Here is a 282,290-nt window from a genome sequence, read left to right as displayed (position 1 = left end):
ACTGTTTTAGTTTTGGAATCTCTATAGTCTACCGTCGTCCACTTCACATCTTCTAACACAAAAGTCATAAAGAATGAACAGTTAGCAGTGGCTATCAAATTCCCTGTAACATTTCAGTTACTGCTCTAGTTACATGAGCCAGCGTACTGTTCTCTTTTTCATTTGTAGTTCTTTGTCACCCTCTAGTGGTGTGTTCTGCTGCAAGTCACCTTCTCATCCAGCAGGGGGCTTTTTTTTTGTTGCTGTTATTGCGTGTCACAACTGAATACCAAAGCAGAATTCTGTCCTGATCATTCCGTTATTTTCAATAAAGACCAACATGTTAAGATTCCAGCAGGGGGTTTCTAAGTAGGTCCAAACACACACACACACACACACACACACACAATTGATGCAAGATCATGACTCACACCTTACACATCAACGTCGCCACCTCTTGCCTGGCTATAAGAAGCTGTATATAAGAACTTGATTGTTAATTAGAATCCTTAAGTTCATTATGGCAGAACAGCAAAACATGAAATCAAACTTTCTATCTTTGCTTTTCTTTTTCTGGTGTACTCTTAATCCCCAGGAAAACCCATTAGACATTGTTGGGACAAAGAAACTTATTTTGTCGTTGTCGGGAGAAGAACAGCTTTATCGATATTCATTACAGATCAAAGTGCTAACAATGCATAAGATTCAAGATTCAAGATTCAAGAACTTTATTCGTCACATGCACATGCTGGCTGTGCAGTGAAATGAAGTGGCAATGCTTACCAGAGACTGTGCAAACAACAAAAAAACAACATTCACAGTAAAGAAAGACCAAGAACAATCTAAAATAACACAGCCAATTTTTAAAACATTAATAAATACATTTCCCTAGGGAAAATAAACAGTTGAATAGCAGTAAATTAAAAGCTGGGTTACTTTCGAGAGCCCAGACGGTGTTTCTCCGGACATGCATCCGCTGCATCTGTAACATCCTGTTGTCTGCTCAGACTTTGTGTTTCCCACACAGGGGGAGGTCACTTGAACTATCACAGGGATAATGGAGAGAGGCATTCATGGGGGTTGGGGTGAGAAAGCGAGCGTGGGCGGGTGGTGCAGCCGGAGCATTCAGCTCAAATATGTCCTCTTCCCATTACATTCATGCATGCTGATCCGACTGCAACCTTTTCTAATGATTGAGACTAAAAGGTCGCTTCTACCTTACATGCCTTGTATCATATGCTGAGTGGTGTCATCAGGTGGTTGTCTCAAAAACATCTCAAAACAAACTTCTACTTGAACAACCGGGAGAAAAGACACAGATAACAGCGGCGGCAAAAGACAAAGCTAAGGAAACGTTGGAGGACCAGGGTTGCACGGTCGAGGTCTCCGACCTGTACAAAGTTTTGTGTTTGTGTTTGTTTTTATATAATTATGTTCATATATTTCAATTCAGTGACAAACTATAATAATAACTATAACCTTAAATGTACTCGACGAGTCCAGAGCTCTAGCTGAGGTATTATTCAGGCTTTAGGACCTTGGGGAAGGGGATTTTTCTCCCGGCCCTGGAAACCATGGGCGGGACAGGACAGGAAATAAGATTCCAGTGCAGGGAAGAACTCCATACGACTCAGATCACTCTGCTATCAACAAGTACAACTCTTCACTTCATAACACGTATTTTTGGCGACTTGCGCTTGAGAACAGCCAGCTGAAGCACCGAACAAGCCTACAAAGAAAGGTAAGGTACTGAGAGGAAAAGAGAAAGGCAGGAGAAAGAGCACCCAGTCCAGTGCTGCACTGGTAGAAAATGCTCTGGTCTTTAAAAAGAGGCCACAGATACAGTTAGCAGCTAGTCAGAGCAATAAATAAGTATTTTGCATTGCAGATAATCTGCAGTGTGGAATTGTGGCATGCATTGTGGCTTTGCATTTTTGACCTTAATGTTTAACTCATATATCTGTCTAACGTTGTCTATCTAACACCAAGTCTTACACTATAGCCAAACAATGTTTGCTTAAAACTTTGCAACATACGTTGACATTTTTCCAATTGGCTGAAATAGTCCACAGTCTGCCCCATTGTACTACTATTATCACTAAATATCCTAGACTAGTTCATAAGAAAATTAATGAAATAGGCTTTTATCGTAACAAACAAATGAGCAAAATAGCATTAGTTTTTACTCCAATAATGAGAGAATGTTATTTATTTAATCTTTATCACACTTAAATAAGCCAATCAGAATCAACAACACATTAGTTCTAGTACCTCTGCAGTAGCTTGCCAGTGATTGTCCTTTATAGTTTACAGCTGCCTACATGACTCTAATGTAAGCCTTTATGAACCGAATCAGATGTCTTTGCATGTCACTGGCTCCCTCTGCTTCTATGATTAAAATCTCTATGCAGGCAACACAAGCTTTAACATTCCATTCTTTTTTTCTCTCTTACTCTGGTGCCAGGAAGACCATTTATGGAGTTAAATGTCTAGAGACTGCATTTTCTCCAATGTTTTAAAATGATCCATTATTTGCCTTGTACAGTGAAGCACCAGGAAAAAAAAATAAATCATAAAAACGCATTTGTCACCAAATACAATAGAAATAAAAAACAAACATCCAAATTGCATTTATTCTCAGTAAAATTGTTAGCTAGCTTAGCTACAAAGCATCCGGCGTATAGAGGCAGACATTTCTGATTCTGCAGGTGGATGGACACAACTTTTGTTCTTTATTTGTTATGTTTGTTTACTATTGTCTGAATGGTGCAACAAATTGTGACTAATTGTGACTTTCAGATTCATTTCATTCTGACTTCAGCAGGATTTTCTTTGACAATGCCTGCATCCCTAAATACATATAAATCCATAATTTTTTTTTTTACTAGATGCTTGTTAAAGTGCAGTTAAGCAGAGCTCTCTAATGAAAGTCAAACACATCAAAACTATTTGGCTGGATTAACAACACAGTTACAGTTGAAGTAGTTTTTCCCCTTAAGGATGATCAGTTGCTATTGGTTAATGAGTTTCTTTTTGTCTTTAACAGGTTTACCATATTACCATAACACCATGTGGTTGGCAGTCCTGGTACCTCTGGTGCTCTTGGTCACCTCAACCTCAGCTGCCAACTTGACTTCAGCTGACAAAGTCCTGAGTAACCATGCAACCATCCTGGCTGACAACAGTGCAAAAATGGCTTTCAGCCTCTATCAGAGAATGGCCAAAGACAAAAGTATTGAGAACATTCTTTTCTCTCCTGTTGTAGTAGCCTCCTCTCTGGGTCTGGTGGCTCTTGGTGGCAAAGCCTCCACTGTTTCTCAAGTAAAAACGCTTCTGAACGCAGAGAAGGTGAAAGATGAGCAGCTGCACTCGGGTCTGGCTGAACTCCTGACGGAGGTCACTGACACAAAGGCTCGCAATGTCACCTGGAAAATTGGCAGTCGTTTGTATGGACCCAGCTCTGTCACCTTTGTGGATGATTTTGTCAAGAACAGCAAAAAGCACTACAACTGTGACCAATCCAAGATCAACTTCAGAGACAAGAAGAGCGCTGTCACCTCCATCAATGAGTGGGCAGCCAAATCCACCGGCGGCAAACTGCCTGAGGTCACGAGGGACGTTGGGAAGACAGATGGAGCAATGATCATTAATGCTATGTTTTTCAAAAGTGAGGATTTATTCAAAATGACCTGTATGCATCATTTCTTTCAATTACATGACTAAAATCTATTTACTGCCTACAGCTCACTGGGATGAACGGTTCCACCAAACGATGGTGGACAACAGAGGATTCATGGTGTCCCGAGGATACACTGTTTCAGTGCAGATGATGCACCGCACAGGTAAATAGAGGCTAAATACAATCAGGTTTGTCCAAACCACCTGCAGACCTTCACTGATAGCCTTCATTAAATTATTTCAGACATCTTGTGACATTCAAGGTTCAAAAAAGGTCTTATGAGAAGCTGAGAACTATGGAAGTCAAGGACTGCCATGTATTTGTGTTATTTGAATTACTTTGTAATCCATGTAACCACAATCATTTGCTTATAACAAGCTATTATTTTGTTATTTCAATTTATCAAAGATAATGCCACATCAGTTCATCCTATATACTGAAATAAATTAATTTGTTGCAGGTGAAAGTGCCTGCATTTAGACAGAGGGTCATGGATTCAATCCTTAGCCAGGTCACACCAATGAAACAGCCTCAAACGGGGCTGCGAGTGTCCTCCTTGTGCTGGCCTCTAAGCCTAGATAAATGCACGGGTTGTATCAGGAAGCCAAGCCATGTCAAAACCTAAGGCAAACTTAAAATGCGAACCACGAAAAGAACAGCAGAAAGGATTTGCTTTGCAATAATTGATTTGTTATGAATACAAAACTGTCTTTGTCACTCGTAAAACATTAACACTGATACAAAATACCAGCAGAGTGGAATATTGATAAATTCTGTTTTGCTTCCCAAGGTCTATTTGAATTCTATGATGACAAAGCCAATAAGCTGACCATCCTGAGCATGCCCCTGGCTCATAAGAAGTCCTCGGTGGTATTCATCTTGCCCTACAATGTGGAAACCCTGGCGACACTGGAGACATCGCTGAGCAAGAAACAACTGGACACGTGGATGGGCAAGCTGCAGACCACAGCAGTCGCTGTGTCTCTGCCCAAAGTCAGCATGGAAGTCAGTCACGAGTTGCAGGTAAACAAGGCAGAAAGAAGGAAAATGACTAAACCATCCTAGTCTGAAACACAGCGGCCAAAGGACCTTCTAAGCATCTTCTTTCTTCTTTAGAAACACCTCAAGGAACTGGGACTGACAGAGGCGGTGGACAAATCCAAAGCTGATCTGTCCAACATCACAGGCAAGAAGGACCTCTACCTGTCCAATGTTTTCCACGCCTCTGCCTTGGAATGGGACACTGATGGGAACGAAATTGACGTCAGCATTTTTGGCACAGACAAACTGAAAAGCCCCAAACTTTTCTATGCTGACCATCCATTTATCTTTCTAGTTAAGGACCAAAAAACCAATTCTCTCTTGTTTATCGGCAGGATGGTCAGGCCAAAGGGGGAAAAGATGAGAGATGAATTGTAACTGTGTGGATTTTCTTCTGAAAATGCTGAGAAATGTTGGGACTAAGATTTAAATATCTGTGATTTTTTTTCTTTTTTTTAAGCAACTGTTTTCTTAACAGAAAAGACTTATCTGATGTTGTGTATAAAAGAACCAACAACATGTCTGACATGCTCTAGTGGTCCCTAACTGAATCAGGCAGTTTTCCTCTTGTCTTGTCTCTCTCAAAGTGTGTTTGAAATCACAATCCACCCCACAGGCAGGTTTGTTGACATTGAGTCTTCAGTGGCATTTGCTTATCTAAATAACAGAAGAATGCACAGAGGGCCTCCAGGACATCTCCAACAAGAAAACAGGTATTCTGATGGTATGCACTACTGCTCGGCAAAATACTTGAGCAATTCTCGGAAGGTTCTCAAACTGCCACAAATGCTGTACACTGAATCACATGAAAATACAGGCAAAGTTTTCACAATAAAAGACTTCAAAATGTGAAGTTTTTTGTTTTGTTTTTAATATACACACACCCACAAAAAACACACATCATCACTCCCTGGCTTTCGGATTGGTTCCCCACTGCTCACTGTCCTGCTGCTGTTCTTTCGCTCAGTAAGATAACTGTACATGCACTAAGTGTAGTTTATCTCAGGCTTAGTGAACTGGAAATGCGGCTCGGCTGCCCTGAGACCAAAACATTAGCTTCAGTAGATAGCCAGACCCCTAAAGTCCCCCTCACAGCCCGAACACTGCAGAATACAGAGTGATTATCTCACCAGTTTATCACATTAGGGAATTTGGTAATTTGATGACGATCATTTCCCCGTTTTACAAATACTATCTAATTTAGCATAAAAGGACCTTAGATTCAGAAAATATTTGAAAAAAAAAACCAGCTTAATAGACTACTGAGCTATTTTGTTGGTTGTATCTGATTGTGTTCTATTGTATTGAAAGAACCACTTATCTCAGTACGTGTCAGCACTAAGGGAAAACCCAATTCCAAGTCTCAACACAGACCACTACACTGTCAGTTGGGCGGGGTGGTTTACTAAATGTTCTTTGCAGCTTGTGAAGCAGATCCTCAAGCAGCCTCAATGAGAAATGCCACTGCCTCAAGGGTACTGTCTGCAACTGAAGCACAAAGGGTGAAGGGCAGAGAGGGTATTTCATCCCCATATAAATTATCCAGTGCTTGGATGTCTACGGTTTTACTATTCAATTTATATAAAGAAATATCTTTTTTTTTGCATATACAGGTACTACCTGAAAAATTGGAATATCAAAAAAAAGTTAAAAGTTGTTCTATTTTGGCAATTTAACATAAAAGATGAAACCAACAAATTTTATTGAGCCATTGCACGCAAGGCTGGTGCCTTGGTCACCACGGTGAATTGTCTGCCTCTATCTCAACCTATCCTCGGCATCCTTTTCCCTTACACCTACAAACTTCCTGTACATTCCTAAATAGCCTCTTTGATCTTCCTCCATACGCCTCCTTGCTGGCACTTCCAACTAAATTTCCCTCTGACGTTCCTGATCCTGCCTGTCCTCCCAAAGAGGCCCTCATCGTGTCTGCTGCCTCCAGCTGTGCCTCCTTTTTATCCTACAGTGCCACTGTCTCCAAACCATCCACACCACCGAATCAAGATCATCAGGAAGTTCAAAATTCAAAAGTTTAAAAATTGGCACCACTTCTCACCTCTCCTGTCACTCTCTTGCACGCTTGAACGAGGGTGTCAAAAATTCTATTGCCACCTCCCACAGACACTTCCATAATTCCACATATGTATCACCAGGATTGACTGTCTTTCCACTCCTCTCCTCACTTTACCCTTCCTCATCCTTGCTACCTTTTGGTGCAGAACGTTGACCTTTTCTGCAGTTTATCTATAGATGAGATAGATATTTTTTATACATATTTCTATCAACATCTATACTATGTGAGCTTTGTAAGTATTTTGTTGTCATTCTGCCCTGTCCACCACCCTGACTAATTCTCTCTCCCTCTCTCTTTCTCTCTCTCTCTCCTTACATTTTTTGTTTTTCCTTTTCATAGCAACCAGTAAAAGCAGATGACAGCTGGCTGGGGTCCAGATCAGCTCTAGGTTTCTTCCTACAGGGGAGTTTTTCCTGGCCAAATATTGTTGACCGTCTGGCCTACATATGGGTGAAGGGATTTATCAGGCAAATTAGGTGTCAACGGGAATTTGCAATAACATTTTACTAAACTGAGGTTGGTGTCTCATAATCTGGGTGCATCTTAAAGCAGCTCTAGGTAACTTTTCGACCATAAAATTATGATTCCAAACTCAGTAAAGCAGTAGATAAACGATTAATAGGATCAATGGTGCCGCCTCGGCAGCGAGAGGGGGGTTGTGCCGGCTGTGACTGCACTGTGTAACTTTCAAGCACGACCCGACACCACTTTCCGGCAACGTCAGTCGTTTATTTAGAGGCGGTCTTACATACTACTATTACAAATACATAAGATTGTAAAATGACGGAATGGAACCCAATAAGTAACCTCGATGAAAGACAAAGTAATAAAAGTGTTGAACGTTTGCTACAACGTTATTGTCAATGTCTGTTATGCATTTCATATTGGTGTTTTTCCTGAACACATACGAGCGCCCCAGCTCAGCGACTATTTGTGTTTTCCCACATCAATAAACTAGCGCTGCAGCGTGTTTACTTCGTCCTTCGCCATTTCCACCGAATCATTGCGACGTTGCGTCTTCTGAACAGTTGTTGTAGGCATTACAGCTACACAAGTTTATAACCTGTTGTAATATTCTAACCATTATACACCACATCATTTCCAAGCAATTTTCATCGACGAGAATGATGCAAACCAAGCACAAAACACTTTTGCACGTTTGTGTAATTGTAGTTGTCTGTCACGTTCAAAAGAGCAATACAACAATATTTCAAACAAACAAAAAAACAAACAAAACATGTAATATATGTTACTTTACCTTGTCGGAGGACATATTTCCAAGCGATTCCAAGCTGTGTCAACAAACCCACGTGAAGGACTGGTATTTTTCCTCTTTAAGACACCGGCAAAGAGTATTTGCAGTTCTCAACCAGTAGGGAGTAGTAATGAGCCCTCAAATGTAATAACAATCCATATTTGGTCATCATTTCATTAGCCTTTTGTTCTGCATTTTTTCCATTCATAGCCAAGGTCATCAAAATTCAACAGCAGAGGCAAAGGCTGCTGGAGATTGACGGGATTGAAGGTTAGATGCATATTTTAAGGGACATTATTAATATGGAAAATGTGAATTTAATCCTTATAAATTTTAGGGAATGTTGTAAATAATATGCTACTGGTCTGTCTTAATTTTGGCAACTGCTCTTATGAAATGTAGTGTAATTTATTTGCAAAAGAAATTACACAACCTCAATACAAGTAATACATTCAAATAGTCTAATTACACATTAATGCACAGCTACACAATTTTTGTCTTGTGTGAAAATGTGTGCCTCAAAGCAGACCATCAGGGAAATCATTGAGTGCCCCTGGAACAGCTGCTGGAGGTAGCTGGGGAAAGAGCAGTCTGAGCTTCCTTGCTAGGGACGCTGCCCCCGCAACGCAGACCCTGATAAGTGGTAGACAACAAGATATGAAGTGTGAAAATAACTTATATAACTTAGGTAACTTAAGAGCGGGTTTTCACCTTAAATATCATATTAAACCAATTAGTAACCAGATTAAACAGACTGCTGCTGGTCTAAAAAAGTGGAGGACACAGAGCGAGCACAATTACCTACCAGCATGTGCTTGCAGAAGGAACCATTTATCTTGTATAGTACTGTACATGTCTTCTTCTTCTTCTTCTTCTTCTACCGCTTATCCGGGGTCGGGTCGCGGGGGCAGCAGCCTTAGCAGAGATGCCCAGACCTCCCTGGCTCCAGTCACCTCCTCCAGCTCATCCGGTGGGACCCCAAGGCGTTCCCAGGCCAGCCGGGAGACATAGTCCCTCCAGCGTGTCCTGGGTCTTCCCCGAGGCCTCCTCCCGGTGGGACATGCCCGGAACACCTGCCCAGGGAGGCGTCCAGGAGGCATCCGGAACAGATGCCCGAGCCACCTCAGCTGGCCCCTCTCGATGCAGAGGAGCTCCTCCCGGGTGGCCGAGCTTCTCACCCTATCCCTCAGGGTACGCCCAGCCACCCTGCGGAGGAAACTCATTTCGGCCGCTTGTATTCGCGATCTCGTTCTTTCGGTCACTACCCAAAGCTCGTGACCATAGGTGAGGGTGGGAACGTAGATTGACCGGTAAATCGAGAGCTTCGCCTTTCGGCTTAGCTCCTTCTTCACCACGACGGACCGGTACAGCGACCGCATCACTGCAGCCGCTGCACCGATCCGCCTGTCGATCTCACGCTCCATCCTCCCCTCACTCGTGAACAAGACCCCGAGATACTTGAACTCCTCCACCTGAGGCAGGATCTCCCCACCGACCCGGAGAGGACAAACCACCTTTTTCCGGTCGAGAACCATGGCCTCGGACTTGGAGGTGCTGATTCTCATCCCAGCCGCTTCACACTCGGCTGCAAACCGCCCCAGCGCACATTGGAGGTCCTGGCTTGATGAAGCCAACATGACCACATCATCTGCAAACAGCAGAGACGCAATCATGTGGTTCCCGAACCAGACTCCCTCCGGCCCCTGGCTGCACCTAGAAATTCTGTCCATAAAAACAATGAACAGAACCGGTGACAAAGGGCAGCCTTGCCGGAGTCCAACACGCACTGGGAACAAGTCTGACTTACTGCCGGCAATGCGAACCAGACTCCTGCTCCGATCATACAGGGACCGCACGGCCCTTAACAGAGGGCCCCGGACCCCATACTCCTGGAGCACCCCCCACAAGATGCCTCGAGGGACATGGTCGAACGCCTTCTCCAAATCCACAAAGCACATGTAGACTGGTTGGGCGAACTCCCATGAACCCTCGGGCACCCGGCGGAGAGTATGGAGCTGATCCAGTACTGTACATGTCCCAACACTCAATGATAACACAGAGCCCATTCCCAGTCTGAGTCTCAACAAGACTCTATGTTTGTCTTTTCTCGAGAAAATGTTGATGTCCTTGCGTTGCACACGACAACAGTTCACAACAACAAAATGTAAAATTAATAAATAGTGTGAGAGGCAACAACCCCGTGTGTCCTTTGATTTGAAAGGATGCTGGAAAATCACTCTTTGATGCTCCAAGAGTCATAAAACATGTTGATACATCCTCTAGAGGGTGATCTATTGTCGGACAGGAGAGACCAGCATGTTATGCAATAAGAACTGAAACATTGGACACTTGGGCATGTTGCATAAACTGCCCTCACGGTTGGGCCTCCAGCCCTATGATGTCCTTTCAATGGAAGCTACATTGTGGGGTCATTTGGCTGCAATTCACACTGTAACATGAGCATCCTTCTAAACCTTAACATACTCAACTATAATGCCCTGATTTGCTCCCACATTCAACAGTCTTCCAATTTCTCCCAATTCATGACAGCATTCAGTGCTGATCTTTATGACAAGCTGTTCCTGGGACTACACATCCTTTGTGTATTCTTCCACCTCAGACGAGAATGGTTACAATACCTTATCACCGTTAAATCAGAGGAATTTCATGACTCTATAGATTCAATGAAAAAAGCATTGTCGTGTCCAGTACTTTCCAAGATGGCCACAGTTGTAAGATGCAATTAGGAGCTTGTGTGCGACTAAAAAAATGTGACCCTTCAAAGATTTACCTGGTGTTTTTGAAAATATACAATCTGATTTTAACCAGATTTATGGAGATTGGTCAGGGAGTCCTCTGAGGTTTCATGTTGGAGCTGGTCTTGTTAAGCATTCATTTTATTAGAAGCATTATTAATTTTAAATATACTCTTTGATTTTCTCAAAGTTCAATAAATATGCCAAGAAGTGTCAGAGCGGTGGGGAAAGCTCTGGGTGACGCTTGGTGGCTTAACCGGAACTAGAAGGAGGCAGCATATTACTCCAATTTTAGCTTCCTTGCATTGGCTGCCTGTCAAATTTAGAATTGAATTTAAAATTCTAGTTTTAACTTACAAAGCTCTTCATTCTCAGGCTCCTTCTTATATTAGGGAACTCATTGAACTTTATCATCCTCCAAGAGCCCTTCGCTCTGAGGATTCAGGTCTTTTAGTTATCCCAAAAATTTCTAGAGTTAGATCAGGAGGTAGGTGTTTCAGTTTCCTGGCACCTCTATTTTGGAACCATCTTCCAGCCTCGGTGAGGGGGGCAGACACAGTTAGTTTATTTAGGAGTAGACTTAAGACTTTCCTTTTTCTTAAAGCTTATAGTTAGACTCCATCCACTGTCAGTTAAGCTGCTGTAGGCTTACGCCGTGGAGGGAGATCTTTCGCTCCCATTACAGGGATCGTTGCTCTGTGTAGGCGGAGCCTCTATCACTCTCCTCACCCAATCAATCTTTTACTCTATCCAATCTTTTACTCTATCCACTCTGTCCAAGCTCTCATTATGCTTTGTACAGTATGCTCGATATGCATGATACTGCCGCAGTCTCTGTGTCCCCGGCAGGTGATGACCACTGCGCCAGGAGCTGGATTGTGCTGTCCTGGGGGTCTTGCTGTCATCGCTTCATCCCACCACCACGCTTAAGACCTGGACTTGTCCTATCGGCAGATTGTCCATCGAGCTAGGCTCTTGCCTTCCAAAGCATGGACACTTACACTCCACATGGACAGCAGCCTTGAATTATTTCCTATTCTTTGTGTTTATATCCGTTTTGCCTGGTTGGTGTATCTGTTTTTCACTCTGCCCTGTCTGCCACCCTGGCTCACTCTGCTCCTTTCTCTCTTTCTCTGTCTCTCCTCTATCTTTCTACTTCACCCCAACTACTCATAGGCAGATGATGGCCCTCTGGAGTCTGGTTCTGCCCTAGGTTTCTTCCCACAGGGGAGTTTTTCCCAGCCACTGTCGCATCTTGCTTGCTCCGGGGGCCCAGTTGGTTCTCTCTGATTGTATAAAGCGCTTTGAGACGCCTTTGGTTGTGATTTAGCGCTGTACAAATAAAAGTTTATTATTATTATTATTATTATTATTATTATTATTATTATAATTATTATTATTATTATTATTATTATTATTATTATTATTATTATTATTATTATTATTATTATTTTCTTTCTGGGGACATTATAATTGACTCTATAGCATCACTCCAGTCATTTGAAATTGGTCCTGAATATATATATATATATACACACACACACACACACACACACACACACACACACACACACACACACACAGAGAGAGAATTGTGAACACACAGTGTTCTAATAAAGTGCAATGTACTGTGTGTGTGTGTGTGTGTGTGTGTGTGTGTGTGTGTGTGTGTGTGTGTGTGTGTGTGTGTGTGTGTGTGGAGGAGGGTAGAGGTGAGCCGGCGGTGATATGATGGGACTACAAAACCGTAAAGCTCCCACACACACTCAGCCTCCTCCTCTTTCATCATGGCTCCCTCGATAGACAGGGAGGGATACTGGGGGCGACCGACCTCAACGCTGGACTGGTGTGAAGAAAATTATGTCGTCTCTTTTTACATTGCGGAATTTTGTAAGTAAGAAAACTCGGCGATCGTGTCCAGCTACGCCAATGTCAACTCGCGAATCGATGTCCATGACTTAGCTAGCACGCCCGTTGCTGTGTGTCCGTGGTCGTACAGTCGCCCGCGACCAAAGTAAACATTTCGCGAAAGCAATTTAGCTAGTGGACACACGTTAGCCCAGTTACGCTGCACTCTCACCCTCTCTCTCACACACACACGCACACACGAAGGGTTATCCCGTGTCGACGCGAAAGCTTGACGGACACTGACTGAGCAGGGAACATAATTCTAACAGCTGGTTGCCACAAACGTAGCTCACCCGTAGCGGTGTGTTCTCTGTGGGCTGCGGGGTGTAAGGTGCACCGAGTGCTCGCTAACGTCATCATTAACAAGCTAGTAATTACACGTCTCTCAAGCGTTAGCATCCGCATTGGTATTTCTCTACGTGACTGCTATTTCATTTCATTCATACATTCCCAGACGGAACTTGTTAGCAGATCAAATCATTCACTTCATGCTTTGTTGATGAAAACGGGTTTCGCCGGAACAGCTCAGTTCCTTATTTTGTTTCTGTCTATGAAACTTTCAGTTGAGCATTAATGAGGCGCTTCTGTTTTTACTTCCATATGGTGACTCAACGGAAAAGCTATTGAGTAAACAAAGACACGTTGGCAGACAAACACACCGTGACACAGTATTATAGTTATTCATTTATTAGCTTTAGACGCCGAGAACTTCAGTTCAATACAATTCTAATTTACATTCTGTAGTTGTACATTAACTTCACACTGTAGGTTTACTCTACTTTAACGTTGGCTTGTTAACAAAAACGTAAAAATTGACTGCAACTTGCAGTTGAAGTGGTGCTCAGAATACGTTTCTGCTGTAACATTATCTTGTAATCAATAATAAATTATGTAAAAGAAAGTGACCATTTATTTTATTTTCTTAACATGTTGTTACACGAAAAATGCTTCAACATGTGCTACGGTTAACAATGCTCTGATAGGGACCTAAAGACTGAGGCAGTTCGTAGATACATATATGTATGTATGCATTATATATTGTATACATTGTGGAATACATACTGAATGGAAGCCCACTGTTTTATTTCAACTCCTTCAATTTGGTTGAGGCTCTTTCTGAACCTGGCTCTCTTTGGAATGCAGAGACTGAAGTGTGCGTACAGCGAGCACAATGACATGCTGGCTTCGCTTTATTGTTGCTGTAGTTGCAGAAGAATTGTTTTGCATTTCAACAGAGGTTCAGGTTTCAGTGACGTGGAACTGTCCACGTGTGAAACGCAAGCTTGATACCAATTTTCTATTGATGTACACCTTTCTTTCATAATGACCAGCACATGGTAACAAGAGAAAACAGGCACGTGGGCCAAGACCAAAACCTTCTGGATGAAAAATCCACTTTTGGAGAAAAAAGAGAAGCTTTCTGACCCTAACCCAAACCCTACGTATAATACACTGTATTAAGACTAAAGTATCATATCATTTGTTAACGATACTGAATTGGTATTAGTGCTTCACAAAGTGGAGAAAGGAGTTTGTTAATTCTTTGATTTTGCAGAGACAACAAGATTGTCTCACATTGTCTCAGTGAATTTCAGAGTTACTGGTTCATCTCAGTTGCCACTGAAATGAACGACACTATTCATGGTATTTGTGCTGTTACTATCAGTTACCAAAGTCCATACATTGATAAAATGTCATTGTAAGACCCATAGTGACGTGTCACCTTTATCAGATAAAGAGAAAATTATTGACTTCCAGCACTGGCAAGCATTGTTTTTTTTTAATTGTTCCGTATATCAGTTTACCTGGCTAAATTGAAGAAAATCCTTTTTTAACAATTTTTTGTAAATCTCGCAGGTTTTGACATTAGTTTGAAATTTGCCTATTTTAATATTTATCTTCTAGTGCACCCTCCTCACAAACATTTGATTTATTTATACATTTTTATTGACAGTAAGACAATTTATTTTGGAAATATTAGAAAACCACGAATAATACCAAACAGTTTGTCTTATGAGTCATGTTAATCTGCTGAACTTTCAAAATAAAACAGTTTGCAGTTTAAACATATTTTTTTGTACTAGCCATTTAACTTTGGGATTCTGTTCAGGTTATCAAGAAAGTTTGTGTTGACATGCATAAAACAGAGCTGAGCTTGTACAACAAAGCAGTAAGATTTTCCAGTGGGATGAACCCACATACTTTCATGTCACTACATTTATACCTCTGGATCTCAGAGATGTTGACATGGTTCATTCATGTTGGTATGGTCTGCTCTTATCAAACAGGGAACACTGTCAGCAACCTGATAATGATCCTTCCTCCTATTTGTGGCGCCATTCAGACTTTTCGCAATGGACTTGAGCGGCGATACGTCTGCTCTTTTCTCGGACTGGCAGGTGGGGTTGATTTAAGTTTTAATTCACTCTATATAGATTAAAGTACTGGACAAAAAAAAATTACATTTGTTGTTTTATGTGTGCTTTGCAGCTGTTGGTGTTGGTTCCTGGTGCTTTCATATGACACTGCTCTACGAGATGCAGGTACGTTAAGTTGTTAAATGGACACTATTGAATTGTGATATGTTTGCGTAATCTGTTTGCAGATGTTTATTTAACAACGTTTAGTAACCATTTAGTCCCTTAAATGTGTGTATTTCAACCACTTTTTTTTCAGCTACTGGACGAGTTACCAATGATTTACAGCACCTGCATCTTTGTCTACTGTTTGTAAGTAGCTCATCCATAAAAACTATGTTCAGAAAAACGTGTCAAGGAAAATGCCTTGGAGAAGTCATTGTGTAGACCTGTATTTGAGTCTGAAATTACACCAGTTATTGTTTACACTGCTGTTTTTCAACTGGGTGGTCGTGAGCCGGAAAATATCTTCCACTGTCGGTGACGATAATTGCTAATTGACAGCTGCAATTGCTCAGCACAGAAAACACTTACTGTGTTTTAAACATGCTAATTGAGAATGGTGATGAAATGTTCTGGTTGTGCCTTGTGATTTATGCTTGAATAAGTGACTGACTAGTTTTAATAGTACTCTAGTACACTATAGCAGTGTTTGTTTTGCATTCAACAAATGTGTACTCGGCTCAGCTTTTTCAAACGGCTTGGGTGTAGTTTCACGTTTGTTCACGAAAGTGCTGTTGAATCTGTGAAAGAGACCGAAGTTACTGAAATGTTATGTGTGTTTAAACAGCCTTACGATCAATGGCTTCTTAAGTGCTATTGATGCAATGTAATTAATACATGGCTGTTCAATATGTATCCTCTGATGCATCGTTATCAAAACTACAGTTACATTTATGGTCTTGAAAGCATGTGTCCTTTAATTGAACTGTTTAGTCATGTTAGCATACTCTACTACCTGAGGTGTAAAACAACACCATCTTGTCATTAAACATATCAATGAGTACATTTATTGTGGTACAGCGAAATAGATACAACATATTATATGTTAACTATGTAACATATATATCATATGTTGTTTCTGAATTGAACACACTTTGTTTTACCAAAATAAAGTGTTCAAGTGAATCAAACCATTGTATGAATAGCTGCAGTTCCTTCTCGAACTGTATTCAGAAGTATTCAGCCGATCCAAATGAGCACCACTGCAGAACACTGTGGTATCTTCAGCAAATGAATTACAATCCGGTACCTTTAAATCAAATTTATATCAATAATTAAAAAAATAAATAGCAATGGGCCGACATCCAAACCCTGGGGCACCACACAGAATTCTGATTACGTCTCATTAACATGGACTCATTGAGACCTGTTTTGGAAGTAGCTGCTTAACCAACTGTACCAATCCCCTGAAGCCAAAACCTCTGTTCAGATGTTGTGATGAGCAAACCTGATTCGCCCCCTCTGAAATATATATTTGAGACATTGGAAAATTGATTTTGAAAAATTGCCTCAATTTTGTCTTTTGGGTCCTGAAGCCTAACAAGCTGAGACCAACTGGTCTGGACCACACATACTGCATGTGTTGCCTTGATGAAATAAATGCAATTTAAGTTGTTGTTTTTCACCATAAGGTCATGACAGACAGTCTCACCAGACAGACAAGAGAAGCTTCCAGTCCTTATCTAGAAAATTATTGATTCAATTAGTGTCAGTGATTTTGTTGCATATTTAGTCATGACAATTAAATGCATTAGTTAAACAAATACAGTATTGAATGAGTTTAATTTGTGAATGAATGCTGTAATTAAAGTCTCCTCATTCTCACTAATACATCAACTGCTTTTGTCAGCAGTTTATTTCGTTTACATTTTTTACATGTCTAAAGTCTTAGGATGTGATGACTTGGTCCGGTGGTTGATGGATTCTCAAATGCTTCTTGTTTTCCTACTTTGTAGGTACGACTCCTTCAAACAAGAGAAAACCATCAGCATATTTCCAATTGTGTTATTGTTGATCTTCAGCGTGTCAGTAACTGTGGTGAGTGTTTCAATCAGAATTTGAATCATAACTGCACAGTAAAGTACCAATCACCCTCCCCCCCAACCCTCTTTGGTTGTTCTTCAGGTATACTTACAGTGGAAGGAGCCAGTCTTTCACCAGGTAAGCGAGTGCTCTGTAATGCTCACCTGTCCTAGATTGCTCATTATTTTCTGTTAGTACTCAGTGGGCCTCCAATCAACTGCAGCTGATCCAAGCATTGCCTTTGCAAACAGTAAGGGATTAATGTTGATAGATTTAGTTATTTATTATATTAGCAATAGTTCATGCCTGTAGTATTCACAAATCCAAGCAGAGACGAAAAACAGCAAAAAAAAAATTGAAAGGTCCCCACTAAGTTCTGCAAGGGGCCACTTAACCCCACCAGATCTCTTTCTGTCATCTTTAGGTCATGTATGGTGCTCTTGTTGCTTGCCTTGTCTTGCGCTCTGTCTTCATTGTTACTTGGTGAGTTTGTAGAGAGAATTGTTGTAAAACACACACACACACACACACACCAAATAAATTGCTTTTCAAAAAAAAAAAAGCAAAAATATTTTTTTTCCCCTTATTTATTGCATTGTATTTTTTTATTCCAGGGTGTATCCGTGGCTCAGACCACTGTGCTACACCTCCCTGGGAGTTTTTCTGTTAGGGTTCCTGCTGTGGAACATCGACAACATATACTGTGGCACACTAAGGTAAGTGTTTGTCTTAAATTTGTATTTACTTTTTTTGGTGATGTGTCTTTCTCTTCTGAAAAACATGCTTTCTGTTTTTGTTACCACAGTGATGATGTGACTATGACTCCATGTAGACATTTTGTGATGTGCATCATGCTTCATTTGCCTTATTATTAATTGAAATGGCCGTCCCCAATTACCCCCCTAGAGCGAGTAGACATACACTTCCCTCCGGTGTGGGCGTATTGACACAGTTTCACGCCTGGTGGCACATCTTCACCGGCCTTGGATCCTACCTGCATATACTTCTGAGGTAAGCTGTGCTGTGCTGCACTGGTATATTAAATGAGCGGTGACAGTGTCTAACGTTCATCCTCTCCTAGCCTGCAGATCAGGTCAACCTACCTCAAGTATCGACCAAAAGTGAAGGTACATTTATTTTCGTTATGCTATTTTTCTTTCAATGTAGTTCATGTAGAATCATGTTGAATCTTTTTTTTTTTTTTTTTTAACGTTATCTCTTTCTGTCCTCCTTTGGTTCAGTTTCTGTGTGGAGTGTGGCCCACATTGCACATTGAACAGCAGAAGATGAGCTGAAATGAAGACGTGGAGAGTAACATTGAAAAGGTGACTGCCATATTCAGACACCATCAGCACAGAGGCCTGCCACTGCCCACTGCTGGGAACTCACACTAAAGCCAGGGGGCAGCAGAGGGCCAAAGAACCACTCCAGAGAGCCTTCTGCTGTGCATCAGTGGGATTCACTGAATACAGTATATCACTGAGTTCATTTTGAAGGGAATGGAAGATTTTTCTTTTTCTTATTTTTAATCAATATTAATTTATTAGACTAGTACTTGTGTAACAACCTCATTGACTTATTTATGTTCAGTCCAATAGATGTTGTAGTCTGCTGTTTCTTCTTTGAAGTAGAGTGAAAGGAAATCATGGGCACAGAGTCATAATTCCAATTATGTAACATACCACGTTTGGTTGATCAAGACACATTCCTTGCGCGCTGTTACACAGTAAAAAGCTGCCACTTGGAACCTCATGCACATGGATGTTAGGAGGTCTAGTCGCACCAAATCTCACCGACACTACACCCAAACCCAGCAGAGTTGTGCAGTACGGGGTCTTGCATAATTAACACACCTGTGTTTGCTTCCATGTCCAAGACATGATTGACAGCCACAGCTATAGGCAGACAGACAGTGGTGTAGCTTATGTAATATGCAGTGCAGTACAAACAAAGAGTTGCCTTCAAAAATATCACACCCGTGTTGATATTCAGTATAACACCACCTACTAGTGTGGTGTTGCTTAATTAGTGCATTACATATATTATGACAATTGTATTTTTTTTTAACCTTTTAATATTGTCCCTTAATTATAAACTAATGAACACTTTATTTATAGCTCAACGTGTAACGATGGGAGCATTAATTATATAACATTTTACCGTCTAATCTATTTCCTCTAGTATACTAGCAAAGGCAATGCCTTTGGCACAAACCCTCAAGCACTTGACTATTTTTGCCGAAAGGGTTTTCCAGTGTAATTACTTCATCAATAGCAGTAAATAGAAATCATTTTTCTCTGTCTTTGAATAAAAAGTTGCCAATATAGGTTTTATCAGTAATGCCAATATATATTAACAATTAAATTGCCAATAATGATAATATAACATTATATGATGTTGGGCACGTTTTCTTTGATATTTCTGTTGGTTTTAAGTTTTGTTTTTAAGACAAAAAACATTTTATCCACAACAAAGGCAGAACTACATTGCCAGGAATTAAGTTAACATTTCTTTTTGACAAAAAATACATTGTATGGTATTACAATGGCATAACTATAAATGCTAAGCGAACAAAGGAAACCTCTGTCAAAGGTGTATTTTCTTTAGTGCAAAGACAAATGAAATTAGTTATAAAAAATAGTTGTTTTGGGAATTTTTCTTTTCTTTTCTTTTTTTTATACTGAATCCACTTAATTAATCTGCCGGAGCGAATTTTCTTCTCTTCTCTAAACAACCAGTTGTACAAGTAGACATTGTTTTGTTTACAAGACACTAAAACCTCAATATATCCTTCGTTATTGCTCCGTTCTACTCATTACATTTTAATTTATTAGTTCTTTGTACTTTCATTTATTTGTGTGTAGACATTACCATTATTGTCCAATTGCACATGTATACTTTACCCTGACATTTAATTGATGTCATTTGTAAAAAGTTTGTGATATGACCTTGAGGGGGCAGCATTTCCCAGCTTGGTCCCTGTTTCCTTGACTGGAACACGGTGTCAAATGAAGGGCTTTTGATTTCTTCTGTAAAGTCTCAGATCTGCACTGGATGTGAAGCAGGCGTTGGAAGTTAATTTGAGCCAGAAGATGCACACTAAAACTGTTGTATTGAAGCACCATAGGTGAGCTCATTTTATGGGCCTGTGTGCCGAATCATCTCTAAACAGTTAGTACGATGTGTTGATGTATATTTAGCGTTGCTTCAAGCTTTGCCATTACCTTTCATGTATTTTGTTAAGTGGCATTATCCCAGCATTAGTCACACTGTATGGAAGATAAGCGCACGTTCGGCTGTGTGTGTGTGTGTGTGTGTGTGTGTGTGTGTGTGTGTGTGTGTGTGTGTGTGTGTGTGTGTGTGTGTGTGTGTGTGTGTGTGGAATGTCAATGTGCTTTATTCCAGTAACAAGAGAGTGCCTTATTGCAGTTCCTGCAGTGTAGTCCAAGATGCCTTTGTGTTCATTGTAAACCTGTTCTCATTGCCTCGTCTGTTGCTTATTGTGTCCATAGGCAGTATACTGAGTGGACACAGTAACACCTTCTAATAGGTACTCTCTCTAATTCTGGGGTCTTCCATTAATTTCACTTGTCGCAATGTTCTGATCAAGTCGTTTCATTTCAATTGTAGCTGTGATTATATGTTGACTGAAGCTGCCGTGCCGAGGCCAGAAAAAGCAGATTGTGTCGACTTGTTTTGTTGTACTTTTGTCATATGAAAGTCTTTAACGATGTTCTGTCTTGTTAAATAAAAGTCAGTCTGTGAGATTTGTCGATTGCAGAGCAACCATCTTGTGTCATAATTTGCTGTTTCAAAGTGGCTTGGCTGTCCTTGCACGTTGCTAACAAACAAAACTAAAGTGAGGGCAGGACCATTTGATACACCACAATATGTTCTACAGCAGTCGTTTAAAGACGCGGTATTGCATCAGGTTAGATTTCCTAATGACTTCCATCCTTATGATGATGAGTCAACATATTTGATCCCATAGAACCTATGATTCTTTGTTTTGTTTTTTAATATATGTGACCGCCTCGGACTTTACCTTTAATTTCAGTTCCATCCATCCATCCATTTCATATGAACACTTTCTCCAGCACTCAGGGAGGCAGGGGGCGCTGGAGCCTCTCCCGGCAGTCTTGGGCTAAAGGGGGGGGGTTACACCCTGGATGAGTCAACGGTTTACCACAGGGCCTCATGAGTAAGACAAACAACCTTTCATGCTCAATTCAACAGTACAGACAATTTAGAGTTCTTAACCTGCCGCACGCGCATGTCTGCATGTCTTTGGAATGTGGGAGGAAGTAAGTACCTGGGCGGAACCCACACAAACACAGGGACAACATACAAACCCTCCACCTTCTCACCTTTTACTTCCTTTTTTTGTGCAATTCAAGATGCCATATAATAGATGTGTTTTTATGCACAAAGCGTTATTCTACAACATTGTTTTAAGGAGCTCATTGCGGTCAGAATGCAGGCCTATGTCTGCTGTGGAGAGTTTCTATAAGTACCAGCTGATTCCACAGGAGGGAAGCTGCCAACCACTTGCTGTGACTGTAGCTACCTGTTTCACCTGCCCCACATTACCGGTGAAATAGTAACACCATCATCTGTTACTGCTAATGACTCCCGGCAGCTGAGTGGCTCAGTGGAAGAGTGTCCAGCCAGACACCAAAGATGATAAAAAGCACTTAATGATTCTCGAGCACCACACCGCATTTTGTGTTGTAATTTTTACTACCAAGTGTTTGTTGTCTTTTTTCATCTTTGGTTGTATTGTTACATTACTATGTTGCTATAATCAACAGTCAATTTTACAAAAAAAAACATTTAAAAAATCTAATACTGGAGTGTCTATCTACAAAGGGATTGGTTCCTTAAAATAGGATTACTGAGCTCAATAATAATACAATAATACACATATTTTTCTGTTTCTTATGGTCGTTTCATATTTTTTTTTTTTTTACCAAAATCAAATATAAAAAGATTTAGATAAAAGAAGATAAATTTGCTACATGATCAAATGTAAGCCTCAACAACAAGTGTTAAAGAATCTCAGTGTTGTTGTGAAACAGATTTAATGAGATGCAACCCTCTCTTCAAATACAATACTCTGACACTAAGTAATGTTTTTATTTATAGTCAAACCAACATCAAAACAACTGTACACACCATTCACGACACAGGACCTGAGTCACGCTGGCTTCCCCCTCAAAGATTTAGTTACTAATTTGCTCCTTTACTCAGCAACACTTACATGACTCACTGGCATGTCACGGGAATATACCCACAGCCTGGGAGAAGATAAGCTGTTTGCGTGGATGCCTGTGTAAGGAGCGTGTCGAGACAGATACAGTTCACTTAGATGTCAAAAAGCACAGCGCTGTATCGCCGCAAGGTGAACAGAATCGCTGCTTGCATTAAAAACAAAGCAGGAAAAAAAAAACCGTTTGACTGTTATTGTATTGTAGTGTCTGTTCCCTTTCCTCTGAATTCTTCTCTGTCTCTGTGGTGTCTTCGTGTGAGGACATGATTACCTTGAGACTTAACTGATGGCCTGTGCGAATAGGGAGGCCCTACCCTGAGATAATTGCAAAGCTCACCCTAAATGACACGTAGTACACGGATCCATTCATTGGGACAGAGGAAACGGATTTGATGAGTTAGTGTAAACAGCACTTGTCTATATGTGAACTTTTGGACCTGTGAATTTGGAGTTGTTCACGTTGGCTTTGAGAACTGCCTCGGGACTAATGCTAGACTTCTTTGCGATAAACTTCCTATGCAATAATCGGCGTCAGTGATCCTCAATGGTCCTTCATCATCAACACATCATTGCTGCACAACAAACCACAACAATAGCAAAACCAGGTTTTGGTGCACGCTGAGCATCCATCTGACTTTTTTCATATTTGGAACAATTTCAACATAATGTGAAAGTTAATACTTAGATTAGTTTAAGTCTTGTCCTGACATCTTGACGGAATCTGGAATCTGTCAGAAATTTTTCAACGGTGTCTTTTCACTGTTACAGAATCCATACCTTTGTCTAAAAAAAGATGTCCCTATGGCGGAACATTACAGGTCAGCAGGGCATAAAACATTTCCAACTTGAAGATCACAGTGCTCACGGTCGTCCTGAGGAACCACAGCGGTGGTGATAGACTCAAGTGTCTGCTCCCAAGAGAGACCTTTTGGAGAAGCACACTCAAGGCCACCTCCCCTCCAGGCCCCAAGGAGGAGATAGACCCTCCAACCCCCTTCCTTATCTTTGCCCCCTCTCCTACTCTCGCCATTTCCCCCCTCTTCTTGTGTGATTCACTTTGGAACCACTAGATGGCAATGCAACTTTTATGGTTCCCATTGGTTGTCTCTACCGTTCACTTGTACTGTTGCTTTTCTCAAGGTTGGCCAACATTTTATAGCCTCATACAAAATATTGATATGATCATGTGCTTTTATACTGTATTGTAAAAGTGGTTTATGATATTTCCTTGTTTTTAGATATTTGCTCATGCATTGGGTCCATTAAAATGCCTGGTATTTCTCATGTGTATGTACAACTGTTTGTGGTCCTTCAAGACAGTGTCATGTGACCACCCCTCACCTTTTAAATAAGCACCTGTGTATTCCATGTTCACACCCCTGATGAAGATATAACAATCAAAACGCGTCAGGTCTCGCAGTTTGAACAAAGGGTTTTAATATTCACACTCCAGAGTGCCTCAGGACCTCCCTTCATGACTGCAGCACATCATTCAGTAAGTAGTAAGACAGTCAGTTTTCTCTTAACTTTTTTTTAACTTCTGGAATTTTTTTTCCCTTGAAGAGCATCTGAGTTTCCCTTTTCAAACATTTCCACGCTGAGCCCTGAAACGCTTACTCTTGTTCTTTTCTACGCTTTTACAGTGAATTTAATTTTGAGATGCTTCACAAGTAATTGCTTAAGTATTCATTATTTCATTTTATTTTAATTTTGTTGGGTGATGTAATGTGGTATAGAATCATGTTATAAATTTACAACGTTTGCCTTTTAAAGCTCGAGAAATCTGTGACAATTTTTTTTCCCCCCTGTTAAATTAAAACGAAAACAGTCACCCTGTGACCCACCACTGAAATCCCCTTTCCTCTTTAAATTCCAGGGACATGAATAACTTTGTGCTTCCTTTTTTTTGGAAATCAATATTTCATTTGTCCTGCGTCAGGAGAAAAAAAAAACCTGATAGTGATTATGTACTAAATCATTTTAACGGCTCACAATGCTTTCTGACACAATTTCAAGCGTGTGTTTTCTTTTCTTTCTTTTTTTTTTTTTTTTTTTTTTTTTTACACATTCCTGCTTTTTTGAATAGGAGGTGGTTCACTTGATGGAGTTTGTTGGGCATGGTCTGTTGACTTAATCTGATTTACCCTCTGATGCCAATGCTTGCTTCCACTCAACTGACTCATGCTGGAAAAACCAAAGTTGCTGAAGAAACTAAAGTTCTACCTCTATGTAAACCCCCCCCCCCCCCCCCCCCACCCCCCACACCACCACCACCACCACCACCACTTTCTATGAAGGTCTAGTCTATAATGCATTATGAGAACACTCATAAGACATTATAAAGCATTTATAAGGCTTTATAAAAGTTGTTATAAACTTTTATAATCATGTATGGCAACTTAAGGACAAGGTCCATAAAGTATTATAAGTGGTCTACATAATGCATTATAAACTTATACTGCCACACCAAAGTGTGTGAAAGAAGAATGTGAAGTCCTGGGTTACATTGCACATTACAACTTCAGCCAGTTATAAAGAGTCAAAGAACTACTCTGACATATAATAAATGCTTAGTTTCTGAAATGGAATAATGCCTTATAAACGTCAGTGATATGCTATAGGATAACTTTAAGAGCTCTAAGTAAAGTGACAACACCATATAAGGTTATTTGCAATGAAACTTTATTTTTTGGAAGTATAAGTTTATAATGCATTATGTAGACCACTTCTAATACTTTATGAACCTTGTTATAAGTTTCCATACATGATTATAAAAGTTTATACCAACTTTTATAAAGTCTTATAAATGCTTTATAATGTCTTATGAGTGTTCTCATAATGCATTATAGACTAGACCTTCATAGAAAGTGTTACCAACATTTCTTTTCTAACAGGATCATGACTTGATCTGCTTGTTCATGAAACTGAACAAGCAGTTATAAGGCCATAGTTGCTGTGCTTGACACAGATGACTTGTTTGGTGTGTCTCTGGGCTATGAGCCATCGTCTTCATCTCAACTTTCAAAATGACAATATCCTGTATTGTACCACTACTTAGATATTTGGACTTGTTGCATCAGGTCTATAGCTGATATAAATGAGTGGTCCCATTTTTAATTTCAGTATATTTTAATGACTCCTTTGCAGAAGCACTGCTGTCACTTCCAAACATCAACAGCTCATTGGGCCAGGTACTCAGAGCATCACCAAGCATAACTATATATTACTAATATGTCCTTAGTGTAGTGTAAAAGAATATCTGAAGCATTGCCTTTTCTACAAGGAAACACCCAGCAATTCCACTTCAAATCACAGAGGCATGTTTGTGATTTAACGTTTGCTTGATGACAAATAACGACGACTCCGTTTTGTGCACGGATAGACACTCTTCTGATTCTTGTTGGGACAGGAGCTTTACCACATAATTATCACTTGGTACTGCAGCTCAACGTACAGACTGTGTATCAGCAGCTGTACATGACACAGTGACAGTCTACTGACTGGCAAACATGGAGATGCTCTTCCTGAGTCTTCTGAGCCTCGTGACAATCGTCAAACCGGTGCCACTTCGACCCCAAGCCTCGCCAACGCAGCAGTCACATATGGACTTTTCTGAAGCGGACTGGGAGTTTGCACAGGTATTTACATGTTTGTTCCTATATGTAAGGGGCTTGAGAGCCTGCTAGATTTATAGTTCTATGTGCAGTGTGCTGATATTGATTTGAAGGGAGTTTTGTTGTGCACATTCTACCCAAGTTGGCTTTTGTTCCAGTGTGGCCTAATTCAGTTAAGTATACCTCTAAAACAATCTTGATTTAACTTATTTTGGTCGCACATTCACTCAGTTATTTATAACCTTTACCAGCTAATCCTGATCATAATTTGCTCCTCCAATCAACAACACTGCGTGAAATGCTTTAGGGAAATTTAGTTCAATTCAAATTGTTTATTGTGATATCCATGAAAATATGTTGTCTTTGATATTTTTTTCAATGAGGCATATACATGTAATTGTTGGTTTGAAAGATTTCCTTGACATTTTAAGATATACATTAAATGTATTACAACACAACCACTTTGCAACCATCTTTTTTGCAAAATGCTGGTAGAACTATATGATCGAAATGTATAAACTTTTCTTTGGCTATCCCTTTTAAGTCTGTTTAGTGCTATACTACAGTTTAATTTACACTGGCCATCCAGAAAAATGGCTATTAAATTTTTTTTTACAGCAATCCCACTAATCATGCCTGCACCTATAGCTTCAGAACATGGCGATGGTTGTCGAAGCCTACAATTACATGAGCGGAGCAACATTGTGCCATACATACTGTTATTATAGGCATAAAGAAACGCTTGGAATGTTTATGGCAAAACTCCAAAGCAAAGCATGTTTATCTATGCTGCACCTCTCAGTTGTGAGGTGATTTATGCCTCCATGGACTGAGCAGTCAGGCTGCATGATAATCTGTGAAACTTGGTGAAAAGGTCAGTCTCCATCCATTCCACTTTTGTTGATGAGATTGCACATACCTCTTTTCTTTCTGTTTCAGGAATACCTCCATAACTTTTACGGCCACAAATCGAAGCCAGTGAGAACAAAGCGGACTGCAGTCTCCGATGCAGGTCCTGACAGGACAACAGCACTTTGCGATAAAATCAGAGACATGCAGCGCTTCTTCGGTCTACCTCCGAGTGGGGAACTCACCCAGGAGACCATGGCAACCATGAGGAGACCACGCTGCAGTCTGTCAGATGCGGAGCCCTTTGGAGAGACAATTCGCTGGAAGAAAAGAAACCTCAGCTACAGGTTAGAAACCATACTGACCCACTGCCTCGCCATACAGCAGCTAGCTTTCAACCAACCAACACCACAACAAGGCTTTCGCTCAAAACCTTGTCCCTTAAAAGATTGTTCTATTCCTGTTTCAATCCTCCTGTTTTTGAACTCCCTCAGGGTCGTGGGCTACGACAACATCATCTCGGCTCCAAAGCTTCACAGAATCTTCAGGGAGGCGTGGAGGCTCTGGTCCAACGTTGCGGCGATTAAATTTCGCAGGCGAAATAGGAAAGAGGCTGACATCGTGATCTCCTTCTATAATGGCGGTAAGGTCTGAGGGGACTGAAGGGCAGCTTGAAGATCCATCCAAAACAATGCTCTCCTCTTCTTTGTAGATCATAGTGACGGATCTCCGTTTGATGGCAAAGGAGGGATCCTGGCCCACGCCTTTCTGCCCGGCTATGGGATCGGTGGAGACGTGCACTTTGATGCTGAGGAAGACTGGAGCTTCAACGCGACTGGTACCTGGTACCCTTACATTAGACGCCAACGAGAGAAAGTGGTCATCATTATGCTGACCTAAAGACACACTCCAACCTTGTGACTCTTGTGGCAACTCACTCTTAAACTGTTGTCATGTCAAAAAGTTCAAAAGGGCATTCTCAACACAGTTTGGTACAGTTTGAAACCATGGAGGAAGGATTTCTTTTGATGATTTGATATCCCAATGTTTAAAGTAGAGGTTTCCAATAAAGAAGCTTTTTCCAACAGTGGATCTGTGACAAAAAAGCACTGCAAAATACATACATTGAAAAATAAATATTTATTTTGGGGGGGGGGGGGTTGAGAAAGAATGAATGTAATGGATAAAAAGCACACCAGAGAGAGGTTTTTCCTGGGAGGAGTCAAACTCAGCTTGTCAAGGTAAAAGGTGAAAATCAGCAAAGACAAAAAAGTAAATATATGTTCCTCAGTTCGCAACCATCCCCAGGTTTGTTAATTTTATATTACTATATTTCAATTTAGAACAGCTTTGTGTTGCATTTTCAGCTTTGCAAATACAATGACAGTAGACATGATGTTGGCTGGTTTGACAGAGGAGTAGCCAGAGGATAAGGGTTAGATGTAGGCAGGTTTCACCGTTCTATAGAATTCTAAAAATATAGAATTAAAATGTTGCGAAGGAATTCTTATTAATGTTTTCCCTGTGTCTGCGTGGGTTCTCTCCAGGTTCTCCAACTTCCTCCCACAGTCCAAAAACATACCTATGAAGCAAATTGGGAACTCTAAATTGATTTTAGGTGTGTATGTGGATGGTTGTTTGTCTTTCTTTGTCTTTTTGTGTGGCCCTGCGATGAACTGGTGACTTATCCAGGATGTCACCATGCCTTCACCCCAAGAGAGCTGGGATAGGCTCCAGCAGACTCCCCGCAACCCTAAACTGGATGGATGGATGGATGGATGGATGGATGAATGAATTCTTATTGAAGAAAAAAATAAAGCAACCACAACTAATACATAGACTGTTTGAACATGCAAAGTGTTGATAACACTTTGTTGATAACAAAGTGCCTCAGGTTTTACGTTGGAGGATATAAAAATGATGTACTGTTTTCCAGGATTCAACCTTTTTGCTGTAACAGTCCATGAATTTGGTCATGCTCTTGGCCTGCACCACTCCTCTGACCCTGGAGCTGTCATGTATCCAGCTTACAACTTTGCCCCTGATTATAACCTTCAGCTTTCCTTCCGTGATGTCAAAGATGTCCAACACCTTTATGGTACGTTAAACTAATTTAAGAGGCTACCGTGTGAAAGGAGTTGTTTTAGTTTTCCCTGAAGCTGACTGCAAGAAACACATTCACAGTTACCACAGACAACATGAAGATAGATAGATAGATGACATAGCACTTAGTAACATAATAACTAGAACAATGTATGATGTGTTTTATAAGACTGTGTATATTACTATTTAATAATAGCAATATTGTATATACCACGAACAATACATACGCACAGTATTCGTAACACTAGTTAGTAACACTCACGCTATCATGATGAATTTAGTGTGCATGTCATCCATTGGCAGCAGCTGCAGCAGCAAAACCACAACATCCTCTTTGTTGTAATGTTTCTTCATGCATACTTGAGAAAACAGTTACCAGCATCACAACTTTGGTCTATGAACACATATTTTGACATCCCCCTACTATGTCCAGAAGAAAATAGTGCATTGGTTATTTCTTCAAATGAATACCTTACACAGTTAGACATTTTGCTTAGAAATATGTAAAACATTTAGTTGACATAGAGATGAAACATGCTGGCAGACAATGTTGGGAAAAAAACAGAATCAATTCATATGACACTTAGCGTGAGAAATAAATACTGTCCATTTATCGTAGAATGACATCATCATAAGTAATCAACATAATAAGTCATAACTTAACATCTGCGTCTGATTTTGTAATATTTGCTCCGATGAATCACTTTAAACAGTCATTTTTACTGGACTTCTTTTCTTTTTTCCTCTTTAAAGGATCACGTTGCATTATGGCATAACTGCTCATTTGTGTCCCTGGCAGGGGTCAGTCCCAATTTTGCCTCCCAATTCTCAAAAAACCCTCCTCCGAGAACGCCTGACAAATGTGATCCGGATTTGTCCTTTGACGCTGTGTCAGAATTACAGCAGGAGCTCCTGTTTTTCAAAGGGAGGTACGGTGGACACCATCAAGCTTGGCAGACCCGATGTCAGCTGGAACATCCTCTGAAAAAAACTGTGGCGATCATACTCTGTCGTTTCAGATTCATGTGGCGCAAGCACCCAAATTTCATTGAAACCGGCATCACCCTGATCAGAAGCCTGTGGCCCAATGGCGTCCCACTGCACTTGGACGCCGTCTATCAAAATGTGGAGAGAAATGTTGTTCTTTTTTTCAAAGGTAAAATAAATGAACCAAAAGTAACAAGTCCTGTATATGTTATTTATTTGAGAGTCATACCAAAGAAAAATGATTGCAAGAAATCCTTTACATCAGATTTACAGATATGTTTTTCTTTTCTTCTCCAGGTCAGCAGTATTGGATGCTGAGGCAGTTAGAAGTTCAAGAGGGTTTCCCAAGAAACATCTCCAACTTGGGCTTCCCTTCCAGGATCACGTCTGTAGATGCAGCGCTCCACTTCAGAAATGACCACACCACTGTGTTCTTCACTGGACATGAGTGTTGGAGGTATTTAAACAGAGATTAATTTTAAGGAGCTGTAGCAGAGGAGATGCATCAAACCCTCATTGGTGATAGGAACATGGCAAAGCAATAAGTTAAGCCATAATGAAGTAAATTCCAGAAACAAAACAATACAGAGCCAAAAGCGAAAGGCTATATCTTCTGATTGATGCAGACAATATATCATAGAATAACCAATATATCTCACTTTGACTTTGTATATAGGTCATATGGACATTGTCATTTGACACTGTCCAAAATAGTGAGGGTCACGTTCTGTCATAAAATATTTATCCTATAATGGTGAACACGCAGAGAGCAGCTTTATTGTGGAGAACATGGAGTTCTGTTGAGTCCCAGCTTCTTTCATGTGCTGCTTATGATGTGCATGCTTTGATTGTCTAGGAAGACAGATGTTCACCATTTCTTTTTTTTGTGAAGGTACGACGAGCAGCAGAACAGGATGGAGGGATCACCAGCGCTCATTGAGCAGCAGTGGCCAGGGATTCCCTCTCCGATAGATGCGGCGGTCTTGTATGAAGGTAGCGCAGCTCTCGGATTTTACTCTCCTGTTGACGGTGCACAATTTCATTTGTCACAACATGCCCCTTGTTCAATTGATGCGCACGCTGCACTTCTCTCCAAACAGGTTTTGTGCATCTGTTCAAGGGAAGCGTTCGCTACCAGTTTGACCTCAGCGCCAGGCAAGTCGTCTCGACTGGCCCCGCTAATGATCTTCTGGAGTGCAAGAGGCATCCCGGCAGTGAAATAAGTTCAGAGAGGATAACAGAGTGACACATCTGATGAAGCTTTTGCAAGGCTCAAGTGGCATGTGTTGAGCAATCGACTCAATGTACATGGGAACTAACAAATAAGCCGGGAACTGGGTAAATGTCAACATCAGTGTTTAGCAAGATGTCATAATGATACAATTCACACGGTGCAACTACATTCTTTTTTACATGTGTCTGTGAAGTGGCAGAATAAGTATGAGTGTGTCTCAAGGATTTTTTTGATATATTTTTATATGTACATAAATGTAGTATTACGTAGATATATATTTTTTTGCATCGTTCCACTGTTGGGTCTGGTGACAACAGTCTTTTTTTTTTTTTTTTTTCCAAGTCCTATATTAAAAGTGGTTGTTGCATTTAGAACCATTTTGTGTATGAGTGTCTGTATTCACTTGTGTTGATCAATATTTCACCAGACATTTCACCATTTTCACCAGATATTACTGTGGTATTACGATGTCCGTCCACAATTATGCAAACACAGACCAAAATGTAGCTTTCCACTTCACATTTCTTGGTGTGGTGACAGGATGAAACCTGCTTTCTGGATGGAAAAGAACTAGACTTGAGTCATATTAGGAGAAAACCAGCCATTCATTCTGGTTGTGTGTGTGTGTCATTAATTTATGACCCTTACATGGCTCTACATGTCAGTGTGGCAAGGCACAGAGGGCCCGGGCAGGCTTCGAATCCCAGACCCCCAGGTAATAGCCACGCGCGCTTAACCATTCGGCCAAAGGGATATCCCCTTGGCCAAGTAGCCAGGGCGCATGATCAATTGAAGGCATAGTGACAGGACCGCCACTGTCACATCAGCAAACGCACAGTATGGACAGGAAATGAAATCAGCACAATAGTGCATGAAAGACCAACCATATAATAGCAATGTAGACACGGTGTATCCACATCCTCTGTGCCAACTGCCTACGTGGGGCTCTTCCAAGGGCACCCAGAGGTGTTCCTAAACCAGCCAAGAGACACTTGAGTCTATGCAGTGTGTCCTGGGTGTGCACCCAGGCCTCCTCGGTACTGAGCTTCTCACTCTACCTCTATGGGGGGAGCCCGGCTACTCTGCCGAGGAAACTCATTGCAGCTGCTTTTATAAGTGACCCCAATTATTTCACTCATGAGGCAGAGTCCATGACCATGGGTGAAGGTCGGAACGTAGGTTGACCGGTCAACTGAAATCTTCGCCTGTCGCCTCAGCTCTCGCTTCACTATGACAGACCCAGACCCAATTTGCCTGTCAGTCTCCCGCACTGTTCTAAATGAGAAAACATTATATGTAACGACAACACAAATAATTAAAGAAACAATGTAATTTCAACCAAAAAACTAAATACATAAGAAGTTGGAATTTAGGGATTAAAAATTCATCTATTCAACCTGATAACTGACTACATTCTGTTATATTGCACATATGTTGTGTGTGAGAGTGTGAGAGCCTTTAATGGTGAACTGTAAAGACACTTTAACAGAAAAACAACCAACTAATAATCCCGGTCCCTTTTAAAAAAAAACAATTATTTCATGCCCTTTTTAAAAATCAGGATTAGCAAAGCAGTTTTGTAATTTATGTGAGAGTTTAAACCGCAGTGTAAGCCTGGAGTCATGAAAAGCTTTTTTTAATTTATTGAATCTACTTCAGGAAACAAATAAGTTGTAATGAGTGGGTTGGGAAACTCCTTCTAGGTTAAGTCACAATGACAGGTTGCACAGTGCAGGTTCCAGCACGCCTGGATTTCTCATACAGCTGTGAGTCAGAAGGAAATGTACATGTGGAGTGAGAAAAACAAGATATTTGCCATTTTGTAGCTTTATATGGTATTAAATCAATTATAATTTGATATTTTTGCATGTTTAGGTGTCACAACTGTCAAAAGTTTTTTTTCTTCCTCTGCCTCCAAAAAAAAAAAAAAAATGCTTGTTTTCTGTTTTTCTACATTATACCCCCACAACCACCAAGATAAATAATGAATAAATACATATAATTATTTTGGATTACACAAAAATAAAGGCTGGTACCAATTCTAATAGCATAATGTCTTTAATTATTATTTTTTTTATGTTGTTATGGGAATCCCAAAGTCCGATGAGTAATACTAACTTCCTCTAATTTCCAAATAAGGAAGAGCAAGTCATTGAGCGGAGGTGTAACACACCCTGTCCACGGCCTATAAAACTGCAGCTCCAACACAGGACAGCAGAAGTTGGTTTCAAACCAAACATGAAGACTTTCACGGCATGCATTCTATTGACCTTGGCAGCTGCAGTCCACTGCATGCCAGTGGCAGACATCACAGAGGTAGATGAAGCCCTTGCAGAGGTATGGACACTTACTTTCTTTGTTTTGTTATGCTTGTATACAAAAAAAACAAAAAAAAACTCTCTCTCTATATATATATATAAATACATATATATGTATATATATATATATATATATATATATATATATATATATATATATATATATATATATATATATATATATGTGTATATATATATATATATATATATATATGTATATATATATATATATATATGTATATATATATATATATATATATATATATATATGTGTCATAATTTATTTCATGTACAAAAGTAAGGTTGATGCATATTTTCATGTCAAACACTTTTTTGTTGCAGAGCTATCTGAGAAGGTTTTTCAACCTGACAGAAGAAAGCGGCCCGTCGGTCAGACGCCGGATCAGCTCATTTAGCCTGAAGCTCGGAGAGATGCAGAGGTTCTTTGGTCTCCAGGTCACCGGGACGTTGGATGAAGACACCGTGGGTTTGATGAAGAAGCCCCGTTGTGGCGTTCCAGACGGCAAATTTGGCCAGTACTCCACGTTTGGAAGTAAATGGCAGAAGAACAACCTGACTTTCAGGTAAACGATCGAAACAAGGGGCCGCTGAGGAGTCTTTTTGATTTCTTGCTTGCAATCCATTGTTTAACGGGTTTTCCCACCCCACATTTTCCAGGATCGTGAATTACACGCCCGACATGCCAGAGTCACAGGTAGAGGATTCCATTGAAAAAGCTCTGCAGGTTTGGGCCAAAGTCACCCCTCTGAGATTCACTAGAATCTACACTGGCACTGCTGACATCATGATCTCCTTTGGTGCCCGATGTGAGTACTAGACATTGTTTCTGAGGTGTTTCTTATGTCAACAGTTTTCACGCCTTTTAGCCAATGTATTGTCTGGAAATTTTTTGCTCGTTTTCATATAAACAAATATTTTTTCCCTTCCTTCAAATCCAGCACATGGTGATTTTTATCCATTTGATGGCCCCGGTAACACTCTGGCTCATGCCTTCGCCCCTTCTCCTGGCATCGGCGGAGACGCTCATTTTGATGAAGATGAAACCTTCACTTTCAGGGCAAATTCCGGTAAGTTACTTAGTTATTTTGAAGAGGTGTTTCATGCCATCAGTTATAATGAAAGTTTTGGTGCGATGAATTGTTTGGTTTTTTGTTGCTCTAGGGTATGTTCTCTTCATGGTGGCTGCCCATGAGTTTGGCCACTCCCTGGGTTTGTCCCACTCTCAGGACCCTGGAGCTCTCATGTACCCGGTGTACTCGTACAGAAACCCTGACACCTTCGTTCTGCCCAGAGATGACGTCAACGGCATCCAGTCTCTGTATGGTGAGTGCCGACTGACTGGATCATTGTATTTGCGAAAGCAATGACAAAGTCCTTGTTAGTGACTCCGAACTATGAAAGGTAATGTGGTCATATTTAAACCTCTAGGTCAAAACCCTGACAAGAATCCTGAGCCCCAGCCTGAGCCGCCAACCACTCCTGATGCATGTGACTTAAACATGGTTCTTGATGCTGTTGCCAGCCTGCGAGGAGAAATGCTCTTCTTCAAGGACAGGTTAGTGTTCAAACTTTAGTACCAATAAGAGTTTTCGGTCTACATAGAGTGTTGAACGGCTTCCTTTTGGTTTGTGCTTTCAGCTTCTTTTGGCGCAGTCACCAGCAGAGCTACTCACCTCAGCAGAGTCTCATTACAAACTTCTGGCCTGATGCACCCACCAACATTGATGCAGCATTTGAAAACAGGGAATCAGACAGTGTCTTGCTCTTCAAAGGTACCGCACTTGCTTTTTCTATGAACCTTTATCTGATGCAATTTGGAGAAAATAAAATCATTTAAATAACCTTTTTCTTTTCTTTTAGGACGTAAAGTCTGGGCTTTCCGTGGTTATGACATCGCTGAAGGCTACCCAAAGTCAATTTCAGCTTTTGGTCTCCCTAAGAAAATGAAGAAAATCAATGCAGCCATTTTTGATGAACAAAATGACAAGATACTGTTCTTTGTAGATGACTACTACTACAGGTGTGTGTTTTTATTCAACATGATTGAAAACAAATTTGAATAGCTGATAAAGATTTAATTTAAAAAAGGTTTAGCATAATAGAGACTAAGTTTATTTTTTTCTTGTTCAGCTATGATGCACTCAAGAAGACTATGGACAAGGGATTCCCAAAGCGGGTGGATGAGACCTTTTCTGGGATGACTGGAAAGGTGACTGCAGGTTTTGTGCTTAGAGGTAAGTGCAAGTTTATCCAAAGCTTCAAAGGGTTTCAAAGACATCTTGCATGATATAGAGAATTAACATGAGTCCTGTGTTCTACAGGTTATGCTTACCTCTACAGTGGACCCAACATGTTTGAGTTCAGCATGGCCTCCAAGAGACTGTACCGTGTGCTTAAGAATGACTACTTCTTGAGATGCACCAACTATTAGACTTCTAGATTTCTTCATGTGGCCACTGGGACACAATCAAGTTCACCACAGTCAAGGTGTTGTTGAAATGTGATTATGCTTCAGGATAGATAACAATGTTGCCATGCACTTAAAGCTGTAGCATGTTTGTATGCACTTGCTAAGCGCAGCACTTTACATTTTCCTATGTGTGTTTATTTGATTAATGCTTCTGTCTAATTGTTGTCTTTACTGAAGTGAACTGTTATTTAAATTTTGAAGTTATAGAATTATCTTAATATAATATATACATTATATTGCACAGCAATGGGCATGATGGTACTGTATGAATGTACACATTTCTGAAAACTGGATTTTAAATGGCATATGAAATAAAATTTGTCAAAACTTATTTTTAAATTGTCTCTCCTTTCACTTTATATCGGAAAAATATTTGCTAGAGGGGTTTTATATTCTAATACATGTTTACATACATACAACAGTTTCAGATTTACTCTTAACTCCACCCGGAAAAAAACAGGTTGCACTTTGGGTTGGTAATCGTTGTTATTGTTGAGATTACACATTCATTTGAGTTCTTGGGATAAATAGCCATTTTCATTCATGTTTTTTTTTTTTTTTTAAGACTGAAAGGACTACCATCAATATATCCATCCACCCATCTTTCCAAGTTACTCCTGCTAGGTTCCGGTGGTTTGCTGGAGCCTATACCAGCTTTCATTGGGCGATGGCAGGGTTCACCCTGGAATTAAATTTAGACCCTGGTTCACACTGTTGGGACACACTCTTGTCCTGAAAAAGGCATTGGTTCCAGAGCATAATTCTGTGGTGGACACTAATGGCAAAGCCGTCGGGGAGGGATGGCATGTTTAACACCAATGAGGCTGAACAGTTCAATATGGTCAGGGACTACGTTTCGAAGGAGCAATTAAAAAAAAGCCAACAAATAGAAATACAATGAAAAGGCACACAGTCTAGTTGGGAAATTGTACTGCCAGCTTATTCAAATAAAGCTATTTACAATTCATATAAAGCTATTTACAACACACATATTGGTAAAATAGCAAAGTTAACCCCAGCCTTAATAACTAACACACATAAATATTTAAAGAAGGTTTTTAAGAAGGTTTCAAATCAAGTTTCACAATATAAAAAGTTGTCCTTAAGTTTTCTGTTTATATTCATTTAAAATCTCTATCAGATGATACCTAGACAAATTTGTTGAACAGATCCAGTCTTGCTCCAGCTCATTTGAGAGGGTCCCTTACATAGTCCTTCCCAGCTTGATAACTTTGTTGATAAAGACTCTGTTGCACCTTCAAAAAGGAACATGGCCAAGCACAGTAATATGGCCCAATGGTATAAACTGCAAACAAGTAGACTGAAGCAGATATGCCACTCAACCAAAAATTAGGAGTCTTTAGTGCTGTGGCAGAATATCTTGAAAACACACAAGAAGTCGCTTCACAATGCTAGAGCAGCTTACTATTGAGCTTAAATAGATGAATATGTCACATGTAAAGAACAAAGGAGAAACTGTAAGGCGAGTAGTGGCGGACACTATGCATACTTAAAGGGCACCTATGATGCTTTTCCACTTTTCTGAGCTTTAAAAACTGTTACAATGTTGAACCCTATCGTCAAACGATCTCGATATCGTCAAATAATGACGTTCATGCGTTTGGACGTGAGCCCTGCAAATTGTTGGGCATGGTTCTGAACGCTCTGTTCACGGAGACTTTTTCAACACTGGGCACGAAATTACGTAATTGTGTGCCGGAGCTCCTTTCATGGCCAAGCTCCGGCACACTCTCGGACTGGTTCCGCCCTCCCCCGCTCTGCCCCGGAAGTGATGTCGCAATGCGCTGCTCTAAGAAAATGTTTTTTTTGGTGTCAGGGAAATTAAAAAATATAAAATAAAAAATACCGAGCGACTACCGAAGCACCAAGGACCACAACCGTCGGAGTGGAACGAACAGAGAAAATGTTGGAGGTTTGTTCAGCCTAATGCGGATGCGATGGAACACCGGACTGCAGCCAGACCCCTCTCGTCCGGTCGGCAACGGGAGTGAGACGGGCTCGACTCGGCCGGTGAACGACGAGAGAATAGTCAGCCACGGCAATATTTGAAAACATGTATGATGACTGTGAGTGTATTGTGACCTCAAGCAACATTAGTTTTAAGACTACTTGCAACGTACAACCGCTGAATGGTGTTGATGAACTGTTAGCCACCACCGCTAACTCCGTGCTCTGCTTTTTATGTGTGTTGTGTTCGCTGGCAGCAAAACTGAAGAGGCAGCGATTTTGACTGGCAAGTTTCACTCCTTATAGCGATGTTCACGCTGCCAGCATGTCACATGGGTTGTATAGAGCTCTTCCTGCTTTGTGCTTGGTGTGGACGTAAGTTGTGCAGATATTCTTGTCTAATAATAAACGACTCTATGACTGAAGTGATCGTTTCAGCTACATATTTTCTCTGCTAGGACAGTGTTTTGATACAAGTCAACAGTATGAAACCAAATCATTCTAAGCCCTATTAAAATGTCTCGCAAAAATACAAAAAAAAACATGGTCAGTACACAAAGTACAATATATTTCCGGGGACACGGAAGGCACAAAAAACGTCCAGGGACCTTCGGTCCGCCTTGCGGCCGTAACTCAGTACGAAGCTGGATTAGCCGCTAAACAGCTGCTAAAGGGTGAAGCCTTCACGACGGTAAGTGTTTAAATTGTGCCTGTTTTGTAAAGTTTGCCGTTTACTCTTCACTCCCGCACCGGCAAACTGAGGAAGTGAGGCTCAGCAGCGACGAAGAGTGTGACCCCGGGCGGGGGCGTGTACCGGCAAGGCTGGGGTGGAGTGAAGTGAAACAGAGCGTTTTCGTGGGACGCAGTAAATACGAGGAAACAAGTCGCGAGATACGCAAATCCAAAAAGCTTTCAGCGCGGAAAATCGTGCGTTGCTGCTCTGGAGGGGCCAGATATCAAATACAAAAGCCCGAAAATTTGTATAATAGGTCCCCTTTAAAAGGTCAATCACGTTAAGGTCCGGCCAATAATGGAATCTTTAGCTCGAGAATTACCTGTCTCAAACCCAGTGAAAAAACAACCACCCCAAAAGAAACGATCATTGAAGAGTATTAAGAGATCATATGCACTTTTTTCACTTTATTGCAGTTCAAGATGGTCATGAAGATAGCCGATGTTTCTGGTTGGAACTAGTAGAGGCCATAAGCTTATGGTGATGTGGCTGAATCGCCGAAAAAGGGCACTTGGCTTCAGTGCAGCAACAGTCGCAATTACAATATTTCAGACCATAAATGGGCGAGGGTGGGGGAGATTGATATGCTGTTGATTCTCCTATAGGATGAAAGTAAGCAGATTCATGACTGTTGGGTGTGTGTTGGAAGAGATAAATTCCACAATTCCTTCTCCTCCTTCAACATGTTCTTTCATTCATGTCAGACGGATTCCAGGTGAGGTTGGCAACAGGAAGGATGAAGGTGTGTACAATACCAAGCACAGTGGTGAAATTGGTGCGGTTGGAACCTAGTGTTCAAACTTATTAATCAGTAATTACCATCACACCCCTCACATACGCACTGGGTGTGTGCTGATTGTATTCCCACTACCGGTACTAATAATTCACTTATTATGTGCAATTAAAACATTGTGAAACATGCATGAACTCCTCTAATATGTTAGTTCTTGCTCTTGATCAAAGTAGACATAGACATAGACATAGACAGACTTTATTGACAGTAGCCGCCTCCCTTCTATCTGTCTTGACATAGGATTTGTCTTGGCTGGTTCACAATGACAAATGGTAAGTAGTAGTAGCAAGTGTTTGCAGTTTCCAGCAATAGTTTCAACCATCTTTCTCATACATTTATTGTGTTGTATTGTATTGTAGGTTTTTTTTGCATGTGTGGCATCCTGAGTTTCATTCAGTGCCTAGATGGATCTGCGGGGAGTGCAAGACAAAGTTGTGACTTGGTAGCCAGGATTAACATGTCCAAGCTAATGTGTTGCCAATGCCAAGTTCTGCATGCCTGCCGTGAATTGCATGCATTGCCCGCTTCGATCTTTATCAAACATAACTAATCTCTGTGCTTTCTCCTTCATGGCCACACAAATGGAGGTACAGGAAAAAGGTCTTATAAATCGGATTAAATCGATTGACTATTCCCGGGGAGCACAGAGCTTGTGCCCTTCATGGGACTGTTTACCTGGGAAACAAACACTGACATCATCTCGCACACTATATAAGACAACTGATACATAGAGACAAACACGCACTCCTCCATTGGCACTGAACGTTAGTCAGGAACACAGGGCCAACTAAATCTTCGAGGCATGGACAGACCATTACAATCAGAAATATAAAGACTATAAAAAATAAATTACAACTACATTACAAGTATCTCTGCAGTGGCTCCTGCAATTCAAACACCCTGGTCAGTGACCATCCCTTGGACAGCCATCTGACCTCTGCGTGCAAGAGGAGGCATTTGTGCTCCGTGTCTATTTCCTCGCAGCGCTACTCAAATTAATAGCTTTAGTTCAGAACCTGTGCTTTTCCAGCCACGTCAGGTACACCATTTAAAAATTATTCATTGAAACTTTAATTGAATTCAACTCCTCATTCTTTTAACTGATACCTACAGAATTTCTTCAACCTTGTAGTTTGTTTGTGAGTAGGGTTGTACTACATGGTGAGTAAACTGTAGAATTCCAAAATACTTCATTGGTCATGACATGATACAGCTTGTCTGTGCGTGCGCAAGTTGCTAGTCAGTGTCTTATTTGGTGCAACAGTGGCCTAAGGGTTTCAGGAGACATTGTCCATGAGGCCAGATGCATATAGGCTGCTTACCTAAAAATGTAAAGAGACAGCGGAAGAAGTACAAAAGCCCAACTGTGCTTAGAAGACAAAACTTTGGATAGGTTGATGATTGTCTGATGATCATTCTTGTATATAGGACTGAGCATTTTTGCTCCTTTCCTGTCAAACCACCTATTCCCATTGTTGATTTAAACCATATATTACAGTTTGCAATGGCGAATCAACAGAAATCAATAATGTGTATAAAGTATGTAAACAATGTTGAACATGAAACATTTTGTGGAACCTGAAATCGTATGCGAGATAAACTTGTTTGGACAAAGAGCCCCTTGTTTTTCTTCTCATTAAAGGCTGTTTGAATATAGAAGGTGAATTAGTTAATGGTAGCACTTGGCTCAAATATTTTAATTAAAATGTACTATTCATTTGAAATAATTGAGACCAAATGGACAATGTTGAGTCTGAAGGTAGATGTTATCTATTCTGTCGTTATAATTAGTTTTTTTTCTGTTGGCCTTCTCTGAACCAACGTCATGATAATTTTGGATTTTTTTCTGTTGGCGTTGCTGAATCAACGTCAGTCCTCACCTGTCGTCCATATATGGACTGTTGTTTGTATCTGACCCAGGTAGCTGTACCGGCCCGCCCCTCGGCACATCCGCTGCGCTGTGTATATAAACTTTCACTTCAACACAGAGACACAACTCGTCCCAAACAAGAAAGCATGAAGTCTGGTTTACTGAGCGTCATACTGAGCTTGGCAGTTACAGCCTACTGTGTGCCATTAGTCCCAACAGTGGCAGAGGTAACTGTGCAGGATGAATATTTTGCAGAGGTGCGTACTGTTTCCTTTATCTTCGCATGCATATTGCCTCAACATTTTTGAAATGCATAATCCTCAAGCAAAGGTTTTCTTCGACATGTTTTGAAAATGATGTCCTCACGCTAATGGACCAAATTTCTAGAAATTTAGCTCCACTGATTTGTCTTTTCATAGAGCTACTTGAAGAGTTTCTTCAACCTAACAGTGGAGAGGGGCAGAGGAACCAGGCGTGGAAGCAGCCTGTTGAGTAAGAAGCTGAGTGAGATGCAGAGATTCTTTGGTCTCCGGATCACTGGGACTCTAGATGACGACACCGTAAAGATGATGAAGAAGCCACGCTGTGGCGTTCCAGATGGGAAAGTTACTCGTTTCTCCACTTTTGGGAGTCACCTTAAGTGGGAAAAGAACAGCCTCAACTACAGGTAAATGATCTAAAGAGTCACAACATGTTAAACAACAAATGTCTCTAAATAATGTTCTTAAATATGTATATGTGTATAATTATCTATACTAAAGGATTGTGAACTACACACCCGACATGCCACAATCTGAGGTAGAGGATTCCATTGAGAAAGCTCTGCAAGTTTGGGCCAAATTCACTCCTCTGAGATTCACTAGAATCTACAGTGGCACTGCAGACATCATGATCTCCTTTGGACGTCAATGTAAGTTCCTTATCACTGAACGCATTACTGATGACTACTGATGACTCATAACTGATCATCACTCACCATACATTCCCATTCTCTCTTGAGCCAATGTCTGTACATGTATAATAAATGCAAAATGAGCATGCTTCTTAAACGAGCAACTTCTTAAAAGCATCATGCCTTAAAGCTTTATTAGATCATAATTTGAAGGGAATACATTACGATTTTGTATATTAAACATTGCTTGATTAATACAGATCTTATGTTAACAGAACAAAGACATGTGCTTCTGCTACCCATGTTATAGTCTTTGTAAAACATAAAAACAAACAGTAAGAAAAGGTAAAAACAAAAAAAAAAAAAAGGAATTGAAAAGTGACAAGCTGAAAAGACATAAAGTTAAGGTAAGCAAATAAAACTGAATCACATCTATAGAAAAAAATCATTAATGCTTGCAGTTATTCTGTAAAAAAACAAAACAAAACATACAGTATCTTACTGCACTAACCAAAGCATTATTGATTAGACTCCAATCAGAAAATAGATTTCTTTAGGTATTTATTTTTTTGGTTCTGTTGACCTCAGAGTTTTGAATCCAGTGCAGGACTTTACATCTCCTGCATGTCTCCCAGTCCAGGAGGTTCACTGATCCTGATCATTGGGTGATTGCAGCAAACCATTTTCCTTAATAGAAAGCAATAATCTGCTGGTTCCCCTTGTCCTTGCCAAGAACATTGCTCCAGATCTTCATTATCTCTTCACTGCCACAAGAAGTACATCTTGTTCCCGTCATCAAATCTGACCAGACAGATTTTGTTTGACTAAAGAAAATACCACAGAGAGCTTGCTGTCACCACTGCTATCGTACATAGCAATATGGTACATTTTTGACTGACGTTCATCCTTTAATGATTGACTTGAAAATACAGTTGTAGTGCAGTTGTCCGTCATCATAACTCAGACAATCCTTCTATTAGTGACCTGTTCTAGCTTGCTCCAGTCTGCAAGACAATCTGCAAGACAAGTTTGTAACCTTTGTTAATGCAGCTGTCAGGGGATCTATGCACAGGACATTACTTTGTTCAAATTTACAGTGTTCATGTAATGGTTCATCCATTCACTCCCACCAGCACATGGCGATTATTACCCATTTGATGGCCCTGGTAACACTCTGGCCCATGCTTTCGCCCCATCTTCTGGCATCGGAGGAGACGCCCATTTTGATGAAGATGAAACCTTCACTTTCCGCTCAAATTCTGGTATTTTACCTCATTCTCAGATTGAATGCCTTTGTTTTGGTATGATGACCAGGTGGAAAGGCTCTGCGAGCCTCTGATTGTCTTTATTGTTTGTTTGTTTTTGCTGTAGGATATGTGCTCTTCATGGTGGCTGCCCATGAGTTTGGCCACTCCCTGGGTTTGTCCCACTCTGATGACCCTGGTGCTCTCATGTACCCAGTGTACACATACAGAAACCCTGACACCTTCGTTTTGCCCAGAGATGACGTCAATGGTATCCAGTCTCTGTATGGTGAGTTCACAGTGACCGGATTGTTCTTGCACTCAGACACAATTTTTGTTACTGCTTTCCTACTAGTTTTGGCTTACTGCATCAAAACATGTTCTTCTAATCACCAGGTCCAAACCCTGATAAAGACCCCTTTGTAGTTGGGCCTGAGCCACCAACTACTCCTGATGCCTGCGATTCAACCATGGTTTTGGATGCGGTCACCACCCTAAGAGGAGAAATGATCTTTTTCAAGGACAGGTATTAAACATTCATGCACTAGTACGCACACAGACTTTGCAGTGTTTCATCGCATGCCGGCAATAATAATGTGTGGAGCCTGCTTATGCACAGTCTGTTTGTCCTCGTGTTCTCAGCTTCTTCTGGCGCAGCTACCCTCAGAGTTACTCACCTCAGCAGAGTCTCATAACAAACTTCTGGCCCACTGCCCCCACAAACATCAATGCTGCTTATGAAAACCCGCGGTCAGACAGAATCTTCTTATTCAAAGGTAGGCGCCCTCCATGTCTTAGTAATGACTTAACATTCCCCCTGTTTGATTAATTGATATCAGCAACAAACATTTTCATTTCATTGCTTGTCGTTTCTGTAGGTCGTAGAGTGTGGGCCTACAATGGTTATAGTCCAGTCCAGGGCTATCCCAAAAAACTCTCCAGTTTTGGTCTACCAAGAGGGGTAAAGAAAGTTGACGCAGCTCTCCATGATGTGAACTCTGGTAAAACTCTCTTCTTTGTGGGCAGATATTATTTCAGGTGAGTTAAATCACATTTTCTGTTTTTTGTTTTGTTTTTGTAATTCGAAGTTTCATATCTTTGGTCCTAACATAGATCCTGACTGATGCATTTTCTTTTGCATTCAGCTATGATGAAACTAGGAACACCATGGACCGGGGGTTCCCCAAGCAGGTGGATGAGACTTTTCCTGGTCTCAGCAAGGTGACTGCGGCTTTCCAGTACAGAAGTGAGTGCAACCAAGAAAATGTAATCTGCAAAAATATACATATGTATGCATAGGAAAGATCTGCCAACAAAAAACAGTAAATATACTTTTACGTTCATATCTGTATTTTCTAAAGATGCTACTTTCTCAAGTCATAGTGTTTTTGTTCAGAATTTAGAGCTGTTCAAAAACAGTTTCACCAGTGCAGATGCAAATCGAAACGTTTTAACAGTAACAGAGTAAAAGTGTAACTACCTGCTTGTGTTTAATGTGTGGTTTTTGGAAAATATTAAGAATCAGAAATTTTTAATTGGAATGATGGGGAAAATATGGGAATTATGGGAATTTATGACAATTAACTGGAAATGTTTGGTCATTTAAACAAACGATAAACTACTATATTCAAAAAATGTTTGCTTTACCTCAAACCTACCTTCTCCACCTAAAATGTGGTGCTACCCGCTAAAGTTAGGTTAAGTAGCACAATGATAAGCTAGCCTTAGTCTAAATAGTCCAGACGGTGCCATTGATCTTGTTTGACACCTAATTTACCAGCTTACTATCTTTCTGTATAAATACATTTACAAATACAAGCTGACCAGTGATGGCATGATAATGTTATTTCATATGACAGGATATGAGCAGGAGAAAATATCAGACCTCGATATAAAATAAATGTATTCTATGCCCTTTGAACATGTCATTGAATTGATAACTTTCACTGTTTGCTGTCACAAGCTTCACTTTTTGAAACCAGATGACAAAAGCAGTGTCACTTTTCATTTATGCTGAGAATTTGTAAAATTATTTTGCTCAAACAGACAATGACACTAATCCCATGTCTGCAGGTTTTACCTACATCTACAGTGGACCCTACATGTATGAGTACAACCTGAGGACCAGCCGATTGTTCCGTGTGCTGAGAAACAGCTACTTCTTGCTCTGCACCAACTATTAGCACCAACTTCAAGCAATGATATCTTGGAAGCCATTGTCTATTGATGCTGCATACTAACAGTGAAATATGTGCATAATTACATACATAAGCCAGTGCTTAGTCATCTGTGTTGAAACATATTTATTGTCAAATATATAAAAAGCTACATTTAAAAAAATGTATACGATGGATTCTGCCGAATGAGTTCCATTTCTAGTTGTACAAAATAAAATGGATATTAAATGTTAAAGGCTTAAGAAATGTCAACAAAAAACCTTAGGTACGCGATTAAAAATATGTCATCTGCTTAAAACTCTATTACCTAAAAGCTAAAAAAAAAAAAAAAAAAAAATTCTTACTCTTGTAAAGAGTCACAGGACTATTTGCAAAAAATTAGCAAACACACAAAATATAGCCACATAACATCTACGATAACAGCATGTGGTCACAGAACACAATGCTGTGATTAAGCAAAAAATAGAATTTCTAAAATAAACATAACATCTAAAGAAAATGAATAATCAAGTAACAGGACTGACGAAATGAATGATCTATTCACTCACCCATTCAAAGAGCTGAAACAGCACATCACAAATATGTGCAAGTGTAAATGACAGAATTTACTTTTTGTCTTCCCATATCCTCAAGACTCAAATAAAGCAACTTCTTTTTTGAAAATGTGACTTAAGGAATGTTTCATTTTCTCCAGTAGGAGTAAGGTCTTGGGGTAACAGCTAAATTGTAATGGACTCTTTCAACAAAATATATGTCACACGATAATGCCAAAAAAAAAAAAAAAAAAAAAAGGTTTCTGAAGGATTTTAATGATTATAATTCACAGTTAAATGTAAAATTAGAGGCTGGGGACATTCTGTTTTTCTTTTCTTTTATATATCATGGTATGGCATTGGCTAGTGCTGTCGCCTCACAGCAAGAAGATGATGGGTTATATTCAGATTTCTGTGTGGAGTTTGCATGTTCTCCCTGTGTCTTCCCGGGTTCTCCTCAGGTTCTCCGGCTTCCTCCCACACTCCAAAAACATGCATGTGAGGAGAATTGGTAACTAAATTGACTGTAGGAGTGTGAGTGTGAATGGTTGTTTGTCTCTATGTGGCCCTGCAATGAACTGGTGACTTGTCCAGGGTGTCACCCTGCCTTGACACCTGGGATAGGTTCCAACAGACCACCTCTCTTCTCATATATATCCATTGCATGCGTATCTGAAGAGCAAGAACAATCATTTCTTGTGCTTCTAGATAATTATAGTATCTTAAAATATTAAAATCTCTCGATGACATGGCTTCACCTCCCTTGAACGGCAGCCCCTCTGTTACTGAAGCTGTGGGGGGGACGAGATAGCCGAAGAGTTCCAGGGAGAACTACGAGTGCTGAAGTCAAAAGAGAACAATATATGTGTTATGTATTATATATCAATAATATGAAAGATCCAAAGCTTGCACAGAACAATATTGTACGGATGTGGAATAATTACAATAAAAACACCACTTTGTCACATGTGTATTTCTATTTGTAAATCAATCCACTGGAAAGATTACTGGAGACACTATTAACATTAGAAATCAATATGAATGCTTACACAAGTCATCACAAGTGACCCCTCCAAAACAACTCAAAAAACATCAGGCCATCAATTATCTACTTGTTTATGAGGCCAATGTGATGATAGCCAATGGTTAATTTTTGTATCAAGTTCATGCAGGCCCAACTCTTTACATAACTTCACTTTGCACCATGTTATTATTGCTCTGATCTCAATTCTAACACGGCCTGTTCAGACACCGGCAGGAGCGTTTTACTGCCCCATCATGCATCTTGATCTTCTTCTCAACTGCAAACTGAACATTCAAACTGACACTCTTGGGGAAGAAGAAGTTGTGGTCTATTTCTCACCATAAGAACACAGATGATAAAGCGTCCGGTGTAATTGCCTCGTAGACACTGCCATTGTGATAGCAGGTCTATTTTTGGGCCTGGTCTTAGAGCTTCACCCAGCCAAGAAGAAAATCCTTTTTTGATTTTGTTAAATATGGTATTTTGCTGGTGTAGTTTTACTAAATGTGTCAGCACTTTTTTGTTAAAACAATGAACCCACCTATTTTTGTTTTGTTTGTTTGAAGAAGAGTTGTTGCATTAAAACCATGATTAACAATACAATGTTGGTAATGCTTTACTGAAATACACACTGTGCAGTAGGTGAATGATTTTCACTCAGATTTTGGCAGAACATTGTTCAATTGTTATTGTTCAAAGAGAAATACTTGGCACGGCAAACGTTTAAACCACCACATAACTTTAACATTTGACATTTTGGAATTCAACATTTGCATGTTTGAAAAGTTTATTACTTGGAACAAGCTAGAAGACTTCTGCCTTTTTGTTGTCTTAACATGTAAATACCACCCAACTGGGGGGGAAGGAATGGTAATTGCAGCTATTGTAAATAACAATGTAGGAGGAAAGACGCCACCTGAGGTCACAGGATAACAATGAATACTTGATGATAACAACATTCCCTGACTGATTCTTATTGATACTTGAATTGGCATCACTGTGGCTTGCATTTAGAGTTGCCACGCGTCCCGTTTTTCCCAGAATTGTTCTCTTTTTTCACCACCTGTCCCGGGAAAAATAAAATCTCTCCCGGTACACAATTTGTCCCGTTTTTTAGGGAAAATTACAAAAACTCATTTGATTTCCGTCTGTGGTCTAGATAGGGTTGCCACCCCTCCCGTATTTTAAGATTGTCCCATATTTGGCAACTAAAAAACCTGTCCCATAATGAACTGATACGGGATGCACTTCACTTTTTTCACTTTTCACATTTGTCCCGTATATTTCGAGGACACCCCCCCCTCGTCGGCAGACTTGAGAGACTACCCCCCCCCCCCCCCCCAACCCCACAAATGTCCCGGATTTCAAACTCTAGGAGGTGGCAGCCCTACTAGCATTTCTTTATGCAGCTCTCTAGATTCCATCAGGGATATTAATGAAACAATGCCCAAGGTGACGAGGAGAAGAGAAACAAGTCCAAACAGAGGAGAAAAGTTCATAAAAATCCCTGAATACAATGCTACATGCATCTCGTTTCTTTCCAGCATGAAGCAGTAGTACGGGATTTTACCAGGACACCATGGGAGACGTAGGGAAATTGCTTAAAATGATAGCTTGGATTGCAGGAAATGTTTTTGATGAAAGATGAACTGAACGTGTTTATTTTGGAGGGAAATAACAGGCACTGAATATCACTGCCAAAAACATTTAAAGAGTGAGATGATGGTGAACCTTATCGTGTGGCGTTAAGCTTTGCTTGTTCCATATTCAGTTTTGAAAAAAACATGGGTCCATATAAAAATGTTCACTGTTGGAGGAGGAGGGTTTTTTTTGTTTGTTTATTTTTTGTTTATTTTTTGTTTTGTTTGTTTTCAAAAACTATCAATGTTGGCCTGCAAGTTTTTTTTACGTCTTAGGTTGGTCCCACTGCATTTTGCGTTTGACGTCCATACGAGAGACGGACTACTCAGTACGGTTGTAGTGAACGACATCCTTTTTGATGTGCGAAGGCCACCGTAGTTTATTGGGAAAGTTGGGAGGGAGGGTGTAAGCCAGGGGTGTCCAAACTTTTTTCACTGAGGGTCACTGTAATGGAAAAGTATTCTTGTGTTATTCTGTATCTTGGTTTATATTGTATGATCACTAGTAGCATGTGTAATCTATTAGAATCATAGTAGTCAGATGGCCATCATGTGGTGGCCACATGTGTATTGATCATATGTAGGGCTCGTGGCGCACAGGCGCTCATGACTATAGTTACCATATAGAAGTCTTCTGCTATCTGCTAACATATACGCATCGTATTCACTTTGTTTTATGGCCTGCCACTCATGTGCTCATCCTCTAGGGCCTTGTCATTCTATGAGGTCCTTTGTCCCCGAATCTCATGATTCCCCTGTACAGGATATGAGCCGTGAAATCGGTCCACTAATCGTATAGTCGTTGTTTTGTTTCTCTCTGTTCTCCTCCTCTTCTTTCTTTATCTTATCCCCTCCCGGTCCACTGTATAAGAGACCTTCTTCCTCCTTCCCTCTTTGCACTTGCACTCGCATTCATTTGAGCTGTTGCACTTGTTGCTTCTGTTCTGTTGGTTGTACTGCGTTTGTGCCTTGGAGCTCCGATCCCTTTTATTTTCTGTTCATTAAATGACTTATTCTCCCAGTATTCCTGCATTGGCATCTTCGCTCTTTTCCACAACAGCCACATACATAAAAACATAGGAGGGGCTGGGCCACTTACTAGAACTTAGGTATATAGCCTTAACTTTAGTGTTTTAAAGTTAGAAAAATCAATTAAAAGTGGTCAAATATGTTATACTGTTGAATATAATTAAAGACAAAACTGCCTTCATCACAGCTTTCCATAAATGGATCTTTATTGATTTATTCAGAAAAAGCTTTGGTAGCTCATTCTCAGAACAGCAGCCTCAGATTTCTTCTTAGACATAAGATTTACAGTACAGAGAAAAAACAATAAAGGGAAAATGGGACGGGTAAATTTCAAGCTTGTTATTTAAGTTATTAGGCTTAGCAACACAGCTATTAACGTTCGTTTGAAACGGTTGTCAACATTAACAGACTGAACTGGACTTAACAACAGGAGCGCTGCATTATTCTGGTGAGTGTCAGCTGCGCTGGGCGTGTAAACCGGGCCATCCAGCTGCGGTGCTGATCCACGCCACTCGGGTCAAAAATCCGGACAAATGTCACTTGATCAAGGAGGAAATCTGCATCAGATGAGATCAGCTGACTTTGCGTGTGCAGTGTGCACTCTGTGTTAACAAGAAAAACGCATCTAAGAAAGTGGTGCGCAAAAGCAGGGTAGTGACAGAATTGATGCGCATTATTGATATTTGTTGCATGCTTATTAACACACGGGTACTGTGGAATATATTTCTTACTCACCTAAAGTGGGAACGGCATTGCACTCAGTGGGAGCAGCTCCCCCTGGTGGTAAAACTAAGAAGTGCAATACACTCAGGCAAAAGTTGTGCGCCATATTCTATTCTATTTATAAAATTCCTTGCGGGCCAATTAAAAATGGACTGCGGGCCGCAGTTTGGCCGTAGTTTGGACACCCCTAGTGTAAGCGAATGCGTGCTGCAGTTCAAACTTTGACCACTTGATGGCACTGTTTACTTGTAAACCATTTTTGAAGAACTATTTCCTAATTAAACATACTGGACCTTTAAACATTCATTCATTCATTTTCTATACCCGCTTCTTCCTCAGATCAGGGTCACGGGGGTCCGCTGGAGCCTATCCCAGCTGTCTTAGGGCGAAGGCAGGGTGACACCCTGGACAAGTCGCCAGTTCATTGCACGGCCACATGGAAACCAACAACCATTTGCACTCACATGCACACCTACGGACAATTTAGAATGTTCAATTGACCTCACATGCATGTTTTTGGAGTGTGGAAGGAAGCCGGAGAACCTGGAGAGAACCCACGCAGACACAGGGAGAACATGCAAAGTCCACACAGAAAGGTCCCAGGCCCGGAATCGAACCCACGACCTTCTTGCCACCGTGTCGCCCGACCTTTAAACATTCTTAATATAAATGTGAAGAAAATTTTAAAAACTAAATGCATAACAACATGGTTGTGAATGTGTGTGTGTTTGTTTTGTTTTTTTAAGCTTATTATATCTATCTATCTATCTATCTATCTATCTGTCTGTCTGTCTGTCTGTCTGTCTGTCTACATCGTAAATAAACCACATTATGAGGTCAGTGCTCATTAGGAGCTTTTAAATATTGGTTCAAACTGTGTCCTCCAAGCACCAAAAAGAATCCTCCTTCGAGCTCAAGCGAAACTACAACAACCACAACCCACGCTGGACGATGACGTCAGACCATACGCCCCTCACAACCATTGGTTAAAAGGCTCCCCCGTCACTTACACGCTGAAGGTGAGGCCAATACCTCAGAGTTGTCGCTGCTTCTAAAATAAAATGTCACCTACCGGAATAATGCACGCCCGAATGTGCCAGCGACTGGTGAGTCACGTCGTGCAAAAAGAAGCCGATGCGTTCAGTTGACGCGTTAAATTAGCAGCCGCGACTACGTGTTGTTGGTACTAACGCAACGCACCGGGGCTAACTGCACCGAGCAGCTAAGCTAAGATTGATGTAAGTGGACTCCCACTGTGTGCAGCGCCCTTGATCTCATCCAGGATTCCATGTCGACATCGCTGACCTGACCTCCCCTTCGCCCCCTTTCATATGCGACGTTTAGCACTAAAATGCCCTGTAGCCAAGACTCGCTTGCCACATATGGCGCCGCTCGAGCGATTCACCAACGCACCGTTGTCACAGTTAACGCGCAGTGTGACACCGACGAATCGAACGTCGTCACATCTTGACCGCTGCTCGATGTTTCCCCCTATGTAGGCTCACAAGTATCTGTCAAGAAGCTACACAACTCGCCCGTCTCTCAATGTAAGTAACTTGCTGGAAATGAAAAAAAGAAAAAGAAAAAGAAACCTCCCGTCAGTATTTTCGTTAGTTTGAAAGTTTGCGCTGTATATTAAAGTTTTCTTCTTTCTTTTTTTCTCCCCCCCCCCCCGCAGGAAGTCGTTATTGTCAGCGCAGTCCGCACGCCATTGGGCTCGTTCAAAGGCAGCCTGGCCGCAGTCCCGGCCACCAAGCTGGGGTCCATTGCCATCAAGGGGGCCATAGAAAAAGCAGGTATGTAAAGAGCCTTTGAATGCGACAACAAATTAAAGCAAAAAAAAAAAAAAAAAAATCGTTTCAGTTTGACATGATGTGCCAAACATTTCTGGTGCTGAAGGAATCAGTCCCGAGGAGGTGAAGGAAGTCTACATGGGCAATGTCCTCCAAGCAGGAGAAGGACAGGCCCCCACAAGACAAGCCTTGCTTGGAGCAGGTATTGCATCCAGTCTCTTATCTCCTCTATCACCTGCGCCGACCTTCAGAAACCAGCGGCACAACCAGAAATAATAATAATAAACATACGCGGATCAAGCGGGACTGGTCCCTCCCCGGCTTAAAGACCCAGTCCAAACTGTTTACAGGGCGCAATCTGCTTTGTGTGAAGGGTTTAAGTGGCAGAAAACGATTCAAAATAGCAAAGTGTGCGTTCTTTTTCAATTATATGCAGGGCCACATGTATGGTAGCAGTTTTACTACAGCTGCACATTGGCTGGGAGTCTAAGCAAAATTAATATCCTTTGTTGTTTTTTTGTTACGTTTATTCCAACGTCACTGTAGTTATATAAAAAAGATATGGGGAATCCATAAAAAGTTTTCCATTGATGTGAACTTGGCAGAGTGACACCTGAGTCATCAGTTTTAAGTAAGGTCATTCTTCCAACATGCCAGATTGTAATTCACTTTTTTAAAGCTAAATGTTTAGGTCAGAGGTTAAACAGTAACAATAATTAATTCGTTCATCTTCTATACCCGCTTATTCCTATTCAGGGTCACGGGGGTCTGCTGGAGCCTCTCCCAGCTGTCTTAGGGTGAAGGCAGGGTGACACCCTGGACAAGTCACCAGTTCATCGTAGGGCCGCATAGAGACAGACAACCATTTGCACTCACATGCACACCTACGGACAATTTAGAATATTCAATTGACCGCACATGCATGTTTTTGGAGTGTGGGAGGAAGCCGGAGAACCCACGGACACAGGGAGAACATGCAAAGTCCACAGCCCAGGCCCGGAATCGAACCCACAACCTTCTTGCTGTGAGGTGGCAGCGCTAACCACTGCGCCACCGTGTCGCCCCAGTAACAACAATAATAATATATTAAAAATATCATTGTGTTTCTGTGATTGTTCCTTCAGGCTTGACTCTTGGCACTCCAGCAACAACCATTAACAAAGTCTGTGCCTCTGGGATGAAGTCCATCATGATGGCAGCTCAGAGTCTCATGTGTGGACATCAGGTAACCCTGGCTCTGAAAAACACTGCAAACCTTCTGCCCACAGTGTCGACTGAAATAGTTTATGCAGGTAACTACTGTAGTCTCAAGACTGACGCTGACGTTCCTGCTTCAGCTATTAGACTTTACAAATATATGAATTCCCTGTAGCAGTCTACCAAGAGAACCTTGTAGCAGTACGGAGATTTGTTTAGGCAGAAATTGAGTGTGGGACAACTAGTGGGTAGTGGATGACATGGCTGCCTGTGTTGTTTGATGTCCAGGATGTGATGGTGGCTGGTGGCATGGAGAGCATGTCCAATGTCCCCTATGTGATGACCAGAGACACCCCAGCGTACGGTGGAGTGAAGATGGAGGATCTCATCGTTAAGGACGGACTCACCGACGTCTACAACAAGTTCCACATGGTAACAATGAAACCTGTTGATCAGGCTATGCTGTTTGTAGGAACTTTCTCAAAACAAGTTTAAGCATTTTAGACACTGGCTTTTAGGTAAACAAAGGTACTGACTTGCATTGTTTATTTATTGATTTAATTTTGTACGTTTGAAGAAAAGTTTTTTGCTTTTTGCCACCATCTGAAGCAACTGTGTCATTTTCTGCCTTTCTGGCTACACTCTGATTTTCCCTTGGTTTTCTGCTCTTGACAGGGAAACTGTGCAGAGAATACAGCCAAGACCTCCAACATCACAAGAGAAGAGCAGGACGCCTACGCCATCGGCTCATACAGCCGCAGCAAAGCGGCGTACGAGTCTGGAGTTTTGGCCAAAGAGATTGTGCCAGTCAGCATACCACAAAGAGGTACAGCAAGGTGCAGTGGGACTGCTGGCAAAAAAAAATCCAAATGTAAAAGAGCCACTTTCTAACGCGAGGGTGTTTTGCCAGGCAAACCTGACCGCGTCGTGTCCGAGGATGAAGAGTGGAGGCGAGTCGACTTTGCCAAAGTTCCCAAACTGAAGGCGGTGTTTCAGAAGGAGAACGGTAATGACACTGGATCTTTAGTCCGACTAAGAGATCATATGTTTTATATTACGAGGTGCTAAAATACCTAACTAGCTTGGCAGTCAGTGCTGGCGTCTCGTTAGCACTGAGCCTGGATTCTTTAGTAGCTCAAAATACTGGATAGCACAGAAAGTCGTGAAACCTATGGAATGTTCTCAATATTTATTTGTTTCTTTCTTTCTTGGCGTGCACAAGGTTTGGGGCTAACCAGCTGGGGACACGGTGTGAAATAAGACCAAGCTATTGTACTTTGTCGAATGACCCGTGTCCTATATCCCCCTCCCTCAGGCACCGTGACAGCAGCCAATGCTAGCACGCTCAACGATGGAGCCGCTGCACTCGTGCTAATGACGGCGGACGCCGCAAAGAGACTCAACGTCACTCCACTGGCCAGAATCGTCTGTAAGCTTCCAAAGACGCCTCAGCGCACTTGTTTCAAAGTGACATGATACATTGCAATTTCTGAATTTTCTATTTTCCTCTATGTTAACTGAAAACACTCTCATGAGGTCGCCGGTAATTCTCCACATTATCTAGTAGTATAATAACTGATATCCTGAATGTTGGTTACATTGTACTGCCGCTTCTTCAGTATGTATTTATTTATTTATGGAAGCCGCTCACCACAAGTTCTGCTTTATGTTAAACGACCTGATTGATATGTTGCGTTTTTCTCACAGCTTTTGCCGATGCTGCTGTGGCACCCATCGATTTCCCCATCGCTCCTGCCTACGCCGTGCCAAAGGTGAGTATGTGCGTGTAAAAAGTTGAGGCGACTAAAGGTTGTTTGTCACTGATCCAGGTGTCTGTAAATGTTTTAGAGAATAGACCAAAATAAAAAATGGTGATAAAAAAGAATGACTACTGTTTGACCCCTGGTAGAAACGTCTCGCTACTGACGTTGAAATGATGATGGCACAGCAGGAGGAGCTAAAAGAGATGAGGAAGAACAAAACATATTAACCCTTTAAGCGCCATCATTTTTTCAAGAAAATATTCTATTTTAATAAAGATTTCAAATGGCTGTGACTTGAAATTGGTTAGAGATAAAGCCGTACTGTAATTGAGAAAAATCTTCAGTCGAGGCGAAGCATGTGCTGCTTGGTGACTGTCGTGGCGCATCGACTCGCTCCTCTCAGGCTCTAACGGGACGACTGAACATCATCGTCAGAGTGCGAATATTCCTCTTCGTTATCAGAGTCAGCCATTACTTGACAAAGTACTTCATCAATGAACAAACCTCTCGGCGATGTATTCTCGGCAAAATTCGCTGTCTATCTCTCTGCTCCCACTACAACCACTTCCTCGTCTCCTCGACTGAGGCGTTCTCTCTCTTTATACTCCGAAATCTGAATATAAACACCCCCACAAATGCTGCTCAGATTGAAGCCACAGGTGTCTGCCATCTCCTGGTGTAAAGTGGAAACTACTTGTAGCACCATATTTGCCGCTATGGCCTGTTTAATTCAACAATGACGTTTGTCGCAGGGGTTAAAAATAGAATGTATGTATGTATGTATGTATGTATGTATGAGATGCAGTTCTGACAGCACAGAGGATTAGCATTTGCATTAGCGTATTTGTTTTTTTTCTTTAAAATATTTAGTATATTAAAATATATAGTTTATTGGCATTGTCATTTATTTTTCAGGAAATGTATTTGCTATGTGTAAACTGAACACAAGATGGCGCTGGGAGGCAACGTACTTTGGAGAGTCAGAAGCTGCAATTATTGTTGGCTACAATTTTACTTTGTTGGAACTTGGAACTGTTTAACTTATTTAAACTGTTGAAACTTCAAAAATGACTATATATTGTCACAGGTTGACAGCTGTAATATACACATACAGTAATGTAAGGAAGCAAAAGTAGGCTGAACACAAACTATCCTTAGACTTGCTTGGATGTACGGACAGTTGCTTAGCGAGTTTAATGGAAATTAAAAAGACTTAGTAGAAGTAGAAGTATTTCAGTTATTTTTATGAAATTTTGTTTTAAAAAATGTATGTACAAAGTGAAACAAATAAATAGTCAATTCCTCTAAATTCCTCCAAAATTAAGTCGGCTCACTAGGCTTTGCTGAAAAGTCAGAAATTAATCAAACACAACATTCAAATACTAAAAAAAAGAAAATGTTCAGGAATTTGACATCTTAATCAAAAGTAATAATGAACTGCTTTACTATATTTTTACCTCTTTTTTGTAAAACAATGTGTGACAATTTATGAACAAACAAATATTTTTCAGCATTTCAAAAATCACTTCAGTTAAGTCCTGCATATCTGTGTATTACAGAAACATAAGAAATTAATTTGTTAATTGATTACATTTCACTTTTGACTTCATTTTGGGCAGCTGTGTCAAACTTTACATTGGATGGTTGCTAAGTTTGTTTGTTTTTTTAATGCACTGTACAAATGGAGACGCAACATTCTGACCACGTTCTCGTGGGGTCAGCATCCCTGTTGGAAAGATGCTTTGTAAACTTAATATGGAACACAGTTTAATGTCCTGAAATTAAAAGGTTTTGTGATCTTCCACCAATTTCATTTATTTATGTAGCTGAATGTAAAAGGCTGCTGAATTTATCAGGATGGCAAAAAAAGACAGAATGTCTTTGGTGTGAGTTGAAGCAATGAAATGTGAAAAGCTTTGTCTTGCTGAAGGAGCAAGCTGCCCAAAGATTTCAATATTTCAATGGGCCATTTAAAGCTCCATTTTCTTCTTTTTGTTTGTTTTGTTTTTTATCCTCTTCTGTGCAGGTGCACTTTAAAGCAAATTCAATTAAACTGCACTCCATAAGTGTACTGCGTTCTGATTGTGAACAGCTCCAGCGTGTACAGTCAGTGTGTGTGTTGTCCTGCCAGGCTCTGGAGGCAGCAGGCCTGAAGAAGGAAGACATCGCCATGTGGGAGATCAACGAGGCCTTCAGCGTGGTTGTGCTGGCCAACATTAAGATGTTGGACATCGACCCCTCAAAAGTCAACGTTAATGGTGGAGCTGTGTCCCTGGGACACCCCATCGGGTGAGATACAGCAACTTCAAAAGATAATAACACTGCTATAACCTCGCTGTTGATTCTCTGAGGGGAAGATAATGTGGCAAAACGTGGCGTGTCAGACCTCGCAGACTTTGTTGTGAGTTGTCCCTTCTCCCCCGTCAGGATGTCTGGGGCCAGAATCGTGGGTCACATGGTGCACAACTTGAAGTCGGGCCAGTACGGACTGGCGGGCATCTGCAACGGAGGCGGTGGAGCTTCGTCTATTGTGATCCAGAAGCTGTAGGAGGTCGTTCCCATGGATCAGAGTCCGCCTGTGGGACGACTCTTGCTCACCCGTCAACTTCCTTTTACCGTAAACGACGCAAGCGTGACAACTTTAATGCCGAGGCCTTCCCCAAACAGCAGGAGTAGGCGTCCACCCACATTGAAACACTCCTCTGTTTATTTAAATGTAGCAAAAGGGTTAATGTTGAACTTTGAAGTCAAATAAATAAAAGGTTTTTATGATGTGATTGTTGTTGTTTTGACTGATACTTGATTGTGCTGCGGCGCTGATGGAGACTAAATTTCAGAGTTAATTATAGCTCACCATCCATGCAGTCGGAGGTGAAGTGTCCGAGTTAAAATCACTGCCTTTCACAAACGTCACAATTTAAAGAATTAAGCTTCAATGAATCTGATCAAGATAATGAATTGGTTTTTAAAATAGAACCACCTAATATATGATGATAATACGCTAACATAAAAGTCTGATTTTTAAAAACTGTGCACAGAACCAGACCAATGAACAGTTGCATTAGAGTGGTAAATCAGGAAGGATCTTGAGGACAGTGTGGCTGCTTTTGTGTTTCTGAAGAAACATAGTTGCCACATAAATCAGGTTATCACGATCTAAGGCAGAAATCCCTCAGCAAGGAAATAAAATCTAAACCTCATAATGCCAACACTAAAACCTAAACTGTATCCTCCATTTCAAAATAAAAATGAATAAAATGAAACGTTTGTTTGATTTGTGCTGACATTTATATTTTTAAAAAAGTACATTTTATTCCAAGTTTTTTTGTTGCCCAACTGGAATCCTTCATCTTTATTTAGCCTTGATTTCAGAAGGACGTGCAAAGGCTGACTTCCTCCTTCCCTTTTCCTTCTAGTTAACAGTGAAACGTGAAGTTAAATATTGACGTCGTCCAAAAGTCCTTTGGCTTGCTGGTATTCTCAGCTGCCTGTTTGCGTAAACGTTACTTATTAAACGAAGCAGAAACTTCCGTCCAAGGGATCATATCCCAAAATGTCTTGTCATACTGATTAAATATTTTTATCCCGCAAGGCCCTGTTTGAAATATTTAACATTTTTGGTTCCGTGTTGGTTTAAGATTTCATTATTTTATATCAGTGATTCAAAAAGGAAAGGTATGCCTTTCAGCATCAGTTGCCGTTGATACTTACACCAAACATACATTTAAATAATGCGCTTTTCAAAAATATATTGCACAACTCTTGAAATAAAGAGGTTTATTAACGAGATGATGTAGGGGATTACATCAAATTCATTCCATCAGTGTTGTGAGTCCCTAAGTTCTCGTTCAAAAACGTGATTGCACATCAAAGTAAACAGAAATCTTTGGTTTGCCACGTGCTCCATGCTCACATCCTCATTTTGTTGGACGTGATGAGCATCAAGCTCCAGCTCTATCAGCTTTTCCTTGATAGTTTGTCTTTGTCAGGTGCTTCGAAGTGGACGCACAGAGGAAGGTGTGGTCATGGCTGTTGATTACATGGAAGAATGGTATGAGTAGAGAGCTGCTCGGGCTGGTGACACACAGCAAGACTGAGTGCTGAAGGACTTGGTGCTATTTTTAATCACCAAAGGGACCACGAGAATAAAACCTGAAGCACAAGTTTACTTCATAAGGTAAGTAATGAGTAATTCACCTAAGTTGTCATCATCCGACCTCGGCACATTTAGGTAATGACATGGAGCTGTATTCATTCATTCATTCATTATTATTTGATCCTTTTTTTCATTTTCATTTGTTCTTATATATGTATATATACATGTATATATGTACATACATATATATACACATGTACATATACTTACACACACACACGTGTGTGTGTGTGTGTGTGTATATATATATACTATATATAACTTGTTCTTCTCTTCAACAGCTTTCTCTAACAGTCAGTGTGATCACTTTCACCATGAATATTGATCAGGTATTGCGTGTTCACTTTCAATATGGAGCTACCTTGACAGTTTCCTATGAGCAAATATACAAAGACACCTCAAAGTAAAGTCTTTAATCCATATCCCTTCACTGTGCTTGAAGTCATATGGTCCTACATATGACAACATCGTATTTCAACATGATGAAGGGAGACCACCTCCACCAGGCCAGAGGACCCTGCATCCCAATCTTCTGCAGGTGCCCCCCACTTATGTTGCTGTGGCTCCCAAGACCATCAACACCCACTTGACCATGCTGCCACCACACCTCTCAGCACCAGTGAAAGGTAACGGGAGCATCTGGTTGAGGATTCCATGAAAATGTCCTGTTAATGATAGAAGAGTAAACAGCAGTTTGCTGCCGTTTCTCAGGGATGTGGCTGCTTCTGTCTGAAATGTCCCTGGTAGATTTTCAAATTCCTGGTAGCAAAAAATATTGTTTTTACTTTGAGCAAACCAAAACTATGCAGGGGAACAGGGTGGTGCAGTGGTTAGCGCTGTCACCTCACAGCTGACAGGTCGTAGGGTTGATCCCGGGGTCTGTGTGGGTTCGCTCTGTATTTTAGTTCTGTTCCACTCCAATGCACGTGAGGCTGATTGGGAACTCTACTTTTTTTTTTATCCCCTTTAAGTAAAACAAATAAAACAAATATTCAATAATACTCACTGACAGTCAGTGAATATTACTGTTGTTGTTTACTGGTCAAGGTTCAATGAGTCTTTATTGTCCCCAATGGCAAATCATTTTACAGCCAGCAGCAATTAAACAAAACAATCCACAACAATCACAAAGTAACAACAAGACAACAACAATAAATATAACAATCAGATTAATCAATCAGTCACTGGTTTAAAAGACCTTTGGCAGCAGGGACAAAAGAATCTTTCAATCTGCACCTTGGCAGGATGTACCTGTGGCAAGACGTAGCCATCAACCAGGGGCTGGTTCTGTTCAGAGAGGATTGAGCGGGCCTGACTTAGGGTTCTGAGCTTGTACACGTCAGGAAGGTCATTAAGGTTATTGCCTGTAAATTTTGCTACCCACCTTCACAATACCCTGCAATCTGTTTCTGTTTTTGAGGGATAAACATTTTTTTACTTTCTTACTATCATTTTTTGTGATAGTAAGAAAGTAGCATAGATAGATAGATAGATAGATAGATAGATAGATAGATAGACAGATAGATAGATAGATAGATAGATAGATAGATAGATAGATAGATAGATAGATAGATAGATAGATAGATAGATAGATACTTTATTGATCTCCAGGAGAAATTAGCAATTAGGCATATTTATAATTTTCTTTTCTTTTCTTTTCTTCATTTTTTTTTAAACTAAATGATTTACTTTTCTAATTTCCTGGGTTTTCATTGACAGACTGACAGACTTGCTTTGTACACATTGGCATAACTTATCAGCTGGATCCACCTTTAATTTGACCACATCCGTGTCTGTTCATGCAAACCTGCCAGGTAAAGGGAAACGTCGGTGGCCTCTCATTCTGTGTGCCTCCCTGAGTGCTCTGCTGACCTTGGCAGCGGCTGGCTTCTTGCTCTGGTATTTCCGTAAGTCGAGTGTTTCTCTCAATTAGGCCTATTAAAGTCATGACCTGTGTTGAATTTTAATAGCACGTCCAGTATTGTGATGTGTCTGTGTGTGCATGTTGCAGTGTTCGCCCAGGGGATATTCTGCAGAACTGGTGGGAAGCGTGTGAGTCTATCTCAGTGGTGCGACAGCGTCAGGGACTGTCCTGACGGCGAGGACGAGGCTCAGTGCAGTAAGAGAGTCAAATCCACACACAAAATTCGTCCATGTGGATTTTTCTTATGATATATGAATAATTTAAACGTTTGTCTCTGTCTTTCTCCCAGTGCGTCTCCACGGGACTGAATCCCTTCTCCAGAGTTACTCTCCGGAAAACCGGATGTGGATGCCGGTGTGCGCTGAAAACTGGACCCACCACCATTCCAGAGTTGCCTGTGAACAACTGGGATACAGGAGGTTTGAGACCCCATTGTTTGCTATTGCCAGATGAAATCACTGTTTGATGGCTGGGCAGATGTGGATTTAGTGGTGTCTTCAGGATGCCATACATTGCCATCTGTGGAGAACCAGCAGATGGCAACGTGCACTTACAAAATGTTGCATGCCTGTAGCTTCACTACAGAGTTTTCTTATTTCTTTTTTTTTATTTTGGACACTGTGGCTTCCATTAATCAAGGTTTTTGAATGAATGAATCATTCAAAAGCCTTTAGAGTCAATGTTTAAATTCATGTGGTTTCTGACCCTGGGGCGCTGCTGCTCATCGTCTTGGCTTCTAATTAGTTGTTATTCAATTTTCTCAAATGGAAATCCTTCACATTTTTAAATTGTTAAATAAGGATTTTTTTTTTTGTCCCTTAAAGACAACTGCCTATCACAAGAGTTAACTCTTAAGGCAAATTGGAGAAAATATAGCCGCTATGTTGCTAAATCTTTCCCAATATTTTTTGGCTGACCCGACTTTAACTTTGTGTAATTCGTTTTGCTGGGCCTTGTGTGCTCCCCAGCCAGGATTATGTGTCCTACACTGAAGCCCGCGCTGGTTCGATGGCGTCCGAGGGATACCTGAGGCTGAACCCTGTCAGTGACTTAGGCTCACACATACATGCTCATCTGTCATACAGGTACTGAACCGTCATCCCTGCAGTGCAGTTTTATCAAATAACAGAGTTCCGCTGAATATGTATGTTTGTCTGCTTTTCTTTTACAGCCGGAACTGCCCAGGCAAAGCTATTCAGCTCCGTTGTATGGGTAAGCAGTTTGCACCGGGGGGCATAAAGCTCTCAAATGACCATTTCATAAAATCTTGGCAGGATGGAAATACTGAAAATCCATCCTGAAAGTTGCATTTAGCAATATAGGAACATGTAAACCAACAGACCATTTGCCAAGAACCCCAGGCTGAGGTCAACCATATGGAGTTTGTATATACTTATCAGTAGGTTTGCTCCTGATCCTCCTGCAACAAAGCTATAGTCAATGAAGTTAAGAGTGTCTTCCAAAGCGCCAACTTGCAGCGGACTGGCTATGGGGTTCTGCTTGACTTCTGTATCAGTTGGTAAACAGTGGGTAAAAGGGAATTCTTTCTTCCTGCATACTTAGAATGTGGAAAGAGTTCCTCAGCTCCCAGCCCTCCCAGTGCTCGCATCGTTGGTGGCACCGTGGCAGAAAATGGAGCCTGGCCGTGGCAGGTCAGCCTGCAGATGCGAGGATACCATGTTTGCGGAGGCTCCATCATTGGCCCGTCCTGGATCCTGTCTGCTGCACACTGCGTCTATGGGTGAGCACCTGTGCCTCATTCATTTGCTGTTTGCATAAAAAGAAATTCAAAAAAAATCACCCTTTTGTTACTTCTGTTTGACTCCTCATAGGTCCTCTGATCCTAAACTGTGGAAAGTGCGGTCTGGCGACGTGAGCTTGTTGAAAATGAGCTCTTCTGCTGGCAACACGGTTCAAAAAGTTATTAGCCACGAAAGTTTCAATACAAATACTTATGAGAACGACGTTGCCCTCCTGAAGCTCAATACACCACTGAAGTTCACTGGTAAGCATGCCCAGAATTTTTATATTCACCTGCTGAACATTGAGGTTTGTCTCAAGTTGACTTGATTATATTTGATTGTGTAGAAAGAGTGAGGCCAGTGTGTCTCCCCAACGCTGGCGTCGACCTCTCCACTCCAGGTCAGGCCTGGATTACGGGATGGGGGACCAAGCGCTCAAATGGTAACTAAATGCAGAAAAATTCAAACGAAACATGTAGTCTGCATTTTGATCAACTTGTCTGTTAATTCAAATTCAAATTCTTTATTTTTAAAAGAGGGACAAATTACATTGATCCAACATTTCCATGGGAAAGTAAATATAGCCTAGTTAGCTTAAAGGCTAATTTCCATCGGTAGTCCCTTTGCCAGATGTTAATAGACTCTTCAATAAGATACACGATAGACATAGACAAGAGGACCTCAGGAAGACTTATTTACAGATACAGTACAAAGATTAAATACAGTAAAAATATTAAATAGGATGATTAAATTTAGATGTTCAAAGGGCCAAGTTAAGTTTTCAGAAACAAAAATTGGAAAGTTTGATTTCACTGCGAGACTGAACGAACTGTAAATCATCATTTTGTTTGACGTTTTCATCAGGCCCATCCCCCGACAAACTCAATCAGGCAAAAGTGACAATTTACAGTCGAGCAAAGTGCAACAGCCGTCAGGTGTTGGATGGGGCCGTCTTTCAGTCCATGTTCTGCGCTGGCAAGCTGCGGGGGGGAGTGGACACGTGTCAGGCTAGTCAAATTCATGCGTACATGCAGCACAGTCAGAAACAAACGCGCGTCCCTGTGTGCTGAGCTGTGATTGGTTGTCCTTGTTTGCGCTACAGGGTGACAGCGGAGGCCCCCTGGTGGTCAAGAGAGGAAATGTGTGGTGGTTGGCGGGGGACACGAGCTGGGGGATTGAATGCGCACTGAAGAACAAACCAGGAGTCTACGGCAACATCAGCCACTTTATCGACTGGGTCCACAAGCAAGTACAGCAGGTACAGTGCTGAAATCTCCTCGTCTTCTACAAACGTGCTCAGTACACCTCGCAAACTAGTTGTTCAAGACATCCGACACGCAGTAAAAATAAAAGTACTCTTGGTAAAGTCCCAAGAATCATATCGTCAGTTTGCTTGTGGCCATCAAACGCGGCCACAGGCAAATCATTTTGGGAGCGATTAGAGCAGGTTACACAAGCGACTGCATTTAAACATGTGTTTAAAGGTATGGTGTGTAAAAGCAAGAGTCTTGCTTGCTCTTTGGGTGGATGGGGGCAGGGGTCGCCATCGCGCACCACCGTGCTTGTATGGCAGCCGTTACAGGCAACTTTGCCTGACAGCATGTTTCAGATTTAGGTATGATGGCCAAATGTCCTGTTTTCAAGTCCTGTCCTGGGGAAACGGCTGTTTTTGTTTAGAAAAAAAAAGTTATGAAAACATCCTTGGTTTTCATCGTTTTCATGAAAGAAGTAATTATCTTTTATTTACATCATTACATTAAAAAGTTTGTGAGCTGTATTTTGTGAAAGCTGGATTTGCCAATATAACAAAGGCATTACTTGGAATATTATTTCATATTGTTCATTTATTTATTTGTCCAGTAAGACTTAAAATGTAGCTATTTTTTCTGGACAGGTTTATTATAGCAGACATTTACTTCATTATTTATTTTCAGAAATTTTAAATGTATTTTTACACCAATGAAATTTGTCGGTGAGATTTCATTTTAGGCATACAAAAATATGTTGAGGAACCCCTGAGAAGCCTATCTGAGTTTGTGTCTCTGGTTATAGATAGTAAATAACAATGCCCAAGTGTTTTTGGTCATAAAAATATGGTTGTCCTAAATTAGGGTTGGATGCTCGCATCGCGCTCAGATAAACCAAATGCTAAGAATAAATGGTTATTCACTGTCACTGAAATTCACTGAAATCTTTTTGTGCATATTGTGCATAAATACTGTACTGACGGAAATTACATAACCCATATTTACAATTCATCTTCACTAAGTCAAGCTCCACATGGTTACTGTTGCTATGCTAGCCACATGCAACCACTGTCATAACACGGTCTGTTTTGTGTGAAGATGACCACAAGCAAACGGTTTATGGTTGATTTAAATGGAAAATAATTTCATTTACCTTCACAGAACGAGTGATGGACTTCTGGGGAACCAATGACACGCCAACTTCATCAGTTAACCATACTTATTTGTGTCACATACTGAGTTGTTGATTTTTCTTTACACACACACACACACACACACACACACACACACACACACACACACACACACACACACACAATTTATATACACACATATTCATACAAACAGGCTTATAGATAGATAGATAGATAGATAGATAGATAGATAGATAGATAGATAGATAGACATATAGATCTTAAGTTTTAGATTGGTTTTATTTGTTGGTTTGTTAAGTTTGTCTCTAGAGAGGCCTTGAGAGGGCAGTAATGAGCAGCCAGGCAGGAGGCACCTGCAGGGAGAGGAAGAAATGTGTGGAGCCAGGTGATCAGGTGGTGTCTTTTGTTTGTGAACCTCATGAGGCAGCTGCTGCAGGGAGAAGAACTTCAGAGCTCAGTGCCCACCGTATGCCACCCTTGTTTGATCAACCTTATTTGACTGATGTTTTGTGTTTGATACCCTAGTGAGAGTTCCCCAGCTGAACTCCTCCGTCTTCCTCAGTTTGTTTAAAGTTAAAAGTTTGAAATAAGGATCACAAAAGCTCATTTTGGCCATTTAAGGATTATGAAATGTTATTGTAAACACCACGTTACTTTTTTGTTACACATTTTAAAACATTAACGTTTGAACATGCATCAATTAACTTGAATACATTAAATGAGCAGTAATATAATAATAGTAAACAGAAAGCCTTATAGATTAGACTAACTTAGAATCAGTTTGCACTATTGTAATATCATTGATTTTCTGTATTATTTTGGACCTGTGTTTTGTTTTTGTTTTTTTAAAGTATTGCAAATAAACATTGTACAGAGTTGAACAACGTCTTCTGCTGTCATCTGACAGAAAGAGAAAATCCACAAACAAAAATATAAAAGATCCCCAAAGCAATCAATTATGTAATAAAATAGTAAAATACAGGACAAAAAAAATAACAAATAGATAGATAGAAATACAATTGTGAATATTTCACACAAACACAATTAACGCTAACGTTTAACTGACTGGTATCCCACAAAGCCCCAAACCAATTAACTGATGATAATTTGCCTCTTGTGTGACAAGACAGAGGGTTGTGGCTGCAGTCTTTGACATGAGTTGGTGAAGACCAGGTGTTTTGTTTTGCTCAGTTTTTTTTTTTAACAACACTTGGACAAAACAAAAGGAATATCAAGGGATGGTGCAACATTCAGTCCAACTTATTGATGGGCTGCACTACAGCGTCAGTGCAACAAACACTGAGGAAAGCTCAATCTTGCTTAAATGTAATTGCTAAACACCAGTTGAAAAAACTGAGTCAGCAGAATAAATGAGTAATTCGGTATCGTCCGTGCCTATGCTCTCCTCTTTTCCGCCTCTACGTTCTTCTCCCCTCTTCTCCCCTCCCAACTCCTCCTCCCCTCCTCTCTCCTCCTCTCCTCTCCCCTCCCCTCCTCTTTGATCTCTCTCCATCAGCTCAGCAGCGTAATCACTGCTCATGGCTTGGCACACTAAATGACAGATGCTCAATGTTAGAGCCTACATCTGCTACCTGTTTGTACCAATTAACAGGCCCGCGATACCGCACCAACACCTCTTCAGTGGGTTAACAGATGCCACAATTAGCTACTCATTTGAATGGCTGCCTGCTTAGCGAGAGGACCCTCAGCTCATCGTCTCCAGCAGCGGGGACTGCCTTTTATACTTGCCGTTTTCCTTGTTGCCTCTCAAATGAGGCGTGGGAAGGAAGGGAACCCCGTTGAGCTTGGCAACCATTCCTTGGAGCAGATCCCTCCATTAGCTCTCCAGCTTGTTGCAGCGCAGGGGCAGCTGCATACCTGCACGGCAAACGCAATATTTAGAGAGGAAGTTGCTCTCTGGTTCTCTCGGACCAACTGGTCCAATTCTGCTCAACTGCTGCTGTGAACGTTATTATTATCATTATTATTATTTTTTAAATGTTTTCAATTTTCCCTGCCACAGATCGTAGTAGGCCAAAGATAGGTTGCCACAGTCATGAAGGTTGTGCGTATGTGTAAAATGATCTGTTTTTATATGAAAGTGTTTTTTTTTTAATGTTTTGCTGATTGGCTGATGACACCGGTTGGACACAACAGCAAACATAAAGTTAGGAACAAATTTAATTGAATGAATAGCCCTTTTTTTATTTTGCACCCTGGAAACAGAAATGAAAAATAAATAAATAAAAACAAGGAAAAAATACATTTACAAACCAAGAAATAGAGCAAATATGTGTAATCGAGGAAAAAAGGGGCAAGAGAAAGTAATAGAAACATAAAGTGACATATCAAATTATTAATGTTAGACATTATTAATGATGTAATGATTATGTAATTGTGATGTAATTATGTAACGATGTTCACGTAGAACAGATTGAATGTGAAAAACATACATTTTCAAAACATGGCAATAGAATAGGACTTTTGCAATTCAAAAGTACATATTTAATCATTTTAATTTAAATTACTTACAACAACGGTATTGAGTAATCCATTTATCATTGGTGGGGAAAAAACTACAAGGTAGCTGCAGTTTTTACATGAACAAAACCCTCTTCTCTAACAACAGCAATAATAATAATAACAATAATAATAATAATAATAATAATAATAATATGAGAAGAATATGAAGAGAAGAATGAGAAGAATAATGAGAAGAAGAAGAAGAAGAAACTTGTATGGTTAAAATGTACATATTGAAAATAAAGGCAACTGAATCATCTTGTTTAAAAAAAAAAATAGAGGATTTATTCTGCCTTGTGTTTTTGCGAAACACTGCCAATAATGAAAGAGGAAGCTGTTGAAAAGAGTGTGAATTCTGTTTGGTAACGTGTTACAACAATATGACAGCGCTGTTACTGGGGGCTAAGTGCTAATCTTGGCTGGGAAAAAAAACAAAACAAAAAAACAATTCTGGATCCTGAGAGGCTTACTGGAGGTCTGCTAGGTGTATATACACACTTGTATATACTGTACGTATGTAGCCTATGTGTATCAATATATATATATATATACATATATACTCACATATATGCTTGTGTGTACAACAGCATGAGAGAGGTGTATTTTTGTGCGAATCTAAGCCCTGGAACGCCACATACTGAGCATGTTCCTGTAATCCATCTTTTGTGAACACGGATGAAACCCGCATGTGTCATTTTAGCACGAAGGCTGTGATCAATGCAACATTCTTGTGCAGCCAATGAGGAGACAGCCCTTGTTACTGGGCAGTTATGTGTTTATTCACCCCCCCCCCCCACCCACCCACCCACCCCCCGCTCTTTCGTGAGGTCGATGTCACGCGTCAAGCCACATAGACTCTCAGATCAGCGTGAGTCTTTACGACACCCCAGAGTCCTGCGGTTGTGATGAACATCAGCACTCTCACTGGTTTTGTAGGTCAACCAGTATTGAGCTACGGGTGCAAAGCCACCTTACAATGCGTGTACTTGTGTGTGCACTTTTATACACGGAGCAAAGGTCGGCTAAAAAAAAAAACAGGATACCAAAGTCTAGAATGAGATGAATTGGGCTGTTGCCATTAAAAGTGAAGAAAAAAAAATATATATACATTAGTGTTGGATGTATTTATTTATTTTACTTTGCTATAAACTTAACAAAAAAAGACAGTTAAATGAACAGCCCTCCCTGCCCTCATCCCCTCCAAAACACCCACAAGAACACTCTAATATGAATGAATATGATGCAGTGATGACGATGACAAGCGAGTGAGACATGTCTTACTGGCAGGCAGAAATTGAAACGGGATGTTGTGCATGTGACTAAACTTTTTAAAGTCCTTTCAATTCGTTGTTGTGACACTGTTATTGTTTTTATTCTTTATTTACTCAGTCATTTTCTTTTACGACCATTAGCCTTTTCTTTTTCTTCTTTTTTTTAAAAAAAAAATAAATAAATAAATAAATAAATAAATAAATAAATATTCCATCCATCATTCACTGCAGCACCTGACCGTTTTGATATTTGAACTTTCCTCACCTTCACCTTCTTAGTTAATTTTAGCTTCTTAATGTTCAAACATTTGAACGCAAACATGGCCACGATCTATTCAAGGGAAGTGGACGTATTTGTAAATAGGATATATGTGTTTAACATACGAGCAGACTGGAAGTTGAGATGCTTAAGAAAACCGATTCCTTCCTGTAGAGGATACAAATAATCAGCAAATTGTCCCGATACTGTTTATTCATGTGTCCCAATTACTGAGTAACGACCCTGACACCCGCCCAGTTAGCAAACACCTGGATCACCGCATTCCTGCTGCCGCCGGATTTAACGGTCGTTTACCCTGCAGTACTCCATCCTGGCGCATGGTGGCGACAGACCGTAAAGGCTTGTCCATGAATCAGGCGCCGCTAATGAGTTGAATGAAGGAAAATCCTCTTTGCTGCAAGGGTTCAACTTTAATCTGAAGAATCTCTTCTCACCATTGGTTTGAAAACACATGACAATAACAATACGACACGCGCATCTGTCCAAAATCCTCTGACATGTCAACAAAAGGGACAACAAAGGGGAATTACCCATCTTAGGTATGATAACTTGATCTCCTTGAAGGAAAGCATGTCCTCCTTGTTTGCTTGTTTGAATGCAGGCCACTTGCTTTGACGTAAACACGCCCTGTTCTATTTCCCTGACATGATGACGAGTTGCAGCTTTGAAATATTAAAGCACGCTCGAGCTGCACCGCACATATTCCCAGTGAAGGTATTTTAAAAGTGATTTTTTTTTTTTTTCCAAAGAGATAAATATTTGCATCCCCAGTGTTCGCTTAAGGTTGGACATTGTAGGATTGCTGTTGACAATTTTGTATTTAGGTCAGTGTGGCCCCCGCAGGGTCTGACAAACCACTTTCTCCCTGAGTCTCCATGATTGACACATTTTCTTATTGTAAATGAAGTCCCGCTCCTCCGCTTTTAAATTCTTGATGAGTAACATGTTATAAAATAGAGCTCTTAAACGTTTCTGTGGGTGCGTGTTTTTCTTCTATTTCCCTAAATACCATTTAGTAGGTTCTCAATTCCACCATTGATGTTGTTAATAATAAAAACTAAAAGTAGGCCTGTCTGTACAGCAACACTGCATTTCTGTCTTTCCTGTGCATCTGTTCACTCTGAATCTTTTCTTTTCTCTCCGTCCCACACTGTGACCTGACAATTTTGACGAGCACGTTTTTTCCATAAACCAGCTGACGCGACCCTGGCAGCAGGGACGGTTACCTGTTGTCGTCCGTGCTGCCACCCATCGTCACCCTTGCTAGACAGCGCGGCAATAATCAGCAGCCTGGAAATAACAGAATTACCAGGACATCCTCTAAGAACATAATGCCTGTCTTAGACACTGTGCATCTGTTGACATGCCCTCTCAATATGCAGAATACTTAGGAGAGAGGGTGAGGAGAGGTGGAGGAGGTGGGGCGAGAGGGAGGGAGCTCAGGCTGGGATTAAGCTGGGGGGATGGGGGGGGTGGCGGTGGTGGAGGGTGTTTGCTAAGGAGTTAAAAAGAAGGAGAAGCAATGACCTGACCACATGCTGCAGCCATAAAGCGCTTTTCTTGTGTGCTGGCCCTCCGCCCTGGACAGTCAGTCCAGGTCAAGCCGGGAGCCCCCCACTGGGCGCCGCCCCACACTGCAGCCGTGCAGTGCGACGATGGTGTGCGCTAGCCGCACTGCGTTATTACTGCGCATTAAGACTAATACAGATGAAAGATGCAAAGTGCGCAGCTTGATTTTCATGGTACTGCATAGCACTGGGATTGTCCACGGTCGACAGCTTAAAGTGCGTCTGGAATTGTTTAACAGGAAGTGCTTCTTGTGTTCACTGGGAAATTAAACACAGAACAAACAAAACAACCTGCCAATGCACTTTTTCCATTTTAAAATGAGTCCAAACCAAACTCCTCACCTTTGATGGATCTCAGGAAGTTCATGAAGAAGTTCACGAAGCAGAAGTTCACCCTCACCGAGCTCCCGACAGAAACCAGTGGGTTTGTGTTCAGTGGTTTCCACGTGTTCATCAAGAGATTTTATTCTCATGCACACAACAGGAACATCAGTGGATCCCAAATAGACGTCACAGCCGCCCACTCCTTCTCCTCTTCCTCCTCCTCCTCTCCCTCCACCTCCTCCTAGCCCTCCATCTCCCTCATCCCCTCCTTCTCCTAGTCCTCCTCGTCCTGCACTTACTCCTTCTCCTCTTCCTCCACCTCCTCCTAGCCCTCCATTTCCCCCACCCACTACTTCTCCTCTTCCTCCTCCTCCACCTCCTGCACCTACTCCTTCTCCTCCTAGCCCTCCATCTCCCCATCCCCTCCTTCTCCTCTTCCTCCTGCTCCACCTCCTGCACTTCCTCCTTCTCCTCTCCCTCCCCCTCCTCCTAGCCCTCCATATCCCTCATCCCCTCCTTCTCCTCTTCCTCCTCCTCCTGCACTTACTCCTTCTCCTCTTCCTCCACCTCCTGCACCTACTCCTTCTCCTCCACCTCCTCCTAGCCCTCCATCTCCCCATCCCCTCCTTCTCCTCTTCCTCCTGCTCCACCTCCTGCACTTACTCCTTCTCCTCTCCCTCCCCCTCCTCCTAACCCTCCATCTCCCCCACCCACTCCTTCTCCTCTTCCTCCTCCTCCACGTCCTGCACTTACTCCTGCTCCTCTCCCTCCCCCTCCTCCTAACCCTCCATCTCCCCCACCCACTCCTTCTCCTCTTCCTCCTCCTCCACGTCCTGCACTTACTCCTGCTCCTCCACCTCCACCTCCTCCTAACCCTCCATCTCCCCCACCCACTCCTTCTCCTCTTCCTCCTCCTCCACGTCCTGCACTTACTCCTTCTCCTCTCCCTCCCCCTGCACCAACACTTTGCACAAGGTGACTTCCAACTTGTGACAGGCTCGCTGTCGAGTAAACGTCGGCGGTGCCCTGGGGCAGAACGATGGCACCGAGGCCAGATGGGAGGCCCAGACACTACCTGCCACCACCCCCGGCACCCCACCCCCACCCCTCCTCCCAGTGCCAGTCCCCTGACACCCTCCCCGCTGCCATCTGTGCTGACCTGCCCCTAGCTGTCAACGGTTCGGGGGCTGGGGGTGGGGGGGTTGTGCTGTTCACGCCTGTGCTGGGGCCTGGCGGACGACGCAGCTGTGCAGATGTTATCGAGGCAGGAAAGATGGCGGCGGTGGCGACAGCGAGGCCAACATCTGCGCTCCCAGTGGGAGCAGCAGAGCAGCACTTTGCAAGAGGGCCGGCCGCTGAGATAGCGTGTCAATGAGCTGACAGGCCACACTGCACCACCACCACCCTAAACCCCTCCCCCGCCCTCCGACCCCCTCCCTCCACAGCTCATCACAGCCTCGGACACCCGACCCAAGCCCAGCCCTCAGTGCGTACAAAGTGACACCCGTACATAATACCAGTGTCAGTTTCATAAATATGTTGAGGGGGATTACGGCCAGATTACAACACTGTGAACTAGACACGTCGCAGTCAACTCCAGCAGTTCGCAGGGATTGCGATGCAGAAAGCGTCCCAGATCTCGTTATGCACGTTAAGCAAATCCAAATGTTGACGTCCCAACTGAGTTCTTCAGTCCTTGAACTGTATTTTTCCTCTGTTCCACAGGTGCGAGACAAAAAAAAATACTTTCATTCAATTTATCCGCTGTTGATTTTTCTCTTCATAGGTTCTCTTTCCCACCTCACACGCCAAATGCCGCTTGACGAAGTCTGTGGCATGTGTCAGGTAAAGCCCTTCATTAGCACCCTGCTGCTCTCTCTGTCTCCTTTTCTATTCTCTCTCTCTCTCTGTCTCTCTCTCTCTCTCACACACACACACACACACACTCAAGAGCAATGCAGGGGATAAGGATGTGTTCAGCTAAAGTGTGTGTCTGTGTGTGTGTGTGTGTGTGTGTGTGTGTGTGTGTGTGTGTGTGTGTGTGTCTGCGCGCGGCACGGGAGAGAAGGAAAAATGGATAAAAGGACTTCATACATTTTTATGACCATACTGATAAGGTCAGTCATGTGCTGTGGTTACTAAGCAACACTGCCACCCCATGTTAGGCAGCTATATATCAGAAAAGTCAGACTTGTATGTGTTTACTGTCGCTCTGTGAATGACAGCCCATGGGTCTAAAAAAAAAAAAAAGTGCAAGCACATGTTTCCGACTTTAACCGTTTGTGTTTTCGCAGTTTTCATCGTGCACAAAATTCTGCTTGCATAGATGTAACTCTATTAAAATCGCTGCCGTATTTTTATGAGTATGAGTTTATAGCTGATAAATATTTACGATGAATTTCTACGGCGACGAGTTGTAAACCACGAGTATGAATTGACCAACAGGTACGAACGCGGATACAAGTCGAAAGCTATCATAGTGCATATAGAAACAAAACGTCAACACTGCAGTGTGTCGTCAAAAAATGTGGTTGGAAACATTTTTAGCACATATATGGAAATTATGTTCCTGGATTTGTTTACGATTACGCTTGCAATTACAGGATTATAACAATGTCCATTCCGAGACCACACAGGCATGGCTAATTTGCCCAAAGCTTTGTGGAGTGAGATGAACATACATCTCCACCACTGATGGTGGCCCACTAGTCATTCACCTTGTCATGTAGTCCTTTCATGGCACGCTTGGCTGAGGCTAAGCACTGTTTGATGTCTCCCCTTTCCTTCATCTTCATGTTTCAACTTCCTTTTGCCTACGACACTTGTCTCACCAAAAGTTGAACGCTGAATGCTGTTTTGCGCTCAGCTTAATCACCATTAGAGGCCTTGAAATAATTAAATACTATTTGTAAAAAAAAAAAAAAGAAAAAGAAAAGAAAAATCTGTAAGAATCCAATCTCATCCAGACATGGAGAGTGTATGGAGCCATGAGATGCAAAGCAGTCAATGAGTGAAATCCATGTATAGATCTGCTAACATGGCCCAAGAGATGCTGTCCTCTTACTTGACTGCAAGAATATAACACGAGGTGATTGAAACCAAATGGTGAGTTATCGGTATCGTTCATTTGGACTTAAGTAGGCATTTAGTCAGTTAGTCACTGAAGATGAAAACGCATGGAAGCTGTTGCCGTTTTTTTTTTTTTTTTTTAATTATGGGTTTGATCACTCGCATGAATCATCCTGTATCGTCACTCGCTGTCCAATCAGTGACCTGCACTCAGTTGACGTAACATTTTCAAATTGACTTGGCTGAGAAGGTACTAAAATAGTACCTGTTACCAGGTGCTACTGCTAAAGTAGTAGTGTGTGCTTGTGGAAAACCCCCACAATTGACACTTCTGGGAGAAGCAAAGGTTTCTGCCAAAACATGTAGACAGAAAGTGCCGGAACATAAGTTGGAGGTAAAAGAAAAGCAAACTACTTACGGACACAATCATTCTCCCACGAGATGTTCCCCCTAAACAAGCAGCTGTTATAACTATATGACTTTGTCTTGGTAGTTTGGTTGACTTTTAAAAGTGCAATGGAAATTTTAAACAAATGAAGGCTCATAAACTTTAGTGCTCAATCGAACCAAAACCTTGGACTATCCATTGTGTTGTATGTGTGACAGAGGAGTTCAAGGGGAAGGTGGGTCTGCATCAAGAATCAGCTCCAAGCCTCTTTTGTTAGTTGTGATTATGGCAGACTTGAATGTCCACAGACTATGATGTCTGCAGATGACACTGTGATCTGTACTGCGAGCAGGGAGCAGGTAGCAGGAAATATAGAGAGTGGAAGAATGAGTGTTATCTGCAGCAAGACAGAATACATGTGTGAATATGGGAGGCCAAAGTTTAAGGGTGGGGCTACAGTGACTTGTGATTAAGAAGGTGGAGGATTTTAGGAACTTTGGTTCATCACTCGAGGAACCCAGTGTGTGGAAAAATGTGCAGAAGACTGTGCACATGTTGGAATGGTTGGGGAAAAGTGTCAGGCGTGATATGTGGTTGATATGCCACTGACTTGAAAACATCTTACCACGATCTTACCAAAGCATTTTGCAAAGATAGTAACGTCTCTCTGCTACCTTACTGCCTGGACTGGAGCTCCTTTACTTGCTCCTGCATTGCCTGCAACCTGGACATTGCTGGACCGTCAAGCCCCTCTATCCTCATTTCTGGTGGTCCTTGAGAGATGTTGACATGCAAGGTGCAGGTGAATACTTGCATCTCAGGTATTCACCAGGGGAACTGCCCATTAGTCTGACAAATTGCACGTTGGTCCGATTAGGGTTACGGTTACGGTTACAGTTAGGGTTAGGGCCAGGGTGTTGTGCCCGGTTAGCGTTGGGGTTAAAGTTAGGGTTAGGGGAGGTCGGACCAATGCGCAGTAAGGTCAGACTAATGTGAGGTCGGACCAATGCCATGCTCCCTTCACCAGTGACAAGACGTCTCACCACGTAGCTGTGGACTTTGTCACTGGATTGTCCCCATCTCAAGGTAATACTGTGTATATATATATATATATTTATACACACTCCCTTTAAATAACCCCATTATTAGGTGCACAGCCATTGTCAAGACTAAATTAAATTCACACTTGGTAGTCAGCTTTCTATAGCCATGGAAGCCGGATGCTAAAGCCTATTGTTTGTCCATCTTCTCTTGAATTGTTCTACAACTTTGTGTCTTTAATAAGATATACAAAACAATACACTGTATATAATGCAGTGAAAGATATTTGGAGATTTGCTTTCACACTATGAACGCTTTCTTAGTGACTCTATGGCAAAGCTCTCTATGAGCCTGCACCTAGAAAGAATAGATGTCTTTATTCCACCTTAGCACCAAGTGAAGGCGTGTGCCACAGAGCTTATTTTCAAACAGATTCAACATTGTCCATCCGTCCATGGCAAGGAATTACTCTCCAAGGGAACACGACTTCTCCATTTCTTTTTCTTTTTTTTTTTCTGCAGACATGTCGGCTCATTAAACATGAATTGTGACTTTGTCTCACATTCCCTTCCAAATTTATGTGCAGAAAGGCAGATTCAAAAATGATCTAATAAAATGAGGGTCTCAGGATATACGTTTGACTGCGGTTCCATTTCTACTTCATAATGTGTGCTGAATTATTCAACAGTCTGACCCATTCAATGAAGCTCTCTTTTTCATGAGTTATAAGATGAACCTCCCGTTACTGGACATCTGAAATACATTATCAGATATATATTTTATTGTTCGAAAATAATCAAAGCACTTTAGTGTTTTGTTAACAATAGCCATGAATGTTGTCCCTGGGGAAAGGGCTATTTTGCAGTTGATTTTAATTATGTTACTATTACCAGCGCGCGCACTTGTGTCACACTGGATATACGTTACACAAATGCCAACCTGAACTCCACTTCCAGCTTAATTGACGATAATGCGTAAAATCTAGAATAAAGGTGCAGTTTGACTGAGGATGTGAATGTAATAAAATACCACATTATTAGCATACACTCCATAACCAATTTCCCCTTTTTATTGCAATGTTGTACAGGTTTTATAGGCCTTGCTTTGTCCCAGTGATGCATATGGAGTACATATTTATTATTTTACTGATTAACTCTCTCCCATTTTTTGAAATACAGTAGCTGCAATACACTTTTTACTTACATGTATATACTATACCTTTTACACACTTTCTTGTATTTTTTATTTTTTTTCTGTCTTGTCTTGTTTGTTTAGCTGAGCAGGTGTTGTCAAAGCCTGAAGCTTTACAAGAGTGACTTTTGATTCATTGCTTTGGAAGACACTCCTACTGGCCTCAGATTACGTGGTAGTGATCATGCAGCTTTTGGTTTAAAAACATAGCGTTTGCTAATGCGCGTGCACAAACACACAGAAATACACAAACACACACACGTCTGTGAAGGTTTACCATAAATAACAGAAGGACATAACGAGGAAGAGGATAATACCATTGATTTAATCATATGCTCACAACATATCATGTACTTAACAAAGGGATTACAGAGCCAGGGATTGAGCTTTTTATGAGCATAGAGCCATTGGCTTTAATCCAGTGTCTGTACTTTAAAGGGGGCCTATGATGCTTTTCCACTTTTCTGAGCTTTAAAAACTGTTACAATGTTGAACCCTATCGTCAAACGATCTCGATATCGTTAAATAATGACGTTCATGCGTTTGGACGTGAGCCCTGCAAGTTGTTGGGCATGGTTCTAAACGCTCTGTTCACAGAGATTTTTTCAACACTGGGCACGGAGTGACGCCACTGTGTGCCGGAGCTCCTTTCATGGCCAAGGTCCGGCACACTCTCGGACTGGTTCCGCCCTCCCCCGCTCTGCCCCGAAAGTGATGTCGCAATGCGCTGCTCCAAGAAAGAAAGTTTTTTTTGGTGTCAGGGAAATTAAAGAATATGAAATAAAAAATACAGAGCGACTACCGAAGCACCAAGGACCACAACCGTCGGAGTGGAACGAACAGAGAAAATGTTGGAGGTTTGTTCAGCCTAATGCGGATGCGATGGAACACCGGACTGCAGCCAGACCCCTCTCGTCCGGTCGGCAACGGGAGTGAGACGGGCTCGACTCGGCCGGTGAACGACGAGAGAATAATCAGCCACGGCAATATTTGAAAACATGTATGATGACTGTGAGTGTATTGTGACCTCAAGCAACATTAGTTTTAAGACTACTTGCAACGTACAACCGCTGAATGGTGTTGATGAACTGTTAGCCACCACCGCTAACTCCGTGCTCTGCTTGTTATGTGTGTTGTGTTCGCTGGCAGCCGATTTTGACTGGCAAGTTTCACTCCTTATAGCGATGTTCACGCTGCCAGCATGGTAACATGGGTTGTATGGAGCTCTTCCTGCTTTGTGCTTGGTGTGGACTTAAGTTGTGCAGATATTCTTGTCTAATAATAAACGACTCTACGACTGAAGTGATCGTTTCAGCTACATATTTTCTCTGCTCGGACAGTGTTTTGATACAAGTCAACAGTATGAAACCAAATCATTCTAAGCCCTATTAAAATGTCTCGCAAAAACACAAAACAAAAACACGGTCAGTACACAAAGTACAATATATTTCCGGGGACATGGAAGGCACAAAAAACGTCCAGGGACCTTCGGTCCACCTTGCGGCCGTAACTCAGCCCTCGCTGGGTCCGTACGAAGCTGGATTAGCCGGTAAACAGCTGCTAAAGGGTGAAGCCTTCACGACGGTAAGTGTTTAAATTGTGCCTGTTTCATAAAGTTTGCCGTTTACTCTTCACTCCCGCACCGGCAAACTGAGGAAGTGAGGCTCAGCAGCGACGAAGAGTGTGACCCCGGGCGGGGGCGTGTACTGGCAAGGCTGGGGTGGAGTGAAGTGAAACAGAGCGTTTTCAGGGACGCAGTAAATACGAGGAAACGAGCAGCGAGATACGCAAATCTAAAAAGCTTTCAGCGCGGAAAATCGTGCGTTGCTGCTCTGGAGGGGCCAGATATCAAATACAAAAGCCCGAAAATGAGTATCATAGGTCCCCTTTAACTGTCCCCTTGGCTCAACACTGAAGGGAATAAGTCACCATATAGATGTATATTTTGATATGGAAGGAAAATCACTGTCGAAACTTGCAGGAGATTTGTAGGTATATAGGTACATTTTAAATGTAGGAATAGTGTAGGTGTTGTGTCTTTAACCAATGACCACTGAAAATGGGTAACATTTGACCACATTGAAGTTTAATTCAGAGAATTTAAACCTGTCTTCCAGTTCTAAGCACTTCTGTGCACCTGTGATTGTAACCACTTACTGTACTGTTTGCTGTCTTCTTCTGTAACCTATTTATTATCATTTTAATGCTGTGAAGCATTTTATCTTTTATCTTGACCTGTTGGGTGCTCTAGAAATAAACCATACTTATTTACGTGACTCTACTTTGCTATTTTCATCATACAGTTGCTCACTTATTGCAAGTTGTACATCTTTGCTGGATGTGCTTCTGTTTTGTGTGATTTTTTTTTTTTTTATTGACTTGTGAAAAACAAATCTGTGACACAATAAAACACTCAACTGTTCTGCAGACCAGGACAACACAGTTGTGAGCCTGGAATGAGAATCACGCATAGAAGAGCAATGAGCAAACAAAACCTCTCGCCACTGGGAACCAGTGAGTACGACAGTCATGGAAGGATATAGCGCGCATCTGTGAATATATATGTATATTGCATAGGTGCAAGAAAAGGTGCACCCTTCACCCCCCTCCCCTGGCTCAGATGGTCACGCTCGATGATAATGATCGGTTTTATTTTGGGGGGAAGCCTGGCTGGAAGCACATGCAGGAGGCAGACAGGCAGTGACAGGTCCTGTATTCGCAGTGCTTAGCATGTTCATGCGCAGGTCTGATGTGGACGCTAAGCATAAAAGACAGACAGTGCGTTTGGGTGCAGGGCAGAAACCCGGCTCTGGCTGCTGCAGCGTTTGAACACAAATGGTCCATGATAAATTTGAACAGTCACATGGCAGTGCATGTCACGGTAATTGCCACCGTGTTGGTGTTTTTTAAAAATCATTTCACAACTCGACGGTTTTGCTCGGATGTGACCGCCTCGTCACAGCAACATACATGGAAAATGCAATAATAAAACACGCGAGGGAAGTTAAAATAAAGGGGGGGGGGAGGCGGCATGTCTTCCCTCTGCCACTTCCCCTCGTGTCTCTTCGCATCGCCAACACAACCCTTTGGAACGAGGTCTGCGTTGACATTTTCAGGTCCATTTGTGTTCTGTTTAAATCAAGGTCGCACCTCGTCATTTCAAATGAGAACCCACTCGCACCGGCGACGCTGAGCTGCAAGTCGCACTGCGAATTTCTTTATCATTCAACACACTAATCCACCTCTTCCTGCTCCTGAACGGAGAAACGTGGCCGTGGACGCCTGACATGGCCGCTGTTTGATGCCCCCTGGTGCATTGGGGGCGGGGGGTGGGGGGACTGCTTATATTTGTCAAGGTCAATTAATGAATGCGGGGACAAGACTGACTGGACCCCCCCCCCACCCAACTCAAAAAACGCCCCTTGGGCTCATAAATTATCCAGAACACATTAAAAGACGAGATCTGAGCTCTGCCAATTAAGATAATACGGCATGTTTTCCTTACAAAATGCCTACATAGTATCCAGTCAGGTGTAGCCTACATCACTCCCCACCCCTCCCTCTGCTTCCTCCTCCTCCCACCTCGCCTCCACGCGGTGGTTGTGGTCTCCAGCCATAAAGGGATGTCCTGCACGGGGCTTATTTTCTCTTGCGTATAAACGCCGTTTGCCTCTGTGAGCGGAGGGGGCAGTGATTTGATTCGTCTGCGCACTCATGAAAAAAGAGAATTTCATTCATTTTTTGACAACCCCTCTCCCGGTTTTGTTTTTTTTTTTGTTTTGCTGTTTTTTGTTTTGCTTTTTAGGGTTTGTCCGCGCGCCCTCCTCGGCCACCTCCATTGCGCCCCCCTGTACCTTTAAGGCAATGGGAAGGGAGAGAAGCGGCTGCGGAGAAGGAGGCGAGGGCTCATTTCACGGCGCTCTGAGGCAAGGCAGGTTTTAAGCGCAAGGGGACTAGTGCGCAATTTGAGTGTGCAAGCTGCGGTGGTGGGAAGATGCGTGTGCTTGTTGCTCACCGGACGGAGAGAGGCGGCGAAGAGAGAATGAGTTTCCAGCGCAGCTAACAATCAACTCCATCCGCTCCTTTAGAACGTCGAAAGAAAACGAGAAAAAAAGAAAACTACTTTGCGCATTTTTTCTCTCTCTCTCTCCATGCATCCCAGATGACAACTTTGGGCTTTTTCCCCCCCGGGAATGATCTGAATTAATTGATTTATTATTAATCAAGTGCTTCCCTTTTTTCTTCAGTCTGATTTTAGATTATTTTTTTCATTCATTTGCTTTTTTCCCCCCCTTTCCCCTCCCTTTCTCTCGAAATTGTCGGATCTTGGAGTTGGGTGCGAGCGCAGACACTTTGTCCTATGTGTCTCCAGCCTCTGACTCAGCAGCGGCAGCACAGCTCAGCTGGACCGGAGCGCGTCAAGCCGACTTCCCTCATGTTCCAGGCAGGACAGCGCTCTGAAGCGGGGGGACGGCTGCTCTGAGGCCCGGTGCGCAGCGGTGTGAGCGGTCCTGGCAGAGGGGAGTCGAACAGTTGTGGATCATACAGTGTTTCTAGCTGCACAAGGAGACAATCAACAGAGGGGAAAGGAGCTCGAGCCTTCCCCCCCTCCCCTATTTTCTTTCCTCTTTACAGCGTGAATGAGAAGGAAAAGGGCAGCGAGAAGGAGAGATCTACAAGCTCCTCTTCCTTCCATCGCAATTGACTTGTTGAAGAAATAAGAGGAAGGAATCAAAGAAGAAAGAGTGCAGGGTGAGAAGAAGAAAAAGCATAAGCCTGGATATTGAACGGAGCGGGGCATGTGGATATTGGCTCTCATCTTTTTCCAGTGCATCTTGAATGGTAAGTCATGCATTTCTGTGCGTAAAACTTCCAGTTTATGTTAATTCTTCTACCTGGGTGGGTAAACACCGAGAGACCTTTTCACGGAGGATTATCTTCAAACTCACTGCTTTATTTTATGGCAAGGTGAACGGAACACGATGCAGCTGCTGCTCAAGGGTCTTATTATACTATTATTACATTTATTTTGCTGTTATACTAGCGTCAGGCTTTAGTAAATGTATATGCAGGATGCACTGCTTCTGCCTCACCATTTAAAATTGGGGAGGAGGGGGTGGGGGGTACTGCGCTGAGTGATAGGTAGAGCCTATTTCCCCTGCAAACAACACGTCTAAATCGTTTTTCTACATACTTTCGTGCAACAAAATGTAATCGTCATTTAGATCTTAAAATATTTGGTGATTTTATTCCATATTCATTTATCTTAGAAGATGATTTGTTTCCTATGCAAATTACACTGGGCCTCAGATAGGGTGCATTTTATATGTAAATATATAGATATTTTTTGAAGACTCACAATTGGTATATTTAGGGATTTCAATCTCACTTTTACTAAAACAATTATGAGCAAAATATGTTGACTAAGTAATTAGGATTAGCTGCATGTGCATGTTTGTTCAAACCTTAAACTTGCCTGGAATAGCATACAAGCTGAAAAAAAAAACCACGCAGTCCGTGGAACCGATAAATTGTTTGCAGGAGAAAAAAAAAATCAAGCAGCAATCCAGTTGTTGTTTTTTCATTGATACATCACATTGAATTTGTCTTTGCTACAATATGTGCAAATGAGATTTTCTCCACCTAAAATCCTAAAAAAAATAAAACTTCTGCAATTGCATGTTTGCTTTCTTTCTACTAAATCTGTGGAGTGTTTGCTTGTAAAAGGAAGAAGATTGGATATGCTTTTTATCTGGCCACACACCCGCCATATTAGATTCACAGACATGGAGTCGTTTTGGACTGGGGGGGGAGAAAAAAACAGACAAGCCCTTCACACCATTGCCCATATGTACTTCATGCAAAACCCATCTGATTCCTTATAGATTTGTATAGAATTCCTCATAGGACAAATTTGGGGATGGTGAGGTCTGTTGGGATGGAAGATATAAGCAGGGTGTGAGAGGAAGGGGGCGGGGGGTGCATTGAGAAGGACAAGGCGCTAAGGGCTAGAAGGTGGGTTGTTCATTTGTTGCTGCGGGGATCAACTTGAAAGAAAATGTGATTATTCTGAGCGCACTTGCGAAGGTTGGCCAAGTGGAAATGGAATAAAAATAATATATATGAAGTGGACACAATGTAAATTGAGAATAGAGGGCGATGCGTCAAGCGCAGATGATAGGAAAACCATTTTGTGGACATCCTGATGGGTTCAATGAAGGCAGCGGTTGTTTACAGGACGGAATGGAACAAAAGCATTGAAGCTAGTTCGCTCTAAAGGCACGTTTGTGCAAAAGAGAGAAGGATATTTGAAGACACAGAGGACCTAATGTCCATTTGGAGGCTCCCCCAGTGCTGTTCCTAATTCTCAGCCTGCCAAGCAGTTATCGTCTGGCTTTTGAATGGCTTTCTTAGTCTCTTTCGCACAGGCAACAGCGTTGCAAAATGGCTGCTGCTGCTGCTGCTACAGACATCTACAAGGAAACTTTGAATGGCAGCACCTGCAATTGTGATGAATGCTGCGTTTGTGGTCGATGCGGCTGCAGTGCGCGTCGACACTGACCTTTTGTGCTGATGCAAAGATTCAGATGTGTTTTGTGGCAGAAATGGGATTAGCTGCACAATTTGATAATCCTGTCTTTTGTGCGTCGTCGCTACTTCCCGTGCACTGTGCTAAATTGACTCGAATTAGAATGTAACGTTTTTGGGAATTATATATATATTTTTTAAATATGGTGCAAATTTGTTTTTCTTAACAAGACAAAGGTCAGTCCCAGGGAGCATTTTCCTTTAAAACGGCATATTGTGTACGTGTTGTGAACTAGGAGAGATTACTCCCTAAAGGCTTTTTGGGCTCTAGAGCCGTACAGGATGCTGAGGTTGTCTCTATGGAGACCTGGATAATGACTGTTGCTGCAGTGTGGGTTTGGGCTTGAGCTCCACTGCACTCTGTTCAGGTGACACAGGCTGTGCTGCCCAATAGATTTTATCCTGTCACTCTCCCATAATAGCAAGTAAGGCGGTCACATCTCATTTCAGCACCTGATTTTGCTGATGCTGCAGCCCTTGACCACAGGACTGGCTTGTCTGTTGTTGTTGTTGTGTTCAATTGCTTTTGTTATAAAATTCCAAATGTAACTGTTCCTGCAGGAGCACATTTTTGATTAGCATGAGGCGCTTTTTTAAAATTTAAATATTGTTTTTAACCTCCTCAAGGACACATTTGCAAACTCGTTTTCCGAAAACGCACACGATATAAACAATTCACCGCTGTTGAAAGTAAAATCTGCAGTGGAGTTCACTTTGGTGGTGCTTGAGCTTCTGAAGGGTGCTTGCTGAAGTGTCTATTAAAAATCTAAATGGAAAGGGAACAACAGATTCCAGTTGTGAAGAGATAAAATTGGGGGAAATGGTGTGATGTTTTTGATTTGCGAGGAAAAGGTTTGTGTTTATCGCACGCCCAATTAGTCACAATTAAGGTGTCTAAATACACAGGAAGGGTTCTCAGATGACTTGTGTTGTTAATGTATTTACACTCAGTTGGATGACAGGGTACCTAATGTACGGTCTACTGTCTAAAACATGTGCATACAGTATATAAATGTCCATGAATTTTATTTTGATAACAGTAGACCAAAGCATAAAAAGTAGTAAATATAAAATTGAAGTTGTGCTCTCAAGGAGATACCAGATCCACAAAATACCTTTGATCTTGGATCCATTCATTATATGGCTTTTCTTCTTCGCCCCTGGCCCACCTTGTGGGAAAAGATGCAGTAGTTTCTTTGTAATCCTGCTGACAGGATTACAAATGAAATCATCAAACTCCTTGAGGAGTTCAACACTGCACATGAGTATACTTCTGTAAATATTTTTCTCTGTCTGGATCAGTAACAGAATTAACATCACAAACCATTGTCATTCCTTACTTTTAGGCACATGTCAGAATGCTTATACACGGAAGATGCCAGCATCATCAGCCTCACTATACGTTTGAATTTAAGCTTTATGGTTCACAGGTTAAAGAGCAAATAATATTCAGTATGCATTCATATTGCATTAAATAAATTGAAATGTAGAAGTGCTAGTAGAATAATATGAAAGGCCTGAGCTAAAATGCATTTCAGTTCAAATATGTGAAGTTTATCAGGAGCAGAAATGTGTTTTTTCTATTATAGCAGCTGTTATGTGCAGAGACATTTAGGGCAAATATATATGTACAGTTTAAAAGATGTTATTTATGATTTGGAAAATCTGATGCAGAGCATTTTATATGCACAACCCTCAAGCAAAGAGAGAAATAGAGGGACTAACATTCAACATTCTATAAAAAAAAAAAAAAAAAAAAAAAAGTAATTCAAACCTCAGTCTGTCTATATGCACACTCAAACACGTTTTGTTTTCTGAACACACAAACCCTAACCATAAATAAATATGGTAATTCATGTACATTCAGAAAAAAACATCCTGGTTATAATTTATCTTTAAATGTATTTAAAAGTGAAAGGTGCAAATATTTAACAGTGGAACGACACCCATTAGCGACAACAACTGAGCTCGGAGAAGGTCCAGAACATCAGTCACATTGGAGTGTAGAAAAAAGGTTCCATTCATTTTTAATTGAGCCATTGAGCTCCTGTGATTAGCAATGCTGTATTGTTTTCATTTATCATTTCAAGAGTTTAGAACCGTGTTCATCTAGTGAGCACATATGTGAGCAGACTATGTTGTGATTACTTTTACATACAGTTACACTCACAACCTTTTCTCTGATACCGCGTGGTGTTGATCGTAATACTTAGATATTCTTTGTAAAATATTATTGTGTAAATTGACTTTAGAGCTATGTTTCTTTGAATATGTTTACATTTTAAACATTTATTCAAACATGTTTTTTGTCAAAGGTTTAATGGTTGATGGTAGAAGTGACATGCGACATGGCACTTTTCTTTTTTAAGAAGTCACAATTTGGCAGTGCCAGGGGCTCATGATATTTTTTGTCTCTGTACTGTGTGTTTGTGCCTCAGCTATGTTGCCCAGATGAGAGTAGACTGAAGCATATGTTAATGGATGCACATTGAACTGTTAAAGGTTTCATTTAACCCAGACCAGAATGCTTAAGGAGATGATAGTGTGTAGTGAGGCAGAACGAGGGAAGTAAAATAGGCAGAAGAGGGACACAGAATAAGCCTTGTGGTATCCAAGGCTCAAAGAATCATGTTAAATCAGCCAAGATGAAATGGAGAAATGGCTATTTTGAGCACTGTAATGTGTCCGCCATTTATGTTTGTCATAGAATAGCCCATATATAATAATCTAAAAAAAACAAATTGAATGACACCTTTAACATGTTTTTGGGATAAAATGTGATAATCATTGATTAAATTCTGAACCTTATCATGAAGTACAGTATCTCATGTGGATATACACATCATCACCTAATACTTGTCGTAATGCTAAAAGACACATTAAGGAATGGAAAAGGCAGTTTTCCGTCACAGCACCCCCTTTTAACTCTGGTACTGAGACACTAATTGTGTTGAAAATTGCAACTATGTGTAGGACAAAGATTTGTGTGGATATGCATAGGGTCTGGGGAGATTCTCCCCAAGCCAAACCTGCCAGGCGGTGGATGGGTGAGACCGTTGTTGAAGTCCTGACCTTCAATTCATGGAGGTGTTGCTCGTAGGTCGGTGTCCAGTCCAAGCGTTGACCAAGGTATCCGAGGGCTTGCTTGTTGCCAACATACACGTCCATTTCCCATGCTTCCCATTTCTTGAGGTGGCTGACACTGCGGCTGGGGGGCCAACAGAGTGGACATATTGGGTCTTTACCATACCATTGTTTGAGGTTCCTGAGAGATGGCAGGACATCGTGCGTTGCTTGCGAGATAAAGCTGTCGTGAGATGCTTCCATACTCTTGACACAATACAACTTCCCTCTCTCATCTCCCTCCTTATCCACTCTTTCAGTTTAGCATTGCCTTTTACTCTTGTTGACATACCTCCGCAATGACCTGACTGCTGAGGTGGAGCTATACATGCCAAAATTTGCCGAAATGGTTTGCTCTCTAGAGTAAAAGCTGTTTGAGTTGGGATTCATGGAGGCCTCAGCACTTGGGTTATAGAATTCTGTTGGTGTCATTTCCAGCCTTACTTTGGATGATTTGAATTCTTCTGTAAGCCGTCTATTGCTAAAGCACCTTTTCTTTTTAAGTTCAGCTTTTGACATGGGGTCGTCACAGATGGCAAGATGCCACATCAACCAGGGAAGAAGAGCAAATTAAAAGCTAGAGTCTTAATCTGCCACTGAGCACAGACTTGTCACTATTCTTAAGGCCAGACATTGTGTCCCGCCTAAGCTGGCCTACTTACCTACCTACTGATCTTTGCCCTTGAAGTTGGCATGGTACCACTGTACTGAACTCTTCACCAGCTTCTTTATCACTGTTGGTCTGGGTTTCTTGTTCACGTAAAAGCTAACCCTTGTCAACTGATATGTATATACCTATACAGATAGTAAATCCTGCCATGATCCCTAATTCCAACTGATGTGGTATACTATTGAGTTGTGAAGATTAGCTGGACATTGAAAGAAGGATTTTACAAGGGTGATGGTTACCTGTTAGATGAAAATATCAAACATGATCCACAAGAGACTGTAAGCAACAGAGCCAAAGATGTTTGTGAGGTAGATGGAGATCTCCTCACTCCTTTTTGCCAACTTGGCTTTGATGCCATTCCTTGCTGGTGTGGTTCCATCATCCAGACAAGTCAGAAATCTCTGCTCTCTCCACTGCTGTGTCAAACTATTTGTTTCTTTCAAGACTTTAACTTAAGGTAGATGCATTCAGTCCAGCGTAGGAAGCTGCTTTTCCTCGAAATACTCTTCCCATTTCACACCACTTGGAAGGACCTATAGTTGGTGTTCTGGGGGGTGTACAGCTAGTATATTGGTGTTTTATTTTGTTTTCCCAATGATTTTAATGGGGCTCCAAGGTGTTTGACTCCACTTCCTCTGAAACAGGGTATTGATGCACTGCAGACTTTATTTTCTACCCTATGCGGAAAGTGGTGGTCAATGCAAGGTCCCTGTCTGGATTCTTGTGTTTTTATTTTTTGGTTGTTTTTTTTATTTTTTTTATTTTTAACCTTCATGTATTCTTTGGCCTGTAGAGGATGTCACATTGGCTCAGCCACAGTTCTAACTCTGGAATTTGACTTCTGGAGTAGATTCCTTGTCATTGTTCATTTAAAATTTTCTTAGCATTAAGCTAGGTTCTAAATCAATGATTATAACCTTTTCCTTCAATATTTAGAGGATAATGGTCATCAAAACATTTAAGACATGCATCCAAACTTTTTATAATAGAAAGGTATTTTTTCGAACGTTAGCGCACATGTAAAATTGCAACTGTTAAGGTCTTAATGTGTACATATATATGCACGCAAACACACACAGACAAACAAACTCAGCTAATATCTGGACTGTGTTCACAAGGCTTTTCCAGAGCTGGTGGATTAGCATTTAAAATCCTTTCTTGTTCCTTCTGTCTAAAATGTGCAACATTTTCAAACATTCTGACAATTGCTCCATTAATGGTGTAGCCAGCCCCCCAGCTCCTCTCCGCTGCAGCCTTCACTCTATCAGGCCTTCTCCAGAAGTGATTATGCTAATTGCTGTTTGATCAGATGATTAAATTATAATTTCATTAATTCCAGGCACTAAACGCTCTGAATACATTGCCAATTTTTTTTTCCTTTTTTTTGGCTGTCAGGCAGTGTTTGCAGGACTCCTTTTCACCAGGCCGACTGTGTGATTCACACAATCCATGCATGGGATGACGAGAAGTATATAGTATGTAAGGCTATCATTCAGCTATCATTGAAGAACCGCAGAAGGCATGAAAAAAAACACCATTTCTGACGTTGTAATCACTGAAAACATGATGATTAATAAAGGATCACATTTGTCAGTGCGCAGATAGAGTGCATCTCTAATGCAGATTGCTGTCATTTTCCCAGCAATTGCACATCTCTGTTACTCTTCACTGACTCTTTAACCATTACGGCGATTTATAATAATTTTCTGTGGGCATGTCCATGTTGAATTCAAAAAGAGCAGACACTGTGGCTCCATTTAAGGATTTGTTGCCATGCCTCGTCACACTATGCCCCTTGAACTGGAGGTTAATTAGAAATTTTAAGAGAGGTTTTTATCAACAAAAGAAAAACCAAAAAAAAAAACATGTAGAGCCTTTACATATGTTAAGGCTCTAACACAGTTTGGCGACTGAAAATGACACACTCAAGGGTCCGAGGCGAATCAAGGGCTTTTGAGAGGACCGGGATGCAAATATGATGGTGTGTTGGTGGGGAGGGGGTTGGGTAATATTTCTGCGGAAGGCAAGAAAATGGCCACAAGCGGAAAAGCCAGCGATGTCTAGTCATCTGACCCACAATCCCATTTAACCCCAGGACTTTGATTTGCCTGTCATCTGCCAGCATATTTCACCTCTTTGTTCCCCCTCTGGAGATTTTTCATCTGTTCTGTTTTTTCTTCTTTTTTTTTGTTTTGTTTTCTGCGGTTCTATTTTCTGATGATAGGGTAACAATTATTATTATTATTATTATTATTATTATTATTATTATTATTATTATACAAGCAATGGCAGGTTTCCCTAATGTAACATTTTGTGTAATGTGCGCATTTTGTAGGTTAGCTAATTCATTCTTTATAATAATAGCTTTAGCTTTCAGTTTTTACTCTCAATATTTGGAGTTGAGTCTCATTTATGGATTTAAGCCTTTTTTTTATTCCAAACTCTCCTCTATTATCTTCTATTACATATAAAAGGAATATATCTAGAAATTGACACTAGATTTAAAATTCCTTTCTATTCTATATTGTATACTTATATATATATATAATATGCTCTATATTGCTGACTATAGGCTCCCCTACTTGCATATCATGTAAAGTTGATCTCGAGCTGTCGGCCTTATTCCCTCAGCTAATCGCCTCATTTATCCCTTCCTGCTGAGTTTAATGTCATTCCTCTCAGCTCACCTGAGATCCTCCTTCTCTTCCCATCTTTCAATCTGCTCAGTCAGAGTTGCACTTGACAGTACAGCAAGTAGAAGTGGAGGGGAATTTGACTAACACAGACACAAAGCCTCTTTGCATGTCTGTAGAGGCATAGGAAATGTATTCTTGTACTACCACTGTATGGTTTGCTTAGCAGTACTTCTGAAAAATATAAATCAAGCACAGTGAAAGTGAATGATTACCCCGTACGGCCTCTCACATAAATTGCAGCCAGTAAAAAAAAAAAAAAAAAAAAAAAAAACTTTTGCATGCCTACATTTCAAAAGGGAGGAAATGCCTCGCAAAAAAAACAAAATTACGCTTTATTATAAGTTTCAAAACATTGGTTGTCAACCTCCAGTGGAAAAGACGGATGTGGTTTCATCTCTGAACAGTTAGCACAAAAAACAAGAATCAAAAGCTTTTGTCAAGTGGACTACAAACATTTATTGACGTGTCACAGATTATAAATTGCCTGTAATTAAACACATTCGCTCTCTAATCTCCTGCTCAGTTATAAAATAGTCACACCTTTTCTAAACAACACTCTTTGCCAAGGTTATGTGCTTTTGTTTGATTTTATATTCATGCACAGTGTCACAATATAGTTCTCTAAATAGCTTTTACTATATTCTATCTACCAATCTATTGAAACAAATGGTAGTGGTAAACTGAGCTACTGGGTACCAATCACATGAGTCCAGGCAGCGAAACAAGAAAACATTTCATTTGACTCACAAATTCTGCTTTCAAATCTTGAACAAATAGAGAATGAGCTGCTGAATACAGAGTGAATGGCTGGGCCTTTTGAAATGCAGATATGTTGATAGAATGTCAGTCTAAAAGAAACTGTTTATTTAATAGGTTAAAAGTTTGGCTGGTGGTGGCCCCAAAGTCATCTCACTCAATGCTTCGGATTGCAAAATGGCACACTTACACCTAAATTAGCCGGAATATTTACAGTAGTCCTGGACGCTTGTTCCCCAAAGCCGTCTGGGTGTTTGTGTCCTCCACACAGTGAAGGGCTGTTTCCTCTTATTTCACTCTTCACACCCAAACACTGAAGCTGTCTTAATGTAAGCGGTTGGCACAGTGAGTGTCATTGCGCTGGTTTCCCAGCTGTTGAAATACAGACTGTCAACACTTGACTGATGAACACTGGAGGTTGAAGGTGGTGCTGAAGACTCTCCAGAACCAGCACCTAATGAATGTAAATGATGGTGTTGCAGTCCATAGATGTTTAGATGTGTCAATTTGGGAAAAAGTGAATGTTTGACTGAAACACAATTATATAATGTGTACTTTCTTAATAGTTAAATTCCCTAAGCCAGCAGTATTCAGATGGCACTGGCCAACTTTTCCGGTAGAATACTGTTTGAAGTTGTTGCATGAGATATATCTCATGTGTCAATGCATTGTCACTTAGAAAGGGTAACTGATTGTCAAGGAATGTTTGTGGCTGTTGCTGTTGCCTCCGTCTGGTTTTTCTCTTGCTGTGACTTTGTAGCGCTAGCTACAAGACCTGTCACTTCATTTTCTAACTAAAATCCCCTGTTTATTGCAACTATGCAATTTGCAGCAGTTACACCCTAGCATAATTCACTCCCTAAGATTAAATATCGTGAAACTGTGGCTTGCATTAGATAGACCAAGAAAGTGGTGTTATTGATCTGAATGAACGGCTGGACTGCTGCTTTTGTCAGACGAAGAAGCATATTGGCGGTGAACAATGTTGACCGACATTTGGACAACTCTCTTTTAAAAACTGTGGATTTTGGTTCATTTTTATTTGATCAGCAGTTGTAAATCAGTCACCCATAAACCAAATGGAGCCACACAAAAACACAAGCGCTAATTTGCTAACGTGGATTTGCTCTATTGTGGATCAAAGCCGTCAAACTATTAGTTTGAAAATGTCTGACAACCCCCCCCACCCCCTGTGTTCACATCGGCGATTTTATTTAATAACTTGTCGTAAATGTTTCCGTGCAGGATCCGCGCAAAGTCCCTCCAGTGATGTTGGCACTGATTAATAAGTATTGGTATGCATCAATTAACCCCCTCTAAGTGGCTCCCATTTCCCCCTCTGGAGAACTGACATCAGCGGAGGAGCATCCGTGTTTAACATAGCGGTTCAATGGCACAGCCCCATCCCCCCCTCCCAGCTCTCCCCACACCCAACCCAACCCCACCCACCCAAGCCTTTAACATTATTCATGAGGACAAAATGGGAGCAGGTGATTTGGGCAAGTTGTGGACAGTGGGAGAGTCAGATCTGCATCTGGGATCAGCGCAGCATTCTCTCTCTCTCTCTCTCTCTCTCTCTCTCTCTCTCTCTCTCTCTCTCTCTCTCTCTCTCTGCATAACCCTGAGGGCAGAGGGTTGGAGGGGGGGGTAAAAGAGGCCTCGGACGCTTACTCAATCTCATCATCGGGCTGTCCTGTCCTCGAACCCCATACTGGCCCCTCCCCCTCCGGCTGCCCTGCCCCCCACTCTTTGGTGTCCCCAGGCGTTCTCTGCAGAGCTCTGCCTTAATTACCTGCATCGGCTGCCACGGCTTGTCAGTGTGGCTCAGCGCTTGTTTGCCCCAGTGGAGTTGCCCTAATGTCTTGTTGCCTGGGTGCATCACTGTAGCACCGCAGAGATCCTTGACCCGCTGAGCCCAGGGGCAGCTGGACTGTAGTATTTAAATGCGTTAGGCCCTCGGCAGAGGAGGGGAAAAAAAACACAAAGCAAAACATTGATATGGTCAAAACTTGATTTTGTGTGATTTTTTTTTTTTGGCGAGGAGAGACGAGCTCGCGCAGTGCAATTGTTTGAAATTGATGAATAGTGTTTGTTTTAGGTAAATAAGACCGAGCAAAAAGCCTTTGACACATCAATGGGCTAATGCACACGCTAATGCATGGAGCTTTTTATGTTGCGTTTTAGCGGGACCCGTATTGATCAGGCGTTTACTTAAATAAATTGCCTGTGTGATTCGGAGGCAAGCGCTGATGGACGTTGCCTGGGTAAAAGCTCCTGGCTGCCCCCGAAGACTCTCCACTAATAATAATAAAAAAAAAAACGACTGTAGGCTTAAGTGTCAAATATTCTGGGGTAGAGATTATGTTGGAAAATAATTTGAAATGCTGTGCATCAACAGATCAAGAATCATTTCCTCCGAGCTCTGTTAAGGCAGCGGCGACACTCTGCTGCGTTTTTATGTTACCCACCAAACCCATATTATCAGACTCACCCCAGCCCCCCCCCCGCCCAAACCCCACCCCCACCCCCCTCCCCTCCCCCACATCCCTCTGACACGCCCGTGTGCACTCTCCTTGACCGCAGCAATGTCTGGTGCCCTTGAGCTCCAGCTAAAGTGGAGGGGGTGTGGGGGGGGTACCTTTAACAATTGGAAGCGTTCAGAGTCACCTGCAGTTAAAGACTGGAGGCCTCAGCGGCGTCTGCCACCAATAGGCGCTGACATCTCCGACCGAGTCGAGCGCTTTCATTTATTTTATTTTTTTTCGCCGCGGCCCAGAGAGAGAAGCTCTCACCTCAGACACCCGTGACGAGCCCTCTTCCTGCCTCCCAGCTTTGCTAAGATGGAAAAAAAAAAAGGGGGGGGGGAAATGTCCACATCTATTATACATGTGCGCGATTCATAATTGAATAGTATCACTTTTTCCTCTTTGTGGCCTCCGTCGTGGAAAGCTCATGTCGATTAGGTCCCAGGTCGGAGAGCGCGCGTGTGTTTGTTTTGCTGGCTTTGGTGCATTAGTCTTCACCATTGTTCTATGAGGGTACATCAGAGAGGAACACGGGCTAACATTTGGATGTTTTGTACATTTGAACACACGGCAGCGTACGCCATTTGTACGGTAAAGATGCTGATGGTTAAACGAAGAGAAAAGACGGTTTGAACTTTGAAACTGAGGTACAGAAAAGCATCAGTATGAACACAAAAATGAGATTTGTTGAGATGAAGACGGAAACATTGCAGTCTCAATCTACCATTCACACTGACTGACAGGACGTCAGTCTTTCAACAAAGGTTTGAAGATTCAACTTAATCTAATTCGGTGTTAATAACTGATTCTCAAACGTGTGTCTATTATTTTGTTGCCCACATACTGCGAAATTTGTCAGCAAAAACATTTTTAAAAACAGCTTGTTGAATATTAAATCACAATTTGACATCTAAGGTTAGTCCCTAATGATTTCTGACTAGCTGGGCTTAACTGGTGTGAGGTGACGACGCTTACTGTTGTTGTCTGGGATGTCGCTCTCCTTCACCACGCATTGTTATTGTAACAGAGTGCAAGATAAAAGAGGAAAGGTCTAAAGGAGGGACAAGAATAAGAATTATTTTAAAAATTTATGCAAACCATCCCTGTGACCATCGCTCCAGTTTCCTGGTATTTGAGTTTCTCTCCAGCGGCCTGAGTGTTACAGTAGGAGTGCTTTCCCCTCCTCTCCTGCCTCCCCACTCAGTCCTCAGCCCAACAGTTTTCTTTGATCCTGCACTAAAAAATGAATGCACTCCAACTGTATGTATCTAAGCTACTGGGATTTGGTCGGGTTTGTGTCCATCAGGCTTTCTCATCTTCAGTAATCAACCTGCCAGAAATGGGTGGTGGGGGTCTTAATTTTTTATGAAGCGGTGCAAAGCGGATCAAGACAGAGGCAGTGACGACTTCTTCTTCTTTGCTGAGGCACACGTGAAGCCGAGGCTGCTCGACGACTTTTTGACTCCAGCGCGCGTCACTTTTTAGCGTGCGGAGACGCGACTTTGCTGCCACGCGACTTTGCTGCCACGCATGCCTACTGAAACGCAGGATGTGTTGTAAAGGTATTCGCTAAAGATTACCGGCCCTATCAACCAGTGCAAACTTGGCACCTTGCAACAGTCTAACGGTTTAAATATTCAGCTGTTGAAAAAACACATTTTATATGCACCAAATAGGAAGACATTCCAGTCATGAGTCGTGACAGTTTCAGCTGTTAAAATCGGCAACTAAGCCTGAAACGAATGTCATGAAGCTCAAACATATAAAGACTTTTTTTGGGGGACTTTCTCCGTCAAATTTTATTTATAAAGTGCAAGATCACATCCAAAAGCCTCTTGAAGCATTTTGCCCAACCAGAGAGGAACCAAGTGATCCCTCCAGAGCAGCATGAAGCCACAGTGGCCAGGAAGGAATTCTGCAGGGCCGCTTGCTTGGATCAGCAAGTTTGATAAAGAAATACAGAAAATGAAGAGACCAGACATAGCGAGAGATTGATAGATAGATATATAGAGAGATAGATTGGTAGAGAGATAGATAGGTAGATAGATAGAGAGAGAGAGAGAGAGAGAGAGAGAGAGTGTCCTTGTCTTTCGATTTTTGAGTGTAATGCAAACCTCGACTGATTGCCATTATTATAAGAACAATTTAACTTGACCAGTTAGCTGTGTAGTTAGTACAGGTTTCTGTTTTTTGGTTGTTTTTTTTTTATAGTTTTTGTATGTGTATTAGTCAGGATACTCACCTGCTGAGTAGTGAAACATCACTGTTTACTCTTCATAATCCAAAGGTGTTTTATCACTTTCCTGTTCAATGAAATCAATAAGACATTAATCTCAATCGATATTTGTCGCGCCTCCTCTGCCCTGTCTTCCCACCCTTGGAGGAAAAAAAAAATCCCTTCCCTCACCGACAAGCCTGCCTGCAGCTGCTGACGGCTACAGCGTTTCTCCCTTTGAACACCTCAAGGCCTTTCCCCTCAGAGCCGCACGTGTTAAGTGTATGCGGCGAGAAACGTGCAAAAACATGTGTCTGCCATAGTGTTTGTTTGTTGTAACAGGTTGATCCACTAGTGAGTTGAAGTGGCCGGTGATTTGAGCATGCTCATTAGGAATTTATGAAGCGCTAAAATGTTGGGTCTCCGGGGAGGGGGGATCGGCAGCTGTCGCACACTCAGGCAGGCTGGCGACACCAGTGGCACAGACACAGAGAAGCGAGGTGGAGGTTGGAGGCTGCCGAGGCTCCAGAGGCCTCGCAGCAGAGATATTCACGACCGATCACGACTCAGTTTAGCTTTGACGGGCAAATTTTGGTTTATTTGCTGCATCAGATGGACGTTTAGTTTCCATTTCATGGATCTTCTTGTGTCCCCCCCCCCTACGGTTAGTAAAATAAATTGACTAAATTTACAAACTAGTCAGTAAGCTGCAATGTTGCTGTTTGTGGAAATGTATTGAAAATGCGCAGTATTACAAAACCAAAAAGAAAGACAGAAGCCTTTTCAGTTTGCTTGTATCTGTTGTTTTGTTTCAGCTATTTGTTTTGTTTTTTATCAATGGATTGTTTTGTTTTTTCTATCAAAAACAAAACAAAGCACCGAGTCACTTGGTTCCAACAGTCACAGTCACTTAAAAAACAGTAAACCCATCACCCAAAACCTTAATGGATTGAAACTACAAGTACAAATTATTCTTTTTTTTTTTTTAAATCATAAAAGAAGTTTGGCTTTACTTGGTCTATACAACACAAACATATTAAGAACAGAATCCAAAAGTGTTGTGATAGGGTTGGCGCTCCAGAGTTGAATGTAGATTTATTGCAGAAAAGATTTGCATTCGCTGTTTTGTTTGTTTGTTTGTTTGTTTTTTCTGGGTTTTTTTTTTCAATTCACTAGCTTACTGCAGAAGCGCTCCAGTACACTACATTTACTTTTTTTTTTCAGTTTTTTAGTTTTTTAGTTCAACACAGTGTACAATAAGAAATAATCCGTGTTCGACAACAGAGTGACAACAGAATTTCTCTCAGAAATAAAAGCCTAATTGTGGGTGATAATAATGTGTTGCGTTTGAGACGAGATTGTTAGAATTGTTTTTTTTTTGTTTTTTTTGGAGGAGGGTGAAAAAGTACATTTGGCCTTCGGAATAAAATTGTAAAATAAAAAAAGGCCTTGGCCTCAGCTTATACATGAAACAGCTTATAATAATTTCATTTAAAAAAAAATAATTGGACTTCTGCAAATTTTATCAAAAAACATTCAATAATTATTTCAATATTTTAGTTTCAGTTTTCTGTGGGTTTTTTTTTTTTTTTTAATTAAAATATTTGTGTCACACTGCCACGAGAACTGTGGCCTTCTCTCACGTCTGCAAAATCACGAGGATCAACCAGCGAGAACAACTTTTGCCCAACGGAGGACCGGTTGTCCGATAAAATTGAAATCCTTTCCCATGTCCAAATGGAACCGGTCGGACTTTGTCAGAATCACACAAAGATGGTTGTCACAATTTCACAGGCTTGGCACAAATTCTCACTGATTGACTCGCTTGTCTTTCTTCTTCTTTTTTCTCCTCCTGCAGTTTTCTGTGAAGATCTACGTTCCAGCTTATATTTTGTCAATGCATCTGTGCAAGAGGTAGTGTTCGCCAGCACCACAGGGACCCTGGTGCCCTGTCCCGCTGCCGGTGTGCCCCCCGTCTCGCTCCGCTGGTACCTTGCGACCGGCGAGGAGATCTACGACGTGCCGGGGATTCGCCATGTGCATCCCAATGGCACCCTGCAGATCTTCCACATTCCGCCTTCCAGCTTCAGCAAGCTCATCCACGACAACACCTACTACTGCACGGCGGAGAACCCCTCAGGGAGAATCAGGAGCCAGGATGTCCACATTAAGGCTGGTCAGTGTCTTGGTGCGCTCGGCGTCGAGACCTTCGCGGGAACGCTGGTTGCCGTGGTTTCACCAATGCTCTTGTTTTTCTCCTCCTCTTCCTCCTCCTATTCTTCCTCTTCCTCCTCCCAGTGCTACGGGAGCCCTACACCGTCCGCGTGGAGGACCAGAAAGCCATGAGGGGCAATGTGGCGGTCTTCAAGTGCATTATCCCCGCTTCAGTGGAGGCCTATATCACTGTTGTGTCCTGGGAGAAAGACACATTGTCAATCAACACAGAAAGTAAGTCATGGCGTCTCTCGTTGCTTCACAGGTGTGGAAGTCTGTCGGAGTTGCTGCCAACTGGGATCGACTGCAACTTCAGTCTACAGCAGTGTTTTTCAGCCTTTATTGAGCCACGGCATCATTTTTTACATTGAAAACAAAATCCCATGGCACACCACCAACTAAAAATATTATAAGATGACACTTTATAGCCTAATAATGACAATATTGTCTCAGTGTGAAACCTGGGCCTGTTTAGAGGCACACAAAGCTGACATCCTGGAAGGAAACTAGGCTCGCCTTCCTTTTAAAGCACAGTCACTCCACAGCGGAATGTTAAAAATTTAATTGAAAATTTTTTTGACAGCACACCTGACATTAACTCATGGTAGACTTGTGTTCACGGGGCTCAGTGGTTGAAAAACACTGGTCCAGAGTGTAATGGGACGCAGAGCCGGGCGGCTTTTGGTGAGGCGCCCACGCGTTTGAATGTGAGTGAATGTTTGGTGGCGGTCGAAGGAAGCCTTGGCTATGCTTGTAGTTTATTTCTTACCGGTGCCAATGTGGTGTGAACCAACCGTAGTTTAGACGTGAGCACTTTTAGCACTTTAGGTGAAAAGCACATTGTTAATCCAAGACGTTATTAATACCATTATTTTCAAAAGCCAAAATTCCTCTTGCATTGTGCAGCAACACACTGTAGAACGTATGTGATGCTGATTGCGACGTTCTCAACGGGTCTTCACTGGTGTCCCAGTGGCCCGTCAGGTGTCGCTCGTCTGCCGAACGGCTCTGCTGGTTGTGCGTCTGTGTGTCCGCCCGACCCGACCCGCCGCCGCCGCCGAGGCCCCTCTCGCTCTGCCAGGTCCCGGCGCAGGAACGCGGGCTGCCAGCCATGTCACTTAGCCTCAGTGTATTGACCCATTTCTCTGGCTGATAGGAGGCACTGCAGCCCTCCGATCATTCAAATCACTTAAATGGAACACTCGCCCGCATGATTGTTTCCCAGCCCTGTGGGGCAAATTCACTTTATCTGGGGCATTTAGCAAACTCAATAGACAAGAGCTAATGTCATTTTGCTTTTGGATCGGGGGCAAAAGCTTGCGAGCCACTGCGCATTTGTGTGTGCGCGCGCGCGCGTTTCACATTTGTTTTCCGAGGTGAAATCGGCCATGTTGAAATCTATTGCAATCTCTTAATTGTCCACGCATGTGTTTGCCGCGAGCGTGTTTTCAAAAATGGGTTCATCCAAAGTTGCTGGAAGATTTAGTCCGTTTTGCACGGCGGCTGTTTCAACCGAATTCATGAGTCTGCGCTACGGCGTTGATAAATAGTTTGAAATTGAAGAGACAGCGGGTCAAAAAGATTTTTTAGGCCAGTAGGACAAATTTATCCGACATCATCGTGTTTTCAGACCTAAATGATTGTGACAGAATTTCACATCGAAAGCTGTGATGTTTTTGGAAGCTGCCGAAGGTATTTAAAAATTTCCAAATTTATTACATTAACACACAATCTAAAAAATAACCACACTTGCCTAAAGACAAATAATTTTGTCTCCAAGGTCATTAAATCTTGACTTAGCTTTAGCTAAAACTCTTCAAGTTACCCCACAATTCTGACTAAATTGGGAAGCTTTTCTGAGAGCTTGTACTGCGAGGAACGAGCTGCACAGTAAGATTTTCCATTCGTGTTTCACTTTTAAAACCGTTTTCAGTTTCTTCTGTTGTCCCTGCATCATTAGGAAGTGTTGGATCTTTTAAAACTAAAAGAGTTTTGAAGAAATGTTCTTTGTTAAACCTTCAGCAACCACACCACGTCTCTGGAAGTCAGTCATGTGCAACGCTGTCAAAACAATCTTTGCGTCTCCAATCTGCACTTCTTAGCGCTAAATAATGGATGGCGGAACCTTATGAATCCACGGGCAAATGGTCTTTATTCATGTCTCAGTGCACACGTCCTACAGACGCACCGTCCATTCTCCTGGCCTTTTTGCTACATGCGTTTTAAGTGCACTTTGTGTCCATGCATATCCATTTCGCCGAGTCAATGTGCACACCGACTGACAGCTCGACGCAGGACGGCTAAACTGCCCGACGTGACGACGGCGGGGTTCCAGCACCGTCAATTTTTGATGAATCAAAATAATAACACTTCAAACTGAAAAGTTTTTTTGAAGTGCAGCTCAGCCGTCTGCGACATGAATAATTGAGTCGGCTTTCAAGTTTGAAGGTGTAGCAAGTGCTCAAGCCATCACACAGACCGTCTTCAAAACGCTGCTGTGGGTTTGTTTTTTTTGTTGTTGTTGAGTTCGTGCAGTGGCGACCAACAAAGAAAGAAGGTGGAGAGAAATGTGATGCAATATGCACCCACTGAAAGAATCAGAATCAGAATCAGAAACACCTTTATTGCCAAGTAGGTTTAGCACTTACAAGGAATTTGTTGTGGTGTGGTTGGTACTTTAGAGGACAGCAGAACAAAAAAAGAGGGCAGTAACTATACTAAAAATATTTAAAAATATACAGAAGGAAGTCAGCTATACAGTATATACACCTTGGATAAGTTACAATTGGGTAATTTACAAAATGAACAATGTACAACAAGTGTGTAGTGCAGGGTAGAGAGCTGACGGAGTGCATATTGTCTCTGGGTGGAGGGATGGGGGGACCCGAGAACTGTTAATCAGAGCAGTTGCGGATGGAAAGAAGCGGTTCTTGTGGCGGGAGGTTCTGGTCCTGATAGACCTCAGCCTTCTGCCGGACCCAAGGGGCACACACAGTCCATGAGCCGGATGGGAGGGATCTGCTATTATCCTGCCTGCGCGTCTACCAGACGCTGGTTTTAGAATGATGTGGGTTTTATAGAGATATAAGAGTATAAATACTCACTGTTACTTTTTCCATGCAGTGCTCATCTAAAGCACTGGTAGCCTGAGCTGATCGTGAGCAGTCCTGTCTAATGTGTTCCAGGCCGTTGTAGACACGCTCCTTCCTACTTGACCAACGCTTTGACCCTGGTCAACAGTAATCTGAAATAGGACAACGCATCAAGAGAAAGCGCAAGACTCGGACTCGGTGTGACAATATATTGTTTAGATGACTGGCTTATAATGAGTTGATCCAAAAAGCACCAATCAGACATTCAAGATGGTTGTGTTATTTTCTCCTGGGAAAGCCGCGCCAAGAGACCTGTTGGAGTCAAGTGTGTGTGTGTGTGTGTGTGTGTGTGTGTGTGTGTGTGTGTGTGTGTGTGTGTGTGTGTGTGTGTGTGTGTGTGCGTGTGCGTCTGAGTTTCACGGGTGAATGAACTAACTAATGCCTGGAAGCTTTGGAGCAGCGCCTGCTATAAGCCAAACTGTGAAGGCCTTGCAGTTGGACTTTAGCAGATTAGCGCTAACGTAGCTTTAAATAGCCTTGTTTTTGTTTTGGTTTCTTTCTGGACATCCTGGACCTGTTTGCCTTCTGTCGCCCGGCTTTATGGGATGGCATGCATGGCGGTGCGCTGTGGCTGTCTGGGGCCCTGCGTGGCTGTGCAGGGCCGCTCCCCAGGCTGCGCTGCAGTCACCCACGAGGCTTGTAGTCGTTTGCCGAGGCCTGACGCTGCTGCTCTGCATGCAGCACAAGTAGGGCTGAGAGGGGACCGGCCCCCCCGAGCTCTGCTGCAGACACCACACACACACACACACACACGCACACACACACACACACATACACACACACACACACAGAGTGTGTGAGCTCAGCTCGGGGCCATCGACTAGCAGACACGTTCTCTTTGCTCCGTGCAGCCCTTTCTGATCCGCCTCTTGTTTCAATCCAGACCTTTTTTGCTTTATTCATTTATTTATCTATTATTATTATTATTATTATTATTATTATTATTATTATTATTATCATTATTATTATTATATTATTTATTATTTTTGTCTGCTTGCTTGCTTTTCGGACTCCACATTTGGCACATATCACAGCATCAAATGGGCCCTGATGACTACATGTAGTCTCCACTGGAGAGACTTTGCAGGCGGTTTGACTTTCACACATTCGGCTCGACCCGCCTGCAAAAGCTGCGTTGTTTGTGGCGTTTCGCTGTTTGTTGACATTTCAGACGTGCGCGTCGGAGTCATTTCCGCAGCCAGCCTCCATCCGGGCAGCCAGGCACTGCCGAGAGGGAGGCCGACCAGCCAGCCAGCCAGCCAGCCAGCCAGCCAGCCAGCCAGCCTGCCAGCCAGCCAGCCAGCCTGCCAGCCAGCCAGCCTGCCAGCCTGCCAGCCAGCCAGTCAGCCGCGGCTTGTTGCTTTAATTGGCTGTACATAATGGGCCTTTGATGTAAATATCAAGAGTTCCTGTCAAAAAGCCGCCGGACCTCGTGCGCCTGTGCTCCGCCCACCCCCTCCCCCACCCTCCTCCCACCTCCTCTGCCTAGCGTCGCTCGCCACACAGCCAGGTGGCTGCTATGGAACCTTGCAAATTCCTGCTGTTTGGGGCAGTCCATGTGAAAGAGCCATTAAAACAACCTGTGTGTGTTTTCAACTGGTCTCTGCCAGGTTCAGAGGACATTTCCAGCCGAAATGTTCTCACACACACACACACACACACACACACACGCACACACACACACGCACACACACACACACGCACACACACAGCAGACTACAGTGGGTGCAGCGACAAACCTTTGTTTGTCTTTGGCCCTTTTTCTTGTTCTTGGAATGTTACGTAGGAAGCGCAGCAGCTATTGGCGCAGCGCAACCTTGAGCTGGGGGGAGTGCTGAGGGTGGGTGGGTGGCTGTTAGCTTTACTAGTCTCTGTGCAATGTGTAGGAAGAGAGGGAGGGGGGAGGAAGGGTGAGCAGAACTTCCTCTCCCCCTCTCTCTCTCTCTCTCCCTCTCTCTCCCTCTCTCTCCCTCGCCCTGCTCTGTCGATAGGCAGGGTTGGGACTCTGACGTTCGATGCTGCGCCTCCATCCAGCATTTGCTGTCCTTTCCGCACGTGATTGGCTGAAGTCTCTTTTTTTTTTTTATTATTCAAATCGGAAAAAATGGGTCAGGTGGCCTGCAGAGAACCAAACTGTTTGCACAGACGGAGGGATGGACGGACGGAGGGGCGGCTCGCAGCAAACATGCCTGCGCACATACCGACAGCAACGCCTCCCACTCAGAGCAGGATTATGCTCTGCAGCCCAGCAGATAAATTACAGATAAATGAAAATAAATCCAGGTTGTGCTGCGAGTGCGTCGCGCTCGCTGGTATCCGCTCGTTCCCCACCCTCCTCACAAGCGAGCCGCGAGCCGCTTCTCCCTGCGTAGCCCGTGGCAGCGGCTTAGCCAGATAAATAAAGGGTTGCAGCGATGGAGAGAGAGAGAGAGAAAAAAACTGAGGAGGGAAATCAATACCTGCGTGTATGGATCTGGTTGGAGCTGCCTCAAAGCATTATGGGAACATGACGGGGGAGATATTATTTGTCCAGACAGCACACACTGTGTGTGTGTGTGTGTGTGTGCAAAGGAAAGAGGAGAAGAGGGAAAAAAAAGTTAATGATGAGTTTTTCATTGCACAAATATGAATTATCGTGAAATGCTAACTGCATTCATCTACATTGAGCTAGTTTTTACTTTTTTTTAATGCATTTTAAAAACCTTTGAAGTACAAGAGCAGTTAAACCTAATTTGGGATATTTTTCAAAATATAAATAAAACCTCAACACAATGTAAATGTCTGCCCATCATATAATCTGTCAGTGCTTAAGTAACAGTACTGCAGCATCAGTGAGATCATTGTGTAATGCTTCAGAAGCTTCCTCTGAGTTATTTGTCTGCGACGTGCAGCTTCCATTCCATTCATTCATGGCCTGATGGGGTCACGTCAGACAGCTGCGGCTGTGTGAGATCATACGTCGGGGGTTTAAATGTTCGGTTTTAATGACGCGCTCGTCAGCGTGCTTACAAACAGAATGTGTCAGGAGCGAGCGTCCGGCGGCGTCGCACAACCTGACCGGTGATTTACACTCGGCGTTCCCACCTCCTCCCCGTCAGCTCGCACAGCCTCTCCCATCTCATCCCGAGACTGACAGAGATATTAATTAAATTGGCTGTTGCCCTTTCTCTGTCTCTCTGTCTCTCTCTCTCTCTCTCTCTCTCTCTCTCTCCGTCTCTCTCTCTCTCTCTCTCTCTCTCTCTCCCGTCACCGCCGTGGTGCAGCAGCGATCACCCTCCCACCTCCGTACCGCGCTGTTTGCTCACCAATAACCGCAATTTGTTCTTTATTAAACTCTCGGGGCTTGGAACAATTAGGCGGGCTCTGAGCTGGCGCTGGGGAGGGGCGGGTGTGTGTGTGTGCGTGTCTATTTGCACGCAGGCAGGAGCGGGAGGAAGGGCGGCAGACGCTAAACACTGCTTAATCTTTGATAAACAGTGAGGTCTTCTTTGTTCGACTGCAGTTTGACACATCTTCCTCCTCTCAGGGCCGCTGGCCGTCTTGCCCGACGGCTGCTGCCTCGGCGGCTCCCAGACCTGGATGGGAGCCAGGTTGGCCCCCGTGGCTCGCCGCCAAGATAGAGATTAGCTAGAAGAGCAACATGAGCTAATCAGGGAAGGAGCCCCCAATTAATTGGCCTTTAGACATTTGTCGAAACGTATGGATTCAGGCTGCGCGTTGCCGGCGGATCAAAGCCACTGATGCCAATGCGCTCATGCGAATGTTTGATCTTGATGTATGGTGCGGTTTCAGCCCTGCGTCGTTGGGAGGTTGGACAACCGGGTTGCGAAAGGTTTGGTTGAAGGAATGAACGGCAGCTCAGATGAAAGGAGGCGCAAATGACTGAATGCTAAGTTTGTGCTATTTTGGATAAAAATGGTGATAATTATGTGCAATTACCACAAAAAAAAAACAAACAGCAAAAGTAGCCAGTAGGCAGAGCAGGGGAGATTGTTGTGCGTCGGTGCTGAAGACGTTCATGTCAGATCCGTGCGGTTGGGCAAATTGTCGGATTAAAAAAAAAAAAAACGCAAATTTTTCTTCCTGCTCAGCGCTACGTGGCCGCTCTGTGTCAACTGTTCAAAAAAAGGATCGTCGAATCCCTTCCGCCGTCTTCTCTTCATCCCTGCTCAACCCTTCCTGCAGGTCACATACTCTTTATATGTATATAATCTGAAGGAAACGCCTTTGACTTGCGGCAAAAGCAGCCTGAAATCAGGGGATCCGTGCACCACGAAACCTGCAGAGAGGCTGCCGTGCATACAAACCTCTGTGTGTGTGTGTGTGTGTGTGTGTGTGTGTGTGTGTGTGTGCAGCAGAGAGGGCGAAAGGGAGGAAGAGAAAAAGAGCGTACTGGTGTGTGTTGGTGTGTAGGAGGGGGGGGGGGGGTCTGGCTGTGAATGGCTGCTCTTATCGCGTGCAGGCAGCTGCTGCAGCGTCTTTGAGAGACAGAGGGGCCGTCCATGCATGCCACTCACTCCGTCTATTCACGGCCTCCTTCCTTCTCCCTCTCCTCTCCCTCTCCTCTCCTCTCCTCTCCTCTTCTCCTCCTCCTCTCCCTTCTTCTCACCTCTGTTCCGGTCCATGCTTCACTTTTATACGTGATGGAAGCAGGGGAAAAGGGAAAAGGAGGATTCATGGCTGGATCCTCGAGGCGGACTCATGATGCTCGGGGCCTCTAGATCGACATCATCATCACCATCATCACCATCATCATCATCATCACCATCACCATCACCATCACCATCACCATCCTCATCGTAGTGACTTTCAGAACAAAAGCCAGATGAGGGATAAAATGTTGCCGGACGTCATCGTCTCGTTTAGTGTCCGGCTTTGCTTCTGCACAACGTTAAGCATTTATTAGAATAATTACAAAATAAAAGGCCTCGGGGGTAACTTGCAATCATAAATACAGCCTGCTTTATTCAGTAGCAAATAACGTGGCTTATGCTCGATGTTAATCAAAATTAGGAATAAGAAAATTCATTTCATTTGGTGGAGAGCCACCGCCAGTGGAAAATACCTCCAGAAAAATCTTTCCCAATAGCTTCCATGGGAGAGAACCTTGACAGATGGATGGATGATAGATGGGTGTCTCAGGCAGCGAGGGGAGTGAGATCCTCACACATCCAGATTGTGTACAGAGGTTAGTCTGGGATTTCTAACCCATCAATACATCAATGCCTCCTCACTCCTCCCTGCACAACGACCCAGTCATGTGTTTGTACACAGGTGCAACAGCAATTTTCCTTTATTTATTTTTTCCAACCCCAACCCTGATATGTAATCTTCTGACTCGAGCACATCCCTGAAAAGGTTGAAAATCACTTGGGCCCAGAAGGTTTTGGAAGGCTGAAGGTGAAGAGGGTCTTGAATACAAATTTTAATTTGATTGAGTCTTTGGTCGTTATAATTATATAAAATGCATGCAAAATTCTTATTGAAATCAAATAAATAGATTTTTTTTTTTTTTTAGATATTCATGTTTACATTTGTAAAGGTTCCATTTATTTTATGACCATTTGAGAAAAAAATCAATCACATAAATATGAATATTAATAAACTTTAAAAAGACAATTTAATTTCTTAAAAAAAAAGAATTCAATTGTTGACATTGTATTTTTTGTTTCGTACAATCATTGATCGCTTTACATATTATTGTAAATAAAGTAATAAAAAAATCTAATTTCTAGAATTTTAATTTGCAATAATTTTCCTGCATTTACAAAAAAAATACATATGATACCCATGAAACAAAATTATGAATGTTTTAATTATAATTTTGAAACAGGTTCTACAATAAAGACCAAATTAATTTAAATGTATTTTTTTTAATGTATTCATTTTGTATTTTTTGTTAGACAGTTATTGCATACCAAACAAATCTACGTTCAAATTTTACAATTAAGCATTTTGTTGAAAATAAATAGATTTATTTCACTGCCTTGTAAAATTCTCATTTTACATGCCATGTCACGTCACATCTGGAAATATTATGAGGGTTTTCTACATGGTGCACATCACTGCGCTCAAGGTGAAAAGCCTCATTTTTGTTTTATTTTTGATTTTATTGTTATTTTGTGGGGAAGGGGAGGGGCGCACTTGTATAATCCTTTAGTTCCACTTGGCAGCTATACAGAGAAGGACAATAGAGATGGAGAGTGTGTAAAAATAATTCAGGGGACAAAGAAATGAAACCGATAGCTGAATGTTTGAAGGTTCTTTTGCATAATCCCAGTTAATCCATAATGCAAATACTGAGCGAATATTCTAAAAATAACTCTGACTGCCTTTCGGAAAGCAAAGGAAACGTGCAATTTCGTAGCTGTTTCTCTCTAAAAAAAAAAAAAAAGAAGAAAGAAAAAAAAAATCCACAATTTTTTTGCACCAATACATTTATTTTTCCCACTTTTGAATCAAGTCAAACAACACAGAATCAACGGTTTGCACGGTTTTAAAATGAAACACATGTACGAATGAAAGAATGAAAAAAATGTTTTTGAAAACTTATAATATAATTTCGCAGTGTGATGCAAAATGCGTGTGACACTTTGCGTTGGATGTGTTGTGCTGCTGGTGAGCAGCAAACGCACTCCCTGCCATACAGTAGGAGTAGGTAGCGGTGTTGTTGCTGAGGGCCCGAGTCGCCGCCGTCAGCGCGGCCTGATTGGCTGCAGCCTGCTCTGACTCTGCACGTGTTCAGCCAATACGCTTTGCTCTGGTTCTGCTCCCATTTTTTTTCTTCTTTTTCTCTCTCTCTCCCTCTCTCTTCCTCTCTCCCTCTTTCCACCCTAAATAAATTGCCTGGAGAAACTGAAGAGAGAAAAAAAATTAGAGAAAGGGAGAGAGAGCCTTTCATCTAATTGAGAAGCTCATATTAGCTGCGGCGGGAAGATAAGCTTCACACTCTCAGCAGCTATTAGGCTCAGTGTGTATAAGCCAGCTACTTCCATCTTCACTTTTTAAATATTTCTTTTTTTTAATGTTTATTTTCAAACTGCGTGGACGCTCGGAGCGGTGCGTGCTGGTTCGACTGGGTTTGGGCGTGCTGGTTCCGTACTGGTTCAGGGCCCTCGCTGCTCTGACCAGTGCCTCCACGGAAAAGGCTTTAAAAAATAAAGGCATGAGCCAGACGCACACATCTCCCTTTCTGTCCTTCCTGTGTGTGCGCTTAGTGTGTGTCTGAGCATATGTTAGCCAGCAGCGTGCAGTAAGTGTGTCATGCACAGGTTTATGTGTCCCGGCATATGTTCTAAATGAAGCGGTGGATAAACAGCGCGGAGGAGAATTATCAGGCGGGCGGCTTCTTCTCGGGGTGCGCGGACCTTCTCTCCCCAGATTATATTGTGTCTTCTGGCGCCTTGATCCCTTTAACCCCCAAACCAGGATTACACTTCCACAACACAATCACGGGGTGAGCTTGCGGGGGGTGGGGGGGGCAGGGAGGGGGAGGGGGGGCACGCCGCAAACCCCCAAATATCTCTGTGTTTGCTGCTGCCGTGTGGAGAGAGGGGGGGTGGGCGGGGCAATCAAGTAGTGTTTTACTGTCAGTTTGCTAATCTGGGTGGAAGAGGGAGGCTGGCTGGCTGGCTGGCTGGCTGGCTGGCTGGCTGCAGCTCTGCTCTGCCATCACTGCCTCTCTCCAGGCAGCCATTTTGAATCAGAGCGAGTGCTGCCGCTGTGCCGCTGGAGGAGCAGCGCTGGGCTGGGGGAGCGCCGCTGGAAACTCCTCACGCGTACATCTCTATCCTCTGCGTGTGTGTGTGTGTGTGTGTGTGTGTGCGAGTGCGTGAAGACAAACAGCATCGCTCGTCTTCTCCTAAAGCGGGAATTCTCTCTGATTGGCTCCTCGCCGCCGTGAATATTCCCGTCTCTCTCTCTCTCACCCGCTCTTCCAGGGACTCACGTGTGTGTTTGTAAATGCATCGGCGGCAGCGGCGGCGGCGTGTCCTTGTAGGGGCTGAGTAAACAGCCTGTTAGCCATCAGTCAGCCTCGTTCAAAGAGGCCCCGTAATGGGCCGTTTCTTCAGGCCTTGTTTGCTTTCCGTTTGGTGACTTTGGAGTCTGGCAGATGGGGCCTGTGGGATTACACCTGCTAATGAAGAGAGGAGGGAGAAGGTGAAGGGGGCGGGGACTGGAGGCCAGCTACGGTGTGGCTGGGCCGCTCATCCACGGACAGTCTTTTGTGAAGCTGATGAGTCTCGACTGCTCTCCTAAAATCGAGGCGACGTGTTTTAATCCACTTTAGGTTTGTTTTTTTTTTTTAACCTGGTTTGAGTTGGAAGATGCTCATGGTGGGTTTGTGTGTTTCTTCCGTCATCTGTTCCCTTCAGCCAATCACATGCCTCCGTCTCAACTCATCCCAATATCTTCTGCTCTCGCACCGACAGCCTTCACATCCACTTTCACGACATCCATACATCTCGCACACAGAGTGCCGATATACTGCACTGCACTTCCTTTTTAACTTCCATTCCCTTTCATTGTTTTATACATTATGTTTAAACCACTGTGCTGGATATGCCACAACAAAAAGGTGCCGTCGTCTTCTCATGATGCCAAAATGTGAACAGCACGATGAAGAGGACTGTTCAAAAACTGTCAGTGAACCATCATTAGCAGATCAGACACTTTAGTTTGGGATTTATGTGGTGAAATTCAGCCAGAGAAAAAAGCATGTTAAGCAATAAAAATAAAAAAGACCTCAAATTTAAACATGCGTTCAAAAAAATGTAGAGGTCAAATTAAGGTCACCTGTGAAAGCTCTAGTGCGTTTTATTTGCATTCTGAAATTTCAAACCAAAAGTCAAAGCTCCTGGACTTTTCATAAGTCGGGTTTTCCCCTTGTCCATGAATTAGTGGCTCTGAGGCTGCGGTGAAGGTCACATGACTCAAACGGGCCACAGATGATTCCAACATGATTAAACAAGTATGTCCAGACAGAATGGCCTAATCCGTGACACCCTCGCCACACACACACACACACACACACACACACACACACACCCACAACATATGGAGTTTGGAGGAATTAGTGCAGTGCGAAAAAATAAATGAGTTAAAGCAGCCAGCAGCTTACATCCCTCTGCATTTGTTCTTGGTTGGCCCATCTGTGGGTTTCTTCGAAGTGCCACACTTGCGGAAAAGGACTCTTCCGTTTTATTGGCACGCATTTAGCATACAACATTTAGCATGCAACAAATTTTCTCAAAATGCTACATGTGTAACACAGGGACTTTGAAGGCAACGCTTCCAAGAACCTGATGTGTGCACTGATCAGGCTGAGGAGGCCTGCTTCCGAAGTTCCGTGGGGTTTTTTTTAGGGAACATTGTCGAGGGCCGAGGACAAAGCCTGACCCAACAGACTCCTCATGTGACCCCGCCAACAGGCCACATCCTAGATTCAATCCAGATCTCGTTAAATAGGATTAGAGAGGCTACATGCCATTCAGTGGCTCAGGCCGCGCCTCTTATCTTCTGTCTTCAGATTGTCGCCAAGAACAACATAACGCACGGCGACCTACATTAACAATGCCACAAACACACACACACAGACACGCACGCAAGCACGCAGCTTTCGCGCTGGGGCCTTTTACCCAGTGGTCAGTGTTGGTACTGTCAGCCCTGTGTGGATCCTGGATCATGCTAAGCAGGTCAGGAAACCATTAGCGCGGCTAATTGGCCTCTAATGACTCACAATTATGCAAAAAAAGACCCAGTAAAGTCAGGCTTGAGTCGTATAGAGCGACTCCGCCAGAGGTCAGTCAAGAAAACCTGCGTCTCATGTCGTCGCCACGCTTGACCCCTCGTCAAAATAGACGCACGCACTCTCAAGTTTTTTAGCAGAAGGGAACTTTGATGGAGAGAGAAAGAGAGAGAGGGAGAGAGAGAGGGGGGGGAGAGAGAGAGAGAGAAAGGGAGAGAGAGAGAGAGAGAGACGGAGAGAGAGAGAGAGAGAGAGAGAGAGAGGGAGAGAGAGAGAGAGAGGAAAAAGATGGGAGCACACGCTCCACAAAGCAGATGTGACGTCGCTGAAGAGCGGCGCCATACTCTTCCTCGAAGCAAGGACACCAATTCAGCAGCATAAGAGGCTTTGTGGCTAAATCCCCCCGTTGATCTTCGCAAAGTTTGTATCTTACAATTAAGTACAGATGGTTTGCAGCTGGTTGTAAGGCTAGTAAATAACTTGGGTCTTCTATTTTCGCAGGGGATTTGGTGGAGTAATCTCTCCCTCTCCCTCTCTCCCTCCCTCCCTCTTCCCCTCTCTCTCTCTCTCCTTCCCTGAGTTTACTAGATTCAGATCAGCCTGAGCCTTGTTTTTTTTCCCTTCTTTTTTCCATCCACTTCATCCTGGCCTTCCTCGTGCAGCCGTTCAGCCAGAGCACAAACATGCGTCGTTCAGTTTTTGGGCCATCTTTTTAAATGGCCGATTTGAAATGAAACCCATCAATCAAACTGTGCTAATTTAAAAAAAAAAAAATACACTTTAAATTCACAAGTTTCCTCCGTATGCACAAAGCTGATGTCACGCGTGTCACTTTGTATAAGACGCCTGTTAACCAGATCTCCCTCTGGAGGTGGCAGCAGGCCCCAGAGGACGACGCACCTTAATGAGGGCGCAGTTAAAGCAATCACACGTTCAGCTTCAGGAAAAACCGTGATCACACGCTGGTATGAGGACACAACAACAAAAAACAAACTCCCTCCCTGAGAAACTGCTTGACCCTGTTGATCTTCGAACCCCCGTCACACCCTGCCCGCTCTGTTCGTCAAATATCTTTCCAAATTTCTATCATTATTTGGCCTGTGGGTGGTGTTGGTATAAGGAGCGACACCTCATCTGCATCAGACGGTGGCCAACCATCGCAACACCCCTGCGGGACATGAACAGATGGGCGTGTTGGGGCATCCACCATCCCCCCTGCCACTCTCACACACACACACCTAGTGTCAATTTAAAGGTCCCAGTGCACCTCACATGCATGTTTTTGTACTGTGGAGAACCCGGAGAGAACCCAGGCAGACGCAGGTAGAGCACACAAAGGCCACCAGGCCCGGAATCAAACCCACAACCTCCTTCCTCACCCTCTACCCTCAAACACACTTACCAAGAATATAAATAAATAAATAATAAATCAGTTGACCTGTCAGCTGTCACCGCACTGACTTCTAACCCAACCATCCCCCTTCATGGTGACATCAAAGCCTCCATTGAAGAACAAGGACGTGTGTTTTCTGCGGTTGGATCCCAAATGCCTCGGCTGAGATCACAGCCGCAGACGCTCGCTTGTCTTGTTAATGAAAAACGCGACGGCGGCGCTTTTACCAAAAAGCTGCGCGCTGAGGCTTCTGAAGGGACGCCGGAAATGTACCAACGATGACGACGATGTTTCTAATGAGATGTGTCACCGAAAGGGTAACAACAGCAACGCGCGCGGCGACGTCTCGTCGCTTGTTTGAAGGGGACTGAATTTAAATGCGGAATCTCGGAATGCGTGCGCCGGGAAGCCCGGCAGCCCCGCCGGCCTCGCCGTCTCTCCTGCGAGCTGCGGCCGCCAGCGTCCGCTGAATTCTGAGCCATTTGCCCTTGCACAGAGGGCAGCTCCCAGCAGGCCTGGTCATTGTGACAGTTTGTGGTTGTTTATAAGGTCATCCACACCATAGGGGGCAGCATATTCATTACACCCACCCCATGGCTCTGTTTGTCTCTGGCAGTCTGTTTCTCTGTGGGCTTCTGCCAGAAGGTCAGAGGCCAATAACTGTCACCCTCCTCTTGTCTTCACAATGTGCCTAAAAAGTCATAACGCCCAGTGCAAAATGCAATGGTGGCTGCTCCGACTGAAACGTGCGTCCAATGTTAAATGGTGTTCATTAAATCGAGGTTGACCGTTGCATAAATGCAAAATTAATCTATGGCCAAAAAAAACCCAAAACATTTTGTTGCCTTTATTCTGACTTTGACTTTAACCGACCAGGTTTTATGTGCTGCAAGTTTGTAGATTCTTGTTGTTGTTGCTGTGTGAATAATTTTTGCAAGATTGTCAATCTTGATCCTCCTGCTGTCTCTGAAACAGCTTCACTGTATCTCAGTTTTCCCTGCCAAAAAGGTTTCTGATGCGGCAACAAGGAGAGTTCACTTTCTGTTATTGTGAATGTGCAGCTCTTGGACAAACACATGAAGGATTCGTGATGAGTGAAATCATTGCGTTGATTCAGCTTGTAATTAGTACACAGCGCTAGGGCTTTAAAGGCAGCTAACATCACAGGGGCAACGCTGGAAACCAGAGGGCAAAAAACCAGGCAGGTTTGAAGATCTTTGTGTAGATCTTGTTATTTATTATTGATGGAATAACATAAAACAAGCCTTTATTTGTCCCACATGGGGAATTTGTTGTGTGCCAAACAAACACCGTGAGTGCACATTAAGCAATTTTGTGGGCAAAAAAAGCAGTTATGTATATATATGTTTTTTCAAATGCATGTCTGTGAAGCTAAACACAACTTGATTATTCCTCATGTCAGCATAGGAGGCCTCTTTTATACAGTCGTTATAGTTTATAGCTTATTTTAGGAAAAGTCAATCAGCATTTTAATATGATGACATCATCTGATCATCTGTTTACCAGCTTTTTCTCAGAAATTTTTATTTCACTTTTATTTTACATCAACAAATTAATTCACACTTAATTAATCACATCAAGAATTCACACAGGAATAAATCCTGTTGTATACATAGAATCATTTTTTTTTGTTTAAAGTAAATTACAGCCATCAAATGTTAATACTCATCATCATTATCTTTCACGTTTCCAACATTTTACAGCCCTCTTAAATTATATTTCCATTTCTGAATTTTAAAAAAATATATAATACTTGACAGAGATTGTGAGTAAAAATCAGTTGGTGTATTTGCAGTATCCGGCTTTATTTACTGTTCAAATGGCTTCTTTCCTTTTACCAATAATGTCTCGCTGGGTTCGTCTCCAGCCTTCCCATGAGCCTGCAAAGACGATCGTGCAGGAGAGAAAACAGTTGCATGTTTCCAACATCCCTTCAAAATGTACACATCCATATCAGACATTCTGCATTTCATACGGAAGGTGTTACGGCGGGAATCCCTCGCGATTGAATGCGCTGTTTGCAAAGCGGCGGCGGCGGGACTGAGGCAGTGCCTGCCTGGGAGTCGACGTGGCTGAGCAGCTAAGTGAGGTTGTTAGCAGGAAGTGCTGACAGTCCAATGCAGCACGAGGGCCATTCAAAAGACAGCTCCTTTTGTTTTCCACTCCCCTTTCTTCTGGCAGAGTAGAAAATGCTGGTGAATTTCTCTGTGCGCAGCAGTAACCCACTGACACCTCCCTCTGATCTGCCTCCAGCGCGCCACCTCGCACGCCCCTCCTCTCCTCCTCTCCTCCTCTCCTCCTCCCCTCCCTCGCCTCCATCCCTCCGACAGGACTCTCCCCTCTCCTCTCCTCCTCTCCCTCCCATGCACTGTCTTTCTCTCCTTTCCCTATATGCCACTACCTAAGAGTCACTCTCCTGGTTGCCATAGTAACACCTACCTCCATCCCATCCCACCCCCCGCCCCTCTTTTCTTTCTCACAATGCACCCAAACAGGAGAATCTGTCAAACGGGAAGCACATTTTCTTTTTCATTTGGTTGCACGATTGATCCTTTTATATTTCTTGTGAATGCAGACAGTAATACAAGCAAGAAATATAGGATAATAACAATAATAATAATAATAACAATAAATAATAATAATAATAATAATAATAATAATAATAATAGACTGTTTTGATATTGAATGAGAGGTGTCTGAATCACAAGGCCAATGCAAGATAAATACTAAGCGCTACTATGCAACACCAGTGGCTATTAACAGGCGTCCTCCACCTGCTCCAGCCGTAATTCCCCTCCCCCAACCCAACCTACCCCACCCCACCCCACCCCCCACGCAATGTCACTCCTCATACATCCTTCATCCCCCTCCTCGCCTTGTTGTGTGCGAGGGACAGCGAGGCGCTGCTGTTTGTACGTAGCCGAAGCTCTCAGTGCGTCTGCCTGCGTCTCAATGTGCCCGTAGCCCCAATTACACTCTTATTACCTCCTAATTATCGCGGACACAGCAGCAACTGGTAGCACAATCACAAAGAGAGCAGAATGTAAATCAGTTACATTTGTTCTGACATTATTTGTGGATTTTTTTTTTCTTCTCTACTGAGTGGTGGCACGTAAAATGTTCCCCTGGTGGTTGTAGTAATTTGGAGCAATATGGTAATTGTGAAGCTGATGGCTACTAATGCTCTCACCAGATGTGTGTGAGGGTTTTTTGTCCGTTCATCAGCTGTTGATGGCTAGATTACAATAAATGCTTTATTGGCTATTTTACATCACATTCATTACTGTTGATGGCTAATAAAAATCAAATCTATGATCGCTGATTATCGCTCTCGGGAACATGAATTAAATCATTATCTCTCATCATGTCTTATATGTAAGATACGAGCAGGAGGTTTCAGTTTGAAATCACTATGAAATCATTATTCTTACAGTATGGTACAGTAGCTGCACATAAATTAATCTGCCTTCATTAATTTTGTGATGCTGGTTATCTAACTGTGGTTTATTGGTAATCTAAATGTGGGTCAAGGAGCAAGAAGGTATTTTATACATTGTTGTTGATACCTTCAAATGTTAAAAAGCACATTTTACTCAATCAGAAGTGTTTATATGCAAGCAAAAAAAAAAAGGAATCTGACAAATGTATTTTCAAAAATAAAAAAAAGTATTTACTCTTGGAGTACAAATAAAAGACAAAACTAGAACTAGACAAAGTGTAGGTCCAACCATAGTGCACAATGCAAGTGAGGCAAGAAAGATTGTTGCATCCAGAACCACACTGACAACACTGTGTTCTACTGGTGGACAGCTGTGTTTTTCCTGCACCAGAAGCACCACATGCACCATACTGGAGCTTTCAAATATAACAAAGTGGAATAGGTCGTACATTTTGTGACATTGCATAATGCTTTAATGCTTTTGCTCCTCCTTTGCTTGCTTGGAGAGAAGCGGTCTGGCTCCTCGGAGAGCGCGTTGACAAGGTTTTTGAAAAGGAAAACAAAAGCTCAGGCTGCTGCGCATCAGTTGCATTGCTCCTTGAGAGAGGCTCAATGTTTGTGTTAGCAGATTACCGGCTGCTACATTATGTTTTGAAGGTTTCCCCTCATCCCTGGAGAACATTTAATAATGTAAAAATGTACATTTATCCGCAGATAGATTCTTCAAAATTTCCGTCTCTAATAATTGAAGTTAAATATTCTCGCTGAAACATAGAGATGGTGCTATATATTTCCCCACATTCCCATTAACTTAGTAATGACACAATTGGATTAAGATCTGCTGATGTTAGAGTTTAGCGCAGTGGCTTGGTTCGGACCAACCGTACTGCTAAAATTGTCGCCCTCTTAAATGCACTTGTACAGATTCAATCCCCCTTCCTTTAGCGACGCTGGCTAGTGCGTGTTTATGGGTTTCCTCTGCAGGCGGGGTTGTTTAACGAGGACATGGGGATATTGTGGCACTAATTGCTGCGTGTGATTTATATCAGGAGAGGAGCAGGCGGGAACAGAGGCAGGCAAAGGCACTCAGTGAACAGCTGCTTTGCCTAATATTTGCTTAACCCTCCGCTGGCAGGCCTGGTATAGGTGCCACTTACGATGGGCCAGTAGGGAGTCATTTCGCCGCTCAGTATTATGTCTGGCAACAGGGACGGGGACATGCCCACAGGTGAACTGGATCCATTAGAGGGAAGCATGCAATTGGTCCCGTGATAATTAGTGCGCGCCGGTTGGGCTAATTGTAAAAAGAAATGTATTTTCAAACGTTTTAAAGATTAGTTGTTGTTGTTTTTTAAGGCCAACAGTGCAGCGTTGTAATTGGTTGGCCTGCACCAAACGCCATGGCTGTGCCTCTTTAAATAAGGTTCCATATTAAGCAGCATGATTGCTACAGTGATCACTCTGCTGTCATGTGTTGGCAGCGATAGCCAATTTCATCCCACGCTTGTCTGCCATTCTTATCTGGAGTGATAGTCTGAGGCAGTGCGGGATTGCACCCACTACTTCATTAATCAGACCTCAAATAAGTACGGCCATGCAGCAGGTCTCCACACCAGTTCGGTCATATGAAGATTATTTCAAACATTTTTCGAGCCAATGGTCTAAAATCTCTAAAATCTAAAATAATCAATGCGGGCTGGTGTTGAGCACGTAAACAGCCACAGTCACGCACGCGCTGGACCGACCGGTGGAAGAAGAAATAAATAAATGAAAGGAGGGAAGTCTGGTTCTGTCTCCACAGCAACATTGATTGATATTCTTCAGGTGGAGCAGCTGTCAAGCGGCCTGACCACTGCGAGCTAATGCTTTGCAGGGAGAGAGAGAGACAGAGAGCGAGAGAGAGAGAGAGAGAGAGACAGAGGGGGGAAGGGGCCAAGAGGGAAAAAGCAAAAGATGAAAAGCGAGGAGGTGGAGGGGCAGGGACAAAGAACAGGAGGGACGGGTTGCTAAAATTGAAAAGCCATGATATAAGGAGAGAGAGAGAGAGAGAGAGAGAGAGAGAGAGAGAGAGAGAGAGATGGTTTATGTCAGAATTCTGAGCCATTATAGAAAAAGGCTGGTGTGTGAATTTTACGACGTGCTTGTCTAGCCGTCCTGTAAACGAGGGGCGTGTCTCCATCCGCTCCTCCGGAGATAAACTGCGTGTGGAGACGGATGATTCCAGGCCGCAGTCACGCTGCTCTGCCTTTTGTTTTTGCCTCACTTATCACCAGACAACACTCAGTGTGTTTGCCACCTTTGAGGCGGTCAGTTTTGACAGAGCAACATTTTTACTTCCTGTTGTTGTTTTTGTGCTGCTAACCAGCACAACGAGTGTCCAGCCAGTGGCGTTGGCGAAAAGAATGATATTGTTTCTCATAATTTAATTGTTGGAATTAAATTCAAAGGTGAATTTAAAGCCATTTTGAGGGAACCTTGAGATTGATAATCCCTTGCTTGTCAATTAATATTTGCTAGTTTAAATAACATCACTGCAGCGTGTGTGTGTGTGTGTGTGTGTGTGTGTGTGTGTGTGTGTGTGTGTGTGTGTGTGTGTGCATTTGAAGAGAAAGCACTGAGAATTTACCAAAATAAAACCTTGCGAAAAGAAAAATCCATCACCAATAGATGACTGTATTTAAAAGTGCACTATTTCAATTTTTTATATAACTCCTATTTATTTGTGTATTTATAAATACAAAAATAATAATTATTTTTTTTTTAGTGTTTTGTAATGTCTTTTTTCATTCCATGATGCCTATTCAGCTGCTGTGGGTGGAAAAGATCGCTGTCAAAGATACTTTCTTGTGAGCAGCAATAACAACAGCGAATCACAGTTAGCAACGTTTGTCTCATTAATGATTCACCGGAAAGGATCATTGAAGGTCATTTAATCATTTCATCCTTCATCCATGAAGTTCACCTGCACAACAGCTCCCCCACAATATCACTCTCCTGACGCCAGTTGTGTAATCGTCAGTTTTGCGATGGTGTTTCTGTCGGTTGCGCAGCATCACGGGTCAGCACCATGGACAGCTCCACCAAGGGAAATTGTGCTTTCTGGCCTCACACCTTCTGTGGTTTTCTTCTCTTTTTGCCACGTTTTGTGTGTCCATGTGTCCAATTAATTCAGGATGTGGTTCATTCCGTCGCCTCACAGCAAGAAAGCTGCGGGTTTGAATCCCAGCCGGCCTGTAATTTGCTCCGACTCTCTTTCTCACACCTCTCTCCCACTTCATGTTCCTTCCGCTGTATCTTTCCCTTCTCCGTGCGGCTCCTGAATATTTAATAATCCTGAATTACCGAGGCCCTCAACCGTAATGATGGGGAAATCAGACAATTAAATCAGAAGGGCTCCAGCTTTAAGTCTCACCTCTCCCAGAGGAGCCAGAGATTATTTAAAGTGGCACGCTGTTTGATTATCTAATCCTCCTCTTGCCCCCTCTGCTTTACTCACAGAGATGCATCGCTTGCTCCACTTGCCACCACAAATTACCATGAAACATCAATGAGCACTGTGTTTAAGACGTCCTCTGTGAGACCGTGCAGTCAAATCGCAAGAGGACGGAGTTATGGGAATAACTCTCTCTCACACTCAGGTTATTATAGTTTATTAAGACCCTGCAGGGCTGCCTCTGGCTCACTCAAAATATAATTAACAAGCGTGTTAACATGTGCACATATCTGCTTCTCGGATATTCATAAAACAATGTAGAATGTGACACACAGAGACATAGAGAACCTAGATACCCCCTGGACCTTTTTTCCTTTCGTGTGTGTGTGTGCGTGTGTGTGTGTGTGTGTGTGTGTGTGTGTGTGTGTGTGTAAACCCACTTCTAATTTGATTCCAAGGAGATGGCCTTAAATGACCAGCGCTTTGAAAACCGTACGGTGGGTTTTTCTTCTTCTTGTCGGTCAAAGAGAACCAGTAGTGTTGAGCTGTGGTGACGTTAGAGTTGTTTTCAGTGTGACTTATTGTCCCAGCAGAGTGATTGATTGGGTTCGAGAGAGATAGTGTTAGTTTCCGTCATGCCTGCCAGTGGGTATCACACACACACACACACACACACACACACACACACACACACACACACACACACACAGAGAAAGGGGTTCTCACACTCCATGGGATGAATATTCATGACTGTACAGCTGAAGCTCAACACTGGCTCATTTAGTGGCGGCCCAGTCATGGCCTTGTAAACACACAGTCATTAGAGATCTAATAGTTTGTGTTAAGAAGTGACGAATTACACGGCACTTGCATCCTCATCAACACAGTGAGGGGGAGATGCACAGGGACGCACTCTTGAACTGTAATGGAGATTTTAATCTTCAGTGTTGACTTCAGACAGCGTTGCTGCCTCAGATTTGTTGTTTGTTAGTTTGTTTTTGGCCGAGCCAGAGCGGCCTTTTAATTAGAATTCTTTCAGGTCTTGACTTTTATTGCGCGGAAAGCAATGGGACAATGATCACTTGGAACGAGCCACTAGTTGTGTTTCCGTTACAGTTTTTCACAAAATAAAAGCGGTATTTCTAAAATTTCGACAAAGCACAATTGCGATTTGCAGGTGTTTCCATTGAATGGTGTGAAGCCCGTAAGCCGTAATTCTTGCCAAATCTCATCCGGCGAGAGCCCACTTTGTGGAGGATGGAGGTACGAAACATTTGGAGCAGAATTCAAAATATTGTTATATTTTTCTCTTGATGACTTGTAAAAAATATTCCATCTACATACCGCACCATTTTCACTTGAAGCGAACTGGTCATGTGACCCCCCGTACGTAACGTCCGGTGACGTGTAAATGGAAAAAAGTGTTTCCATGACACTGTTGCGATATGCCTCTACATGGATATGTCTGGATTAAAAACACCTTGTGAGAGCGTCAAAACCTTTTAGCAATACTTGAGAAGGTTTTCAAGGTTTGCCGTTTCCATTACCAGTTTTTTATTGCCATATTTAGGTTTTCTGCAGTTCTAGGGGTAATGGAAACGCAGCGACTGTGTCTTTGGGCTTAGAGTTTTAAAATATGTTCCTCCGGTCACATGTTTCCCACTCAAGGCCACTACCTGCACGGCTGCACCAGGCTGGATCGCATTCAGGGCGTACTGCAAAGTGAAAATTCACCGTGGTCTATGCAGACTGACAATAAATCTGGTTACGGGGCAGATTTAATGAGATGCTCAGACAGGCATGTTATGGCCATGACATATTGTTTGTACAAGCAGTATACCCTTAGATTGCCATGGAAGATGGCCAATTCCCTGCACATGTATACCTCACGCATCACCCATGATTAATGGAGGGAGAAAAATGTGACAAGATAGAAGAAAACTTTTTCAAGTGAGAAAATATTTATCATGATTTTGATCCTTTCACACCATTTGTTGTCCCCTTCAAAAATGGGAGAGCGCCATTATACGCAATATAATCAAAGTGTCACAACCGTTGCTCTTGCTAAAATACTGCTTTACAAACAAATTTGTCACTTAAGAAAATGTTAAATTATCAACGTTTAAACAATTCTACTCTGAATATGGATCATTGTATCAGTATGTTTTTTCCATTCATATCTTAATCTGGGATGCTCTGCTCCAACATTCTGACTAGACAGACAGTATCTGTAATTGCTACTGTGTGAACACGACAGGAATATGTGGCGGCTGAGGCCAAGCGCCTCGGGGTTTAAACTTCCCCCGTTGCCTCCTGATTTGAATATCATTCAACGTCCATTTACATCTAGTTTTAATAGTGGGTTATTCAGTCAAGCAAAAGATGACATCTTTATCTGTGGTTGACATATGAGGCCGTTAGCCTCGGGCTAGCATGTGTCTAGTTAATGAGCAGAGGGATGCTGTTGCTGATTAGGAGCGGCAATGAAAAAGCTCAGCCGTCTACATTGACTCAACCGCAGCGGTCGGAAGGATAACATGCACGTATTATTTTGTATTAACGTTTTACAAAAGGCTTCGCAAGAGAAGCAAAGACGTATGTTGAACTCTCTCTCTCACTCTCTCTCTCTCTCACTCTCTCTCTCTCCCATGTGCACAGACATGTATATAGGTTAGTATAAGTTTAGCAACAGTCATTTTTGAATATCTATATACTGTATGTTTGGATAGATGGATGGATAGATGGATAGATGGATAGATCAGTGAGTCAAGTGGTAATAGTGCTTGCTAAGCAGTGGAATGGTCTACAGTTGTGTTGCCATGGCAACGTGTGCAGCTGTCAGTGTTTCTCCTGCAGGAATGACAAATGATTTTTATTAGAAAAGCACTAAATTGGGAGGGCAGCCCTCTCCACTGAGGGGCTTATCCCAGCTTGATCAAACTGGAGTCGCTCTCTCAATAACTGTAAGCAGGCGTAATTACAATACGGAGCCTCCCGGGCTCATCATACACTCATTATTGCTCCGAGTCTGCATGGGCGAGTCTGGCACCAGACAGTGTGATCTTCATGCTGAGGGAAACAATGTGTTGTCGCATATGGCGCTGTGATGTCTACTGTTGGGCTTGGTTAGAGATGGTAATTTTATTTATATAAAGACAGATGGCTTGTTGGTAGCAAGAGCAGGTCACAGTTTTTTTTCTTTTTTTTTAATTATTAATTTCCTTTTTTTTTTTCTAAGTCACACGACTTTGGATGGCCAAGGTTATGGTGACATGCGAGGCTCCGGCTGTCTCCAGGGACCACACTCTACTTGCTAATACACTCCAAGACAGTTGCATCGTGGGGATGCTGCCAGCAAAGTGATGAGGAAGCAACTTTGGTCTGCATTGTTTAGCTGACTGCTTGGCTTTCTCAATAAGTGCCGTCCAGACGGCTGTGGCCCACATTTGGAGCATTGGTTCAAGGTCATGTGAGAATACCACCGAGCTGCTTCTTTTTTTTTTTTTTTTAAATGATCAAGGCGCACAGAAAGGTGTCACTCTCGTGCAGTATTTTCCCATTTGAATTTTTATTTTTTTATTTTAAATGTTATGTTAATATATCTGTTCAGAGTAGAAGAGTGCAGGTGCAGTATTATACTCATCACTATTTAGGTCCTAGATGTTGTGTAGTGTTTTTTCCCCCTATAGTATTTCAGCATTGTTTTATGTGGATGACATGATGATTTGCAGCAGCACATTTCATCAGGGCTTCGCTGACAGACAGCGTAACAAAGGGGACTAGTTGGCTCCTGTTGAGGTGTGTCAAACTGACAGTTTTTTTTTTAAACTATAATTGCTCTGCTGAACCACCATTTGAATTAGCATATGAAAGTTGTGTCTCTCCCCGCGCTCTGAGTGCGTATCTGTAAGCTCATTTGTAAGTCATTTCAGATGACAGAGAGTGGTTGTATCCCCGAGGTGCTCTTCCCACTTGTTCCGTTATTTCCTCTGTCTGTGCCTTTTGCTCACTGCCTTTATCTCTTCCCTCCTCTCTCTCTCTCTCTCTCTCTCTCTCTCTCTTTCCTCTCTCTCTTTTTCCATTTCATCTCTCCTCACGTCTCAGTGATAAAATATTGAAATGGCTTCGCCAGGCAGAGGGAATCTTTCGGCTGCCTGTGGCAGATAGCCACCAAGCAAAACGCACCTACTGTGGTCAACTGCACCTTCAGTCAGCCAATACAAACTGCCCATATGATAGTATTGTGATATAATTCAATTGCCAGTACAGCTTACATCACGGCAACAGTTAGAAATTCCGAGCATTTAGAAATCCGAGGTATTTCATGTTGAAAGGGTGTTCCCTGCAGCCTAGCATGCCTAATAGAGTGTAGATGCACAGAAAGGGACGCTTGTCTCTGAAAACTGTGGATGCCAGTGCAGCTGTGCAGGCCGAGGAGAGGAAGAGGAGGTGACAGAAAGCCCTGCGAGCCAGCTGGGGTGGACGGAAGCCAAAGTTTTACAAATATACACCAATACGTACCAGGTGTGGACGCACGCTCACGTGAAAGTAGAGATTGCAGTTCTGAAATAAGCAAAGAATCCCCCACGACTTCTCCTTCCTACGGTTGTCTGCGGCACATTCACACGCGTACACACGAATGAAAGCGGGAGAGTTGGTACACACCGACTCTGAAGTGCAGACGCCTCAGCCACTGGGGTTTGAGGCGAGCGTGATGGGACGAGAACAGAGGGAAAAGTCCTAGACTCTCGAGCACGGGTGCACACAAGCGCGCGGCACCGTCGGCCTGTGGCGCAGCTTGAAGCAATCAGTTCCGTTCACTGCGGGGTTTACTTGTGAGGACGAAGAGATGGAGTCCAAGCAAAAGTCAAGTGTGCATGAATGCAGGCGGACTCTTTAATAGCGCCCTGCCCTTTGTCAACGACTCCCCTTAATGTCTCTCTCTTGAATAAAAAATTATGCCTAGGCCTCAGTTTTTGCTCCGAGAACATTCTCAGGATTTTGCACACTGTCAAAACACTGTTTACAATTAGCAGTTTGAGACATGTCAGATTTATATGGTAAAGGACTGCACTTACTGTATATAGCGCTTTCCAGCACCTTCATGGTACCCCAAAGCACTTTATAATGGCCTCTCATTCACCCACTTATACACCAATGTATAATGCTGCCAGCCCCAATGGGAGCAATTTAGGGTTCAGTGTCTTGCCCAAGGACACTACAGCAGAGCGGGATTTGAACCGCCAACCTTTTGGTCATTGGACAACCCGCTTTGCCTCCTGAGCTACAGTCGCCCAGTTACATACAGTATGGTTGAGATAATAAGAAAAACACACACAATTGGTATGTGCGACTTCTCGAAGCCATGTCTCACATGCTTTTGATGCCCTGACCTGAAAATAATAATAATAATAATAATAATAATAATAATAATAATAACAACAATAATAATAATAATAATAATAATAATAATAATAATAATAATAATAATAATAATAATAATATGGAGGTCCTGCAGATCGAGACTTGTTCAACCTTTTGACTGTGAAATCCGTGTTAATTTGTGTTAAACTGCTTCTTTTTTTTTTTTACCTTGTAATGTCTTTCTCTGCCAATATGGCCCCAATCCTCTGATGTGCAATGCTCCTGTTTGATAACCATCCCCAGTTTCTCTATTACGTGTGACATAAAATAACCCCACCGCACAAACGCGCGTGACTCCTCGCGAGCACTAACTGCCGCTACACTACCTCCACTTTGGCGCGTTCACCTAAATTAACATAACATCAGCATGATATTAGCACATCCAACCTGCACAGCTATGCTCTATCAAAGCGCCCTGTGATCCCCGCCTCCCAGCTCTTTAGTCTGGAGCAGACAGAGAGAGCGGGCGAGCGAGCGAGCGAGCGGCGGAGAGTTTCTCTCCAGAGGCAGAGGAACCAGAGAGATGAGCTACATGATAACGAGCTGTGTTACACCTCCGCAACAACACACAGCCTTGTCACAGACGTCTCAGACGTGCGCTGCGCTAAACGGGCTGCACCAGATGTTTGGTTACCACAATCACACAAAGCTACACACCCCACTTGACTGGCTAATATTTGCCCATATGAATAAAAGCGCGCAGTCTCTGTGCCCTCGTCTCATGGTTGACAATCTGCAGTGATGTATTTGAAGGCAATTGCTTTTTTGTTTGTCCCTTTCATTGATCAGGCAATAGGTTTAGTCATAGCCTGTCTTCAAGTATGGGTGCAATGTTTTTGTCTCTCTAAATGTCTATGATATGGTGTGATATGCATTATTATAACTACATATTTGAAAAAAGTGATGGAGGAAAAAATCACAATGATTTTCAGAATCCCAAACATTATAGGGACTTCACATTTAAACAGAAGTGAGAATAGTGTCCAGAGGACAAAGTATACATTTTTTTTTAATCCCTTTACTATGTACACCAAAGATGTTTTGTCGCCTGACAGATTTTCTTTTATCCATTTCCAGTGTCGAGGTTTCTCATCACTTCCACGGGAGCCCTGTACATCCTGGATGTGCAAATGGAAGACGGGCTTTACAACTACAGGTGCATGACACGCCATCGGTACACAGGAGAGACCCGACAGAGCAATAGCGCCCGCCTGATTGTCTCAGGTAGGTGGAACTCAACAAAAAAAACCATCATGACAGCAATGGATCAACAACAGCGCCGTGGTGTGCACCTTCAGAATAAAATGTATACATTTTATTTTCTTTAAATTAGTATATATTTTTTTAATTTACAATGTTTTCCCTTCTGATTTATGATCAAAGACATTCATCTAATTCAATACTTGAATTTGACATTTTTACTTACAATTTTTAATTGCCTTAAAAATTTTGAATAAATCCCTAACAAAGCCTTTGACAGAAGTGTAAAATTAAAATGATTGTATTTATGCGATCAACTTAGCTATTTTTAAGCCAGAACTAACATTTCAAATACCCAGAATTAAGCTTGATGTTTTTTTTACCAAACCAAATTTTCCTCCTACAGACCCGGCAAACTCCGCCCCTCATATCCTGGACAGTTTTGAGCGTCGTGAGGTAATGGCGTCACATCGAGTGGAGTTGCCCTGCAAGGCGTCCGGCCACCCTTCACCCAAATACCGCTGGCTAAAGGACAACAGGCCACTGGAGCCTGACACACGCTTTCGACAGAGTGTGACAGGCCTGCTGATTGAACGAGCCCAGCCCAGTGACACGGGAACATATGTGTGTGAGGTGTGGAATGGATATGGCACTGCGGAGGTGGTTGGAAGAGTGCTGGTAAAAGGTGAGCCAAGCCCGCCAAGTCTGATTAGTTGGTTCCATCATTGATGGGATTAAACAGAAATGGTTGCTTTGATCTATTCAATATTCCTGCCCCTCGCCACATGACCAAAAACAGCTTAAACAACACGTCAACCAATACAATCAAACAATACAACAACATTCTAACCCCTCCAATCTCTCCAGAGCTGCTGAAGGTCGCGGTGAGCCCAAGGAAGGTGAAGGGCAGCGTGGGAAGCCAAGTTTCACTATCCTGCAGTGTCACCGGCTCCGAGGAGTACCAGCTGTCGTGGTACCGCAATGGGGAACTCATCTACCCTAGTAACAGCGTTCGTATGACAGGACAAAACAGGGAAAACCTGGTCATGGCTGGGATGGCGAAAAGTGATGGCGGAGCCTATCAGTGCTTCGCCAGACATGGCAAGATGTCAGCTCAGGACTTTGTTCAAGTCATACTGGAAGGTGAGGATCCCCTTTGGGGGGTAGCGTGTTGATATGAAGCATAGAGGTTACAGCTTAAGTCCCACTAATTAAAGGTTAATAGGTTAAAGTCCCACTGATTGGCACATCCCGAAGGATACGAAATTTGTCCTCTGCATTTGACCCATCATCCCCTGAGGGAGCGGTGGGCAACAGTGGTTCCGTACCCAGGAATCATTGGGTGATCTAACCCCCCCAAGTCCAACCCCGAGCACTGAGTTCCAAGCAGGGAGGCAATGGGTACCATTTTTACAGTCTTTGGGATGACCCGGACGGGAATCGAACCCATAACCTCCAAACTGGACACTCTACCAGTGGACCACACGGCTGGTTATCTTTGGCCCATTTTCCAATGTATGCTGACTAGTTATTGTCTTCGTTGGGTTGTATCAGTCTGTGGTGAGTCGAATACAGTAGGTGGTAGAATTCACCTCGCCATTTGTGTCTCCTCTTACATCCAGATGGCACTCCCAAGATCCTGGCTTCGTTCAGCGAGAAGGTCTACAACATCAACGAGTTTGTGTCCCTGTCTTGCACGGTGAAGGGCACCCCAGAACCCTGGGTGACATGGACTCTGGACGACGAGCCCGTGGTCCGGGACAGCCGCCACCGCATCTCCTACTACACCAACAATGATGGTCATGTGGTCAGCCACCTCAACATTAGCCAGACCCACGTGCCCGACGGAGGTGTTTACCGCTGCATCTGCAACAACTCAGCCGGGACTGTGTCCTACCAGGCGCGAATAAACGTAAGAGGTGCTTGTCAAATCAACTCCTCCAACACATCATCACATACACACATCAGCATGTCTTGATTTATTCTGACTCCTTTTTTTCTTACTTTTTTAATTGGCAACATTCAAAGCGCTCAAGTGTGAAGATGTTAGAATACGTGTAGAGCTATTAAGAGGATTTTTATGTTTTAGCGTTGTTGCTGTCTCTCACATTAGATGTGTGATTTTATGACCTGCTTCATATCCATCAAGTGTTGATGGCTCCATATTGGGATACTTTTAGGGTGATTTACTCTTAGCTTCAGTAAATGACTGATGCGCTATCTGCCCTCTAAAGGGACATGGTTGACTGGACTGCTGTTGTCATGTAGCCCTATTATAGGAGCACTCAAGCATGCTGCGCTTGGTGCAAGGATATTAGTATTTCTCTGTTGTATGGTTGCATGGTTACTTTCTGCCCACTGATTGCTTTAATTTGATTGTGTTCATTCTTGCATGTTGTGAGGCTAAATAGCGAAATTCTCCGGCCCTTAAGTGACGGTTCACCGGTGCCGAATGCAGTCGAGCAGTGAAAATCAATCTCTACAGGTGCCACAGTGGAGAAAGTGTTGCGACTTTTTCCACATTTGTGGCTCTTTAATCCTGCTTAAGGGTAGCAACCGAGGATATGCTTGTGCTTGTAGGCCAGTCAAACTGCCCAATACGGCATATAAAACCATGACTGATAGCCTGCTTTGGCAATAGAAATTGAGTTATGATCACCCTTTTATTCTTTTGGTTATTCTCAGAATGTGCAGGACCCAGTAGTACCAGTGGTGGTTTCAATGTTAGCTTGAGTGGAGAAAGGAAGCGTTCCGCTTCAATGCTTTCCAGAGGCAACTACAGTTGGCCCTGAGGAGGCGAGAGCAAAAAGTAATGTTCCGTATAGGGTGAAATAAAACTATCAGATTAGATTTATTCCTACAGCATCATATCATAAAGTTATCTCGGGGCACTGACTACATCATTGTGGAGGTCTAGACCGCGATCTTACAGCCAATTGTTCCCACTGAGAGCAAGCACTGTGGTGATGGTGGCAAGGGAAGAAATTGCCTTTTCAAAAGTAGAACCCTTAAGTGCATCCTGACAGTCAAAAAACGACCAATATCTAGGTAACAGAGGAACAATGTGCAGTTTTACTGAGTTGCCTTTCTCTGAATGGTGTTTTGCATCAGAAGTTTAAAAGAAACTTGCGCTTGATGTTGTTTTTTACAATCAGATTGAATCAAGACATGCATACTTTTTTGTGTCTTAAACGCACTCACAACACAGAAATGCTATGTTTTATACAACCCCTACCTTCCTTCCTCAAAATCATTTTAAGAGAGTTGTCTCTCCAATGTGTCCTACAAGGGCCTGCCAGCATCAGACCAATGAAAAACCTCACTGCCATCGCTGGGCGAGACATGTACATTCACTGCCGTGTCATTGGCTACCCGTACTACTCCATTAAGTGGTACAAGGACTCCAATTTGCTGCCGTACAACCACCGACAGCGAGCGTTTGAGAACAACGGCACCCTCAAGCTGTTTGATGTGCAGAAGGATGTGGATGAAGGAGAATACACGTGCAATGTGCTGGTGCAGCCACAACTTTCCACGCACCAGAGTGTCTATGTTACTGTGAAAGGTATGAAGCCTTTTTGTGCCTTCTTATCCTCAACAACATGACTTTAATTTACATCTCAAGTTGTGTCACACCAACAACATATTTTAACACAGTATTCAAAAAATATGTATGCCAATTTTTAATAGACAAGGAAATATAGAAGTACACATACACAGCAGTACTTTACATGTTTATGTTGTATCTTCATGGGTATTTTAGTATTCAGCTATGGCGATACATCACTGTGTGCATATGCTGTCTGAATTCTCATCTGGCATAATCAGATTCAGAATTCCAACACGCATATGTTTGACGTATTTGCATGTCCAAATAGCCAAACCTGAAGGTGTAAAGATGACAAGTGCCACCTTCATCAGCCCAACCAGTCTGTCTGTCAGGCTCCTTTCAGCAACATGGGCCTGAGCGAGATGATGATAACCTTAAATGGCTCCTTTTTCAATGATGCTGCATAATTTGAAATACTCCCACTCCCCCAACCCCCCTGTCTGCTAGGTCCTGACGTGCTAAGGGGTACGCGAGGGGGAAATCACACTTTGTAGACAATGCCACCATTTCGTCTCCGCTAATTTGTCTCTCGGCTGCTTAGCATTTTACCACCACATAGAGGGAATCCCCAGGAGCCTATTATGCCTATTTTGTTGTGAATTAAAATAATCACTGAAGTGCCACTTATACAAGTGCTATATGAAATCGTTAGCTTTCAAAGCATTTGGTCCTCACGAAGGCGACAGTGTCCCGGGAAAGAAGAAGACAGTGAGGCAGATATTTATACGCATGCTGTACGAGAGAGTGCTTAGCTGATCAATGCTAGAAGATGTAGTAAAATATATTCCTCATTCACAATCACAATTCATAGCAACAAAATCAATCTGCATGTAATACCTGTATATCCAGAGGATTGCACAACAGTCAACAACCACTACAAATGTTTCTGCTGAAATAATACTTCATGAATCACTGTGAATCTGCTTCGCCAAAGGTTTGCCAAGGTAGTACAGCATTAGAATGAAGCATTAATGGATGGCCGATGTTAAATTGCAACATTACAAGGTTGGAAAGTCATTTTTTGTGGCTGTTTTGACATTAATAATAAATACTTGACCTGCATATCTGTTCCCCAGTCCCACCTACTATCCATCCATTCGAATTTCCTCGATTTTCCATCGGACAACGAGTCTTCATCCCCTGCGTGGTGATGTCAGGCGACCAGCCTGTCTTCATCACCTGGCAGAAGGACGGTCGGCCCATTCCAGCCAGCCTGGGCGTCACTATAGACAACATTGATTTCACCAGCTCCTTGCGCATCTCAAACCTCACACTGATGCACAATGGCAACTACACCTGTATTGCGCGCAACCAGGCTGCCGCTGTAGAGCACCAGAGCCAGCTCATTGTCAGAGGTGAGGAAAGTGGGGAGAAACATCTGGGCAATTTTTTTTTTTTTTTTTTTCTTGTAGTACTTGCAGACGCCTATTTGTGTGATTTTGAGATCATAAGGTTCAATTTCTTTGTTGTTTTGTGCAGTTCCTCCCAAATTTGTTGTGCAACCCAAAGACCAGGATGGCATCTATGGAAAAGCAGTGATTCTGAACTGCTCTGCTCAAGGGTATCCCGTTCCAACCATCCAGTGGGAGTACTCCAAAGGTAAACTCACTGCAGAACAGAACACGTGATGAACATTAACTTATGCACTTGGTGCCAATAGTATATTAAAAATTTAAATGCATTTTTAATAAATGTTTATGTAATGTTTATCGTCTATGTCTAAGACAAATTGAATGGTCTTTAATAGCTAAAGCAAAGCATTTGGAACTGCTATTTCTCTCTCAGTCTAAACTCAAATGGTAGAAGTCAGTAAAAGGAGCTAACAGGACAGCCAGTAAAACAAATGGACGGTCCGGGTTCTCATGTTGTTGAGGCTGAATGAGAGACAGTTGTACTTGCAGTTTAACATGTAGCAGGGTTGTAGGGAAGGCGTGCAATGATCCTCACTCATACATTCACATGCACACATAAGCAGACAATAGAAGGAGGTTGCGCCATAAAGCAAGTCAAGTCGAGGCAAGTTTTACAATCAACTGTCTGTTCTTTTTCTACCTGTTTTAAATGATTTATCCGAGTTCAAGTCCTTTTTTGAGCCTATGTGACCACTTTTATGCATTAGGCGTGAACCTTTAAGAATAGTAGTTTAATATACTGTAGTTTAATATTCATAAATGCAATGGATGCATGTATGCCAGGAAATTTCAGAAAAATCTTTTCACTTGTTGTGAACCGAACTTAATGCTTGCTGCACTGCAAGTAAAGCCAAAGTCAATCAAGGGAGATTCAAAGTTGGATTGCTAGTTGTCCTCCAGAGAAGGACTCTGGTGTGCAGCAAAGATGGCGTTGACTTTGTTTGCCCACGCCCAACTTGTGTTTGCCTCACTCTCTCTCTGCTGTCAATGATCTTCGTGAAAGCCAGCATAGTTAAAATAATGTCCACAGCTGTAAGGTGAGATATTAATGGTACCTAGCCACTGACATACACACTGTAGTAAACACTGTGTTGTGCTCTTTCACAGGTGCTGGAGTCCCTCAGTTCAAGCCTATTCCGCTCAATTCAGGCTTTCGAATCGAGGTGCTGGTCAACGGATCTCTCTTTATCAAACATGTGTTGGAGGAAGACAGCGGCTTCTACCTGTGTCGAGTCAGCAACGATGTCGGCGCCGATGTCAGCAAGTCCATGTATCTCAACGTTAAAAGTAAGTCCAACTGACAGGCTGAAAATGTAGATCATTTAATGATAATACACTAGGATGCAATTTGGTGTGTGTGCTGTGTATGTATACATACATGCATACGTACATACATATATAGATATATTTAGTCTTTTGCCACAACCAATTTGATCAAATCAATTCTTTTTTCATGTCTGTGCTGGTTGCATGCAGTGCTGCTGAAGAAATTAAAGAACATTTCTAGGTCTAACAGATCAAGTGACTTGTATTGAATTCCTGTTGGCCTGACTGTTTTGTGTCAGAATGCATGTAGCTAATAGAAAGTATAGCCCTACAGGCAAGGACATAAGATGTTATTATACTATCAATAAAGGTATTTCATGTAATATTACAGACAGGAATGTGCGGAATGTGCGGAATGTTAGAGAGCTCTTCAACTATTCATTTGTACCATTCAATTTAATTCATCACGTTTTGGTCTTCCCTGTTGCAAAAAACAAAACAAAATTGTATTGCAAAGTATGCAGTTCTAAATTCTTTTTACACATAAGATTATTAAGTGCTCACGAATGTGTCTGTGTGCCAGTGTATGACCTAAAACCAGGGTGTCCATTTCCATCAGTCCCTGCTGGATGAGTCTTGAGCCTCGTGCTGCTTATCAAACCTGAGCAGAGTGTTCCCTGCTGAGTGACTTACTCCCTGTCACCCACAACTAAATAAGCTCCGTCTACTTCCTGAACCCTCCTGTTTGATTTCATGTCGCCCATCATGCTGTCACTGGGTCAAACACGCAAGTGAAGAGAAACACCAGATTTCCCTAAAGGGATTAATAAAGTATCAGGAATCCGATTCTGATAGTAGAAGAGTGTTTGCTCTTGCTCATTGCATTATTATTTTCCAAAGTAAATAATCTGAAATTATCGGAATCTTTTTGTTTTATTTAAACACTCAAAGGTTCTGACTATACATTGTAACCATACAAGTCCAGTCAGCCACCACCTGGACCCCTCCCTTCGAAAGCCCTGCAATATTTGGTTTTTGTCCTTCAGACTTTACATCTTTCTCATCTTTGCAAACATGGGCGTGCACACCAACGTCTCCCTCGGGTTTAGCCTGGGTCCCTGAAGTGTTGGTCTGTTGTTGTGATAGTTGCTCCGGCCAGATCTGCTCTCGGCGGTAACCTGATCTTCCTGGGCGCCGGGGGAGTTACCTCAGTCTTTTCTGTATGTTTGCGTGTGTGCGTGCAGATAACAAGCTCATTAACCCGCAACCCTTGCGCACGCGTTTAACGGCCCAGTGTGTCGCCTCCTTTGCCTTCAGTCTGTGCCGCTGCTTGACGTCTGCCTATGACATATTCTGCGCCGTTTTCAAGTTGTCTATCTGGGCCTGCGCCACTTGAGTCCTGGCAGCTCCTTAAGAGGCTTAGGAGCCAATTAAGGAGGCACACGAGCTGACGCAAGCTGAAGCACTCACGTGATGGATAGTACGATCTTCACTGTGCGTTATTGACTGTCCGACTGTGGCTTGATGCATCAGTAAACAAACTGGAAATCAATGGACAATCAGAAATAGATGTATCCACAGACGCGCGTGCATGCTGAGAGCGCGATCAGGTCGCGCACATACAGTCTGTGGCACAGATGATCAAACAAGCGCGCACAAAGACTAACCTAAGTACACAAAAAAAAAGAGAGAGCGTACAGACGAGGTAGCGAGGCGCTAGCAGCTATTACACAAGGATAATGAGGCAGGTGGCCAATGCTCCGGTCCAGATGGATCCCACTCTTCCAGAAAAATGAACGGCTGCTTTTGTCGTGTCCAAGCGTGCCACTTCCATTGTTATGGCTGCGTGTGTGTATAAGCTAATGTCTCATCATAATACGCCATGCATCATCTTGTGTGAACAGCGGCCGCAGCCCCAACAGCCGCAAGAAATAGCTCGCCCTCGCGGCGCTAGCATCAGGCTGTGTACGTCCGTGGACGAGTCGGTGTGCATGCTGCCGTGTTCTTTATAGGAGCAGTATTGAGCTTTTGTGCAGGTGGAGGCTGAGGCGAGTCTTTTTTTTTTCACACCACTCCCAGTCAGGTATATTCCACCTACCTCAACAGGATCTGCAATCCCGCCAATTCATTACCAAAGTGCAGTGGATGCTATCAGAGTCAGTCAACAGCCACTCAATGTTTATCAGGGCCAATTAAGACCAATCAGGGCTGTTAGACATCATAACGTCGGTAGACACGGTGATGAGGGCAGAGCACTTAATGAGGCTTCACTGAGGAGAAGTGGTAAATGGTCCCGCGGTCACTAAAGCGCTCTCCCAGAGTGGCCGCCGCACATCCACAAGGAAAGCCTCCTTCCTCCTGAGCTCTCTCGCTGTTACCTTACTTACTCATCTTCTGCATTCAGAAACCCCCACCCGCACCCCCGCCCCTGCGCCCGCCCTTCTCTCCACAGGGTCCCACCCTGTCTGAAGGCATATATTTAGAATCACGCTCAATGTCCAAGGAAATTGTGCAGCTAAGGGAATTATTTCAGAACATTTCAGGGAGCCAGTGAACCAGTTATCTTTCCGCTTCCACAACGGAGCTCCTCCCCTCCCCCTCCTGTCCCCACTGTTTCTCAGACCGGCGCCCACTTAGAGTGTGCCGCAGGGAAAGGCACATCCTTGCTCCTGTTCTCTTGTCTGGCCCTCGTAGCCCCGTCAAGTTTCCCTTTTGGTGCAGAATAGCCGGCCAGCCAGCGACTGCCCCGCCGTGCGGTGGCGATCGGCAGTTTGAATCGCAGGAGACAAAAGAGGCAAAAGAGAATTTAAGCGGGAAGATTCCTGTGTTGCAAATGCGACACTGTGATATATAAGAGTCAGTCGGGCGGGGGGGGGATCAACCTTTTCTTAAATAACAGAAAAAATGGTAGCAGCAAATAACACGCAGCATTCATATACTGTACATACGCAAGGTCATACCATTAAAGTGAAATCGGAAACTGTATTTGACAACTGGACCAATGTGTTATGTATGTATTTACACCTCATTGCAACCCTTTTAATCACATCTCACATCTCTTTTATCTGCTGCAATTTTCCTTTTTACTCCAACGTAAATATTGATCTCACTACTTTATTTCCATAATATTATCATTTCTCTGGCAACATTTGTTTGGCCTGAGACATTAGAAACACGTTTTGTTTCCATGTCCTTTTGGCCCGACATCGACAGTATCCACACCGCCTGCTCACAATGTGCGTAATCATAATCACACTCCTGTGAAAATCAACGGCAGGCCCGTGTTCTATTTGCAGCCACGAGATCGGCCCTTTTTCTAAGAGTAGAGCAGCAGGGGTGGGGTCTGTGGGCTGCGGTGGGGGTGGGGGTGGTGGGGGTGAATTGGGGGTTGTGGGGGAGGAGGGGGGAAGTGAAGGGGAGAGAAGGGGAGGGGTGCTAGGTGGAGAGGATAGGGGGGAAAAAGGAGAGACTGTCCAATGCTGGTTGGCATGGTAACCTGACCAGGTGAAAGGGAGCCTGGGAGATGGGGAAGGAGGGAGGGCGGGGGGGGGGTGGGCTTTGTCTCTTGGGAGTAGCCTATCAGCAGCTGCCCTATTCCCACAATCCGCTTCAGGCTTTTGCGTATCATCACTGCCCTCTGGGTTGCTGCAGAGGAACGGGACTCACCTCACGTTGTACCGAGAGGCGTCTTTCATTCAACGTCCCGCTCTTCACCTCGTCTTTGTGCGTTCATCGGCATTGCGTTGCAAACGGCACCATTTATTTTAACCTATAAAAAAAATAGCTTTATTGTCAATCTTGCAGTATGCTTGAGACACGCAGAAGATTAAAATTGCGTTTGTCAAAGGCCCACGGTGCTGCAGTGAACACTTAGTATAAAAATATAAGCCAAGTCTGTGATTTAAACATGCCTGGGTGTCATTTAGCAGCTGGTGGTCATTGTGCATGAAACAAGGAGAGCATTAAGGGAGGTGAAGTGCTGAGGCTGACTGCTGAAATACCTTTTTTATTATTTCAAAATTGTGAATAAAGCAGAACTCGATGGCGAGCAAAGCTCACGTCCAAGGAGCCGAGGCGCCGTTTGTTTTTGTTTGGGTTTTTTCTTCCTTTTGTTTCTTCACCCCATAGCACAGCTCGGTTAGCAGAATTCTGATATTGCAGAAATACATCAGCACGACAATTAGCCGAGCACAGAGTGTGCCCCAGGGCTGGCTCAGCTGGCCGGCGTGCACACATCTAAACACACATGCATATACTTAGACATGACTTACTGCATAGAAAAAACTGAACAAACTGCATGAGATTCATCTTTTAGGATCCTTCGTGCTTTCACCGTGTGTTGGAGTTTTGGTGTCTTTTTCTATTCCTCCATTTGACGTTTAGCTTTTTTTTTCTGAAAAACCACAGTAATAATCGACCTACAACATTAATAAAAGCATTCTAAATTTGACCCTGATCCCGTCTCTTAGCATCTTGTCTCCGGCTCTGCCAGGACTGTCAATAGCACCGTCGGCGCTTCTAGCGTTACATAGTGACAGTGGCTGTGCACTAAACATCTTAACATTTCAGCAAAGCTGCCAGGTTTTTTTTTTTGCCTTCGCTTTTCCAAAAGCATTGCACAAAAAATTCATACTTTTCATGCAAAATAAATCAGCATTTTTTTTTTCCTCCCTGCAGTCAAGTGCCAAATGGCTGCTTAGTGAATATGAGATGAGGCTTAAATGTTTTCAACCCCTTGCCTGACACTTTGCATCACATCACTGAGGTCACGCTTAGTGTGTTTGTGTAAATGGCTGTGAATGCCTGCGTGTGTGTGTGTGTGTGTGTGTGTGTGTGTGTGTGTGTGTGTGTGTGTGTGTGTGTGTGTGTGTGTGTGTGTGTGTAAGTAATGGAGAGTAGAGGGTTGTTATACAGTCTGCTGTGGGTTTAATGAGGCATGCATGTCGTTAGTGGGAGTTCAGTGTTGTGTCTTCACAGTTTTGTGAGAGCCTCACTGTACCATTTAAGACCCTCAGAGACCAGAAAACCACTGAGGCTGCGTATCGTTGTCATCCACACAACATGAAAAAAAAAAACACAGTACGTTTTCTGATAGAATGTCAACACGCGGTTCAATTTCTATTAATCGAACAAATCTGACATCCCGCATATCAAAATTTGGTACGAATAAATTGTTCAAATGTTGTCTGTGTATTTGTTCTTTTGCTTGGCAAATGTGAATGCCCTCTGTTTCACCAAGCCATGCAGTAAAGCAATGTACAATAGAACAATCTCAGTCCATCCACAGCAACAATTTCATGACACATCACAAAGTGAGCAATAATGATTCTTCTAATAATTTCCACGTTACTGTTTGACATTGATATAGACCTTAATCAGCGACTCTCAGAATGAAGATGAATACAGCCCAACTCGTCAGTCTAATTATGTGCAGCGTAGCTTCATTTAAGATCGCCAGTCCGCAAACATGTAAAAAAACAACAACAAAAAAACTCTTTCTCTCTCCTCCTCCGACTCGTTTCCTCCACAGTTCCGGCCATGATAACGTCCTACCCCAACACCACGCTGGCCACGCAGGGCGAAGAGAAGAAGATGAGCTGCACGGCCCACGGTGAGAAACCCATCATGGTGCGCTGGGAGAAGGAAGAGCGCATCATCAACCCGGAGACCAGCCGCTACGTGGTTTCGGTCAAGGAGGTCGGTGATGAAGTCATCTCCACCCTCCAGGTACAGCCCCTTCTTTTCTCTGCTTACTATCACAGATGTTGTAGTGGTAGTTGGGGTCATGAATTATCAGGAATATTTACTTGAGAACAATTTTTCATATCAGTAATTATAATCATCATCATAATATATAACACTGTTATGCATCTATCAGATCATGCCTACAGTGAGAGAGGACTCGGGCTTCTTTTCCTGCCATGCCATCAACTCTTTCGGTGAAGACAGAGGAATCATTCAGCTCACCGTCCAAGGTACCTACTTGTATTAGGTGTTCTCAAAATTCAAGACAGAATTCAAATGTTCTGACTAACCCTGTGCATCGCAGAGCCCCCCGACCCGCCAGAGGTGGAAATCCGAGAAGTGAAGGACCGAACGATTGCACTGCGTTGGACGATGGGCTTTGATGGCAACAGTCCAATAACGGGCTTTGATATTGAGAGCAAGAACAAGTCAGGTACCAGACAAGACATTTGCATCGAGTAGATCACAGTCGTGGTCTTGTTTGCTCGAGGTGTCCGTGTCCCGCTTGAGGAACGATGTTGCCTGCCTTGACTTTGTGCAGTCCAGTAATCTACAGTAGTGTGTCTTAATGCACTTAGCTCCCTTCGACCTCCCTGCTGACTCTTGCAACCTCGATAAACCTCATCCTCTGCCCTCTGCAGCCTCTTGGGATACCGCTCAGAAAACCAAAGATGTCTCACCTCAGCTCAACCAGGCCACCATCATCGACTTGCACCCCTCCTCCACCTACAACATCCGCATGTTTGCTAAGAACCTGATCGGCAAGAGCGAGGCCAGCAATGAGCTCACCATCACAACTGATGAAGCGGGTAAGAGTCGAAAAATGTTCATCACATGTCCACAAAGGTGTAAACACTGAACCCGACTTGAGTCATAAAGACAGAAAGAAAAGCCACCCTAAGAAATGAGTGTCAGTGGTAACTGGGAAGAAGCAAAAGAGCTGACCAAGTCAATTCATTAGCGACCCATCGTCATCAACTTCACTGACTCTTACATTATTGAACACAAGCTGAACATGCACTTACAAAAATTGTGGTCTCGGTGGCAGTATTTCATACTGTCAATAGTCTCACCCTGCTACTTCCTCTTCAAATGAACCCTCTGCCTTTTAATCTCCCTGTTCTGCCCAGAGTGTGCAAGGCTTTACTTTTTACAACATACTAACATTTTGGACGTGTGTGTAATCTGATTGCAGCTCCTGATGGGCCACCTCAGGAAGTACAGCTTGAAGCCCTCTCCTCGCAGAGCATTCGAGTCACTTGGCGGGTAAATTAAACCACTGCTGAACAAACATATCTATTCATTTTATATGCAAATAATGATAAATGTGTATATATATTATTGCTTGTAAATATAGATAAGGATGGCAGAGTTGTTTTTTGCCTTGCAACACAGGTCTAAATCTGTGTTTGTTTGTTTGTGTTTTGTTTTTTTTGATTAACTGTTTAAGCCACTGCTTATCTAAGCTATGCTGCCCATCCATCAGATTCAGATGCTTAAAATGAAAGCCTCTACCATAGATCTAGGATTGGAAACTTTGGAATTGTAGGCCGACCCCAAGTTAGATGTTATTCAACATCACTGTTGTTTTCAAAAGACTCTTTGTCTCTTTCTCAGGCACCCAAAAAGCACCTCCAGAACGGAGCCATTAGGGGCTATCAGGTGGGGTACAGAGAGTACAGCTCGGGTGGAAACTACCAGTTCAGTGTGATTAGCGTGGAGACCACCGGAGATAACGCAGAGAACCTGGTGCTGGACAACCTGAAGAAGTTCACCCAGTATGGAGTGGTGGTGCAGGCCAGCAACAGCGCGGGCACGGGGCCCTCTTCCACTGAGGTGGCCTCCACCACACTGGAAGATGGTGAGGCGATCATCACTTCACACAATAACGTCTGGAAAATTAGCTCTGAAATGTTTGTAGGTATTATGCACAGATTGTTCTGCAGCAGGAAGTGAATACCAATATTTTGACATAAAAAATTACTTTCTCACAGAAGAAGAGGAGAAAGGTCTTCTGTGCTGAAAGTATAGCATGTTATATTACAATTATATTATATTATAATTACTGGTTCTCTCGGTTGACAACTTTAACTGTACATGAGTGCAAATCTGTCAACGCCACACTGTGACTTTGCATTTTCACAAGTGTATTTCACTTCTGGAGGTATTTTATGAGTATATATCACAACCTAGTGGCCTCTAGGGGTGCTACTACCTGCTTGAGTTAAATTCACTTTTCCTCCTCAGTCCCCAGCCGGCCTCCTGAGAACGTCCAAGCCACTGCCACTTCTCCAGAGGTCATCTCTCTGTCCTGGCTGACCCCACCCAAGGATGCACTGAATGGCAACCTGCTGGGCTTTAGGGTCATCTACTGGGCAAACCTACCTGATGGAGGTACTTAGTTTTTTCTTTTACAAATTAGATGTCCCTCTTAACCTTTTAGCTATCTGGACATTGGGTAGAAGAGGAGTAAGAGCCTTTCCATTTCTGTGAAAAAAGGTTTAATTGTTGCTTATTCTTATCCCATTAAATGTCTTAAACCATGCTGACTATCTTGAATGGACACCATACATTCATCTATTAAAATCAAAGTCTGCTATATTGCCAATGCCCTCAGCATGTACAGGACATACAGAGAGGATTGAAATGTCTAGACCCTCAAAGCCCCGCTACAAACAAGCAGATCACACCAACTAAGTGAAAAAATAATTTAGTGTGAATATTCTTAACTGGGGAAGAAAAAAAGAAAAAAACAGAAAATGTAGTTACATTTTAATGAAATGTCAGGATTGCAATGAAAGCTAAAAAATAGTTTGGTTTCACTTTTACTGAGAAAAGGTCTGGAAATCATTCAAGGTTTTTTTTAAGCCCTCCATATGCTCACACAAATGATGTTCTTTGCACACTGTAGGTGATGTGTATGTGCATCCAAGAGTCTGCAACCCTTTCTCTGTCACATGGTCTGTTTGTGTCAGAGGGATTGGTTGTGACAGCACAATTACCTTTGACCCCTGCACTGTCACATCGCGTTGGCCTGTCGACAGAACATTGGACTTGACAGCCGGGATTAATTTGCATAGTAACAGCCTGTCGCTCCGCCTATAAAGTTAGTTTAGATGTTGTTAGCTGGTGCTAACAATGCTCTGGTTTATATTGTACATAGACACTTAAACATAGTGATTAAATTCATAGGCATAACACCATAATGGTAATAGTTTTATATTATGTGCAAGTAAAAAGTCAATTCAGTTAAATTCTTACAAGAAAACAGAAAAAGTGCTCAAATTCCGTTATGGAATGTAGTTTTCTCTGTGTGTCGCTGTGTGAGGATGCGCATGCATGTGGCTTTACTACGGAATTCAGCTCTTAAAACCTCCCTGAACGTCTCCTCTGTTCTGGCTGTTCATCCACCAGAGCTCGGTGAGATCAGAAATGTGACAACATCCAAGCCGTCTTTTGAGCTGGATGGACTGGAGAAGTACACCAACTACAGCATCCAAGTGTTGGCCTTCACCAGAGCAGGAGATGGTGTTCGCAGTGAACAGATCTACACACGCACCAAGGAAGATGGTATGGAGATTTTGTCTCATTGTGTAACTAGGAGTTGGGTTCATTGTTGAGAAAAAAGTGGTGTATTTTATTTAAATATGCTAGTGAAAAAAATCATTAAATTGAATAATATTTGAATTATTAAAAAATAATGATAATGGTTATATGAATCTAAGAATTTGACTGTCTCACAAATAGTGTAAAAGAACACAAAAATCAAAAATAAATATTGTTTAAATGTAGGAAATAACCTTGCAAATTCATTTCCTTACAGTTCCAGGACCTCCTGCAGGTGTCAAGGCAGCAGCTGCATCCAACTCGGTGGTGTTTGTGTCCTGGCTCCCTCCTCTAAAAGTCAACGGGATCATTAGGAAGTACACCGTTTTCTGCTCCAACCCGCATCCCACGGTAACACTTTTAAAAACAGCGTCAAAAAACAATGTGCATTATGTTGACATGATTGTCTAGCAGTGTATGATTATTATCCCGTACAGACTAAATCCAGCATGACCAAAACTCCCTGGTTAGGTTAGAATTGGCTTTGGCGCTAATTGATCTTTTGGGCATTAAAAGAAGTAATGAAACGGTCCTCATCCGCATTATGTGTCTAAAAGCTGCTCACAGAATCTGCTAATGCCATCATCAGTGTCAGGAATGAAGATCTTTAAACCAACATGCACTAATTTACTGTATTTACAAGACACACTTCAGAGGGGTGGTACCCAATTTTCATAACTGTCAGACATTAGGTTCCAAATAATGAGTACATGATGCTGTAGTGGTGTTATTTTATGGAGGGGGTTAGAGCGTCACATCACACGCCCTCACTGTCTGTTGACGTTGAGTTCCTTCTAACCTCTTGTTTACAAAGCTGGACTGGCATGCGCGTTAGTGCATGTGAATGTCTGAGTGCAAACTTCAAGCCTCTTTGTTTTGGCTTACATGCTGTGCTCAGCGGTGCTCTCTAGTGGGGAAAATTTGTGTACGGCTCCTTGAAGTAATGCCTTTGGTTCCGAAGTTGAAAGAAAGTCTTTCTCCCTCAGGTGAGCAGCGAGTTTGAAGCGGCCCCGGATGTGTTTTTCTACCGCATCCCCAACCTGAGCAGGAACCGTCAGTACAGCATCTGGGTGGTGGCCGTCACTGCAGCGGGCCGTGGAAATGGCAGTGAAATCATCACCGTCAAGCCAATGGCTGAGGGTACGGGAGCTCTCACCTTTGATACAGTTTATATACATGATCTGCATGTCTTGTATTGAAAAGATTGTTAGATTCAATATGAGATATAAATATGTTACATATAGATTTTGCCCTTGTAACAATTATAATGCACAAAATAAGAGGACTCTTTACTGGACTTTTTGTGCTTGTAGGTTCAGGTGCTTTGTAGACTCTATGCAGCACAGTGTACTTTTAACTTAATCTTTAACTTTATCTTTAACTTTAACTTTACCTGCTTGTCAGAGAGCCTCGCTTTTGTCTTGAAGGTAATTAACTGCAAAAGCTTGTTATAAATTATTGGTAAATTAAAATTCTAACATATCTCATCTTTTAACTATAGTCTTTCAAAATAATGGGTGGCCTACAAAGTGTTCAGCTCCTTGACTGTTTTCACAGGATTTCATAACAAACCATTTTTGTTTCACGTCCTCTTTTTCCACTAGTCAGACTGTCCGCCGTGGTGCAATATTATTGCAACTGGTTGCAGAAATCGAACACACCTCTACATAAATTATTACAAATGAAAATGTACCAATCCTAAGCAGCAGAACCAGCTTTTGTGAGCCATCACAAAAGTAATGTTGCCAGTGTTTCAAATGTGAATTTCATGAAGGTTGCACAGATTTACAAACATGGTGCACGGTTCCCAATATTGAGGGTATGATTTGTGCCTCAGTCCCTGCTGTGAAGCAGATTACTGAATGAAATCTATGTTATTTTTGCAGCTCCGGCTCGAGTTCTCACCTTCAACCGCACAGTGACCACTCCGTGGATGAGGGATATCGTACTGCCTTGTAAAGCAGTGGGGGATCCATCCCCAGCTATTAAGTGGCTGAAGGAGCTGTGAGTAACACAGGCTTTGACACACAGTGGGCCCTGCAACCAACACTTGCGTGTATACACAGCGTATACGATACAATACATGATCGCTGGGCATGTTGTCTAATTTCTTTCTGCTTATCTTTGTGAACGTTTGTTTTAGCAATGGAAGCCCTGCGCCAGTTGTGATCGATAGTCGTCGCAGTGTCCATGGTAATGGCAGCCTTGTAATCCGCACAGTGAAAGCTGAGGATTCTGGGAATTACACTTGTGTGGCCAGCAATAGCTTTGGTTCCGAAAAGATTGTCCTTAACCTGCAGGTTCAAGGTAAAGCAAACAAACAAAACGTACAGCCATATTGTTCAGGCTTCTAGACAGTACATATGTTGCATGGATGCATTCATGTTGATCTGTTTACAGAAACAATAGTATTGAACAGACATATACACCATATCCATTATATTCACCAATGCATTCATTGTTTTCTCTCTTGTGTGTTTGTCCGTCTGTCTGTAATGCTCACAAAAGTAAATAGAGTGTAATGTTAAGTCAATGAGTTAATGTCAATGTGCTTTTAAATCATCAAATGGTACAGCAAAGAGAGACAGAGGGAGAGAGAGAATTGTAAATATGTTTGGAGGTTTAACAGTGAAGTTGTCCACCTGGCAATGAGTTACAGTGTGAAATCATACTTAAGCCTGTGAGACATGCTTATGTGCGTGAACATCCATGGCAGATGATTGTAATAAAAAAAAAAATAGAGTAGTGAAATAGTGTAAGACAGAGGTTGTTGTCTGACATGTTACAGATTTATCAGATTTCGAGGGGCTGGCTGACTTCCTTCAGCTGTTGATATAATGTTGTTTAAATAAAATAAAATGAGATAAAAACTCATCAGTGTCTGGAAGTTCGCCTGGAAGTTATCAGTGAATCAACTCAAGCTAATGTTAGCATCTCTGCACAGTGAGAATAATAAATAACGGTTGAAGTTTTTCGGTACAATAGTGACCCCTAGCTGAGACTCTACAGCGTAAACATTTAATTTAGCGGAAGGTGCTCTGTCCTCTAGCACCCCCTGCTGTTAAAAACACAGCTCCTGCCAATTGACAGTAGAATGGTTGAAAAATAATATCTACTCAGCACCCAAACAGTATTTGGGACGTTTTGTTTTGTTTTATTTTTTGTTTATTTTTTGTTTTTCATTCTTGTTTGGATACTTGAGATGAAGTCAAAGCTAACATTGATAAACAATCTAATCAGATTGTGTTTTATTTTGTCTGTATTCTGTCCATCAGTTCCACCTGACCAGCCGCGCCTCACGGTGACAAAGACCACCACCACCTCAATAACTCTCTCCTGGATTCCTGGAGACAACGGAGGCAGCTCCATAAGAGGTTCCAGTTGCTTCCTGGCTGTTCTGCTCTGTTCCGACAACTGCACGGAGGCTCCGCATTCACACTCAGCTTCCCGTTTCTTCCTCTCCAGGATACATCCTGCAGTACTCGGAGGACAACAGCGAGCAGTGGGGAAACTTTGCCATCAGTCCCAGTGAGCGCTCCTATCGGCTGGAGAACCTCAAATGTGGTACCTGGTACAAGTTTACTCTGACGGCCCAGAATGCTGTGGGCCCAGGAAGAATCAGCGAGATCATCGAGGCAAAGACCCATGGGAAAGGTACAAACAGCAACACAATTCCTGATCTTTATGTGTATATTGGATAGTGATACAGTACTATTGGTAACTATATTTGTTATTTGTCATTGTAGTAATGCTCATTTGGTCATCGGACAAGATACACCAAGTATAAATGGAATATAAACGACATTTAAATAAATGAAGTAATAAACAAATAATGTATTCATTTGCACACTCCTATGTTAACTGTAATAAAATGAACTTAAAGTTTAATTTTGTGGATTATGTGAGCAATGCCTGAAACGGCACAGGGAGATGCATATGCTTACATATACTCAAAAGATTAAACAACAATTTTTTTATTATTTTTTAAAGATTAAATCCAGAGACTGTAATCGTATTTCTCACCCTCCAGTCGAATGAAGCTTTTATATTTAAACCAGAAATGACCAAAACATTTTTATACTTTTCAAGTTTTTCAAATATTTTCCCAAAAAATGTCAGCTGTAATAATTTGTGCAATCAGTGCAATGTCAAGGTTTTCTACGATTGCGTTTGTATTTACATTAAACAAAAAAGCCTCTCTTTGTCTCACACATTACAATGAAATTCACGTTCTAAGGGTTTGAGGTTGGTTACCATAACCTGCGTCTCTCGTCATTTTATAAATGATGTCATAGATATGTCAACGTTGAACCCGTCTCTCTGCAGAACCTCAATACTCCAAAGAGCAGGAACTCTTCACCAGCATCAACGCCACCAGGGTCAAGCTCAACCTGAACGGCTGGAACAATGGCGGCTGCCCCATCACTTCCTTCACCCTGGAGTATCGGCCCGTAGACTCCCCCGCCTGGACCACGGCGCAGCGCACCTCCCTCACAAAGAGCTACATCCTGTACGACCTGCAAGAGGCCACCTGGTACGAGCTGCAGATGAAGATCTACAACAGCGCCGGCTACGCCGAGAAAAGGATCAAGTTTGCGACTCTCAGCTACGATGGCAGTGAGTTAATGCCGTTACACCAAATAACACAGTCAGTCTTGATAGTCTCGTTCCTCCGCTATGAACGCAATTACAGAGCTGCTTCTGGGCAGTAAATCAGAAAAGCGATTCCAGCGAGGCCGAGTGCATAAAGGAAGACATCGCCGTAAATTTGATGAATGAGCTCATTTGAGATCACACGCTCTTTTCCTTAATGCTAACGACTGCCCTCTTTGCGCGAGTGGTGTCATTTTTTTGCTTGAGCTACTGACACGTGTCATCCCTTGCATCCAGGCACTATTGCGCCGTTGGTGAAGGCTCCCAATGTGGGCAAGGACAACTCTGGCGGTGGTGAAGGCATGAAGATGATGGTCACAATCTCCTGCGTGCTGGTGGGCATCGTCGTGATCTTCATCGGGCTGTTGGTGCTGAGACGGAGAAGAAGGGAGCAAAGGCTCAAGAGACTTCGAGGTGAGCCGACGGGCTCTGCAGCGCAACACGTTTAAGCCTCCATTTTTCCCCAAGCAATTTAAATATGTGTATCCTCTCCTTTTGTAGATGCAAAAAGTTTGGCTGAGATGTTGATGAGGTGAGAATTTGGACAAAATGAGTTGAATTAGTTGTGAGAAATGACATGATACATAAGGTCTTTGTTGTTTGCATCCCCTTCCATCCTGCAGTAAAAACACACGTCCGGCCGAGCCAATCAACAAACAGCAGCAGACGCTCCGCATGCACATCGATATCCCCAGAGCCCAGCTCCTGATTGAGGAGAGGGACACGATGGAGACTGTCGGTAAGCTCTCTGCAAATGCTCTCTCACAAAGGAGACGGCGATTATTTTTTTTCCCCAAATTGATGCATCTTCAGCAATTCACCTGCTTCGTTCGAGTGCTCATTTATTCTTTTTACTGCTGTGCCCTAGATGACAGGTCCACTGTGTTGCTGACTGATAACGACTTTGGGGAAACCCAGAAACAGAAGTCATCCACAGTTACCCACACGGTCCACTACCAATCCCTTTCCCAAGCCACTGGTCCACTGGTAGATGTGTCTGATGCCAGGCCAGGAACCAGTAAGTCCAGTACGGACGCTTTTTTTTCACTTTATCATTTATGCTTTTCTAAGAGTATGTCTGTGCTTTTAAAATTGCATCTACTTCAAGGCAATCCACATACCAATATTTCTACATGACACACATGACACATGTTCTTTGGGATCTTGTCCTCACAGGTACTTTGAGGAATCTTTTGTGCGTCATTATGGCCATTTCCAGATTTAATAAAAAATGTTGGTGGTCTACTCCCAACAATAAACAAAGGGCTTACTTAGTCCAAAAACTGCTAGTTTGAGCTGTACAGTTTGACGTCAGCTCCTCCTGTCATTGTGAAGCAAAATTCACCAAGGGAATTTGAGCTGGGTTTAGACTGTTGTAAGACAAGTTCATTTTACCCTACTGGTGAGTTGTTGTTTTAATACCTCACCAGTCGTGCTTGAAGAGGCTTCCCCACTCCCCTACCTGCTCATTAGTGGCTCCGCATTGGGACAGCTCGATGCTATTTGAGCTGAATGAAACTGACATGGATGTCATACATGAAACATTAGACATTGGATGAGAGTGGATGGCATTCACTCCTTACATATTGCTGTTTACATTTGATTCAAACCTCCAAATATATGTCCATTCATTTAAGGTTACGCAGGTATTTCCATGAAGTGCATTATCACAGATTGTTTTCTATTCACTGATTTTCCAGAATGAATCCACTGAGCTCAGTCGTGACACGCTCCTCCTTCTCCTTCTTATTCTCAGACCCTACTGCCCGCCGCACAGCCAAAGCTGGCCCGGCTGCTCGCAATCGCTATGCCAGCCAGTGGACTCTAAACCGCCCACACCCCCCAGTCTCCTCCCACACCCTCAGCACGGACTGGAGGTTGCCTACACCCAGAGTCGCAGGCTCCGTGGACAAGGAGAGCGACAGCTACAGCGTCAGCCCATCTCAGGACACAGGTACGTGTTTGACCGCTACTTCTGGTCGCTACTTCCATGTGACATCACCCATCCATAACAACAAAACCACCTTTAACGACAGTCGCACATCCCAGCGTCTAACTCTTGACACTAACTCCTCTACTAACCCTGGGCCACATGCAGACAGAGCGCGGAGTAGTATGGTGTCGACGGAGAGCGCCTCCTCCACCTACGAGGAGCTGGCCAGAGCCTACGAGCACGCCAAGATGGAGGAGCAGCTGCGGCACGCCAAGTTCACCATCACTGAGTGCTTCATCTCGGACACTTCGTCAGAGCAGATGACCGCAGGCACCAATGACTACACTGACAGCCTGACCTCCAGCACACCCTCCGAGTCGGGCATCTGCCGCTTCACTGCTTCCCCACCCAAGCCTCAGGATGTTAGCAGGGTCATGAACATGGCTGTGCCCAAGGCCCACAGGCCAGGTGAGGACACGCCTTGCTCACGCACATGCTAATCTCGATCTATCATCAGCCCTGCTAATACCCAAACATCACTTTCTTGTCTAATATGTCATTAATTGAAAATGTTTTAACCATGAAGCTTTATGTCATAGTATATGAGATAGCATATGCTGAGATGAGCGGCTCCATATTTAATATGAACGGTAACTGTGCTGCCACTTTTCAACGGGCAACAGGTCGGCAGACCCACAGCTGTTGCTATTCAGGGTTCTGTATCTCACTCAAGGACACGTCAACACCTTAACTGGAGAGGCTAACAATAATGATAATTTAAAAAAAAAAAAAAAGATGATCTTTAGATTAGTTAGCAGAGTGTGTCCAGAGCGTGACTTCAGCATGGTCACAGAGGACCTGAGTTTTCTAGTGGCACAGTAAATGAAAAGTCAGAGAAGGTATAAAGCAACTAGGATGTTTTGACAGTGTCAAACAGAATGCACATTATTTGACATTGAGAAAAGGCATCATAGATGTGATGTTTAATTGTCCAATGTGCCAAAAATAAATATTTATTGTTTACACACTTAACAGAGAAAACATAGTGCACATAAACCTGTTGTTACCAACTGGTGATCGCAACAAATAATATAAATAAACAACATTTGCTCTGCCAGGCTCAGGTTTAAAAGGTAAAAGGGTGTTTTCCTGCATGTGCTGGTTTTAAACTTGTGTCTCTGTGTTTGCGTGTTTGTCGTCCTGCAGGAGGTGAGTTGGTACATCTTCCTCCATACCTGCGCATGGACTTCCTGTTAAACAGAGGCATGTCCTGCTCAGGAACGTCCCGGGGGACTGCTAGCGGGGAGCGGGCGGCCATGGGTCAGGCCTGTCTCGAGCCCCAGAAGAGCCGCTCACTAAAGCGACCCTCGCGCATGGCGCCTCCAACACCCGCAGAGGCCCCCCAGGCCAATAGGGACCCAGTGGCCCAATGGCAGCCTGGCTCTGCAGCCACACTCCCCCACAGAGAGGGCTCAGAGCTGGCCCAGGCCGCCAAGCTCAGCACCTCCCAGGAGTCCCTCCTGGACTCACGAGGACAGCTCAAACAGAGCAGCAACCCCTACGCAAAGTCCTATACGTTGGTATAACAGCAGGGGCACTGAGGGCGGGACTAGAACTCACTGTAACACTGGACTTAACACTCAAGTGCAGTAAACTGACTTTCACTACACAATTCTGTATATACGCCTCCCCCAGTACAAGGGTGGGGCCACTTTTACTAATCTTGATTTATTTGTTTTAGACCTTTCTTTGATCTCTTGTTTGTATGTTTTGTTTTGTTTTATTTCACTGAAGAAAAGAATTCACTCATGGGAAGCAATTTCAGCTGGAGCTTTGCCAAACTAATTGAGTTACGAGGGAGCGTTATTTATTCTTAACTCTTGTTAATTCTTCATCAATTAATCAGTGATTTTTAATTGTTAGTTGTCAGCTATGATCATTAATCTTTGATTACCAAATGATCTATTACCACCATCACTGTTTTCATAAAAAAAAAAAGTGGGCATTGTTTTTTGGTTTTTGTTTTGTTTTGTTTTTTAATCTGGTTTGAAAAATGACAATTTGTAGTCATTTTTTTTTTAATGGATTATTCTTCTGAAACACTGAATGAAACTTGGGAGTGATCTTAGAATGAAAGCAATTGACACCAGTCTAAACATTTCAGCTGCTTTCACATTGTTACTTTTTTGAAGAAAAAAAATCTATTTCCTATGGATGCATGGGGACTGACCAATTAAAAGACAATGATGATTATGATCAAGGCTGGACAGCCTAGATGAGAATTTTGACACATTATGAAACGATCCAATGTGAAGATTTATTATTCTTATTACTATAAATATATATAAATATATATATAAAGAGAAATCGCTTTTATTTGTGGATATTACAGGGAATAATTTGATTTGGTTAACAAAGTCCTTAGTCATGTTTGCACATATCTTGTTTTAATTAGGAAATGGAGTCTCTGTTGATCTTTCTCTGTGTCCCATTCTCCAATGGTGCAATATGAAAAAAAAGAAAAGTATATGGAAACTATTGCTCTATACTGTACTGTAATGGCGAAAAAAATAACTATGTTGTGAGTATACTTACAGGGCTGGACATCCATCAGCTATGTATTCAGGTGTAGTTTACCACTGCTTTTTTGCCAGGGTGGTAAATGATAGATTGCTAGAATAGGCAGGGATGGAGAAACTGATGGTCTGCACTTCACAATTCCCCTAACTCAAGTGTGTCCAGATAGATCCCTCTACTCTCAGTGCACTAGGTAGAGCCGTCACGGCTCTCGCTCTCCTCAGTAGATTTAATGTTGCTGCACTGCAGTAATTCTCCTCTACAGGGAAAAATGTGAGACAATCCAGCAGAGTCGCCCCTTCAAACCAAACATATAATGTCTATGGGAAATATAAAAAAAAAAAAAAAAAAAAAAAAAGTGGAAAATAATTAAGAGACTTTTTTTTGTTCCGTTTTGTTTCTGTCTACCCTGGCTGTTTCTGTTTCTCCATTTCTTTAGTCTAAAGGAAAAAAAGTTTGATCCAAAATGCTGTGAGGTCATTCTTTCAGTTTCTATAATTAGTTTCTATAACTGAAATGTCTTTGTTTGATTTCACATTTTAAGGAATCAATAAAAAAATGTCGCTTTTTATTTTTAACATCAGTGTTCACCATGGTGACACTGGAATAAAGAAAAACTAACACGAAGTTCAAATTTGAATAATAAAATGGCTGTTCCCCAAAGTGTCCTTCTCTGGTTTGACATGATCTTCCACTCCTTTTGTGTGCCTTTCAACAGGGGTTCAATTGCAATAGTAATATTGCAGTCAAGGTTTTATGTCGTCAATCACCTATGCAATATTCAAATCAAATCCTTTTCACATTTTAGGACTTCGTGGTGATACAATTGGTAATTTTTCCATTTAGTTGACATTTTTAGTTTTTTCAGACATACTTCCAAGTTGCCATTTTAAACACCACACAGTGAGTATTTATTTGGGTCAGTGCTGTTTTCAGCCTACTTCACCCAGAGGATGTGACTATAGCCCAGGTAAGACAATTTAGCTGTAACATGGATACTTCCTTGTCACGACTCAGACAGTAATCCCTGACTATGTCTCATGCAAAACTATCAAAGGGCAGTCATTTCAGTGAGTGTTAACCCCAAAAAAGAGAACATACTAAATTAAGTCAATTTTTCACATTTCGGACATGTTGATATTTTGCATTCTACCACTCAGCCTCATGCTAAACTATTGAATATCATTTCGGTTAGTTTCAGGTGGGCTTCACACATGAATGGCTGCCATCGTGATTAGGAAGGTCCAACAGTCATCACTTAATTTCTTTTTTGTCTGATCAAGTCATACAACTAACACACACAATAACCTTCACTGAAAAATAAACAGGAGGTGCACAAGTTGCACTTTTTGTTTTACACAAATGATTAATGAGACCTCTTCCAGTACACATTTCACCCACTAAACTTGCTGCAAACCCTTTAAATTTGACACACAGGTCAAGACTGGGGAAATATTTCACATGAGGAATGAACCCACTAGGCTCTACAGCGCGCTTACAAAAACAAAGCCACCCAGATCGATGTGACTGTTTTCCAGCAATGCAAAGATAAATCCACCGTTTGTCTCATCGAGGCTTCCAACTCATACAGTCATGAGTTGGAAAGCTTAACGAGGGGATTCGTTTTGGCAGGGGTTGACAGGGGTCTACAGGGATCAGCAGGGGTCAGTGGGCCACAGCAGGCTCAGTCCCTTGAACGATGCTTGCAGCTTTAATTTATTTATGCCTTAAAAACAAGCTCAATCATATAATGGTCATTAAATCTAGAAAGGAGTCAGTAAGAGATGAAAAATACGACGTCGTAAATATTTAATTTCAACCACCTTAAAAATACATAATAAAGCTTTATTTTGTCTTTTTGATCTGTGGAAATGTCACGTGTTGTGACAATTTTGTTCTTTCATCACATGTATGAATAAATCGGTGCTTGAAAAAACTTACATGTATGTAAAAAAAATATTCAAATTGGTGGTCCCCATCCATTTAAATGGCCATTACATTACATTTAATTAATTAATCAAATTAATTAATTATATTAACAAAACAAATAGATGAAGAACCAAAAAAACAACAACACACACACAATTTGTGTGTTGTAAATGTCAGTCAAGTTACAACAGTTTTGTACAACAGTAGAGGTGCATTTCAATTGTTGTAATTTAAAAAAAATAATTTATATGACTTTAAAGCATACATTATGCAGATATAAATCTGTACACACAATAAAAAAAAATCTCTGCCATCATGTCAGTCGGGCCCTTAGATGTTTCTGCATCATTTTAAAGTACGGAGAGACAATACGTTACAGTGAATGTTCTTTTTAAACAATTCATCTTTGTGGAAAACTGACTTGGTGTCACTTGTTGTGATGATGGTTTGATTGTCATTAGACAATGGTGGCATGTCTGTGTTTGGTGAAGTTTGAGCCAGTTACAGTACTGATCTCCTGACGGCCATGATTTGCCGAATAATTGGCTGGCATCTGTAGATAAGAACAAAACAAAAATAAATAAAAGAATAAACAAAGGCGGGGGGGGGGAATCATTTTACGACACTTTTAGGCAAGGCAAGTTTGATTTAAAATTATGTTGAAGAACTTGCCTGTCCCTATACTACACAGTCAAAAAGGGGGGGGGGATATAAATTCCCTGAAATATAAAGACTACCTGATAATCAATAATTATTGACTTTGATTGTTTTATTTTTACATAATTAACAGTTTGATTAACCGACAAAAGAAATCAACTGCTAGGTTTTAAATTAAACCCTGAAATCACCAGGCTTGTGTAGGAACACATCTTTATCTTGTTTTAAATGTTGTAATTGGATTAAGAGTTGGAAGAATTCATTAAATAGAGAAGATATCTACACTCTGTAACTTCATTTTTCAAATTTTTAGTCCGTATATTTAAAGTACGACCATACCTTACGTATGCTCGAGCTTGAGAAGTCGATTTCACTCTGAGACCAACCTAACAGAAGAGACAACAGGTGAAGGGAGGGAGACCAGGAGTGACTGTCATGTCACACACGGACAGCTGTCGGATGGGGATGATGGATAATGAGATCAGAGATTTAAATAAAAACTTACGTGAGTGACTATCAGACAAATACTGCGTGTTCACATGACCCTGCTCCTGTCCTGCTACAGTTTGGCCATTGATTTCACTCTGTGTGCGGACTCGCCGACTGCATGACAAAGAATCACAGCAGAGAATCTTACTGTACACACAAAGCATGAATAGCGGGGAGATATTTCAACCAAACATGAATTGTTCCTTACGTCATCTCATTCTGGTAGTTGGACTCTGCAGAGGACGATAATAGGACACCATTAAATCAAGGTTAGTATAATATTAGTTGTTGTTTTTTTTTTTCTTTTGAGGGGTGCATTCTGAGTGTATGAAAAAAGTCAGATACATTCTGAAATCTATTACTTGTACAAAAGTCAGTTTCTGCTTCCATGTTAATGGGAGAAACCAGACTTATCTTCAAACTATCTGTCAGCACCATTGAAATGTTCACTGTAATTGATTGCCTTACGTTTCTCTTTCCTGCGTCTGCAACAGAAGATGATCCCAACGATGAGTAAAACCAGCAGAGCGAGGCCACCGATAGACACAACCACAGCTATAAGCACCGTCCAGTCAGGAGGTTCAGGACCTGAAGCTGTTGCAGTAAAGGGACACATAAAAACTTCATGTCATACAACAACACTCTTAAAAACTGAAAATGTGGATCTTTGAGGGTGGTAAGAAGCTCAGCAAAGGCTGGGAACCCCAGATAAGTCCGTCAGACTGGTTGGCAAACAGGTCCGGCAGTCTCAGTGTCGATGTTTGGGAGCAGTGAACTCGGCAAGGTCCACATCTCTGGCTGTCTTTTATAGATCAACAGGTGACCCTGATTGAGAAGCTTGATAAGCTGCACTTAGAGCCTTGTTTAGTGAGGTATGTAGAGCTTGCAGGTTCTCTGGGTTTTCCGCTGCCTTGTCGAGCATGTTAGAAATATTGTTTCGAGTGAAAAATTGAAATCTACCGATTAGCATTTTAAGTTTTTTTAAATTGAGAGAAAAAAAATATATGTTGAGAGGGTTGAGTGTTTTTGAATTATGTAAGGTGAGAACCAATGTAAAATACAGATGTGTTTCTTATTTGGGAGTTAAATACTGGAATGGAATTAGTGATGATTTAAAAGTGTGTAGATCTTTGGTTAGTTTAAAAAAAAAAAAAAGTATTGAAGGGCAAAATAATTTATGATTATAAGAATGAATGAATAAAGTGTGAATCAATTCTGAATATAATGTAAAGCACATTTTGTCTGGTGTTTTTGTTTTCTTTTGTCTTTTTTCTTTTTCCTTCTTTTTTTCTCCTTTTGGTTTTGGTATTATTAATATTCCAGGAAATCTGAAGGACCACATAGGGTAGGCAAAAATAAGCTTCAGCTGCAGCCTCCCCCTTTTTTCGCTTACAGAGTTGTTTAAAAAAAAAAATGAATGTATCTGGTTGTGCAAATTTGTTTTGGAAGGTTTTTTGTTGTTGTTGTAGTTGTTTGTTGTGTTTGTTTGCATTATAAATATATAATTTTTGTAGTTGATTGCACAAGATTGCTTTAATTTAGAATGTAAACGAAAATAAAATTCAATTCAATTCAATTCAATTCAACTACTGGCCTGATTCGCTTCTGCTTTCTTCCTCTGACGTACTTCCCTGCTGGGCTTTCCTGTCCTTATCCAAGTCCCAGAGTTTCCTTTAGTTTTTGTTGCAGGCTTCAGCTAGCGTCTGTGCCTCAACTTATGCCCATGATACAGTACCTCATAAACTACTTTACTTCTTCCTTTTAAAAAGGATTCAGTAGCAAGCTGATCTCGCAGCACCATGTATGTTCCTGGATAAGCCAGACATACAAGATCAGCAAAACTCCCTAGAAAAGGCTGCCAGAGTCTCTTTCATCTGCTTTCTCAGTAGTCAGTGGAAGGGGAATATCCTACTCTTGACTTCTAGAAAGGGGCAGACATAGTGGATGGCAGCACCACAAAGGCACCCATAAAATCTATCTACTCGCTCTGCACCAGTCCATCCATACTTGCATGTCTGCCACTCAAAATTAGACTGAAATTTGTCCCAGACTTTTTTGCCATCATGCTTGAAGCATTTCTTCATTTACCTTGACGATGCAGAGCAAACATTAGGTTTAAGTGTACCATGTTTATTCTTCTTACCCACTGTCAGGAAGACAGAGCTTGATATTGGGTTGTTCAGTGCAGCCACAGTAGCCCGGCACTCAACAGTGGTATTGCTGATTGCATTGAAATTCAGGACGCTGGTGGAGTTGTAGAAATCCCCATCAGCAATGCTGGTAGTGTTGTAGGTAATGCTGTCCACAGCTGCACCATTGAGTGTCCAGCCAACATCTGGCTCAGGATACCAAGCAGATGTATCACACTGGAACTCCACCTGCTGGCCTCGCTCTACAGCCACATCCCCTCCCCTGATATTGACGGTTCCACTTTCTGAGGAACACACAGAGACACAAAGGAGAATCTGACACAAGATTTTGACCCACATGATCAGATACCGAAACACCAACACAATTACTTCCTTCCATACTTACTTACTACCTTATTTACTTACTGTACTTACTTACAATATACAATATATTGCTGCAGACTTTGGCGTCTGAGCCAAGAAAACATTGAAGACTTTACAGCTTTTTACCTTCATACACAATCTGTTTTGTTTATGTTCTTTTTCAATCACCTTGTGTCATATTTGTATTTTGTTCATACATATAATTTCCCCTTTATGTTTCCTGATTGTTGCCTTTTAATGAAATGCGCAATGTGTTTACTTCAAAGCTAATAAGTATCCTTTATAAATTAAACTTTCCATCCTCAATGGTGAAAGAGCAGTTTCAATGTGTCACTTGACCAAAAAATAGAAGCTCAGTTTTGTTTTTGTGTTTTTGTTTTTTGTTTGTTTTGTTTTGTTTTGTTTTTTAAAAAAGTTGTTTCTGGCCTTACCTTGCACATCAAGGCGTGCCGTCTGGGACCCTTGTATTCCAAGCACACTGCATTCGACCACCTTATCATTTCTTGTGACATTTTGAATGATGAACTGAACACATTCAGTGTTGTCCGTGATGCAGAACGAGGCAGAGTACCGATTTGAGCTGGCTGTACCGTTACCAGAGGGGTTGAAGACAAGGACCGGAGTGTCATCAACTGCCCAGGTCATTGACTGCCATCCTGTCGGTACTGTGGCATTCATTTGAGCATCGGAGCCTTTCAGCACTGTGACATTCACTGGCTGCAGCTGGAACTGTGATACCACTAAAAGTAAAAGTCAAGAGTCAACAGGTTAGGCACAACAAGGAGTCAATTCATTAAAAAAAAAAAAAAAAAAAAAAAACATGGTCTCTGAAGGTTTTCTTTTTCATTGTGAACAATTTAACAGTAGTCTGGCATGCAAGATAGAACATTTTCAAAATCCCTTGCAATGAATTTAATTTTCCCATTAATGTACCCATTAGGTACCCATTAGTTACTCTTTGTGTACCAAAAATAGCAAACGTTCTCACAACAACATGTATTGATGTGCCATTAGGGAGGAGTTGGACTACTTGCACAACCTCTGTAGCTGGTACTGCACACAATCAATAGAGATGTTGAAGCCAAACGAAAAACTATAGCAGTAAAAAGTCCGATGAGGAGGGGGAAAATTATCAGTGGCCTTAACCTGGAAAACCATTTCTGTTTTGGAGGCCAATTATCTCATTGTTGCCCCGCTAATGCACCGCTTGTTTATTTCATTAACAACAAAGCAGCTGAAATTGATTAATAAACCCCACTGCAACTGAACTGACCAAATCAATATCCCACAATAGTAAATGATAGTTTGCCACACGAAAAAGTTGCTACATTAAAGTGTTCTGCACTTTTAGCAGCGTATTTGTTCAAGGAAACAAAATTTGGAAAGTAACTGGACAAACTTTTTTTTGATCACTTGGGCATTTACGCTGTTTCATTAGCTGTGGTTTCCTGGTTTAATCAACTTAAAGGGCGCTGGTAGATTGGAATACAATCATAAGAATGAGAGAAAATATTTTGTCTGAGGGTCTATGAAGCATAAGCAGTATTTGATAATCTGAGCAATCAAGCAGCTGTGCGTGGTTGAACACACACACATTGCATCCAAAACACAAGCCCCTTGAGGCAAAATTGGTTTGATTGATTGATTGATTGATTGATTGATTGATCAAAATAAGTAAATTATGAACTTTTCCCATTGGAAGACTAGAAATACATATTACACAAATAGACATTACTGTTAGAAAACGGGATGGTAAATTTTGTTGAAAATTGAACGTTGGATTTTAAAAACAAGAAAAGCAATCTTGATGTTTACAAGGTGTTGCCAATGATGTGATAACCAACTGCTGTTGGTTTCCTTACAACTGCACAGGTGCAACTGCAGCTATTAAGGAAATGCTCAGTTAAAGTTGACATTTCAATTTATTTTGGTTGTTTTTTTTTTGTGTTACCTTGTTTTGTTCTTTGTCTGAACCAACCTGAAACTTAAATGTTTTCGAACCCTCGAGTGGGGGAATTGTTTATTTTGTTTCTGTTGTATAGTTAAAGATTAAGCATATTAAAAACAAAACCTGTCTTCTCAGTGAGAAAGAACTGTTTGTTTTCCTTGGCTTTGTTCTTGAAGGACATTTTCAATTAATGATTAATAACCATTAATAGTAGCACATTTGACCTGCTGAATGTTTTGAAAGCAAAAATTTTAAATCTGTTCACCCCATAGGTAAAAAAAAAAAAAATTAACTAAATTAATCAAAAAATATATAGAGATAATTTTAAATTGAAGATAGCCTTGCATTGGTCATTTAAAAAACAGTTTATCTTGCATGATTCTATATATAGACCCCCTCAAGCAATTCATTGTTGTTACTCAAATACTTTTCTCTACAGAAACATACATACTGACCTCTCGTTATGCACAGTGACAAGCTGATGTAGAAAAGGTTAACCCACACAGCCATTCTGATACTGTGATCCTAGAAGATGACAGACAACACTGCTGCCAATGGCCAAGTCTGAATAAAAGTTGGAGGACAACAAACAAAATTTAAAATGTGACGACGAAATAGACATTATGGGAAAATACTGACATTTTTTTTAATCATGTCTAAGATATACAAATAAAAAAAAATTATTCCTAGTTTCCCTAATCACTCTTCTGTCATCTTTACTTTTTTTTGCCTTCTTATTTGTTTGTGTTTATAATTTGTCTTAACCAAATGACTTCCTCAAACAACTTTATTGCGGTTTCATAGCTTTTGTCTATATGGATATGGCTCCGTAAATAATGTCCATTACTCAGATCTTTTGCCTTAGTGAGTGAAATCCTCAGATGTATAAACAAGCATAAACTTACCAAATGAAATCTCCAGCGGTAGTGTCTGAAGTGGATCAGGCTTCATTTCCTGAAAAGACGAGCAGCAGGACTACACCTAAATCATGGAACAAAGTCCAGCTACATCCATTGAAAGCCAGTGCTTATGGCTGTACACAATCAGTCTGCGATAACGTCATGGACAAGTACTAGCTTTGTGGGTGTAGCCTGACAAGCTGCCGGTAAGGTGTGTCAGTTGTGGCACGTGACTGGATTATTTTCAAGTTTCTGACTCGATCATACATGCAAATATACAGGGGGTTTTGAAATGTAAATAAATGAGTGATGTTAAAATTAGTATTCTTTGGACAAAAAAATAACTACAAGATGTTAGATATTGTTACACTTACTTATACTTCTACATGACTGAAGCTCACTTGGACTGGGTTGGAACATGTCAAAGTCATTATTTGACTGTGAAGCAATTTTGAAATTTAATGAATGGAGACCTGTGTTTCTTAAACATGTCAAGAGGGCAAAAACACTGTCACTACAACAAGGCCTTAATAACATTGCACATTTTACACAAATGTGAACCAAGGTGATGGAGCGGAACTCTTACTAAATAAAATAAGAAAGACTTTGGCCAGATTTCAAAAAAGAACTGAGGATTAAGATAAATTACTTTTCTATTCTGTTAGCCACAAAGTGCACTGAAGCTATTGGTCGACAAGAGAAGTTTCTCTGAACTCGCTCATAACAGCTTGTGGCTCATCGGCCTGATGTCGCTGACTGCTTCCTCCTCAGCCAACAGTCACAATGACAGAGAGGATACATTTAAATCATCCTCATCCATCTTTACATTCTTAGTTTCATTACATCATCTGGGAGCCTGAAATCACTCCCACCCAACTGATCACATATTTGCAAATCCTAACGCTTCAACTCCATGCAATCAGAATTAAAGGTGCCGTGTAGAATTTGTTTTGGTGGCATCAGCATTTTCCTAATCAACTGTTAAAGCTGACTGGGATTAATTGTTACTGAGCTTGATAGGCTCTTTTGCCAGTGGGGCAAACCCAAACGTTTAATAAGGGAGATTGCAAGGATATCCTTGGCACGTTTGCAGGCAGTCAGATTCTACACAGGTAATGGTTGACCCGCCTACACTTCTTGTCCATAGCATATGTTTGAGCTTGTGAAGGTGTGCGTAATCTCATCTGGCTTTAGATGCTCCGTATACGATGGCTGCACTCGCTGCTTGGGTGAAATCCACTTAGCGAGTGGAAGACTTAAACCTAGCTTGTTCATTCACACTTACCTTCATCATGTCTGCACTGTATCACCAAGGTTACTTACTGTGGAACGTAGGATGTGATAGAACATGTTTAATATCATAAAGGCTCCACCATCCTCTGCACCTGCTGAACCGTAGAGAATCTTGCCAGGCCAAGATGAAGCCGATAGCCAAAATGTTTTGCTGGCACCAGTCCACAAAGTCCCTGTACTCAGATGATTGCAGAGTCATCAGAAAACTTCTGCAGGTGACAGGCTGTAGTGTTGTGGGTCAGGTCTGCAGTGTGGAGGGTGAAGAGGAACGGTGCAAGGACTGTCCACTGAGGGGCACCGATGCTGCAGATGAATGGGTCAGATGTACAATCCTCGGCCTCACATACTGTGGATGGTTGGTGAGGTAGCCCTTCATCCAAGATGTGAGGGGGTGCTCCACTCCTGTGAGCTATAGTTTGTCTCCCAGAAGTACTGTTGTGTCAGTTTTTCTTATTTTGTTTTTTTTTAAGCTATTTAAAAGTGGCAACACACCACTTTTGCAACCACTAGACAGCGCAGCTGACCACAGCATAAACCAAAATAAAGACGCTTCACACTCACACTTCTCTCACCTGCTTCTGTGCCTGCCTACTAAATAATTGTAGCCCACAGTTCTGTGTAGGATGCAGGTATGTCACTGGTAGTGTTCACCCTGAAAAGAGTTACCTGTAACTTGTAACAGTTGTGGCAACAAAAAAAATCTCTGGGTTATATGCAGCATGATTTTAGCTAGCTTTAGCATTCATTTGGAGTATGTTTCATGCTATTTACATGTGTTTTGTGAAGTTGCGACAATCAGTGGTTGCTTTTCGCTGTTTATAACGTGGCAGGGCAGCTTTTCCAATGGAAGGGAGGGAAACAGAGAGTTTGTTTTTTTATTATCTACCTTATATCAGACAATGATGAAAAGCGTGCATTAACAGGCAGACTGACTGTTTCATGTTATGTTTGTGTATTTTACTTTATAATGACGACTTTTCAATGATGAGATAGTTACTGTTGCCACTACACCTTGCAAGCACAGACTGTATGCTACAGACCAACTTAATAAAACCCAGTTGATTAGTAGTAAATGTCAGCACACAAAGTGAAACAAAAAGAAAAGTACTTAAATAAATTAGCAATTGGTTAAAATATTGAAGTCTGCTCTTGAATGAGCAAAGTAGCATGGTTGCAATATGAGTGCAACCACAGATTAATTTTGACCAATTCAAATATGCGTTTTTAGAACGCAACAAGTCTCATACAAACCATTCAGTAGGCCATCCGGTCAAATTGAGATATTTATAAATGCCAATACAGTGCCAATGTTTACTGCAGTATTTGGCAACAAAACACGCCAGAAGATAAGTCTCCGTGACGTCTGCTCTCGGTCCCACCTAGTTCAGAAAGCTTTCTGGGCGGATAAATGGCGGAGGGTCGACTGTAACTACAGTGGCTGTTTCAACCTCACAAGGAGGTCGCTCTCGAGCAGCCGTACGGAAGAAGCCGCAGGCTCTCCCCTGTCGCCATCTTAACATGCAACATTACAAAAGACTCGGGATAGAGCGGGCCTTTCTGTCTCTTTTCTGCCAGCCTTCCCCTTTGGCGTCTAAAACTGAGGACGCGCTTACACAGATGAACCGGTGCTGATGACAAGTAAATATCCAGTTGTTAAATGGCCCTGATAACAAAAGCAGATTAAAATGACAACGTCTACTTGCGATAAATCCTACGGCTGCTTGTATGAGCGAATAGCTTCGCGGAGAAGGATGACTGACGTGTGAGGTGTCCACACAGTGGAAAGTCGAGATTTGAATCGGTGTCCTTGTCCAATCGACGAGCGACGTGGGCGGGACTTAACGCTGTCGGTCACACCAGAGCTATAACGGTTTTAATGGGGAAGGAGGAGGAGAATCCAATCCGGTTTGAGCTAGTTTCTTCCAATGGAACATTATCGTCTCGTTGCGCTGTGTTAGACTGTATTGGCACAGCTTTACCTTGATTAAACTACTGTGTTTTTTTTTCTTTTGCAGTAACATTCAGCCATTTTTTAAAACATTTTATCTATAAAAAAAAAAACAAAAAACAAAAACAACCACCCCACACAAACCAACCATGCCTAAACGGAGCGCAGTGAGTACCTGACATATTTCATACATTCAGTCATACTGCATTTATGGTTTGTAAAAACGGGCTGCATTCCATTTGTGGAGCCGACTCACTCGCTAAAGAAAATGTTGCAGCGAACGTCCGACTAAGTTTCAACTCCGCTGCAAACTGCAGCCACACACTTCAAGCGTGTACGTCGACTTTGTTTTGATTTCCCGAAGTGACCGAGTCTCGGTCTTGCCTCTCCTATCGGAATTATCTTTGTGTGTGTAACATGACGATTCGCGCCTTGTGTTATTTGTTTCCTCGTGTAGGAAGAGGGTAAATGCACACAACGCCGTTTGCTGCTGAATCGTCTCCTCGCAACGGAGGACAGCGATGTGTCGATGGTTTGCTTTCCCGTGCAGAAAGTTGGCGGCATATTGATTGTCCCCCCCCAAAAGGACCAGTAACGAAATGTTGACAAGTTTGTTTAAGACGAAACGTTTTCGATTTTGTAAACCTTTATTTGAGAATATACACATCTATATATACTGGGTAGGTTTGTCTTGTCTGCGCTTTCACTGTGTTTTGGCACGTTGTTATTGTCTTTGTCCCACCCCCCCGAACTTAGCATAAAAATAATTCCACACAAACGTGGCCCGTCTGTTTGTGTTGCTAACAAGACGGTGGGCGATTCTACCGTGGACTCACGGTGAAAACGCACGTCTCCATTATCTGGAGTCTATCGATGTTTGTATCGTGGGCTTAGGCCAATCGCGGGTTATGCAATGGCGAGCCTCCGTCAGCGCAGCGCTGCTCTTGTTGCTGGGGGCTTCTGGTGGATTCTGCTCGCAGATCGTCGGCGGAGTCGCCGAGCATCTCGGAGCGAGAGCTTTTTCAAAATCGTGGCGGGAACACTTGCACTGCCTGGATTTCTCTGTGCGCGGGCAATCCCATTTATCGCTAATGAATGGACGTGTCGTGGGGGAGGCGGAGTCCGACCCCACCCCTCCCCCACCCGAGCTTTACAGCGAGACAATCTTTCATATAGAACGACGGGCAGTCATAAGAAGAAGAAAAAAAAAACACGGTATGAGTTCGCTGGAGGGCGCTTGGCAGTTGTCACGTATAAGCTTTGCTGTTTGTGTTTATTTTCGACGGTTGTTGTGGCCGTAAAGTTTGTTTTTATGATTCTGTCAATAACTATTGAGTGGCGTGTGCACACCGCCGCAAGAAGCTCATATTTACCGGTGAACGCCCACTTATGACTTACATAACCGGCAAGCCATTTCTGTCTCGGCTGCAAAATAAGTTTAGCCACAATAAAAGGCTGACAATATTAAAAATGTTTTTTCCTTTCTTTCTTCTTTTCTTTTGTGTCGTCACAGGCCGCTGAGACAAATACAGAGGTAAGAGCAGCACGTCTGCTTGTCGTTTAAAACAACAGTTACGCCGCCGCCCACCAGGGGGCAGCAGTTGTTCAATACCAAGAGCTAATGGCTGATCCGTTTCCTTGTATTCTTTGCAGCCCAAGAGAAGATCTCCCAGGCTCAAAGATGTAAGTACCAACACCTGGGTCATGACCTTTACAGCGTTGACATTGCATTGTTTTGATTGCACCGGGCATGGTGACGTTGTAGCCTCACTCTTTCCATAATCCTCAGCTGAGACCTGAACCCCCAAAGGCGGAGGCCAAACCCAAACCAAAGGTAAGCGCTTAGTTTAAGTGTATATATTTTTTTCTGTTTGGATATTGGCAAATTGTTTCATACACTCTCGATAGCAGAAAAAGTCACTATTTTGTATATTATTGTTGTTTTTTTGAAGAAGGGAGCTGCGAAGCCTAAGAAAGCCAAGGAAGTAGAGAAGGCAAAGGCTGAGGAGAAAGCACCAGAAGCCCCTGCTGAAAATGGTGAAACCAAAGCGGAGGAAGATGTAAGGGTCATGGATTTCTAGGCAAACATTGAATCCAAGTGTTGTCAACCATGCTAAAATTCTTAATTTTGTCTTACAGGCACCAGCTACAGACGCAGCTGAACAAAAAGATGAGGCAGCAGAATAACAACACTCAAACCAAGTCTTTTACCAGTGCTCCCTGTACCTCTTTTCTTGTACAATTCAGGGGAATATTTTTATCAGCTATTTTCTAAATACAGGTTTTTTAGTAGTTTGATTGTAGAGAACACTTTTTTTTATGAAAGAGACAAAAGATCAATTTGAAACCTGAAAATCTCATCACATCCCACAGTTTTTTGCATTGCCATAAAATCATGGTGAATGATGTTGTCAGTGAATTTTATTTCAGTTTTAAATGTGAATGAGGGCAGAGCGTTGTGTAGGACAGGTTGGTGTGTGAAGCATAACATTCAAAGGAGCTGGGGCAACAACTGATAAAAACAAACTTGCCTGTGTGGATTACATTCCATATGATTTATAAGGGACAGTGTATGTAATCTGTGTTGTGGTGGGAATGGATAAAATCACAAGGCGACTTATTGTTTTCTTGTGTATAACAAATAACAGTGTTTTAGATTGTTTGTAAGCTTTGTTCCTATATGTTTACTCTTGTACTCATGCAGTTTTCTTAATGAATTTGATCAATAAAGTAAAAAAAATATATATATAGTACTGGAATTCTCCCTATCAGAACTGTGCATTGTGTGTTGGTTATATCTGTTCTGTGATAGCATCGCAATAAATTTGTATAGCTGCTGTGATACATCTTCACACTTTCTATATGCAGTGTGTAATGGTACATTTTAAGAATGGAAAAAGAAGGTAATTGGGTGTGTTACCATTAAAAAAAAAAAACTGAGTGACTTCTGATAGCCCAGAACATAAAGTGTACATTATTTGAGATGTCAAATGCATACCAGCAGGAGAAATATTTGTGTGAGTTTAGTTTTCTGTATCAAGTACAAGTGTGCAGTTTCTTGTTTTTAGATGTACCTGTGTAATGATTGTTCTCAACAAACCAATAAAAATTGGGTTGGTAGTGTTATGCTGCTGCATCCCAAATAGTTGGATTTTTTTTCTAATCATTTTGTGAAACCTTACTCAAAACCAAAAATCAAATTTAGTAATGGCATGGCAACTCAATAAAAAACAAAACAATGAAAAGCATAAAAAATAATTCCTCACTAATTTAGACCTGCAACAAACTTCATTGCAGGCCATCAAAGGAACTGAATACTGTTGCATGCACAATTGAGAGCCAATTTGGCAAATGTGGATATCTTTGGACTGCAGGAATTAAGAGAACCCTCAAAGGCACAGAACCATGCTCACTCTCCAAGGAAAGAGCCCAGGTTGAGGCAGCAAGGCTAGCCATCACACGACCTATTAAATTAGTTGTGCTTTTATTTACTTAAAAATGTAGATGAGCTGAAAGACAGTGCTGAGGTATGCTGTTGGTGAACTGTAACTGCTCAGTGCAGCAATTTCGTTTGGAACCGGTTCCAACAAGAAAATATCAAAATTGCTAATCTGACCTACTGCCTCATGACATAGCATAACAAGTTATGCTTTATTGATGTTTGCTGTGCACATACATTTCCAGTAACCAAATCAGCTTCATTTTTGTGAGTTGGCACAACTCACAGATATTACAGACAAAGTTCACAGTATTACAATCAGGTGTTGCGGCAACAAGTCAACAGTTTTATGTTAAAAACCTCAAAAACATGTCAGGCCTCAAAGACTGCTAAAATCTGCATTCATACATTTTTTTTTTTAAATGTGCAACAACATAACATCTCATGAGTCAGTTGATGCGTCTGTGCTATTTTTTAAAAACGTGAGGTATTGCAGCATGATACATTTGTGGAGAAATTCTGAACTCATTAGGTTATATACTTACACTACCAGTCAAAAGTTTGGACACAGCCTTTGAATTTAATGTCTTTTCTTTCATTCTCATGACTATAGACATTGCAGTTTCCCACTGAAGGCATCAAAACTACATATGAACACACGTTGAATTATGTAGGAAACAACTCAAACCTTTCATAAAAAGCATATTTAGAGTTACGTGTTTTTCTTTGCGGCATAATTACATATATCTTGCTCATAGATTTGATGTCTTCAGTATCTATCTGCAGTGTAGAAAGTTGTAAAGATAAACAAAAAAAATTGCATGAGAAGGTGTGTCCAAAATTTTGACTGGTGGTGTATGTATACCAAATTTCCCTTTGATTCTGACAAGAAGCCAGGACTTAGTAAGGTAATAAATAAATGTGTTTGTCTACTGAGATTTTGTCTCTCCAACCGTATGCTGAAGTATTGTAAATTAAGAATAATCTGTTGCCCCCTCTTTTGCTCTATTGAGGGAGCGCTACTGTGCAGTTGACTGGGCATAGGACTCATAAAAACATTCCAAGTTCACAGTTGGCTCATCCGGGAGATGCATTAGTCCATTTTTTCTGCAATCCGGCCCATTTTGGTGCGCATGTTGCGTACCAAAAAAAAGCCAACGGTGGCGATGGCCATTATGACTTCAGCAATCCAGAAGGCCATGTCCCAACTGTGTTGTTTGGCAATGGTGCTAAAGGGAAGGCCAGCCATGAAAGCCCCAACTGTAATAAAGACAACTGTGTTTAGCCACATGAATGACTCAAAATTCCAATTTTAGAGTTATATAGGCATTGACATGTTGTGTTTTTCAGTAATTTACCATTTGCCATCAATGCTACGACAGCATGGGAGGTACCACAGAAATTAGATGGTGCACTTTCACTGGCAATTACCCCAAACAAGGCAATTGGCCCGTAAGAGGAAAACCCAAACACAGCACCGAGAAGGGGGATCCATATCTGTGCAGGACAAGGCAATATCACGAAACCACTCATTTGGATAATTAATGTTCAACTGAATCGTTTTGCCCCACAATGTCTTGAATGTACCTCTTTTTCTGACACGCCAGTGAGGGCTGAGATGGGATGGAGAAGGTGAACCCAAAAAGGGGTCTCCTGGGAAAACACAGCATACTTCCAAATATCAGCTACATGTTGTTTCCAAGCGTTTTACTGCGACAGTTGCAGAAATAATTACCTTTGGGATCTCAGGTGTGATGGTGACTCTGAAGAGATACATGGATACACACATGCCGCACATCATGAGGAGTAGTAAGCCATGGCGGGGGTTGCCGTAGGTGCCCAAGCCTTGCTGTAAGAAGTCAGCGGGGGGGGGTAAAAATCTGCAGGTGTATGCATGATGCCTCTTGCTGTGGCCACATGTATCACTTTACTCACTCGAGCAACAGCTCTGTCTGTCAGAAAACCTGCTGCCAGGCTCCCCACAAAACCTCCAACCTCCAAGGCACTCATGTAGGTACTCCCTGTGGTCAACACACACACACACACACACACACACACACACACACACACACACACACACACACACACACACACACGCACGCACGCACACATCACTGACCAACCTGGCTTGATGACCAATCATTAAAATGCAATTGCCAGTGAGGGTACACACCCATGAGCACAGTTTGACCTTTCTCCTGCATGAGGAAGAGCTGTCCCCAGTCGGTGGCTGCGGTTTTTACCCCAAAAACCACCAAGTAGCTGAGGGACAGCACCCACAGGAAGGGCGAAGTGAGGAACTCACCCAGGGTGCTCTCACCGTTGCCTGATGGGTGCAAGCAGAGACAGAGGTGCACACTGAGATGACTGTTTATGCGATTCACTTAAAAGGTGAGCCGCTTGAATCAAAGAACAATACAAACTGGGTGCAGATTGAAAATGATGAACAAAATCTCATTAGAAATGCTGCAAGAGAATAGAGTACAAAAAGCAAACGCCAAAAGGGGGGGGGGGACCCTGTGTGTTTAATGGATGGATGTCACCAGCTTCACTTTACCTTTACATCTCTTCTTTACTTGCTCAGTCCACTAATACCAGCAACATCCGCTCTAATAACTGGTTGTATGTATTTTCCCTGATCATCTCTCTTACTGTATTTTTACTGTATTTTATTGTGTTTATCTGTATGTTAATTTTTGTTTTGCTGTAAATGAGTCTTGCCTCAGTGTATTAACGAGAAATAAAGGTCACAAACAAACAAACCTCCTTTAGCCCCTTTCTTGCCGGCGGCCTCTATACTGGGTAGGCCAACATCCTTTGGCTCATTCTTTATTAGCAGCAGGCACACAAATGAGAAGGCAGCACAGAATGCCCCTGATGCTGTCAGAATGGTCCTCCAGTCATAGTATTGGAGAAGCACCGTGGCCAGGATTGGACCCAGACTACCAGACAGGTTCATGCTGCAGGACAGCACAGACCACCACGTTCCAAACTGGGAGGGCTCGAACCACTAGTAGCAAAAAAGGAAGGGGAAAAGACAACGGTGAACATTTGCAAAGGTTAGAGAAGGTGCAGCATGTGCTTGTATGTTTCTACTGAGATGTGAGATGTGTGTCAAATACTTCAAAACAAGTCACACTTATTACCATTTCTGGACTTTGAAGATGTCCAACTTCAACATCATCAATGTCTTAACATTTTATGTCCCTGGTCAAGCTGATTGCCCCTCACAAGAGTGAGATTTTATTGTTTTTCAATGCACATGAAATCAGGGCAGTTTGGGATCTCCATCCAAACAGCTGGAGCAGGCTCAACAAAACAATCCCAACACGATTATCAGTAGCTGGAGAGATCACAAGGAAAACACTTAGAGTAAGCAGCAGATTACAGCTCCACTGTGTCAATATTCAACAACCCTGAAGAGTGACTGAGCTGAACGGTTACTGCAAAGCTCCAGTTGCTGCACGTATGGTAGTAAAAGTGTTTCCACTTACTGGAGGAGCAAAACACCATTGGCAAAATTTCTCTTTCAAAACGTCTCACCATTGGCTCTACTATAAATACATTCAACTGTAAGCTGATCCTCCTCAGGAGGACTACATGCCAAAGCCTATTTATTCCTCACCTTTTAACACTGCTAATTCCCAAGTCTCAAGTTGTCTCCTGGCTAAGAAAACCACAAGACATAAAAGTGTGTTGGAGCAGCATTTTCTCAGAGTTTACCACTGAGCCCCACTCATCAAACAAGCACAGAAAGGAGTTCTGTTTCAGGTGAAGAAATCCCTGTGAATATATCATTCATGAAACATCCATATCTGTTTAATCTATTGCTGCACATCATGCGTCACATCCCTGTATATCTTTGGTCTAGACTGCTTTGCCTAGAAAGTTTTAAAAATTCTGCAAACGAGGGGCAGAATAAAATTGTGTGAGCGTGAGAAATGAAAAAATGAACATCGCACCCATTCTTGAATCAGTGGAGATTCGAGGAACATTTTATAATCCACATCACCATTCAAGTTTTTGGAGGTAAACAAAGTTACCGAATGGACTAAACCTCTATAAAACTAAAGAACAACCAGTTATGTAGATAAAAACATTTCATCAAAAAATGTATCAACATTAGGTTGAGTGGAAAATGGCAAATCTTTGGCAGAATGGCTAAAACAGACATCGTCCATCCAGAGAAATCCTGAATTTAATTACAAAAATGCTTGCAGGGGTGTTAGAGATACACCAGTACCATTTGCCTTGTTTTGCTGGCCCCAAAAAAACACACATTTTTATTTGCAACAATCAAAATAGAGTTCTCGACAATGCATGGACACAAAATAAACTAACAAAATACAAACACAAAATAAAAACACAGAATAAAGTATCTGTAAGAATATATCAATAATCAGCGGGTGCTGCCAATCATGTAGTCAATATCCAATCCCCCCACAACTCAACCCAACTGCAAAATACATAAAAAGCTGCCCTCAAGTTTAAACTGAGGTGGAAAATGTTTTTGTTGGTGTGTTTTTTTCCCGCCCTGCCGGCATTCAGACTTGAAACCTCAACAATCTATGTGCATTGAAAGCTTAGCTGGCAGTTACCATTGTTAAACTGGCTACAGGGTACCAGTTACTCTGTGTTGACTTTTTTTTTAATTTTTTCTCCTTAATATATCAACAGTACTGGACTGACAATTGAAACACAGAAAATAATCCCGAACTCTGTTGTCAATCAGCACTGCACAATCTAGGGGAAATATACAACATGCATCAAGTGTGTTGAACTTTACAGTTGAACTTTGCTGTTACCTTGCGAAGCACCTTTCCACACGGGGGCCAGCCACAACCTTGGCCCAGCCCGTTGAAGAACCAGAGCAGTGAGAACATGTAAACAGTGGAGGACCAGGAGAAGACGATGTTTATGCCCCCAACCAGAAACAGGCCAATGGAGAAAAGCCAGCGGGCGCTGATTTGATCGGACATCACTCCACTGATGAACTTGCTGATGGCATAGGCCATGGTCTGGCTACTGGTGATCAGGCCTGCAGGGGGATCAGAAGGCATCAATTAAAATAGGTACGAGTATGTATGTGTGACACCCCCTCCACTCTGCAGCTCTGGAGGTGAAAGTAGGTAAGACATTGGTTTGGTTGTCTGCTGCGATTTGTCTGGTGTTGTTCGGCTGATTGGTTCCTCCTTCATTTGAGCCATACAGAACATGTAAGTGAAGGCCTTGCATTAAAGGATTGACATGGGGGATATGCCGAGGTGCCATTACAATTATTTGATTATTTTTTTTAGTATTTTAGGTCAATTCAGATTAGTGTAAATTTATTTCAGGGTTTGGTCCCTGCTGTTTTGCCTTCTTCTTCTTTATTCTCCAGGCACTAGCCTGCACTCTCACTCCTTCCCCCTGAAGGTGCCTACGATTGGTTAAGGATGTATTTTTAATTGTGTTTTGGATCAGATTTAGTATTTGTAATAACAAATAACTAATTTTTGCTTTGTTATGCATGTGGCATTATCACAGACATGGGGGCGAGTGCTGACTGAGCCTCGGTTACAGAGGTTTAGCAGCTGATCATGTGCTTTATAATCATGAATTGAATGTTAAACTACTGTCACAGTTAATTCATCTCAAAAAGCAGCATTCATCACAAAATCCCCCTGTGCATACACAGTGTAGCGGTGAGGCACAGCCCTGTGCTTTGTGGATGGTCGGCACAAGTTTTTTTTAATATTGGCTGGACAAGGTAATTCCAGACAATTGTGTTGCCTTACCCAAATCATCTTTGTCGAGTTCAATCTCTTCCATCACAGAGGGCATGACAAAAGAGAACGTCTTCCTGTTGAAGAAGTACAGCGAGTAGCCGATGAACATGGAGAAAAAAATGGCTCCACGGTAGTAGCCATAGCCTGTGGTCCCCATGATGATAGTTTACAAAACCAAATTTAGGGGATAGTGAACTTTAAGAATGGGACACCAAGTTTGCAGATGTTTCCTTGGGCATCAGTTCAAAGGGAGTCTTGAAATCGGATCTTCGGGCATCCAGAATGCAGTGACGGAAATGTGTCGTATCAAACAGGATGGTTGCGAGGGAACTTCTTGCAGGCGGGGACTTGGCGTCTATCGGACAGGCTGGTGGTCACGTTAGTTCCGGGCAATAAATCTTACACCAGCCTGAAAGTTAAGAGACAGAAGAGATGTTGGTGAAATAAAAGCAAATTTTTCATGCAGGTAAAAATTTATTACTACAGTTTGAGGTTGTTTTTAACACCAGGTGAACATGAGATGCAATACATGGGTTTAGAAATTAAAAATGTATACAAGCAATGTATCAAAATAGGCAGCGATGCCTCTGCTAGGATTTAATGTTGACCCCTGCAGGTCGCGATGCTGTTCGGGTTCTCAGCCGCCAATTAGCACCTCAGCCTGTTCCACCACACCAGGGTGTCCATGTTGCTCAGAGGTCACGCAAATGTCAAAGTTCCTGCTTCAACTTGTTCAGTCATTCCGTTTTCCAAGTCACCAGTCTGCAACTATTGACATATCGGGTGTACTCAACAAAAACTGGGAACGCACTTAAGTGGTTGAAAAGGTTAAGACAGCTTATCATTATTATTATTATTATTATTATTATTATTATTATTATTATTTTTTTTTTTTACACCGAGTCCGTAAATGCAAACATGCTGAGTTCGCCGGTGTTTTTGTTTGAGTTAGCTTAACTATGTTAGCCGAACTGTCAACTACATCGCCCGAAACCTCCCTGCGAGCAGAAGGTGTGAGATTGCGGCGACACAACATCCCACAACACATTGATGGGCTGAAACATGAGCGCTGCTGCTGCTGCTGACTGTTGCGACCAGAAAGAACCTCTTGCTAATCACGCCAAACACCAGTAGCCCTGCACGGAGCAAACCGCGGAAACAGAGTAGCACGAAAAACAACGACGCGTGACATTTAAGCTGTTCAGACACACGTGCAAAAAATAAATAATTCTAAAGGCGAAGCGACCGCAGAGCCAACTACCTTCCTGCCGAGTCCCGCCGCGCGAACGCATCCATGTAAAGGGGAAGACGCGCGTTCACGCGATCCAGCCGCTCGGGAGCGCGCCATTCAGCCACGAGGGCAGCGTGTCGAGGCCGGCGTACGTCACACAGCGTCACTTGTGTTATATATAACTGACTTTGCCGAATCGCACGCCGAATCAACTATGGCTGCCTCAAGGAGAATTACAATATATGTGTTGCATTTATGCAGGCTGCCCACATTTGCCTATCCGGTATTCAGCGTCGCCCTTCTTCTTCCACAGGGATGGGGGTCATTCGCAAAGCAATGCGACGAACAGCGATACAGGACGTCAGTTCATAGATCAAATCATAAATCTATTGCGCTTCGGAGGGATTCTCACACGACCGGGATTCAAGTTGTTGGGTTTTTGTTGTTATTATGTATTCAAATATTTTGATAAAACACGCTGAAATGCCGAATATCCAACATCAAGCAAAAAAGAAAAAGTAAAATGTATCAACGATTAAATAACGCTCTCCAAATATAAATGATACAATGTCATAAATAGGAAGAAATAATAAATAAGTCGAATTTTCCTCTAAACAGAGTTGCTATTTCCTCAGAGATCTGATCTAAATATGTGCATTTCTATATCGAATAAATGCCGACACATCATTTCCCCCTGATTATTCGACTAAATAGCTGTTTATTTGTCTTTTCACCAGTGATTTGTTTGCAGCCGCGAATCCTGCCAAAAGGTGGAGCCACCGTCACATTAACCACGATTTATTTGTGTTTTTCCTATCGTTTCCAAATCACAGTTCTATGATACATATTAAGGAGTTTTATCCTTTAATTTTGTTTCTTTTTTCTTTTCTTTTTTTGGTTGAAAACACCAGAACCGCCAGTACTGGATGTTTTCCCATTCATTAACAATACGAAAAATGCAGCTGCTTTTTTGTAACCACAAGTAGTCAAAACACAAACACAAAAAGACAGCCCTGTGGAGAAACAACATAGTTTGGAATAACAAATCTCAGTAATCTGCAGGACAGCAAGGCTTGGAGTGTCTGTCTGGCTTTGTAGGAGGTCTTCCTGAGGAGTAGCAGGTAATTACTGCCATTATTTCCCCAGTCACCTCCTGACATCGGGAGGGGAGGGAAGGTGAGGACTTCACTCAGGCTCTTGTTATTAAACACAAGATTCTTTGTTTGCGATGCTGACAGCGATGCCTGCTGATGTGGGAGGACATAAAAACACAGAGGGAGGGGAGGATTTTAATATGGTGGTGCTTTATTTTTTACAAGTGTTGTATGTCATTGTTCTTGTTTTCTCATAATTTACAATAATAGAATAATATCCCTAACCCTAACTTCAAAGATTACAATTGTTACATTTGTGAAAACTAACGTCCCTGATAATAGCAAAACAGGATATATAAGCAGCTTGAGTTGAAGGGTACAATGGGACAAGCTTTAAATAGGCCCTATGTTCAGTCCTCTCTTCTTTTGGTCTAGAAAGCACTGAACCTTTATTGAGCAAATGTCAGATTTGTCAGAAGATGAACATATAATGACCATCACTGTTTTATTGGCAATTATGTAAATATGAAATATTGTGAACAAAAGAATACCATATTATTCTTGTTATTATTCTGTTTTGTTTTATTCTGTATTGTTTTTTTTTTTGTTTGGTAGTAGTCTGTCTGTCCAGTCCGACTAGTCTGGTTCTGCACTGGTTTAAATCAGTACATAATCATGTTGCACATTTATACATTTACCGGAACCTAAACTCTCTATACTAGGCTGGCCATCTTTTCTTGCATGTTGACAGTGAGTGTGTGACTGACAATTTGCTCCCATTCTCCGTGTCTTCACTTCCTCCCTCTCCTGTCCTCATGCTGGCTTCTATCCACTCTCTGCTACATGCTAATAGAGGCCCTTTCCAGTGAGGGTTGTGGGATTGACGCTGCTCTCAAAGCAGAGACACTCTCAGTTGCATTTAAATACGCTCACAGAATCTTGCTTCAAGTCTGCCTCTCTCCCTCTGTATTCACCTCCCTCTCTGGCACCCCTGCTGCAATCAGTTAACAACTGACATTCAAATGTACACTGGGCAAAGGAAGCCAAGGCCATTGAAGGAAGGAGGAGTGACGGGAGGAGTGGAGAACCAAGGGAGGGGAGTGTTTACTGCCAAATAAGCTGCAAGTCTCCCCCCCTGTACCTCAGTTCATGATCAGAAGAACTGCTGCACGAGCTGTGGAGTGCAGTCCTGCCGCGTTCACCTGGAAATACGACTCAGTCCTCCTGGGACGCTGCGCTTGCTGTAAGTCATTAGCATTATTAGAGATGTCTTCTCACCGTGAATCTGTCTCGGTGAGGAGGCTTTGGGAACTGCATGCAGAGAGGTGGCTGCTGGGATGCTGCAACACTCTAGGTTTGAGCCTTTAATTTGATCTGTTACTTCTATTACTATTTCTTTCGATTGTCGCTTAAGTGTTGTAATGTACAGCGCAATGATTCAGGCAAAGCACAATTAGAAAGCTGTCTCATAACACTTTTTGATATTTTTTTTTTAGATAGATAGACGCTAAAATGATTTTTTTTAAAAATGTTTTACATGATGTGCACAAGATGTAGAATGAAGTACAGTACCCATAATGTGAAGGTTATTTAAACATGTGTTTCCTTAAAATATCAAGCAAACACTTTTGACAAACATTTGAAGATTTACTTCCATTTCCATGAAGTGATTTGATGGAAATAAATGAGGTTACAATAAGATAAACGAAGACAAGAAATTACTGATCCCACTGTCAGGAAATTCACATATCAAAGCAGCAACACAGAGCAAGTTTGGTATGCAGGGCAGCAAGAGCAATGGTTTAACTATTTGTGAAAAACATGAAGAAGAAATAATAATAATTCCAATAATACAAATACTTCTGAAATTCACATTATATATTTACTGAGCAGTGACTTGATTTTTGTTGCACATGGAAGAATGTTGCAAAGTCATTGTGAACAGTTGAAGAGCCTGATGGCTGAATGGCATGCAATAGCGGCCCCTTCCTGTAGGTGCTTTGAAAAAGGCGTCTGAAATTTTGGGTACCGTATGTATAATCTTTTATTTATTTATTTATTTATTTATTTTTAAAGAAGAAGGTACAGTAGGTCTGAATGTCTGTAAAGAAATGGACAAACAGGGCCACCTTGCGTAAGAACTGCATTTCCTCAGCAAATACACTGCTGCAAAACAACATATAAACATATGGAGTTTCTTTATTGTGCAAACAAAAATAATTGTTCTTAAAGGAAAAGTTACCCATCCAATATTATTTTGCAATCAAAACGTCATACTTATCAATTAAAGAAAATAAAAAAAAACAACAGAACAGTTATAAGAGCAAAATAACATTCAAATAAATCCCCCACAAGGCTCAAGGCAATTTCTGTCTTTTGGTCGAGCTGTATGATGGTTTGGTCTTAGTTTGAGGACAACATTCACTACCAATGGTGGGCTCTGCCCTATTGCGCTCTCTGTTAATATGTTCTACTCTTCAACGGAAGAAGACTCTGTTGAAGACTCTTGAAGAAACACGAGAGCAGTTCCGAGGTTGCTGGTTGCTTTGGCTCTGTGGGCCTCTTCTTGAGCAAGGCATTTATTGAACGCTAAACCCCGGCCCTGTCAGCTTCACTCAGACACTTGAATTTACCCATGTAAGTTGGGTCAACCTCACATACTGTACCTCCATCACATAAAGGAGGATGCTGGCAGCACCACAGAGTAGGAAGGAAACCGACTTCACTCCTCGCAGAAGTTCGCTTAGCACTGTTAGCGCTGCCGCCCCACAGCAAGAAGGTTGTGGGTTTGATCCCTAGGCTGGTGGCCCCTCTGGGTGGAGTTTACATGTTCTCTCTGTGTCTGTGTGTGTCCTCTCTGGCTTCCTCCGACAGCCCAAAAACATGCACCTGATTCAAATTTGGAACTTTAAATTGTCAGATGGTGTGAGTGTGTGTGCCTGTGGTAGTTGGTCTTTCTATATGTGCGATAAACTGGATCCCCTTTACAGCTTTTTTTCCAAAAACCATTAGTCTCTCTTATGCTAGAATAGTTCTGGTGTAGCTAGGCTATTGATTTTTATTGGGAATTCACAAGTATTGTTTAGATCTGGTGGAATTAGGACTTTTTCAGACCACCACTGAGTCACATGAACAACATTGAACATGAACGAAAATTGTTCATTGCCTTTAGCAAGTGCACATGCATCCTTTCGCTTCCAATCCTGGATTGTCATTCCATTCCTTTCTGCCTATCAAATCTCTAATGTGCAGACAGGCACAGCGTGAAAGTTATTTTTGAACTGAGTAATTTCTAAAATAATCTACCACTGTGCTGGTTGATATTGAATATTGAACAAGACAACCTCTCATTTTCACTCAAATAAAACTGAAAAACAAGTGTCAGCATAAAAGCATAAACGTCATTCACAATAACTTTAGAGCAGGGGTCACCAACGTGGTGCCAAGGGGTACCAGGTAGCCCCCAAGGACCTCATGAGTAGCCCGCAGACCCATTTGAAAAATTGCACAGCTCGTTGAGCTGCGTCTAAAATTAAATTTTATCCAACCTTGTTAAGTCATTTTTGATAAGTATCATTAATAATAATATATAACTCAGAGAGTTTGTTATTTCAGGAGAATCTAGCAAACTGGTAGCCCTTCATGCGGCTCTGCATATCTTATACTGCTGCCTTTTCTCTACCCCTGATTTTTTTTTTGGCATCAATCTTTCCCATTTTTCAATCATCCCTTACGCCTTTTCTTCTATCATCCTACTCAGGGGAATGAAAAACAAAAGCACTCTCACAGTCAGAGCTGGCATGTGACTGAGCAGTGCAAGCCGTATCTAAACAACCCTGTTACACTTTTGTAATATGTCATTTTTTTCCATATTCAATGTAACTGTGAGTAAGGATTCCATCTGTGGGGCTGTGAATTTTTTCATGTGATTTATTCTATTGTCTGGAGTCCTCTGGCCACGGCTGCTCCCTCCGCCCCATCCCCTTGCCATCAGCTGCCACAATGCCAGCCTTTGTTTATGCAATGAGAAGCAGCATTCTTCTGGAGTGATGACCTCCTCTGTCTCCACAGGCGTTGGCACCAGGGGCGCGACCCTGTCCAAGGATTGGGTAGCACCCACCGGAAACTCGGGACAAAATCTACTAGTTGTCGCCCGAACTCTGCTGTTCACGTTTGTGTGATGTTGCTTCAGACACGCGCCCCGACTACAGCTGACAAATCGCAGCCTGGCAACATCATCAGAATCTGTATCATGGAATCAGAACAAGAGGATCAGAATCAATGAGGAAAGTAAGTGATCCGGGTTTTTTTCAGTAAAATGTAATTTACTATATAATTTAGATATCTGTTGTAGTTTCCTTAACTTTTGGAATAATGGAAGAAAGTATGAAACAATGTTTAATCTATAGGTATAGGCATAAAATCCCATTGCTTTGAGGTGTTTAGTTGAAAGCAGTGCACAAGTCAGAGCAGACATAAGTCAAGATTCAAGTTAGTTATATTGGATCAATTTGGTATAATCAATATGTATTCATATATCACAGTATGTCAGGAAAAAAACAGCCATCAGGGTTTGTGGAGGACTGGTGTCTGGTCTGTTTGTTTGTTTATCTGCAAAATACTGAATGCCTAAACTCAAAAAAACAATTAAACTTGTACAAGTGTTTTCATTGATCATTAGTCAAGCTATTTACACGGATCACAGGATGGATCTCAGTGTCTGCCAGTAATTACCATGAATTTTTAATATGAATTCATCAGCTGATTATAAAAGAGTCTGGCATGTTTAATAGCAAAAGACGCATTAAGCCATTTGTTTTGTTAGACAGTGTAGCTACTGTTCATCTTTGAAAGTGCTGTGTGAAAGCTGGCACCATCTTCCAATTATCTCTTCTCCTTGCTTCCTGATCAGCAGGGTCACTCATTAGCATGCCCTATATCGGAACCGTTACCATCATGATGAATGACACAAGAGTTTGCTTGTACAATGTAGCTTTGCTGTTTGGTCCAGGTCAAGGCATTTTGGAGAACTGATAAGATATGTTTACATGTTTTTTTACAACTCAGATTTTCTGGTGCTACACCTTTTCAATTGGGGGTGTTTGTACTTCAAGACAACCTTACTCTTAGTTCTGCTGTTAGCTTATAAAAAAGACAACAGAAAATTAGTAGTTCATTATAATGATACACAAACCAAACCCATCTTTCATCATCTCAATGGGTTGCATAGTTGATTAAGCTGCATGATGGAATAGGGGTATATGTGGCCTTGGGAGAAACTGGCATATTGGCCAAGGTTCTGTTGAAGGACAGCTGGGACAGACCACAGCAAACATCTCAATGCCACCACATGTGGTTGGTCTAGAGATCTAGAATCTTGCATAAATGACATTTATTTTGCAGGAAGGTCCACCAACAAGTGATGAGTCATGTTATTGACATTTAGGGCTCGAGTTAATGAAGGTTTTACCACATTTACTCACATTAAAACTCATATAAACACATATATCAACTTTTTAGAACTGAAAAAGCATGTGTTTAGCCCTCTGTTTGCAGCCTCACTGAAAATCAGTCCAATTGGTTGGAGATTTAAGTGGAAAATCCAACAAAATATTGATTTCCAAAAGCTCTAGGAGAGACAAGTTCAAACAGAGGATGAGGGCTTAACAGTGGACTCGAAGGGAAAGTCCAGCAAAAAGGTTGTTGTATTATCCAAAAAATGTTTTTGGCTGGACTACACTTCATAGCATGACCAGATCAGCCCCACATCTGTCACACTCCATAGTGTCACAGTTTTATTTTTCACAAAGTCAGGGTCTTTTTTTGTATTTCAAAAAAGTTTGGAATAGGATGCAAATAAGGGGCTTATTCAAAAAGTCTCAAAGGAAGGAGTACACCTGGTAAGGCATGATGTTTCTAACTTGTCGATATCATCTAATATGGTTGAAGAAGGAAGAAACAAGAAGGTTGCAGGTTTGATTACCGACCTTGGGGCCTCTCTGTGTGGAGTCTGCATGTTCTCCCTGTGTCTGTGTGGGTTCTCCAGGTATCCATAATAATAATCCATAATCCAAAAACATGCATGTGAGTAGGATTAGGAATTTTAAAGTGGCCTTTTTGACATCAAAAAAGTGTTGATTTCCAATCCACACGTTTTCAGAAAGGCTGAAGAAGAAAGATTGGACAAGAAAAAATTAGATTTTTATATTTTCAAAGGCCTCCTTTAACCCATTTCCACACCCATTTCATTACTCTTACATTTCTTCAATTTGGACCAAACAAGAAAACTTGGAGCACTTTCTGAGCTAATTTGTGTGGTTACAGTGAAACCAGCACTTCTTTGCTTCTTTGAGACAATGTCTGCTTTATTGTGTTTTTGCCTTGCAGCTACAAAATGAAGCTTATCTAAAAGCCACTCTTCTTTGGTGTGCTATTAGTGGAAAGTTTTCATCATGGTTTAAAATGATAAACTTTATTATAACTTTGCGAGCAGCTTTCTTTTCAGAAGCTCTAAATTAAGTCTATTTTTGTCCATATTTCTTATGGGTGAAAAATACTTTCTTTTTTTAAAAAAAATGTTGTTATATTGGACTGTGATAAATTTCTAATGAAATGGATTTCTCATGGAATTTCAAAAAGTAATGAAAGCAGTCGATTTATGGAAAAAAATATCATGTAATGCAAAATAAAGCAAAGCAAAGCAATGGCAATATAACAGTTACTACAAATAGTAAGATCTACAAAACATCTGGTTGTTCTATCTCCAAAACAACAAAACCTTCCTTTGGACTGCTGGTTCTCTGAATTGCTATCTAGTGGATAGCCACCTAGCAATCACAATTCATTTTACAACCTTCTGGATCTAATGACATTAACATATGATATCACGTGTTTTGTGCTACACAGGTAGTGCAAAGTCTTTGGTTTGACCCTGGAGATGCCGAAGAGACGAGACATTGTTGCTGTTGTTTTGATTGTGTTGCCGTGGACGTTGCTCATAACTGTTTGGCACCAGAGTACCATTCCTCCTTTGCTTGCTACTCAAAAAGGTAATAGTAAAATTGATTAACAGACATTTGCTCAATTCATAGCTATCTCTCAAGGCTTTCAAACATGCATTTGAACTTCTACTGCGACTGAAAGTGTGGTGAATCGAAGAACTCTACAATACCCCTTATTAAATGTACCTCATCATTAAGCCCAGACTGCCACTTCCACCAGCTCTCTGATTTGGGAACACCAGGACATTCCCAGGCCAGTCATGAGGTATAGACCCACCGGCATGTACTTGGTCTACACCTAGGCCTCCTTGGGCTTGCCTCAAATTCCTCCAGAGGGAAGCTCCCTCGAGACATCCTGACCAGATGCCTCGGTTGGTTCTTCTCCATGTTGAGGAGCAGTGGCTCTTCTCCAAGCTAAAGGCCATCTCAGTGTTGTAACATATCTTGTACCTGGGACTGGGACTGGAATCTGGGACTGACCCTCATTTGTTACCTCCAATGATCATCCATAAGGAGTCATAGTTATTAAGTACTTCCAGAAGGTGAGACTCGAGAGCATGAACTTTTTTGCCAACAGCCCAGAACCCTAACCATGTCAGACACTTTTAGGATCATCTTAGATGTGCTGTATGTGTTAGTGTGGCCAACACAAAAGCATGGGCAACAAAACAAACTGCAGAAAAACCTGGTTGAGGAATGAAATGCCCTCCCAAAGCAAATGTTACCAGAATGGTGAAAAGCATGAGGTGGAAGTGCCAGGCTGTTGTGGCTCCATATGATTCATCCAAGATGTCAAACTAATCAAGCATTATTATTATGTATATTTTGATTTAAAGTTCTGGGTTTTTTTTAATGGCAAGCTTATAATGGGAGTACAAAGGGATGCAATGATTTGATTACAAACATAGGATTATAATTATAATTATAACTAGAATGTATTTAATAGTAATTGATATTTCTGCACAGATGACAGGCGCCATGGCCGTTCCAGTTCGAGGAATTCTTTTGCTTTCAAGGAACCCTGCTCACTCCAGAACCGGGACGTTGTAGAAGTGGTGCGCACAGTGTATGGCCGGCCGCCACCCTGGTCTGATGTCCTGCCAACCATCCATGTTATCACTCCAACCTACAGCAGACCGGTGCAGAAAGCAGAACTAACACGCTTGGCCAACACCTTACTGCATGTACCTAACTTGCACTGGATCCTCGTAGAGGATTCCCAGAGACAGACAACTCTGGTCAGCCATTTTCTCCAGGAGACAAGACTGAACTATACCCATTTGAATGTGGAGACACCTCGTAATTATAAAGTGCGTGGGGACACAAGGGATGCCAGAATACCTCGAGGAACCATACAGAGAAACCTGGCCCTCCGGTGGCTCAGAGAGACCTACTTTGCGAACAGCAGCCAGTCTGCGGTTGTCTACTTTGCAGATGATGACAACACATACAGCCTGGAGCTGTTTGAGGAGGTAAAATCTAAACCACTTAAGTGCAATTTGTATTTTATTATTTCAAATGCGAAAATAATACAACACAGATACCTGTTTCTATCATTAGATGCGCTCAACCAAAAAGGTGTCTGTGTGGCCAGTGGCCTTTGTGGGTGGCCTACGGTACGAGTCCCCGAAAGTCAACACCATAGGCAAAGTATACGGCTGGAAGACAGTATTTGATCCACATAGGCCCTTTGCCATTGACATGGCTGGGTTTGCAGTCAACCTGCAGTGCATCCTCTCCAAACCTCAGGCTTATTTCAAGTTGCGTGGAGTAAAGGGAGGTTATCAGGAGAGCAGCTTATTAAAGGAGCTGGTCACTCTCAGCGACTTGGAGCCTAAAGCTGCTAACTGCACCAAGGTAGGTAAAAAGGATCCAAGTATGTGGGTTTTTTACTTTGCAATATTTGTGAATTGCCCATTGCGAATAATGCAGCTGCATGTGCAACTGTTAGAAGTAATAGATATAGTAATAGATATAGTAAATAGAAAGTGTCACAACATCCTGATCTGTCATAAATGATTCTTTGTCAGTCTGTCTGCAAAATGTAACTTTCTATTAATTATCGTCCTCTGGACATTGTATCATATTACGACTGTACAGCACTGCAGGCAAAAGTGTCTTCTTCAATGTTTCATTTCAGTGACAGTTTGTGCTCATTATCATTTCTTATTTCATACCTGCAGATATTAGTATGGCACACACGAACAGAAAAGCCTGTGCTAGTAAATGAGGGCAAGAAAGGTTTTACAGACTCAAAGGTGGAGGTCTGACACGCTTCGTGCAGGTCAGCAGGTAATAGCGGAGAACAGAAAATTGCAATTACACAATGTGTGAGTGTGTGTGTGTGTGTGTGTGCATGTGAATGTGCATGTGCATTTTTATGGTGCTTTGTGTTTGCTTTGTCAAATAATTTGACGACGTGTGAACTGGTTCCTTTTGTTCTTATGTGTTGTACATTGTTTTCATTTTAGGTGGTGAGTGTTTCTAATGGATTCCATCTGGAATGGACCAAACCATCATCCGCTTTTCATCCGAGGACACTGTAAAACTAATGTATGTGAACTGACCAGAGACTATAAAAGCACAACTGCACAAAAACAAACTGGCTTGCTCTGACGGAAGGGCTGGCAAATGCAAGTCCCTGATCTGAATTGTCAAAAGGATCTTGCCCACTCAAGCCCTCCTCAGAGGGCTGAAACAAATGAGGTTGCGTAATTTAGGCTGCATGGAGAGATGGCATGGCAAGCAATAAAGAGCCTTCTGAATACCAGCGGGACCAGCCAACCTTCCAATTAGCATTAAATTGGACCCTTTTGTTGAGAGGCAAGCTGGACGTAGGGATACACAGAGGAAAAAAGAAGTCCTTGTTTGAAGTGAGTTAGCTCTGACTGACACTGAGGGGAAATGAGCCCTCCCCACTTGTACTGTACAAAACTGAGCAATTTAGAAAACACTCTAAAGATGATGAGCAAGCAGTTATTAAACACAACGTAATGGTTTCTTACCATGTAACACCAGTGTCTCCTCTGTTATTTATATTGAATCATTTTGTGATATGCTGTAACTCTACTTAAATCCATATTTAAGAGAACATTCAATGTCCTTGACGCCTGAGTGCAGACTTGATAAGCTCCCACAGTAAATGAACTGAAACTTTGCAACAGGCATGTTTATTTTTTAAAGAGTACATTTCTGTTACAATTTGTACATTTGTTTCAAGCTTTGCTTGTGACAGTCATTTGTATACAAGGGCATTTGTTTAGCAGTGTTGTTGTTGAAGAGCTACATTAAAGTTTCCCACAATGAGTGATTATGTTTTTTGTAGCAAGACTGATCTACAGGGACACAACCTAAAATGCAGATTCTGTGATAATGGCATTCTGTGATGAGGAAAACAATATTTATATGTTTTTTCTTTAAATAATTTTAATAGAAATCCATTTTAACATAGGAATGACCCCTGTGTTATTCATGGATAAATTCTGGTCAATATGCAAAGGTTTCCAGGTACTCTACGTACATTGCTATAAAATGCTGCCACACAAAGGTGAAGCTGTTTGTGATTAATCTTCAAGTATGTTGTCAGGTTTAAAACCTCAAAGTAGGAAAGGAACACACAGGGGTCAAGTTTATCTTACTAGCGAGGAGAGCAGTGACGGCAAGCAACCTCAGTTACGATCCATCCACCCAGCTCTGAAGCGCTTCTGACTGCAAACCTCCTTTTCATTATCATCAAATGGGGCAGTCCCTGGTTACATGGGTTTAGGTCATCTAAAGTTGACATATGCATGATACAGCACTCAGACATCACACCTCCTCCTCACTACAAGGTCAAGACATCGTACTTTCTTCTAAACAGGAGGACATGAAAAGTTATTTTGCTTTAGGTGTTAAATCAGCAGGAAACGCTCGCATCTCTGTCTCATGAGCTGCTCCTGCACATGAGTCTTCCTGCTCTTCTTTCTGCAAGACGTCTGCTGCAAAGCTGTGATTATTAGACTTTCGCTTGTAGTATGCATGGTATATTTTCACCTTTTAGCTTAAGCATATTATGAGATAAAATACAAAACATCTTCATTTTTCCAACATATGTGTATAGAGATTGGACATTATCATGTTTCGCCTTTGACATCTTAAAAATCAAATCAAAACAATCTAGCAACTATTCTTTATTGTAGTGATTTTAGAGAAGAATCAATGGATGTCTGCTGCCATGCCAAGGTCGGGTGATTCCTCAAAATGGACCTTGTAGTCACCCTCCTTCTCTTCAAATACAATGACCTTGTTATTTTAAAACAAACAAGAAACAAAAAAAAGAGTTAGAATGCACTACTCTGACATTCTGTGTAATACAAGTCTTCAGTGTCTAAAAATGTAAAGATATTTCTTGTGATTTAATGTGATCTACAATTAGCTCTTGAACAAAGAAAACTACAAGGAGTAAGCCAATGCTGGCTTTTTGGCCGTAATTAGTAAGAAATGAGTGCTACCATCCGATGATGATGATCAGATTGACCTTTAACTGGTTTTATGTGCTAAGTAGTGTGTGTGGCTGTGGGGTGTTAAAAGCAGAGCTGAAAGATTAGTTTGGAATTGAAGTTTCAAAACGGAAAACATCTTGCACTAATTTAGCCAAGAAGAAGCAAATAATTGCTATAGAGGGTAACTAGTGTAATGGAAAAGTATTCTTGTGTTATTCTTTTATCTTGATTCTTATTGTATGATCACTAGTAGCACGTGTAAACTGTTAGAATCATAGTAGCCGCATGGCCATCATGCGGCGACCACATGAGTATTGCTTATGTGTAGAGCTCATGGCACACAGGCACTCATGACTATAGTGACCGTAGATACCATATAGTAGTCTTCTGTTTTCTGTTAACATATATGCATTGTATTCATTCTGTTTTATGGCCTGTCCTTGATGTGCTCATCCTGTTGGGCCTCTTAAGCAGGATGTGAGCCGTGAAATTGGCCACTTATCGTATAATCGTTGTTTTGTTTCTCTGTGTTCTCCTTCTGTTCTTTCTTTATCTTATCCCCTCCCAGTCCAGTGTATAAGAGACCTTCTTCCTTTTTGCTCGGTGCACTCACACTCGCATACCTCTGAGCTGTTGCACTTGTTGCTTCCGTTCTGCTGGTTGTACTGTGTTTGTGTCTCGGATCTCCGATCCTTGTTTTATTGTCTGTTTATTAAATTGCTTATTCTCCCAGTATTCCTGCATCAGCATCTTCGCTTTTTTTCCACAACACTAGGAACATTTAAAAAATGCTTGTGTGCATCTGCACATTTAAGAGAAGTAAGTATTGAGATAAAATGGATACTTAATTTCAGATTTTTTTCTTTACCACAAAAATGGCAATAAGTTGTAATTAAATGTGTTTTTTCCATTATTAATGAAGTTTTCAATTCGACCAAAAACTTAATGCACACGGTTTGATAACACATGTGGCATTACTGATGCACCTATCTGCAAATTTCGTACGTAAAATTTTTCCTCCGCGGAAAATATGGACAGTATGATAAGGGTATGGTTTGTTATGCAAACAATGAGTTTAGCATCACCTATCATTGTAATGTAGCCAGGTTTAAAGTGCTGACAGCACCCTACATGATAAATTAAACTCAGGATTTAAAGTCCACATGCACCACTTGACCACTTATCTTCATTCATGGTACACAACTCTGGACAGCTATTTCGTCTTTGCACTTTTTAAGCAAAAAAAGCTGAAAGATTGGTCACACAAACATATTTGTTTTTCTTTTGGCAAAGTGGTTCCACCGAAAGTGTCAAAATGGTGGTTCACACGTGTCTGTACCTGGTTGGTTCCACTGTTGAGATAAGGTCCAGGGAGGTAGAGAGATTGCTGGGGGCCAATTGACCAATAGCGACCCAGATTTAAGCCATTGATAAACACAACGCCTTTCTCCCAGCCCTATAAAGTATAAGGAATTCAACAGTTTAATGTCCACAGTATTAAAAAATAAATAAAAGTAACGTGTTTTGTTCAACTTACTGGAAGTTTCACATATGTGTCACTTGGATAACCGTATGCAAAGAGTCTTCCCATAAAGAAACTGGGGAAGCTGGGGTTTTCAGGAAGAGTTTTCCAAGGTGCTTCGTAAAGGCTGAAATAAAGCATTTACAAACACACTCACACAGCACAGTAAAAGTTACATGTAATGCTTTAGATTCAGGTAAATACAAACCTATCAATAAAGCTGGGTTTCATATCCAGGCTGTATATTGTAAAATTCTGCAAGGGGGTATTGTTTAATAAAACATCACCCACGAGGCCTGCAAAAACATGAATGAAAAGGGAAAGAAGAAGAAGAAATTAAGAGATTGACTAATTTAATGCCAGAAACTGAAAATAGCTGCATATCCTCTTTCATCTTTTCCTCACCTTTATGTTGATTGTCTAGGTCATTTCCTTGGTGAGCGCGTCCACAATTTTCTACCAATAAACTTAAGGTGCGTTGTCCCTGCATGAATTTATTTCATCTAACAGTTAGCACCGCATTATGTCCCATAAGCATAAAAAAAGGACGTTGTCTCATATTGTCAAGTTTATGGCATACCTGGCCTTCTGGAACCATCAACTCCACATTTCTGCGTTTGAAAAGGCCAATGTAGATTCTGTCTACAAACACCTTAGGAAAAAAACAAAAAACAAACAACCTCCCATCATGACATTACATATAACTTAAAAACATCTCTGGAAATGCTCATTTATTTCCCTGTTCACAACATTGAGCTGGTTTCTGATTACTATTATGAATGCTTACTGAATCTGAAATATTGTGCACATGTGAACGTTTCTCAAAGATCATCTTTGTAATGTGACCATGAAACTAGAGTGACTACTGCACTCATCACGAGATCTAAGATCTAAGACTAAAGATCAGTGAACAACAGCAGGGCTAACTTTAACGTTTATGTCCATGTACTTATTGTCTATCCAAAAAGGATTGAACAATTTTGATCTGCAACACACAACATAGGTAACACAATACACTTAGCTTAACCAGTTGTTCATGGGTAATTATCACAACATTTTTGCACTTTTTAGTCCTAATAAGTACTTTTTAGTGCATGATTCTTCTGCCAATACTGCCTATAAGATGTCATCAGATACCACCAATCTCACTTTCTCTATAATGGGCGGTCATATGCACTATACTCTACCACTGCTAATGGCAGCAATGTGTTGTAGGCATGCAGCACATTGTGCTGTTTTTGTAGTCACTAATGTTTTTCCCCCCTTAACATTTGCACCTACAACACAATCAGGGATCAACATAGGACATAATCTTGAACACCTTCACAGTGAATATAACCGGGGGGGAAATGTGACATCATTTTCAGCAGAGACTCACAAGGGCTCGGTCTCGGACGTTGTCTCCAGACATCAGTGACCCCCCAGTAGTGATGACAGTCTCATACAAAGTGTAGCCATACGACTGTCCATTTCTGTTGTTTACGGGTAGGTTCTCCATGGTCAGATGACTGGATGATTTGAAGGGCTGTAAAAAAAAAAAATTAAAAAAAAGAGAGAGAGCGCAAATGAATCATTAAAGGCAGTCTTTAGAATTACATGAAAAATAAAGGCAATTTAATTGCAGTCAAAGGCAACCAAGAATCTTACACAGACATACTCCCTCAGTGAAGCTCAAAGCATCCCATAAGGACAGGTGCTGGTACATGATGGCTGGCTCATATGCGTCCCGATAATGCAGAGCTGGCATGTCAGGAAAGTTGTCATCTCCTTGTGTAGAAAAGATCAAAGGTCAGGCAAAGAGTCTGGCCATTGTGCCATTTTTTTTTCCCTTTTTAAACTATGTACATAACTTACTTTTGAATCGAGAAAATAAATCTCTGAGAAGATGATACTTTTGTGTGTACTCCCCAGCTTCAGTTAAGGGCGCATCATAATCTGAAAACATAGAGCTGCATATATGATTATACCGTCATCTGATGCTTCCCACATGGTGTTAGGTCTTTATTTTTTATTTGTGTGTTTATATTTATACGTTTGTGCACACACAACAAAAGGAACCAACCATAGCTGGTCACCAAGGCTCTGTAGGTAGGTTCATTCAGTGCTCCGCCCATAAAGCCAAAACTGGAGCCTCCATGAAACATGTAGAGGTTGACTGACATGCCCCGCCTCAGAATTTCTCTTACAGTGGACACCACATCTGTTAAGAGGATAAACCGAGTGACTGTGAAATTTTTTCCTGCCATCAAAACATGAGAATCCCCTCCACAAAGGAGACTGTCACAGTATTTTCAAATCAAATCAGACTATACAGTCTAAATCTATCCTGACAGTCTCTCTGGGAGCTTTGAGTTAGCCAGGTGCTTTAAAATTTGTATTTGCATTCACATTGAATGTTTGGAGATTTTCTCCCACATGCAAAGTGCAAAGCACTAGGGAAATTAATTCAAAGTGAGGTAAATGGTAAATGGAAAATGGACAGCATTCAGAGAGTGGCAATTAAAAGTAACTGGTGCCATAAGTATGTATAAGAAGAATTACTAAAGCAAACAAGATATACACGTGTGCTCTGTAGCACTAGCACTAGTAAGGGCTGGCAATTGTGCAGGAGGTAGAGCAGCTCGCTCATCACAGGAGGGTTTGGCGGTTTGAATTCTGCTCCATCCTGTATCTGTCTTTGTGTCTGTGGGAAGGACACTTGTTCTACATTGCCTCATACAAATGTGAATGTTCAGCTGTGGTCAGAGGGACCTTTGGTGTTAATTAATAGGCCGGTCTTTGCCAGGCTGCCCCAGGGCAGCTGTGGCTGCAGATGTAGCTTCGCACCATAAGTATGAATATTTTGTGTCTAGCACAGCGGAATAAAATAAAGAATCCTGAATAACTTGTGATACCACCTTGTGTGGATGCACATGAAGCAGCTGTTCATTAGCATGATGTCCTCTGAATGAATAGAAGAATGTCCGTTCAACCAGGAAGTAGTTTTTGTACATTTATCCCAACATACAAATCCTTTCATATGAATCTTATCTTCGACTGAAGAAGCAGACAGTGATTTCAAGACAGGGACGATGTCAACATTGGCAGAACTGGTTGTCACCACAGCCACTGCAGTACATATTTGATCGTGATTTTCTTTATTGTAGAGTTGATGATCTACAGCTGAAAACTGGTAAGGTTTAAGACTAATTTTGAAACAAGTGGATTCTTTTCATCCTTAACAATACAAGGCTTCCCTACCTTCTGGAGGAAGCACGTGGTGGAGGTCACCCCATACATCATACCAACCAGTCCAGTAGTCCATCACAATTTTGGGACTATTGGGCTGTAAAACATTAAAAAAAACAAAAAAAAAACTTGAAGAATTAGGCACATTGTGTCCTGCACTGGCTGCAAGTGTAGAAACATAAGATGATACAGACCTGAACAGCATACAGGTCCTGAATGTCTCTCTGGTTCAGTTTCTGCAGCTTTACTGAGCTGATGGCTACAAAAGAGCAAAACACAGCTGAGTGTGTGTGTGCGTGCGTGTCTACATGGGTGTGTCTATTTGTGTGTGCGTGAACAAAAATTTGCACTGTACCTCCGCTGACACCCCCAGACTTCAATGTCCTGAGTTTGTCTGATGTAAGCAGCAGCTCGCTGATCCCACGGGACTGTAAAGCCTTTAAAAAGGAACTTAATCAATAGTAATAGTAATAAAAGGGCAAATTAATTTTAAGGTTTTGACGTAAATAAACAAGCATGGCATGCATCACAAACATCGCGTCACCTCTTTAATAAAAAGCATGTAATTGCTATCCTTTGAATAGGATCCATACTCATTTTCAACCTGAACAGCAATTATGGGACCGCCTTTCTTGAACTGAAATACAAACACAAACATCATATGAACTTAGATAAATTTTGGTTTTAATAGTGATATTATCAGTTGTATTGACTGAAAGGGACCTGCAGTGGAACCACTTTTGGTATCAGCTTGTCGAAATAACTATCCACTGCATGGGTAAAGCCTGGGTAAGTTGTCCTTAGTCTCATTCTGCCATCCCTGAGGAGCCAGCTGCACAGTGACAAAACACAAGAGCCATGGTTAGCCACAGAGCTGCAAAAACAATGGAACACGGTAAGACTATATTGGACAAAGCCAGACAAAGAGTCTTGTCTCTGTTAACACTGATTGCACTCAACAAAATTAAATTACTCACCGACAAACTGTTGGGGGAATGTTCACTGAATTGATTTTCTCATATCAAATTGTCAGCTGATTATAATTTAATATTGGTTTCTTGAAGGACAGGAGCCAATATGGCGTCTCTTTCCAACTCTGAAATGTAATTTCCCGAACCAGTGACAAAACTTTTTAGTTAAACCGATTGCTACTGCTCTCATGCAGTGGTTACTGCAAATACTTTTGTAGTTGGAAATTTGTGCCACTATCAGTAGTTAGGTTGTGGGTTTGTTTGTTTTTATAGAAGGAAGTTGTTGTTGTTGTTGTTGTTGATTTTTTTTTCCTAGCAAAGGGTTGAGTAACTTAGGCCAAGCTTTCTTTGAACAGTTTGAAAAGTATACTTGTCTTACCTTGGGAGTCCTCCTAGGTCCAACTCAGAGGAAATGTACGGCCCTGGACGTAAAATTACCCACAGTCCCAATTCGGCTGCAAGGTTAATATAGGCTCTAAAAACATATATGGAATAAAACTAAACATCTTTCTCAGTGTGCACAGGTCATGTTAAATGTTACATGTCACATATAAATGTGTTGGGCAAATGTGCTTCACAACAAGAGTAGCAGGCTCTGACTTTGCATCTTTCAACACTCATTGATGTTGGCAGTCGCACGTAAATGTGTTGTTGTTAGGGGCTCTGTTGTCAGGTGGGACACCTCTGCCCTGAGTGTCTCCCCTGAGCACTAAGGTTCCAGGGAAAAGGGAAGAAAGGAAAGAAGAGTATTCCCGTGCCAATACGGGATGTGCGATTCTGTTCAATCCGCATGTGTTTGTCATTCAGTATACTGTATTATTGCCATATTTGCTGTTGACATTTCTGAATAGCAAACTTAATTTAATGGTAGCATAAACTTAAAGTCTAAAAGCATCTCCATCTGCATGATGATGAACAGGTGAGCAGTAGCGTACTACTCCTTACTCTAAATCAAGCTGGGTTTGGAAGTTGAAAACACCTCTCTCTGGCTCGTGCTGATTCCAGGGCACATACCTGTACAGGCAACAATGAGGTTTCCAGTGAACATTCAATGAGTGGTTTTTCATGAGACTGATAGAAATAAGATAGATGTTTCCTACGTAGTCAGGGTGTTGATACCGCAGGCCCTCATTTTCAACAAGCGGTCCCTCCAGTAGGTCCTTGGCACACGGAAATAGTGAATGGATCCCGCCAAGATTTGAAAAGGATGCCCCTCCAGGGTGAACTGAGAAGAGTTTGCACTCAGCCCCACGTTCCTGCTCAGTTCATGATGCTTAACTGACGTGCTGGAAGAAGATTCATTCATTCATCTTCTATACCCGCTTATTCCTATTCAGGGTCACGGGGGTCTGCTGGAGCCTATCCCAGCTGTCATAGGGCAAAGGCAGGGTGACACCCTGGACAAGTCGCCAGTTCATCGCAGGCTGGAAGAAGATCTGTAGCTTATTTGTATCAGATTTGCATAGAATGTGCACGTTGTAATTATTAAGCATGACATGCTGCATAAGAAATGGGCATGTGTTGACAAAATACAAAAGCACATCTCTCTATCAGGTAAAGATCAAATATATCTACCGAGTTAGATGTATATAACATACCATTATACTTTTTTTCCCCCATATTTAATATTCCTAAAACTATTGTATTCTCTCAGAACTGAGATCAGTCGCTGTAATGGATTGTGTTGTGTGTAGCAACATCAGTTTTTCAATTTGACAAAAGAAAACTTTTATTCCTTTGAATATAAATGCAGAGTATATATCTCTTTAAAATGAAATATATGCCTACTCACGATCACAAATGTACTAAATCACATTATAGTTTTAAGTGCCGCCAGATCACTTACCCCATATATCTGTACATGATGAAGCCAAAGATGCACATGCAAAGAAGTACATATTTCCGTTTATGGACATTTCTCATCCTCAAGACAACCATCGATAGTGTGAAGAGTTCTCCCACAGACACAGACAAATCTCCAGCAACGTCTGAGCGCTAATCAGAGCACACCAGTCTCGTGAAAGCTGCACCGCCCCATGGGAGTGACCCTGTGCGAGGTGTGAGAGTGCTGTTGTTGTTGGCCTGGCTACAGCTGTTGTGTCTAATCACACAGAAATAATGTTTGCAGGATGGTCTCGTTGTCATACTTTTTTTGAAATACCAAATCATATAGTTAATGTAAAATACTGTATGACATAGGTCAGACAAAACAGTTTAAGTAATCTAACTGGAAATACTTGCATTTCAAGGCAGTTGATATTTATTAATTAAAGTTTAACACGGTGATAGCCGTAGGAAAACACTATAACACATTTGTAATGAACATAGTTCTTTTAAACGTTGTATATTCAATTGATAAGAAAGCATTTCCTTTGCCGGCTTTCGCGTCACCGAAACACTACATTTCCCATGATCCTCAGGTTGGAGCTTGCGCAATATGTTTTCAACGGCCCGGTCTGGTTCCCGGTGGTGCATGTTTCGTGTTGTGACCACATTAAAAGGGAACAAGAAACGCTGAACGAAGTGAACAGAACCCTGGACATGTCGCATGAGGTAAGGAAGGCAGCATAGCTAATTGTGTGCTATGTCGCTGACGTCATACATTTTTTGTTTTGTTGTATAGACTGAAAACAACAGTTGAAGTTCTGCATCGTCAATAGTTATAGTTAGCTAGCAAGACAAACAGCCAAGCTAAGAAAACAACAAAGAAACCAACGATAACCAAACACGACAGAGTGTGAGCCTTGAGACATGAAACTGTTTTAGTTATGATGTTATTAGTGTGGTCGTCAAATGCGAGACGGCATATTTCGACAAGACACCAGAAAGCCAGTTTTTATTGACGAAACGCTATTGTTTGCTTGTGCGTATTAGCCCGTTAACGTTTATTACCGACGTGTGTGAATTTTCGTTTCACTTTTACCATGTGCGAAAATAGAAAACCGCTTTTGATGCTATCAGGGAGTAATTACCGTGATGATAATCGTTTGCTGTAAATAAGGGGGACAACTGCTGCTTTTATTACGCGTATACTGCCATTAGTCGTGTGTATAAACAAGGAACAGTCGGTAACGAATTCCTTCACACCCCCAATGTTGCGATTTAACGTTATTGTGTTTTTCCCCTCCCATGGCTCATGTTGAAAATCTTGACTACTCTTAACACTTTAACAATTAATTCACAAGGCAAACAGGGCCCCAGTTTGCACAACAACGGCTTTAGGCCGAAACACAACAACAATGTTGCGTTTTACTCCATCGTTTTACACCAAAACGGCCTGTTAGACGACCTAAACAGCATTTATTTTCTTTACTGCGTTCCCCTAAGTGCAATTTTTCTGGAGAACAACGGTAGGCTGGAGTTCTTCCTGAGATGGCTGACGTCACATTGTACGCCTGCGCATTAACTTATTTTTTCCTAATGGCCGTGCGTGAACCACACTGCAACAATACAACCATTTTTTCAAGTATATTCTAAATACAACGCGTTAAGGGACACTTAGTACTATAGTTGGGTTGTTAAACTAGCTATTATAGATATTGTAAACAAGCAGTACAATCCTGAGTTAGGTCTCGTTTTTATAATAAGCGTTTTCTTGGAGTAGTGTGAATAGCCTTCAAATGGATGAGCCATATTAGCGGTGGGCTTCCTTTTAAATTTTGCACACTGAATCTTTCACTGTTTTCTCATTTCCGATGTGCTGTGCCCAGCAACAATGAAAGTTTATTCTATTCTTCTGTTCCATTTGACTGGTTTTCTCTCAAGTTTACCAACTTATTATTGTCCTTAATTTCTCTCATTTGTTTTAATGTGTTGTTTGCAGGTTACTGGGTGAGCTCTTCTTTGCCATGAGAGCTGACCACCAGGTCACAACACTCCCCTCCTTCTGCAGTTGATGGTACTGCAGCCGGCCCAGAGATGGCAGACAGCATCATTGCCTTCCTCCACAGTGTTATGATGGTCAGTGGATTTACAGGCACACACAACTCACATTCTCAAACAAAGCGCTCATTTCAAACCAGCCTTATTACAACCCTATATTAGAAAAACAATTTACTTTATGAATCTGAAAAAACTTGCATTAGAATTTGAGAGTGTGTCTTCATCTTTTTTTAAAAAAAATAAAAAATATATTTCTGTATTTTCTAGGGGATGAAGGACTCCATACTGTGGATTGGAACAATCCGCAAGTTGGATGCCCGTATCCAGCAGAAAAGGGAAGAGCAGCGGAAAAAAAGGGCCAGTGGGGTCCTGGCACAACGACGAGCACAGAGTGAAGCGCGCAAACCAGAAGAGTAGGCCAGCCAATAGGCTCCTGATTTAACACAACACATGTTTATGTTGAATATCTGTGTCAGATGTCTGATTTAGTTATTTTAGAACAACTGCGTTCCCCCCGGCATTGTCTCTCACCAGAACGCCAACTTTTTACATCTGTGACAGTTTTCCTGTGAGGGGGAAATTTCATTTCTTGCTTGTAGATTACCTTGTTTCTGATGAGTCAGTTGAAAGAGAAACCAAATGCTTCCATTTGTATTAATCCACTAACAGCGTTCCTTTTATTTCCTCTTCTGTTTCCAGCGAACCAAGCGTCGTCCGCAGGATATTTTACTGCTGTGCCTGGAATGCAGGAGTGGTCTGGGTGAGATTTTTATTAACAGTTATTATTGCTCATTGCTCATTATTGCTATGATGACTATTTTATTTACAAGATTACAATTCTTGTGAGGCCATTTGACATTAGAAAACAAATCTGTGAGTACATTTCAGCCGTATTTTCTATTATCCCTGGATTTTGTTTTATTCTCTTTATTATTACAAGATACTGTATCAGTAATTTAGAAACATGCAACCATTGTTTCTATGGCAAAGACAGCAATGTTCTTAAATGGCAAAAGTTTTTGCTCCTGTTTGTAGATTTATAAGCTTTTCATACTATTCAGCACATTTCTTGGCAGAAAAGTTATTAAATTATTTGCATCTATTTAGAATTATTTATCAGATGCCATTCTTGTACAGAGTCACCATGCCGCCACTCTGTGTAAATAAATGTCAGAGCAGATACTGAAACAGGCACATGCTAAAACTGCTCGAATATTCCATCATCCTCAACCTCCTAGAACGTGCAGAAGTGGGTCATCAGCCGGGATGTGATCATTTTTCATGTCTGCTTTGACAAATGTTCAGAAATTCTTTCACATTTTATTTTTGTATTTTGATCTCTTCTGTTCAGTTTGAGGTCAAATACACTTTTTATCGTCTAGATTCCAAAACGTTATATAACTTGTGTGAAAGCATGAATTGAGAAGTAACCTGTTTCATTTTCTTTTTCTGCAGCTCAGTCTTTTGGTCTTCAACCAGGTGTTCATCCCTTTGCTGCAGTCTCTCACGGCAATGATCATTGGTATGTGTGGCTGCTGCTGGAAATGGAACAGGATCTGTCAGTTAAACCCTTTGCTACTAAGTAGTCAGTAAACAAACTTCTTTCTGCTTTTTTTAATCCAAGGTGACCCCTCCCTTCATACTAGCGTTTGGTCCTGGCTGGAGTTCATCCTGACCTCCGTCTTCAGTGCTCTCTGGGTTCTCCCTCTGTTTGTCCTCAGCAAGATAGTCAATGCCATTTGGTTCCAGGTTAGGCTGCACTTTCACACACTGTAATGGGATGATAGATCCCTTCACGTCATCATTTGACGGTTTACTTACACAAAGTTGTCGTCTTATTTGTTTATTTCATTGATTTGTTGACTGAAGTCTCATCAAGTGTGCCAGAGTGTGTCTCTGTGATGCAAGGCAAGCCCGTTACTTTAATGGAAAAGCCCTTATGCCCTCTGAAATAATGGTGATATTATATTAGACAGACAGGATTGTGACTTCTTCTAAGCAAATGCAGCATAGATGCTTAAAATCGGTTACAAGGTTTAATCGGATGCAACTGGCCCTGGGAATCTGGACTCAGTCTTGCATATTGTCATCAAAATATACATTCATGTTTAAGACCTGCAGTCTTGTGTTTTCATCATAAAGCCACCATACAGTCAGATGACAACAGACAGCAGTTACACTGACAATAGGGTGTGTGTGTGTGTGTGTGTGTGTGTGTGTGTGTGTGTGTGTGTGTGTGTGTGTGTGTGTGTGTGTGTGTGTGTGTGTGTGTGTGTGTGTTCACTTCTCTGTTGCAGGACATAGCGGATCTAGCTTTTGAAGTCTCTGGCTGTAAAGCTCAGCCATTTCCCAGCTTCAGTAAGATCATCGCAGACATGCTCTTTAACCTGCTCCTTCAGGCGCTCTTCCTAATTCAGGTACAATCTGGTGACTGTCTCCATTGGTTCAGGTTCACTCTGTCTTATTCTGTGTTCACAGAGACTCCACAGTGTGGCTGTGACAAAAACCCACTCCCAAATCGTCTTTCGAATGCTAACTGACACTAGCTGTTAAACTCTGTTTGCAACCAGTATGTATAATAGACCAAGAAGCTCATCCGTGAGCTTCTTGTAGAGGCTACTCCTGCGTACCAGGCTGCTTAGTTTTATGGTAGCACGGCAGGTGGTTTTTGTCTCCAGTCTATCTGTTTTGGTTTAGCTACTTCTTTTTCAGGCCCTCATAGATTGTATTATTATTAATCAATTAATTAGCTATAATTAACTAGTAATGTCATAAAGTATAAAGTTTAATCTGGTGAAAACACATTCATACCTCTTGTCTTAATGAACCTGGTGCTTTTTATTTTCTAGGGGATGATCGTCAGTCTGTTCCCCATCGATGTCATTGGGAAGATGGGTGGCCTCCTCCACATGTCTCTGCTGTACTCTCTGTACTGCTTTGAGTATCGCTGGTTCAACCATGGTGAGATTCTCGCATTAATCCCTTCAGCCAAAGTGAATGGCAAATTCTGATGGCTGAAACGAGCCTGTTGTTGTTGTTCCAGGTATTGAAATGCACCAGCGGTTGTCCAATATTGAGAGGAATTGGCCGTATCACTTTGGTTTTGGTTTGCCCATGGCTCTCCTGACAGCCTTGCCCCCCTCCTACATCATTAGGTAAGACTTTAGTTCTTGAATCATTCATTTCACAATTACTTGTAATTATGGATGTGATTTTGGACGTGTCAAACTTTTCCTCAGCCATCTGTAAAATATCATTTTGAGACGGTAATTAGGTTGTATTATTAGGGCATCATTTATTTAAGTTCATATTTAGTCATTAGCCAAATAAAACCAACTCACTGGCCATTGGCCACTTTATCTGGTACACCTGTTCAACAGCGCATTAATGCACAACATCTAATCAAACATTAGCGACTCAATGCATCCAGGCAGAAAAGAATATAGTCCATGTCGTGCTGAACTTCACAAGCTCGTCATTATGGACCAAAAGCTCTGAAGATTTTTTTATGCACCCTTGTTAGTTCTTAAGACGACAGGGGTTCTAACCCAGGGGTGGGCAAACTTTTCTTTAGCAACGGGCCACATGACAGACCTGCTGGTTAGAAATTGTGGAAATTGCGCTAACGTCCCGGCATTTTTTTCCGCTGACAGGGCGGGGGGGGGGGGGGGGGGAGGGGGGAGCGCGCTATCGCTATCCTATCGCGCTACGCTAACTCGACAAAGTTACATGCCGACAAAGTTTCACGGGGCGGGGGTTATGACTGGCTTCACGTGGGCCGGACAGAGACACGCAGCAGGCCAGATGTGGCCTGCGGGCCATGGTTTGCCCATGTCTGTTCTAACCTTTACTAGCAATTTTTATCAGACAAAGTAGCCAGGTATATTGTCTGGTGCATGAGGTTTGGAAGTCAGTAGTAAAAGCTCCCTGGTTATTATACTGCATACTGCTTCTAATGATTGTGTCACTTAAGGTACTTTTTGTTTTTCTTCCAAGTTGCTCCTTGTTCTCCATCCTCTTCCCACTGTTCATCATCAGCGCTAATGAGGCCAAGACACCAACAAGACTGTAGTAAGTTTAAAAAATAATTGTAACTGTACTAATTGTATTTCACATATTTTGTACAAACAAATGGACTGATTCTTATTTGCACTTCCTACTTTTTAGCCACTTTCAGCTGCGTCTTTTCTCCCCGGTGGTCCTGATCAGCAACAAACTCTTCCACAAGACTGTCCACCTGCAGTCGACTCTCACGTCCTCCACCTCCTCAGAAAAGCTGTCATCCCCTCACACCTCCCCGATCCGTCAAAGAACTCCGCCCACCTCATGATGGAGCCACTTGAAGTAGACAGAAAAGTCACCTTGTGATTTCTCTGAATGACGAAGGGTTTTAAGTGTTTCATGTTGTTTCAAATGATGGCCTGTATCTGATCTAATCTCTGGCCCTCTTGCTTTTTCCTTTGAACTGTCTGACACATTTTTTCAATGTGATACAGAATCAGCAGCCCTGTGCCTCACATACGTTACACTTGGCTCGTAACTTGTTTTTCTTTTCTTTTTGTTTTTTACCATGTTTTATTTTGTTGTTTTTTTGTATTATGTGCCATGTGAGTTACTCTCCTTAAATAATTTTCAGCACAAATATTTGTTGTTTTAATGTCATAGTAAACTTGGGGCTGAAGCATTTTTGTAGTCCTTGTTAAACTACACTACATGTTTCTGTGATACTGCAAGTCACTTTCCTTCTTTGCAGGCTAAATAAGATAGCGATGTGTCTGTTAGCAAACCTGGATTTGAAAAATGCGGCAGTTTTATCCCCATCGTAAAGGGAAAAGTGGTCTTATGAAGAATGGAAGAAAAAAGTCACTATTTTTGTTTTTGTTTTGCCTGGATTACCTGGTATCTATCCCCCAATTCAAACTGAACAGGCAAAGAGCTACCTGTGGACTGTCAGCCTGCAAATACTGCTGCATCTGTGGTATTCATGTGTTTAATAAAATGGCGATCAGCCTTGACAAGCATAAGAACACAGGTTACAGGTTATTTGTGTGGCATCTATTGTAACATGCAAAATGATTGGTCACGAGAAGCCCTGTGCAAAGTTATTGCACAATAGGAAGTCTTGGAAGAGATCAGTTTGAAAACGGCAATTGTAAAAGGAAATATGTGAATGTGTACAAAGCTGTACATGTGACTGTACGTCATTGTGCTTTCCCAGCATGAATGCAGCACACTATGTTTAAATTTTGACTTTAGACAAAATGTCAAGAATCGCGAAGGCTGCAGTCTTATCTGCTGCTATTACAGTTTTAAATGGAATGCTTTATGAAACGAAAACTCGGGCAAAGAATCATTAATTAGGGCTCGCCTTTCAAGTTACACCATGATATGAGAAAAAAAAAAACGGAATGTAACTTGGTGACATTTTCTGTTTTAGTTGTTAAACGGTCAGGATTAGCAAATGTTAAATCGACACCATTCTCACATAAAAATAAGCATTTTGTGTTTTTGACAAAACAATCAAATTGGAGAGGGGGGAAAAGCGTATGAGGGCGACACGTTTTCTCATTCTAAGGACACGTCACTACACAGTGCGGAACACCCACAGGAAGGTACGAACCCCAAATTAGAATGGCAGGTGACGAGCCAATCAGAATCAAGTTGATTTCTTCGTTTGTCCCGTTTTACCAATAAATCCACTCTGTGGCCTGCTTTGGGCGGGACTAGGTCACAGCCAAGGTTGTGTGAGACTGGTGGCGTCCCGAGCGGCAGGAACAGAGCGGGTGAGTGTCGTTATAATATACGTTATTAGACTCTTTGTTTTGTTAATGTGTTGACTTTTAATGCAACATTGCTGTTCAGCAGCCATTCGTTAAAGGTGACGCTGCTATATTATGACGTTATGCACACAGCGCGTCTTTATGGTGTTTATTTTACAGCACTTAGCACGTTAGCATTGGAAGCTAGCCTTTAAAATACTTTTAAATGAGCGCAGTATCAACACTAGTCGACTAAACGCTTTCCTGTCCACTTATTTAGAGCTCCAACGCCGTACCGTAACTCTAATTGTAGTACGTTTTGTTTTATAGACCACTAGATGCGCCGCTCATTGTCTTTGCTCTATGTAGTTGCAAAGATTGCTCTAGTGGCAGTATGAACCTCCATCTGTAGAGACAACTCGTTATCCCAAGCCATGGCAGGTAAACTTTGAGCGTGCTGTGTTTTTGAAAGAGTGCAAAAATATCAATGGACGGGCGCAAATTCCTGCAGACGATTCCCACCTTTCATCACTTCCTGATTCTCCACTCCTCCGCGTAGTGCGTGGCCGTATCTGGTTGGACTGGCGGCGAAGGTTGACTTTGACAGTTTTCTCTGTCTGGTATCCCTTTTACCCTGAACTTCTAGCGGATCCATGTGTTTTTGTTTTTTTTTTGTGAATTTGCTGAAGATTTTTTTTGTTGATCTTAAAAGTCTGTTAACTTGCTCCAGAGTTCACAGTGCAGACGTCCTGAGTTTCACAGTTGTTTTGCCTGCACTAGGTGAGCTGTGTCTAACCCTGCCAACATGACCAAAATGGGCTTCCTGCGTTTGTCCTACGAGAAGCAGGACACGCTGCTGAAGCTGCTCATCCTCTCTATGGCCGCTGTCCTCTGTAAGTCTCCCGCTTTCTGACGTCACTACCACCCTCCCAATTTCTCTCATGTGTTGATTTAATGTTTGTCCAACTCTTCCTCAGCCTTCTCCACCAGACTTTTTTCCGTTTTGAGGTTCGAAAGTGTTATCCACGAGTTTGATCCGTGAGTGCCGACCCTGTTCCTTTCTTTGCTTTCAACCAATGTGATTGGACGCATTCACAAGCGGCTGTTTCTCACCTCTTTAATCTTTATCCAACGTGCAGATACTTCAACTACCGCACCACTCGTTTCCTGGCAGAAGAAGGATTTTATAAGTTTCATAACTGGTTTGATGACAGAGCTTGGTATCCACTGGGCAGAATTATTGGAGGCACGATTTACCCAGGTGGGCTGTTATGATTTTCTAATATATGCAGCACAGCTTGCTTATATTAGGTTCGTGCTTAATGCTCGGTTCAGTAATGATATGTGAAATACTTCATCTCACTACTGAATTCCCTTTGGGATGAATAAAGTATTAGTCAGGCTGTCTGTCTTCATTGTGTTTTACAGTTGAGTTTGAAATTGTCACTGTGTTTTTTCTTGACAAGCACTAATTGAGCCTCTGTGTTTTGTCTTCCCAGGATTGATGATCACCTCTGCTGTCCTTTACCACGTTTTACACTTTTTCCACATTACCATTGACATCCGTAATGTTTGCGTCTTCCTGGCTCCCCTGTTTTCGTCTTTCACTGCCATAGTGACTTACCACTTCACCAAGGAGTTGAAGGTAAAACGCTTAACAAGGTGCAAACGTGTTGTGTTAAGTGCTGCAAGGCTTTTGCTTTGCAGGGAAAATTCATAAACAATTGCACTTTCAATTATTTGTAGTACTCTCCCATTATTTTCTATCAGCTCAACTATTATTAACAGTGTTCACTAAACTTGCGTTGTATTGTCACTTGGTTGTTTTAATTGATTTCTGGATTGAACATTTAAAGCCCTGCAGTGCCTCAGTGTCAGAGGTCTGCACTGTGTCTACTAATCAGTTTAAATGTGTGAAAACCAGTGAAATGCTCATTAAGAAACTGTAAATGTGATGTGTCATGTGAACTTGTGTATAATTAATGTCATATTACAGCTGAATATGTCTGTGTTTGCAAGGATGCAGGTGCCGGACTCCTGGCTGCTGCCATGATTGCAGTGGTGCCTGGTTACATCTCTCGTTCTGTTGCTGGCTCCTATGACAATGAGGGTATGCATGCTGCTGCAATGCATTGACCTATGTATTGTTGTTATTAATTGCTCTAAAAGATTGTAATGGAATCCCTCTGTGTTATTCCTGCCAGGTATTGCCATCTTCTGCATGCTGTTAACTTACTACATGTGGATTAAAGCTGTGAAAACGGGGTCAGTGTACTGGTCATCGATTTGTGCGTTGGCCTACTTTTACATGGTAAGTTGGTGTGAACTGAGTTTCTTCTGCCCTGCTCAATGTTTTCTTGATGTCTGAAGGTACATTTGTTTGTTGGTTTTTTTTTTTCTAGGTGTCCTCTTGGGGCGGCTACGTGTTCCTCATCAACCTCATCCCCCTTCACGTTCTGGTTCTGATGCTGACGGGCCGATTCTCTCACCGCATCTATGTGGCATACTGCACAGTCTACTGCCTGGGCACCATCCTGTCCATGCAGATTTCCTTTGTTGGTTTCCAGGTAAGATGGTAAAAGTGTTTGATCACATTAATCATTCTGGTTTTGGGACACTACGAGACAAGTGTTTGGACGAGGGAGGTTAATTCTTGATTAATGCATTGATTGCTAGCTGATAACCTTGATGAAGTGGAATTTTCTCTGAGAATCTAACATCTGACAAAACCTCTAAATACTTCTTATAATACACAAAAGGACCATGATGTTCCTCAATAACATTTATTTAACTGTTTGAGATTCATTGCAATGCAATGGCATCTTTGTATGAGGAATAGGATGTGAGTCAGTGCCATGAAATGTACAGTGAGGGGAACCTGCATTTTGCTTATGTATGATTTTAAAGAGCTCCCACACAAAACTGCATTTTACTTGTTTGACCCAACCAGCTCCTGGATGTTTGTTTGATATTATTATTATTGGCTATATATTCGTCATATGAGCCGGCAGTACATGACCAAGTGACGTAATGTCCGAGCTTTGCTGACGCGGATTGGCTGATACTTTCACTGCACTGCAAATGTGTTGGGGGGGGGGGGGGAAATTAACTTGATTTGAATAATAATAATAATAAAATTTATTTCTCAACAGAAAATTCTCATTAAGCGTCCTAATTAAACAAAAAGCAATTTGAAAGAAAAACTCACCCATCCAAATCTGGTGTGTTGGGGCTCAAAGGCAACAGCGCCCCCATGTGACCATCTTGATTAACCTCCCATTGACACCACACAGAAGAACTGCCTTTCAATTAATTTCTAATTGTTTAAATTAATTTAGCAAGTTATTGAGATTCCTCACTAATCAATTAATGGTTACCGTCCCTGGCCTGATCGTCAAAGAGACGAGCGGACAAACAATTTTTCTGCCACACTATTTACCTGTGTCTGTTTTCTCTTGCCAGCCAGTGCAGTCCTCGGAGCACATGGCAGCCTTTGGTGTGTTTGGCTTGTGCCAGATCCATGCGTTCGTCGACTACCTGCGCAGCAAACTCAACGCTCAGCAATTTGAAGTTCTCTTCAAGAGCGTCATCTCTCTGGTGGGCATCGTCCTGTTGTCTGCGGGTGCCGTCCTCATGCTGACCGGTAAGAGGGTCGTCAAGTTGTTTTCTTTTTCCTGCCCTTGCTGAGTGCAGATACTGATCAGTTGTGCATAATCCTTAGGGAAGATTTCTCCATGGACTGGGCGTTTCTACTCTCTGCTGGATCCGTCGTATGCCAAGAACAACATCCCCATCATTGCCTCAGTCTCTGAGCACCAGCCCACCACCTGGTCCTCGTACTACTTTGACCTTCAGCTGCTGGTCTTCATGTTTCCAGGCAAGTGTACATTTCCGGGGGATGGGCACACATGTGATGATCTCGCACTCTTTGCGGTGGACGTTGACGACAACATGAATTGTCTTGTTGTAAAACGGTAACGAGGCGAACTCACTGTACATGAAGTACAACAAGCGGGAGAAATTGTGATGGTGATCTTGTCGCACACCACACGCTAAGAATTAAGCTACTACTCCTTTTTTTTAAATAAAAGTTTGTGGGATACAGTCAGACCTCATGTTGAGTCTCGCCTTGTGTTTGGGAGTTTGAAATTTGAATTAGAATTTTTCATTGTGCTCTTAGAAGGAGGTCTCCAGTGGTCCTAGAAGGTTCCATTACAGTGTCTGTAGGAAAAGACAGGTGGAGAAGGAATCGTAAAGTTAAATATGATTATTAAGTTTTAAGTTTGATGAATGACCGTAGATGTATTGCAGATGTGCTAATTAAATACTTAAACATCAGTTAGAGATTTGTCGCCCACGTCAGCAGTGTTGTTTGCAGCAGTGATTTTCTTGCATATTATCTGAAGCATTTCAACCCCATTTTTCCTGGATGCCAATCTGCACAGTTTCTCTTCATTACTTTGCAGCTCAAAGAACTCTTGTCTCTTTTCCACATTATTTACCTTCATGTTAAAACGTACAGGAACAAGCCAGGTTAAACCATATATACAATAAATAGTGAGCACAATAATTGAACGTTGATGTTCAGTTTTTCCTCACCCTGGCTGAGGGTCTGAGGCCAGTTGCATATGCACAGAATGCAGAGCCCTCTGAGGCAAAAAGCTGGTGTGGTCTTGGGCTTGATTGACTTTGACTTGTTTGCTTTAAATTTGGCCCAGCATTCAGTGTGGAGTTTGTACTTCTTAGCTCTGCCTTTTTTAATTACAGTTGGTCTTTACTACTGCTTCAACAACCTGTCGGATGCGAGGATATTCATCATCATGTATGGAGTCACCAGCATGTACTTCTCAGCTGTCATGGTACGTCCCCTTTTTCAAGCCACAGACTCACCAAAAGCTCTTGTGTTCTGTCAATGCGACGCGTCAACACGCTGTCTCTTTGCTCCCTCCTCAGGTCCGACTGATGTTGGTTCTGGCTCCAGTCATGTGCATTCTGTCGGGGATCGGTGTGTCCCAGGTCCTCACCACTTACATGAAGAACTTGGACGTGAGCCGGCCAGACAAGAAAAGCAAGAAGCAGCAGGACTCCACCTACCCCATCAAAAATGAGGTAGGAGCCCAGCAAAGCTGCTCTGAGCATTGCTTATTTGGCGTGAACTCGACATGTAGGACACAAATGCAACCTTTTTTTTTTGAAGAAGAAGAAGAAGAACACAATACCTTTTTCTGTCTTTCTTGTTTTCCTTGGTCAAGAGTTATCCTGGAATTCAGTGCAACTTATGAAAACATGCTCCTAGACTCATGCTGAATCCTGAGACGTTTTGGTCCTTGCATTCCTCCCAGGTTGCCAGTGGGATGATCCTGGTCATGGCCTTCTTCCTTATTACGTACACCTTCCACTCCACGTGGGTGACCAGTGAGGCCTACTCCTCTCCCTCCATTGTCTTGTCAGCCAGAGGTGGAGACGGGAGCCGCATCATATTTGATGATTTCAGGGAAGCTTATTACTGGCTCCGTCACAACACCCCTGAGGTCAGTCACCCTAATGTCATCAAAAAATCACCCCGGTTCTAACAATTCCTGTTCAAGAGGGAATTGTTTTAATTTTATGTTAACGTGCGTCACTTTTATGCCTTTTCCTTATTTTGTGTCCGTAGGATGCCAAAGTCATGTCGTGGTGGGATTACGGATATCAGATAACGGCAATGGCAAATCGAACCATTCTTGTGGATAACAACACATGGAACAATACACACATCTCCAGAGTTGGGCAGGTGAGCTGACTTAAGCTTTGTAGTAATGATGTCAGTGCACTTCTTCCAGTGCTGACTGTGTTGTCGACTCTCCTGTAGGCCATGGCGTCCACAGAGGAGAGGGCCTATGAGATCATGAGAGAGCTGGATGTCAGCTACGTCCTCGTTATCTTTGGTGGATTGACGGGCTACTCCTCTGATGGCAAGTCCCCACCTTTAGTTTGACAGAAGTAGAAAAATCCCTTGGGGTTTTTTTTTTTTCACTTTGTGAACGTTTATTGCATTTGTTTGATGGCCATCCCTCTGAATCGCAGATATCAATAAATTTCTGTGGATGGTTCGTATCGGAGGGAGCACCGACACGGGCAGACACATCAAAGAGCACGACTACTACACCCCCACCGGAGAGTTCCGAGTTGACCGGGAAGGCTCGCCCGTCCTCCTCAACTGTCTCATGTACAAGATGTGCTACTACCGCTTCGGCCAGGTCTACACAGAGGCCAGTGAGTAACTCCGTGGTGCATATGTGTATATATATCCGCATGTGTCAGCTGAGTGTTGGACAGTAACAACTTTTAGTCCACTTTTTTTTTTTTAACAATTCTATTGATGTTTGGCCCGCAGAGCGTCCACCTGGTTATGACAGAGTAAGGAATGCTGAGATTGGAAACAAAGACTTTGAGCTGGATGTGTTGGAAGAGGCCTACACCACAGAGCACTGGCTGGTTAGGATATACAAGGTACCATGGCTATTTCCATTTTATTTTTGTTGTTGGTACAGTGCGGCGCATCCATTAGCGTAGTGACTTTTAATCAGTTATTCCATTATAGTTTGTAACTGCAATGACATGTATCATAACAATATTGAATTTTACAATTGCAAGCAAAAGCAGATCAAAAGTTGAAATCAATGTTATGATTAAATCATTCAATTATTTCAAAATGATAGTACATAAAATGCTTTTTAGGAGGACTCTAGTCGTTAAGTGAAGAAGGGAAACAAGGCTCAAATAACTGGCCACCTCTATTCTAAGGCTTGTCTAAACATGACTTGTGTTCTGTTTTTAGGTGAAAGATCTGGACAACCGGGGACTTTCAAGGACATAAAAATCCCCAGGAACGAATTTAGCCTTTGGCACGCGGCACTGAATGCCTTCCCCTGTGGTCAGAAGATGAGTTTAAGAATACTTTTTATACTTTTGTTTAGGGGAGGAAAATTGGATCGAAGAGATTTTTTTTTTTAATTTGTTGTAATTAAATGCGTCACCTGGGATCAGAGAGAGATCTCAAAACATCTCGCCTGATATCAATTCACTAAGAAACAGGCAAAAGTTCATTTGAGAGGGTTATGGGTTTTTACAATGTCATCAAATAAAACGATGCTGAACATGTCACTTGTGTCTTCTTGTTCCATCAAAATGAATGAGGACAGTGTGGTCACATCACTGGGTCATGGCTTATCTGTGCAAGGGAGTATGGTTCAGGAGGTTGTGTGACATTATCTTTAAGTGTTAAGATATGTGAAGAGTGAGCGGTGTTACATTTGTCTACAGTGCAACCAAGATTTAAAAAGAAGGTTTAAAGGACATCCTTCAAGTTATCTTACCTGGGACAGCCCGACCGTAGCAGGGCCCAAACCAGACTTGTACTAATTATAGCATTAAGAGTGATTCACTGAATCACTAACCAGACAACAAACCAGCACAACTGAGCAGTTTAGTGTTGTGTAGCATTTATATAAAAGTTATTTAACACAATCAATCTTATTAAGGCAACTGTTGGTGGTGATTGTCCATATAACAGAAAAACAGAAGTAGTGTCAACACCAGATTTTAAAACATTTAAATATTTGGATTAGTAAAATTATTTTTATGATAAAAGTACAAGTACAAGTACATCCTCTTACATTCCACGTAACATTTGTTTTTCTATGCATATATTGCATTAAAAAAAAGCCTTCAGTGGTCAGGCAGATCCTCCGCAAGTGCGGGATTCTTTCTGTATATGTAGGCATTTGGGTCGTCATCCAGCTTGACCAGCTCTGCCAGGGACGTCACGCAGGGATCGTGGTCGAGCAGCATTGTTGGCAGGTGGGAAGATTTGCGTTCGATGCGGCAGGAGCGACGAACCGGAGTCAAAAACTTGAGATCTTTAATGTTGCTCTTTCTCTTGGACACACTTGTGCTCGCTTCTCCTTCGATGGTCTTTCTGACACTGAACAAAAGAACACGAGGAAATGCTGAGTGAGAATTTTTTTCTTCCCTTTTCTTTCTGAATTGTAATTTCAATTAGGTAACATTAGACAAAGTTGCAAGTTACCTTTGCAGATATGGTGTGGTCTTTACATTGTACTTGACCACACAGGCACTCTGCTGTGGCGTACTCTCCATCACGTCTTCGACTTTGCTTTGCACCGTCTCGTCCTCCGTCTCGTCCTCCGTCTCGTCCTCATCACTTGCTTCTTCCTTTTGTTCAACCTGCAGTTGATCGCTTCCATCCTTTGGCTTTTTGTTCTCAGTCTGCTCTCCGTCATCTTCATCCTCTGCTTTGCCCTCTCCTTTATCAGAGCACACGTCCGTCATCTCCAGAGGTTCTAAGGGTCACAAAGAACAAAAAAGGGCTCAAACTCCTCATATTACCAATATACCCCTGTACTCCATCAGGCGTGTGTGTATTGCATTAAGAAAAGGAAAGAAAAAAAACAAACTGTCAAAGTTACCATCTAGGTTCCCTGAGGGGGTCTCCATGGCGTCCAATGCATCACAAAGGTTCACTATAATCTGTCAAAATAATGATAAAAAGGATTAGAACAAAGTTTACATACAAGCGTACATGACTCATATACATCAAGCATAACCTGGTTTCCTCACATCATCAATTTCTTCTTGTGGTTCAACGGGCTGATCTGCATCAGAGTTTTCCAGCAGGTCCAAGGTGGTGTTCATGATGGCTGGAGTCTGGCTTGTTGTCGTGACTGCTGCCTCCTGTTTTTGTGCACATTGATGAGGAGGAGGAGGAGCAGCACTACTGTCTGGCTCTTGTGCTGCCAGACGAGGATGAGTAGTGTGCCGTTCAGCCGGCTGAGGCAGTGGCCTCGGCTCAGGTCTGGGCTTTGCAGAGACTTTGGAGGGTGCCGTCGTTGCCATGGCTGGCCTCTTCAGAGTCTTGCCCTTGGAAGCCAGCCATCCTGCCAGTTTAGCTCTGAAGAAAAAAGGGCAACATATTTAAAACATCAATGACATTCAGTATTACGGGAAAAAAAAAAAGGTGCAGAATAACCAAACTCTAACAAGCCATACCTGCGTTCCTCGGCCGTTTCCATGGTCAATCTGTACTCACTCAGGCTGCTGGAGGCAGGTTTGTTGACCTTCTCCGCCCTGAGAGTGCTTGGTTTGGAGTTTTCATTGGAGGTCGCCTTTTTAGAGTTCCTGGGGACGGTGTTGCTTATTTTTGAATGAACAGGTCTGGTAGGAGGGCGAGCTGGAAAACATTGAGCTGGAGGACGGCCGGTGACAGCAGACCTGGCAACCTGTGCAGGTTTTTGTACAGCTCTGCTCCGAGCAGCGGCAGCAGGAACAGATGTGGATTGGGCGTCATGCTTGACGTTGGGGATCTTTGCTTTGATTGTTGACGGTTTTGTTTCTGCACTGCATGCCGTGGTGCTCGTCTTCCAAATTGCTCCGATTTTTGACTGGACAACTTTGCCCTTGTACACGCCAAGTTTCGATGGGGCAGTTGCAGGCGGCGCCGGAACTTCTTCAATTATTTTGTTGTCTTTTCCAGCTTGTTCACCAAGGACGGTCCGACTGCGTGCCGGCTGTTTCCCAGTAGCGGCAGCTTCTCGTCCATCTTTTATGAACGACTTCACCCTTTTCTGAGTCTCGGTGGCAAAACGAGCGTCGCTCTTTGACAAGGTTCCCTCCTTGCTGCTGGTTTTCAACTGAAAAGGAGCCGCCGGCTGTTTGTCGCGTTTGACCACGGGCCTTCTTTCGAATACTGGACGATCATTTTCCTTGTTGGTCTGAAACAATATAGGGGGCGTGAATTGATGTTGATAGGGTAACTTTAAAAAAAACCCAACAACACAAAGATGAGAACATGTAGAGGATACTCATTAGAACGCGTTTACACGAACTCACTTTGCGATTCCGTCTGGAAACTGCCACGCTGTCCATTGTCAAAACAGCCTCGGATAAATCGGTGGTGAATCCTGCAAGACATTATCGATAGACCAACACGAGGATCAGGACTGATTCTTGTCTGTCGCGATGACCGAATGGTGTCCCTCCAAAACACCCAGCTGCAATCTATGGTCGTTCGTTATTTATTTTTTTTATTTTAACAATTTGTCTAAATGAAGTCCATAAGAATATTTCTACTCAATAATTAAACGTCGACCTGCTCCGGCTGGTGAACGTTAGCGGGGCGTTCACTGTCAAACTGCAGTGGCAGTGTAGCCACGTCAAGACAAGGCTGATACAAAGTCGTATTTAGGAAATAAAAACAAAAGAATGAACTATTACTTACACGTTTGCAGTTGCTCTTACAGACAGACCAGTCTCGCGCGACACCACTGCGCAGCGTTGTTGGACGCACGTCTTTTTGACTTACTGCGGGAAAACGAAGCCGATTCAAGCCGCGAATGGAGGGCTGCGATTGGCCAAGCAAGTCTCGCGAGATTGAAGAGTTCACGAATAACAAGGAACGCGATGATGTGTGAAACTCAAACTCATTCGCGGTTACTCTCGTGTCAGTTGCAACGTTCAAATCCAACATTCCACTGTTACTGGTCGACGCAAATAGCCACACGCCCAGTGACTACAAATCAGGTCAATTTTTTGGGTAGTAAAAGAAGCAAAAACCACAATTAGTACGATCCCAGGGTTAAACGTGAGAGTATTTTCTGTCGAATGACGATACTTTGGAAAGACGACCACAACTGCACATGTATGTTTGTTACCTCACTAATGAGTGGCTGATCAAATAGAGCAAGCCAGTAATTCACCTGCGAAATATTGTCGGTAATAACTTCACTGTTTGCTATAAACCGCAGCTTACTTTGGACAGTTTTGTCATTGGGTCATCAAACTGTTTTCAGTTATTGATGATATATATATATGTGTGTGTGTGTGTGTGTGTGTGTGTGTAACGGTGTTATTAAATTGTATTTGTTCAATTATGTTAAACTTGGTTGGGCCATGGCTCTTTATATTTAATTTTAATTTTGTTTTGTATTTTATTTTGAAGTTAGCGCTTTGCATTCTGAGCGAGTTATGGTTTGTGTCCCATTCTGTTACAGGTATGTTGTGTGTAACTTGAAGAATGTTAATTCTTGGTTTTGCAGTGTATAAAAATGGAGCTTTAGAGAATGAATGTTATGTAGCTATTATTTAAATTGCTGAATGTAATTTTCTGTATTTTCATATTTTGTTTTAAAGGAAAATGTATTTTATTTTTAGTATTATTTGTATTGTAAAAATAAAACCACTATACGATCACTACCTCAGTACAGAGGAAGCCCATGAAACAGGAGGTGACCAGGTTTCACTGAGCGAGTTATGGTTTGTGTCCCATTCTGTTACAGAGAATAAACCCACACTCTGCTGCTCCACACCTGACTTCTGCAAGTCTTCATGAAACAGCGAGCAGGACAGAATGGGAGAGGTCAAATATATTTTTCCTCTTTCCACTCCTCCCTCCAACTCCTATTATTGTTATGATGATACTTTTTTTAACGCTCAGTTTTGGATGGCATTTTTGGTATTGCCGCAAATTATTATTATTATTATTATTATTATTATTATTATTATTATTATTATTATTATTATTATTATAGTCTCACAAAACTCTTTCGTCAATATAATTCGTGGTAATTTATAATACCAACAGTGCAGAGGCAGGCTGTTTTTTCCCTGCTCTTAAAGATTCAACTTTTGAAAACACTGCTGAGAATTGTGGGAAAGCACCGCGCGGTTTTAAACACCAGACGTCTAGAAATTGCGTTGCACTTCAAGTTAGATGAGACTATTTCACGAAGAAAAGAAGTTTCTTTCCAAATAAAATATAGTTTAACGCAAAATGTCAAACAACATCACCACGGTTTGTCCGTAAATGGTCACGCATTAGTTCTAGTTGAATTTTAACCCAACAGTCCCTACACGATTACAATCCTGACAAAAAAAACAAATATATTCCCTATGTAATGACAAATAGACTTTTATTTTGAAAGGAAGGTCAAGGAAGTAATCAGGCTGTCTGATTATTTTAACGGTATCACTACTTAATAGCAAACTACACGCGATCTGAGTGAATATTTTGTTACGAATGCCGGTTTGTGTTGATTGATTATAATGCAGAATCGTTGTGTTGTACCGAAGTGTACCAGTGGTAAATACAGCCTCCACCCACTGTTCAGGTTTCCGCTTGATGCAGAAAGGTAATCACACGTTCATGCTAATAGTAAAGCTAAAGCTAAATGAAGGTCTGCAGCTACTTATGTCAGTTTTGATTTTGTATTGTTTCACTGTGGGGTAAAACACGAAACTAGCTATTTTGCACAATCGTCTGTGTTATGTTGAACTGTCTGAGACTGGCCAGACATGTCGTTATGTAGCACTGTGCACTAAACCGAGTGTCTTCTTCAATCGGGACATCATTTGCAACCGTTTGTCCTCTTTGCAACTCTAAATCGTGAAAAGGCTTAGTTGCACATGTTTGTGGATGTCTCTCTCGCTGAGGTCAGCAATTCCATTTCTCTTCTTAAAAATTTGAAACTCATCCATCCATGCATCAATCAGGTGTTTTCCCCTTTGGTTCTGCATATTAAATGTAGCTGCTGGCAGACGAGCATCATCAAAATCGTTACATTTAAAAGCTGACGTGAAAGAAAATGCTTCACGCAACACATGGCTGCATGGTCTCACTGTACAGACACATTGAAACGTTTCCCTTTTCAGCTCAAAGAAATGGATTGAAAAATGCCAGAGAGCAGACCTGTTGGACACGCCAGCAGAGCACCTGCACAGACACTACAGACTCTGTGGGAAACATTTCGAGGAGTCTTCAATCCATTGTGTGAGTTGTTTCATTATATTCTATGCTTTGTTTTGGACAAAGTTAATAAAAGCAGTGCATGGTATTGCAAATTCTAGGATGAATGAAAAACATTTTGATGAAGACTCAGTAATAGTGTACAGCTAACTGAAATTGACTTGAATGTTTTTTGATTTCCAGGATACTGTGGGTACAGTGCTGAAGGACGATGCCATACCCACGGTCTTTGATGCTCAACCAGAAAATCAGACACTCAAGCGCAGTAAAGATACGGTGGGTAAAAAAAAAAAAATCTTAGCTGGTTTAATCGTGTAAAATAAATATGCTCTTTGATTTCAGTAGTTTTACATTTTTGATTTTCCCTTTCTTGTAGACCAAAGATGATAAAGACAGCAAAGGAAGAAAAAGTAAGCCCACACTCAGTACCATACGTACATGCATGCTATATGGCAGGAGAGAAATTAAGTTTTGTCCACCTACATTCCAAGATGTGTGCAACATTTATTCTTAACCTTGCAAGTGTTTCTATTTCTCCCGTAGAAATGAAAAAGACAGAGACGGCTAAAGAAGATGCTCAGCCACCTACAGAGGAAGAGGAGTACAAAGATTACCTTAAATCCTTATTTGAAGCCATTTTGCTATTTGGAGAGCAAAGCATTCCTCTGACAGGTCCTGGTGATAGTAAACAAGACGGTCTTGGGGAAAGCAACTTCCAGGCTTTGCTAGAGTACCAGGTTAGCTGTGGAAACCAAGTCCTTAAGAAGAGGTTTGAAGCAAAGAAGGAATATTGCTCCCATGCCCTGCTCCAACAGTTGATCCAAGCGCTCGAGAAAAGCATTTGCAGAAAGTTGATAGAGGAAGTTAAAGAAAACGGCTTTTTCTCTCTGCTCACCGATGACTTGGTGAGGATTTCAGGAGAGTGGTATCTACCAGTCTTTCTGCGCTACGTGGACCAGCTGAAGAGCCTGCAGGAAAGGTTTGTTGGATTCTATCCATTTAATGGAGACGGAGACGCCTTAGCAGAAAACATGCTGTCGGACATGACAGAGAAGTGGGGCTTGGACATGGGGAAGTGCAGAGGCCAAGCCCACTCCTGCTCTGGGACACAGTCGAATGAGATCAAGAAATTAGCTATGAAGGTAAATGAGACGTACCCACTGGCAGTGCTCACCCTGAGATCCACGTGCACCTTGAACCTGCATTTAGCAAAAGGTGCAAATCTGTCGGGGGTCCAGCTCGTCCTGTCAACCCTGAGGAGGATCGAGTCGTTCTTCAGCCTCTCCCCACTTCTGCACTCGGAGCTGGAACACGCCATCTCGGTCTTCTTCCCAGACAAAGAGGAAAAAGTGAAGGAGCTGAATGAGATCTGCCGGAGCAACTGGACGAGCCAAAATGATGCGTTCGACGTGGCCGTGGAGATCCTGGAGGCGCTGCTCCTCTGCTTGGACAGCGTGCACGATAACGAGGACATAAGGTGGAGCGATGAGGTCACGCAGAGCGCGTACGAAATCTCCAAGGCGCTGACCGACTTTGAGTTTGTGATGTCGCTGGTCGTGCTGAAAAACACTCTGATGCTAACGAGAGCTTTCGGTAAGAACCTGCAAGGGAGCGCAGCGGACCTCCACTCTGCCGCCGGCAGTCTGAAGGCCGTCTTGCACTCTTTGAAAGAAATGCACGACCACATCGAGGTGTACCACGAGTTCTGGAACGACGAGGCCGTCAACCTGGCGGCCGCCTTGGACGTCACCGTCAAGGCGCCTCGTTCCTTCTTGAGACGGCGCCAGTCGGAGTCGGGCGCCGTCCGACCCGACGCTTACTTCAGGGATCATCTCTCCGTCCCTTTCGTCAGCCACGTCATCCAGGAAATGGATGAACTGTTCTGCGAGGACCACCTGAAAGCGCTGAGGTGCCTGTCGCTCGTCCCCGCGGTCATAGAGCAGCTGAAGCCCACCGAGCCCGACCAAGAGAGCGCGCAAGTGTTCAAGGACGACATCCCCAACACGGAGGGCCTGTCTGCGGAGCTGCACTGCTGGCAGGTCAAGTGGGGCAAGAAGGTGAAAGGAGAGGCGGCGCCCACCACACTGCTGCAGACCACACAGCTGCCCGACATGAAGTTCTTCCCAAACACACATGCCATTTTGAAGTTGGTTAGCATCCTGCCCGTGTTGACCCTGGAGAGGGACTCTAATTTGGCCTACCAACGCTATCAAATGTTCATGAAAAACACGCCCGATGAATTCAAGTCCAAAAACCTTGCCGTCCTGAACATCAACTATGACGTGAGTTACGATCTCGATGCGTTGGTGGACGGCTACATGCTGGAACACGCAGGGACGGAGGAGTGGTGATCCAATTTCACTGACAGGCAGATGATTTTTTTTTCATTCAGTTGTCTAATCTTGAGGAGAGTTAAACCTTTGTTTTTGCTTCAATTGTTTGGAACCTGTTGAAATTTCAATGCTGTTTTTTTTGTTTGTTTGTTTGTTTGTTTTTTTTAATAAAAAAAAAAAAAAAGCACTTGAATTTGAATTTAAAAAAATGGAATGTGTTTTTTTTTGTTTATTTTGTTTGTTTAAAAATATGTTCGTAATCTTGGTTCTAGCGGTTCCTGGTCTTAATGCTGCATACTTGCAAAGACAGATGTGTCCAATGGTTAACCTGAAATCTTTGCATGAACTTTAACCTGCTGTTTATCAGGCAGTCAGTTGGTTCTAAAACAGCAATAAGGTGGTGGTGGTGGGTGGCGCTGTACTACTGGCTGGAGCCACGTGTAAGAAATGTTTGCCCACTAAAAGAAAAATACATTTTTAAATCAGTTCAAATGTTTAGCTTTGCTCATGGGTTAGCTTTGATAGTTTAGCTACTGTGAATGAAACAAGATGTGTTCGCAGCTGCTGGGACCTTTCTTTACAGTGAATAACGTCTTGCGAGGCCCGATGGAACCATTCCCCCCTCTGCAGGATGGTGATTTTATTTCACCGTCCAGTTCCTGGTTGGCAGGATACCACGCTTTCGGCGACTCTAGGCTTAACCGCGCAGCATCAACTTTTGAGAGGATGTGATCGCTCGAATCGATGTTTTCCAGGGCATCGCTACAATTCAAACAATTTTCCATCCGCGAAGTCAATTTTGGTTTTCTCTATGGTATAATTCTGTAAAATCTCGTGCAGCATTATTCTACCGAAGGCTTGCCAGCTTGCACTCGCCAGCTAAGCTAGCTACGTTGCTAGCTAGCTAGCTCCAACGCAGTCCAAAATGACTGACTGCTGCGTTGCAACGAACTGTGATTATCAACAAGGGGTATCCGAAAACTCCATTCCACTTTTCCGATTTCCTCTCGACCCAGAACGGTATGTATTCATTCTAAATTAAAATGTATAGCGCAGGAAAGTGAACGCAAACTACGATAGCCATTTAGTATCAGCGTTAGCTTAACATGTTGGCTAACAGTGACAACTCTCTCGAAAATGGCGCAGACCATATGCACTCTTGAAAGAAAAGTCAATGTGTAACAATTTGTGCATTCAGTTAGGCTCAGGGGTTTGCAGTGATGGACATTTTTGGCAGTGCCGGATTATTTTGCACATCTACACAATTCCTAAACCAGAGCAAGTCACAGTTACAAACTTTTCGTGCTGTAAGCTAATTTCAGTGGCTATCGGTACAGGACACTTGCCGTTTCAATGGCGTGGTAACGTTTCTGCTGATTCAACGTTGGTCGAGTAAAGATTAAATTGTTTTTGCTGAAATGCCTTTCTTGTCATTATTTGTTTGGTTGTGTATTTGCATTCAAGCGACGAGTACAAATCAAAATATGTTTTACTAGCTGAGGTGATAAACCTCAGGAGTCATCAGTTCGTGCCTTCACAAAAACATTCTGGCACTTTAGCTGTGAGATTTTCGAAAGTCTGTACTTTACTGATGCGACTGTGTTCTTGGTGTGACGTTCTTGAGTAATAATATGTCCAGATCTTCCTCTCTCATTGTGGCAGTGTTGTTTCTCAATACTGCCCGAAACAGGGGAATGAAGATGATGTACCAGTGTAGTGGAGACAGCACGAGGGAAACGGCTGTAAAGGGTTTTAATAGCACTTAGTGCGGGGAACGCATTTGTGAAGTCAACTCTTCAACGGTCCCACTAAAGTCTTAAATCTCCCCTCTTGTCATTCAGCTGCAAACAATGGGTCAACAACTGTTGTCGTCAAGACCTGGAATCGCTGTCTCCTGAGCAGTTGCAGTCACAGCACGGAGTTTGTGCCAAACACTTCGAGCCTTCTATGATCTCTCATAAGGTAAGATTACGTGCCATGGCCATCGATATAACAAACACCATCAGCATCGAGGGGATCGGAAGAACCGCACTCTAAAACTGTTTATTGCTGAAAAGGAGTGAGCTTGTAATTCCTGTCTACTAAACAGAGGTGACGGCGGGGAATTAGTTTGAAGTTGGATATCCGACAGACACTCGCGATCCGGGAAAAATCTCTGCTGTCTCACACAGTGCGCCTACCACTCATTTCAAGTGCACCCCTATTACAAACTTTACAGTAAATACACGGAGACAAGACGGCTAGCGCGTGTACTCTCCTCCTTTTCAAAATAAAAGTGTGGCTATTCAAAGCAGAGATACTGTGTTAAAAGGAAATGGAGAGGTATCACTATGTTACAACACTGCTTTTGATTAATAATGTCACATGACCGAATAGATAATCAGCCAAACTGCTAATAATTTTATATAATTAATAGGAATGATTGAAAAATGTGGAGGGGGGAAACAGACAGCAGGTGTGTCTCATGCAGTCAGTGGAGCACGATGATCCCACACTGATTTTGAGTCATTTAATCACATGACCTAGAAGCTAGTGAGCTAAAATTCCTATTTTTGAAGATTGTTTTGTAAGAAAATATTAGCAGTTTAGCGCTATAGCTTCCAGGTCACGTGATCAAATGACTCCGAAAAAGTGTTTTTAAAATGTCACTATAAAATGTCCCTCTGGATTAACAAAGTATTCGGGTTCTGATTAAATAGTCCACACTTTTATTTTGAAAACAGGAAGACAGTAAACGCTGTAGCCATCTTCTGTCGCTGTGTGGTTACTGTAAAGTCTACAATAAGGGAGCACTTGAAATGAGTAGTAGGCGCGCTTACAGGTACAGACGAGGTTTTCCTGTCCGATGTCTGTTGAATATCCAACTTCCAACTAATTTCATCGCGGTGCAGAGGTGTCACTTTGAGGCCGTTATAGTTTAAACACACTAACCATACTGGACATTTGTATGGTGATTATTACCATATATTAAGGCATTTTGCTTCACAACAAGCGGTGTAAACGTGCTAATCAAGATATGCCCATGTAAAAATAGACAAAAACAAAAAAAACTGAGGATGAAGGAAACTTCCATAAGATTTTTATCTTTAAATGAAAAAGTTGTTGCTAAAATCCATGCTTTTCAAAACCTAATATGACCTGAGACAATTGTTTTTGACAGTTACAAAAAAAGATTACTGTAAAGGAGTCTATTTTTATTTATCATTACGCTGACTCCTATTGTGATGACACAAAGTCTCTTATCGTGGCAACAAACGCTCTTTTCTTTTCTCTTGTTTGAAAAGACTTTGCTCAGCACAGCTTCTGATTGTGGGTTGTATTTTTTTATTTTCAAGTGCTTTTAGTTATTTTATGTTTTAAATGAAACTTTTCTAAAGAATGAATTTATGTGTATTTTTTGCTGTTTGTTCTCTTACAAAGTAAATATACGTTATTTACTTTGGATTGAGGAAACCGAGCCATTATTGAAAAATATTGTCTTATTTAGGCTTCTTCACAAAGTATTGCATCTGGCTTGGAGATTTGTTTTCATGTGGTTTCCAGTGTTTGCTACTCTCCAGAAATCTGATCTCATTATTGTTTCATTTCCCCCTCACATGTAATGAGCTTCTAGTTGAACTCAATCCAACAATTCACACAATATTGGATTGACTTTAATTACTAATGCATTTCTTCAGTTCACTTATTGATGTTTAAAGCTTTTTGTGAGTTGTCTTTGCAGCAACCGCAATCAGTATCATATGCTAACTAAAGTAAACAAAAAACAGTAAGACTTTGGAGAACGTACATTTTGTTTTTTTCTTGATCATTTACAACATGTGTATAGATTCTCGGTCCTTATTACACTGGTTATAATATTTTCAAGCAGAAGAGACTTCTCTGATTCCACCACTGTAACGTTTTCCTAACCAGCCAGTACCAAATTAGTTTTTCATTTGCATGTAAACTCCCAGGGTGCTCTTTAAGGTTTGTTGGGGATGTAAAGATGAAGGTTGAAGAGCTTGTTCAGCCACCATTGACAGCTTCTTTTTGAACTCAGTTTGAAGTGTCAGCATGATGTGTAACTTGTTGCCTTCATCCTCTCTCAGGATGCTTCAGGTGCCGTCTTGAGCAAAGATGCTGTTCCAACAATATTTGATTTTCCATCGCCTTTGGATAATCAGCCAGTCTGCAACAGGAAACGAAACAGAGATCTTGTAGGTTTCATCAAATGCTTCAAATGGCTCCTTTGTGTTTTTACAGTTTTAATTCAATGGTGCAGTGTGTAAAATTTGTCATCAGGGCATTTATTGGCAGAGATTTAATTCTGTGTGCATAAGTATATTTATCTTAGCGTACCATAACGTAAATGTAGCTTCTCTACCCACAGACCTGTTCTTTTGCATAAACATACAGCAAGGGTGTTACTCACAGGGCATTGCCATCTTTGTAAGGCAGCCTGGTACAGACAATCCAGCCTGAGCGTTTTGTATTTAGGGTGGGACGCTGGTATTGTGAAATAAATCAGATGCTAAGACCAAATGATTATTTACCATCACTGAAATGCAGTGGAATCATAACCTACATTTACAAGTCACCGTTTGCTAAGTCCCATCCCCCGTGGTTAGTGTTGCTATGACGAGCACACTTGCATTTCTGCTTCATTCACAGCAGCAAGTTTGGTAAAAGATATTCCGAAGTGAATCCTATCCCAGCTAAAAATCTCAGCCGAAGATTATGGTTTTACACACTGTGCCTTTCATTTTGACATTTCAACGAAAGAAAGAAACTTATTTTACCTGTTGCTATTTTTGTCCCTAGTCCGAAGAGGAACATTACTCTTCAAAGAAAACAAAAGGTACAGGATCTACTCTGCTGCTTATTTTTATTGCATGACCAAGGAAGGTTGAGAAATGTCTTCAAGTGTCACTGAATCCTTTCCAAATCCAATAGAAGCTTTTCCTCATTTTTCTGTACTTTCAGAAAACCCAACTGCATCTGAAGGTTTGGAAGAGCTGAAGGAAGTGTTTGGAGAAAACAGTGCTGCACCAGGACTACAAAATGATGACCTGACCCCAGAGGATGTAGCCAACTCTAAAGCAAGAGAGACTCTCAAAGTATATTTTAAGGAAATCCTGGCTATGACTGGGTTTAGTATCAATGGCGCAAACATTAACGCTGATGAACAGATTGGAGGAGCACGGGGCCAGCAGGCTCTTAATCGTATCTGTGCAGAGAAAATTGACAAGAAAGAAATCCTCACCTTCAGTGAAGAACTTATGAGGGAGGAGATCCAGAAAAGCCTCACACTTGCACGTTTTTTCTCAATTCTGCTTCAGGATGCGACAAGTATAGAGGGAAAGGAGCAAATTCCAGTTTTCATTCGGTCTGTCACAGTCGACGGGTTCCCACAAAAGCACCTCGTTGCTTTCTTACCGTGCGACATGGATGCAGAGAATCTGTTTTACATGCTTCTCACAGAGCTACGAAACAAGTGGGGATTGAGGATGGAGCACTGCAGAGGTCTGACTTACCTGGTTACAGGCAGTATTTGTCAGAAGATGCGAGACCTCACTAGCAAAATCCTGCAGGAGTTCCCACAAGTAGTTCTCTCACCTAGTGACCCGTATGCGTTCAACATATGGATTATTCGCTGCATGCCGGTCCTGTCGATTCAGAAAGTGGCTGACACTGTTGAGGAGGTTGCCGCATTACTGAAGAGAACACCAGATCTGTGTAAAAGATTAGAGGGGAAAATCCAAATGACATACGGGCATATGAAAGGAGAGGCAGAGAGGATCAAAGCGGCTGTCAGTCAGAATTGGGAGTACAGCACAGATGCTTTCCAGACCATGTTAGAGATTCTAGAACCATTCCTAAACTGCATCAACGAGATGATCTCCAAGGTAGAAGAAGACACCGCTGAGCAAATGGCCAAGCTCAAGCCCGTTTTAAAGAATTTCAACTTCATCATCACGCTCGTTGTTTTGAAGAACACACTCTGTTGTGTGAGTATACTCAACCCAAGTCTCAGGGGTATCATTAGCATCAGCAGTACTTTACAGTACACAATTTCCAATGCCTTAAAACTGGTCAGCAAATACCAGCAAGAGCTCGCAATATTCCACAGGAAGTGGTTTTCCGACGCGTATGCGCGGGCGAAGAAACTTGGGGTCGAGGTTACTAAACCAGACACAGAACAAGGGGACATGGCTGAAACGCCACTGGAGGACTTTTACAGAGAAACTTTGAGTCGACCCATCTTGCAGTATCTGGTCGCAGAGGTGAAGAGAGTGTTCAGCACGGAGATGGTCAGGATCCTCCGATGGCTGTCGTTGGTGCCATCCTACATGGCCGATCACAATTTCAGCATCCGTAGAGACAAAGTAGCAGACGCCAATCTGAACAACCTCGCCAGGCCTGACACGTTCTATGAAGAGCTCGGCTCTTGGGAAGTGAAATGGAGGCACGCGAGCAAGCGTCGAATCCTGCCAACCACGGTGTTCGCCACCCTCAAAATCCCCGATATTGGCTTTTACCCAAATGTGCAGAGCTTGCTCAGAGTGTTGGGCACTGTGCCGTGTGTAAACGCAGAGGCAGATGTGTACGGCCAGTACCACATGGTGCTGGAGCGGTGCCACTCCTACCTGAGAGCTACACAAGAGGACCAAAGAAAATGCAGCATGGCATACATCTACGTGAACCAAGACGTGCACGTCAGCGTCGAGCAGATGGTGGAGTCTTATGTCCAGAAGCACCCAGACATACTTCAAATGTTGCAGATTGTAAGTAAATTCCTAATAGCATCCATCTGTGGTCTTCGATAGCTCTTCGACCTAAAATTGGATATCACTTGTTGTTGCAGGATGATGAGACAAAAGAGAAGCATCACCAAGGTGAGATTCAATTTTTTGAAGTTTTGTTTTTGGATAATCATATGAATATACGTCCTCTTACATCTATGTTACACAATTTAAACGCCTTGTGATATTTTATTACGTTATCATTGTCATTATTCGTTGTTCTGGAATTGGGGAAACATTTTGTTTGTATATGTGCATAGTGTGATCTTGCATGTTTGTGTTCAACCTGATCCCCGTTACTGACTATTGCTTCCGCCTATTTTAGTGGCATCCCTCGGAAACCATGCTGAAAAGGACTGTGAAGAGGAATTGCAATTCATAAACCTAGAAATGGACGCCGAAAGGCTTGCAGAGATGAAGTGCGCAGAGACTGATAGAGAAGCCCTCAAGTCTGCCTTGCAAGTTGCTGTGATCTCGGCTTATAGCAGCCAGGCCAGAAAACCTAGTGACGCTACTCAGGACGGAGAGGTTGAGTACGTAACCAAGTCTGAAATGAATGAGGTCCTCTCCGTGTGTGAGAACGCTGTACGTGAGGGAATTCTTATGGAAGTGGGGCGTTCATTCTTTTCTCTGTTCATCGACCGTGTGGTGAAGCTGGGAGACAAAGATTTCCTTCCACTGTTCCTCAGATTTGTGGACAGTTTTGATGTGATGCGCTTGGAGTTGATGGGATTCATTGAAGCAGACCTCGACTGTGATGCCATGGTGCACCAACTCTTCCAAATAGTAACCGTGAAGTGGCATCTTGATTTGAATAACTGCAGAGGCCAAGCATATTTAGGCTCTGGTGACGTGTCCTATAAGCTGAAGGCGTTTGCTTGTAAGGTCCAGGAGAAGTATCCTCTTGCCATTAGCACACATTGTTCTTGTTACTCCTTCAACACATGGTGGTCCAAATCCATCCCTGTGCCTGCTGTTAAGCGAGCCCTGGATACATTCGAAGAGGTCCTGATGTTTTTCGGCAGCACCGCTGCCCTACAAAAACAGCTCGACCACGTGATTGCTTTCGGTCTGAGAGAGAGCTACGAGAAGATCCAGGAGTTTCAGGGAAAGTTCTGCACCCTTTGGCAAGAGAAGCACGATTCTTATGAGGTCTTTGTGCAGATGCTGGAGCCTCTGACTGAATGTCTAGAGAAAATCCGAAGCAACCCGCAGAGATGGAAAGCCTCCATGTCTGACCAAGCGGGTGCACTCCTTGGCAAAATAATGCAGTTTGAGTTTATTATTGCGATGGTAATCTTGAAGAATTCCGCTTCCTTTACCCGAGAGCTCAGCGCCGGTCTTCAGAAAGACCACTTAAGCGCTGCATCCCAACTCTGCCAAATCAACGGCATTGTGGCCACGCTGAACAGAGTCAAAACTACCATTAAGGTTTTTCACCAGAACTGGTTTGACGAGGCCTCTGCATTGGCACAGAGTCTGAAAGTCCAAATTGAACTGCCCGAGAGCTCCGTGTCCAGAGACAGCATGATGAAGCCGGCCAATTTTTACAAAGACACTTTGAGTGTCCCTCTTGTGGATAACCTTATAAACGCTGTAAAGGATCATTTTTCCGAGGACCACAAAGAAGCCCTCAACTTCCTCTCTCTGGTGCCGTCCTCGGTCACAGTGAGTTACATTTTTGAGAGCCTCAAGTCAAAACCTCCCCTCTACAGCAGCGATCTCCCCGACGCCGACAACTTCTTCACTGAGCTGTGTTGTTGGAGGGTGACGTGGAAAACCAAAGTTGCCTCCGTCACTATACCAGCCACAATATTTCAGACACTGCGCCTGCCGCTCATGCAGTACTTCGGAAACATCAACGCACTGCTGAGGATTATGTCTGTGCTACCGAGCACCGCGCTGGACGATTGCGGAGTTGCCATGCGCCACAAAAAGTTCCAAGACTACCTGAGAAATTCAAACCCCAAAAACAGGTCCCCTTCCTTGGCCATGCTGCAGGTGAGCACGGACTTCAGCAGAGACCTGGACCACATGGTGAACCAGTGTTTGAAAGTAACTCCGCAAGCTTTGGAAGGCATCTGTCTAGTACGTACTTAAAAAATATATATATATCTCTATATATTAATTTTATTAAGTTACTTCTAAGGTATTGCTTGTCCTTCACTAATAAATCATGTATGGCTCACTTGCAGGACAAGGAAGCAAAAAGCCTCTGCAGAAACCCTGAAAACAATATGGAAGGTATGTTGGTTTGTTTTTTTATTAGTGATTATTAGTTTTTAAATGGCATTCTAAATAGTCCAAGTTAATAGATCCTGTTCAATGGGAATTGGATAAAAAGAAATAGTCTTTGCGTAACCGCTGTTCTGTGTTCTTTTCTCTCTGTTGTGTGCATAGTTGATCATAACGTAGAGGAAACCGAAGACAAACCAAACATTAAACTGTCATCTGAGACGCCTGAGGACCATGACATCAAACGGGAAAATGAAAATGGAAGTGCAGGTGACAATCGTCAGAGCTTTGCCACAGTTTTTAGACTGGCCGCACTCCTGGGGAAAAGGAACAGCAGCTTGTCTGACCTCCCCGACGAGGACCGAACACTTTTCGTCCAGGAGCTTAGCCTCTGCCACTGGTTCGGAACTGTCTGTGGACCTTCCATTAGCGACGACGAAATGGTCCAACTCATCATAAATGGAATCAGAGATGCGATACTAAGAGAAATACAAGACTCTCCGTATTTCTCACTTATCACAGATAAACCGTTGAAAGTAGCCGACACGACTCACCTACCTGTATTTGTGAGGTATGTCGGAGAATCAACCCCGAAAGTCGAGTTAATGGGTTTCCTGCCGTTTGATGAGAACTGTGACGCTGACGTGCAGGCGAATAAGCTCGCAAAGATACTCACAGAGGACTGGGGCTTACCCATGTCTCAGTGTCGTGGACAGGCATTCATGCATTTGGGCGTAGGTTATCAAAGCCTGAAGAAGATGTCCTTGGATTTCCTTAAAAGCTACCCGCTGGCAGTCGTCACACCCAGCGAGTCCTGCGGGCTTGCTCACTGGCTGGCAGGATGCGTGCTGTGTCCATCGGTAGCAAAAACGCTGGACATTGTTGAAGATCTGTTGGTGTTTTTCGACGAGTCTCCGTGTCTTGAGGAACAGCTGTCACTGGCCGTCGACGGACTCTTGAACATGCCGAGAGAGGCTCTGGAAGAGATACCTGAAACTTGTTGCTCCAAGTGGAAAAAAGGAGAGGATTTCTTTGACATACTCGTCGACACCCTCGATGGCATCCTGAGCTGCCTCGACAACGTTAGCGCCAGCGGCATTGGCTCCAAGTCCATACGTGCACAAGTTCTGTCCTCGGCTTTGAGGAACGTAGATTTTGTTGTCACTCTCACTATTTTAAAGAACGCTTGTGCTCCGCTACGCAACTGTAGCACCGTCTTCCGTTGTGGAAATCCAGCTGATATTCTCTGTGAAGTGGAAAAAATCCCACAGCTTATCGAAACGCTCAATAAAATGCTCGAAAATGTGAATACCGTTCACTCCACTTGGTTTGAGCAGGGCTTTCAGTTGGCAACTAGGGTAGCTCCTGAGCAAGTGTGCTTCTCTGAGGAAGCCAGCAGCTATGAATCCCCCGAGGCCTATTACAGAGAAACTCTGAGCGTCCCACTCCTCAGGAGTCTCATCGACGAGATGAAATACAGTTTTTCAGACGACCACTTGAAGGCTCTGTCAGTTCTGTCACTGCTTCCCTCTTGCAATCCCATCATGTCCGAATCAACGGACAAGCCGTTCAGCCACTACCTTCAGAACTCTGCAGAGCCCGTAGCTGCTGAACAGGAAATTAATGCGTGGACCTCCGTCTGGCGAGAGAAATACCAGGATGTTCCTCCAACGTCAATTACTGAAACACTCGTCCACCCTGAGTCTAAATGTCACCCAACTGTCACCTTACTGCTGAGGCTGGTTGCTGTTCTGCCGAGTGTTGGAATGGAGTGTGACCTGATGAAGACCACTCTGAACTCCATCAGGGATCTGTTAAAGAACACTGTTTGCAAAGGCAACCTAATCGACCAAGTGATGCTCCTGTCTCACTACACAACTCTGCAAAGGCTGCCAGAAGTCATTGAGAAGTGTGTGGAAGTTGATCAAGAGAGTAGTCCATGTCTTTCCCTGGTAAGACAACTTCTTTTATTTAAGTACATTTTTAGTGTTTTTGATGCAGCATGCTTTATTGTTATTCTAATTGATATCCCCCTTTTTTTTTATAAACAGGTGACACAAACTTTACAACGTCAGAAGTTGACTGACCGAGGTAAGTAGATTGACGCCAATTTGGGTATGGGGTTTCAATTAAAGGTGCAGTGTGTAAAATTTTCACGAGTTACCTGAAAAAGCTTAATTCATTATATGCTTATCTCAGGTATAATTACTGTAAAATAAAAGTAGTTTGGTTTTCCTACCCTTAGAACAGTTTTTTAATGTATACATAGTATAGCAAGGGTCAATAATATATCAAGCACATTTGATACATAATTGCCACTAAAATTCAGTTGAGGACTTCCGGTTATGGCGCCTGCTTGAGCAGCAGCAGGTCTCTGAGCTCCGATCCCGTGTGCTATACGTTGCACTTTTATTTTGCCAATTCGACCCTCGACTACCTAATTTAATTCAACAATCGTTACTTGTTCAGGCTGTGAACAAAGATGCCAAGAAGAAAAAACAAAACAGATTATCACGGCAACGAGCGGCCATAACGACAACGACGCTAACGTGGAGCACTCCTCGGCAGACAGCCAACGGGACTCGGTGGGCGCTAAAGCGGACAAGCAAGACAATGCCGACATTTTAGCCGCCATTCGTTTAATGAACGCAGACCTTTCAGTGCAACTTCAGGAAGTCGCCTCGTCTAATCAAGCGATGAAAGAAGCAATCTTTTCTGAGAGATTAACCGCAGCGGAGTCCCGCATTGACAAAGCTGAAGACGACATCTCAGCGTAAACTGGCAAAGAAAAATCCCTTCAAAAGAAGGTTCCATAGTTTACATTAAAACTTGATGACCTCGAGAACAGACACTGAAGATCAAACCTGCAGCTGATTGGTTTGCCTGAGAAAACTGAAGGGGGAGATGCGGCTGCTTTTCTCCAGACTTTGGCTGCGCAAAATCCTCGGACCAGACAAGTTTCCGAGCCCGGTTGTTATTGAACGTGCCCGCCGGCTGCATGTTCGACAAGATTCGAGCTGACCCCCCGCAAGCTCTCATTATGTATTTTCTTAACTATCAAGATAAAGTTTGAGCAGCCTGACAAAAAGGAAAAGTGATGTACCAGGAGCACCAAGTCGTGTTCTTTCCAGACCTTTCTGTGGAGGTACAGAAACAACGGCGACAGTACAACGACGTGAAGCGGAAACTCCACAAGTTGAACCTGGACTTTGGATTTATATTTCCTGCAAAGATGAGGGTCATGCACAAAGGCAGCCGGCACCTGACCCACACGCCAGAGTAGATGGAACAGGAGGACTATTTTGGATCCTGCGGGGAGATTTATTATTGTACAAGCGTCGCTAATAAACCCAGACTTGATTCTTGTGAATTTATACGGTCCTAATAATGACGATCCAAGCTTCTATAATAATTTATTTCTATTAATCTCTTCGCTCCAGGGAGCCATAATAATTAGTGGTGATTTTAACTACACCCTTGATCCGAAACTGATCGCTCTTCATGCATAGATCCAACCCATGCAAGGAACAGGAAAATAATCCACCAATTTATGCAGGATCTTAACCTCATTGATATTTGGAAAGTAGAAAACCCTACAAAAAAGATTACGCTTGTCATTCAGCTGCACCTAATACGTAGAGTTGCATAGATTACTTTATCATGTCCAAATCACTCGCCCCTAATGTTAGTGGTTGTATATACAAGAGCATTATCATTTCTGACCATGCATTACTTCTGCTCAACTACTCGGCTAAGACTACTGTCAGAGGAAAAACTCTACGGCGCCTAAAACCACAATGGTTTCAAAATCCCAAATTCTTTGACTACGTTGGACAAAATATTGATGACTGCTTTCTGTTGAACTACAGAAACTTCTATAGGGGACAACTAGACTGATGTGTGGACCACTGGCATTCTGAAGGATGACCCATACAAATAATATACTTACTGTCCTGTCTTACCTCACTTTTGAAAAAATCTGCATTGTGATTATTGTGTTCTGCACCTGTGATTGTTAGTGTGACTATTTCTGAAACTAATAAACACACTTGTTGAAAAAAAAAATGCAGTTGAATATCTTCTGCATATTGGACATAAATACTCTATTGACTGAAATATGTAACCTACATTTACAATTCTCGTAACGTGGTCATTGTTGCGATGCCTAATCTTCTTTCACTTCCACTTCAGTGACATGACTATCGACCTGCATCTTTGGTAAAAGATACTCCAAAGTGAATTAGAGCCATTTTCTGTATTAATAGTTATGAAATATCAGAGAGGACTGAGATATGTATTTCAACACTAGAGGAGTGTAGAGTCACAGAACTAGCCACACTTGGGTGATGGAGGGTGAGGGTGATATTTTACACACTGGACCTTTTAAGGGGTCACAATAATTTGAGCTGAATGTTAGTCTTTTGATTTTTTTGCCTTTGTCATTTTTGCAATTAATTTATCGTCTTTGTCAGGTGACAGTGAGGCGAAATCTGTTGCAACTACAGATTTAGAAGCTTCTAGCGCCACAGAGACTCCTGCAGCTGGTAAATCCGCAAACGGTGAAGTAACTGTGGACGTTGCCGAAGGACCAAGGAAAGCAGTCTCTTTCTATGAGCCAGAGCTTCGTGAAGAAATCCTCAAAGAACTCTGGCACTCTCAATTCTTCACCGTTATAACTGACCAAGCAGTAAAAATCAACGGTGAGCACTATGTGCCGCTGTGCATCAGGTACCTAAACAAAGAGCATGTCCAGTGTGAGGAGACACTGGCTTTCATTCCTTTTGTTGAAGACCCAGCAACTCTTGCGGATGCTATTGAAACTGCTTTATCTGAGAAGTGGGGCCTTAACATGGAATATTGTAGAGGCCAAGCCATGCTCAGCTTTGGAAAAGTAGGCGCTCAGATGCGAGCTGTCAGTTCTCTCATTGCAAAGAAATACCCCCAGGCTGTACGAACTGTCAGCTCTGCTGTGTCTCTCAATGTATGGCTGGCGCGCTCCTCTCCTGCTGAAGAAGCAGCTGATGGCGCACTTCTTATAAGCAGAATACTGAATTGGCTCACGGAGGATGGCGGACGCCAGAACAAACTGGAGGAGATGATCATGCACGTGTTCAGGCACGATGAAGGAAAGGGCAATGAGCTGATTGACAAACTCGTCAAAAACTGGGAGAAAAGTCACGACGTGCACGACTTTATGGTGGAGGTTTTCGAGGCAATCATGCTCTGTTTAAATGAACTGAAAGATGAGGGAGATGCCGCAAACCGGCAGCAAGCGACAGCATTTTTTGACGCCATCAGAAACTTTCAGTTCATCTTTTTAACCGTGATGCAGAAGAACATCCTGGGCGTTACTAAAAAACTAAGCCAGTCTCTTCTGGGTAAACCCTTAGATATGTTGCTTGCTGTGGATAATTTTCCTGACCTCAAAGCATCCCTTTGTAAACTGAGGAGTGACGTGGATGCGCATCACAAGGACTGGTTTGATCAAGCTGTTGTCCTGGCTTCTAAAGTTCATGTGACAGTGTTGCATCCAGTGCTTCTAGAGCCATTAAGCGAGTTTTACAAAGAATCCATCAGCCGGGAAGTTATAGAACATACAATAACGGAAATTGAAGACCTCTTCACAAAGAAAGTGTTGGATACTTTCAGATGTCTGGAGATTGTGCCTTATGCAATGTCTAAAGTAGAAACCAGCATTCTTAGTGGTCTTATGTTCCACCTGTACAAGGAGGATTTTCCAGATCAAGGGTCTCTGCATTCTGAGGTGAAGTCATGGAAAGAAAAATGGTTGAACCCCCTGGCAGGCTATCTCCCATCGACAGTTCTCGACACACTCAAGACTTCGCACATCAGAAGTTTTAGTAACATAGAAACTCTGCTCAGACTACAGGTCATTTTACCCTTCTCAAGGAAGGAAAGCAACTTCAGACAGGGGAAAAGGAGCTTACAAGAGTTCATCCAACATGATCAGCAGTCTCTAGCAGACCTGCATCTCCTTTAAGACACGAAGATCCTCTGTCACGGCTTGCTTATTCAGGCGGTGTTTTAAGATGTTATCGTCACCTTAATCACAAGCCTGTCTAAGCCTTAAGCCTTAATTGAGACTACCCGTTCTGAATTATTCTTTCTTTGTAAATTGTTGACAAACTCTTTGATATCTTTTTGTTTTCTTGCAATTATGTCCCACATTTTGTTTTCAATCCCTGTAGCGTGTGCAGCCGTACAACCGAAAGGGACCCTACTGTATATCTAGGCAATGAAAAGCAATGCTCCACTGATGGTTATCAATGCTTGTGTGCCTTGATGCAAAAATGATTCCCGATATCATGGTAATAAAGATGTTAATACAAAGGTTCCCACTGGCTGTTGACAGACTTCTGTATAGCTGTTCTTAATAAAAACATAATTATGACATTGTACCCTTATATTTTGCGGGCACAAATGAATTTGGTTAGTCCCCTATGAATTCACAATTTCCTCGTGTTTTTCTGTTGTTACAGGAATGACTTTGCTGTAAGTGTGTCTTTGAAAGAATGTTTTCCTTGAATAGGAAAGACTTCATATATATTTGTCAAAAAAGTAATAAAATCTTTAAAAATAAAAAATAAAAATAAAAAACTATTGTGGCGATTTTATTTATCGTTAAATTAAATTGGAAATACGTTGCAATATTACGTGGGCATTAATAGGATCTCGCCACAAGAGGGCACAATAAAACCAGTAAATGTTTGGAGGCCTTTGCCAAGGCGTTAATGCAATTTCACGTTTGATTCTACGCGGGGTGATGTGTTTCCTGTTGTATATATTTATTTATGGGGGGTGCATTAATGTTTCTTATTTTTCTATCAAATCTAAGTCTAAAGGAGAACGTAATTCAAATTTAAAATGGCTGTTTATAATTACTATCCATTGTTTAGTATGAGTCTAAATACAAATGTTAATGAGATTGAGGTAAAGATCAGAGAACTCAAAAGATTTTTTTTTTAAAATATATTGTCGGACTAAACATTTTATTTGTGTGTTGTTGGTAAGGTAAATATCAACGGTTTCACTGCTGTGGTTGGTTAATATGTAATGTAATAATGGAGATTTTGTTTGCTGAAAGGAGGTTTCTGACATTCTGTCAATAATTTGCCATGATTTCTCAGGGGATATTTGCCTTTAAAGAAAGGAATTCCAACAATGCTACTGTACATGTTAAGTATGTACTTGGCTTTCCCACCGCATCACTTATATTAGTCGTGCTCGCTTTGAAACCTGTTGGAACGGTTCAAAGTGTTACAACCAAGCAATGTATTTTCTTATTGTTAGAGATTTATGACAGAGTTTTGATTGTCAAACAAAAGGGCTATTGTGTCTGAGGTTTTTTTTTTTTTTTAGATTAATAAAAATGTGTGTGTGTGCGTATATATATATATATATATATATATATGTGTGTGTGTGTGTGTGTGTGTGTGTGTGTGTGTGTGTACATATATATATATGCGTGTGTGTGTGTGTACATATATATATGTACATATATATATATGTACATATATATATTTACATATGTACATACAGTATGTTAATGTAAAGAATACATAGCCAAAGTCATCTTATGACTAAAACTTATTAAACAAAAAAACAATAACCTCTTCACCTTCTACTAAATGAATATCCCTCCCTTTAGGTTTTGGCATCATTATTTACACTTTCATTGTGGTCGTGGGCATGGTTTCAATGGAAATCTCAAGTCTGGTCTCTGATTTTGAGTGTGAAGAACACATCCTCCTTTTAAAGCCAAACAAGGAATGACCATAATTGACCCGTGCACCTAGTTTCCTGCTGGAAGTCAAGGTTGTGCTCTGATATAAGAGCTGCGGCTCTCTGTAATCATCTCCATACACAGCCAGGATTTAACTAGTCTCTGGAGGAGGTAGACAGAGGGTTTAGATGGATTTCATTTCAAGGTTCCCCTTTCAGGGAAAATTGGCAGCACAGGTCGTTATTCGGTTCCTTCTAGCACTAACCGTGGAATGTTTGGTTTTAATTATGCCAACTTGTTGATCATACTCATTAGATTTTTTTTTTCTTGCAATAATAGAACTGTTTTTTCTAACTGCAAGTGAAATGTATAGGGCTTGAGAAAGGAAAAATGTTTGTCTTTTGCTTATGAACCATAGGTTGTTTTTCTTTACAGGAATTTACAGCCACTTCATATCTTCTTGGATAATAGGTTATAGCAGTTCACTGTTCTGTTTTGATTTATTTTTCCCCAGGTACAAAGTAAATGCATTTTATAATAGCAACCCCCCCCCCCCCCTGGAAGGCTGCGCTGAAGTCATCAACCCATCCTCAGAGCTTTCCTAACCTCTGCGCCCTTACCACATTTTGTTCCTCCGTCAGACACATCCAATCAGACGCAGTCATTTGGCCTCATTTGCTGTCACAAAGGACCCGTTGATGTCAAAGGCTGCCTTGTATGACAAAGACGAAACACACACATGGTTCATACATGTATTCCACACGTTCATTTCTACTTGATTAATGACTAGGACTTTGGTTTTGACTTGTTAGCAAATAATAAAAATTGAAAGTGAAGTGACGGACCAACAATGATGACATCATCATTGAGGTCATCATTAATCTAATTTGATTAAATTACTTATGAATGGCTTCATTATTCATTGAAATGCCATGTTTGCCTACACAGTATGTACATAATAAATCATCGACATGTGAATTTGAATGTTCAGCAATTTGTACACTTACCATCAACTTACGCCAGAACAGTCAATTCTAGAAAGAAACCATGGATCAGATATATGCTGGTGTGAAGCATGTTACTCACAGGGGACAAGAGCACTTTGGTCTTCAACTTTATGCTTTCCTTAATGCTTGCATTTTAGTCACAATTAGCGATACATTCAAGTCTATCTAACTGCTGAGTGATCAATAACTGAATAACTTTCTGTGGTAGGTTGTCATTCTACTGAATACCTCTTTCTTGTGATGAAATATTCCTTCACAGGATCAGTACCATTAATAGAATTGAGTGTGATGTGTTCAGGAACACATTTTTATTAGCGGAGTAACAGTTTTGTGTACTTAAGGGACCTCTCTCTTTTCTCTTAAGGTTAGAAAACAAATGGATACCGGAGATATAAAAGAATTCCCAGACTGAATAGAAATTGACCCCTCTGACTTCTGTAAGACATAGCACACTTTTACACTTTTAAACAAGATTGTTTGACAATGTTATCCTTTTCAGCATAATCGTAATCATAATGCTGATTTTTATTGTGTACTTTTTATTTTGTTCTCATAAAAATAAAGTCCCCATCAAAATCTCAATGTTTGTATGCAAGTGTATAGGTCTATATAGACTGTTGAGATGAGGTTGTTCAAAGAGAACATAAAAAATGCTCAATAGATTTGCATTGCTGTCAACAGTTTCATTTTAACAAGCACTTTGATGGTCTAAAGGTTTATCCTTTATTCAGACCATCTGATTTTTCTGGTAAAGCTGTCATTTTTCTGCCAGCTAAGTACTTCAGGTCGACCTTAATGGGAGGTGTAATTCCTAAAATCTTTCTCTTTATTTAATTTAAAAAGAAGCTGTTTAATAAATGCGTAAAATAAATTCTCTCTCCAATAGTACCACAGCATCAAAAAGCTGATTATCCAGACAATTTAAGAAGAGTATATTTGTTTAACAGTATCTCTGTGAAGCTTATTTTAATTGGGTATATGGAATAACCCATCATGTTTCTGTTGCTACATGATATTGCCTTTTCCAGTGCGTCTCTGTCCTCGTGTCTCCCCCCTCTGTGTTGCTTGGCAAGTGAGCTCTGAACATCAAGAGACAGTGTGTTGATCCTTGTGCACGAATGGAGAGAGAGCCTGAATGCAAAAGGCGTCTCTGCCAGCGGCTCCTCACTACTGGAAGAGCTACAGCTCCTGCACACTCTCACATGTCTGTTCACAGTGAGTCTCATTTGCCGGATCCTACCCCTCACTTGTAATTAAGATGTATATAAATATGGGTTTGACATACTGTATGAGAAAATGTTTGCTGTGGAGCGTTTTTCTGGCCAGCAACATCTGACACAAGAACTGGGAATTCCCAGAGGAGGGGGGGCGGGGGGGGGGGGGGATTGTTGAGGTCTGTGAATGTGCCTGCTCCAGAGACCGTATGACAACATTTGATCTGTGTTCCCCGTGGTGCAAGGCCAGCCGTATTACCAGTTGCAAGGTCACAGTCTGGACAGCAGCTCATGCTTGCCTTTGTCTAAGCACTCAGGGTGGAACACCGTTTCTCAAGGAAGCTTTGCAGTACCTTTCTTTACAGCTTGATTTGCAGTCTATTGTACTGTGTATATATATATACCTGTATATATAAATATACGATTTTAAAAACAATGACAAAAGTAACTTTTGTTGAGATATTTTGTATACATATTTTGTATATGACACAATAAAGACAGAAAATCTGTCAGCCTTGTGTTGAAGTTCTAAATCAAATGTAAAGGTGTCTCGAAGTACTTTACACAAAGACAAACCAACTGATCCCTCCAGAGCCGCGTGAAGGGACAGTGGCCAGGAAAAACTTCTCAGAGGGAAGAAACCTCGAGCAGACCTCTGACTCTGGAGGGTGGCCATCTGCTCTGACCAGTGGAGAATAAGAAATATCGAGACAAGGATACAGTCAGAGTGACAAACATGTGAAAAGCATTAGAAAGGTCATTACAAGTCATCATCATCGCTACAGACAATATTGTAGGAAAAAAGAAAACCTGTATAACCCGAAAATTCAATTCTTACATTTCAGCACAGTAACTTCAAATTATTCAACCAAGAATGAACATTTTTAGCTGAGCTCTCTTTGTAATGGGTTGCCCCAGCTTATTATTCCAACACAGTAAAGCTTAGCAATGTGATATCCTATATAGCAGGAGGGAAGAAAAAAAAAAAAGAATAACGTTGCGTGAAGATATTGGCCTCTACTGCGTTTAACGATGAGGTCTTAGATCTCCAGAGTTTTGTGGTATTTGGGTGTATATGCTGAGGCACCGGTGAAGCAAAAAAACAAAACAAAAAAAAAACCTTCTATACATATATATATAAAAGCTCTCTATGTCGACCATTAATCATCACAGACACACCTTAACTCATTTCACCGTCCAGTGGGAATATTGGGGCTGCTATTTCTCCCCCCTTCCTTTTCTTTCCCTTTTTCCCCGAACCGACACAGCTGCGGCGCACATCATGCGCGCGGATCAGCGCGGATCAGCCCCTGGACCCGCTAAAGCGCGCTTTCTTATGCTAATAGCGAAGTGACATCAGCAGCGAGATCAAAGAAGGGCAGCGGTACTTTACGGCCGGCTCTGCCCCCACCCAGGCTCACTCCCTTCTCCGGGACCCCTCTCTCTCTCTCTCTCTCTCTCTCTCTCTCTCTCTCTCTCTCTCTCTCTCTGTGTGTGTGTGTGTGTGTGTGTGTGTGTGTGTGTGTGTGTGTGTGTGTGTGTGTGTGTGTGTTCCTCTCTATCTCCCTCCCTCCCTCTCTCTCTGTCCGGCCAAACTCTCACACACAAGCGCACCATGCGTACCTGTCCGGGGCAAAGCCGCCGCCGCTCCACGCTGGATTCTACTCACGCGTCCGGTTGACACGTCTTTTTTCTCTCTTCGAAAGGATTTCCTGCGATTTTGATTTATTTTATTTTTTGGGGGGATGTTTGATTTCCTCAGTTCTCTATTCTGAGTCGCTGAAACGCCACGGCAAAGGTAGGAGAATCTTGTTTTTGTTGGTTTTTGGGAGGCGCTTGGAACGCTTAAAACCAAATTGAAAGAAACGCGATGGGTTAATGTGTAATGAAGACACACAGAATCACATCGAGACCAGACCGGGTTTTATTCTCAAACACCATCAGCTCTCTCTTACATTCAGGGTCAAACAAAACCAGACTCCATCCCAAAGTGAATCTCCAAATCATTCTATTTATGATTCTATTTTATTTTATTTCGTTCTATTTAATTTTGCTATAAACGTATTGAAGGTGTTCCTCCGTGAACAGCCTTCGACTCTCGGGGAACATGATTATGTTGCTCTGATGTTCTGATGATGGGCACCCATCGGAATGTGTGAGGATGCGCGTGGGGGCCAACAGCCTCTGTTTCTTCGGGGAAAACAGGAGTTTCTTTCTTTCTTTCTTTCTTTCTTTCTTTCTTTCTTTCTTTCTTTCTTTCACCCTGCGTCGGTCAAATGTGCGTGTAAACAGTGAATCCACTCCGAGCCGAGACTTCTCCAAACACAAGTGACGCCAGATCACATCTGTTTGAAGAACACCCCAAAATACACCTTTTGCCGTCACACAACAAAATCTTCCATGTTTGCCCCCCCCCCCCCCTATTTGAACCACCTCGTTACCTGGCGGCTGACTTCCAATTTGCGTATGACTCACATCGATTATCGGCGATTTCACGCAGCTTCGAGTGGATATCGGTAAATCAGCGAGGGCGCAGGATCGGCCGCGTTAATGAGGTCTATCGCCGGCAGCCCGGCTGAAAGGCTCTTGAAAGGAACCTTTATCGGCATTTCAGCGCTATCTGATCATTCTTTTACACCCGCATTCTCATCCCAAAGTACTTTTCCCGGGAGTCGTTGAGATGAAGAGCAGAGATTCCTTCCTCCCAGCGGTTCTTGCAGTTGTATTGTGCATCCCATTAATGTTGATTTTTAAATACAGGAGATTGGCTATAAAGTTTTTCTCCTCCCCTGAAGACAATTAGTTACATGGCTTGAGATATTGACATTAATTCACTGAGCATGTGCATATATAGAGATCTAAGTCATTACATTACACACAGGTTTTTTTCTTTCCAAAAATTTTAGTAGATTGTAATAACAATGGTGCTAAAACTGCTGATGGTTCGGATCATTCAATGCATCTATAGGCACACTCTCTCCTGTACAAGAGAGCGAAAATTTACTCTTTATTCTTTATCTGACTTTTTTTTTTTTCTCCCGGGGCTTTAAAATGTGTGTCTGAAAATATGTATATTTTTTCAACCTGTCTTTACAAATGGACAATTTCAGGAGTCTTACAAACTCTCAAACCTGTATTCAGTACTCTTGCACAGCGCCATCATTGTGTCATCTCTTCCAGGATTTGAAGAAAAGGCGGCTGTGGTATGAGAGCCGACTGTTGAGTCTACCAAACACTTCCTTTGTACTCACGCCCTGTGTAAACTGGAATCTCTGTCTAACCATGAGAAGCAGATCTCCTGTCCTGCCTCTCGGTGTGCTCAGCGCCCTGCTGCTGTCGCAGGTCTGCTCTGGCATCAAATGGCTGTAAGTATTGTCACGAGTGCCATCGTCTCCTTGCTCTGCGGGCCTTGTAACCTTCCTCACCCCGCTTTCCTTTCAAACAATGTCAAACAGACGAAGTCATGAGGCCGCACGATATTGTGTAGCTCTCGCAGTGTGTTTGTTGGATGTGTGCTTTATGGATTTGAAGGCCTGTGGCAGCTTTGAAATGGGCCTCAACATTCCTGGAGTAGCCTCTGATGAGGGAAGAGGCTTTGTGTTGGCTACGTGCATGTCTGATGACGGGGGACCAAATATTAGCTGGCAGTTCTTCCTACGATAGGAAGGCCACTTTTTAATGTAGGTTAAATGTGGAATCTTGAAAAAGACATGAAGGCTGTTAGGTTTAATGATCTCAAACATGCAGGACTTCTGTTAAGGAATCTAAAGAAATAGAAAATAAAAAATAGCTGAGATATAGTCACAACCAGTGATGTCACGGCTCACTTTGTAGTTGATTGAGACTTCAGAATGAAGTAATGAGGGGAGACGGTGTCAGAAATGTTGACACCGATGTTTAATGCGTTTTGAACACTGTTTTGGAAAGTTCATAAAATGAAATTTTATTTGAGAAGTTTTAATCTGTTTTGCCATTGCATAAATTCTTTGAACTTCAACGCTCATGTTCTGTGCATATTTACATCTATGCATTAATAGAAATAAACAAACCCACTTTGAGTGATAATTCCCACACATTTACCCAACACTTTGACGTGTCTACCTTCAATTATTGGCCCTCAAGCCTTTGCCCTGTTCCTTTCACCACGCCTTTCTGACTAGTCAACGACATGAACGTTTTTTCATCGCAGTGGAAAGGTTAAAAAGCTCATTGGAGGAAGACTTGAAATGCTCATAGCGGGGAGACATCAGCAGATGTGACCATAAGAGCCATGATGGCATGTGCTAAATCTAAGTGAGAAGTCTCACAGTCTTGATAAACCACAGCAGTGCAATGTAAAACAGATGCAGCTGTAAACACCTGTGAGTGCCGGGTTACCAAGAACCCAGCGGAGTCACCGCTTATCATTGGGCACCGAATAGCAGCACCATGGCCCCTAATGCAAAACAGGCCATGGCGCTGCCTGGCTCGCATATACACTCGGCCGAGTGTGAGACACAGAATGCCGAGATCAGAACAAGCCCGTCCTGCCTGTGGATTCTCTATTAAATTATTCCTTAGTACGACTTTTGGATCACATATGTGCAACCTTTAGTCGTCAGCGAATAGATGATTCCTCTCCATCCAAGGCCACAGAGGACAACGCATCCTGTCCTAAAAACTGGAAATGTCAAGGTCTCATCTTTCTTTCCTTCCAGTTTTCAGAGTTTTCCTCATCTTTTATTTTTTTTTTTTGGCATATTCTGACATCTCTCAAACAAAGAGAAATCCATTTGCCAAAAAACTGTCACTGGTATTTTATTTAAATCTACACCAGACTGTCCTGCTGGACTTGTATATGAGGTGACTGGTCTTTTTCTGCTTAAAGGCCAAAATATTTCCATGGCTTGAGAATTTATCTGTTTAGAGTTTTACCAAAGCGTTGAGGTCTTTTAGATGTTTGAAATATGTATATTTGCATACCTTGTTATCACCACACGTATTCCAGTTCTTAGAGTAAAAAACAGGATCAAGCAATCAAAAATTGCTAGCACTCTGGAATAAAGGGGATATGTTTAGTTGAACCATTGGTCATGATGGCACCCCTTTTTTTGGGATGAACCTTGTCCTTGTCCTTGTCCCCTGCAGAGCACTATCACACACTCCTTCATCTCTACCAATCAACCAGACCCAACACTGCAAGCTCCTGCCTGGGATGGTGTCGTCCCAAGCTCAGCTGTGCCGCAGCAACCTGGAGCTGATGCAAACTGTCATTCAAGCTGCCCGCGAGGTCAAAAAAACATGCCAGAAGACCTTTTCTGACATGCGCTGGAACTGCTCCTCCATTGACATCCCTGTGGATACTGGAAAGTATCGTCCAGACCTAGAGAGAGGTATGCCACTTCATTTATTTTTTGTTTGTACTTCATTTCAGAGACATCCATGGACTTACTGAATATCCTTCTTAGAGCACTATATTATTACTTACACATCACTAGTGATGGCCTATCAACTGTGAATATGGTTTGTTTGCACGTAAACACAGGTATGAATTATATGCAAGGCAATTATGACAGTAGAGGGTCAGCGAGAGTGTGCATATCTTTGCTAAAGAACCACCAACCATTATTCTTTTCAAGATAACACGTTGACTCGTCTTTCCTGTAGGTAATGTGATGAATTTACTTTGTGGACAAACTTTGCCAATTGTCCTCACAGTTACCTTGTAGTTAACCATAGACAGTTACAGGGTTGTGGCTTTGGGAGATTGGCTGCAGAAAAAAAACATGGTTGCCGTTTGGAAGATGAAAAGTCTCCACTAAATAGGAAATAGCTCATCTGTATCTTGGTTTCCCTTAAGAATGACTTTGATCTCAGCAGCCCAGACAAATCCCTGGCTCCTCTGCCTTCAACATGTGTACACTGTGTCAACATATCATCACTAATTACAACACCAACACTGATGGCACTGCCTTTTTTTTCCCCCGTGTAAAATTCTTTCCTACAATTCAAGGGTGGAATTAAAGGACTTGTTACTTCAACATTCAGTTTCAAAAGCATGGATTTATTCACTTAAGTCAACTCTCTTTCCCCATCGTGAACCAGAGCATGAGATAATGTGATGTGGAAAAGTTAAGATTATTAAGAATGATTAAATTAAGTATTAAAAAAATATGTTTAACTCTAGTTAAAACGTGAAATACAATTACAAGAGACGGTTTCCAGAGTTGTTTTTTCCCCACATAATATCATCGGTTGTCTTCTTGTTTTTTACAGGGACAAGAGAAGCTGCCTTTGTGTACGCTTTGTCTGCAGCAACCATTAGTCACACTATAGCACGGGCATGCACCTCTGGAGACCTGCGCCTGTGCACATGTGGTCCTATTCCTGCTGAAATCCTAGAGCCTGGCTATCGCTGGGGGGGTTGTGCTGACAACCTGCACTATGGTTTGATCATGGGCTCCAAGTTTGCCGACGCTCCCATGAAGATGAAGCGGGCAGGGTCCCATGCCAATAAACTGATGCATCTACACAACAGTGAAGTTGGAAGACAAGTCAGTAACATTGCTGAAAACAGATTTTGTTTCGACATGAATAGAAAAAAAATGTAAAAACCACCTATTTCTTTGGTCCTTTTTTCCAGGCATTAAGAGAAGCACTGGTGATGAAATGTAAATGCCATGGTGTGTCAGGGTCCTGCTCTATTAGGACATGCTGGAAAGGCCTACAAGACCTGAGGGAGATAGCCATTGACCTGAAAACCAAGTACCTGTCTGCCACCAAGGTGGTCCATCGTCCCATGGGGACCCGTAAGCAACTGGTACCCAAGGACATTGACATCCGGCCCGTGCGGGAGAACGAGTTGGTCTACTTGCAGAGCTCCCCAGACTTCTGTGCCAAGAACGAAAAACAAGGCTCTGTTGGCACCCAGGACAGGTGAGACTGTCATGTTATTTTGTGGTTGATTGCATGTATATTGAGCACATGGCGAGATTTCGAAATGTGTGAAGTTCATTAGCCAAAATGACATTGGGAATCACTGGATCAAAAATAGACCCACAGGGCTGTCACGTAGGAGCCTGCCAATCCTGGATGTCTGCACATCCAGGATGTTGACTCTTGTGAAGTAGTTGTCTGACCTGCCTGGCGGATTCGACTAATTGGCTGGCTGGCTGATAACAATAAGTAGCCCTTCAAGAGCCGTCTATGGCCCCTCTGAGCATGTGTCACAGAAATGGCCAATGTGACTGGAGTTCCTGCGTTGCTATCTGAAGAAATGACTCCCGTGTCTATTCTTGGGACTTGGGAGTGCATTCCACCAGATATCAATTAAAGAGGGCTGCACAAATGGAAATACTTCTCGTACCCCCAAAGATAAGGTCTTTAGTCCGTGATGCAGCAGTGGAGTTGTACATGGACAGTGTGTGAGATGGGCAGAGAGGAGCTGGAAGTCAGAGAGAGTCTGCATCTCAAGCTTTTACATTTTTAATTTGTATGGGATTTAAAAGGATGATTGAGGGTTTTTTTGTAATGAAAGTATTTACTGTAGTCAGTTCCATACTCAGCATATATAAGACTGACCAAGTAAACAAATTCCTGCATTCCAGAAAATAAAACAATACGTAAACAAACACTCTCGGCTGACAAAAGAAAGTTGCCAATAGTGTGTGGCTACATGCAATGTACGACTCTCGAACACCCAAAGCAGATACAACCTATTCTTTCCAACTGTGTTTGGCAGCTTGTGTTGAACTGGGTTAGGTTTAGGGTTGGATTTCACATGTGGCCTTTATTTTAACAGAAAACCATTGTTTCTATAACATGTTGTGTAGCTACGTCCGCAGTCGGTACGTGCATCGCTTTTAGGGTTTTGGCGTTAATCCTGATTCCGACTTTTGAAACAAAGCATTCCTTCGTTGGCACTTCTTGGGCTTTTTGTTTAACTCACCCTCAGTCAGTTAAACACTGCATTGGTGGTAGACGTCGCGTGTCATGCTTAGGACACCATTTGACTGTCACATTATTTGTTATTTATCAGTTGACATGCTTCACGTCAAGGGCACTCACTACCTAAATTGTCTGATAGCTCTGTGCGTATGTCGACACACCATGCAACATAAGTACTTTTGCCAAATCGCGAGGCGCCTGCTTTGCCGGTGTTGCTTCGTAAACTGATGCATGAGTGTCTGTGAGCGTATATGGGTAGGTACAGATTATTTCCATATGTGCTCAGAGTGTTTGGGCACGAAATCGAGGAATTCCCAAACCTCCCTAGATCATATCACATCACATTGTCACAATATTGTGCTTCACTTTGATTTCTTGCCCATTTGTGGTCACTTAACCAAAAGTTTTACAGTTTAAACACTGACCTTATGCCTGTCTGCACTGTCAGCTCCCAAGCATGTCATAGCGGGAATGCAGTAAACAGCCTTCCTAGAGTCCCGTTTTATGGAACAACATAAGAATCTGAGACAGGGAGCGTTTTGGGGGTGTTTTTTTACAAATAAAATGTGATCACTATAGAGAAAAAGTGTAAAGATATCCTCAAGACGACCACGCTTTGGTTTTAAATTACATTACTTAGCTGATGGGAACACATAGTGCGGTCATGCTGCTCCACTCACGGAACAGCAGTAATATAATGAGATCTTGTGCCTGACAAATCAAACTGTGAGGGAGTGTCTGTCTCCGTCCCAGCTCCCACCGATGTAATAAACCTGTCTCACACTCTCAATGAGCCTTGTCCCTCCTCCTCCCTCCCTCCCACAGAAGCCATTAGCTCAGTGTCTCCCTCACTATAGTGGTCATTAACACGCTGCCGTCATAAAACAATGCAATTATGTGGGGAAGGCATGCCGAAGAAAGTGAGGGGGGGGTGGCTGTGGGGTTAGGGAGGGGGTACAGCCCTGTGTGCTCGAGTTGATTTATGGTTGGGCTGTTCTCGACTCATTCAACATGCCAAGTGCTTTTGAGACTAGAAGCCGAGCACCCAGTGCAAAAGACAACATACAATAGGAAAGGTATTTGGAAGCGGGACACCAGAAGGACTTAAAACACAGCAGCCATCTTGAGTTCATTTTTTGTGAGAATGTAGTAGAGTCAATGTTAGATTCAGGGAATGTTTTGAGCAAGGTCGCACCTGTGGAACAAAAAGAACTAAACCTTATTCAATGTCTCCTCTTCATGCTGACTCCAGGCAGTGCAACAAGACCTCGGCCGGCAGTGACAGCTGTGATCTGATGTGCTGCGGCCGTGGCTACAACCCATATACGGAGAAGCTCATGGAGCGCTGCCACTGCAAGTACCACTGGTGCTGCTACGTAACTTGCAAGAAGTGTGAGAGGATCGTCGAGAGATACGTCTGCAAATGAGTCTTTGTCACTCCCGCTGCCCCCCCCTCACCACCTTCAGTTCTTTTTTGAGCTGGCCTGGCTACACATTAACCAAAGCACTACAATACCAAAAAGGCTTATCTTTGTCTTAAGTTTTAGCATATGAATCTCGAGGAGAAAACGGTCTATTCCTATGTCGGTATCATTTTGTATCCAGTCTCCACACTGCCAGTCGTTCCTTTGAACTTTTTGCCCCACAAACTTCAATATGGAGAGTGTGGTGATAGACCGCCGTCCTCCCGGGTATTTCCTTCTGCTTGTTAATAATTCAAAATCCCTCTGTCGGGGGATATTGAAAGTCTATTCTATTTTAGCCTTAGATGCGATAACAAATATTGGATTTTATGGTGGAGGAGAGGGACTGCTTTCCTCTCACTTGGAAAAGACTTGCGTCGGCTTCATTCTGTGGAAATCAAAGGAAGCCGATGAATCGATTTAGTACTTATTTTTTGTAGGCAAACTTTATTTTCTCTGTGGAGATGGACAACAGAGATAAAGAAAAGACAAAGGGAATTCAAAGGACTTTTTTAAATTATGGAGCATTATATGCTTGTCGCTCTGGATAAGTGTCTCATGTGGACTTTCACTTCATCACTGCGGATCCAGAGCGCAATGTCTGTGTACAATGATGCATTATCTCTTATATGTCTGACTTCAAACCTATTCTATTCTCATGGGTTGCTCATGGGTTTGTAAACCACTTCTGTGTGGATGTACATACTGTTATTTTGTATACTAAATAAAAAAAATAAGTATTTATGTACACACATTCCATGAAGGGTGATTTGTGAGTTGCAAATGTGCATATTTATCGGGTATTTGGGATGTCTAATTTTATATCTCTAGACCATTTATTTCAAACCAAGTTCCACTCATAATTTACTCCAAATCTAAGTGATGTAATAAAGACTGTTTGGAGACAGTTTAGAGCTGAGTGTGACTCTAAATCAGTTCAGTTCATTCAGTAATTAGTTATAGGTTTCTAGCTATAGCCTGTTGAAATCACTTGTGAACCTCGCTGTGAAATCTTTCGCCTCAGGCGTTTCACTTCTTCTCAGGCCAAAAAGTTGCTACACTGTCACAGCTCTAGCATTTAAACAACCGTTTTTCTTACAACCACACATCTGATTTACCAACTTCAAGTAAAGTCAAGGAAATGTGATTTATTATAAACATGTAGCCTGACTGTTGGGCTGTTCGTAGGAAAATCTGCACTTATTCTCCATGTGTTACTCTGCGGCCAGCCTTGTGTTGGTGAAAGTGTTTCTCATGATTTCACATGGACAGAAATAACTGGAAATGGAGGGGGCGCAAGATACTGCACACGCTGCGCACCCACGGAGGGTGTAGCACAGCATGTGGATGCAAAGACAAACTGCTAAAAGGACTTTGTGGGAAAAGAAAAACCCAGGCTAAGGGGAATATCATGAGTCATTTAAACTGACTTGCTGTTTCATAGTCTGACACTTTAGGCCTCGGGCAAAGGAAGGTTAAGAGAGGTTGATATGGCATCATTTCAGAGTCAAACTCAATCCAGCACCAAACTTTCACGCTGTAACTGAATATGAAAAGTGGTCATTGTGGGTACGGCCAAAGAATGAACACATTATTGTGTCTTTTTTTTTTGGACACAGGAAGGATCTACAGCTGTGTAGAGGTTTGGTTAATCGGGGCACAAGCGCTGTGTGTTGGAAGCCTTAAGAAAACCTCAGTCACTGACATTCTTGAGCGCTCCTAGAGAATACGCTGTGTTTGTTTTCACAATTCTACCAGGATGAGGACAGACAACTTTTCTCACATGCATGCAGGTGGATTACTCAACAACTAGGCTACCAGAGAGCAAAACATATTCATGAGCTTATCTCACTGTGGCCTGTGAATAAGTAGTTTGGAAATATGTTGCTGGTCCAAAAAAACACAAAAAACCAACAAAAAAAACAGTTTTTTGTCACTTCTGAAAACAGTGTGGTATAAAAAAAAATACCTACCAGTTTTTCAACTAATGTTGATCTCAGTCTGGTGAATAAATTCTCTAAATTCATTCTAAAAATGTCTTTTTCTTTTGCCTTCTTTTGCCTTTCATACGTTTTTTTGTCACGCAACAGTGCTAACAAGTATTATGATCATGACGTCTGCAAACTCACAGAGGGTCTGAAATCAAACATACTGGCATGAGGCTGACCCCTTTGAGCAACCATTGTTATCATTAAGACGTGCAAGTATTCGGGTGACCTCCATCTCACCCTTTAGAAATATCTCACACTCTTCAGAGTAAACAATATTCCACGTAAAGCCAGAATGTGCGAACAGGACAAGCCTGTTGTTCACATTAATTTTCTCCACATTCCTTCTTTTTTCTGTCAACACAACTGTAGCTGCGGAAAAGAAATACTTGAATGGCTTTGAGATCTGGTAGAAAACAGTTTAAGAGCTTCCCTCATACGGGCCGTAAAAGGCCGGAAAGCTAAACAAAAGTAATGGCTACAAAAACAGAACTAATTGTTGCTGCACTTTCTTTTCCTTTTCTTTCGTTTTGTCTTTGTCGCAAGGTACACGGGCATTGCTCCCTGGCCAGTTTGACCCCTCACTCTGTGGGAATTGGCTGCTAATAGAGAAGGTAAAGAGGACTTTAATGGGACGCAGTGAAAATATCAGGGGTTAATGTCCGCTCGGACAATATAATAGCAATTGCCTTTGTGAGGGCTGCAGTCAAGATAACTGGCCGTGAATGAGAGAGACAAAGAATTTGACTGCAGTGGTAAAGGCTTTCAGATGTACTGACCCATACTGTAAATGGACTTTTGTGGACCCTACCCCCTTCCCAACCTTGCTGCCTTTAAATAGTAACCCAGCAGTATGTGCACTTAAAGACCTTTTTTTGTTTTGTTTTGGTGTGTGTGTGGTAGCGAGAAAGAGAGCGAGAGCGAGAGAGAGAGAGAGAGAGAGAGAGAGAGAGAGAGAGAGAGAGAGAGAGAGTTTGTCCTGAGGCGTGTTGCCCAGAGGTAGTAGATCATGCAAAGCACAAAGCATGCAACGTTCTAGATAATGACAAACCAACAGATGGCTGAGGAGCAGACAATGACTTCAATTCAAACCAAAGCCCATTAAGGAATCTACAGATTCAAGATACAATTTTGGTAGTTTATTTTGTTCTCTTTCTGTTAAATGCATAAATCATGTGTCAACAATTATGTTTACTTTAAAGTGTTTACTTTGAAGCTTTTTTGTTAGTCAATAACATGTACAATGATACCAAAAAAAAACAACCCTTGCTGAAAAAAACTTTACTGGGTTAAAATTGTGCATCATTGCCTTTCTAAGAGACAAAGACCCAAGACCCACCTGCCAGCAAAAAGAGAGATTAGGCTCAATTATTATGAATAAAATTACCTTCTCAGCAGGGGAAAGTAAATAGTGGACAATTTAACAAACTATATGAAAAATAGAGCCAACTATTTTCACAGAACTGGGTTTTGGCTTTTTTTTTTTTTTTTTTTTTAATGTTTTTTTTTTTTGCAACCCAGAAAAGCTGAAAGACTACTGAATAAGTTCAGATTTGGTAAACATGACACCGCCTTTTCTTCAAACAGATATAACATTTGCCTTCAGCCGATGACCCAAATCCCCCAAAATGATGCTGAAGTTCTCTCAAGCTGTCCAAATAAATGGCTGAGGCTCAACATTCACACACATTTTCTCCACCAGCAGCTTCCCTATCCCACAGTAAACCCATCTCTTGCCCTCACAAATCTCTCAACTTAAGCTCTCCTTTAAAAAGAACAACATTTTCAGGAAGAAAACACCACAGATGTAAATAGGGAGTCAACTTTATAGACATGCATATTTGTTTCCGTCTTTGCTTTAATTGCTTACACATTTTCTGGGCCTGATGACGTACTAGCACTTATATAGCAACAGGCTGAGTAGTATTTGTGAGTTGTCTGTTTAGTGAAACAGCCTGTGGCAAAACTGCCTCCATCAGTCATCAATAGTCATCTGCTACTGTTACTGGAACACGTAAAGAGCCACACTGCGTGGGTCTTTACCGTCTGATTCTGACAATTTGTGGCTGAAAGAGGAGGGGGGAAATTCCATCCATCCATTTCTTTTAACTTTTTGGGCTAGGAACACCATAATCCCGCAGCGTCGTCCACGGAATCACGACCAGGGTGAAAACCTAAATCCAAGGTTAAGCTGAAGTCACCTCTCCAGCATCCTGGAGTAAACTTTCCCAGGAAGTTGAGTCGTGTGATACCCCTTAAATTGGAGCGCACCCTCGGGTCCCTGTTTTTTAAGATGGGACCCCAGCCTGCCACTACACTGGCACTGTCCCAGAACCCTATGTGTCGCTGCATACGTGTGTCAACCAAGGCAGCTCCGCAATGCCTAAAACCAGAATTTCTTTCATTAGGAAGAAACTTCAAGTGCCAAAGTGAAAAACAAACCGTCATTTCTTTTTGTTCCAGCCTCCATATAAGTCCAGAAGCATTTGAGCCAAGCATAAAATCATTCAAAAAACAAAACAGAACTGTCTCCATTACGTCTAGTGTGAAACAACATCTGAGGAGGTGGAGAGTGGTGCTGGGGCGACTACAATATTTGGGCTTTAAAGCTAAACTCAGCAAATCTTCTTTCTTCCAGAAGGAAGTATTTCATTTGGGCCATCTGACTTCCAAAAACAGCAAGTGCACTGATCCATGTTAACTGGAAATGGTGCCCCATTGGCCCACTGACACTATCTTTCCCTTTCGTGGGTTCACCAGTTGAATTTGCCATTTTTCGGCATGGTTTTGCTCCACAGCATCAGGATGGTAGGCTGCTAAGAAATCTGCTTGTGGCATTAGTCACTTGTTGGACTGACATGTTGGACTGACAAATGTCAACAGAACTTCCAAGCACTAAAAGTAAGACTCAGAAGTTGAGTTTGATAGTCTATCTGAGGTTCGATGCTCTACATGGTGCGTGCCACTGTGAAGGGAACTCTTGTTATCGCTTTTGTTTATTGTTTTTATTGTTCACAGCCGCAGATGAACGAAAACTTTCTACATTCTACATTGTGGAATGGAACATGGGCTCCCTCCCTGCACTCGGCAGTCAGCTAAGAGAAGCCCTCCTCAAGCCCCACGTTAACTCACACTATAGAAAATGTCAAATGTGTGGCCAAAGCTAACTAATGCAGCTTAAGCTAATGCTAACAAACGCAAGCTGATGTGACAGGTGTGAAACTAATAATAGCAAAGTGAAATGAAAGGTGACGGTTGCCTGTTTCATAACTTTCTGAGTAAGTGTGAGCAAAGAGAAGCTAATGGTAAGAAACTGAAGGAGGTGTTATGAAGCTAATAACAGCAAAGTGGAACTAGTGGTAGCTAAGTCATATATGAGCCAACTGACCCTAGTTTGTTCATAAAGTATCTATCTATCTATCTATCTATCTATCTATCTATCTATCTATCTAGTATATTAACTGAAGCTAAAGAGGCCTAGCAAAAGGGAAAAGTAGGTAACTGACTCTTAGCTTAAGCTATAGAACAACTTTCAACATTTTCACAAGGATCTTTTTTTTTAGTTGTTTTTGCACCTGTTTTAAAAGCAGTGTGACCCTCATACAACGTTACACAATAGAGCGATGATAAATTTCACGACTGACCAGTTAGTTTCCTGCAGCATTGAAGTTAAATTTAATGTTTACCCCGCACTGAGTAAATGATTACAGTTTTTTTGTCTCACCGTAGACACTAAAGTTTCAGACAATACAAAAAAATAGAAGAATATTTTTCTACAGGTGTTGTAGAGAGGAGTCATTTCTTATGATTGATTTCTGCCAATTAATAGCACAGTGTTCTTGCCTTGCTGTTAATTTGTGCAGATTCCACTGATGTTGAACTTTGGCAAATGACCAGGGGCATGTGGTTTTCCTTGTTTTCCAACTCCCCCTCCCCATTCCACCCTCTGTAGTTCTTTGTCTTTTTCTGTCCAACAATACAAAAACTTTGTTGACGATACAAAAAATTGTTGTTTTTTGATTTTTTATTTAGAGTGCATTATATTGCAGCATTACAAAAATTCCAGGCTTTATTACTATGTATTTTTAGGCATTTCAAAGAAGGCAAAATCCACAATATTCAGCAAAGAAATTCAGTGGCTTTTAAATGTTGTTAACCAATACACCAATAATCTACAGTCCTATACTTTACGATGATTATAAATAAATCTCCCTAAGCACACACACGTGTGTGTATATTGCCTCAATGCAAGCTACTGATGTCCAAGTCGCTGGCAATGGTTAACTTCAGTAATGTGCCCAAAGCCAAATAACTACCAACTGTGTTTTGCATTAGCTGAGGGAACTTAACATATTTAGCAAAAGCTTTGAACTGTATTTCAGTGAGCATGTTGCCAAGATTAGATTAAAGTGATGCCAAATAATGATCAGAATGAATCTAGGGAGAGGGGCAGAAGATGACTGTATACAACATATACAATATATAATAATAATATATATAATATATAATATATATAACAGTAAAATTGGTTTTATGTCTTGTAAATTCCTGTGTAATATTAAAAATTGTCAGATATTAAAAAACAACAGAGGAAATACAAACACCACTCCTGTCTGTTCATTTTCAGTTTTAATTCAATCTTCAAGGGTACATCTAGCCAGCAGGAAACAAATGCCCACTAAAATACTATGTTACTGTTAATGTAACACAATAGCACCATGTCAACCTTGCAAGAGCTAATTTCTATTAACAGTGAAGGTTTGATGATTTTGAAAAGTCATCTGAAATTGTCTTGTTCACCCATGGCCCTCGGCAGAACACGCCTCACTCTTGTTAGCCTGCCTCTGACAGAAGGACGACAGATCACTTCACAGTAACAGGCAGCCTACTCAGTGCGAAGGCCCTCACACTTCTTTACCCTGCCAACTGGGGGATTAGCACCACAGTGCCTCAGCTTGAGGCCACAGTCCCCCTGCAGCACTCCAGTCCCCCACTAGTTTCGCTGATTCCCAGCCGCCCTCCGCCAGCGAACGGCTTCTAGCTTCCAGTTCTGACTCTGACCCACCGTCAGCCTCCAGCATTCCTCGCTGTGTCACATGCACTCCAGGCTGCGCTGATGCTGCCCCGGGCTGAGGCATCCAGCACCAAATCAGTGCCAACATTCCAGTATGACGGGCGTTTTGTTTGGGGGGGGATTTCCTGTGGGCTTTTCATGCCAACACTGAACAATTACTGCTCAGCAATTACTGGCTGTATCAGGTGGAAGCAAGCCCCGGGTCATCTCACTCATCATACGCACCCTTTCTGGATTTCTTGTCTGTTTCTGTTTTCATGTCATCTGTATTTGAATTAAACGTGAAACATTGGTGCAGTTGCTATAACTTTCACCTCACATCAAGATAGTTGTAGGTTCAATTCTCAGGACTCGTGCCCTTTCGTGTGGGTTCTCCGAAGACATGCCCACTCGTCTCATCCAACAGGAAATTCCAAGTTGTCCATTGGTGTAGGTGTGTTTTGTTGCTTTATACTGACTTTACTCACTATATACTTGCCAGTAACTAGATAAGCTGGCAACTTGTCCAGGGTGTAAACTGCACAAGAGAGCTGGGAAAGGCTCCAGTGACCCTGGGTGCAGCACAAGTGTTGATAGAACACGGATCGTTGGATCGATAAGAAGAAGGCCGCGTTTTCTTCTTGTCAGACTCCAGCACAAAGGAGACATTTGGAGCGCAGGAGGAGATTCTTGCCCTCAGGGCTCCTGACGTTTTCAATCTGAGCACAGACCACTTGCTCCTTAAGTTTGATTGTGTGAAGTTACGCCACAAATTGATGATGCAGGGGCAAAGTAGCTTTAAATTAGATCAAGATTTGTACGGATTAGATCAAGACGGAGCAGCTGTGTTTCTGCTTTTGGTTGCTGTGGTACTGTAGACTAAAATAAGGGCTACAAAATCGATCTGTAAGTGATCGGGGGATAACTCTGCTGCATGATTCCGTCTTGGCAGCGCTACAGATTTGATTTTTGCTTGGTGGGTGTTATGGGTTTATTTTGTGTGCATGTGCTGTACTCTCTCTCTAATAAAAACACACATGCAAATGACAAGGCATTTGCTTTTTGGCCAGAGTGCCGATTTAATGGAGCCTGATTAACATGGTACAAATGAAGGGTTACAGATGTCCATGAGAGTCTGTGAGAGGAAGCAAGTAATCATGCTCGTAATTCATGACAACTGTCTTTGGCCTCCACAGCATTAGCCCTCTAAACCTCTGAACAGGGATAATTTTAGACTGCGTTGTCCAGCCTAATAGCCAGGGTCTTTCTCACCAGGCATTTGTTGCATGAAAACTCAGCGCTGTAATCCATAGATTTGTGATTCTAAGTGGACGCCAAGAGAGATGTCTGAGCTCTTTCCCTTAAAGCGCCAAGACCTCAATTGTTCTCAGATTTGTTCACGTACCCTCCAGTATCTGCTGATCAAGCCCGTCGAACTGAAACAAATTATTTGCAATGATGCCTTTCTCCGGAGTCTTCCTCTTGATTTGAGGGTCTTTGTCGCTGTGTGCCAAACAGCCTGCCAACCAGCGGGGAAAAAAGACCTTTTGGCAGAGAGGGACACAGGAGATGGTGCCCACATGAAAGACCTTGTCTGGGTTTCGGCTTCAATCGTTTTTCGAACATGCTGGGGGAATCTATTTTGTGCTTGTTCTTTTAGAGCATCCAACTGCCACTTTTGTTTGTTTCTTATGTTTAGATAGATGATAGCCAGTTTGTTTGCAACTGTTTTTTGGTTCTGCCCACTTCTTACATCAGACGTGGTGGACATGTCTTTTTTGTTTGACTTTACACCAAATAGTTAACATTTAGAAACGGGTCTATCTGCTGGCTCTTCTGCCTGATTCACTCCCCACCTTTGGAGCTGTAGCCGCTGTAGAGTGCTCAATGGGTCAGAAAACACTCTGATTCGACACGGATCGACATGCTGGGTAATACTACCAGCACACTTCCTTCTTCTCCACATGCCTGAGCAATAAGTCTGAGCAGACTTTTTAGTACATACATGTATGATTTATCATCTATTGCTGTAATTTCTCCTGACTAACCCAGAGTGACTGAGCGGCTCAGGCTACCTATATACACGAAATCCTTGAAAAACTTTTATTGAGAACTAATACTAAACCTGACTAACTTGAAATTAGTGCTCTTGTGTGATGTATGCTAGTATTTATATGCCACTACTTCTTTACTCACCATGTGGCAGCTCTCAGTGTTTCTCTTGTCCCTCTGTTTCCATGAATGCTCTACTGACCTTGCGTTTTCCTTGTTTTACTAAGTGCTGTGTTCCAGCAGATGGACTGGCAGTGCCGGCCTCTGATTCGTCTCAATGGGGCCACGGTCATTTCCTGTGCGCCCCTGTGCCCTTTTTCTTGCTGACAGACAATTTAATCCCCCTGGCTGCACTTTGCATGCCGCTTGCCAACAATAGAGAATATTGGTTTAGCATAATGAGCATAGCTGGGTTTTTGGTTTACCAATAGATAGAAACTTAAAACTTAACGTTTTAAAGCTTATAACATGGGGCACTTTGATAAAATGATCAAGTGCCTTTTGGATGTTAAATCACACAACTAGTTGTATTGTCTTGATGGCACACTTTGAGGGAACTATGAAATACATATACATATATTATTTGTTTTACTTTATAAATAAACATTGATTGATTGATTGATTGAATATGTTAAATATGAAACTACATGTATGCATTGTGTCACTGCTATGAATGATGCTGCAAATGAAGCAGCATAAATAAGAATCTAAAAGGACTACGGAAAACAACAACAACAACAACAACAACAGCAATAATTACAGCTGCAAGTACCATTCAAGGTACTGAGCCTGCAGTGGCCCGTCGACGCCTGCCGACCCCTGCTGACCCCTGCCGACCCCTGGCGAAGTTTGCTGACTACTTCCGCTGTTTGCTATTGATCGCGTTCGTTGGCATAAAACCCCTCAATCAGCTTACTGCGGCGTGACTGTATGAGTAGGAGGGCCCAATGAGACAAACAACTGATTTGTCTTTGTATCTCTGGAAAACAGTCATACAGATCTGGGTGGCTCAGGGCGTTCATTCCTCAGGTCCAGACTGGTGAAATGTTCACCAACCCTTTTTGTGAGTTTTTGGGTATATTTAGGGGGTCAAAATAGCATCCAATGTGTGTCAGGAGGATAGTAATAAATGATACATTTTCAGTTGGGTCTTTTGCCCTGCAGTAGACTTGTTCTGTTCCAGAGATGGTCTTATTGCTGGGGCTCAGCCCTTCATCTTAAAAAAAAAAAAAATGTGTACAAAGTCATGGAAATAAAGTACATTTTCACGCACTCTTTATTCAGGGAATGTAAATCAAAGGATCTGATCATGGAAAGCTCATTTGAAAGAATCGATCTGTCTGTGTGCACGTGTTCAGCCAGAGAGTCAGAGAATAATGGCAATTTTGAAAAAAAAAGAAAAAATAGCAAATTGAGATGAATGTCTCATGGAATCTTGGAAGAATGATGAAACAAACAGTTGTCTGTATATAAAATGTGTTGTTTGTGTTTCACAGTTGTCACTTATGTTGATAATAGAACATACTGTCATTGTTTCTCCAAACTGCTCCTTTTTGCCGACCTGCAAAACAATCTGTTTTTCATTTGGAAATTTCCTGCCCAACTCTCAGTCTTCATCTGACATGAAAACAAAGGTTTCACTTCAACAGTTAATATTCATTTAACCATTCAAGTCAATTAAAAGCAAATAAATCAGGTTTAAAGCAGGTTTTAAAGAGCCACAAGTTAATAGCTGTATGTATACTTATGTCAGATGTGGACAATATAAGTTTTAATTTTAGTTTGAATTAAAACTTATATCAAAATACATGAAATGTATTTTGATATACGTTTTTCATCAAAATACATCAAAATTTTGACAATTTGACCTTTCTTGGCTTTTAAAATTAAATCAATGGTCCTTGTTATTTTTGATTGATCCAGCAGGAATTTCACACACATGACACTGTCTAATCAGTGAGCACAAACACATCATCATTATTACAAAGGACCATTCTTGAAGCACAGTTTGTGGGGTGAAAAGTCTTGAATCAAGAAAAGAGATTTCAGCTAAAACAAAAGATTTTATTCAAAGTGATTAATAAGTTAACAAAAAAACAAAAAAAAAGAATAGAATAAACAAGATTGCATGGTTGGGTTGAACAAAGAGGCTTTTTGTTCCAGTTGTGAAGGCATGTTTTTTCTGGTTCACTCGATAGTCAGTCCGGCTCTTCGGGCTGCTGTTGATTGCGTAGGCTCTGTAACTACACGATCGTGACCTCTTCAGCTGCCCTGAATAATACGAGGAGGATGTTGTGACAGCTATATTTGACAGACAGGCATTCCCTTAAAAATGCAATCACACAACTTTGGCCATCAGCTTCAGTAAACACTATTAGCAACCTCCGATAGCAGCAACAGTATACACAGCTTCATTCAAGGCCTTCATGTTTTTCCCTCTCAGCTGTAAACATTTGCACGTGTTGAGCCGTATTTCATTTCTCACAAAAGTTGTTTTACAGTCTTGTAGCCCTTTGTCCAACAGTCTTTAGTAGCCGTCCCTCTTCTTGTACTGTCAGCTACAGCAGATGTAGCGGACAGGAAAGATGGATCGGATATTTACTCTGCCCATTGTTCTCTCCTTACGCACATGGTGAGATATTCAATGGATGTAAACACATTGAGCTCAAGAAGATTCATTAGCAAATGAGATTTGCTCATGGAAATGAGTATTTCCCCTCCATAACGAGGCACAGAGAAACTTCAGTCAACAATCTGTTGCCATATGTTGAAGATATTGGCGTGTCAAAAGTTGATTCTGCAGCTTAATGAGAGGTCCAGCATGAAAAGAGTTTCAGGGTGGTTTTGAAAAATGCGGATTTTCAAACGCAATCACTTTTTTACATGTCAAATTAAATTTGCGTTCTCGTTCTCAAAGTACAATCGACAGTACTTTCACTGCAGACGACATGCAAAAACTGTCGTCAAGGTAGCTATTCCATATTGCTTCAAATGCTCATCGTTTTAACAGGTACATGGTAATGTAATGTCTGTTCTATTTTGCTTTTCTTGTGTTATGAACTGTTTTTATCTTTTCTTTTGAACTGTAATCTCATTTAAACTGTAGCGTAATGTTTTGTTCTATATCAGTGCAATCAGTACTCCCTGTCTGCTACAGTAGGTATCAGACAGGGAGTCATGTCATAAATACAATAAATCAATATGATTTAATAATTCCTTTAACAGTTCTCTCAAAAAAGAAGTATGAAACTGGCACCTTTTTTTTTACACAAATAAATAATGATTCACCATTAATACAGAATTTTGGACCAATTAGTAATAATTTCTAGAAAGAAAAAAAAAGAAAAGTAACTTTCTTCAACTCAATAAGAAGCACTTGGGAACAAGCACAAAAAAGTACTTGGGAGTAGCGGCCACAATGCTTTTAGTCTCCCCTGGAATCCAACAATAGGATTATTGATGAGTAGCTGAGACATAGCGAGCAACAGTGAGCAACAAAGAGAACTGATTCAGGTTTCTCCCTACAGGTAGTTTGCAGGCTTTCCAGAGGCTGAGCTTGCTGATCGGTCGCTGTTGCTCCCTGTTGGGATGGAATCAAAGAGTGAGGCCCAAAATGCTACTCCAAAGCTTTGAGGCTAACAGGCCCCAGCTGATGGCCCCAGACCCCCACCCCCATATTCATTACTCTTTAGCACATAATAAATTTGACATACCTGCTGCAAAGCCCCTCTACCCCACCTCCACCCCTCTCTCTCTTTAAATCCTGACAAGTTTCAAAAGCTTCTTAGCCATAGAATAGGGATCCAGCTGTCCCCAATCCAGTTTACACTTGCACATGCCTGAACCATCTTCCATGGGAAAAGACCTGTGGTTCACAGGAAATCGTGTGTTTTACTTTTCCAGCAACAGCTGCTAACAGTGGTTTCTTTGTGATGAATGTAAGAGGAAATTTGTAGTTAGCGCAAACAGTTTATGCTCACACCTAAAAATACAGAAAGGACTCCTCCAAAAATTGATTTGACTAAATCCGCTAAAGTAATTAAGCCAGTCTGCTGCTCTTAATCTAATGCAATCATTTAATTGTGGTTTTAAATCTCAATCAAATTCTTCACACAATGTAAGGCATTTGAGTTTTCATTTGTTTGTATGGTCCTTATTCTTACATACCACTCAGAAGATGGTCCAGCAGGTGTCAACAATATCAGTCAAAGTGTGTGTGTGCGCGTGTGTGTGTGTGTGTGTGTGTGTGTGTGTGTGTGTGTGTGTGCGTGTGCATGTGTTGAGGGGAGTTGGCCACACTGACAAGTCAACTCCACACAATGCAACATTCCAAAGGTCTCTCGATGGCCCATCTGCGCTATCTGCAACACATTACTTTTGTACCACTATTTGTGTCTCTTTACTGTCTTCACTCTACCTTGTGTGAGTGTCTGTGTGTGTGCGTGTGCCTGCAGTGTTGTATATGGCGTCCAGGGAGTCTGAGCAAACAGAGGGGGAGATGTTGCTGGTCTGGAGAGACCACTAGAATTCAGCTTACATAAACTGAGGGAGTTTTTACAAAGACCTTTACTGGTCCCCTGTGAAGGAATATGAAGAACATAAAGCAATATAAACTTGAATCATAAAACCAAACGTGGTTTACATATGAGTAAACGGTTTCCCATGATTGCAAAATCTAAAACGTGTGAGTTCCACTTGCCCGACTGCCCCTGCCCACCTTGGAGGATGTTTTTTCCATGTCCAAGTCTGACTCGTTCCTGAGGAGCTGTGGTGACTTAATCCTTTTGATAGGCAAGGTTGCGGTGTGCTTTTTGCTATCCAGTGTCTCTGTGGTTGAGCGTTTGCCACTGGGGTGTTCAGATCCTCTGCTGTGGACTGGGTTTGTTTCTGCAGCAGCTATAGGAACCAACACTCAGTCTTTTGCTATCCACTCCGCTAACAGTGCTACATTTTGGAATAAAGTGTCAATTGCAGCCTCAATGGGGCTCTCCTTTATTGTCCACCATGTGCCAGTCCCCCAAGCATGACCAATGCAAGGGTTGTGTCAGGAAGTGTGTTCGACATGGAAAGAATTACTAGAGTAAAACACACAAATCCATCTATTGTGGTGGTGCTATTGAGGGTACATGCAAAAACATTCACCTTTTTCGCTTCCAAAATAAACAAAGTTACGCCGTCATTATCCCGTTAAAAAGTGAATTAACATATGCATTCATTGATTAATTAAAACCCACTTAACAATTTCACCCCGTATTCTGTGATTTCACTATTCCTGTGCTAACTGTCCCATCAAGAAACAACTGTAGCTTTCATCTTGTCAACAGCCGGCTCATCAACAGAAACACTTGTATTTCTTTTTCACGCCAGCCGGTCAAAGCAGATGGCCACCCTGCAGAGTCGGGGTCTGCTCAAGGTTCCTTCCCAACGGGGATTTTTCCTTCCAACTGTCACGTCATGCTTGAGGGATGCTTTAGGGATCGCTTGGTTTTCCCTTTGATTGTGCAAAGTGCTTTGAGATGCCTTTTGATGTGATTTAGTGCTTTGTAAATAAAAGTTGATTGATTAATTGACTTTCTGTGTACGTCATCTGTTTGGAATTGCTGATTGATCCCAGATAATCAATTCATTGGGATTTATCATCTGGCTATTATCATCCATCTGTGTGTTTTCTGATTGAGACACCAAGAAGGCCTTCGCCCTGCATCACGCACCTTACCGCTGGTACTGCAAAGCAAGTTGCAGGGAAAATGTTTCAAAACCCGCTGCTGAGAGAGGGAATAAATGAGTCCTGAGAAGCTCTGAGGAGCCCTCCCACAGCTCCGACAGTTTAGTCACAACAGATGTCGTCTATCACGCACACTTTACTTGATGTAAACCACAGAGAATGAAAGAATCCAAACGACATTTGGTGTGTCGCATGCACCCTAGTCTGTTTATTTTTTGTGCATCCTGGTACCTGGTTAGCACTCGAGTACTTAGTATTTACTAGTATTGTTATTTGTTTCAATAACTCTTCAACGCATATCTTTGTCAGGCAGTGCAGAAATAGCTCCAAGAACAACAATAAATTCTTCTGTCATATCGGCTATATGCACATACGGTCTGGAGCTCCTAAATCCTCCCCGCTCGGTTGCAAGACTTCTCTTCCAACTCCCTCAGGAGCTCATTATGGTCCTCAGAAAAGGAGGCTTTCATGTCTTAGAATCAACTTCAGACCAAAGCAATGGACTCCACTAGATCAGCATCAGACCCGCCCTGCTGATTATTGACGGCAAAGTGACATCAGTGCAGTATGGGGGAATCTGAAGGAATCTGAACCTGAAAACCAAAATTTCAGATTCCTGTATATAGTACAGTTGTCACTCTGCCATGCAGGTATCAAGTATCATGAACGATGAGTTTCTAATATGTTCTATGCACCATTTATAATCCCATTTAAACCTTGTTATAATTTGTCTGCTGATTGACAATTTCTGACATGTTTTATAAACCATTATGAATACATCAGAATGCCTTGGGAATCAGAACGGCAAAGAAAGTGTGGCCGCATATTATTATCACTAATGGTGAAAAATCACATAAAAGGTTAAATGCACTGATAAAAAGAGTGAATGTGAGAAGAAGGACTCAGCAACGCAAAGAAATGGCAATGTAACTTTCTAAAAGGTCTTTGCAGTATCTCCAAAGAGAACACTTTGAAGCTGATATTACAACAGGATGGCCGGCCACAGAATTCTGATGTTCTGCTTCTGTGTTGGAAACAGAACTGGCATACCAAAAGACACAACAACCTAGCACAGAAAGCATAAATTTAAGTTTTGGAGATATTAAAATCAGCCAGGTTGCCACAAAGCAAGAAACACGGTGTATTCAGCAAAATAGATGGATGTCTAAGATGCTAGATAGATTGAAAAATGCTCGGTGATGTCTACACAAAGAAATGACAAAATACTCCACATAGGAGTTAACTATGTTAACTAGGATTTTGATTCATGATGATGACTCATGATTATCATAAGTTTAATGCCAAGTCAAAATCACGGTTGCATGCTAGAAAACTATAAGACAAGGCATAAAATCATGATTCAACCTCGCCAGCACAATAACTGAGACAGAACGGACAAACAGGGGGAAGGAAGAGGAATGCATGAGCACTCCGCTGCATGGATGCCATTACTCAAGATGGGCCATAAACAAACAATCAATCAATCAATCAATCAATCAATCATGCGACTTTTATTTATAAAGCACTAAGCACTCCAAAGGCGTCTCAAAGCACTTTGCACGGTCAAAGAGAAACCAACTAATTCCTCCAGAGCAAGCAAGCAGCCAGGAAAAACTCCCTGGTGGGGAGAAACCCTGAGAGGACCCCGACTCCACAGGGCGCCCATCTGTCTTGGTCAACTGGGAGGAAAAAGAAATACAAAATGTGACGGAACAGACGTAGAGAATGGAGTCAGAGCGGCAGCCGGGGCAGAGTGAGTGGCAGTGAGGATACAGGAGGAGGACAAACACTGGACGTGACAGGGTGAAAAAGAAGAGGACAGATTTCATCAAACATTATGTTGGAATTTGAAGGAGCGACCAACTGTTTGAACAAATCCCTGAACCGCCAAGGTAGCTGCTTTATGAGGTTGATCACAGGTAAAGCGTCACAAATGAGCTGAGCGCCGCCCTCATTTTTCCACCATTATACATTAAGATTCCGACAAATACAATCACAATTCTGACAAATACAGCCAGAGATGTCTTACAAATTCCCTCTGTCCCAGATGTTCTGCGAAAATTTAGTTTTACTTATTTTGACTGAGGGCATGTGGTTTACTGCGGTCAAAATCACAGTCGCATTTCTTGGAAACCACTTTTTCTACAACTGTGTCTGTTCCAATGAAATTATAATTTGTGTATTTTCTGCTTCTGATACATTTTGCCCGAGGGGACTTTGCATGTTTAAAACTGTCTCTGTTTTTTCTCATGCAACCCCGACTGTTTACTTTCGACATAACAAAGCGATTCACTCTGCAGCGTTTTCTAGAAAACCAAACTTTTCTTTAATACCACAGTGATCCTCTCATACACAAAAGGGATGTTGCCACTTTGTCTCATTTCAGGATCAGTGTACGTCATCCCAGGCTCAGGCACCGACTCCAGTCTCTGCCGACATCGCAGACGCTTCATTTTGCTTCCGCGTGGAAAGGCGATAAGCAAAATGCTTGTGCTGTGGCCTGAGTGAGTCCCATTGGGAGAAGCGCGGGTAGTAGAAGAAGAACTTTGGCAACCGCAGGACTTTGGTTTCAGGTCAGGCAGTGGACACATGTTGCTGGGAGCCAAATGGCACCCCACCCTTCTCGAGAGACATGGGGTCAGAGGGCAGTTACATCAATACAACCTGCCCGACCCCACTCCTTGACCTTTGGAGCGTTCAGCGTCTCTTATGTACTTTGGCCATTGAGATGCAAGCAACAGCTGCATGCGTCACATTTATACAATGACAGTGGACAGAGACAAAGGCAAGAACGCATTTTTCAATGTTTGCGAGACAAGCGGTTGGCTTGCTCAAGCAAACCCTTTCTTTCATGCCTCAGGGGAGGAGGCTGGATCTCCAGTTTATTGCAGGGAAATGGATGGGTCGCGTACCTGCCGTGGCCTGTTGTTAGCCCCGAGACAGTCTTATCAGCTTAGACTAAATCTAAGCTTTTGGCTTCTGTAGATTACATTTGAAGTCCCTCCAGTCTGCCCCTGTTGCAGCATCATGTTCCTGGCTGAGTGCAAAGAAACACTTTGTTTTTTTCAATGGATCCCATTGAGGTTATGTAGGGGAGTTGCGCAGGATTATGCCTTCCCCCCACCCCCCCATTGAAGAGTTGTTTGTAAGCTCCCGACAAACCATGACTTCCTCAAGTGTTAGTCATTCACTTATACAGCCACTTTGTGGGAGTGAGTCAGATTCAGAGATATGATGCACATGTAAGCAAGCAGTTGAATTACTTTCCAGTGCATGATTTAACAATAATTTATACAGGCACAAAAAAAGTAACTTGAGCCTTGAGCCAAGGAGACACTTGCAATCTTCTGGTTGAAAATGTCATTAACTGTTAACTGATTTCTCTCGCCGAGGCTTCATTATTACTTATCTTCTCACTTCCAAAATGAAGTCACTTTTGCAAAAGCAAAACTGGGCTGTGAAGTGGTTTGAAGGCCATTCAAAATTGTTGCCAGCATGTGGGGACGTTTCAGTTCATCTCTGCATTTAGTTTGATCTACTTGCAAGAATTGGCTCAGATATCTCAACTAGAAGCTGTTCAGCGTTTGTATAATGAAAGAGGACACCACCAATGACAGTAAACCACTACCATCCCAGAATTTGAAAGCTATGGCTGTATGGATAGTGCACTGTTGCTTCTGCTTGACGGAGGCCAGATGGGGGGAGCGAGGGTTTTTTAATGCTTTGCCTTTGTGGATATTTTACAGCCAAAAGCTAATTTTATTTTGAAGGGAAACGATAACAAAAAAGTTATGTTTTTCATATGCTAGTCAGCTCAGTGTTATCTTCTGTTTTGAACAATTTAGATCACAAAGTATGTATGTATGGACTGTATGAATGTAGGTATTTATTGATGTGCTGAAGACAAATAACATTCAAGTAATGCTGATAAACAGACAGGTTTTTTGTTTGTTTGTTTTTTCCATTTCAACAGATAGCACCAGCAGCAGCACCAGCAGCAGCACCAGCAGAAGCAGCAGCAGCACCAGCAGCAGCACCAGCAGAAGCAGCAGCAGCAGCAGAAGCAGCAGCAGCACCAGCAGCAGCAGCAGCAGCAGCACCAGCAGAAGCAGCAGCACCAGCAGCAGAAGCAGCAGCAGCAGCAGCAGCAGCAGCCTCCAGACTTGGGGTCTGCTCAAAGCTTCTTCCCACTGGGGAGTTTCTTCTAGCCACTGTTGCTTCATGCTGCTCTGGAGGAATCAGTTGGGTTTTCTTTGATTGGGCAAAGTGCTTTGGCACCTTTAGATGTGATTTAGTGCTTTATAAATAAAAGTTGATTGATTGCTTGCTTGATTGATTGATTGATTGATTACCTACCAGAGTTACTGTGTCCGCTGGTAGGTTTAGCATTTATACCTACCACTGCCCAACTTAGTTGCAATACAGAACACATAAAATCAATGCTAAATAAATGAAAAGGACTTGATTGACTAAAACTTTGTTTTTCTTTTTTTCAAAGATTAAAAATGGCAACGGTGCATCACTGAAACATGACTTCCTCTGGGTATTTAATTTGATTTTCTTGATCTGTTGACATAGGCTATTTATAGCTCTGCCATAGAGAACAAAACTATTTCCAGGGCCTTGTTCTCATCTACTGTCCAAACTGTCAGTGCACTGATGGAGAGCTGTTTGGACAAGAGCTTCCATAATTAGAGCAAACTAAGCAAAAATGTGCCAGGACACACACTTTTCATGCAACTGACAAAATTTTGGGGAAAAAAAAATCTCATTTGGTTGCAGTTTGTGTGCTATAAACAGCTGTCAATCAACGTGGCCAACAAAGGCAATTGAGGTAGTCTGTTCTAAACAGTTTCAGCTCATCTTGCACTGAAAATAAATAAAATAGTTGTCATCTGAGCACTGATTGTTTGACTTTCCCAAAATATGGTGATCATTTGTGGGTTAGGCTGCCTCCAACCTCCCAACATTTCTTATCAGTGAATATTCTCACACAGTTTAAGGTCCAGATCAAAAAGACAGGTGTGAAATAACAATCTTACAGTGAAGATTAGTAAAATATCATGTATTTCTCTTTGCGCAGCAGCTGTTTTCTACACACTGTTAACAGTGCTGCTTAACAAATAAACATTTGTTTATTTTCATACATTTAATACAGAAGCAATAAGTATAACTGTCAAGAAAATTGTGTCCTCTGTTGTTGACTTGACTTTGACCACTAAAGACTTTTTTTTTTCCTTGAACCCTAGTGGTTTCATCTCAGCGAGTGCCCTTGGCACAAACTGTGAGGCAACACTAACAATCTTCTGAAACATGGCATATTGTGCAAGCATCCTGTGATTTATTGTTGGATTTTAACTGTAAACTCAATCCATTGAACAAAAGAGATATAAACAAAGTTATAAATTTGTCAAGAACCAAACACCAAAAACAACTTATAAAATATAGATGGATTTAGTATTGCATAATTGGTGTGAAAAACCAGAAAACTACCATGCTTTGATGTGTCAGTGTTGTGTGTGATGTGACAATGTTTACGACAAAAGTTTGGTCTGTAAGTCGCTGTAAGTCCTCCATCCCAGGCACCATGCAGTCGCAAAGTCTGTAGGGTGCCCCGGATGTGGGGTTTATGAGAGCTCCTGCTGTGTCAAATACTGGGACAAGATCTTTGGCATTGTTGAATAGCGTAGTTAACAGCTGGATTGCACATCTGCATATCTTTTGAATTTAATCTTAACTGTAAACCTGTGTCTGATTGTGTCTTTTTTCCTAATTTCTTTTACCTTGCAATCCATTTGAGGAAGCTCGTGAGCTACGCTAATTAGGACAGGAGATCTTCTTTTGAGGCATATCTGAGGTTTAATAAGACCCTTGGACCTCGTCAAACCCTACTGCAGTCATTTCCTGGAACCACTCACACAGAAGATATGAAATGCCTGTGAGTCATCGGCGTGGTGCTGTTTCACCCCCAGGTTTTAAATCACAGGTGAACTGAGACTCTCCCAAATCCATTGCAAGTTATATTGGCTGGAACACTGAACCGGTTGACCCAAGTATTAATGAACACTTAGGCCATGTCAGCAGATGTTGACAATGAAAGCACAGCATCAAATCTTCAGCGGGAGGGAGTGGGAGGGAAACTCTGATGATGCAATGTACAAGCAAGTTAATGACCAAACTCAGTAGGGGGGCTCACAGTTTTCGGGGTCTGCAGGCAGATAGCTTTCAGGGAATTAGTACATTGAGATGTATGAAGATATTGCTTAGATCCAGAGGTGTCTGACTGGAATGGTGCCAAGTCTGCTGTGCTAGTTCATTCAGACAACCTCTCTGCTGACTTGATGAGGAAAGCTATTTAAATCTCTCCTACTCACCTGGTCATTCCTAGCTGCTACTCTGCCAGTACCTCTCCTGCTGCTCTGCATGATTTATCCTGCTGCTTTACATGGCTATTGCAGCTCAGCTGCTGCTCCACATGCTTACTGCTACACCGCTGCTTGCTAGCTATACGTTTTGCAATCCCACCACATCCCCAACAGGTTCTGTTTCTATGATCCCCTGTGGGGGTCTGCTATTCATCCCTGTAATGTCTGCCGAGCAGATCATTTTCAGGGAATGAATACATTGAGATAGCCTGACGGCAAGATTGTTTGAGTCTATCCTTGCTGCAGCTAAACAGTAATGCTAAATAAAAATATTGCTTCAATCCAGAGTATCCAGAGAATATTTGTGGGACACTTGCACATCCAAAGCAGGACGTTAGATACTTAGCTCTTCATATACGTAACTAGGTTTTGTTTTTTTTAAAACTGAAACTCAGAACTTATTTTTCACAGACCTAGAGACAATTTTTGAAATACATCTTACGTACAAACAAATCCCAAAGAGGGGGATTCCTCTTCTGCGATTCTCCCTGAGATACTTTTTGCCCATATATATATGAATATAAAGTTCTGCCTCACTTAATTTAAGGGGCTAAGGGTAGAGGGCTTGCATCTGTACAGAATGTATAGCCCTCTGAGACAAACTGTTTTTACTTAGGGCAAACTTAACCAATACAGATAAAATTTGATTGATTGATAAAGCTTCTCTCCAGCAGAGAGAAAAATGAATAAGTAACAGGCAACAAAGGGCAGAGGTGCTTATAGACAGAAGAGAAAGGAGCTCAGTGCATTATAATGAAACCCCCTGTCAGGCTTGCGTTACAGCAGTTCAACAAAGGGTCGACTCAGCCATCCCCAACTATAAGCTTTATCAAAAAGCCTGGTTTTAAGATCACTTTTAAATGAGGAGAGTGGGTCTTCCTTCTGAACCCAGACGGACTGCCAGTGACTGAAAGTTCTGCCTCCTGTTCTACTCTTTTACATTGATTGCTGAGGCCAAGTGTGCTGTTTGCAATTTTGGACCCCATGACAAAGAATTGATTTGCAAACGCTCCCATATATAGAGAATTTAGCATACACGTTTAATAACGTTATGCTCCAGGGCCTCTCATGACTGCTGGGCCTGCAGCTTCGCCTTCTGACAAAGCTCTCTGTTCACCACAGCAGACCCATTACCGTCCTTATCACTTTGGCTGCCACCCCAATCTGCATGTCAATCTCCGTATTACCCTCACTCATGAACAAGATCCCGAGATACTTGAACTCTGCTGCTTGAGGTTGTGCTTCCCTCCCTGCCCAGAGTGGGCTTTTCGGGCTGAGTTCCCGCCTTAGATTTGGAGGTGCTGATCCTCATCCCAGCTGTGAACCATTCGAGTGTCCGAGGCCAAAAGAGCCACATCATCCTCAAACAGTGACGAGATCCGCAGGTCACGATCGCTCCTCCTATGCATCTGCACCTACAAATCCTGCATATAAAAATGAAAAACAGTACTGGTGACAAAGGTTAGCCCTGATGGAGGCCAACTCCCACCATAAAAGAGTCCGACTTACTGCTTGCATCCAAAAGAACCGTGAAGAGATTAAAAAGCTGGTCCACTTTCCCAGAGCTTGGATGAAAACGCCACTGATCTTGACGGTTCCCTTCACTCCCAGTGTCCAGTCTCCCAGTGGGTACGAGGGTTGTCTAGCTGCAAAGAATTTACAGCCGCAGCTAGCAACTGCCGCCTTAACAATGACGCAGGGGAATAAGTCCCATTTGGACTCTATATCCGTAACCTCCCTCGAGACGCAGATGATGTTCCGGTGATGGAAGATGACGATCAAGAGGTTCGTTTGCCAGGCGTTTCCTGCAGATCCTCACTACTTATGTCTGCCAGGTTTGTCCTCTCCCTTAAACCTCTCCCAACATCTATTCAACTTAGTGCCAGGTGGTGATCAGTTGGCAGGTCTGCACCTCCCTTCTCTCTCTCTTAAATGTCCAGCAAATACAGCCGCAGATCTGATGAGATCATTACAAAGTTGATCACTGATCTTCGACCAAGGTTGTGCTGGTGGCAAGTGCACAAGCTCCGACCAGCTCAGTAGTCCGCCAACAGAACACTGCTCGGACTTGACTGAGATGCCAGACGCTCACCAGTAGGCCCCTCTCCAGGCCTGACAGGGCAGAGCCTCAGTTACCCTCTGGCAGGCTAAATTATGTCCCATTTCTAATGGCTTTTAAAAATTGTGATGACTCACTTTTTAGTTGTGATGTCTACTGCTAAAGCTACTGTGGAATTTTGAAACTTCAAAATTGACATCCTGGGTGTGCAGTGCCCAGTTAATCATGCCGAGTCAGGATTCAACACCAACATTAACTTAAACATTCAGGGGTTTTTTTCAACTTTTTTTTTTCAGATGTTCTCGTTTGTCTAATAAAATTGTAGTGTTTTCAGTGATTTATATGTAAGATTTCAGACCAAAAACCTCAGCAGCCTAGCAGCCTTGGAAGGTTAGAATCCTACTACGTTTACATTTAATGGTGATATTTCTTAGATTAGATTGTACTCTTTCACTTCCTTTCATTAAATTTTGTTCACATTCATTGCACAGAGATGACATTATGCAGGTGTTTCATCTTTTCTCCTACCGAGTATGAATCAATCCACATCGCTGACATGTAAAAACACATACATAAACACTCACGCGCAACCAGACTAATGGCTGTGTGCTAAAAGCTCTCACTGTCCTGCCCAGGAAGGACTGAGGTGATGTGACTAAAAATAAAGTCAACTCTTTCTCCCCTGACCACTGCAGCAGCCATGGGCCTCTGTGCACGCTGTACAAATGTTTGGACATACACAGGAAGGTCAGCCGAATTTCATTTGACCATATTTAAATTGTAACAGTGCAACGCTGGCATGTATTTAATAAAAAAAAAAAAAAAAGGCATGTTTTTGGTTGTACTGATTGTATTGTCGAGTCCTGTTGGAGCTGGGGAGTCAAAATGTACCAATCTCAAATGTGACTTATGCTGACCATAAGGAGGCATACACAGCTTGGCATGAACTAAGTCAACAACTGGATATATGTGGCTGTTTACATCTGATGGTACGGTGCACTCAGAGTTTACCACTGTATTTGGGTGTTCAATTGCTTGTTCGCACAAAACAGTCAATCACATGGCAGAAAGTCTATAAATATAGGCAGTTGGACGTGCTGAAGACAGCTGAAGTCCAAAATGACTGTACATGGTATGGTTATTGGTCAGTAAGTATTTCACAGCTTCTCGTGGACTGGGATTTTCACAACCCACCATCTCTTGGGTTTACTGAGAATGTATCGAATCAGCAACAGTATACAGTGAGTGGGATTTGTGTGGATGAAAATGCCTCGACAGTTGCCTTGACAAAATGCTTGGACACTCTTGAGATGTTGTCTCTTTGATGTCCCAAATGCACCCCGTTTGCCTCTGTGGGTGGTTTGACAAGAGCCGGGTCAGCAGTGGTGTTGAGCAACAACACTGGGATGCTGCTACACTTTTACAGCTATTTTAGTATAGTATTTCCATCATGTTGGTTGCCCCAAATTCCAGTTCATCTTAAAATTCAGAACAAGTAAGTTTTTCATTGATGTGTATTTAGAGAAAACAGTCCCACTCATCCTAAAATGCCAAAGTAAAGTTTAAATTGCGCATACTTCATCTTTTGGTGAGCCCATTTAATCATGTGACCTCTTCTCCATCCTGCTGCTGTTTTCATGATTGCTGTGATATTCTGTGTCTGAGAAACACTCAAATTGGGGTTAAAAAAAAAAAAAAATAAAATGAAGAAAAGCTTCACAGAACGACTTTGCAAAACAGAGAAACTAAAGGCCGAGAAGTTTTTGGGCATGAGGACTAAAATATTTTTTATACAAACTGTGATGTTTTCAGTCCACCACAAACCCTTATTGTGGATGCTACTTAAGTGTGTTTTAATGGCACTCTATGATAACACATACACATCATTTTGAAATGTGATGTTACAACAGGGTCTGATTTAATGTTTACCTCTGTGTTCCAGGTTGGCACTCTCTTAAGATGCGTTCTGCCTCATTACTGTATGCCTTCAGTCTGTTCACACAAGACTATGTTATTATGATTACTTATTCCCTCCAACCCCCTTTTTAAATATTGTCATTTATGTTAATTGAACTCGAGCTCTATCGGAGTGCCAAAGACGACATTGAAAAAGGCCCTCAGCTTCCACTAACCTGCTTGGGAAAGGAGTATAAATACTAGAAAATGGGTATTGGAATGTTTCCCTACCTGGGCTGTCCAGCCCATCATCACCTGCTATTCCTCCAAGAGTGTTTGTCTCTCTGTTATTAAATTTAAAAAATCTCCCCGGTTATCTGTCTCTGGTCTAATGGAGGATCATCTCACAGGTCTGGAAACGCTTCCTTCAAGAAATTGCTGTTGTTTTTTCAACATGTAATGTTTTTCCACAGGACCTTTAACGAACAAAATAGGAAGTACATAAGCAGTTGTGTCACATTCAAATTCATTTGAATTTGCAGCTCATCAATAATTTCCTTTGTATGAAAGCTTTTAAAAAGTTTTGTTTTTCCTTTTCACATTGTCGGCCAAAGGTCAAACTTCAATTCCATGCGCATGCACGCATGCACGCATGCACGCATGCATGTAAAGCACCGGCCCTGTTTCACCATGTGCACATTGGTTATCTGATTCAACTTCCAAAACAACTTATGGTTTGTCCTTGATTGCAGTAGTCTGACTCTGTGGTCTGGAACTAGTTTCCCTGAAGTGAAGTGACATCTCAGAAAGCCTCGGGATCAATAATGTCACAGTAATAATCTAATGCAAAAATATATTGGCCTAATTAATAAGATTGTTATGTACATGAACCAACTGATGCAACTGAGTTATACACAGCAGTTTGAATATATTCAATCAAAATCAAGAGGCTTTGGTGTAACTTTGATTTTCTTTTCATTTTGCTGAGATAACTGAAAAACAGTAACAGCAGTTAGCATCAGGCTGCACTACTCCAATTCATCAGGTCTCACTCTGTTGCTCTCAGTGTACTGTTAGAATTAGAAAAAAAAAAAGCAAATGTTTGCATGGACCTTTTGAAGGCAGTCTGTTCAACTGTCTAAACTAGATAAGCTTTAATGGCCTGCACTGTATGTCAAGTCATACAGTGCCTCTGGAAACATCAGCACATACGCTCACTTGATAGTTAATACTATTTCCAAGAAAGCTTTCATTTCCTGTTGGTCGAGCTGAACAGGCAAAAGCATCAGAGTAGGAGTCAAAACCTACTCATATGTACAAAAGTATATGTTGGAATAGTGCATCAACTAAGGGCTAATGAAACATAGGAATAGACTAAGTGAGAGACGTTTCAGTTTAGTGAATGCAAAATCTGTGTTACATATAAGATATGAAGTGCACGTTAAGGTTTTCCCATGAAACATAAACATAAACATATTTTTTCATGACTGGAAAAGGGTTTAATATTTAGTCAATTGTGCAACAAAGCCGGGCCCTCCAGGCTGTAAGCCATTTTTCTTACTGTAAGGACGAAGAGGCAGGTAATTTAAGCGGACTGCAATAGAAGTGAAACAACGTGGACAGAAACTGGCTGTGAAGTTTTTTGGCAAAGGGAAAAATGGCATAAAAGCTGGTGCCAGCCGGTGATCTGTTGAAAAGGCATTCACATTTTACTGAATTGTTTGCCTCAGGAGAAAATAATACTCTCTTTCATGGGTTGCTAAAACTGTTGCTTCTACATAGAGACCAGATGTGATTAATGTTTATACATCTCATGGTTTTGGAACCAGCTTTAAATAATCACGCTGACTTGTCTGTGTGAGCTGATTTATATAAGAAGTGTATCCTACGCTTGAACCTGAACATCCCACACAGCTCAGACCCCCCCCCCCCGCCAACCCCCCCCCCTCACTATTAATCTACATTAACGCTAGATGCTGTAACAAACGCACTCGTCTCCTCCCACCGTTCCCAACGAACGTGCACGCTGACAAGGGGCTTTATATTGTGCAGAGAGTGTTAAACTGAAGATCCTGTTTAGAGAAGCCATTTGTTATGGCACGATATTTAGTTTACACGAGCATTTCAGCACAATCTGCATTCAGAGGGGACTGTGCTTGTTTAATCTCCCGCTGCTGCAGGTTTGCGGTGTGCCCTGTGCCTGCTGTCCCTGTGACCTTTAATTATCACAGTGCTCCTCGCTTTAATGTCCTCCATAGTGGGAGTGTGTTTATGTGTGTATTTCAACTCTCTCCATGACAAAGTAAATACCCCCCTGAGCACAAAGTAGCGATTCTGATCACTGTTGGCTCTGTCTAACGTGTGCACGCGTGCATCTGTGTGCATGTGAGAGAGTGCACAATTAGCATGACTCACCACGTTGTTTTTTAAAAAACACGGTTTCAGACCGTTACTGGCTTTATCAGGTGGCTAGCTAGCGCAGAGGGCTTTTCTTTAAGGATAAGACGTTTGGCCCTCTCACGGTCTGGCTGCATGCGTGGGTGGGCACACGTATACCCACCCGCACATGCCTTTCACTTGTTGACCTGCATTGCCAGCCTGATCTCGTCTTTCTAGCAGCCCATAAAGGTAACCTGCAGGGAGGACACTCGCCGGTCTGTCTCAGATCTCAGATCTCATTACGCCGCATTACGGCTTGGCCCACTATACGTTCCCCTCAGCGGAAAGTCTCGCTGTTACTAAAGTGCAAGGGAGAGGGAAAAAACAACAACAAAAAAAACCCTGAATAATTCCACACCCCCTCCACCGTGTTCCGCTTAATCTTTCCGTCCTGATGTGTCATGAAAACCAGTGTGAGGTCGTTGAGATACCAGCTGCAGGCGGTGTTTTTCGGCCAAGGGAACAATGAATAACGGGTGCCACAAGTCTGTGGGGCTTTGCCCCAGCTCATAATATGGAGAAATGGTTTTCCAAAAAAGGAAATAGTGAAAGATATTTTCTGAATGAAATCTCAAAGGATGTAAAAGTCCAGTCAAAGTCCAGAGGGGCTGGCACCGCTAAATCAAGACAGGAAAGGCTTCATTAATTTGCTGTTTTGTTTATCTCAGCGTGTCAACGTCGGTATTTGGAGCAAATGTGGAGCAGCTCCTTCAACAGCTGGGACCCACCTGGGGATGACGGTGCGCATGTATGTTTGCGTGACGATGAGCGGCGTAATTAGTTCACGGTCGCCTCCTCAGCTGAGGCTGAACTGAATGAGTTCACTCTCAGGGTTTGCGCCCTGTTTTGCCTCCTGTAGCGTAGCTAGCACATAATATATGGTCACGTTCATTCTGCGTGAATAAACAACGCTCATCAAATAACAAACTGTCGCAGTCCATCATGTAAATGACCTAGAGTGAGTGAAGCCAAGAGGCTAGTTTTACTATGCAGTTCTTCTGTGAGTTGAAAGCATTGCGGAAAATGCTCGACGCAAACAAATTAACAACAAAAACAACGACACACTACACAACCAGAAGTTAGACAAGAGTAAATACGCACTGACAAAGGTACCCAACCACTACTGCCACTGAGTAAAAAAAACTTTTTTTTCCTGGATTATTTTCTTTTTCACTTATTGGCATATTATTTCTATCACTTATTACACAATTACATAACACACCCCACGTATTTGTAAATACCTACACATCTTTGTTCCCTCCTTCTGAGGAAGCCGAGGTGAGCTTGTCAATTGAAGTGATGGCTTGATTCAGTGCAAAAGCAAACGTGACCGTTACACACTTTGTGAATGGCCTCAGTGTTTATCTTGAACTGAAATGTGCCTCTTGGCAATCAGATTCCGACACAACGGCCAACATGAATCAGCCAGCCAGCGACAGGATTCGACTGTTACGTCCTCTCCTGTCAAATACGCGAGGCGTCACGGACACCTTGGCCGCACGAGCCACGGCTCTGTTTGTGCGTTTGCGTCTGGATTCAGTGAACTGGCGCAGCCGCTTCCCAAGGATGGAACACTGAGATACTCTCGGCAAGAAAAAGTCAACATAATATGTCTAAAACCCAAAACCTAGAGTGCAGAGGGATCTGGAGCGAGTGGGGTGGGTGGGGGGCGGAGGGGCGTTAGAACTCTGCGCCTCCAAAAATAATAATAACGTGCTTCTTTGTAGATCCCTGCATGTTGAAATCCAAGCCTACTGCGATCACAGGACGAGGAATGGATTCCTGTCCAGAGACGCCAAAAACAGTTAGTGTGAGTCGTGGCACTCCACTTGGAGAGGGGCGTCGGGGGCTGGGGTGAAAAGATGAGTGCATTTCTATGCAAAGAAGAGGCTAGCTAGCAACCTGACCGAGGCGGCAGGACGGGAACCTTTGCAGGTTGTCTACAGTACAAAGAAGGCCGAGGCCTCCAGTCAACACCAGCTGCGTACTCCAAATTGCAAGTGTTGTAGTCAAGACCAACTGCACCAACCGAGACCAAGATTCTATCAAGACTCGAGAGTGTCGAGATCGTGACAAGACCAAGACATTTGGGGTCAAGACCAAGACTGTATATGTCAAAGAGAAATCACAACAAAACACAACAAATGACCAGCATCTTTTATTTAGTTCTGGTTTGCTTCTACATAAATGGAACGGCAACATTTATTTTCAGCAAAATATTTTGAACCATTTAAAAAAAAAAAGAAAAATTAACTAGGAATATTTTAACTGAAAATGAAGACATGCCAAGCATCAACAAAATGCATTACAACCTTTAATGTCTGAGCTCAACAGTAAAATTACACTCATCTCACTCCTGGTGGTTGTGAAAGACTTCAAAGTTCTGCATGGCTCTGGGGATGAGGTGGTTGAACAAAAGCCTTCTTTTCTTTTATTACCTGTCATTGCAGAGTTGATTGAGTCTAAATCGTCTTAATCTTGTTTAAAAATCTCAAATCCACCGAGACCAAGACAAGACCGAGTGAAAGCGCCTCCAGGTCGCCTCCGGTCTCGAGACCAAGACCATCTCCAGTACTACGACACTAGCAACTCTCATGTTTTCTCGTACCATTTCTCATATTTCTCGACCCGACTCTGACGCGTTGAGTCGAACCCGCCGCGGCGTCCCGCTCAGGTGACAGCCAGGCCCGCGGAGGAGGAGGACAGAAGCTCACTGTGTGCACCGGCAGTGCTGCAGCAGCGGCAGCAACAGGCTGCTGAGTGCTTGACAAGGCACAGTTAAGGTTACAGCGAGCGGCAGATGGAAAAACATTACGTTGGCGACGGTTACGCAGCTCCGGTTCACACGGCCTCACTCTTGTGCGGCCAACGTGTTAAAGGCGAGATTCACCTTCAGAAGATCCAGCTGTGAAGAAGTTCACGTCACTCCCACAGCGCCTGAAGTTTGGTTTAGTTTTTGCTTTTCTCTCCCTCCCCCTTTCCCGGTTGCGACCTCCTCCTTCTCATTCATTTGTCCCTCTGTGTTTTTCTTTGTCGTTCCAGCACTTGACACCTTCAGGCTGCCGTCTGTGGAGCTAATTTTAGACGCGCTCATTACAAAAGGCCCTTCCAGAGACGTGCAGCGCCCAGAGTGGCCGTGCGGCAGGTTGCGTGCTCCCGCACCGTGCACTCTTTGTGGCGTGCATTGTTTTTCTGCCGCGCTGACGTCATTTTGACATCCATACACTGCAAAAAAAAGAGAGAGAGAAAAGGGCTGATCTTGTTACCATTGAGCAGGCGGAACTCAAGACAAATAAATCTTTGGCTATGTAAGAGTTTATAGAGCTCCCTGGCTCTTATTTATCCTTGCAGCGAGAGGGAGTTCCCATGTGAGTACAAGGCATTCTGGGGTTAATGTGAAATCTCCTCATTCCCCTCATACAGGATGATTTATTTCTCTGACTTAAGTTGTAGCACATGTGTCTTGCGTAGACACAGCAGAACATCGGATATGGCTGCTGCCCCGATGCCTTGAGAGTCATTTTTTTCAGGGTCCAAAGGGCAAAGAACTCATTTTTGACCCTGCAGTCAAACAAGTTTTCTTGCTAACTTTTTGATTGTTACAAATATTGAAACGTGACGGTTTTTCTTGTTGCTTTCCAAACTGAAGTGTTTCACTGGAGTACCAACAGCTGGCGACTGGTCACGCTACTGGTACCAACACCTGAAAAACTATTACACTGACCCAGAGTTCACCAGCAAGAACAGCAAGGACAAATGGTTTGTTTGCATATCTGTGCGGTGCGGTGTACAGATAATGAAATTACTGGGAAGCACAAGTGAGGAGAAGAACGATGTGCGATGTGGTCTGATGAGGGCTCTGTGTCTGGTCGGTCTCCGATGGGAGGATGGGGAAAGGATGAATGGGCGAGGAGATGAAGGGGTGGTTGAATCAGAATTGGGGAGGAAGAAAGTGAAGGTGAGGGAGAGTGACAGGAGAATTCTGAGATCCACCGTTTGGGAAGCTGCTGACCAGGAGGGATCGCTATTGATAAGAATCTAGCAATCACGATTCTATTATTGATACTGCTTATTGATCCGATTCTCTTCAAGGTGAGGGAAGAAAAGAGTACACATGGGATTGTTCACATTAACTGAATTATTTTGAATTAAATTAAAATCTTAAAATTGGTGATTTCCTGCTAGAATAACAGCTATGTTTTAAACCTGGATTTTTTTCCCCCCACTGAATGCGTATCCTAATACTTCCTAATAGCTATAATTTCAAGTATTCATATTGCTCCTTTTGCATCCAGCTTCAACAAAAACTGAACTTGACCAAAAAAATAACGAATTCTTATGAGAACTATAAAAAAGTAACACTATCTAGTTTGGTGTTGCGCCAACAGATGCTTTTGCATGTTGGAGGTGTTTCCCCCTCTTTATGTTATTTGAGCTCTGCAAGTGTTGCACGTAGCTAAGGTGTCATCTTACGGGTGAAGTCAAGCCACACTTTGCATTGTTAATCCCCATCTTCGGTATCCACTTGGCTTCTATTCTTAGCTCTGTTGTCACCAGGATTACGTTGACATGTTTTCTTGTTTTTTTTGCCCTCACGAGCAGAAACAGCACCTGCTGCTGCTGGCTGCTCATTGCAAATACAAACTCATGTAAGCAAGGGGATACTTTTACTGCGTGGCCTTACCCACAAAGGTGGAAACTGTTAGAGGTGAAGATGAAACACTTTGAAATTTGACTCTTACTTTTCACAAACAATATTAATCAAAAAAAACATTTTTCAAATTATGTTTTCACAACATTAGAATCACATTTTCACATCTGTTCCATGGTAAAAACGGAAATTTATGTCACCGTCATTAAAAACAACTTATACACACCCATTTGAAAACACTCCAAGAGATACATTCACACACAGCAATAGATGAAAACAATGTGGTCTTTTTGTGCTGTTTAAAAGAGCTATTGTGTAATTGGTTGATTTATTTTTTTTAATCATAGTTTTCGTTCAATCATTTTAATGACCTGTAGCTACATGCTCATCAACAGACTGCAAAGGTGAAGATCAAATTTGCTCACTAGCTGATAATTGGGTGACTTTTCTGGCAGTTTGAGAACTGCAGAGATCTGCCGCATCTTGCTTGCTCCGGGGGCCCGGTTGGTTCTCTCTGATTGTATAAAGCGCTTTGAGACGCCTTTGGTTGTGATTTAGCGCTGTACAAATAAAAGTTTATTATTATTTATTATCTGCTGTTGAAGGGAATATCCTAGAAGCAATTAGTATTCTTATTTATTATTTTTTACCTGAGTTCTGTATCAACATTTCACACATGGAATAACGATGTGTCATGATGGGTGAAGCAAACAGTGCAGTGCAAACTCAGAAACAAGGTCAGGTCCAGCAGCATTGCCTTAAAGAGGCTCCATTATGGCCATTTCCAGATTGAATAAATCAATAACGAGGTTTGTTTGGTCCAAACACTCCCAGCTTCAGCTGTGCAGGCCTTGCTAATCAAGTGCTTCTCTCTCAGCCAGAAGAGGCTGTTTTGACTCCTCTCTCCCTCCCCTACCCCTTCCTTCCATGGCTCTGCCTTGGAACCGCCTACTGCCTTGTGATTGGCCAATCACTCATGGCTAAAGCTAGCTAACTGGGAAGAGCGCTACTAGATGTCATGCGGGGAAGCTTTGCCCACAGCGCTGACCTGTGCACTGCAGTGTCCTCCATATTAATTTGATACTTCATTCCATATCATGGATTAATTCATGATAGCAACAAAAAATAGTATTTTTCATATCTCACAGATGTCACTATCACCTAGAATAAAGGCTTCAGGCCCCAATACCAAACTCTGGGGAACATCACATTGAATTTTCTTGACTACTCCACATACTGTTGTGCTCTACCGTTTTCTAAATGACGTGTCATGTGACACAGCATCTCTCAACCCATACGTCTGAAATTTAGGAATTAATATTCTATGCTTTATTGTGTACAATTCCTTCTTTAAATCAATAAATGCTCCCATTGTAGGTTCATTCAATTCGGTTTTTGAAAATTCAACTTCACAATTTTAAATTACTGTTGTGTCTACGTGATTTATTCAATTTACCTCATGATAGCGGCATGTCATGTTTTATTTCATGACTTCATCAGTAAACAACGCTGGATGTTTTTGCCTGATTGACGTGGCAGCATAGCTACGCCACAGAAGTGAAGGAGCTCAGCCCATTCCTAAACAGAGTCATGTGTCTTCATCTAAATTTTGTTAAAGTAGAACTGACAAAGAAGCCGCATTGTTCTGAAAAAGAAAGACCGTTGCTTCTTTTAATGTGACCACATATGCCTCCAATAAGAAGTGGTGGGAAATTCAGGTTAAAGTTTACATTATTAAGGCCATGCCTCAAACATCAGAAGACAGAGATAGAAATCTGGCAAAGTCAATATTAGTCAGATAGGGGATATGGAGACTTTGAAGGAGACATATCTAGATCAATGCACAAGCCCTCGGGGTTCTCAAAGTACCCCTCCACCATTCTCCCCGCATAGTGCACCTCCCCCCCCACCTCTGCCCCCTCCTCTCTTCTAGCCTACCTGCACTCCAGCCACTATCTCATTCATCTCATCCTCACCAGGAGAGCAAGGCCCTCCGTCCTTCCAGCTGCCTGCTTCAGGAGTGAAACACCTCCTTCTGCATCACCCCACCCCACCCCCGCCCCAAAGGCCTCACACAGTCCACAGCGAACAAATAACTTATCTCAGGTGATTCATGATTAACTGCGAAACCTAATATGGAGGGCTTACATCTTGTCTGCGGCATTGCTAACAGCTTGACTTCATTGAAACTTGACATCACTGGACCGAGACTATAAGATTGGTCGGGGTAATAACCAACAAGGAATGTGGTTTCTCACTAATGGTCTGCCAGTGGATAGATAGATAGATAGATAGATAGACAGATAGATAGATATTTTGAAACCGTTTAAAGGTCACCAGACTCATTGAAGACAAAATAACCCAACAATATAATGGCATGCAACATGCAAACACAGCAGGGCCCACAAAGGGCACGTATGTGCACGTGGCTTGAACCAAGCACTTCCTAGCGAGTCGCCGGACGATGCGTGTTCCATCAGCTCGTCAAGAACCTGCTGACTCACTGACTGGAAAAATCCGAACCATTTAAAATGCTCTCCGAAAGCGTTCTAAAACACGCTGTATTTTACAAAAACGCTGAAGCAGTATTCCCGTCTCCCGGATAACTGGCAGCGCCCCAGCCGAAAACAGACCAGCCGAGCAGCCACCCAGCCCCATATATTGCATTTTTCGAGAGCTCATAATACAGACTTTGAAGTACGTTTGCTATAATTACCCTGCCATCCGCAGATGTGACAATAACTCACCGGACAGGGCAAGTACTACATAGCCACAGCTGGCAACAGTGTTACAGAGACCTCTTCTGGAATATGATATGTCTGAGTAGAAATCATGACTTATAGAAAGTTTTTTTTTTTTTTTTTTTTGGAAAACAGCAATGTGCTCCTTTCATCTCGAGTAAGTTACCTTCTGTAGCCGGCCAAAAAGCCCATATTGTACACGCATGTTTTCGCTGCCTGCGCTACAGTGGATTTGTCATGCAGCTTCCAAGGCATCAGCAGTGTATGCAACAGTAGATCCCCAGCACTGCAAGCATTCGACACCAGAGACTCTGATCCCACTTTAATATGGCTCAGTGTTGTTTTACACCGCTCATGTGACTTATGTGCTACAACTTAGTTTATCATCACACAATTAAAAGCGTTGGGGCGGCCTTACGTCTCGCTCGCAGTGCTTACCCTTTCACAGTCATTAGATATTATTGTTATGATAACCAGGACACAGTCCTCGGTGCGAGAAGAACATTAGATTAAGTGGGTCAAGTCTGCACTTGGAGGGTGTTTCATACATGCAGTCAGTCGTCTGAGGAGTCGCCGACCGGCGCTAATAAAGAAACGTTTGTCCGGTTTATCGGCGGGTCACACCCACTGCACACTGAAGTGAAGATGATCAAAGCGTTGACGTCAAACACGGGTGAAGGTTTATAAAAAAAAAGGAGCGTGTAATTGGGTTGGGGCTATATGACACGAACTCGGGCTTATCAGTCTGAATAAGAGCCTTGTAACATCTGCATGGCACACTGTGCTCTATTTATGAGTCGGCCATTTATAACTGAAAAATATACCTTTGGGTTAGCCACAGCCGACCCATGTGCAACCCTCTGTGCACCCTCTGACGTCGCACGCTGGCTGTTATATGTAGCACTTTTCTTTTTTTTTTTCCTCCTTCTTCTTTTTTTGTAACCTGCCCCGTCGAGGCAGGTTACAACGAGTGCACCGATTTACCGGTATCATCTGTGGTACAAGAGTCCGAAATACTACATTCAAATGCAGAGGGTCTGCTCGAGGTTTCTTCCACTGGTGTCGCTTCGTGCTGCTCTGGAGGGATCAGTTGGTTTATGTTTGATTGTGTGAAGGACTTCTGAATCTGATTTAACAAGTTATCAAAGTTTGGTTGGTTTTGTTTGCTGTTTGGTTAAACAGGGTTAGCAGACGGTGAAAGAGGGAAGTAAAAAAACAAAAAAAAAAAAAAAAAAAGCAGTTGCGAGATTGTCAGATGAAGCGAGGGATGACAACAACCACAAAAATAGTCCTTACAATTAGCAGTAGCTTAGCACCATTTATTTAGCTAACTAACAATCAACGCCCAACCTCACCACCCTCTTCTTCTTGGTGGATTGTATTGGCAACATCCAACATCCATATCAGTAGTCATGACTTAACTTTACAGGATTATGTGATCATAAGGTAAAGGTAATTCTTCTGCTTGTGTCCCTGCTTGCAATGAGTAGGGCAGCGCCAAGCTCTCCTGTCACAAGTGCATCTTTGTGTTCTTCCAAATCTCCTGAGAGACCGAAGCACGCTGGGGAAAACTGTGCTGCTGCATTGAAACAGAAACAGTGGTAGTTTTTCAAAAATGTCAGTTTCTGTGTTCCCCACTGCTGTCCCTGAAGTACCGGAGAGGATTTTCGGACCAAAATAAAAACCCTGAAAGCTCTGCCTGTAATGTTGCGAACCAAAACCTTTAGCAAAGACCAGACACGATTGGGCTGAAATTAACTTGACAAGTTGATGAAGGCTTTTTCGCCGGGAAAGACAAGCAGGCACGTGTGATAAACCAGCTTCAGCTGCAGGAAGTGGTGGTCGTCATAAAACATTGTTGAGGAACGTGTGTTTAGAGGTGAGAATGTGTTTCTAATTTATTGTACATTGTACAGGAAGATGATTTTAGAGGGTCAAACGCTGGGTGTACCCGTGTTTGAAGACCTACCAGAGTGTTTGATGCTGCCAGGGGGACATTCTTCCCTCTAAACGTGGAAAGGTTTTCATCCATCCACCCATTCAGGAGGCTTTAGTAAATCCTTGAGTATGGCACCACTACATGCTGGGTGATATTTGGAAAAAAGAAAAAAAAAAAGCAGCTTGGCTGGGAAATCACACCTCCAGCCACTACTAACCACTTATGTGGCTAACACACACACACGCGCATACATTTTCCTTCTCCTCCCTTTTGTAACTTCTCACTTCTTTGTGTTACTGGACTTGGTGAGAGAAAATGAGGATCAGATGTGTATAACACTACGACCGCTGCTGGGATCTAAAGACCTGAAGCTCTCTGTGATGATAAAAGATGAGACAATTGGACACATGACAAGATAATTAGCAAGAAGATCATCAAGTCAATTTCACAACCTTGGGGGCTTCCTTATTTAATGCTAGTATTCCAACCATTATCAATGACAGAAGCCATGTGTGCTGCATTATCAGATAACTGAGTTCACACGGCTCAGATGGGGCGGTGGTACACTTCTTCTTCACAATGGACCCTTTGAATTGAACAGCACATTCAAAATGAAGCCAAGTCAAAACGTAAAGAAACATAGAAGTTTGCTCTAATTCTTTACTCAAAAGTTAACTTATGAATTTTAATTGATTACATTTTTTTCTGCCATATAAGTTGCCTCTGAGAATTGATTAATAGGCAACCGGACTCAGTTCTGAAGTGCTTAGTTCAAAAACTATGATGACCTGGATGACTCAGAACCTTCTTGCTGACATGTCCGTTACGCTGACATGTAATGTTTGAAAAACCTTAACAAACTCATACTTCACAGATTGGGAAGACAGGTAAGTGAACAGGCACATCTAAATCAGACATTTTCAATGTGAACATATATGACAATGTTTGTATTCCACGATATGGTGGGTGTCTTTGTTTAAATCCTCCCAGTCCGTAATTGGCCCCTATCATGCTAAAGTCTTTGGTGATCATGATCATCAATGTTGATCATAATCATGATCAATATTTTGCAGTAGAATCTAATGTGATGGAAATGTTGATATTCCTCA

General features: G+C 42.2%; 19 protein-coding genes across 31 annotated transcripts; 15 read left to right on the top strand and 4 right to left on the bottom strand.

Annotated features, from left to right (window-relative positions):
• The first annotated feature begins 1,582 nt into the window (after positions 1-1,582).
• serpinh1a (serpin peptidase inhibitor, clade H (heat shock protein 47), member 1a) lies at positions 1,583-5,548 on the top strand. Its single transcript, XM_076019924.1, has 5 exons — positions 1,583-1,720; positions 3,026-3,646; positions 3,723-3,821; positions 4,449-4,681; positions 4,775-5,548. Exons 2-5 carry the CDS (start codon positions 3,049-3,051, stop codon positions 5,075-5,077), a joined length of 1,233 nt encoding a protein of 410 aa, XP_075876039.1. The 5' UTR covers positions 1,583-1,720; positions 3,026-3,048; the 3' UTR covers positions 5,078-5,548.
• Positions 5,549-12,508: 6,960 nt separating this feature from the next.
• Positions 12,509-20,923, top strand: acer3 (alkaline ceramidase 3). 2 transcript variants are annotated; one of them, XM_076019921.1, is made up of 11 exons: positions 12,509-12,674; positions 14,981-15,091; positions 15,183-15,235; positions 15,369-15,421; positions 17,068-17,149; positions 17,237-17,272; positions 17,559-17,617; positions 17,749-17,850; positions 18,041-18,145; positions 18,216-18,261; positions 18,376-20,923. In XM_076019921.1, exons 1-11 carry the CDS (start codon positions 12,572-12,574, stop codon positions 18,427-18,429), a joined length of 804 nt encoding a protein of 267 aa, XP_075876036.1. In that variant the 5' UTR covers positions 12,509-12,571; the 3' UTR covers positions 18,430-20,923. The 2 variants fall into 2 exon arrangements, with proteins under 2 accessions (XP_075876036.1, XP_075876037.1); XM_076019922.1 differs by having other exon boundaries at positions 12,517-12,674; positions 15,037-15,091.
• A 4,634-nt stretch (positions 20,924-25,557) lies between these two features.
• Positions 25,558-31,585, top strand: LOC142884388 (neutrophil collagenase). The gene is made up of 10 exons (XM_076019940.1): positions 25,558-26,041; positions 26,957-27,213; positions 27,361-27,509; positions 27,579-27,704; positions 28,803-28,964; positions 29,769-29,898; positions 29,989-30,125; positions 30,254-30,413; positions 30,849-30,949; positions 31,057-31,585. The coding sequence occupies exons 1-10, from the start codon at positions 25,913-25,915 to the stop codon at positions 31,200-31,202; spliced, it is 1,497 nt and encodes a 498-aa protein (XP_075876055.1). The 5' UTR covers positions 25,558-25,912; the 3' UTR covers positions 31,203-31,585.
• Positions 31,586-33,380: 1,795 nt separating this feature from the next.
• On the top strand, positions 33,381-36,176 carry LOC142884390 (collagenase 3-like). Of its 2 annotated transcripts, none has more exons than XM_076019942.1 (10): positions 33,381-33,527; positions 33,851-34,092; positions 34,187-34,335; positions 34,468-34,596; positions 34,691-34,852; positions 34,958-35,084; positions 35,168-35,301; positions 35,390-35,549; positions 35,660-35,763; positions 35,851-36,176. In XM_076019942.1, the coding sequence occupies exons 1-10, from the start codon at positions 33,429-33,431 to the stop codon at positions 35,958-35,960; spliced, it is 1,416 nt and encodes a 471-aa protein (XP_075876057.1). In that variant the 5' UTR covers positions 33,381-33,428; the 3' UTR covers positions 35,961-36,176. The 2 variants fall into 2 exon arrangements, with proteins under 2 accessions (XP_075876057.1, XP_075876058.1); XM_076019943.1 differs by having other exon boundaries at positions 34,691-34,863; positions 34,972-35,084.
• Positions 36,177-41,464: 5,288 nt separating this feature from the next.
• On the top strand, positions 41,465-46,175 carry LOC142884389 (collagenase 3-like). The gene is made up of 10 exons (XM_076019941.1): positions 41,465-41,620; positions 41,783-42,030; positions 42,125-42,273; positions 43,389-43,517; positions 43,627-43,788; positions 43,896-44,025; positions 44,142-44,275; positions 44,378-44,537; positions 44,645-44,745; positions 45,573-46,175. Exons 1-10 carry the CDS (start codon positions 41,510-41,512, stop codon positions 45,680-45,682), a joined length of 1,434 nt encoding a protein of 477 aa, XP_075876056.1. The 5' UTR covers positions 41,465-41,509; the 3' UTR covers positions 45,683-46,175.
• A 5,434-nt stretch (positions 46,176-51,609) lies between these two features.
• Positions 51,610-58,155, top strand: acat1 (acetyl-CoA acetyltransferase 1). Its single transcript, XM_076019917.1, has 12 exons — positions 51,610-51,731; positions 52,125-52,172; positions 52,304-52,421; positions 52,525-52,620; positions 53,543-53,643; positions 53,904-54,047; positions 54,291-54,441; positions 54,526-54,621; positions 54,931-55,044; positions 55,323-55,387; positions 57,510-57,667; positions 57,806-58,155. Exons 1-12 carry the CDS (start codon positions 51,687-51,689, stop codon positions 57,924-57,926), a joined length of 1,257 nt encoding a protein of 418 aa, XP_075876032.1. The 5' UTR covers positions 51,610-51,686; the 3' UTR covers positions 57,927-58,155.
• Positions 58,156-59,326: 1,171 nt separating this feature from the next.
• tmprss2 (transmembrane serine protease 2) lies at positions 59,327-65,724 on the top strand. Of its 2 annotated transcripts, XM_076019914.1 has the most exons (14): positions 59,330-59,555; positions 59,816-59,863; positions 59,977-60,160; positions 61,349-61,450; positions 61,546-61,653; positions 61,748-61,877; positions 62,427-62,543; positions 62,630-62,670; positions 63,022-63,199; positions 63,291-63,463; positions 63,547-63,642; positions 64,065-64,207; positions 64,303-64,458; positions 65,609-65,724. In XM_076019914.1, exons 2-14 carry the CDS (start codon positions 59,849-59,851, stop codon positions 65,615-65,617), a joined length of 1,452 nt encoding a protein of 483 aa, XP_075876029.1. In that variant the 5' UTR covers positions 59,330-59,555; positions 59,816-59,848; the 3' UTR covers positions 65,618-65,724. The 2 variants fall into 2 exon arrangements, with proteins under 2 accessions (XP_075876030.1, XP_075876029.1); XM_076019915.1 differs by lacking the exons at positions 64,065-64,207; positions 65,609-65,724 and having other exon boundaries at positions 59,327-59,555; positions 64,303-64,381.
• A 15,207-nt stretch (positions 65,725-80,931) lies between these two features.
• dscama (Down syndrome cell adhesion molecule a) lies at positions 80,932-151,353 on the top strand. Of its 2 annotated transcripts, none has more exons than XM_076019913.1 (33): positions 80,932-82,098; positions 97,688-98,005; positions 98,128-98,277; positions 125,731-125,877; positions 126,260-126,538; positions 126,721-126,996; positions 127,476-127,772; positions 129,143-129,418; positions 130,540-130,818; positions 130,943-131,062; positions 131,983-132,162; positions 137,672-137,868; positions 138,020-138,116; positions 138,191-138,319; positions 138,528-138,695; positions 139,082-139,152; positions 139,504-139,747; positions 140,134-140,280; positions 141,301-141,456; positions 141,710-141,843; positions 142,479-142,632; positions 143,379-143,496; positions 143,636-143,799; positions 144,768-144,866; positions 144,958-145,146; positions 145,819-146,109; positions 146,383-146,559; positions 146,647-146,677; positions 146,769-146,884; positions 147,014-147,163; positions 147,902-148,099; positions 148,244-148,546; positions 149,285-151,353. In XM_076019913.1, the coding sequence occupies exons 1-33, from the start codon at positions 82,056-82,058 to the stop codon at positions 149,662-149,664; spliced, it is 6,078 nt and encodes a 2,025-aa protein (XP_075876028.1). In that variant the 5' UTR covers positions 80,932-82,055; the 3' UTR covers positions 149,665-151,353. The 2 variants fall into 2 exon arrangements, with proteins under 2 accessions (XP_075876028.1, XP_075876027.1); XM_076019912.1 differs by having other exon boundaries at positions 147,014-147,172.
• A 1,098-nt stretch (positions 151,354-152,451) lies between these two features.
• Positions 152,452-159,258, bottom strand: igsf5a (immunoglobulin superfamily, member 5a). Its single transcript, XM_076019918.1, has 9 exons — positions 159,097-159,258; positions 158,647-158,755; positions 156,675-156,983; positions 155,874-156,164; positions 154,199-154,324; positions 153,939-153,963; positions 153,747-153,844; positions 153,581-153,627; positions 152,452-153,137 (listed from the first exon to the last, which is right to left on the bottom strand). Exons 2-9 carry the CDS (start codon positions 158,699-158,701, stop codon positions 153,042-153,044), a joined length of 1,047 nt encoding a protein of 348 aa, XP_075876033.1. The 5' UTR covers positions 158,702-158,755; positions 159,097-159,258; the 3' UTR covers positions 152,452-153,041.
• Positions 159,259-162,318: 3,060 nt separating this feature from the next.
• hmgn1b (high mobility group nucleosome binding domain 1b) lies at positions 162,319-165,482 on the top strand. Of its 2 annotated transcripts, XM_076019919.1 has the most exons (6): positions 162,319-162,498; positions 163,845-163,865; positions 163,985-164,014; positions 164,121-164,165; positions 164,284-164,391; positions 164,471-165,482. In XM_076019919.1, the coding sequence occupies exons 1-6, from the start codon at positions 162,481-162,483 to the stop codon at positions 164,516-164,518; spliced, it is 270 nt and encodes an 89-aa protein (XP_075876034.1). In that variant the 5' UTR covers positions 162,319-162,480; the 3' UTR covers positions 164,519-165,482. The 2 variants fall into 2 exon arrangements, with proteins under 2 accessions (XP_075876034.1, XP_075876035.1); XM_076019920.1 differs by lacking the exon at positions 163,845-163,865 and having other exon boundaries at positions 162,322-162,498.
• Positions 165,483-165,955: 473 nt separating this feature from the next.
• slc37a4b (solute carrier family 37 member 4b) lies at positions 165,956-172,908 on the bottom strand. Its single transcript, XM_076019916.1, has 10 exons — positions 172,800-172,908; positions 171,548-171,947; positions 170,576-170,808; positions 168,534-168,780; positions 167,944-168,096; positions 167,706-167,791; positions 167,506-167,619; positions 167,358-167,423; positions 167,129-167,267; positions 165,956-167,030 (listed from the first exon to the last, which is right to left on the bottom strand). The coding sequence occupies exons 2-10, from the start codon at positions 171,693-171,695 to the stop codon at positions 166,864-166,866; spliced, it is 1,353 nt and encodes a 450-aa protein (XP_075876031.1). The 5' UTR covers positions 171,696-171,947; positions 172,800-172,908; the 3' UTR covers positions 165,956-166,863.
• Positions 172,909-174,982: 2,074 nt separating this feature from the next.
• Positions 174,983-183,822, top strand: LOC142884371 (galactosylgalactosylxylosylprotein 3-beta-glucuronosyltransferase 1-like). Of its 3 annotated transcripts, none has more exons than XM_076019910.1 (7): positions 174,983-175,106; positions 177,935-178,153; positions 180,770-180,912; positions 181,831-182,336; positions 182,425-182,721; positions 183,048-183,148; positions 183,336-183,822. In XM_076019910.1, the coding sequence occupies exons 3-6, from the start codon at positions 180,801-180,803 to the stop codon at positions 183,132-183,134; spliced, it is 1,002 nt and encodes a 333-aa protein (XP_075876025.1). In that variant the 5' UTR covers positions 174,983-175,106; positions 177,935-178,153; positions 180,770-180,800; the 3' UTR covers positions 183,135-183,148; positions 183,336-183,822. The 3 variants fall into 3 exon arrangements, with proteins under 3 accessions (XP_075876025.1, XP_075876023.1, XP_075876024.1); XM_076019908.1 differs by having other exon boundaries at positions 183,048-183,156; XM_076019909.1 differs by having other exon boundaries at positions 175,021-175,217; positions 183,048-183,156.
• A 1,176-nt stretch (positions 183,823-184,998) lies between these two features.
• LOC142884366 (beta-galactosidase-1-like protein 2) lies at positions 184,999-193,368 on the bottom strand. The gene is made up of 19 exons (XM_076019903.1): positions 192,913-193,368; positions 192,167-192,352; positions 192,012-192,080; positions 191,446-191,541; positions 190,819-190,927; positions 190,640-190,732; positions 190,451-190,532; positions 190,290-190,354; positions 190,108-190,192; positions 188,930-189,067; positions 188,722-188,802; positions 188,525-188,634; positions 188,246-188,392; positions 187,448-187,519; positions 187,273-187,351; positions 187,076-187,163; positions 186,883-186,994; positions 186,685-186,801; positions 184,999-185,145 (listed from the first exon to the last, which is right to left on the bottom strand). Exons 1-19 carry the CDS (start codon positions 193,002-193,004, stop codon positions 185,059-185,061), a joined length of 1,908 nt encoding a protein of 635 aa, XP_075876018.1. The 5' UTR covers positions 193,005-193,368; the 3' UTR covers positions 184,999-185,058.
• Positions 193,369-193,498: 130 nt separating this feature from the next.
• Positions 193,499-199,749, top strand: ei24 (EI24 autophagy associated transmembrane protein). Its single transcript, XM_076019907.1, has 11 exons — positions 193,499-193,619; positions 194,890-195,026; positions 195,216-195,361; positions 195,648-195,708; positions 196,404-196,470; positions 196,573-196,697; positions 197,246-197,365; positions 197,798-197,909; positions 197,992-198,103; positions 198,945-199,019; positions 199,116-199,749. Exons 2-11 carry the CDS (start codon positions 194,985-194,987, stop codon positions 199,276-199,278), a joined length of 1,023 nt encoding a protein of 340 aa, XP_075876022.1. The 5' UTR covers positions 193,499-193,619; positions 194,890-194,984; the 3' UTR covers positions 199,279-199,749.
• An 837-nt stretch (positions 199,750-200,586) lies between these two features.
• On the top strand, positions 200,587-207,851 carry stt3a (STT3 oligosaccharyltransferase complex catalytic subunit A). Of its 2 annotated transcripts, XM_076019905.1 has the most exons (18): positions 200,587-200,731; positions 201,488-201,600; positions 201,685-201,745; positions 201,847-201,968; positions 202,207-202,352; positions 202,727-202,817; positions 202,912-203,018; positions 203,110-203,274; positions 204,170-204,350; positions 204,429-204,584; positions 205,475-205,566; positions 205,661-205,816; positions 206,050-206,238; positions 206,364-206,480; positions 206,559-206,661; positions 206,774-206,962; positions 207,084-207,199; positions 207,528-207,851. In XM_076019905.1, the coding sequence occupies exons 2-18, from the start codon at positions 201,513-201,515 to the stop codon at positions 207,564-207,566; spliced, it is 2,118 nt and encodes a 705-aa protein (XP_075876020.1). In that variant the 5' UTR covers positions 200,587-200,731; positions 201,488-201,512; the 3' UTR covers positions 207,567-207,851. The 2 variants fall into 2 exon arrangements, with proteins under 2 accessions (XP_075876020.1, XP_075876019.1); XM_076019904.1 differs by lacking the exons at positions 200,587-200,731; positions 206,774-206,962; positions 207,084-207,199; positions 207,528-207,851 and adding an exon at positions 201,382-201,405 and having other exon boundaries at positions 206,559-206,715.
• On the bottom strand, positions 207,637-211,302 carry LOC142884368 (uncharacterized). Its single transcript, XM_076019906.1, has 7 exons — positions 210,987-211,302; positions 210,599-210,669; positions 209,759-210,480; positions 209,330-209,660; positions 209,179-209,239; positions 208,779-209,052; positions 207,637-208,673 (listed from the first exon to the last, which is right to left on the bottom strand). Exons 2-7 carry the CDS (start codon positions 210,632-210,634, stop codon positions 208,418-208,420), a joined length of 1,680 nt encoding a protein of 559 aa, XP_075876021.1. The 5' UTR covers positions 210,635-210,669; positions 210,987-211,302; the 3' UTR covers positions 207,637-208,417.
• Positions 211,303-212,693: 1,391 nt separating this feature from the next.
• thap12a (THAP domain containing 12a) lies at positions 212,694-215,999 on the top strand. Its single transcript, XM_076019902.1, has 5 exons — positions 212,694-212,895; positions 213,416-213,533; positions 213,693-213,785; positions 213,886-213,919; positions 214,053-215,999. The coding sequence occupies exons 1-5, from the start codon at positions 212,810-212,812 to the stop codon at positions 215,858-215,860; spliced, it is 2,139 nt and encodes a 712-aa protein (XP_075876017.1). The 5' UTR covers positions 212,694-212,809; the 3' UTR covers positions 215,861-215,999.
• A 345-nt stretch (positions 216,000-216,344) lies between these two features.
• On the top strand, positions 216,345-231,278 carry LOC142884363 (uncharacterized). 5 transcript variants are annotated; one of them, XM_076019897.1, is made up of 11 exons: positions 216,345-216,862; positions 217,684-217,804; positions 219,931-220,038; positions 220,643-220,679; positions 220,778-222,606; positions 222,687-222,717; positions 222,950-224,712; positions 224,820-224,868; positions 225,025-226,811; positions 226,911-226,950; positions 227,329-228,717. In XM_076019897.1, exons 1-11 carry the CDS (start codon positions 216,768-216,770, stop codon positions 227,634-227,636), a joined length of 6,168 nt encoding a protein of 2,055 aa, XP_075876012.1. In that variant the 5' UTR covers positions 216,345-216,767; the 3' UTR covers positions 227,637-228,717. The 5 variants fall into 5 exon arrangements, with proteins under 5 accessions (XP_075876012.1, XP_075876013.1, XP_075876015.1 ...); XM_076019898.1 differs by having other exon boundaries at positions 216,346-216,862; positions 227,428-228,717; XM_076019900.1 differs by lacking the exon at positions 227,329-228,717 and adding an exon at positions 228,729-229,286 and having other exon boundaries at positions 216,348-216,862.
• Positions 231,279-236,257: 4,979 nt separating this feature from the next.
• Positions 236,258-244,970, top strand: wnt11 (wingless-type MMTV integration site family, member 11). The gene is made up of 6 exons (XM_076019894.1): positions 236,258-236,622; positions 238,005-238,189; positions 239,952-240,196; positions 241,080-241,357; positions 241,447-241,739; positions 244,003-244,970. The coding sequence occupies exons 2-6, from the start codon at positions 238,107-238,109 to the stop codon at positions 244,175-244,177; spliced, it is 1,074 nt and encodes a 357-aa protein (XP_075876009.1). The 5' UTR covers positions 236,258-236,622; positions 238,005-238,106; the 3' UTR covers positions 244,178-244,970.
• The last annotated feature ends 37,320 nt before the right edge of the window (positions 244,971-282,290 follow it).

The sequence above is a fragment of the Nelusetta ayraudi genome, unplaced genomic scaffold, assembly GCF_046127955.1.
Source record: "Nelusetta ayraudi isolate G7.1 ecotype Tasmania unplaced genomic scaffold, CSIRO-AGI_Nayr_v1 ptg000011l, whole genome shotgun sequence".
Classification (NCBI taxonomy): Eukaryota; Metazoa; Chordata; class Actinopteri; order Tetraodontiformes; family Monacanthidae; genus Nelusetta; species Nelusetta ayraudi.
This window is presented reverse-complemented; position numbering and strand designations above follow the sequence as displayed.

Bases quoted from the DNA above. Each gene is read 5' to 3' on its own strand.
- serpinh1a (XM_076019924.1), top strand. From the start codon at position 3,049: ATGTGGTTGGCAGTCCTGGTACCTCTGGTGCTCTTGGTCACCTCAACC. The intron at 3,647-3,722 runs GTGAGGATTTAT...TACTGCCTACAG, and splicing joins TAATGCTATGTTTTTCAAAA to CTCACTGGGATGAACGGTTC. The intron at 4,682-4,774 runs GTAAACAAGGCA...TTTCTTCTTTAG, and splicing joins AAGTCAGTCACGAGTTGCAG to AAACACCTCAAGGAACTGGG.
- acer3 (XM_076019921.1), top strand. From the start codon at position 12,572: ATGGCTCCCTCGATAGACAGGGAGGGATACTGGGGGCGACCGACCTCA. The intron at 17,273-17,558 runs GTAAGCGAGTGC...TGTCATCTTTAG, and splicing joins AGGAGCCAGTCTTTCACCAG to GTCATGTATGGTGCTCTTGT. The intron at 17,851-18,040 runs GTAAGTGTTTGT...TTACCCCCCTAG, and splicing joins ATATACTGTGGCACACTAAG to AGCGAGTAGACATACACTTC.
- LOC142884388 (XM_076019940.1), top strand. From the start codon at position 25,913: ATGGAGATGCTCTTCCTGAGTCTTCTGAGCCTCGTGACAATCGTCAAA. The intron at 27,510-27,578 runs GTAAGGTCTGAG...TCTTCTTTGTAG, and splicing joins GATCTCCTTCTATAATGGCG to ATCATAGTGACGGATCTCCG. The intron at 30,950-31,056 runs GTAGCGCAGCTC...CTCTCCAAACAG, and splicing joins TGCGGCGGTCTTGTATGAAG to GTTTTGTGCATCTGTTCAAG.
- LOC142884390 (XM_076019942.1), top strand. From the start codon at position 33,429: ATGAAGACTTTCACGGCATGCATTCTATTGACCTTGGCAGCTGCAGTC. The intron at 34,093-34,186 runs GTAAACGATCGA...CACATTTTCCAG, and splicing joins AAGAACAACCTGACTTTCAG to GATCGTGAATTACACGCCCG. The intron at 34,336-34,467 runs GTGAGTACTAGA...CTTCAAATCCAG, and splicing joins GATCTCCTTTGGTGCCCGAT to CACATGGTGATTTTTATCCA.
- LOC142884389 (XM_076019941.1), top strand. From the start codon at position 41,510: ATGAAGTCTGGTTTACTGAGCGTCATACTGAGCTTGGCAGTTACAGCC. The intron at 43,518-43,626 runs GTATTTTACCTC...TTTTTGCTGTAG, and splicing joins CACTTTCCGCTCAAATTCTG to GATATGTGCTCTTCATGGTG. The intron at 44,746-45,572 runs GTGAGTGCAACC...CCATGTCTGCAG, and splicing joins TGCGGCTTTCCAGTACAGAA to GTTTTACCTACATCTACAGT.
- acat1 (XM_076019917.1), top strand. From the start codon at position 51,687: ATGTCACCTACCGGAATAATGCACGCCCGAATGTGCCAGCGACTG. The intron at 54,442-54,525 runs GTACAGCAAGGT...GTGTTTTGCCAG, and splicing joins AGTCAGCATACCACAAAGAG to GCAAACCTGACCGCGTCGTG. The intron at 54,622-54,930 runs GTAATGACACTG...CCCCTCCCTCAG, and splicing joins GGTGTTTCAGAAGGAGAACG to GCACCGTGACAGCAGCCAAT.
- tmprss2 (XM_076019914.1), top strand. The intron at 61,451-61,545 runs GTGTTTCTCTCA...TGCATGTTGCAG, and splicing joins CTGGTATTTCCGTAAGTCGA to TGTTCGCCCAGGGGATATTC. The intron at 62,671-63,021 runs GTAAGCAGTTTG...CTGCATACTTAG, and splicing joins TATTCAGCTCCGTTGTATGG to AATGTGGAAAGAGTTCCTCA.
- dscama (XM_076019912.1), top strand. From the start codon at position 82,056: ATGTGGATATTGGCTCTCATCTTTTTCCAGTGCATCTTGAATG. The intron at 141,457-141,709 runs GTATGGAGATTT...ATTTCCTTACAG, and splicing joins CACACGCACCAAGGAAGATG to TTCCAGGACCTCCTGCAGGT. The intron at 144,867-144,957 runs GTTCCAGTTGCT...CTTCCTCTCCAG, and splicing joins CGGAGGCAGCTCCATAAGAG to GATACATCCTGCAGTACTCG.
- igsf5a (XM_076019918.1), bottom strand. From the start codon at position 158,701: ATGGCTGTGTGGGTTAACCTTTTCTACATCAGCTTGTCACTGTGCATA. The intron at 156,165-156,674 runs GTAAGGCCAGAA...TGTGTTCCTCAG, and splicing joins GGCACGCCTTGATGTGCAAG to AAAGTGGAACCGTCAATATC. The intron at 153,845-153,938 runs GTAAGGAACAAT...TTTGTCATGCAG, and splicing joins AACTACCAGAATGAGATGAC to TCGGCGAGTCCGCACACAGA.
- hmgn1b (XM_076019919.1), top strand. The intron at 164,166-164,283 runs GTAAGCGCTTAG...GTTTTTTTGAAG, and splicing joins AGGCCAAACCCAAACCAAAG to AAGGGAGCTGCGAAGCCTAA. The intron at 164,392-164,470 runs GTAAGGGTCATG...TTTGTCTTACAG, and splicing joins AAACCAAAGCGGAGGAAGAT to GCACCAGCTACAGACGCAGC.
- slc37a4b (XM_076019916.1), bottom strand. From the start codon at position 171,695: ATGGGGACCACAGGCTATGGCTACTACCGTGGAGCCATTTTTTTCTCC. The intron at 167,792-167,943 runs GTGTGTACCCTC...TGTTGACCACAG, and splicing joins AGGTCAAACTGTGCTCATGG to GGAGTACCTACATGAGTGCC. The intron at 167,620-167,705 runs GTGAGTAAAGTG...GACTTCTTACAG, and splicing joins CAGACAGAGCTGTTGCTCGA to CAAGGCTTGGGCACCTACGG.
- LOC142884371 (XM_076019910.1), top strand. From the start codon at position 180,801: ATGCCGAAGAGACGAGACATTGTTGCTGTTGTTTTGATTGTGTTGCCG. The intron at 182,337-182,424 runs GTAAAATCTAAA...TTCTATCATTAG, and splicing joins GCCTGGAGCTGTTTGAGGAG to ATGCGCTCAACCAAAAAGGT. The intron at 182,722-183,047 runs GTAGGTAAAAAG...TCATACCTGCAG, and splicing joins AAGCTGCTAACTGCACCAAG to ATATTAGTATGGCACACACG.
- LOC142884366 (XM_076019903.1), bottom strand. From the start codon at position 193,004: ATGGTTGTCTTGAGGATGAGAAATGTCCATAAACGGAAATATGTACTT. The intron at 189,068-190,107 runs GTAGGGAAGCCT...TCCTCTTAACAG, and splicing joins CCACGTGCTTCCTCCAGAAG to ATGTGGTGTCCACTGTAAGA. The intron at 187,520-188,245 runs GTGAGTCTCTGC...TTTTTTCCTAAG, and splicing joins ACGTCCGAGACCGAGCCCTT to GTGTTTGTAGACAGAATCTA.
- ei24 (XM_076019907.1), top strand. From the start codon at position 194,985: ATGGCAGACAGCATCATTGCCTTCCTCCACAGTGTTATGATG. The intron at 197,910-197,991 runs GTGAGATTCTCG...TTGTTGTTCCAG, and splicing joins GTATCGCTGGTTCAACCATG to GTATTGAAATGCACCAGCGG. The intron at 198,104-198,944 runs GTAAGACTTTAG...TTTTCTTCCAAG, and splicing joins CCCCCCTCCTACATCATTAG to TTGCTCCTTGTTCTCCATCC.
- stt3a (XM_076019905.1), top strand. From the start codon at position 201,513: ATGACCAAAATGGGCTTCCTGCGTTTGTCCTACGAGAAGCAGGACACG. The intron at 202,818-202,911 runs GTATGCATGCTG...TATTCCTGCCAG, and splicing joins TGGCTCCTATGACAATGAGG to GTATTGCCATCTTCTGCATG. The intron at 207,200-207,527 runs GTACCATGGCTA...TTCTGTTTTTAG, and splicing joins GGCTGGTTAGGATATACAAG to GTGAAAGATCTGGACAACCG.
- LOC142884368 (XM_076019906.1), bottom strand. From the start codon at position 210,634: ATGGACAGCGTGGCAGTTTCCAGACGGAATCGCAAA. The intron at 209,240-209,329 runs GTGAGGAAACCA...TTATTTTGACAG, and splicing joins CACAAGAAGAAATTGATGAT to ATTATAGTGAACCTTTGTGA. The intron at 208,674-208,778 runs GTAACTTGCAAC...TCTTTTGTTCAG, and splicing joins ACCACACCATATCTGCAAAG to TGTCAGAAAGACCATCGAAG.
- thap12a (XM_076019902.1), top strand. From the start codon at position 212,810: ATGCAGAATCGTTGTGTTGTACCGAAGTGTACCAGTGGTAAATACAGC. The intron at 213,786-213,885 runs GTGGGTAAAAAA...CCTTTCTTGTAG, and splicing joins TCAAGCGCAGTAAAGATACG to ACCAAAGATGATAAAGACAG. The intron at 213,920-214,052 runs GTAAGCCCACAC...TTTCTCCCGTAG, and splicing joins AGACAGCAAAGGAAGAAAAA to AAATGAAAAAGACAGAGACG.
- LOC142884363 (XM_076019895.1), top strand. From the start codon at position 216,768: ATGACTGACTGCTGCGTTGCAACGAACTGTGATTATCAACAAGGGGTA. The intron at 216,863-217,683 runs GTATGTATTCAT...CTTGTCATTCAG, and splicing joins TTTCCTCTCGACCCAGAACG to CTGCAAACAATGGGTCAACA. The intron at 222,607-222,686 runs GTAAGTAAATTC...TTGTTGTTGCAG, and splicing joins TACTTCAAATGTTGCAGATT to GATGATGAGACAAAAGAGAA.
- wnt11 (XM_076019894.1), top strand. From the start codon at position 238,107: ATGAGAAGCAGATCTCCTGTCCTGCCTCTCGGTGTGCTCAGCGCCCTG. The intron at 238,190-239,951 runs GTAAGTATTGTC...TGTCCCCTGCAG, and splicing joins TGCTCTGGCATCAAATGGCT to AGCACTATCACACACTCCTT. The intron at 241,740-244,002 runs GTGAGACTGTCA...TGCTGACTCCAG, and splicing joins TCTGTTGGCACCCAGGACAG to GCAGTGCAACAAGACCTCGG.